Genomic DNA, 273816 nt, shown 5'->3' on the forward strand with positions numbered 1-273816 from the left:
ATATAAGAGGCCGGGTGTGGTGGCTCATGCCTGTATTCCCAGCACTTTGGGAGGCCAAGGCAGGAGGACTGTTTGAGGCCAGGAGTTCGAAGTCAGCCCAGTTAATGTAATGACACACTGTAAAAAAAAAAAAAAGTTAGCTGGATGTGGTGGTGCATTCCTATATTTCCAGCTGCTGGGGAGGCTGAAGCAGGAGGATTGTTTGTTGGTAGAGAGGTTTGGACCAGTCACTAAATGGCCCGGAGAAACTATTTATCTGCTTATTCACACTGGGGTGAGGGAGGGAGGAAGATCTACATTTCTGGGTGGTTCAAAGAACTTAAAATGAAAAGTAAAACTGTAAAACTTTAGAAGAAAATACAGGATAATATCTTCATGAGCTGGTGAAAGTAAGTGTTTCTTAAACAAGACACAAAAAGCCATTTGGCACTATCTATTCAAGTGGAGGATGTGCAGACCTGCGTACCCTACCCTTTAGTAATTCCCCTCCTGGGTATATGACATAGAGAGAACTTCATCCGTGTGTCCTAGGAAATTCTGACATGAACATTCAGAGAAACATTCTTTAGGATAGCAAAAATATTGGGAACAATCTAACATGGCCTTCAACTGAAGAATAGAAATATCTGTAGGTTAGTAATTCAATAGAATGAGATACCTTTTCCAAACATAAGGAGGAGCAACAAAAGCAGGATGCAGAAAAATACGTACAGGCTGGGCGCAGTGGCTCACACCTGTAATCCCAGCACTTTGGGAGGCCAAGGCAGGCAGATCACTTGAGATCAGGAGTTCAAGACTGGCCTGGCCAACATGGTGAAACCCCGTCTCTACTAAAAAATACAAAAATTAGCTGGGTGTAGTGGCAGATGCCTGTAATCCCAGTTACTGGGGAGGCTGAGGCAGGAGAATCACTTGAACCCTGGAGGTGGAGGCTGCAGTGAGCTGAGATCATGCCACTGCATTCCAACCTGGGCGACTCAGTGAGACCCCATCTCCAAAAAAAAAAAAAAAAAGTTAAAGATAAAAGGAAAGTACATACAGTATGATACTAGCTATATAAAGTTTTTTAAAACACCAACAAAATAATACTGATAAATTTCCATATGTAATGAAAACATAAATAAATGCATGGAAATGATAAACAGTAAAATTGGATGCTGGTTTTCCCTAGGAAGGAGGGAAAGAGGAAACAAAGTGTAATTGGGATGAGGTACACAAGTAGCTTTAAATGTATTCGTAATGTTTTATTTAACAAGATAATTATTTTTTAAAAAGTGACTGACGGAGATGAAAAACTGTTGTACTATTATTATAAATAAACATTCAATCAAATTTATCTTCTGATACTAAGAAAGGTTAGGGGCAGTTTATGATAAACAAGAAACTATCATTAATATAAGGTCACAGCTTAATTTCACAAGCGTATTGCCTTGCTTGTTCACCCACTTTATACATCATATGTGACTCTGAATGGTTTTTGCCTGTTTGCAAAAATAAAATCCACTTTCAAAGGGTAAAATTTATTATATTTTAGTAATGAAGATATTAAAAATCAATTTTCCCTGAGTACTAAAGGCAAATCTGAAGATACAATCTCTCTGCACCCCCTTTTTTGGCATAATAAGAAATCCTAATAATTTTTATTGATACGTAATATTTGTACATATTCATGGGGTACATGTGATATCTTGATACATGCATAGAATGTGTAATGATCAGGTCAGGGTGTGTAGGCTATCCATCACCTTGAATGTTTATTATTTCTTTGTATTGGGAACATTTCAAATCTTCTCTTTTGGCTATTTTGAAATATACGATGAATTATGGTTAACTATAGTCACCCTACTGTGCTATTGAACATTAGACATTCCTTCCAGCTAATTGTATGTCTGTACCCGTTCACCACCCTCTCTTCCTACCCTTCACCCCTCCCAACACACCCTTCCTGGCCTCTAGTATCTATCATTGTACTCTCTACCTCCATAAGATCAACTTTTCCAGCTCCCACATAGGAGTGAGAACATGCAGTATTTGTCTTTCTGTGCCTGGCTTGTTTCATTTAATATAATAACCTCCAGTTGCATCCATGTTACCATGAATGGCAGGATTTTATTTCTCTTTTATGGCCTACTGGAGTTTCATTCTGTATATATACCACATTTTCTTTATCCATTCATCCACTGATAGACACTTAGATTGATTCCATGTATTTGCTATGGTGAATAGTGCTGTAATGAACATGGGTGTGCACTATCCCTTTTGTTTTTTGTTTTGTTTTGTTTGTTTGTTTAGAGACAGGGGTCTCTGTCGCCCAGGCTAGAGTGCAGTGGGCGTGATCATAGGTCACTGCAGTCTTGAACTCCTGGGCTTTAGGGATCCGCCTGCCTCAGCCTCCCTGAGTAGTTGAAACTACAGGCATGCCCCACCATGCCCAGTTAACTTTATATTTTTTATTTTTAGTAGAGACATGGTCTTGCTATGTTGCCCAGGCTGGTCTCAAGCTCCTGGATTCAAGCAATCCTCCTGCCTTGACCTCCCAAGGTGCTGGGATTACAGGCATGAGCTGTAGCACCTGGCCAGGCATTCTTTTGATATGATAATAAATCCTAATTTTATGCAAAATATTGAAATAGGTATACATCCCCTCATATTGACTACTTTGGAGGGAACAATACTATTCTGGGTATGTAAACTCAGACATGTTTGCTAAACAGTCAATCATACCATGTTGTCATCATTTTTCTTCAGTTATTTTAAACTGTATAGCTCATAATACCAAATTTATCTAACATTAATTAAATGTATATATTAGGCTTATAATTTCCTTTCTTAAAACTAGGCCTTGACCTCTTTTAATATTATTTTTATTCTGATTGCCATCTGTATCATAATAAAAAAGAACTAACAATTTTCCTAATTTCTGACTTCCTTGTGTCTCACTGATAATTTTCAAGCTTTTGTTTGTTGCTTATTATTATTATTTAGTGAGATAAGGGAGAAGTGTGTATCATATATAAAATGAAAGCAGGATATCACAATTAAGACCTTGGGCACAGGGTGTAAGCCTTATTGGCTTTGTAATTTGGGCAAATCATATATCATCTCTAAACCTCATTTTTTTCTTTTTCTTTTTTTTTTTTTTTGAGTTGGAGTCTCACACTGTTGCCCTGGCTGGAGTGCAATGGAGCAATCTCGACTCACTGCAACCTCTGCCTCTGGGGCTCAAATGATTCTCCTGCCTCAGCCTCCTGAGTAGCTGGGATTACAGGTGCCCGCTGCCATGCCTGACTAATTTTTTTTGTATTTTTAGTAGAGACAGGGTTTCACTATGTTGGCCAGACTGGTCTCAAACTCCTGACCTTGTGATTCGCCTGCCTCAGCCTCCCAAAGTGCTGGGATTACAGGCATGAGCCACCATGTCTGGCTGCATCATTTTTTAAAATGACTGAGTGGGAGGGTATAAAAGTCCAGGTCCCTTGCCTCAAGGTGACATAATTCATTGATGCCTTTCTTGCTGTGGAATCAGGTGAGACTGGGCTTTAGCTGCCTCTATGTCTTTGTCTAACTTCTCCTGTGCTCTCCTGCTTCTTCACTCCATACAGGTTTCTCCTGAGAGAACGCCCTTAACAAATCCCTTGCACGAGGATTCCCGTCTGGAGCTCTGCTTCTAAGGAACCGGACTGTTATGGACTGATTGCTTGTGCTCACCACACCTCCAAGTTTCATATGTTGAAACACAATCCTTAATGTGATGGTATTTGGAGGTTGGGCCTTTGGGGACTTAGGGATTGTATTGGGAGGTTGAGTCTTTGATAGTGAAACCCTCATGGGTGGGATTAGTGCCTTTATAAGAAGAGGCCAGAGAGCTAGCTCACTCTCTGCTGTAGAGTGAAGACAAGAAGAACTAGGCAGTCTGCATTCCGGAAGAGGGCCCTCCCCAGAATCTGACCATGCTGGCACCCTGATCTTGGACTTCCCAGCGTGTCCAGAACTGTACTAAACACATTTCTATTGTTTATAAGCCACCCAGTCTATGGTACTTTGTTATAGCAGTCCAAACGGATGAAAACACCAACCTAAGATATCTTCCTAGTAAGTCTACTTCTATGGATAGACACATTATGAATAGTGGAGACCTTTGCTTGTTGTTTCTCCTCTAGATGAATGCACAAACACCTATATGTGTTCTTTAATACCTTGTGGTTTTGGTTTTTGTAGTTCTGCACATTTATTTAGATCTTGGAAGTTAGGTAGCCATTATAACTTAGTGCACCTCTTTTAGATCCATACGTATTAAAGATGAAAAGCCAAAAGAAAACTCAGGTCCCCTGAGGCATGTGGGAGGATTTCAGTGCTTTACTTAACACAGCTTCCACCATTTAGGGTGAAGCTCTGACAAACATATTGAATTTGCTTAAGTATAGTAACCTAAATTTCATCCTAACTTAAAAAAGATTCCCTCTAGTACTGCTGCTAGAGACATGATGGAGAGCTAAGCTTTCATGTATTATTACATATGTGTTGAGATCATCAAGTTGAAAGGGAAGATGTGGTTTATATTACTAAATAATGAACTTAATGTAAAGTTTTTGAAAAATATGACAATATTTCAAAGATCTATTTCCAAGAATTGAGATGAGAGGGCTTACATTGGTGGTCATAGCAGATATTTCTTCACTCTCCTTTGTTGATAACAACCTGGCCTCAGACAGCCTACATTATTATGAGAATATTATTCTCAGTTGAGCATGTCCCAAACCACAGTTTGACTTTAGACTTCTCTTTAGTTTCAGATGGGAGTATTTGCAACATTTCAGATGCTGAAGAATGTTGTGCAGCCACATTACTTTTTATGATCATATTCTTATTAGATCACTCAATGGCCTTTGGTACTACTAAAAGCGATGGAATCTGGCTATTATAGACACTACATATATCTTGTCCATCACTCACCTGTACATAAAGTTTCCACAATATTGGCAGGGTTGGATAGCTAGAGTGGCCTGTACTTCATCTGATTTATTTCTTATCATAAATGGCAAAGGTTGCAGACTAACTGCGTAGGCCAAATCTGGCCTACAGAGATTTTTTTTGCTCTGAATAGTGCATTTAAAAAATTGAATTTATGATAAAAACAAGTGGAATTTTTAAATATAAACTTTGATTTCAGCTTCTCTTGAAAAAGAGGAGAATCAACACTGGGCTCACAACTCATCAGAGTTGAGTCATACATACATCAGCAGGACCTACATGGGAAACAAATAGCAAACTCAAATTGGGAAATTTGAGGAAGGCTTCATTCAGTGATTGTTTACAAATGTGTGAACAGTATGTCAGGAAGCCACAAAGTAAAACACAGTACCCTAGGGCTGGTAAACACAGGAAGTGGTTGCAATCCTGAAGGAGCAAGTCCAGGGAGAAGCACTGGAACCTAGAGAGCCAGCACAATGTGGAAAAGCCTGTCCAACAGAGCTGTGGCCTTTGAGTGAAGGACACCGCCAGCTTGTAAGGATTTCCCTGAGAGGATGCTGAACAAATAAGTACCCAAACTTCACTCCCCGTCCCTCTCACTGAGTGCCATTGCTCCCCAACAGGCCCAATGAAACTGGCAGCTAGAAGTCAAGGGAACCTCTTGAGTCCAGTCCATAAAGGTTGGTCTCAAGAGGCACAGAACAGGATGGAGAAGGTTGGAGAGGGGGAATCTGAAGGGCCAAACAGAAGATACCCAGCATAATTAGCAATGCATTCCCACGGACAGAGCTTATATTCTGCAGTTTGCCACAGTCCCCTACCTTCTCTACTGTCTCCATACCAAATTATCCATTTATCATCATGCCAATACGATGTTTCTCACAGGACAAAACTAATTTTCTACCAATATCTGTATCGAAAGTGAGCAAGGAATGATAAAGGACCAAATTATTCAAGAAGACTGAGGGAAAAAAATACATCAGAGAAATATTAATATGGGTTTAATATGTAAGCAGAATATACCTTGATCTTCTTTTAAAATATTTTCGGTTGGTTCTGGTGGCTCATGCCTATAATCCCAGCACTTTGGGAGGCCAAGATGGGTGGATCACTTGAGCCCAGAAGTTCGAGACCAGCCTGTGCAACATAGTGAGACACCCACCTCTACAAAAATAAAAAATTAGCCAGGACTGGTGGCACATGCCTGTAATCCCAGCTACTGGGGAGGCTGAGGTGGAGGATTGCTTGAGCCTGGGAGGTCAAGGGTGCATTGCGCTATGATGGCACCACTGTACTCCGGCCTGGGCAACAGAGTGAGACTGTGTCTCAAAAAAAATTTTTTTATATACTCTGTTTCACTCATGAAGTCAAGTTTGCTTTCCCTGAATTTTTTTTTTTTTGAGACAGAGTCTCGCTCTGTCACCCAGGCTGGAGTGCAGTGGTGCGATCTCGGCTCACTGCAACCTCCGCCTCCTGGGTTCAAGCAATTTTCCTGCCTCAGCCTCCCAAGTAGCTGGAACTACAGGCACATGCCACGACACCAGGCTAATATTTTGTATTTTTAGGAGAGATGGGGTTTCACCGTGTTAGCCAGGATGGTCTCAATCTCCTGCCCTTGTGATCTGCCCGCCTCGGCCTCCCAAAGTGCTGGGATTACAGGCGTGAGCCACTGTGCCCGGCCTCCCTGAATTTTTTATTGGCAAATTATCTTTCCACCACTAAGTGTAGTCTTGTTTGGGAGGATAATTCTAGGTGACTTTTTGCTACTGTGGGAGCTGAAGGGTTAGAACCCTCCCTTCCCCCACCACATGGTCAGGCACATGACTCAAGCACAGTCAATGGAGTTCTCTCTGCAGGGACTTTGACTCATGAGGAAGTTACTTAAGGGCAATAGTAAATTTCTCTTGCTTGCTGCCAATCATGAATAATAACTGAATCATTATCTAAACTGAGGAGGGAGACCATTAATAGGTTGGTATTTAAATATACTTTCCAACATTTGGGAAACTTTTCTAACTCAGTAGGCTGTGGAGAGAGTTATAGAGGAATTGCTGGTTGCAGATGAACCCCCAAAGATGAGAAGTACCTGTTGAGCATTTATTCATTTCCCAAATTTGCAAATAAAGCTGAAGATTGTGCTTATGCTCCAGACTACTTTAGGAGAATGTACATACAGCCTACTGTTTTCCTGGAGAGAACAGAATGGAAACTGTTCATGATTGTGCAATGTCATCTTGTACAGGTCATGACCTTCCCAGGATGGCCAACAGATAACCACGAGCAAGGCAAAGTCACAAAGGCTGGCTATGTTGGCCTGAAGGAAGATAAATATTGGGCCACATTTACTCCAGAGGCCCCAGTCTGGTCGGCTGAATCTTTGTCAGGCTTGCATCATGTTCAACCTCTTTCTCTGACCAATCTTGCCTCCTCCCCTTCCTTTCACAGATATTGATCCTTAATAGACATCTCTTCCCTCAAACTCTATCCCATCTGTTTCCAGAAAGCCTGATGAGTGACATCATTGCAATCAGCTTGGTGTTGATTGCTTCAGTGACTCTTTCTCAGGTGGCCAATGACTTACACGTTGGTAAATCAAATAGAGATTTCTTGGTCATCAATTTATTTAACCTCTTATGGCATCTGAAATAGTAATTAAGAAAAAATTACAGTGGCAGCCCACAGGATTAACACAGTCCTTGCAGACACATCATTCATTGATTCTTTAATTATTAAATATATAATGAAGGGCTTCAAATACGACATAAAGTAAAATATATAAAAACAAATAAGACAAAATCATTTGTTTTCTAGGAGCTCTGTTTAATGATATTTCATCAGACAGAGAGTAAAACAGGAGAAAGAGAGCAGCCTCCATGTTTTGAGCTTGGATGACTGGATGATTCAGATGTCACTGAGGTAAAATCTATAGGAGGGATAATTAGTTTTAGGGGGAAAGAGAAAAGGTTCCTATCTGAGTTCCATGAGTTACAGGTACCTGTGGGATATCATGTAGAGATGATTTTAGAGTAATCGTAGCAGAGATCAAGTTGCAGTAAGTTGAAGATTGAATATAACCTGAGCATATGGCAAAGGATGAATAGGGATGGGAGATTCTCAAACTTGGCTGAGCATTAAACTCATATTTAGAGTTAAGGAAAAATGAACTCCAAAGTTTCTTCCCTAGAGATTTTTATTTGTTGATCTGCAGAGAAAAAAAATGTGTATTTTTACAAACTCTTCAGATGTCCTGTGTTCCGTTTGGATTCTCTGGAAAGCAGACACCAAGATGGAGTGGAAATGGGAGGGGAGGAATACATGTGTGGGTGGGGAAGAATACATGTGTGAGAGGAAATGGGAAGGGAGCTGGAGAAGGCTGGAGGAGCTGACAGACTGCTATGCAAGTCTATACCAACAAAGGCAGGAGGGGGATGGTTGGAAGTGTCTCAGAGCACTCTGCAGGTTTAGCAAGCTTGTCAGGGAGTCCTCAAACTGAAGTTGGCCATGTGAGGAGTTCTGTGTCTTTCAGGAATAGGCCTGCCTCAGTGTCCCTGCAACACTCAGTCATTAGCTAGAGCAGTCTGATCTTGGCACAAACATTGTGATGGATTTCAGAATGCAGCAGCTGGGGACTTTTGGACAATTAAATGCCCCATAGTTGGAGGTCTTTGAGGCACATTCTCCTGGCTGCCACATATACCCTGCCATTTTAAGACAATGAAATGAGAAAAAAAAAATCCAAATAGGCTGTAGCTGGACAGGTTTTTGGGCCCAAGGCAAAGTTTCATGTTGCTTTTTAGATGGGAAAGATTTCAATGTTGGTAAGCCTAGAGAAAGGAATCTGTACAGTGGGAGAACTTAAAGAAGGGGGATAGCCAGAGTGGGGGAGAAAGGGAGAAGGAGAATGAGAAAGAATGAATTGTAAAGGACAAACACTCCAGAAAAGGCAGGAAGAAATGGGATCCAAAGGTTATGGCTTTGAATTTAAGGCATGACATCTTATTCTCTGGGACAGTGTCTGGATATGGGTTAAGGTCAAATGTTGTAGGGAATTGAAAGGAACTGCGTTTAGTTTTCTTAATTTCTGACACAAAATAGGAGTCAAAGTGAAAGTAGGAGCCTTGGTAGAAGGTTAGGTCTTGAAGAGGAGATATCCCATCTTCTGAGGCTGAAGCTAAAGAGTCAAGGTTGGATGCAGAGAAAGACTCTTTTGTAGATGTAGGATCAAGTTAAGGGAGAGGAAGCCTGATGGCCTCAATATTTAAAAAATATATTTATTTCTTTTTTTTTTGAGACAGGGTAAATTTTTTTTGAGACAATGGCACAGTCATGGCTTACTGCAGCCTGGACCTCTCAGGCTCCAGTGATCCTCCCACCACAGCCTCTTAAGTAGCTGGAACTACAGGCATGTGCTGCCACACCCAGCTAATTATTTGTATTTATTGTAGAGACAGGGTTTTACCATGTTGCCCAGGATGGTCTGGAACCCCTGGACTCATGAAATGTGCCTGCCTCGGCCTCACAAAGTGCTAGGATTACAGATGTGAGGCACCGCATCTGGCTAGCCTCAATTTTTTTAATTAAGTAGGAAGCAAGGTTATCCATTGAAGGCATTATTTATTTGCAGCTCATCTCAAGTGACAAAATTCCATACAGAAGACTATAACAGAAATCATATTTAATATATTAAAATTAATACTTCAAATATATCTTTCACATTAAGATGATTATCTATTATGTAAATCTTTCCTAGGTGTGTGTGTTTGTTTCTTGATGGGTAAACCAAAACTCTGAAATATTCTCTTGATCTAACTGTGACTTAAAAACTGACATTGTATTGAATTTATGTAATTCTCAATCAGAAAAAAAATTACTGTCAGACTGCAATGCGAGTCTGCCCCAATGAAAGCAGGAGGAGGGATGGCTAGAAGTGTCTCAGGGCACTCTGAAAGTTTAGCAAGCTTATCAGGGAGTCCTCAAACTAAAGCTGGCCAAAAACTTCAGCATAAAAACTATCCTGTCTGTGTATTATGTATATTTACTACCAAATTCAATAAACAAAAACCACTTTTGAACCAGGTAATTTTATCTAGTGTGAAAAGAAATTCATCACATGGTCAAATACTGGCTAATGCTCTCTAAAAGTAGACATCAAAATATTTCATAATTGGAGGGAATCTTTGGAGATTAGTGGCGTCTAATCTTGGGGCCTCAGACATCCAAAATCTATATATTGACCAGTGGAAGTTGATGATTTGTTATCAAATTTCAGAGCACCTAATGGAAACCCCACTTCATCTCTGTGAAGATTTTCAGTTCCTTTACAGTTATTTGAAATTATTTCAATTCTGTGGAGCCACTTCAGAAACTCCAATGGGCCTTTGCAATATTAAAATATGGAGAATGCATTAATCATTATTTAATCAATGAGTTTAAAAAATAGACAAAAGCTTCTGAAACATGGGACTGAAGTAGGGGAAGCACTATAAAAGCCTAAGGTAATTGGTAGTGAAGAGTTGGAAAAACTTACTTAGTCTAATATTGTAATTTACAGATGAGGAAACTGAGAAGATAAATAATTTATTCAATATCACTTGATGGTTCATTAGTAGAAGAGCCAGCATTACGATTTGCTCATTTTGTACTGTAGGAGTTGTTAAAAAGCACTTAATATCTCTTTTCTTGGGTGTTAGCATTTTTCATTTTTTAAATCATGCTATTTAGTGTTCTTAACATTTGAAACCCAAACGGTTCACATTTTGGTTTTGGATTGCTTTGGGAATGAGTATGTACTGTTAGAGAAGGGCCCAATCCAAACACTAGAGTTTTAATAATTTCTACTCCCTCTGCTGGCCAACTTTCCAGTAAAATAGTTTTTTTAAAAAAGAGAAAAAAAATGTAGCAGTAATTAAAACAAAAACAGAAACTTTAAGAAGTGTCTTCATTATAAAGAGGTGCCATGCATAAAAGCCTAGGTAGTTTCAAGGTCCATTCTTCCATTCCTCATGATTTTAGGGTTATCCTCATTCAGATCTACTCTAGTTATAATAGTACTTTAAACAGAGCACAGAATTAAACCATTAGCATGTGAATCTGCAAAAAGAGAACTTGTTTTAGACCTTTCTACAGTTTAGACTTCAATGTGTATACTAAATGCATAACATTCGTATCAAATAATTAACATTTATATACAATTAACAAATAGGGACAAATTTTATACAAAACTTCTACTACTGCTATAATTTTTGAAAACATTTAACCCACTAGCAAGAGGTAAGACAGCACTGCCTTTTTAAAAGACAGGTCACTTGAATAGAGAATATAAGATATAACCATAAGTAGAAGTATAAACAATAATTTTTCTTCTTGTGGAATGTTTTAAAATTTCCTTTCTTATATTATTATTCTTCCTTAGGTTTTTTTAGACAGGTCATTTCTTCTTGAATGATTTTCCTTTTTCTTTTCTTTTTATTTTTTGAAGGAGGATTATTTACTGATGGTCTAAAAGAAGTACCTTCAAATTCTTCATAATTGTAGCCAAAGCAGAAATGGAATATTTAATAATTCTTACATCTCACTAATGTAGTCTTCTGAGATAACAATTAAGCAGAGAGATCATTTTCTATGTTCAAACTTTAAACACTTTGTAAAGATAATTGGGATTTCATAACAAATGATAATACGTGGTTTTGTGCATTAATTTTGATACCCAATAGCATTCCAATTAAAATCCAGACTTCACATTGGCACCTAATGAACACAGCAGAATGACCAAAGTTGAGTGCTAGTCATTGTCATAGATGCAACCTGAAAGAAAAAAATACAAATTTAAATATACTTATTAAAAACATATTCTCTAAGTATTCCAAGTTTGGAAATGTGGGTGATTCATACTCTCCTGGTTAAGGATTAAAAAAAATAGAACTGGCTCACTTGATTAAAAATGAGTTAAATGGAAGACCACATATTTAACTTTTATTATTTAGTATGTAATTCAACAAAATTTCTGGACAGATTTATTCTCTATTAAAATGAGACTCAAGATTATTTTATGTGGCACTTAATCATATACTTTTTGGTAGTCACTCTGAACGAGGTTGAAGACATGAAAGAGCAAGACTCGTAAGTTTAAAAGACTAAAGGAAATGATGATCAACACTGCATCATTTCAGTTAGATTAATTTTTTAGATTATAGTTTGGAACTATATGATGTTTAGAGAATATTGGTATTACTGGTTATGAAATAAGTACCTATTTATTTGCCAAAAATGTTTATTTTCTTGGATAAAAGAAATTCTTATTACGAGTCACAGTACAATAAAAAATTTCCCAAATATTTTTATACTTCTGTTTTCAAAGAAATAAATGAGGTTTTTCCTTAATTTTCCATTTTGTGGGAAATGTGGTATTTTCCCCCCATTATGCCAGGGCATTTACCTTTTCTAACATTTTCAAGTGATTCAAATTCTGATCAGATTGGAAGTCTTTAATCCGACAAGCTATTTTTAGCATTTATAAACACAGTGAATTCAGTATGACTGTTCTCTGGGGTGGTACTACATAAGACTTACCATCAGCAATATCATCATAGATCTCTCCATCACTGTAAATGTAAAAAAAAATTTTTATTTTAAAGAAACTATCTTCTTGGCATTAGAGCAATATATAGAAGAACAGAGTAACAGTATGATTTTATATGACACAATTAAGGCTTTTAAGCATAGTATGCATTTATAAGTAGAAATAAATTTGATATTCATTATCTCTTATTGACTTAATCTAGTCCTCTGTTTCATTTTACATACAGAATAATTAAAACATGCTTCAAGAGCATAGACTATGCCTTACTCACCTTTGTAAGACATGTTTGTTAACAATGTACTAAACATCATGGTACAATACTCCCATTGGGGGTCTTAATTCAAAGCTGCAATGGACTTTTATGTCTGTTAATATCAGATTCATACTTTCACTTGAATTTCAAATGGTGAATGAAATACAATAATAATTGGCATAGGAAATGGTTGCATCATTTTCACATGTTTCTAATTATAACTCATACATATAATAAAATATATAAATATTAGTTACAGAATAAGTAGCCAAGAGATGATTATTATGGTGATTCTTAGGTAATTTTAAAACTATTACTTATGAGTATAGGCACCATCCATAATAGTAATTTTGGCTACTTTTACACATTTTAGGTTTTGCCTGGCCCTGAATCTTTGTGATATTTTCTATCCGACAAACATATTGAGTCCCTTCTATGTACCAGGAGACGTAAATTTGAGTAAGAGACAAGCTTTGCTTTTAAGTACCTTATAATCAAACAGGAGATTATAAAAGAAATAAAAATAGAGAGCATTATAAACATGAACATTGCCTTGAAATGTTAAGGTATACCTCTAAAATTCAGAAATGTAGGGTGGCTTTGTCACTTAGACCAGACCTACTCTTTGCTGTACAATCTCTGTGCTTTATCATGTAAGCAGCAGCAGGCCCTTCAAACTGCTGCCAACTATGGCAGATGCTGTGAGTTCCCTATGTCTTCTGTTTGGATCTTTTCTCTGAGATGGCGGGAGGGTTTGGCTAACGGAAATCTCATCCAAATGCAAGGAGGACAGATTTTTCTGTCACTTATACAATAAACATTTATTAAGTATTCGCTTCAATAGGTGGTGAGCCAACAATTACAGAGTATGCTTTCTAAATTCTCTCAATCAGCCTGTAATAATCACTGATGGAGATGTTGTCCTAATATTTGCCACACATTCTGTCCTTAAAATTTGTATCTTTCATAGAACAAAACCTATATTGAAAGTCTCTTGCCTCCCACTGTGATTAATGTGCTCAGGAGAACAAAGGTATTATGATTATTTTTCTTTGGCCTCTACTAGTTTGCCAGCAAAGCTCTTCACACTGATTTGTGTTTTTCTGATTGGTGTCAGGTTGTTGATGGATACACAGTTTGTGACTCCTCCTGGATCTTTTCATTGCGCTGAATTCTGTAAATCTTTGCATTGGCATGTGACCTAACCTGATAATGGAGTTCATTTCTTGCACTGGGTTAGTTGGGACAGAATCTTATGTTTCGGGGGACTCCAAAGGCACAGTAGCACCACACTGTGACAGACTGTGACAATGTCTTATTCATAAGAATAGAAGAATCATTGATGACTGTCTTTTTTTCTGGCATGCTTCCAAAAAAGGCAACATAGTACTCTACTATGTCTAGTGTGAGTGAAGCAAAGCCCTTAATTAAGGGCTAAACTATGAACTGTTAACAGGTGATATTAGCACCTACTGTGAAGTCACTAATTGGTCCCAAATTAATTCCATTCAATCAATTGCATTAGCAAGTAAAATGCAAAATATTAATGAAAAGGTTACTGGCTTTGACCTGTCTTCAGTGTTTGCTGAGAGCCTAATGAATATATAAAACTATTAACTATGAGCTGTACAATTTTAAATGAGAAGGGCTTCTCGCCTATTTAAAAGAGTAGCACTTCATGGAAACCTAAACTTTATTATGGATACTAACATGTTAACATTAGTATAGCATATTGTTTTTAAATTTATTTATGATAGTTGAGTAGATTACATTATTTAAGTAATATTAGAAATATTTTAAAAAGCAAAGCACAAAATTCTTTTACAAGCATAGTAGCAGAAGAAAATGGGCTTACTTGTCCGCTAGGTAACTCCGAAGGACATAACCATCTATGAAGGAAAAAGGAAATAAATTGCATCAATAGTACAGCTTGAAAAATCTTTGGTATTTTTTTCAGGAAATCAAAACACAAGAGAGTAATCATAGTATACTGAATAATTGTATCTATCTCTGGAAATGACCCATTTTTCTTACTTGTGTCTACTTTTGTGTCCTTCCTTTCTTCTCCTTTTCTCCCTAACTTTTCTCTTTCTCCAGTACGTCTCTTTTTTCTCCAGTTTCAATCTTTCCTCCTTTCCCCTTTAAATAAAAAAGCAACTTTTTTCATTAAGCTACTGTAGGCTGTAGCACAGAGTTCAATGTGTTACCCCCATGATCCAGTTTTAGGAAGAATTTAGTAAGCATAGGTTATAAAAGTCATTTATTGGTAAGTATTTTAAATACCACCAGATCTAAGACTTACTTTCTAAAATTTTATTATATTGAGCAGAGAGAGAACTGTATTCAACTTCCCTTTCAGATGCCAGCCAGCTATTGACTACCAGGGGGACTATGCATTGTAAATAGTCTCAAACAGGTCTCTTTTACTCTGTGTGGAAGAAATTCCTCTACTAGGCCGGGCGCGGGGGCTCACGCTTGTAATCCCAGCACTTTGGGAGGCCGAGGCGGGCGAATCACGAGGTCAGGAGATCGAGACCACGGTGAAACCCCGTCTCTACTAAAAAATACAAAAAATTAGCCGGGCGTGGTGGTGGGCGCCTGTAGTCCCAGCTACTCGGAGAGGCTGAGGCAGGAGAATGGCGTGAACCCGGGAGGCGGAGCTTGCAGTGAGCCGAGATCACGCCACTGCACTCCAGCCTGGGCGACAGAGCGAGACTCCGTCTCAAAAAAAAAAAAATAAATAAAAATAAAATAAAATAAAATAAAATAAAATTAAATTAAATAAAAAGAAATTCCTCTACTGTTTTGCTATTGGACAGTATCAACATTTGCATTTCATCACTCATGGAGCAAAAGCATTATTGGAAGAGCACATACTATGGATTCCATGATGCCTGGTTAAGTAGAAAATAAGCCATATTTTGTTGTTGTTGTTGTATGAGGGGCACCTTATATTTCCCCTTCATTGTGCAAATGTTTCTCAGGAAAAATATGAACTATTTTTCTTAAGAAAATGCCTGCTGATATCTAATTAATATTACTAATCTTTGGAATTGTTAGTTTTGTGTTAGTGCCTAAAATCTGTTGTATGCTTGAGATTAGTACAATTTATTGCTTCCTCAATACAATCTCTAAATAATTTCTCTCAGTGAGTCAATTTATTGGTCTTGGTCCACTTTAGATCTAATTTTAGTTCTGAATCAAAGCAAATGTGTTACAAACTATAAGGAGAAAGCTCATAAGCAAAAATTAATAATACAAATGATAAACGTACTTAAATGTATTGATGTCATATTGCCAATGATTAAACATGAAAATATTTTTTAAAAGTTAGAATCATAAAACTGAATTTATACATTAAAATTTAAGAAAATGAACTTTCCCTTGAAGTGTTATAGGGTTAAAAAAAACTCCACTAAAATATTTTATCAAGAAGCTCACTACTTTTTAATAAAAACAATTTATAAGTATCATATTTGGAAAAGAAAGAATCAAAGTTATCCTTGAATTCTCGTAGTAGGAAAGTAATGAAACATGTGCCAAGATAATAAAAGCACAATAACATGTTACTCAGAGTATAAAAAATTAGAAGTAGGGAAAGTAATGAAACACTAGGAAAGTAGGAAAGTAATGAAACGTGTCAAGATAATAAAAGCACAATAACATATTACTCAGAGTATAAAAAATTAGAACACGTTGCACCTCCCTTTATATTTCAATTAATGCAAAAGTAGCAAGAAGTAATAATGTAAGAACATCTACAATTAATATCTATAGTCCGTGGGTAGGCTTTCATATCACAGCTCATCATGTTAACAGACTTTCTTTTTAAATAAGGTATACATAATAATTTAATGTAATTTTTAAAAAGGGATAAGCTCATGTCCAACAAATTCAATTCTACATGTGTCTCTCAAAAGAGAAAAATCTGTGCAAATAAGAAGCTTTTAGAACAAATTGTGGATTTTGTATCAGGGTCCTCACAACTGAAATAACTCTTTATCTGTACCTATATAGGGCTACACTAAAATTTGAACAGTTTTCTATAGATAGTAATAGTCATTGACTTCTTTTTGTCAGTTAAAATTGGGGGTTCTGCTTTCATTTTGGATTTTTTCCTAAAACAAATTGGAAAATAACACAATAGTAAATGTTCCCATAATATACTCATGTTGATGTTAATAATTTAAAAATAATGATGTATATGAACTGAAGCTTTCAACACTGAAGTCAATCTCATATGATTTAGTAGGACTTCATACAGTCTCTGAGCTAGAATTGGAAGATAAATTAGAAAAATATATAAGAATTATAAACTGTTGTTAGAGACTGAAGTTATTCTGGCATCAAATATAAAGTTCAAAATGAAGAGAATGTAATCACCATTTTTAGAAATTAAAAATTTTTATTTGCTTACACTTTTAGGTAATTTATTTTTTAAAACTCATTTATACTAAAATTTTGCAGGCTTGGATAAAACACTAAATGAAAACAGAGCTAAAACAGTGCTTTACATGACCCAAGTTAATCAATCATGATAGACAGCTTAATACCTCAACTTTACAAATTACTTAAAAAAACACATTCTCTTAGATTCTCAACCTGTATTTCCATTCTCTCCCATATCTGTGTGTTCAAGAGTTCTAAGGAACAGCCTTCTCCTGTGTTGAACACTTTGTTGCTGTTGTTGTGTGTTTGTGTGAAATACATAAACATCAATAATTGGGAATATTATTTAAGAAAAATGTATTAGGGAGATGGAGTGTGAGAAGGTACTGTGCTGCAAAAATGATGTGATAACACGGGGCTTGTTAGCTATAAAATCACAATTATATAGCATTTTTACAGGGTAAATGACTTTCAATACAGTACAGGTTTTGCTGTCTGGTACCTTTAAAAATCTCAGCTAAAACTTCACTCTATTAAAAGCACGATTCATGACAGTGTCAAAACAAGTGACTTACCATAAATTTTTATATAATCTCTCCATTATAGGTCCTAGAAATATATATATTTTTTGCAGTAGGAAAATCTCTTTGTTCATGTTACACATGTACATTTATTATAGGGAATGCTAGTGAAAAATATAAACACATGAAATAACAACAACAACAAAAATCTCATCATGGTCTGTATCATGTAGAAGGGCAGCTATGTTTAGTGCTGTAATATTGTGAGTGTGGTCATACCAGGGATTCTCACATATAGTATGAAATTATTATTTGGAAACCTCACATTTATAGAGCAGAACATAATGGCTTGAAACAAATGTTTTGAAATGCGTGGTGGGGTAGAGCTAGTTAGGAAAATAACACGCACCCCCCATATGTGCCAGTTAATTTCTTCCCCAAACGTTTGCTTGCTACAGTGCAGATGTGTCTCAGGACGAATGACTCACCTTTTAGAAGGGTATTGTGAATACAGATTAACCAAGGAAATAGAAAATAATCTTTGGAAAAGTGGAAATTATCTTCATTCTAATATTTTCAAATTTTTTACTTAATAAAAATGACAACATACTATTTCATCATTATTTCATTTGTTGTGGGTAAATCCAGAAATAAACTTAAATGTACTCAATTTGGCCTCATGCAGTTTAAAAACAAGAAAATCATATTGCATAGATTTACCTAGGCAAGTGGAACAATGTCCAATTTCAGTGGAAAATGCTCATAATAAAAGAAAAAACAGAGTGTTGTGTATAATATTGAATATAAATTATTATCCTAGTTTTATAAAAATGTTCACTCTTCCCCTCTTCTCTGTTGATATTGTTATTTCTGGGGCTTCATATTTGGGTGACATTTTAACTCTCTAAATTTTAAAAATTTTCTTTTAGTGTGCATGTGTTGTTTTAAAATTGAAAAAAACTTATGTAAGTTAAAAAAATGATCAATTGGATTTGGGAAGATCGAAAGCACCTTTAAAATCCCTTGGTCTTTGATGCTTAAAGAAAATGGAGAGCATTTTGGCCACAAATAACTCAGACAAAAAGTATCTTATTCTACATCTTTTGTAGAAAATTTTTTTTCAGTGACAGGAGGTGGGAAAACTCACAGCTTATGAGACATAGAGTTGTGGAATATGTATAAATATTAGTGAGAAACTCTAAACATTTGGAAATGTGCCAGAAATTTATATTTAAGAGTTCAACACCTACACAGTAAAAGCTTCTACAAGTCAATGGGTGAGACTTGATCGAATACGATAATGCCTGTAAAAGTAGCTTATGTCCCACTGTATAATGGTAAGGGATTGTTGTTCTTGCTTTAGCCTTTAGTTGCTATCATTACGCATTTAGGTTGAAGTAAGCTATGCTTTTCTTTCTTTGATGGATTAAAGAAGAATGGAGGGTAAGGATAACGTTTCACCACGGTGCTGGGTTACAAATACAAAGGCATTTGTAATCAGAAGATGCAGAAATAAGAAACCAAAAGATTTAGAGGCTCTGCAATGGCATATAACAAGCTAACTACATCACTAAAGCCAAAGGATAGAACTTCTGTCTTCTAATCAGTTAAACTATTCAGCGGACTTCTTTCTGTGAGTATCTGTATGTCAGACTTTCATCTGGCTATCCAATTGCAGTTTCCAAATTGTTTCATTCAATCCAGCAAGCCCCACGCAAGGTGCAAGGCATTGTGTAATGTGCTGACACTACGATGTTGAGAACATTTCATTGAAGTGACTCTAAAGCTCAGAGTCTAATAAGAATAATAGATTGGTAAAACAATAATGACAATGACAGCAGCAAAAGAAGTATCATGGTAGATTTGGGGAGAGATTAATTGTGATGATGTGGCTAGGAGTAGGTAATGGGGGTGCTTCTAATTTTAGATGACAACTGAGTTGTTTTTAATAGAGAATCACGGGCATTCCAAGTTGAATAAAGTAGCGTAGTAGGATGAAACACATAATTTTTTTTTTTTTTTTTTTGAGATGGAGTCTCGCTCTGTCACTCAGACTGGAGTGCAGTGGCACAATCTCGGCTAACTGGGTTCAAGTGATTCTCCTGCCTCAGCCTCTCTAGTAGATGGATTACAGGCGTGCACCAACATACATAGCTAATTTTTGTATTTTTAGTAGAGATAGTGTTTTGTCATGTTGGCCAGGCTGGTCTGAAACTTCTGACCTAAAGTGATCTGTCCACCTCCGCCTCCCAAAGTCCTGGGATTACAGGCATGAGCTACCACGGCTGGCAGAAACACCTAATTTATTCAGGGAATGACAAGTAAATAGTTTGTATTTCTGGAGTGTCTGTTGTAGATGGAAAACAGCAGTGGATGAGGGTAAGCCTAGATGATAAAGAGTTTTATGTGCTCTCCTAAATACTATATTTTTAAAAATAATATTTGGGTGACATTGTGGGGAAGTTGATTCTGAGTGTAAGGGCAAAGATAGACATATCACTTGAAAGGCTATTGCAATCATCTAGGAGAGGGAGGGTTAAAAAATGTTACAGAGGTGTGCAAAGAATGAATTAGCTATTTTTAAAAATTAAGAATGTCAAGGACCCAGTCCATGGAAGGCGTAAGTAGGTTTGTACAAATTAAGAAAGGCAGGAAGTTAGGAAAAATAAAAACGAAATTAAGCAGATAAGGTGATTAAATCATGAAATAATACTTAACCCGAAAGTCAGTAACATGCTCCTAGTGCCTCTCCCTTACACCCGCATCCTTACCACGTGAATACTTGCAAATCCAACTGACAGTACTTGCATTTAAAAATTTTTTCACTGATGGCTTTTCTCTGGCTTCTGGAACTCTCTATCAGCTTGCTGAGTATCCTGAATTACTCCCTACCTTCCCAGGAAAAGACTTCAGCTCCTGAAGGACAGGAGTTGGTGTATAAATACCCCAATTTGTTTCCCACTGGATGGGATAACACTGACACTTGGAGGTCTCCAGCATGATCGAGCTCCAATAATCCAAGTGGTAACTTTTTTGATAATAAGACTTTATTGGCTGCCTTCACTTCTCTATCTCATTCACTTGCCACTGGCATTTTTGCAGAATCACTTTATGGGGAAGCCAAACTAAGACAAAATCCAGCCCATAGAAAGTCTTTACATAAAAAGCAACATGTATATAAGTGCTACCACATAATCATGTGGTTTCCATCCTGTCTGAGATGTACCCCAAAGCCATCTAAGAATTTAGGTAGTTAACGATGAACTTGGAAACTGTAAAGTGCATTGGTACTGCAGCAGAAAGAAAAAAGATATTTACATGAAACTCTTGATTGTAATCTATCAGAAGGTTGTGAAACATTTTCACCTCTCATTCTTAGAAGACGACACATTCTAAGAGGACAGGAGGCCTGTAGTATTTGTAATAGTACTTAGAATTATCTATTCCTGTCCATCTATATCCATACATGTTTGTTGATGAGATCATGACATCCTTGTTACTCAGGATATGTGAAGATCTATGCTGATCCAAGGACCAGCAGCATCAATTACCTGGGAGCTTGATAAACCATAGAATGTCATGCCATTTTTATAAATGTAAGGTGGAAAAAAATAAGCAAAAAAAAAAAAAAAGTCAGACCTCACATCTGCATTTTCAACAAGATCCCTATTGACGTGTCTGCACTTCAAAGTTGGAGGAGTGTTGCTTTAGATATGATTTGCTGCTAAGCATAGGTAACTTAGGTCACTATGGCAAGATTTTCTTCTACCATACCAAGGGCAAGATAGGTAGAAGCTTCAGCTTGTGCCCTGGAGAGAGGTCTGCATGACAACTACTAGGACAATTCTCTGTTGTAAAAAATGTGAAATTATTTGGAAAGCAGAAGGCAGAAAACATATCATTTAGACTCATCACCTTATTGAGCCTGATTCCTATTTTGGTATTTAATTATTTTTTAAGTTTAGTTTCTCTTATTTGCATGATTGTATAACATGGGTATAAATCCTACCCCAAATTAAATAGCTTTCTTACTTTTTCTACCATATGTCATGAGAGATTCATCATATTACTATCATAATTTTCATTTAGAACATTCAATTGGGTATATTCATCATAAAATTTAATAATTTTAAAATCTTTGAACTTTTAAATATTTTTTGATGAACTTTTGACGCTTATAGTTCTTTTTGCACTTATGGCTATTCCTTAAGGTAGATCCTCGCAAATCCTAGTCTGAATGGGGGTTTTCTTTGTCCCCTGGGGATCTTTCTACACATTATCTTCAGTGAACTTCCAATCTTAATATTACACTGCCACTGCCCTTTATCTTTTGTACCCACATTCCATATTTTCCTTTGAAAAGCCAACCACACCTCCTCCGTGATAAACTTTACATCCATTTCCTCCACCCTTGAGTCACTGTGTTTTATTCTTGAAACTCCATTTCAATTCCTGTCCCTGAGTCACCTTCCTCCTATTAAAATTAAACTCAGAAACCATGTTTTCCATGCAGATTGACCAAGCTGATATGGGGCAGCTGTAGTGGCTATCCAGTTTCAAATATAAGACAATGTAATTTTGAATTACTCTTCTCTGGATTTAAATAAGCTTTCTTTTGAAATTTGACAAAAATCTTTTCATCTGTCAGCTTTCTTTTATTTTCTATTTTTTTCTGTTTGTTTGTTTCTTGAGTCAGGGTCTCACTCTGTCACCCCAGCTGGAGTGTAGCAGTGTGATCATGGCTCACTGCAGCTTGGAACTCCTCAGCTCAAGTGATTTTTTTCTGCCTTAGCCTCCCAAATAGCTGGGACTACAGGTGCACACCACTATATCTGGCTAAATTTTCTTTGATTTTTAGTAAAGAGTAGGTCTCGCTATGTTGCTCAGGCTGGTCTCAAACTCCTGAGCTCAAGCAATCATCCTGCCTCAGCCCCACAAAGTGCTGGGATTACAGGCATGAGCCACCGCACCTGGCCCCCATCTGTCAGCTTTAATAGCTGATAAAGTCAAAGGAGACGGGAACTTTTTTGGATTTATTTGGAATAGTATGTTGCACTAAGTGTGTTCGAATAGGAAATGAAAACAAGTGAATTTGCAAGGTAAGAAAACTGGAAATTCTAGGTGTGAAATATCCAGAATTCTACACAATTCTGTATAATTTGATATTCTACATAATTTTAAAACCAGGCCAGAGCAAGAGACACTATCTACTTTAGCACAGTGGTTCGGACTTTAGTGTATACATGAACAAGCTAGGGAAAAAGTTATCATCACTGTTTTTACCTGATTTCTAGAACTCATGTTTCAGCAAGTCAAGGGTGGGTACAGGAAACTGCGATTTTAATACATTCACAAGGGCTTTCTGATGCTGATGGTCTGTAGTGCTGCATTTTTAGAAGCAGTACTTCGGCATCATCTTTGACACCGGGTATATAGATAGTATATGGTAAATAAAAAGAGATTAAAATACATTGATTTCAGCACAGCATAATGACCAACTTCTGAACATTTGCCACAATTTACAAAGGATAGAGCAAAAAGATAGATAAGAGTTAGTAAACACAGAGTAGTCACTAAAACTTGTTTGGTTGTTAAATTCCGGAGTGCCATATATATGTACATATTATAGTATAAGCAGTGACTTACATTTCCCTTCTTCGTTTCTGCAGAGAACTTTTGTGTCATCTGTGTTTTGTATAACCTCTAGAGATTCACCAGGTTTCACCTGTAGATCTCTGGTTCCCCACTTTTTAGAAGTTATGGAAGTTGTAACTGTAGTTGAATATAGGACTCTAATTTCACCATCATACTAAAAAAAAAAAAGAACAATATTTAAATTATTGGTTTAAGTGTATTATTGAAACAACTTATTTATGGATGGATTTATTAAAAAGGTATTTGCTAAAGAGATAATTCAGTGTTTTCGAAATATAATGTAGGAATATTAAAGAAAATGTTGAGTGACAAACATTATTCATAATCTCACCAACCTAATATAATAATTATTTTTAGTACATTATTATTAAGGTTCAAAGGACAGCTAAATTTAGGTGATTATCACAGTTTGAATACTGTGCATATTATAGCTTGCTTAATCTTTTATAAAAATAAATTTAAATCTAAAGTAAATTTTGTTCAAAATAAAAGTTATAATGGCTAACTGTAATATTGATAATTACACTTTAAAGTGTGCATTTTGGTACTTAAAAATCATTGGATTTTTCAATAGTGCTTTGTACTTTGTGTGATATTTAGGTATGACATACTTTAAATTTTTTCCTGAAGTCTTTTTCTTCTTTTTCCTGCTTTTTTAGCTTCTTAAGGTCCTTTTCTTCTGTCTTAGCTTTTCCAATGTTAGTTCCTTGACTAGGACGGCAGAACACCCATAAAACAACACTTTGTTTAGGAAATTAAAAAGAATAGTCCATAACAGAGACAATTCATAACATTATATTTTTAACTTTTTGTTTCAGTTAATTCTTTTTGTTAGAAATCCAGTAACAGTCATTGTAATAAATGATGACATTCCATAATGTAGGAGGGTTTCCTCAAGCAAATATAGATTATGAGAATTAAAATGGAAGTGAGAGATTAGATTCCTTCTTATACTGAACGATATAAAGTCACTGAGTCATGGTTTAAACTTGGTTGCATGTCAGCAGTTTCATATGACTTAATCTATTCTTAAACCTCCCCAAATTATCAACCCTTTCTAGATAATTATGCAGCTTGGCCAATGTCATAAGAAACGCTTTTTAAAAAAGAAGACTTCAAAAAAGAGTCAATTTTTATGGTTTATAACATTTATAAGTTATTTTGTTCACATCGACTTAAAATGCAGCCAGAGTTTTGGTTAATAAAAAAATCTTAGGTAAAAGTTAAGATTTTAGATATTATAAGAAGGAACTTTTTTAAAAAGATGGCTATTACTGATCTTTATCTTCATCACTTTATCAATTGTGTGTGTGTGTGTGTGTGTGTTTGTGTGTGTGTGTGTGTGAAAGAGAGAGAGAGACAGAGAGGAGGAGAGGGAGAAAGTAAGAAAGATAAGCACATCCTAAGTGTTTAGATCAGTTAATGGACTTACTTTTTTTTTTTAAAACTGCTAGGATCCAGGCACAGAAATCTACTATATTTTGTAGATACCAATTACTCTAATGTAAGTGAATAAGCCTAAAACAGTGATTTTTCTAGCCTGTCCACACACAAGATCACCTGGGAAGCTTTTAAAGCATACTACTGCCCTTGCCCAATTCCTGGACATTCTAATTTAAATTAATTTTAAAGTTTAATTTAGTCTGAGTGGGGTCCAGGTAGTGATGGACACATTTTAAGAGCTTCCCGCATGATATTAATTTGTAACCAAGGTTGAGAACCATTCACTAGGGTTAAATTATGGATGGCAGGGAAGAGCTATAGATATCTTTAGTGAGCATTTTAAAAATTAGAATATAATAATTTTTATTTAGATGATCTAAGATAACGTTTTGCTTGTAACCAATTTATTTTAAATGTTTAATTCTCAATTTTGGAATCTTAGCTTTTAGTTCATTCATTGTGGAGAAAATTAGCACAATATCTATCTCAGGTTCTGCGTCTGCCCTCAGTACTGCCTGCCTATGGTAGTCTGGGCATTTGTGGAATTATTGCCCCAGATTAACTCTCTGGGGCAATCAGAATATACATGAAAGTTAGAAATGCCCTAAAGCTATCTTTAAAAAAATTATTGAAATTTATTTAAAAATAGAATACGACATTAGAGAACACAAACTTGCTTTAAACTCTGAAAATAAGCAACATGGGGAAGAAAGTTGTCCATATCACATAAAGCTTAGTTAGCTGGGGTTTATTTTGTTTGAAGAATAAGGCCAGGGTGTGACTCTTGGTTCCTAGAGAGCGATTTTATGGAATGTGATGTACAGTAGTGTAAAGCAAAAAAAAAAAAAAAAAAAAAAAAAAAAAAACCATACATTAACAACTGTCAAGGATTGAAACACCACTGGTGAGAAATAGTAAAACCCGAACATATTACTGAAGATTCCATTTTTGTTTCATGGAGAATTAAAAAAAGGGCAACGACTCTCTTTTCATCTTTCTTATTTGTTTTGCCTGTGGAACTTGATCTTTATATATGAATGATGGCATATTTTCCCTTCAGAGTATTTGATCTTGATACTCTGTCTAGTTCAATAAAATTAGTTTAACCATTTTGGTAAAAAATAAATACTTAGGGTTTACTCATGCATTTTTACCAGTACAGCTCAGAAGACACAACTTACTGTATTCCATTTATGTTACTTTCATCCTTTAATCAAATACAAGATCTTTTGAGTCATCTTTCTTTTCTCTTGAAAAAGCTAGATAGGTGTTCTTGCTTTTATATTCAGTATGTATCAAATCATTTCATGTATTTATTGGATTATGAGAAAGCATCCTACCATGTTATTTTCTATTTCAAAAAAAATTCCAAAAGGCACTCCTTTTGTATTATTTGATCTGAACTGATTTTATACAATTTTAGCCTAAAATTAATTTTTTAAGATTTGAATGTAACCTACCTAAAAGTCCTTTTAAAAAATAAATCTTTTTTTCTTTCTTTCATGAAGGAAAGTATCTTGTAGAAGACAGAGGTGGCTTGAACAAGATGGGTGAGTGCTGAGATGTAAAATAAGAAGTATATTCAAGAAAAAAAAGGTTTGGGGAAAACAGTACAAATAAAGAGAGGAGAAGAATCAGTGAGACTGGTTGTGACCAAGATCTTAAACATATTTCCCCAGTGAATGAATGAGTAAATAAACCAGACATCAGTGAGTCTCAGGCCCAAGGTTAATCAGGAAACAAGAAGCAGAACCAGGAGGATGGAAGAGAATGAGGGGAGGAAGGGGTGGAGGTGGGGGCAAAGGATTTGGGCTATCTACTCACAAACCTCGCAGGGAGGGTAGAGCTGAGATCAGAAGGAAACATAGCTTTAGAGAGGAGGCCAGAGCCAACAGGATCGCACACAGTAGACACACATCCCACTGGGTTTTTATTTCAGTTGAATTTTCTTGAGTATTCTCATTTTCATTACTTCATTGTAATGAAAGCATTTTAATTACCTCATCTCTGCTGATGAAACAGGGAAATCAGAGGTATCCACATCATCATAAACTTCATCTCCCATGTCTAACGAAAGACAGAATATCAAAGGTTGAAGCACTGTTAGTTTAGATTTTGATATGAGCATTCAGTGATGTTTTTAATATAAAGATTGCTTCAAGGACAATAAAAGAAGTTTTCCTAGTGTCTCGGTACATTTCTCCTGGAAGCATTGTCTGCTTCTGAAAGGGGACAGGTTATTATTTGCCAGGATGCATGTGTTAAATTATTCTCAAAAAACCAGTCACCATAATGATAATCATCGTTATCTGGAAAAAAACTCATGGAACAGTGACTATGATTATCTGAAGATCTACAAGCGCAGTGAATGTCAGGAGTGGCAAATTGCTGATAAACAAATCAACATTACTGGCCACTGGCAGGATGAAGTGGAGACAGAAATTGAGATTCTTATGGGATTTAGGGTGTTGTGATAATATATATCATACTATTTAAATGTCCCTCTCTTTCCTTCCTCCTTTCCTTTGCCTCACTGATCTGTTTCCCATTACCTTTTACCTTACAGTAATATTAGGAGTGGCACCACCTTTAAATGGAAAGATTATTTCTTTTAATTAAATTCTTCTGTTACCAATAGGTATTGAGAAACAGTATTGGCAGAAAAGTTGTCACGATCTTAACTGGTTCAATGGCTTTTCCAATCATTAGAGCTTTTTCTCCCTTCTAGACTTCTTATTAATAAAGTCAGGAAGAATGCTTCCTCTCTGCACATATTAATGACTCTACAGCCAATGAAGCTGAAGAGATTGAGTTGAAGAAATTGCAAATATTTTAAGGAGTTATTACCATAAAAAGTTTAAATACTCTCTGGTAGTGGCAAGGAATTGATTTCCTTTATAAAATCCCCCCTTCATATCCTCCACCCTCGTGTGTATTCAGGTTAACTAATTTCACACGATGAAACTTGCTCAGCTGCGTGAAAAATAAATACTTTAAGAAATATCATCTAGAAGGGTCAAAGTTACTACTCCGTGCACATGCACTTGAAACATATTTAAGAACAACAAGCAATTCTAAGAAAACCTTATTTTTTACAGAATTGGTTACTTTTGTTCCATTTTATACCCACTTTTTGAGGAGTTAGTTTTTTTGAATACTTTAAAAATATTATAGATTAGAATACAACCTTATTATCAGGCACTGATCAGTTTGAGTTTGTCCCTTACATATTTTCAAATTGATAACTGAAAAGAAAGTTCTAATGTCAGATAAAGGGTCTATAGAAGAATAGATTACCTCTGTGTTTGTTTGCTCTTTTAATATACTTATAAGTTAAAATAAATAAACTTGAAAGCCCCTGAATATTTTTAAGACAACATTTTATTTCATTCAAAGTAAATTTTAAAAACATCTAAAGATATGTCTCAGCAGGGATGAAAAAATAGTAACTGATTGAAATTTTATAAAGAAACTGTTATATTTAACATTTTCCAAATACAATATAAACTATCCATTTAAATATTCAAAGAAATTAGATTTAGAAGAGGCTTACTGGCACGTAATCTGGCATGTTTTTAGATATCCTTACGCAGAAGTCTCATATATCAAGCTTGGACTGAATTGGGGCTGGGGGACATAGGGAAAATTGGTGCTCATCCCTTCCCACTTATCCCTAACCCAATAGTGGCTCCTGGAAGAATAGTTTAAAAACTATCAGTCTTTTTAATTTTTCTCATCTTGCTATTTTATCATTGAGCACCTGTGACCACCCAAGGTAAAGTTACTTGCTCAAGGTTACACAATTTATTATTTTCAGAGTCAGGACTTTAATGCAGATACTATATCCAGTGCTTTCCCACTACCACACTGCAAGAAATGAAGATATAGAACATACAATTAGTTTTTATTACTTACCCAATTGTTTAGGAGGAGCAGGGAAACTACAAAGAAAGTGAGAACACAATTATGATCAGACTAACATGAACACAGAAATTGATTACGTTATATAGGAGAGTATAAAGAGGCAACAGCCTGGAGGCATATTGGGTTACTTCATCTGTTGACCATTATTTCTTTCTCATCCTCCATTTCTCCACTAAGTCCATTTCTGTTTATCAATTTGGAACTTAGCAAGACATTTTTTGAACCCCAAATGTTTGCCAAAATGTCCAGAGTCAAGATACTCAATTGGTTTATTTTGCCCACAGCCACTGGATCAAAATTTCCAGATTTGTTATACGAGGTTTGGGCATAGTATCAAGCCAGAGTAAACGAAAGGGACTCAGTATTTTGGAGTCATCGTGGCATACATATTCTGCCTCCAAACTGCTTATTTGAATTAAAGAGCGGAAATACAGACTCAAAATTAAGAGAGGTCATAGGAATATGACCATGTTTCCCAATATGTGCATATATTTCCCAAAACAGGAAAATGGTGAATAAGAGGAATATTTACTTAAACCAGAGAGTGAGAGCTTATTAATTAAAGTGATCTGAAATCAGGATTAAGTGGCATTTAGCTGCAACAGAAGAAGACCCATGCATCTATTTTCTGAAATATGACTTCTAAATACACTCCACACACACACACACACACACACACACACACACACACACACACACACGTGGTGAATTCATGAGGTAAATATAAAACAGAAAGATTTTCTTGTACCAGGGAATACGATTAAGATCTTTCAAATTCATATGTATGGAATTTATACTAAAGGATTATTTTTGGAATGGAAAGAGAAAAGTTATGCCTTAGATTTTATTTGGACAAACTTAAGATATTTAGAATGCTTTTAGTATGGGGAAAACTATTAATATATCATTATAGTGTAACAGAGTTAAAAGTCTTTAATTATTGTATTTAGAGAAAAAATTCAAAATTATGTTCTTTATTTCAAACTATTAAAAAGAATGTATATTTTGAAGAGTATTCAATATAAAATACTATGTAGTAAAATGTGGCATTGGAATTGTGAGTTTTCAGATGTAATGCTATATTTTAAAAGGTCCTAGTAAATGGGTGTGTTAGTGTTTGTGTATGACTGTGTGCATGAGCGTGAGAGGGTATGTGTGCAATTATGTGTACATGTGTGTTTTTGTGCATTTTTGTGAAGCAAGTAAAATATATCTTTGAACTGTATGATGATTTCTGAGTACTTGGTCTTCTTTTATGTAATGCAGGAGCTTAAAGGTGACACCATAAACGGGGCTAAGATGATTAACGGAAAATTGCATTAAGATGATTTAAGTCTATCAGAATTTGGTTATTGGTTATAGAATATTAGTAGCATTTTATTCAATACATATTAGTGTAGTTATTGTACACTGGATTTGGTTGGTTGACTCTTACGATGAACCTTCATTATTGTCTGAGTCAGAGACTTTAGGTTTCTCTCGTATACTTTTCTTTTTGTCATCTTTTCCCTTTAACATCTTCAAAATCCCCCAGGACCACGTATTACTCTTCTCTTGAACCTGTAGTGTGGAGCTTTGGAGCATGCAGGCATTGATCAGAATGTAATAATCAGCAGCAAGTGAAGACATTGTGTGGACATTCAGATTCTTTATAATTATACTACATTAATGATTCAGGCAGTAAACAACTCATTTTATTGGACAAAATAGTATTATTAAGTTTATAGATCATGGTGATTGAATACTGCTCCTATGAACTTCATCATTTTTTTCTATCAAGTGAGAAATCTCCCACTTCTTAAAATGTGAAGCAAGTCCATAAGGATTAAGTTTTAAACAACTGGATGCAGTGGCTCACACCTATGATCCTGGCACTTTGAGAAGCCAGAGTGGGAGGATTGCTTAAGCTCAGGAGTTTGAGACAAGGCTGGGCAACATAGCGAAACCTCATCTCTACTAAAAATAAAAAACATTAGCTGGATGTAGTGGTGCACACCTGTGGTCCCAGCTGCTCAGAGGCTGAGAGAGGAGGATTGCTTGAGTCTGGGAGTTTGAGGCTGCAGTGAGCTACGATCCTACCACTGCATTCTAGCCTGGGCAACAGAGTGAGACCTGGTCTCAAAAAAAAAAAAAAAAAAAAGCTTGAGTATCAATTTTGCTTTATTTATGATTAAAATGAAGTGATTAAGAAATCTTAGGCCAGGCACAGTGGCTCACTCCTGTAATCCCAGCACTTTAGGAGGCTAGAGCAGGCAGATCACCCGAGATCAGAAGTTCGAGACCACCCTGACCAACATGGAGAAAACCTGTCTCTACCACAAATACTAAATAACTCAGGCGTGATGGCACATGCCTGTAATCCCAGCTACTTGGGAGGCTGAGGTGGGAAAATTGTTTGAACCCGGGAGGCGGAGGTTGCGGTGAGCTGAGATCGTGCCATTGCACTCTAGCCTGGGCAACAAGAGCAAATCTCAGGTCTCAAAAAAAAAAAAAAGAAATCTTAAACTTTTAAACATGCAATTTAAAATGGAAAAAAAAATTATTTTCTTATTGACCTAAAATATTTTTATTTTTATAAATTGTTATAATTATTATAAATGAACACATATTTATTATTAAGCTAAAGGATTAAGTAAGTATTCAATACTGGTTCTGCCATAGGTAGCATAGGTCTCAATTTATTTGAGTTGCCTATATTATAATCATGTTATTACACAAGGGATAGCCATGCAACTGATAAACTCTTCAGGGATTGTGGTAAAAGTAAATTATTGATCAATAAATACTTTATTAGAAAAGACTTAAAAAATATCCACAACATCTGTCATTTATCTTTTTTTTCATTTCACTTGTTTTGCTGTAGTTATTGAGGTTCTTCCAAACAATCAAACACTTCGTTTGAAGTGTGGTGAAATTACACTTCCTGGTTTACAATTGCTGTTAATTAAACATTCAAATCATTTGGGGTAATCTAAGAAAGAACACTATTTTCCGCTTTTTATTTTAACTGGAAATCAAAACTAAATTTCAATGTATATATAATAGTTTGCAAAAAGCAGTTCACTGATTATTCTTACCCATCATCACCATCTTCCTCTTCAATCCCATCATAAATGTCATCATCTGGTGGTGGAGGGAATATCCCTTCATTTGGATTGGAGGAAAATCTTCTGTTAATTTTATAATTTGGTCACGTAATGCTCACTCAGATTTTAACTATAAATCTTCCTTACTTAACTGCAGAGAGCATTTCACTTTCATATAAACCATTTAAATAAAAAAACTTTGTTGATCATTTTATAAAGAATTCTTAGGGGTGAAATTACAATAACAAAATGAGGGCTAAGAGGCACTGTGGACTTGAGTTGAAAGGAATGGGGGTGCAAAAACAGGAGAAAAAGTAAACTTAAATAAGGGATGGAGTTAAATATTTATTGTGGAAAAAGAAGTGAGGAGGTGATACAAATCTAGCTAACTAGTTAATGGTGAGGAGACATTTAGGAAAAGATACTGATCAAGACACAAGTGAAGAAAAGCAATGGGATGAAAGGTGAGTTTGTAAATATTGATGGTAGTTGAAACAGAAAGAAATGAAAAATGACTTTTAAAACACATATTTTTGAAAGTTAAACTGTTTCTGGTTTCATTTGTTATTCTATGCTCTTCAGGAGACTTGCTATTTGACAGATATTTACTTAACAATTGTTTATTGAGTAGATTTTATGTGCAGGAATATGTAAAATGACCTTGAAATTTGGCACTGCAAGGTGTTAGATCAAATCCCTTACTTTGTTGCTGGGAAATATAGGGGCCATTGAGCTATAGTCAAGGTGACTAGATAGGTTATCATCTGAACAAAAACACTTCTGAAAGTGAAGGAGAATGCTGTTATTAATTGTGCTCTGATGACTGGCATAAATCAAGACTGTCCTGAACACATTGGAGTGAAGTCGCCATATGATCTGTAACAAACTTAAAAGAAAGAAGTGGCTTACTCAGAGTCACTTGGTGGCCAGCTCTAGAATCCAGTTTATTGACTCTCAAGCTAGTATTCTTTCCATCATACTAAGATCTCTCTCATTATTTGTAAACTAAAGCATTTTTTTCATTAATGTACACAAACATGATGAAGACTTATGAAGAAATTATTGATAAAAGTGCATGGTTTCCCATGCTCACGTATTAGAATAATTAATATTGTTAAAAGGACCATATTACCCAAAACAATTACAAATTTAATGTAATCCCTATCAAAATACCGAAGTCATCTTTCACAGAATAGGAAAAACAATCCTTAAATTTGTATGAAATAAAAAAGAGCATTAATAGCCAAAGCAATCCTGAGCAAAAAAAAAATAAAGCTGGAAGTATCACACTCCCTGACTTCAAATTATATTACAAGGCTGTTGTAACCAAAACAGCATACCGTTGGTATAAAAACAGAAACAAAAACCAATGAAACAGAAAAAGAGAGCCCAGAAATAAAGCCACATATTTATAGCCAACTGATTTTAGAAAAAGGCACCAAAAACATACACTGGGGAAAAAACACGCTCATCAGTAAGTGGTGCTGGGAAAACTGAATGTCCATATGTAAAAAGAATAAAACTAGACCCCATCACTCACCATATACAAAAATCAACTCAAGATAGATTAAGGATTTAAACATAAGACCTAAAAGTATAAAACAACTGTAAGAAAACATACAGAAAACACTCCAAGACATTGGTCTAGGTAGAGATTTCATGACTAACACCCCAAAAACATAGGCAACAAAAACAAAAATAGACAAATGGGATTATATTAAACTAAAAGCTTCTGTATGGCAAAGCAAACAATCAACGGAGTGAAGAGATGGCTTGTTGAATGGGAGAAAATATTTGCAAACTATTCATCTCAAAAGGGATGAGTATTCAGAATATACAAAAACGCAATCAACTCGACAGCAAAATTCCCAAACAATCCCATATAAAGGTGGGCAAAGGATCTAAAAAGACATTTCTCATAAGAAGACATACAAATGGCCGACAGGTATATGAAAAAATGCTCAACATCACTAATCATCTTACCCCAGTTAGAATGGCTGTTATCAAAAAGAAAAATAATAACAGATGCTGGCAAGGATGTGGAAAAAAAGAAACTCATACTGTCGGTGGGAATATATATTCGTACAGTCATTATGGAGATTTTTCATAAAAACTGAAAATAGAACTATCATGCAATCTGGCAATCTCACTACTGGATATTTTTCTGAAGGAAAGGGAATCAGTATATCAAATGGATATCTGCACCCCCAAGGGTATTGCTGCACTATTCACAGTAGCAAAGATATAGAATCAACCTAATTATCAATGGATGAATGGATAAAGAAAATTTGGTCTATACACAATGAAATACTATTTGGTCACAAAAAAAGGAATGAAATCATGTCATTTGCAGCAACATGGATGAAACTGGAGGTCATATTAAGTGGAATAAGCCAGATATAGAAAGGCGAATACTTCATGGACTCACACATATGTGGGAGCTAAAACGTTTAGTTCATGTAGGTAGAGAGTAGAGTGATTGTTACCAGAGGCTGAAAGGGATGTAAGAATGTGTTTGGGGGGACATGAAGAAAGATTGGTGAATGGGTACAAGCATACAGTTAGATAGAGGGAATAAGTTCTAATGCTTAATAGTAGAGTAGGGTGACTATAATTAACAATAATACATTGTACATTTCAATATAACCAGAAGTGAGAACTCGAAATGTTCTCAACACATAAAAATGTTAAATGCTCATGATGATGGATAGCCTAAATACACTGACTTGAACAATACACGTTCTATGCATGTAACAAAATAACACATGTGCTCCGTAAATACACGCCAATATATGTATCAATTGTAAAATATCATTTTAAGAAGCGTGTGGCTTACCTCCACTTCCACTCTGACTGTGGCTAGAAAAAAAACCCAGAAATATTAAGTTAATCTATGAATTACTTAGCTATGAGGAAGAGAAGCACATATCCTGATCAGTTATTCAAAAGAGAAATAACATGCCAATTGAAAGTTCTTAGAATGTTATATGTAAAGAGGAAAAAATGTTCCTTATCATCATAGATGGGTAATGACAAGGCAACAAAACAAAACAAACAAAAACAACAAGAATTAAGTTAATTACAGCACTATATATGATATAGAAAATGATGATATTGTTTGCTTTTGACATTTTTCTATGAGGTTGTTTTCAGATGATACATTATGACATCATTCCATAGGTGGACCATTAAAACAAGCCCCAAGGATATTATTATTCCATGAGTCACATAGAACAATTATCGTTGCATTAAATTAAATTATCTTTCAATATCTTTTGACCACAGCATTTTACTCCTAGTCTAATAGCAGTCATTTTTCTTTAAAGGGAGAACTTTAAAAAACTTGAAATCTCATTCAGGGGGCTTTTATCTGGTATGACTGCTGAATCTGTAAATCCAGATTGCCTGTGTTTCTTACTTACTTTCACATCATTCTATATTTTCTCTATTTTAGCATTTATGTTATAATTGCCTGGTTTCTTGCCTGTATCTCCCACTAAAATGTGATTTCTGTGAGATCAAAGGAAATGTAGACTGTGAGAACGGAAAAAATCCCAGAAATCATCTCTTCAATTCCCTCATTATACAGAAAAGAAACCAGGCTCTGAGAAATTAAGTGACTTGACCACGCCCACTTTTACACCTAGCTGTACTCACTATACCCCCAGTTTTCTGCCAGCAACAGATATCAGTTTAATGTTAGCGTCTTAGAGGACAATTATATAGTACTCATATCTGATTTCCTAACGTTAATAGTGGGTGAAAGAAATTGATCTGATGCAGATCTCCTGTTAAATTTGAAATAAAAACATAAAGTTGCTGTCAGGAACTTTGTAGGAAAACATGCTATAAATGTCTTCCTATATAAATAAGGAACTGCTTTTTGAGGAAGTTGCAGTACACTGTCTGCTTGCTTATGTACCATTTTGACATTTATTTTTCCTGACTCTTCCCTCTGAGCATGATGCATGAAGGAGGCAGTTGGAATTATGTGAAGAGCTGCATTCTGCTTGGCTGCCACTCTTGGCAGATACTTTTCATCTTGGATTTTTATACCAATTTCCAAAGAACAGGGTTGTTGGAATAAGGAGCAAAGCTCCTGTTTTATTTCATGTCTAGAGCAATTATTCAACTTCCTAAAATGGCCTGTTTAGAAGGTAAAATATTTGATGAAGTGAAGAAGAGGTAGAGAGAGCAGGGTGTGACGGGAGAGGAGAGGGAGAGAGAGAGATACATGGAATGAAGAAGGTTTACTATGAAATGGTAGAGGGGTATTTGCATTTGCAATTCCCTTTTCTTCAGTGTTTCATATTCACTGTAGATACTGCTTTAGTGGAGAAGGAAAAGAGAAGGACAGCTGTCAGGGGCTGTGCTTTGAAGCCTCAAAACTGCTCCCGGAGTTCGAAGCACTCACAGCCATTGCTCTTCACTCTAGGGAATCAGGAAAGAGCCGGCAGAGTGCCTGGCCAGGAGTCATGAGCAGGAGGGAGAAGATGGTGCCTTCTCTTCTTCTTCTTGCCAGGGCAAGCTGCCGGCTACACTCAGCATCTTCCCTTTTTCTAAGAACAAAGCATGTTCTGTTATGAGATCTCTGCCCGCAGCAGCTGCAGTTTCAAAAATAAAACATGTACAGAAATGGCTTCTTCTTTAATTTTCTTAGTAAGGGTGCATAAGAGAGGGCTAGATGCTAGTAAATATTGTGGGGCTATACTTGTTTAAGATACTGAGCATTAAAACCCTACAACTCTTCCGACTTCCTGCTTTTACTAAACGTAAGATTCTTTTTTTGTTACATGTTTACTAAAGTAGAGCAGGTTTTTAGAGTCACGGTATGTATGGATTCAATAAAATGGAAAAAGGTGATAATGCTAGTTTTGGGAAATATTCACCCAATATGGTTAACAAAGTTTCATTTTAAGAACATCATTGTTTTTTCTGGATTTGTTATTTTTTGCTTGAGTATGCACATCAGTGTAAATATGCGCAAATAATGTAACTGGAATTCTTTCACCAAAAATTAAGGAAGTGTGTTTTTTGAAAAACAAAAGGCACACACAAAGTATATACATTGGTAATATACTTGACATAGTTATGAAAATTCTGGAAGTTATAGAATATGATGATTTGGAACTTCATCTGGCCTCAAAACTGGCATTTACTGACTCACACTAGGTAGATGTTTGACTAAAGTCAGTTAATGATCTCCAAACTCTAGTGCATGCATTGTATGTTTTGGTATATGTTGCATAATTTATGTTTAGAACATGGTAAGAAGGCATAGCCGGCTATAATTCATTTTAGAAAGACAAAACTGCTAGAAAGCAGCATAACAAGCTTAACTGATACGATGATATAAAAGATCATAAGAGGAAAATTTAATTCTTCATGTGCTTTATAAGTGTATTACTAATTTGATGTTTAAAAATGGCTGACAATGAAGATTGTTTCCTTTGTAATTTGAGTTATGAAGAATGCAGACACAGTTTTACCCAGGTGAAGAGCTAGCACAGATTATGTTTTTTGGGATCACAATGGAGGTTTCCTAGTTTTACAAGGTAGTCATCAAAAAAATAAAAGTTCTGAACTGGACTAGAGATTTTCCTCCTTTCAACTTGAGGGGATTATGGCTTTAAACTGAAAAGGGAGGTATTGGAGGAAAGAAGAAATGAAAGGAGAAAGGGAATGGAAAAGTACAAAAGAGACAAAAAGAATGACAAAAAATCAGAGCTGGAACAAAGAGAAGAAGAGGAGAGATGGAGAGAGAAAGGAAGCAGAAGACTGAGAAAAGAAAGAAGAGAAGGAGAGGTACAAGGAGGGGATGGCCAATCTCCTCTCATTGGTCCTCCAGAAAAGATGTTATATTCTGTTCCTCTATAGCAAGAAGGTGTTCCCATATTTCTTGAAGTGAAGGTCATTTTAATCTAGTGGAATGGGCCATGGAAAGTTGGACCCTTAATTGATACCTAGGGATCATAAAAAAACGGAGTTTTTACTTTTAAGGAGCAAACTGGGGTTGCCATAAAAATCATTTTTCGTCATATTTTCAAAAAATAACAACAAATATATTTAGAATCAGAGATTTATGAGAAAAAATGGGCTAAATTTTATATTTTATGCTTCATATTTTACCAAATCATATTTCTATTAGGCATATCCCTAAGATCAAGTCATAATGAACATTATAAAAGTGTTTTAGAATGACAACACATCTTACAAGATCTGGCAAACGGTCCACTATATTTCAAGTAGTATTTGATGGATATAATCAAAAGAAAGACTATGGAGTTTCAAATGACCTTTCACCCATGTTGGGGTTATTGTAAGTGATCATTTAGTTTAGTGATAGAGAGCAGTAGGAGTTATGGAGGGTAAAATTCTAGGATCTTAATATACAAAATTTCTGACAAGCAGACAGTTTGATCTGTTCTACAATAAGTACTTGCACAAACCTGCTAATATCATCCTGCTCTGCAACATCATCATATACTTCTTGGTCATCTTCAATAGGTCTTGAAGGGGCACCAAGAGAGTCTTTTTTCAGTTTCAAAGAATCATAGTCAATCTCTACAGCAGTTGTTTTAATATAGCCATCTACCAAAAAGGGAAAGATTTATGTTCAGGCAACTGTAGTTTAAATATTTTAAAGTTGTGAATAAAATATCAATTGCACATTTGCTCTTTAAACTTTCCCCTGATTTATTTTCTTGTAGCTCTGATTTGAAGACCTCCCAAGTAGACCCACATTTTACTGTACTCTGTCAAAGTCTAATCCTGTTGTAGTTTAATGTAATAAACCTTCTATTTTAAATATTCTAAAGTGATTCACATGAAGCATTTTTTCTTTTTAACATCAATGAAAAACCTAATGCTGTTTATTCCTCCTGGAATAATATAAAACTTTATGTTGTTTCCCACAATATAGATAACAGATGAGGTGAAGACGGAACTATACCTGCCATTTAACATTTTCCTCCCTTTGTCCACTCTGTAGATACTCCTAACTTGATGCCTATGACGAGTTCTGGAGGAATATGCACATTGAATATTGCCTCGCAAAGAAAATACTTTGAAGCCATGGAGAAATTTGCACTCACATGAACCCCTTGCTGTTCTGCCCAACCATTTTCCTTCTGGGTTGTCTGTGATGCGGATGATTTCAATTTGCTCTCCTTGCTTGAAGCTCAGTTCATTCTTTCCTCCTTTGACATCACAACAAGCTTTTGCAAGATGGATGACTTGAATAGGGCCTGTTAGCTGCAAAGAGAAAAAAATAATCACAAAAGATTTCCCTATAATTTAGAAAATCTTTAAGGAATGCAATTTTGAAAGATAGTAAGTCTACACCTTGCTAAGCTACCTATAACCAACATTTACAGGGTTTAACTAGAAATTGAGGGTGAATGTTTTTCTTATAGGAGGGGTTAGGGAAAAAATCACGGAGGCCAAGCAGGACCAGCTAAGACAGGTGAACATGTGCATGGGGTCAGGAGAGTGAGGCAGGGATCTGTTGACTCGGAATTCTGCAAGAGGCCTGCAAAGCAGCCCCCAGTAACTGAATAGCGCTTATGTACAACAATCCGTGCTGTGTGCTATATGTCTTTATGCAATATGCCAGGATTCCATTTGGAAGATGGAGTTTTTTCCCCTTTGCATTGTTTGTAAAATTGGAGCAGACATTACCAGCTATAAACAAGACAAAATTTCAGAAATAAGCTTGTAAATCAAAAAATAGCAAGCAAATGTTACACGAGATTTTTCAAATTAGTATTCTGAACAGTATGGTGGCTTATTGATAGAAGGGTAATGATCTTGGTTAGACTATGAATCCTAAACTCTTAATTTTCTAATCCTAAATTGATGTCTTTTCAACAGAATTTCTTGAATCTTTTGATATGCAAATATGCATGACGACTTTTGAAGAAGCTCTACCTTTAATTTATTGAATTTATGATGGCATTAATTATAAACATATATCATTGTCATGTACCACTAAGAAAGAAAAGAATGTAAGTTAAATTATGATATGCCATGATGCTGATGAGGCTCAGTTCTCCTATTTATTTAATTTTTTTTTTTACCTATTATCTATTATCATCTTGTGAAAGGAATATGGCTGGTGAAGTCCTAGTCTTGACAGACTTCTGAGTTCATATTTAATGGTATGATTTCCATATCCTATCTTTTCTTACTAAAAATATTATTTGAATGAATGAGATAATGTAAAGCTGATTTCTCCAAAAGAAACATGGAAAAACTTCACATAATTCCTTTAAATCTACAATCTCTTCATGGAAAGTATACTATATAGATTTTTTTTTTTTTTTTGAGACGGAGTCTCACTCTGTCACCCAGGCTGGAGTGCCGAGGCCCAATCTCAGCTCACTTCAAGCTCCGCCTCCCGGGTTCACGCCATTCTCCTGCCTCAGCCTCCCGAGTAGCTGGGACTACAGGTGCCCGCCACCACACCTGGCCAATTTTTTGTATTTTTAGTAGATACTGAGTTTCACCATGTTAGCCAGTATGGTCTCAATCTCCTGACCTCGTGATCCACCCGCCTCGGCCTCCCAAAGTGCTGGGATTACAGGCGTGAGCCACTGCGCCTGGCCTACGATATAGATTTTCATAAATTAATTGAAATTAATTTTTCACTTGAAAAATATAAAGATTGGTAGTCATGCATTCTGTGAAAGTAAAATGTTCTAATATTAATACTGTAATCATAATTTTACTTACATATAGCAAGCTTTTTCAAAATCAAATGAGAATCTTATGATACAGTGTGTGCTCTGCATTATTTTAGTTCCATAACAAACTTTCTGGAGTAGTATCATTTATCCTCACTTAAAAGATTAAGAATCGGCAGCTCAGAGAAGTTAAGTGAGAAGCCCAAGATCACATAACTTGTATGTGCAACTGGAATTTGAATCAGTTTTGTCTAACTGACTTGATGCTATACATTTTCCTTCCACCATGCATTGAACCTTTGCTTTAATACAATAAATATACTGGAAAGTTATATATAAATCATTTTTAAAAAAATTTGAACCACATATTAAACGCTCCAGAGGAATAAATATTTAAAGAAACCATACAGTGAATTCTTTTTGAAAGAATGATTTTGTAATTCAGATAATCACCCTAAATATGTCTGACATGCCAGACCCATGCCAGATGAGCCATGTCATCAAAGATGGTGTAGCCAGGAGAAAATAGCCCCTGGGTGTAGCGTTTACTGGTGGTAGTAATGGTAGAAGACACACAATTACCAGAGATCAGAGAATACAGAGGTCAGAATCCAGATAGACAAAGAGGGATGAGAAACAGCAGGTATCAGAAGTCAGCATGTACACAGACTTAAAATAAGGGCAATAATGTAACTCATGTCTAGATACTAGCAATTAGAGTAGCTCATGGAAATCTTATTCTGAGACAGGTCTGGTTCACCCTGGAGGCACTTGTGTCCAATGCCCCACTGTAATACATACCACAGGGATATGTATGTGTGTGATGCTAATTCATAGTATAAGTAGGCTAATATGAAACGCATTATGGGGAGAGCCAAGATCGGTTTGAAAAAGTAAATATTCATTCACTCAATCAACATAAAATTTCCTGGGTGCCCACTAATTACGAACCAACATATTTATTTAAATTTTATTATATTAGTTCAGGGGTAAGATGGTGTATTGGACAAAAAAGTACTGTTATGAAGATAATTACTCTTTAGAAAACAATGAGTAAGTAATTCTTCAACTATGTAAGTTTTCAAGAATGGTACCCCTTTTGTGTGAAAGGTGTAAAAAGATGTTATTCTTTCACTCATTAGCAAACAAGCCCTTACTTTAAATTTCTTCTTTATTTCTTGTTCTTTCTTTTCTTTCTCTTTCTGTTCCTTTTTCTCCAGCTCTAACCTCTTCTTTTCCTCCTTTTCCCTTTTCTTCTCTCTTTCTTTGGATGCTTCTCTGTGAATAAAAATTGTTAGGCTGTTTTCACATCTGCAGGTGTTGATGCGTCGGAACTCCCTACCTAGAAGTTTCTACTCACAACAGAAAAGGTGGTATCTGAAGTACGGATGAAGGTAAAAAGCCAAAGGTTGTCAAAATCCGGAATGTGTGAGATTATGTTTAAAACCAGTAGGAGGCACACAGCTGAGGATACCTTCCAAAGGCTCGGCTTTCCCTAACAACTTGTGCCAGCAAGTGGAAGCCACCGTTTATAAAGGCCCCATTCTTGCTGTATGTTCGCATAAATAGAATCCATCTCTTTTTCTCTCTTTCATATGCACACGTGCCTGTGCATTCACAGGTACACATACAAACCTTGGCTCTGAATCTTGAGTCAGAATTGGTTGAATAAACACTGGGTAGAGAAAATTAAGGTATCTGAGATCAAACATATGATAAACTAAGATAATATATTCATTTCTACTTTCACCCATTTTCCAAGAAATTTCTTTTCCAAGAAACTTCTTTTTTTAACATCTTTCCACTTTAGCAGCTGACACTTTGGCATCTGGGTGCCATGATAAATTATTTTTCATAGCACCCCTGTGGGTGGAGCTCTGTTCAGGTGAAGAAGGCATAACATAAATTAACTCATTTGCCCAAGGATACACTAAGAGTAAGAAATCAGATTTCTGTCTCTGATTCTCTGACTGTGGTTTATCTCATAGGCACATCTCTGGCCTCTCATACATTAGCTTTTTAACAGAGTCCTTCATAGAATTCTTAGAGAACTAAATAATTTTGGGTCCTTTAAATTGAAATAAAACTTATTATATGCCAGTCATTTGAACAAATCAAGCTTCCCTCCTAGTGTTGTTATATACCCACTCTCCCTCATACAAAACATTATATTCATCTTTGAAGAAAACCGTCATGGTAAAAAACGTAATTCATACATGTCTTCATATGTTTCTCCTTCACTCTCTTGTTCCTGTAAAGAAAAACATTGATAATGATTAATTTTTATTATTTAAAAAGTTAACACACATATTACATTGCTTAGACTTAAAATAAAGGCAAAAATGGAAATTTTTATAATTTGAACCACATATTAAATGGTCCAGAGGAATAAATACTTAAAGGAACCATAGTGTGAATTATTTTTGAAAGAATAATTCAAATACTAGGTAAAACAACTACTGTATGTAAGTCTGGCTTGTTTAAAATATTTTTTCTCCTTAGAAATAGACTGGGAAAGCAAAAACAAAAAGATTTCCTTTTCTGTCTTGCTATATAAATCAGACGTGTAATCAGACTTAAGTTTATGTTCAGCACTACAGCATTATAATGAGTCAGTGTGATGACTGGTGTGTAACGTCTTAAGCATTTTAGATGAAATAAGATTAGAAATGGAAAAATATCATTACTCATAAGAATTTTCATTTGTTTGTTTTGTACCAATACGGAGTGAATCATAATACTTGGGAAATATTCTGATTATATCAATATAATATGAGAAGAGAAAAAAATCTGACCTCATCTAGATTTCCAGCACCTAAAAGATTAAAAAAAATAAAATTTAATACATTTGCAATAAGGAAGCACTTTAATGTAAGATTATTGGATATAATATAATAATATTCAAAATAGTTCATAATCTAACAGAACTTATGCTTTATCAAAGATATAGAAATAGAAAATAAAATAGGTACTTTAGATCTTTACTATGGCTTTTATTTGATGCTGGTGACTTAATTATAAAATCATTTCACTGGCTTTCATAAAATAATGCAAAGGCCAAAAAATAATTAATACACTGTTTATTACCTTTATGAAAACGGATGTCCATTTGGTTTTATGGGCTTGTATGAAAAAAGGTATAAAAAAATCATTGTTTCACACCTTTTTACTTATTAGTTCCCAAGGATTTGTTTTTATGTATCAAACAAATCAAGTTAATTGGATTAAAAAAATTTAATACTCAAGAGTTCAGTGTAATATCAAAACTAATTACTGAATATTGAGACATAATCCAATATTAAGAGCAATAATATAATAATATTAATAATAAAAACAGTGTGGTGTTTGTATAAGAACAGGCAAATAGACCAATGGAATACAGCAGAAAATTCAGTGACATATACAAATGTACATAAACACACCCATAATATACACATACACACACATAGAGCTGATATAATATAAAGGTAGCACTATAAATTAACGAGAAAAGGATGGATTGTTTAGAGGACAGTAAGGAGAAAACTGGCTCCATACATGAGGCAATTCTGGATTTCTACTAACTCCTCAAAGGGGACTGCAAAGAGATCAAAGACCTAAATATATTTATGTGATAAAGTCTACAGGAAAAAATTTTTATTTTCTAGGAAAAAGGACTTCTTAAATAGCATAAATTACAAGGCAAAATTAATACATTTGATTATATCAAAATTTATTTACATTCAAGGAAGGACAGCATGGGCTAAGCTAATAGACAATTGACCAAATGGGAGAAGATATTTTCAATGTTTGAAGTTGACATGACATTAATGTCTGAAATATAAAGGAACTCCCACAAGTCAACTAGAAAAATATACCACTCCCAATACAAAAAATGGTCAAAAGGTAGAAACTGGCAGCTTACAGAAGAAGAAACCACAAAGGCCTATAAGCAAATAAAGTGCTCAAACTCAAGAGTAAGCAGAGATATAGAAATTAAAAGGAGATATAATTTGATTCACATAAGAAAAAAAAGGAAAGCTGAATAACAGGACCGACTGATGAGAGTGTAGATAGATGCATCCCTTCTGGAGAGCATGCCTGTCATACTCGGTCAACCTAAGTATTCCATAGCTCTTAGCAACCATTGCACTTTGGGGTATACATCTTAAAGATAAGTCTCTGAGAGGTCCGCATAGGGATGAATACAAGAAGGTGCATTGCATTGTTGTTTGTGGTACCAGTGAGTTTGAGGCAAGTGAAATGTGGATGCATACCATGGAGTACTGTGCAGTCATTAACAGCAACAGACTAAACACACACATAGCGATATGAATGGGCCCCAAAACCACATTATGCTGATTGTACAAAAAGACGAGATAAACCTATAACATACTCTTTCTGTGAACTAAATACATGCATACATGTCACAATATGTGAAGAATTTGTGCAAACACACATACACATTAAATATGTTAGAATATTTGTCTGTAGTAAGGAAGGAGGAGAAAGGAGGTGAGTCATGAGGATAAGAGGGAATAAGCAAATAAAAGGAGAGGGGCCTTGCACGGACCAATGATGATAATGACCCATTAATAAGCCTATAAGAACGAATTGCTCAAACTTCTGTACCAGAGTTTACAAATAAATAAATAAAATATGTTTTTGTCCTTTACCATCAGAGTGCATGACACCATCTTGATTGTCTTCATTGACAGGGCTTCTGAAAACAAGAAAGAAGAAACAGTGAACATGGAACAAGTAGATGCTCACCTTACAATGAAAAAGGGAAAAGGATTATTTCATGAATTATTCTTTTTTCTTGAACATTTGCTCTGATTTAAAGCTTCAGACATCACTAGCATAGGCTTTAGCCTTATATTTATGCTGCTCCTGTGGCAGAAAATGGAGAATTGGGAAACTTGAGTATAGCACCATCTATTCATAGTAGACTTATACAATTAATCCATTGCTTCTGGAGGTTAATATGTTTTCCATTGAATTAGCAGTAAATCAACACTTCAGTTCTGGGATTATGAGGGCATTTAATTGGTTCTATGACACACACACAAAAGAGAATTAGTTCTAGGGCTGGGCACCATGGCTCACGCCTGTAATCCCAGCACTTTGGGAAGCAAAGGCAGATGGATCACTTGAAGTCAGGAGTTCCAGACCAGCCTGGGCAACAGGGCAAAACGCCATCTCTCCTAAAAACATTAGGTTGGTGCAAAAGTAATTATGGTTTTAGACATAAAACGAATGATAAAAGCCACAATTACTTTTGCACTGACCTAATACAAAAAATTAGCCTGGCATGGTAGTGCACGCCTCTAACCCCAGCTACTCAGGAGGCTGAAGTGGGAGAATTGCTTAAGCCTGGGAGGCGGAGGTTGCAGTGAGCTAAGATCGCACCACTGCACTCCAGCCTGTGCAACAGAGTAAGATTCTGTCTCAAAAAAAAAAAACCAAACAAAAAACTTACATAGTTCCAATCCCTGACTCCTTCCTTTTCTCCAGATGGTTTTGTCTTGGCTTCACTTTTATCACCCTGAACTCCAAGGTGCTTCATTCCAATGGCTTCACTCCAACTGCCCTTAATAGCATTATCAATACTTGGGCCTTACAAATTCCTAATTATGTATATGACCATCTATATTTTATATTCCTATTCTCAGTTAATTAGCATAGCTGGAGAAAATTGCCATCAATTTTGCTGACTCTGGACATTACAAACAATTGGTATTAAATCTCAGCTGTATCCCCCTCTTCTTTTCTACAATCTCATCACTCTCTTTTGTGTAGTCAGCCTTCTCTTGAGTTATCCTTCTTCATACCTATTAAAAATGTTTACCACTTTCTTCAATGTGCGATTCCTCTCCACTCCCCTATTATCAGATGAACTTGTTTCTTATTTCACTGATAAAACAGCAGTCATTAGGTGTGAGCTCTCTCAAGAAAATACATTTTCTTAACCCACAAACTCATCTGCAGTTATACTCGTCCTTACCTTCTCTCTACTCTCTGCACCTGTGTTCTGAATTTCATCTGAATTCTCAGTAATTTTACTCCATTGATTACCCCCTTTCTTCCATGTATTGCTTTATTACTTATATTCTGCTTACTTCACTCTTTGCCCTTAAATCTCTCATTCTTTGTTTTCTCCCTCAGCCCAAGTTACTGTCATCCATAAGAAGCAAACACTTCACTTTACCTCTGTGAATTCTTCACATTACCACAAGATATTCTTCCTTTATCCATCCAAGCTAAGAAAAAATTGTCTTTATTCACTGACTCTACTTCCTCTCCTCCCACGCATTTCTTTCCCGACTGCAATCTTTCCCCTATTGCCACTTCTTCCCTGAGACTATTCTTAAAAATACTAGCGGCCGGGCGCGGTGGCTCACGCCTGTAATCCCAGCACTTTGGGAGGCCGAGGCGGGCGGATCACGAGGTCAGGAGATCGAGACCACGGTGAAACCCCGTCTCTACTAAAAATACAAAAAATTAGCCGGGCGCAGTGGCGGGCGCCTGTAGTCCCAGCTACTCGGAGAGGCTGAGGCAGGAGAATGGCATGAACCCGGGAGGCGGAGCTTGCAGTGAGCCGAGACTGCGCCACTGCACTCCAGCCTGGGCGACAGAGCGAGACTCCGTCTCAAAAAAAAAAAAAAAAAAAAAAAAATCCTAGCTACCAAATCCACTGGACGCTCTCAAACTGCATCTTACTTGATTGCTTTGTGGCCCTGGACAGTATTGGCCATTTTGCCCTCTTTGAGTCTCCTTTGTTTGTTTCCATGAGAAATAGCTCCTGGCTCACTTCTTGTCTCTCTCACAATTTTCTTTGTGGTTTTTCTTTTGACTTCTTTTAAATGATGATGTTCCATTGTGTTCTGGTCTTGGTTCTCTTCATCTTTTTTCACTTTGCAGTTTTTCCTAAATGGTTTTATGTACCTCCATAGCTTTACATACGATCTTAATGTTGGCAAATTCCATGTTGAAATCTCTAGCCCAGGCTTCTCTTCTGAGATTCCGATTCAAATATATACATCTTGGGTGTCCTACAGCCAGTTCTATGTTATCATCTCAGAAACTGAGGTTTCCTCCTTTTAGCCCAGCCTAAACCTGCTCTCCCTACTAGGTTTCTTTTCCTGGTGGATGGCACCACAATTCACGTATCTATCAAGCAGCAACTCATCCTTTGTTTTTCACTCATCTTCAGTCCCATGTCAAATCAATCACCAAATTACACCAGTTCCCCGTACTAATTCACTTTCCTCTTCCATTTCTCCTCTCTCCCGCTGGACACAAAAATAGGATTATATTATCTCTGGAGTGGACTTTTGCAGTAGTCATCTGGTCAGTGTCCTGGTAATTAGAATTACTCCTTCTCTTCCCTATCCTGATAGTCCCTTCTCCAACTTTTGCCATCTTTCTAACACAAAAATATGATTATATCACTCTCATATCCCATAGTCAAACTCCCTAAAGACTTAGGAAAGAATATTACTTGAACAAGAGATGCTGGTTGCAAAATGTGTGTTTCACCACATTTGAAGAATGTGGGCTGGAAGTGCCTTTTTATCACTAAAACCATAAAATGGGCTCAGTGGATACATTTGTAACTCAGAAAGAACTGTCATGGATATCTGTCTCAGTCTCTACCTGAGATGGTAAATATAGGTAGGGACTAACTGTTAATCTAATAAACTCACTTAAAAAAATAGAAAATTAAAAATTTAACTTATATATGCTTAGCTTTCTATTTGGGTAAGTGTAAAGGCCCTGTTAATTAACTCATTAAATTTGTCATGACAAGACACTTGTTTTCTTTAGTGAGCCTTTTTCATCCTTGGAACATTCAGAATTAAATACAGACATGACAGAATAAGCCGAACTCATAGTAAAAACAATTTGTGGAATAAGTTTTATAACCATTGGGATAATGTATGTACAGTCAATTTTTTAAGTATTTGTAATATTTAAAAGATCTGTTACATTAGAAAATATTCAGTTAGACTTGTCACATCAATTTAAAATTTGTGGTGTAGACTTTCTAAATTTTAGTTGAAATGTTAAGGAGTCTGGGTATTGTCAATGGCTGCTCACATCAAAAAAGGAGAGCCAAGTGAACATTATTAGTTCCTGATAAAAGAATACACCAAAAAATAAAAGAACTAAATTTGATCAAGCCACCTCTACCTCCCACTGTCAATGTATAGGAAATACAAAGGAGAGAGGGACATATAGCTATATTATAGAGAGCAATCAGCAAAATCTAGATGATGGGGAACTATAGTACCCACAAACAACTTGATATCCTCAATAAATAAATTGTAAAGAATTAAAAAAAGACATGGAGAGTGAACTTATATCTTAAAAGAGAATAACAGACTGGGCGCGGTGGCTCACGCCTGTAATCCCAGCACTTTGGGAGTCTGAGGTGGGTGGATCATCTGAGGTCAGGAGTTCGAGACCAGCCTGGTCAACATGGTGAAACCCTGTCTCTACTAAAAATACAAAAATTAGCCGAGTGTGGTGGCGGGCGTCTGTAATCCCAGCTACCTGGGAGGCTGAGGCATGAGAATCTATTGAACCCGGGAGGTGGTGGTTGCAGTGAGCCAAGATCGCGCCACTGTACTCTAGACTGGATAACAGAGCGAAACTGTGTCTCCAAAAAAAAAAAAAAAAAAAAAAAGAACAACAAAATACAAAACATATATGCCAACATAGATGTGTATACTTTGGATTCTTATTCAAACAACTTAAAACACATATGTGTTGTAAGAGATAATTGGAAATTTGAACACTGACTTGACATTTTATATTAATGCACAGAATCTACTTTTTTTAGGAATACCTACTGAAATATTTATAGATGAAATTATATGATGTTTTGTATTAGTTTCAAAATAATGTAAGAGGCAAGTGGGTGAGAGTATAGATAAGACAAGATTGGCCATGAGTTTATAGTTGTCGAAGTTGGTGAAGGGAACATGGAGGCTCATTATACTATTCTTCCTGGCTTGTATATGCTTAACATTTTTTACGATAAATATACTTCTTCAAAAGCATAAGAAAAATCTAATTGCAAATGCTATTGGATATTTAAGGGAACTGGATATGATTCAATTTAATAGATTTATGAGAGTCATTTAAATTCTTGGGAGGATTTTGCTTAGTGGGGTGATTAAATGTGTTCATTCAGATATTTGGAATGTTTAAAAATGAAATTAAATATGTTAATATATACATGCAATATGAAACATCGCAAGAAGTTTCATTAACCACATTTATAAACAGAACTATTGATTTGAAAGAATTTAGTTTGAGCCATATGAGTTGTCCAATCATTAATCAAAGATCCCCTGAAAATAATTCTAATTTAAATACAAATTACTAGATGTATAAATAAAATAAGTCACATAATATAAATTTAAGTACTTAAAGGAAAATAGGCCTTTGCATTACTAACTTTGATGAATTGAATATTAATTAAAAAGATGAAAATACCTAAGACATTAAAATACACTGACATTGTACAGAGTAAAATCCATAGCTCTTTTTATGGCATACAAGGTTCTTATGATCAGTCTCGCCCTGTAAAGCTTTATTTCTCATATGTCCTTTTCTTACATTATCTTCTCACATATTAACAGTAAACTCACATGCTGTCTGAACTCTCTCTGGTTTCTTGTTCCTTCATGCTCAGCCCACGCTTCCCTTCCTTGGAATAATCTCCCTTCTCAGCGTCCCCTGCTTGTGGTCCTCCCGTTCTTTTTTTTTTTTTTAAGACAGAGTCTCACTCTGTTGCCCAGGCTGGAGTGCAGTGGTGCAAACGTGGCTCACTGCAACATCTGCCTCCCGGGTTCGAGTGATTCTCCTGCCTCAGCCTCCTGGGGAGCTGGGATTCTACAGATGCCTGCCACCATGTCTGGCTAATTTTTGTATTTTTAGTAGAGACAGGGTTTCACCATGTTGGCTAGGCTGGTCTCGAACTCCTAACCTCAGGTGATTCACCTGCCTCAGCCTCCCAAAGTGCTAGGGTTACAGGCATGAGCCACCGCCCCTGGCCTCCATTCTTTAAGCCTCTCCTTAAACAGTCCTTCCTTTGTGAAGTTGTCCCCGATTTCCTTAAGCCTAATCATTGCGTTGCTTCTCTGCATCATCCATCCATCCATCCATTATAGTGATTATTCTGTATTCCTTCGTAATTATGGGGTAATTGCTTCAGGTCTCTCTTTTCACTATCAGGCCATAAACTCCTTAAGGAAAGGGACTGTCACTTTGCTAGTTAATTTATTATGATGATTATCCTTTTAGAGAGTTATTAGAATAATTCCTGTCATGATAGGCTTTTGATTTTTTTGATGAATTAACAATATTCCAGTAATAACAAGAGACTAACTTTTATTACTAAAGCAAATTATCATTGGTGAAAAGGATGTTAAATCAAGAAGACCACCAGATTTAAGCAATTTACTTCCTAAAACACCTGTATGAATAACGAATACTTCTAAAAGGAAGGGCATTTGCACAGCACATTCATACATGTGTGTCTGCACATTTATGCAAAGCGTTTATTACTTGTAGACAATGTTTGCCTGCACACATTTGTTTTATTTATGGACCCAAAATTATAGCATATGAATCTTAGTGCCACTTTATATAGGCCTTAATTTGTAATATGCATATTATTAAAATATTCAATAAATATGAAATAGTGACTATAATAGCAATGATGGTGAAGAATAAAAGGAAAAGAGATGAGGAAAATAAATAGGTGCAGGTGCCATGAGTAAATCGAGATCAAACTGTCAGCAAATTCGCCAAGGGTTCCAAGCATTGAGAAAAGCCCCATAGAGAGAGTAAGAGAAAAACAATGGAACCAGTCACAGCCCAAGTCATAAGAAACTGAGCAGAGGGAGGGGGTGAAGAAGAAGAAGAAAAGGAAGCTTACCAGTTATGATAATAGGTCTATTCAATAAGGCCTCTCACTATAGATCTTTGTTTTTAAGCTGCAGCATGTAGAATTAAATAGGAAAAGTAAAGTTAATGACTGTCATTTTTAGAAAGCTTATTAGTGCTTTGTTTCCTGATGTATAAAGATGTAAAACTGTTGACCTCTATACTTCTCTTTTCCTTTTTATTTGGAGACAGGATCTCACTCTGTCCCCCAGGCTGGAGTGCAGTGGCGAGATCATGGCTCACTGCAGGCTGGACCTCTCAGGCTCGGGGATCCTCCCGCCTCAGCCTCCTAAGTAGCTGAGACGACAGGCACGTGCCACCATGCCCAGCTAAACTTTCGTACACGTGTGTGTGTGTGTGTGTGTGTATTTAAATTTAAAATACAATATAACTTTGGCCTCAACTACTTTATTTTCAAAGTTATTCAGGATTTCTGATTCTCACCTATCTCAAATCTTTTATGCTCTTAAGACATCCAGACTTGAATGATATGATTGCAAGTTACATCTGGGAACAGCTTTTGGAGTAGGCAGAACAGGCTGCAGATGATAAGGTCCACTTTGTCTTCGTCTTCTTTTTTTTTTTTTTCTTTTTTTGAGACGGAGTCTTGCTCTCTCTCCCAGGCTCACTGCAAGCTCCGCCTCCCAGGTTCACGCCATTCTCCTGCCTCAGCCTCCTCAGTAGCTGGGACTGCAGGCGCCCGCCACCATGCCCAGCTAATTGTTTATTCACTGTGTTATCAGGATGGTCTCGACTCTGACCTTGTGATCCACCTTCTCGGCCTGGCGTGAGCCACCGCGCCCGGCAAGTCCACCTGTCTTCTAAAATTCCTTCCTTGAACCCAATTAGAGATTCCACTCTACACCCTAGAGAGAATTGTAAACCTTAGGGAAACCATTGCTCCCCGCTGCTCTAATGCTCAGCTCCTGCAATTCTCCCCTCTCTCCATCTTTATCATATATATATATATATATATAAAATTTGTAGACGCAGGATTTCACCACATTGCTCAAGCTGGTCTTGAATTCCTGGATTCATGTGATTGGCTCACCTCGGCCTCCCAAAGTGCTGGGATTATAGGTATGAGCCACCATGCCCAGCTGGCCTTTATACTTTATTGGCTATTCATGCATTTAGCTTTTAATTATCAGCAGTTTTTTTTTTTTTTAAGAAGGAGGAAGAAATCTACATGACACATTAAACTTTGCTCTATACCTGCCTTACTGGGAGTAAAATCTTGCGGCCTTTTCTCTGGAACATGTCTTCCTATATTTAACCCATGAAGAATTTGAAAACTGACTTGTTTAAGCCAACGCTATCCAACTGGTGTGAGAGAAGACTATCTGGCAGCAGGCTACTGATATGGCAAGTCTCAAGTTTCAGAACATTTTAAGCATCTCTAATTAATAAAAAGGTTATAATGGCAAATTCTTACTTTTCCTCCAATTTTACAGACAAAAAATAAAACACACACATAAACAGAAACCAAAAAACCCTTTAAACTAACTACGAATGACTTCAGGGTAAGAACTGTTGAACCTTCCCTTTTCTAACCTTAGTCACTTCCCATTATTTATTACTTTTTATTACTTCACTTTTCCTGTCTCATTACTATTAATAACCATGTAATTTGTTTGATATGCCAAAACACTCAACCATTGATTCTTTTTTAATATGAAAAATTATGATGTTGAAATTATAATTTTAAAAGGTACCAAGAAATGTATTACACTAAAAAGTGTTGATTTGAACATTAAAAATGATAAACATGCTCTTTTGACCCATTTCATTTTCTCTTCAAATGCCTGAGTAAAAATAGCAGAAAATGTAACAAACTGATTTCTGACCACTAGGTGGGGAAACAATACAATTTAAAATACAATATAACTTTGGCCTCAACTACTTTATTTTCAGTTATTTAGGATTTCTGATTCTCACCTGTCTGGAATCTTTTACACTCTTAAGACATCCTGACCTGAATGATATGATGCAAGTTACTTCTGGGAACATCTTTAGGAGTAGGCAGAACAGGCTGCAGATGATAAAGTCCACCCTGTCTTCTAAAATCCCTTCCTCGATCCCAATTAGAGATTCCACTCCACATCCTAGGGAGAACTGTAAACCTTAGGGAAGCCGTTGCTGCCCGCTGCTCTAATACTCGGCTCCTGCAATTCTCCCCTCTCTCCACCCTTATCATTTTTCCCTCTTGACTGGATCTTTCCATCAGCCTACAAACGTGCGGTTATTTCCATCTTTAAAAAGGCTCTTGATCTCATTTCTCCCATCAGTTACTGTCCCATTTCTTTGGTTTCCCTTTCTTTGTAAAGGAGTTGTTTATATTTGCTCTGTCCAATTCCTCTCCTTTCATACTCTTTTAAAGCCATTTCAATCAGCCTTGTATCCCCACCACTCCTGACAACTTCCCCTGCACTGACCTCCACAGTCCTCACTTTTTGGCCTCCACTAGCACCTGACACAGTTTCTCACTGATTCCTCCTTGGATGCTTTCTTTCCTGGGCTTCCAAGCCCCCTGCATTGTTGATTGTTCCTTTTATTCTCCTTTGCCCCTTCTCCTCCCAGGCCTCAGAGAGTTACAGTGCCCCAGAGCTCAGTTCTTTTCTTCTCTCTTTACACTCCCTTCTTTGGTCGTCTTAACCAGTCTTATGACTTTCAGTGTGGAATCTGTTCCTATTTCTCTCCTATTTTAAACCCAGAACTCTCTCCGAAACTCTACATTTCTTACCCAATCGGATGCTTAAAAGGTACCTCAAACTTAACATAGCCATGACCTCCAGATCTTCCTCACCTTTGTTAAACAAAACTTGTTCACCTTTGTTAAACAAAATCTAGGAGGCCATTTTTTTGGACTAAATTCCTGCACTGGGCCCCAGAAGACCAGACTAAAAATCAAAATGGAGTCACCCATGCTCACCAAACTGAAACTGAGTTGTTATCTGGCCTTTTGGGAAATCAGGAGACAGAGAGAACGGCCTAGTTGCCTGAAGAGGCAAATTTTCACTTTCTGTCATAGTAATGCTCTGTTTTAATGTTTACAAGAAAGACTGACCTGAAGTAACCTGATGTTAACCAACCCATTATCTTTCTATTGTTCTATCTCCCTGTACCTGCCTTACAAGGAAAGTAACTTTAAAATGACCAATCAACTTTCTGTTTTTTGTTTCTGCTTTCTTCAGTTCTTTTTGTTTATAAAGCCAACCTCCTCTGCTTTGGAACACTTACTTTATTTTATGGAACAAAGTGTTGCTCAATTTTAGACATGCAAATAAAAACTCTTGAGATCTTTAGATTTGTTGTGATTTTAACATCTTCATCCTTTGACATCTTCAGCCTCCTCATGGTGGTGCTTGGGCTGATGGAAGCGTGATCCTTACAGATACTTGGGCCAAAAACACTGGAACCACCCATTCTAGATTCCCATTTTCCTTCATACACTAAATCCAAATTCTTTTGTCTCTCTCTTCAAAATACACCCAACGTATGGACACTTCTCACCACCTCCACTGTTCTCATCATGGTCAGTGTTACTGCATACCTTGCCTGCATTTCTGTCATATCTGACTAACAGGTTTTCCTGCTTTGACAATTGTCTACCTACTGTCTCTTCTCAGCATAGCCATTAAGATGGTTTTTATAAAGCACAAGTCAGAAGACGTCACTGCTGTGCCGTAGCTCTTTGAGTGGTTCCCATTTCACTTAAGCACTGCAATCTCTATCATGGCTTACAAGGCCCTACATAAGCTGACTCTCCCTACCGTTCCTTCCCTTGCTCTCTCTACCTGCTCTCTGTGCCTAGAACAGTCTTCCTTCATGTCTAACTCCCTTACTTCCTTTGAATCTTTGCTCAAGTATCATTTTCTATTAGGTTGGTGCAAAAGTATAAATATAGACTTCTCTCAAGCAGCAACATGCTGTCCCCAACGCCACCCTCACACTCCACCTCCACCACTTACCTCTGCTCCGTTTTCCCTTTAGGAAATACGTTAGGAAGTATCAAGTGCTAATACCATATTTTTTACCTGTTTATTATTTATTTATTTTTGAGGCAGGGTCTTGCCCTGTCACTCAGGCTGGAGTGCAGTGGCACAATTACGGCTCACTGCAGCCTCGACTTCCTGGGCTGAAGCAATTCTCCTGCCTCAGCCTCCTGAATGTCTGGGTCTACAGGCATGCAGCATCATGCCCAGCTAATTTTCAAACGCTTAGTAGAGACAGGGTCTCGCTATGTTGCCCAGGCTTGTCTCAAACTCCTCAGCTCAAGCGATCCTCCCATCTCTGTCTTTCAAAGTGTTGGGATTACAGGTGTGAGCCACCATGCCCAGCCCTGTTTATTATTTTCATTTCTTTAGTCTCTTGGTCCCTGCTTTGCAGGAGTCTTTGTTTGTTTACTAGTATTTCCTGAACTCCTATTACAAAAGCACAATGTAGTGGCTCAAAAAATACTTGTTGCATGACTGTAAAGGAAATCTATTAGATTTTGACTTGAGAGTGGTCTTTGATCAGAAAAGGGAGGAACGTTTGCAGGTTGGCAGAGGGAATGTTTGGGAAATACTCATGTATGTGTTTTGAGGACTGATGCTGTGAGAAGCACAGAAACACCTATATCTTTCACAATTCTTCTTACAGACTACCCCATACATTGCCCCTTCATGTGAAATATAAGCTTTTGAGCCTGAACATCAAGGCCCATTTTGGTTTCATTTCCTCTATGTATTTCTAGCTTCCTCTTCTTGGGGAAAATTTTCTAACCCAGAGATTTCTTCATTGTAGAATTTACCTGAGCTTTCTGATGGGAGCTTGAAAGTCTTTCACTATACACATTTTCCCTTTTGAAAAAACAAAGTAGCTGGATATCATGGAGGATTAGAGGCTTTAAGTTGACATCCATAAATTCAAATGCCTTGAAGGGTGTGCAGCCCGTTAATATAAATGCACAACGCAGGTCATATATAAGATAATAGCCAGGAAGCTGCTCTAGCACCTTCTACTTACTATCCTTAAACCCCCAAGAAAGCATATTAAGGTTAAAAAATGGTGGTGTTTCTCCATGACAAATACGTTTTCTATCCTTTCCCTAAACTGTAGTCATCAAACATTTCAGGGAATCTGTCAATCTAATATTGTTATTAACAGTTTCCATTACATGGATTATGGATATTAAGTATTTTGTTGTAAGGAACATCAATCTGGTAGGGGAATTTAAGTGAAGGAAAATCAAATTGCACTAAATATGTTGAGATATTACTTATTTGTGATAAAGGAGAATCATGTTAAGCAATTTTCTACAAGAAGAAAGGGAATATGTAGTCCATTTTGTCTTAAGGATTTACGCTTGCCATTGTCTGAATATTCTTCTTAAAATGACATTCCATTTTTATTCCAACCCGCCACTTGCTTTTTCCTTTACCAACTACTCTATTAAATCCTGGATAAAGAGCCCATGCATAGAAACCCCTACAGTGCTGACATTTCTGAAAAATATCATCTAAGAAAATTCAAGCAAGAGCAGGCTTGAATAAAAGTTTCCTAGATTTTAACGCCCAGCCAAAAATTCTGATGGATGAGAGAAAATCTGTATTACTGTTTAATTAAAGGAGGCTATTTAGTTTAGTATTTTAAAGCACATTTACTTTGGATCCAGACTACATTGGTTGAAATTTTTATTCTACACTATTTTGTGATCTTGGAGAAGTTACTTGGCTTCTTTGCAGAGCTAAAGTTCCATTTCCTCATCTGTGAAATAATGATGATACTATCTAATCAATAAGGTTATAGAGATGATATATGTAAAATTCCTAGCACACCATAAGCAGTCAGTAAAAATATGGTGATGGAGTGGTGGTGATCGTGATAGTGGAGGAGTTGGAGATGGTGATAGTGGAGGAGTTGGTGGTTCTCAAGAAAGCTTCAGAACTTTTAAAAAAACAGTGGAAATTTTCTTCAAATAAATGCTTAAGGGGAAACCCAACATAAAACAGATAAATAAGAATGGCTCAGAACTGAGCAATTCTAGGGGTATTTGCCCTGCCAGCTTGGCCAGCTCTTCTCCCTGCCAGCTGCCCACTTTTGTAGACCCAGAAGTTTCCCATGGAACTCTCAGCATTTGACCAAGCATAGTTTGAAAATCTACAGCAAGAGACTAGGAAAGAAATCGCAAGATTATCTTTTGCTTACTTTAGGTCAAACGGAGGTTTAATGTTTCTGGGAGGTAGGCTTGGGACTGGTGGTTGTGATGGGTGAGATGCTGGCAATGGTGGTTGGCTGGCCGGATGGGATGGTGGAGGTGGTGGCGGGGAAGTTGTTGAGTAAGACGTCTGGCCTTTGCTAGTACCTAAGAAGCAAAGCAAACAATACCATGAATTAAGACAAATCTTCAAAAAGAAGATTATTAATTGCAACCATAGTTGGCTACAGATAAAATAATTCGGCAAAAATTAACAACTGGCTATATGGAATTTCCAATAAAGAGTATGTTTATTTTATTATTATTACTACGTTGTGTGCTATATATCTTTTGTGAGACAGGGTCTCGCTCTGCTACCCAGGCTGGGGTGCAGTGGCTCCATCATGGTTCACTATAAGCTCAGACTCCTGGGCTTTCGGGATCTTCCTGCCTCAGCCTCCTGAGTAGCTGGGACTACATGCGTGCACCACAATGCCCATCTAAATTTTTTAGAAAATGTTATGCTTTTTGTAGAGATGAGGTCTTGATATGTTGCCCAGGCTAGTTTTGAACTCCTGGGCGCAAGCAGTCTTCCTGCCGTGACCTCCCAAAATGTTGGGATTACAGGTGTGAGCCACTATGCCTGGCCTTATTCATCCTTTACATCAATAAGATATATTACATATATGTATATATGCATAACACGCATACACACAGAGTTTTTCCTGGTTGTTGAACATTTATCAGCTTACCGTTGCTGGTACCTAACAAATTCCTAGGTTCTATCTGCTAAATAGTGACTAGAATCAGTTGTTTCTATATCTTTCCTCTCTGTTTTGATCCTCTTCCTCTCACTCATTCCTCCATTGACTTTCTGGTTTCATATATTGGGCTTTGGAATTATGCAGGTTGCCTTGTTTTCTTAAATATAGAATTCTAATTTCTTTCTCGTTTTGGGGTGATTTTCTGAGAGGAAAAGAGGATAATATCTTGACAGACATTTTGTTTTAATTTTACCTGCCTTTGAGCACAAATGAGGTCATTTTTTCATGTTTATAACCATTTTCCTTTTTTTTTTTTTTCCTTTTGAGAGGGAGGCTAGCTCTGTCGCCCAGGCTGGAGTGCAGCAGTGCAATCTTGGCTCACTGCAACCTCTGCCTCCTAGGTTCAAGCGATTCTCCTACTTCAGTCTCCTGAGTAGCTGGGATTATAGGTGCCTGCCACCATGCCCAGCTAATTTTTGTATTTTTATTGGAGACGGGATTTCTCTTTGTATTTTTAGTAGAGACAGGATTTCACCATGCCCGCCACTGTGCCCAGCTAATTTTTGTATTTTTAGTAGAGACAGGGTTTCACTGTGTTGACCAGGCTGGTCTTGAACTCTTGACCTTGTAATCCACCTGCCTTGTCCTCCCAAAGTGCTGGGATTACAAGCGTGAGCCACCGTGCTTGGCCTCCTTTTAATTGTATTATTTATTCAAATACTTCGCCTATTTCAAAATTAGTATTTTCCTTTTCTTGGTTTCTAAAATATTTTTATTAAGGACATTAATATTTTTGTTTCTTAACTGGACCAACTAAATGTAATTAGGCTGCTTTGGATCCTGCTTTTGCCTGTCCATACATTAAAAATATAACACAACAAGTAAAACCTCTCTTTACAAACTTCAAAAAAAATACAGCACTTCACTGTAACTTTTCTTACAAGTGTAATGCCAAGGTTTTATACAGCATATGACACAAACACATTCCTAATTTCTTCTAGATACTTCTCCCTCTTGCCAAAGCTCTTCACTTAGGGTAATTGCTGACCATATTGCCCTCTCTGTTCATTCTCTGACCTCATCCTAGTCTTTCCCTTCTTCCTAGAGTCTTAAAAACTGCTCAGGCCCTGCACTGCAGACTCGAGACCCTCTAGGCCAGGTACAGTTCCCACAAGAATAGTTCTTCTTTCGCAACTATTTTTGGGGGATGGAGGTAGACAGAATTAGTTCCCCTATAAATCTCATGAATAAAAAATTCCCACTCAAGATATTTATGTTAGAAATGTTGAATCCGGTTTGTTTTTGTCCTAACTAAAATAAAAATTTTTGGATATATCAGACTTTTCCTCTAATCTATTCAATCAATCCTTTCGTGTATAATTTCTGTCACTACATTATCTTTAGGAGATAATTATAAACAGTATATTTTCTCCTACTTCGCTGTGGCTTAGTTTTTTTTTTTTTTTACATTTAACACTTTAAAACTATTAGTAATTTATTTTGGAGTTTTGTGTGAGATAGAGATTTAATTTTATGGTGGTTGTTGTTGTTGCTCCTAAATCATTTAGCAAATGTTCTGCACCATTTGTCTGATAAGCTATTACTTATCAATTTGACATGCCTCTTTTATCATAGAATAAACATTAAAAATTCTAGTGAATGTGACAGATGAAAATGGCATCCAGTTATTTTAATTCATAAATAATATGGTTCAGTAGATTCATAAATGATTTAACAGCTGTACCCAAAGAGAATACGCCTCTGTGAGTAGATATTAATAAACCATCCAAATAGAGAGAAAAATATTTATTAGCCATCTGTGACTTATCCTTTCATGGAAAAGATTTTGACAAGCCGGAGGCATTACCCTGGGAGAGTGACTTAAGGCCAACAAGTGAGAAGTTATAGAAATGGTTTAGGGAATGGTGAGTCCTTTGAATTGGAAACACAGAAAACTGACTTTCCCAAACCCAGCCTTTCTGCCTTTACACAGGCTTATGAGACTCTGATGGGCCCTCTGTGGTTCTGTTTACTCAACATCCATTCTCCTTTCTGCAGTTATAATAACTTGAGCAACCCAGGAAGGGGTGTGCTTGCTCTTCTACCGAACTTGGAACTAGAAGGGAGTCCTTCTTGAGTTGCCAGCAGTGGTCTTGCCACTGCCAGAGTAGGGCTCGCCTGAGAGTGCAGCAAAACCAGAGGGAAGCAGGGTAAGAGATGGAAAGGGACTGGTTAAATTTTAAAGAAAAATTAGTTTTGGAAAATTATCAAAGATAATTTGAAAGACGTAATGAGGCACTAAACTAATTGAACATACTCTTCCTCATCAAGCTTGGGAGAACATATGCTAAAGTCTTCCTATATTACACTAATATGTGGCAGTGAAACACTTTGCTTTGCAAAACGTGTGGTCACTTTCAAATACTGCTAGGAATACATTTGCATGTATACAAAATAATTCTAAGGAAAAGCATCTTAGTTTTTCTGGAGGAAAAAACCAGTTAGACTTACTTTAATGTCTAATGATTGACATTAGAGTCTAATGATTGACTCTAAAATCTCGATCTGGACTTTATAAAGTGTACTAAAATATAATTAGAAATATTAACATCCTCAAAAGCAGAAACATGTTTTTATTCTGATGGAAAGAAAGGGGATGAATATTGAACTATAGTAAAACGAGTAAAGAAATAGAAACAATAAAGATAAAAATATCTGGGAATAATGATATTAAATAATATTAATTAATCATGCAATTTTTGACAGGCACCATACTAGGCATTCTACATATGTAATCTTATTTATTTATCCTGTATAACAGCCCTATGGGGGTATATGTTATTTTCTAGTTTCCATCTGATAGTTAAGAAAACTACCCAAGTTCAGAGAATCAGTAAGCAGTAGTGGTGGGGTTCAAACTTGGCCAGAATTTGAACTCTAGTCATTTTTTTATGATTTCTATGCACTTTCTGCTGTGCTCTACTGCTTCTCAAGGTAATTAAATGAAAATTATTAGTAAGCTAAAATAGACACATTAGCAAACTGTCCTACAATCTGTGTGTAAGTTCAGCTTTTTGGATTTGCATTTTTCCTCTTAGTGTGATTTTATGAGTGTTTTCAGTTTAATGCAGGAAAGACCTGGCTCTAGAGACTGTAAGGCTCACATATCAGGATGTTCTGGATGCTAAATTCAGATGCCTTAGAATTTGATTTTGGAAACCAGAAAGCAGGCATGTAAACATTCAAGCTAGTAGGAAGCAGGCTCTTAAAGATGAATGACTGATACTAGCTGGCTGGAAAAAAAAACTCTCAAGAACTGAAATCGGGGAATTTTGAAATAGCATAAAAGGACTTGGAAGGTACGAAATAAGGGGAAAGAGCAACAAGTTTAGACCTCAGTTGGTATTACAAATTAGGGATGTGTAATTTGAGAGCTAACACCTAAAACTCTGATCTACTTGTGGATCTCATCTCCCAAAGCTCAGGGGGTATTGCCTGGATATCTGTGATTTGAAAGTACTGGAACCGAAAAGACCATGTGGAATGTTTTCCTCAAAGAAAGACAGGATTGTGCAGGGCTATGGATCCCTGTAGTAGTGGGCAGAGCTGGTCTTCTGGACAGTGCAGGATGGTTCAGCAGCAATGAGCTAATCAGATGAATTTGCAACCTACTACCCACTGTTGTCCTGAGACAGACTGAGGAACTGTGCTCTGAGCATTTTAACAGGAGATTAAGGCTTCAAGAAGGACATAATAGGCATCTTGCTAATAAGTCAAATGGGAGCTTGCGTGGCTAATGACAAAAAATATTAAGGAAAATTGGCTATATTTATATTAGGGAACAGTTTATACTAGTTACAGAAAAATGGGGAGAATTGCAAATAATGGGGAGTGAAATTGCAGTATCTTCTAGAACACAAAAACAATTCTTAAAAATCTAGGAAGTTAATAACCTCTGACTCAAACTTTTCACCCTTTTTAATTTTGGAAGTTTGGAAGAGATCTTGCACAAGTCACGTTTCCCTGCTCAGGCATGCTGGAATTGGGGGGGCACTGGGGCCATTTTGTTTATCACAAGGAAATGACCAGGAGAGACTTTCCATGAGTCGGTGGGTGCTCAGTAGTTATCTGGCCCTGCCTTGAAGAACGGCTCCAGGTTCACTGAAATGCAGGCTACCCAAAATGGTGAGATTTTGTCAGGATCTAAAACTGTATAAACAGAAAAGTGGATTTGAGGGCAATGGAAGAAGAAGCAGGGAGAGAAGATGTGGAAATGAACAGAGAGGACCCAACAAGCGTGGTGGTATACTCATGGGAAATGGAAATTGTATTACTTCACAAACTTTGCATTTTATGTATTTCTGCTGGTCAAAAATGCCGGTTCTGGATACTTTTACAACATTCTGGTAATAAAGATCTATGAAGACTTAGGATATCCACCGTGTAGATTCTGATGTTTGTGACTTTTGACTAAGAAGATACCTAAAGTCTTCATGTCCCAAGGGGCGTAAGGAACATGTGGAGATTTGATTCTCAATTTCCTTTTTAAATCCATGGATTCCTTAACAACACCAAAGACATTACACCATATTGCTGCTCCCAATTGCCACAAAACCCTGACCCTAGACTTGGCATTTCTAATTCTGACTTTCTTGGGGTATCTTAGACCAGGAATTAGAAAACTTTGATTTTATCTCCAGCTTTATCACCAAAGAGCTATTTGTCTTTGGCAAATCACTTAATCTCCATGTGATTTAGTTTCTCCATCTGTCAAATGGGAGTAATCGAGCCCTAACTACCTCAAAGGGTTTAAGGATGAAATGAGCTAATACATGGTGAAAGCATCTTAAAAAGTCTGAAGCATTGCATAAACATAAAAGATGGTCACACAAGGCTGAGGGGTGCCACATATAAAATCATTTCTAAGTTACTTTAACTTAAGAAATTTGGAAATTATTTAATTTCATCATCTATTTGAGAATTCTTAAGCATTTGTCTCAGATTTTAGCCGTGGGCTGGCAACTCAGCATATAGACTTTTACTTCCTCTGGGCCAGTGTAGGTACATAGCATTGCCCATTCCAACAAGAAGAAAAGCTCTAGCAACCACATGGTGCTGCCAGAGTCTGCACTGGTGAACTCTGCACTAAGTAGTTTGTCAAACTATTTGAGTGGACACTTAATGGAATCTCTTATGGCTGCATGGCCATGTACAGTCATTCACACCTAAACTAAACACAGACTTTCTCAGGACTGAGTCTCACTGAGATCTTAGCACATTTACCATAAAGGTTGTTTGTAATCCCCTTCATTCCCAGACCCTACCCTTGCCTTCCTCATGTACCACAGATGACCCTACCTCTTATTTTACTAAGAACATGGAGAATGCCCCATCTGACTGTCTCCACTTGCCCTGCATTCTAACTGAGTATCTCGTGATATCTTGCTCTCCCGTTTTTCCTTTGCTCCAGATTCTTTGGAAAGATGGCATTCCTTCTTGCACATACTAACGATGGCATTTTAGTTCCCATCAGTGCCTACTTCCTTGTACAGCCCACTCCCTTTATTATTAACTCCTTCATTGCATCAAGCAAGAAACATTTACTAAGCACTTACCATGTGCTCTGAACTGTGTTTCATCTTTTCAATGCACTTTCCATCTTAAACATGGTCTGATATCTTCAACAACAGTATCCTTTTGTAACCTCTTCCCCCACCCTAGATACCAGCTGATTTTGTTCCTCTTCTTCACGGCCAAACTTCTCGGAAAAAAACCCTACATTTGCTACTTCTATATCTTAAATGTGCTTGGATGGCCTCATGGAGAAGTAAAGAATGAAAGGCTTAGGTTTAAATTCAGATTCAACCACTTTCATATCAACCTTCCAGTTTTTATTACTCAGTATGAAGACTTGGTTAAGTTGCCTGACATGTCCAAGTCTTCATTTTCTCATATGCGAAACGGTCACACACACACACTCTGCAGAAGCATCTGACACATGGTATGGTAGTTCTTAATAAATGGTCCTATTCTTCTTAGCTACTAATTGATCTGGCTGTCCCATTCGTACACTACAGTCTACTCCCCTCAATTGCAAAGAAAACAATAAACAAACAGAAACCACTTTTTCCTCAAATTAGTCATGTCTAATCCTAGATTTGTTGGAGAATCTTAGAATACTAAGAATGAAGAAGTTTAAATCCCTAAATCTACCCCAGTAGGCACCAAAACAACCAAATACTACTTTCAGATTCTTCACTCCAAAACACACCAGAAACAATTTTCAACATGAGAATCTGAAAGATTGGCAGAAAGAATGTTTGTGCTGAAGTTATTGAGGCCTGGGTTTGACTACTAATCTTTGACTACTAATCCCACCCAGTATTAGCTGTAAGACACTGGGTAATTTATTTTGCTTCTCTGGGTTTTAGATTCTCTGCCTATTAAAATGGGACTACTAACTCTTAACTTGCAGGGTTGCTATAGGAATTCAAAATATGACTGTCTGCCAAGCACACAGTAGGTATTCAGTGCTACTTATGAATTACTCTAGGAACTAACACGGTTGTGTTCTGTATGGGGTAGGCTCTTTAAAAATCAATAGGACATGTTTATTTCCATGTGTGCAGAGAGATTGGGATCATCATACTTCAGTAACTTTTATTAGAAGTTTTCTAAACTGCCACCTGTGCTTGAAATGACATGCTAATTGCCACACATCTGACCATTCTGTTAAAAGCAAGATTTTAAAAAACTACCTGCCTTTTTGAAGTGTGGTGTGGCTGTCCTGTGATTCCCCGGTGTTAACACCTGGCTCAGAGAGCTCTCTGTTTGTACGCAGAGCACTGGTATGTGTTTTCTCACACCATTTTTACTTTATTTAAAATTACCATAAATTATTTTCTCATCTATTTATTCATTTTCTTCCTAGCTAAACAGTAAGCTTCTGAGGTGGGTCTCCACTGTCAACACCTGTGTATGCCCTATGACACTGCATGTATCACACATTTAATGTTTCACTGATTGATTTTCTTTTTCCTTTGTCCTTTTTCCCTTTAGAAAAGAAAACTAATTTTAAAAAGCAAACTGTAAAATAAATATCTGCACAATAAAACATTTAAGAAAATATAGGAGGGAAGGCTGAAAAGAAAAACCTCTCTTCTAGACCCCTGTTCTAGTCTAGTTACAAGCCTCAAAGACAACGGTTGTTATTAGTTTTCCAAGTATATTTAAAGAAATATATTCTGTGTATTTTTTTTTTACAGAAATGGAACCATAGTATATACATTATTATGTACTCTGCTTTCTTAACTTAATTTTAAAAAGATATTGTTGTATATTGGCACAAAAAGAGCAATCTGGTTTTTTTTTTTTGTTTTTTTTAATGACAGTGGAGTTCTCCATTGCATGGATTTACCTTATTTTATGTGACCAGTCCCATTATTTCTGGTCACTTAGGTTATAAAAATAACTACTGAAGCATAAGTCACATAAATAAACTGCTTTAAAATATACAACTCCATGTTATTAATATATTTACAGTTGTGCAACCAGTACTGTAATCTAATTTTAGAATATACACATCACCTCAAAAATAAACCCCTGTACTTACTGGCAGTCACTCCCCATCCCTATCCCCAATCCTTGCTGCCGTAGGCAACCAATAGTCTATTTTTGGTTTCTTACAGATTGGCTTATTCCAGATATTTCATATCAACAGAATCATACAATATGTGATCGTTTGTGACTAGTTTCTTTCACTTAGTTGTTTTTGCAGTTCAATTATATTGTAGCAGATATTAATACTACTGTCTTATGGTTGAATCATATTTCATCATATATCACATTTATTTATCCATTCATCAGCTGATGAACATTTAAGTTGTTTCTACCTTCTGCCTGTTATACAGAATGCTGCTATGAGCGTTAATGTATGTCTTTGTGTGGACCTATGTTTTCATTTCTCCTGGGTAAACACCAAGAGTAGAATTGCTAGGTAACTCCATATTCAACCTTCTGAGGAACTGTAGATTGTTGCTTATTTTATGCTATTTTAGACAATTACAATTATAAAATTTTTCTTGTATGTATGTCTTTGACCGCAAGTATAAATGTACCTGTAGGATAAATTCCTAGAAAGTGAAATCGGTAGGTCAAAAGAACTGAGCATTAAAATATTTTGGTAGGCTGGGTGCAGTGGCTCACACCTGTAATCCCAGCACTTTGGGAGGCCGAGGTGGGTGGATCACGAGGTCAAGAGATCCAGACCATCCTAGCCAACATGGTGAAACCCCATCTCTACTAAAAATACAAAAATTAGCCAGGAGTGGTGGTACATGTCTGTAGTCCCAGCTACTCGGGAGGCTGAGGCAGGAGAATCGATTGAACCTGGGAGGCAGAGGTTGCAATGAGCCGAGATCGTGCCACTGCACTCCAGCCTGGGCAACAGAGTAAGATGCCATCTCAAAAAAAAAAAAAAAAAGTTTTGGTAAGTAATGCCATTTAGTGATTTTTTTTTTTTAAACTAGTGGGAGAATACCTGTTTTACCATAACTTCACTGGCATGTATATTATCATACATTTTTGGTCTTAATAATCCTGAAAGGTAAAAAATAAATGCTATATCAATTGGATTTTCATATTTATAAGTGAGGCTGAGCATTCTTTCATATGTTTATAAGACATTTTATTTGTGTATGTCTTCTTTATAAAGAATATTAGAAGTACAGCATCGTATTTAATTAAGTAGCTGGAAAAATGAACATTATCTTTTATGATTGGTATTTGATATAATACAGAGTTTCATATACAATACAAACATATTAGTAGCTATTGTTATGTAGGTATAAGTATCATTACAATTTTTGATCCTCAGCAGCCTTCAAGTCTAAGGACTTAAAACGTCTGGGTCATAGACTTAGAAAATCTAGTTTTACGGAGTTTTTCCTTGCCCTAATTCAAAGCCATCTGCTCTTATCTTCAAAGGATTTGTAAACCATTGTGGATGGGAAATTTTGAAAACCAATTTAGTTGAAAACAAAGCACTGTAACTATATTAGTATGAAATCTTTTGCTTTGAATGCAAACTGCCAAGAAAATGTTGGCCAGCTTAGAATAGTCCATCAAAGTGGAAAGAAAAGTAATACTGAAACATCAGTGTTTACATAGATAATCAAAGCTGAAATTAGAATGGAGGTGAAGAGGTAGCGATCAAAAGAAATCTAATGATCAGTGAGAGGAAAATAAGTAAAGAAAGGCTTTGATCACTGTCATAAACTCTTCCATCTCAGACCTAACTTTAACATTCAATGTCTCTGAATAATTTTTTCAACTGTTAAAAATTCACCTCCCCAATAACTTTGTTGGTTATTCAATTATATGTAATCATGAAAGGTAAATTGTTTTTATAATTGAGTTTATTCATTTTCCAGTCATAAAATAACATGAAATTCAAATTAGGTGGTAATTTGACAGGAGATTGCTGACTTTTGGATCTTTTTTTTTTTGGAAGGTTAAGTATGACTTTAAAAAAGAAAAAAGTCAGCATATAAGAAAAGTTCTTTGTCAGATGTTCATAGATTACAGGGTGCCTCTTCCCTCCTCTAAGACACAACATATTTGGGTATAAGGCAATAACTGAATCTCTATTCTTCAAATATGAAAAGTTATTTTAAAAGTGTACTAATAACTTCTATAGGAGCAAAGAAAGCGCTAGAAATCAAGTTTTAGAAACATCCTCAGATTAACTTTTAATTTTTGAAGGAATAGTGAATGTTTTGGCTAAATCAACAGTAGAAATCCTTTGAGAACACTTTTAGGATCAAATCAATATAAGCCAGTAATATAACATCTATAAGCAGAGAAGGAATAAACCTTGATGTGCAGAGGCAATAGTACATCCTCAGGGAGAGAGAGGGGCAAACAGAGGAGAAATAAAGCGTGTGCTCCAAATTTAGCTGTCTGTGGGCACCAGGCAGGAACATGCCTGTGTGCACTGAGCTGGGAGCACGTGACCATGGTGAACAGGAAACTAATGCCCTGTCTCAGTGGGTGGCCACCGTGGGGCTCCAGCCCACTGTAAATACGTGAAGAAAAAAACTAGATTTTTCTATAAAATCCTCTACTTTTTGAATGTTGGCAACTATTAAAACAAAACAAATCAATTAAACAAACAAAAAACTCTGCACACCCAACACAGCACATTTTTGGGCTACATTCTTTTTGTTTGTTTGTTATGAGATGGAGTTTTGCTCTGTCGCCCAGGTTGGAGTGCAGTGATGTGATCTCAACTGACTGCAACATCCACTTCCCAGGTTCAAGGGATTCTCCTGCCTCAGCCTCCTGAGTAGCTGGGATTATAGGTGCCCACGACCACACCTGGCTAATTGTGTATTTTTAGTAGAGACAGGATTTCACCAGGCTCGTCTCGAACTCCTGACCTCATGTGAACTACCTCCTTCAGTCTCCCAAAGTGCTGGGATTACAGGTGTGAGCCACCATGACTGGCCTGTGCTACATTAATTTACGACATACACCCTTTTTAAGTAAAGAAAGAGAAAGCCTCGTAAAGAAGTTTTAATAAAGGAAATTGCCTGACCAGTGGTTCATCCAGGAAGCAAGCTTTTCTTTGCTAAAACTATGAAGTTTTGAAAGGGACAAATTAGACCATCAAACCAGGCAAAGAATTGTAATGCACCGGGGAAAAACTAGAATTGCCAACAAAGAAGGCAGAGCTTCCCTGTGGTGCCTGGACAGAGCAAGTGTTCTTAGCGTGACTCAAAGGGAGATAAAGTGACTACGACTCAGTATACCTGTAAGAAGCACAACTACATATACAGACACGTGATAAAAGAAGGTACTCAGTTAAGTTAAATATTTGCTATTTTTGCTATGGCAATGACTATTGTTGCCATTGCTTACGAAAAATAATCCTAAAATTCATATGGAAGCAAAAAGAGCCCTGAGTAGGCAAAGCAATCCTAAGCAAAAAGAACAAAGCTGGAGCCATCACATTACCTGTCTTCAAATTATAAGACAAGGCTATAGCAACCAAAACAGCATGGCACTGGTATAAAAATAGACACATAGGTCAATGGAATGGAATAGAGAGCCCAGAAAGAAAGCCACATACCCACAGCCAACTGATCTTTGACAAAGTTGACAAAAATGTACACTGGGGAAATGACACTCTAGTCAATAAATGGCACTGGGAAAATTTGACTACCATATGCAGAAGAACGAAACTGGACTCCTATCTCTCACCATACACAAGAAATTAATGCAAGATGGAGTAAAGATTTAAATGTAAGATCTGAAGCTATAAAAATACTAAAAGAAAACCTAGGAAAAACTTATGGACATTAGCCTAGGCAAAAATTCATGGCGAAGACTTCAAAAGCAAATACAACAAAACCAAAAATAGACAAATGGGATTTAACTAAACTAGAAAGCTTCTGTCAGTAAAAGAAATAATCAACTGAATAAGCAGACAACCTGCAGATTGGGAGAAAACATCTGCGAGCTATGCATCCAACAAAGGACTCATATCCAGAATCTACAATCAACTCACAACCCCCAAAATAATCTCATTAAAAAGTGGGCAAAGGACATGAACAGATATTTTTCAAAAGAAGACACACATATGGCCCACAAGAATATGAAAAAGTGCTCCACATCACTAATCACCAGAGAATTGCAAATTAAAACCGCAATGAGATATCATAGTACAGCAGTCAGGATGGCTATTATTAAAAAATAAAAAAATAAGAGATGTGGGCAAGGACGTCGAGTAAAGGGAATGCTTATACACTGTTGGTGGGAATGTATATAAATTAGTACAACTTCTAGAGAAAACAGTATGGAAATTTCTCAAATAACTAAAAATAGAATTACTATAAGATTCAGCAATCCTACTACTGGATATTCAACTAAAAGAAAAGAAATCGGCCGGGCACAGTGGCTCATGCCTCTAATCCCAGCACTTTGGGAGGCCCAGGCGGGCAGACCACCTGAGGTCGGGAGTTCAAGACCAACCTGTCCAACACAGTGAAACCCCGTCTGTCCTAAAAATACAAAATTAGCCATGCCTGGTGGCAGGTGCCTGTAATCCCAGCTACTCAGGAGGCTGAGGCAGGAGAATCGCTTGAACCCAGGAGGCGGAGGTTGCGGTGAGCCAAGATCGTGCCATTGTACTCCAGCCTGGGCAAAAAGAGTGAAATTCTGTCTCATAAAAAAAAGAAAGAAAGAAAGAAATCATTTTACCAAAAAGACACCTGCACTTGTATGTTTATCACAGTACTATTCACAATGGCAAAGTCATAGAATCAACCTAAGTGTCCATCAATGGATGAAACTTATGGATGACACTGATAAAGAAAATGTGGTATACATGGAATACTACTCAGCCATAAAAAATAAAATTGTCTTTTGCAGTAACATGGATGGAGGTAGAGGCCATTATCTTAAGTGAAATAACTGAGAAACAGAAAGTCAAAAAGCACCTGTTCTCACTTGCAAGTGGGGGTTAAATTACATATAGACGCAGACATAGAGTGTGAAATAATAGACACTGGAGACTGGGAAGGGTGGGAGGGTTGGCAAGAGTGAGGGATTGGAAATTAATTAATGGGTACAATGTACACTATTCGGGTGATGGTTATAATAAAAGCCCAGACTTCATTACTACACAAGGTATCCATGAAAAAAAAAAAAAAACCCTGCACTTTTTCCCTTAAATTTATATAAATAAAAAAAGAAAGGAGGGACCCTGAGTCAAAATACAGCGCATAAACATAAGATGATAAATCAGGTTTCAGAGGAGAGGAAGATATACAAAGTTGGTGCAAAGGTAATTGCGGTTTTTGCCATTACTTTTGGTAAAAACTGCAATTAACTTTGCACCAACCTAAAAGAAGAAAAGACAGAGAAGGAAAAAAACATAAAAGCCACAAAGAAGTCATGGGGCACAGTGGAGAGAGCGAGCGTTTTGAAATGAGATGATCCGGGGATCAAGCTTCTACTAGAGGTGTGATCTTGGGTAGTTCTCTCTCTCTCTCTCTCTCTCTCTCCCTTGTTTTGTTTTTGTTTTAAGGTATTTTTTAATCACACAAATAATACATGACTCATTTCTGGAAGAAGCTTTACAACACGGATAGAGTTTCAGATGACCTCTCACTCCTCCTTGCCCTCCCTTTCCCAGAGACTACCATTGTTTATCTTTGCAGAACTTTTTCTAAGTATTTACTGACTCGTGTATGTATGCACAGGAATATCTGATTAAAACCTAAATAGCTCTGCATGCTGAATATTGTGCTGCCTATGTTGGGCCTATCTTGTCCTTTGTAAATGTTCTAGAGTATTCTGTGTTAGGGATAGTCCAGGTTTGTTCAGTCTTCCCCCTTGACTAAGAACAATGTAATGATGAGAATCTACTTGTGCTTTTCTGTGTAACTGCGGGGCAGTGCGGGGGGGTGGGGGTGGGGGGAAGTGTTCTAGGACAGAGATCTAAAAGTAGAATTGCTGAGATGAAAGATTTGCATATTTTATTTTCCTGTAGGATCTGCCAATTGTCCTCCAGTGAGGCTTCAGCAATGTGCCTCAATGAAGTCTTGTCTCCTCATACCCTCTCTATCACTGGACATTTGTAATCACTTTTTAATTTCATTAGCACAATCACTTAATCTTCCAGGGCATCAGCTTACTCTGTAAAAAGGCAAAAATTCTACTTCACAGTAAAGTTATGACAATTATATTATTTAACAACAGTGCCCATCACAAACTCACAAAAGACACTTTATAAATGTTAATTCTCTTCCCTTATTATGGATATTTTAGTGAAAAAAAATTAGTCAAACTAGATGTGTCTTTGTGTAACTTTCTTATGGTGCTAATAAACCTTTGCAATTGGTAGCATGTGTTTAACTGTTGAATAAGCCTATTTTTTTCAAAAACTTTTAGCCCACATTCATATTCTATTTTTAATTAAAGTGCTGTAAGCAGGAATAGTTCTCTTGAGTTTAGCATTGCTATATTATCATGTCATGTATTATAACTCAATTTTCCCACTACATTTCTTCTTTCAATTACTGTAAAACCTTTGTTTCTATAGTTCATCATGACAACGTTTGGCCTGCGCTTGTTAGCCTGAAGCAAGTAAAGGTGTGTTTTAATGACAATTAACGAAAAAGTTATTCTTCCATTAACTTCTTTTTAGACTTTCACTGAATGAAAACATAATATAAAAAATTGTGTAAGAAATTTGTGGATTTCTGAGAATGTCCAAAGACCTCGGATTGATCTATACTGCCCTAATTGCCACAGTTAGGTTATCAATTGCATGTAAAGATACCTCCACCTTATTTATCTAATCTGTATACTTTGCTTAATAATTCTAACTCTAATATCAAACAATGCCAGATTTTACAGCTTCTAAGTCTAATTCTTAAATCTTGTCACTATATTATAAAAATTAAGTTAAAAACCATAGTCACATTTACTGTTGTGCATCTAATCCGGTATAAAGTCCAAACATGATAGTCAATTGGTGAAATTAACACATAATTAATGAATATTTAATAATCATATTAATTCCTCCTTTTCTTTTTTTAATCAAAAAAGGAAACTTTTTATTTTTGTCACTAAATACAATTAGTTTCCCTGACTGTAACCCATAATCAATGTCACCTAACATATAGATGGTCTATACAGAGGTGAACAACACCAGCATCTTTCTCTACATGTATATTAGGACCACTGAACTCAGAAAAAGCAGAGCTGAGCTTGTTAAATTATTGTCTGTTTTAGAAACTCTTACCATTTAAAAGAAATAGGAAGATTTAGGTAGCGGAATACTTGTATAATAACTTAAAAAGTTAAAAGCTTGTAGCGATAAAATCATCTTGTTCACATTCTCAGAAATTTTAGGCAATTGGCCTTCTTGCAGATCCCAAGCTTAGAAAAAGAAAAAAAATCATTGCAACATCTGGGCTCAGTTCATTTGCCATATGGTTGGTCGTGGTGCATTTCTGGTGTATAAGTCAACAGAACAATCATGACCCAGAGGTGAAGCAAAGCCATATATATAATCACAAAAACTCATGCTATGGGGTATCTTTGGAGAAAAATTCCCAGACGAATACCAAACCGGTCAATTGAACTAGCTTTGTGAATTTTTCCGTACGTTCCTGCCAGATTAGTTTCTGTGCCACTAAAAAGAACAGGAAAATTTCACAGAAGAGTGCCTTCACCATTGACAATTTCAGACATATTAATTGAAGACCCATTACTACTATTTCCAGAGGTGGAGTTCATCTGCTGCTTGAGGTCCTCCAGTTGAAAGACCAAGGAGGGCCAGATGCAGTGGCTCACGCCTGTAATCCCAACACTTTGGGAGGCCGAGGCGGGTGGATTACCTGAGGTCAGGAGTTCAAGACCAGTCTGGCCAACATGGTGAAACCCTGTCTCTATTGAAAGTACAAAAATTAGCCCGGGCCAGTCGAAGGTTAGGTAGTTCATGTGATTTGCCATCTTCATTAGGTGTTGGGATGTGCTCAGTGCAGGCAGCATTTGATGATGCATTTTCCAAAAGAATTTTCTTCAGTGGTTTTGATGGTGGTTATACTGGGGTTCTCAGAACTAACACTTGATGTCCAAGAACTCTGAAAGACAGGTGTCTTTCCTTTTTCCTTTTTGATTTCCACCCTCCCAGTAGGCTCCTTCTCTGAACTATTAAGGAAATTAAATGGCAGCTCATCATCAGGTTCTGATTTTCTTGTTCACACAAATTGGGATGAAGGCCTAGGAACAGATGAATATTCAATAGGATGAGAGGCCTCCACTGGTGTCCTAGATCTTACTTTCACATTTGCAGTGCCAGCTAAGATGGTGGCTTTTTGATTTCAAATGTTATCAGCTGCTGGTGAAGTATAAGTAGCTATAGGTCAAGTCTGATATGTCAAATCTGTATTTGAACTTCTGTGAAGTTCAGTATAGTCAGTATTTTTGCTATATATGATGTTGCTGGTGGTGTTGTCTTTCCTACTGAGAGCTGTTGCAGCCCCTTGATCAACTCAGTTTAAAAGATCTTCTGTCTTTCCAGCAAGATCAACAAACAAAGACATGAAGGCAGCAGAATAATCCTATTGGCAAAGCTGAGGACTCTGGACCAGCTGCACCATGATCTCGTCGCCGTCCTGGGCCGGTCCCCTTCAGCAGCAGACCCGGATGGGGGCCCAAGCTGAGTAAACCTCCCTCCTTTTTTCTTATTCCCTACATCCAATATGTGAGAATTCCCCATTAATGCTACAGCTCAAACGCATTCTAGATTCACCCATTTCTTTCTCCTCCATTTGACCTCCCTGGTCCAAACTTCATCATCTCTTATGTGGACTCTTAACAATAGCCTCTTTACCAGTTTTTTGATGTCATTATTATTTGCCTACAATTTATACTCTACACAGGAAAAAGAGGTCCTAAAATGCAAACCAGACTATAACATTCCTCTTCATTATGGCTCCAATTTCAATGGCTTCAGATCATAAATTCCAAACTGTGACCTTCTAGGATCTATGGAATTTGGTCAGTGCCTACTGTTCCAGCCTCATCTGGAACCATTATTGCTCCTTCATCTGTGATATTCCAGCCCATCCAAGTCTTTCTGTTTCTTTAACCCCATTAAGCTTGTTCTTACCTAGGGAATTTGTACTCCCTGCTCTCTGATCAGAATGCTCCTTTCCCCTATTATTGTATTACCATTCATGTTTCTGCTTAAGTAAATTGCTTAAAAGAATTTTTAGGCTGGGCACGGTGACTCACACCTGTAATCCTAGCAGTTTGGGAGGCTGAGGCGGGCGGGTGACGTGAGGTCAGGCATTTGAAACCAGCCTGGCCAACATGGTGAAACCCCGTCTCTACTAAAAATACAAAAAAATTAGCTGGGTGTGGTAGCACATGCCTATAATCACAGCTACTCAGGAGGCTGAAGCAGGAGAATCGCTTGAACCTGGGAGGCAGAGGTTATAGTGAGCCGAGATCATGCCACTGCACTCCAGCCTGGGCAACAGAGACTCTGTCTCAAAAAAAAATGTAAACCCTGAAGATAGCATTTATACATTTTCTTCTATTATAGTATAGAACGGTAGTTTTTAAGTTTTAATCAGGACTGGCAGCATCTGCATCACCTGAGAACTTGCTAGAAATGCAAATTCTTAGGCCCCATGCCTGACCTACTGAATTAGAAACTCTGGGTCTGGGGCCCAGCAATCTGTGTTTTAACAAGCTCTCTAGGTGATTCCAGTGCACACTGAAGTTTGAGCATCACTGATATAGAATAAATGGTGGATACACATTGTCTCATTTGAAGTTCGACATAAAGAGGCAACAGGCTGTGAAGAGACCAATAACTTCAGAAGTTATTGCACTACTGAAGTGCAATATTGCCTGGTATATACTATCGTCACCTCCCATTCTTCTGTTTTGAAACACAACTTATTTATTTGAAATCTTAATAATATCACGTTAACTACCAGCTGACACTTTCAGTTAGTATTTCATTCTCTGAGAGTTCCTTCTGGCTATCACTTGCCCTTTCTGCAAGAGCCAAAGCATACATAGGCCAAACATTTGCTGAAGTAAGAGAACCTGGGGATTGTAAAGTGAGAAAAGCCTTGTTAAGATGCCATGGCATTACCTCTTTTGTAATTGGACAAATGAGGAAGTGACAAGCAGGGGTGAAGGATGATAAAGACAATGAGGAAAATCAGAAGTCAACTTTAGGAAATAATATATTGAAAAGATTGGGGAAAATAAGGCAGCACGGTGAGGAGCAGACTTTAATGCATTCTTTAGATAATACCAACCACCAATTTTCTACACAGAAAGGCAATAGAATCAGACAAAGCAGACCCACTAAAGGGATAGAATCCCTTTAAAAAAAAATAATTTCGGCTAGGCATGGTGGCTCACGCCTGTAATCCCAGCACTTTGAGAGGCCAAGGCAGGTGGATCACTTGAGCTCAGGAGTTTTAGAACAGCACGGCCAACATGGTGAAACTCTGTCTCTACTAAATATACAAAAATCAGCCAGGTATGGTGGTGTGCACCTGTAATCCCAGCTACTTGGGAGGCCGAGGCAGGAGAATCACTTGAACCTGAGAGGCAGAGGTTGCAGTGAGCTGAGATCATGCCACTCCACGCCAGCATAGGCAACAGGGCAAGACTCCATCTCAAAAAAATATATAGTAATTTTAACTTTAATTGTAGATTAGAGGGTATACATGCAGGTTTGTTACATGGGTATATTGTGTGACACTGAGGCTTGGGGTCCCAGTGATCTCATCACTCAACCAACAGGTGGTTCTTGAGCCCACACCTTCCTCCCTCCTTCCCATGTCTAGTGGTCCCCAGAATCTATTGTTCTCATCTTTACATTCATGTGTATTCAGTGTTTAGCTCTTACTTGTAAGTGAGAACATAAGGCATTTGGTTTTCTGTTCCTGTGTTAGTTTGCTTAGGATAGTGACCTTCAGTTCCATCCGTGTTGCTGCAAAGGACATGACTTCATTCTTTTTTGTTGCTGCATAGTATTCCATGGTGTATATATACTACATTTTCTTTATTGAATCCACTGTTGATGGGCACCTAGGTTAATTCCATGTCTTTGCTATTGTGAATAGAGCTGCAATGAACATACGAGTGCATGTGTCTTTTAGATAGAATGAATTATTTTCCTTTAGGTATATAGCCAGTAGTAAGGATTGCTGGGTTGAATGGTAATTGTGGTTTACGTATTTTGAGGAGTCTCCAAGCTACTTTCCACTGTGGCTGAACTACCTTACATTCCCACCAATAATTTATAAGTGTTCCCTTTTCTCTGCAGCCTTTTCAGCATCTGTTGTTTTTTGATATTTTTTAATAGTAGCCATTCTGATTGGTGTGAGATCGTTTCTCATTGTGGTTTTGATTTGCATTTCTTTGATGATTAGCAATGTTGAGCATTTTTTCATATGTTTATTGGCCACTTGTACAACTTCTTTTGAGAAGTGTCCATTCATGTTCTTTGCCCATTTTTTAATTAGATGCTTTGCTTGTTGATTTAAGCTCCTTGTAGATTCTGGATATTAGATCTTTGTCAGATGCATAGTTTCTGAACATTTTCTCCCATTCTTTAGGCTGTTTACTCTGTTGGAAATTTCTTTTGCTGTGCAGAAGCTCTTTAATTAGGTCCCACTTGTCTGTTTTCGTTACTGTTGCAGTTGCTTTTGGGGACTTAACCATAAATTATTTACCAAAGCCTATGTTGAGAAGGCTACTTTCTAGGTTTTCTTCTAGGATTTTTATAGTTTGAGATCTTATATTTAAATCTTTAACCATCTGGAGTTAATTTTTGTAAATGCTGAGAGGCAGGTGTCCAGTTTTATTTTTCTGCATATGGCTAGCCTCTTATCTCAGTATCATTTATTGAAAAGGGAGTCCTTTCTCCTTTGCTTATTTTTGTCAGTTTTGTCAAAGATCAGATGGTTGTAGAAGTGTAGGTTCATTTCTGAGTTCTCTATTCTGTTCAACTGGTCTATATGTCTGTTTTTGTATCAGTACCATGCTGTTTGGGTTACTGTAACCTTTTAGTATAGTCTAAAGTCAGGCAGTAAGATGCCTTTGGCTTAGTTCTTCCTGCTTGGTATTGCTTTGGCTATTCAGTCTTTTTTTTTGATTCCATATGAATCTTAGAATAGATTTTTCTAATTCTGTGAAAAATGACATTGGCATTTTGATAGTGATAGCATTGAATCTGTAAATTGCTTTGGGCAGGCAGTATGGCCATTTTAATGATATCAATTCTTCCAATCCATGAGCACAGAACATTTTTTCCATTTATTTGTGTGGTCTCTGATTTCTTTCAGCTGTGTTTTGTGGTTCTCCTTGCAGAGGTCTTTGACTTCCTTGGTTAGATGAATTCCTAGGTATTTTATTTTCTTTGTGGCTATCGTAATGGGACTGTGTTCTTGATTTGGTTCTCTGCTAGAAGGTTGTTGGTATATAAAAATGCTACTGATTTCTGTACATAGAATCCCTTTTGGGCCTATCCTATATCACTTATAGAACAAATGACCAAGGAATTAGAATTTCTGTTCCTAGAGATAGAACCATAAAACCCTAGGACTGAAAGTCTTATGAATTTACTGTTCCAGTGCTTTTTATATAGTTTGGCATAAACAAACCAGTTGATTATTTGTGAAGCCATCTTCCTGGCTCTGCACAGGCCTTTAACACATGGAATGAGAATATCATTTAGACTTAGGGATGACATAGCATAAGGAAACCCTGAAAAACTCTCTCCCTTTTTATCAAAGATGAAAAATCCAAGGTCCAGATAAGATTAATAAATGATTTACTCAAGGATACAAAGCTTAAAATCATGAGATCCAGGACTAAAATCCTGTTTTTCTTCTGTAGTCTGAAGTTCTTTCTATCATGCCATGAAACAAAAATAAGCTCTCTTTCTCTCTTTTTTAGTTTGTTTAAAAACCTTAAAAAGATAAAATAGGCTGGGCGCGGTGGCTCATGCTTGTAATCCCAGCACTTTGGGAGGCCGAGGCGGGCGGATCATGAGGTCAGGAGATCGAGACCATGGTGAAACCCTGTCTCTACTAAAAATACAAAAAATTAGCTGGGCGTGGTGGCGGGCGCCTGTAGTCCCAGCTACTGATGGGTGAAGCCAGAGGAGTTGCAGTGAGCCGTGGAGGCTTCCAGCCTGGGAGCAGAGTGATCCGTCTCAAAAAAAAAAAAAACTCTTCTCCCATACAGAAACCAGTGTCTCAGCTTTTTTTTTTTGTGATGAGGAGTACTGTAAAATTTCTTAAAAGTTATGGTTCTATTTGTTTGCTTGCTCTTACGTGTGTGTGTGCGTGTGTGGTGGGATGATTATTTAGGAGTAAGCGAGATTGATAAATAAACAGTGAGGAGGAGGGGAATTGTTGATAGTCAAGTCTCTAAGCTGGGGAAAGGGAAAAGGGGCATAAGGAAGGAAAAGAGAACAGAATGGAGATCCAACCAGGCAGACATTATATTGGCTATTCGACCTTCTTTAAAGAGAAAACAAGAAGATGTTAAAGAAGGAGCCCAGTTGGTAGGGGTAGGGGGTTTGACAACAGCAACTAGGCTGGACATCGATGAGACAGGGAGACAGGGCTTGGGGAAGACTCCAGTTGATTGATGACTCTGATAGAAGCAGTGAACAGTGTTGGATTGAGTTGACACCACTCTATGATGAAAATGACTCACATGGGCTGGAGTATGCCAGTGTCCAATGGTTATAACTAGCTGGGGGCTTCTTTTGACTCATTGGGGAAAACCTCTGCCTTCTTCTGGGACTTATAAAAAAGAAGTGACAAAACTTACTGTGAAAGCAGGTGGAAAAGCTGCTGTGTAATTTAATAATAGGCTCAACAATTTATATGCCCTTTTCATGCAGGTACATGTTGTGTGGAATGTTTCTTTCTTTTTTTTTTTTTTTCGAGATGGAGTCTCGCTTTGTCACCCAGGCTGGAGTGCAGTGGCGCAATCTCTGCTCACTGCAAGCTCCACCTCCCGGGTTCACGCCATTCTCCTGCCTCAGCCTCCCGAATAGCTGGGACTACAGGCACCCGCCACCACGCCCGGCTAATTTTTTTTTGTATTTTTAGTAGAGACAGGGTTTCACCATGTTAGCCAGGATGATCTCCATCTCCTGACCTCATGATCCGCCTGCCTTGGCCTCCCAAAGTGCTGGGATTACAGTGTGTGGAATGTTTCTAAGAGATTTTAAACTGCAGGCTCCTAACTACCCAGTATTCTTCCTGGCCACTCCTTGAAGAATGCTGGGCAGAAAGGAATCTCAGAACTCATTGGCTGGTGCCTCCAAATGGGAGTAGGCAGTACCAGCTTTCAAGGAAGTGTTTGGAATTGAGTGCTGGTGTCGGGGGAAGGGGTTGCTTTTGGTCATTGCAATAGTGAATAACCTAGTGAATGCTATTGGCTTCTTAGGGGCTCAAGGTCAGGGAGTCTAAAATTCTTGTGATAGACAGGAGAATTCTAATGGATAAGGAATAGTCTGTCCCAGATGTCAGTGACATTGAAGAACATGGAATCACTCATTTTATAGCTGAGATCCAGAAGGGTTATGTGCTCCAGGGGCCGGTACAGAGCACAGATCAGCTCTCCTCAAATACAGCCTCCCTCCTACGGGAACTCATTCTAGTGCCCCACAGTGGCCTCTTCATATTTGTTGTCTTATGTTCAGAGAATCCCAAGTCATTTTTTTTTCTGTATTTTTTTTAGACAGAGTTTCACTCTGTCACCCAGACTGTAGCGCAATGGCATGATCTTGCCTTACTGCAACCTCCGCCTCCTGGGTTCAAGTGATTCTCCTGCCTCAGCCTCCTGAGTAGCTGGGATTACAGGTGTGCATCACCACGCCCAGCTCATTTTTGCATTTTTAGTAGAGACAGGGTTTCACCAGTTGGCCAGGCTGGTCTCGAACTCTTGACCCCAGGTGATTCATTCGCTTCGGCCTTCCAAAGTGCTGAGATTACAGCATGAGCCACCACGCCAGGCCCCAAGTCATTTTTATATTTGCTTAAGAACAACATGTTTAGAAAGGCACACTGCTGCTATCACAATCAATATCATTAACAAAAGAGAATCTATACTTTGAAGTAAAACAATGAAACATTTAACAACCTGTGACTTTGGATGATCATATGATTGGTCTTCATTTCTCGATTATTCTGACTGGCGTTACTTTAAAAGTGCCAATCTTTAAAAAGATAAATGCTGTTTGTCTCTCAAAACAGTCATAAATTGTGAGAAAGGAAATAAAGATGAAAACATTAGTTTTTCAGAAATGAGGCTTTTTGTTAAAAGTAAAATAAAAATAGCAACGCAACTTCCTGATTTTCTGACTGAAGTTATTTCGTGTGCTAGTTACTTGGTTTGGCTCCTCAAGCCCATTTTAATTGAGATGGTGTAGGCAGCTAAAAGAAATGCATTGGTAAAACCACAATTGGGTTTCATCTTGATAGGCAGGAGCAAAAACAGAAAGGAAAGAGGCCAGCCTAATTTCCAGAGACTGGGGGGTTACAATTTCAATTAGGCATCATGGGTGTGTGGGAGGAAGGCAGTTATCCTCATTCTCCTACATGTTGTTTCTGACTTTGAAAGATGTAGACTATCTCAGGAAATTTTGTCCTGGCAACAGTAGAATATAACTTTTTGATGGCTGTCATTATTTCCAGGCATTCATTGCTCACACTTATTTCAGTACCATCCTGAATTTAGTAACATTATGCAGTGGCCCCACAGGCTGGAGGCTAGACACCTATCTTGTTTCCTGAGGGCTGTGGGTAACCTCCGAAGTTTATTGTTTCTGTTGCTGCCTTCTTACTATTGTGCCCCTGCTACCTGGAGAGGACTCTATTTCCTTGGGGGAACTAACAAACCAAAGAAGTCCGTAACCTACCCGTTCCTTTAAATTCACAGAGCTATAGAGCTAGAAGGTATCTTAGGGGTGGTCTAATTCAACCTTCACATTTTGCAAAATGAGAAGGTGGTCAAAGAAGTTATTTGTCCCAGGTCTCCCAAAGCTGACAGAGTTGGGCCCAGAACTGAATCTCTTGACATTAAACCCAACTACATTGCTCAGTGTAATAACTGCAGGCTAAGTTCTCTATAACCTATTGTACTCAAACTACTGATTGTCATAGAATCATTTAGAATGCAAAACTATTTTTTTCCACGGTGAGTTTTACAAACTTTGCCATTGTTTTACTTCAAACTTTTGAGCCTCAACATTTTATATATGAAATGGCACCAACAAAATTGTAACGCTCTTCATTTTCTTTTTCACGTCCTGGAGATCGCATGTGTACGTGTGTATGCTTTGTGAGATAAGGTGTCTTGCAGCTCTGGCTTTGAACAACAAAGTTGCTGAAGCTGTTAGAAGCTGCAAGAATACCCACTTCCTACTTTACTGGTGACATATTTTTGCAAAGCTGTTCTCACTCCGCTTCCCCATCTCAAGCAAATTGAGATTTAGAACAATGACTTTAAGTTCCCTTTTATGCTACTTCTGCTCTTGTACAGTAAAATAGCTTTCCTGCAAACACAAAATATTTTTCACCAGTGAACTAGAATTGTAAGTATTATCTGTTACCTGCATTGACCTCAGGCAGCATTTCCCCCAGAGTTAATTCCTGTGAACATTGGTCCTACTTAGATATTTGGGGAGAAAGAACAAAAAGGTTCTGTGGTCAAATATGATTTGGAAATTGCTGTGAATTATACTTTTCCTTTGATATTCATAGTGTTCATTACTGTCTCAAAGACTTTATAATAAGAGAACTAATTTAACTTTGCTTAACCCAAGATTTTCTGAATGTATTTGAATCATTTTTCCCCTGCAACATTTATGTGTGAACATCCTGCAGAAGGCTTAGTAGATGAGTCATGATGAGATTACAGTAACGTTTATTGAGTGTGTACTGTATGCCCTACAGTTTTTACAAGCACTTTAGCGGGATGATGCCTCTGTCAGGCTCAAATATCATAGAACAAATTCAGACTCTACAGTCGTCAAAATGCCCATGGTTTAATTTTGGCTGTCCTTCCTATGAATTACATAACATTGTATAAATCACCTAATCTCTGAGCTGCTGAATCTTCACTGTAATATGGGAGAATAAAGACAGATTATGAGGTAATGTGGAGAGAGACGAAAATAAAGTTACTGGTAAAATATCCAAATAAAGTGGAAAAACATGGGCAACACTGAGGTTTTTTTTTTAACTGCAACAAGATTCAAAAAAATGCATAAGTCCTCCCATTATGTTTCTGATGACAACTGAGGTGAATTTAAAAAATCTTTAAAGAAATATCACCTGGGAAATTATCATTGTGTGTACTAGACAGCTTCCCCCCAACATCTTTTAACACATTGCAATAGTTTCCTGATAGGTACCGGATAATTTTCTTATAATCTTAGGGAATCCTTTATGTTAGGAAACATATCATCTTGTCAAGCACGTAGAAAACTGGCTAAGTTTGAAAATCTTCCATCCAGCCCTGGCTTTCCACGGGCTGGGGCACAGAAGAGTCCATACATAGTTTTGCATGTAAACGTCGGATTGTTCGTTCCCACACTAGCTAACAAGAGTCCTTTTAAGCCCATGATAATAACAGATAATATTTTTAGAGTGCTTCCTGTGTGCTAGGCACTGCTCTGAGAGCTCTACTTACGAAAATATCCATTTAATCTCTCAAAAACCATATACGGTAGGCAGCGCTATTGTTCTCACTTGTAGATGAGGAAACATGCAAATTGTTAACTTGCCCGAAGTCTGGCAACTATGGAGGGACAGAGCTTGGATTCAAACCCAGAGAGCCTGGTTCCAAAGCTTGCTAACACGACCACTGTGCACCCCTCCCCACGTGGCAGCGGAACAGCAGGATGGGTCTGGGTTCCAGTGTGGGAACAACACAATGGGTAGAGTAGGAAAAAATAATAATGAGGTGATGTTTTCCATTTTCAGGAGTCAGGGAACAAGTACATACAGTTTATCTTTTCAGTAACTTTTTACTTCACATCTCTCCATTTCTCCCACAGATGCTCTGAGTTACAGAAAAGTCCACTTTGCTCCATTTCCAAGTTTTTTTTTTTTTTTTTTTTTTGATACAGAGTCTTGCTCTGTTGCCCAGGCTGGAGTGCAGTGGTTTGAACTCTACTCACTACAAACTGCCTCCTGAGTTCAAGCGATTCTCCTGCCTCAGCCTCCCAAGTACCTGGGATAATTTTGTATTTTTAGTAGAGACGAGGGTTTCACCATGTTGGCCAGGCTGGTCTCAAACTCCTGACCTCAGGTGATCCTCCCACCTCGGCCTCCCAAAGTGTTGAGATTACAGGCATGAGTGACCACGCCCAGCACTGCACTTAAAGCTTTTACTTCTCTCCAGGGTCCTCCATATGCAAGTCTATTCACTCCTACTTCTTCTCCTCTCCTCAACCTGTATCCTCTTCCCTCACCTGCCTGGTTTATGCCCACTCTGTCTTTGGGGCTCAGCTTAGGCATCAGTTCCAGTAGGAAGCCTTCCCTATCTAACCCTCCAGGAATACTTAAGCCTTCAAGCACCCAGTACCCCATACTCTCCTTACCTTGGCACTTAACATGTGGTAATATAAGTGCCCATTTATCTGTCCATGACTCCTATTAGAAGGTAAACTTCAGGAGAACAGAGACATAACTGTCTCATCTCTATTGGGTTCCTGAGGTCTACAAGAGTACCTAGCACGTGGTTTGTGTTTAATAATTGCTATCTACAACTGCACCATTCCCCAGTGTTTGCCATGTCCAGAATAATATTTCCATAATTTCCTTCTTCCTAGTGTATTAACGGGAAAGTAACTTCAGACTCTAGAATGCTGTCGGAAGAAGTGAGGCGGAGTGTTTCTACTCAAGCCTTGCCTCCTTTGTTCTTTTCCATTTTCATGTGCTCACCATTCCCCTGATGCTCTTCACCAGTGCTTAATTCCTATTTCATTCCTATTTCTTTTCCATTCCTCCCATCCTTATGTGTTAGGAGGAGATCCTTTGTAACAGCATATGTGATGAGCATATGCTGTTGGGTGTTGGACAAGACCTGTCAGAAAAGTCCCTATCGGAAGGCTGACCAGACCAAGCCAGGAAGACTATGTGGGCAGAACTCTTACCCCTACCCCTACTTTGGTTCTCTGGCCAGGTATCTTGGCTCCTTAGGGGAAGAAAACAGTTGAGATGGAAGCAGAGATGTTTTAGCAGAAGATGCTAATGCTGTTGCTGCTGCCTCCATGAAGTGGTAAAAGGTGGTTGGTATTTCCCATTAAATGCTGGTGTAGCTAAGATGGAGAGCAGTAGGGGCAGAAGGCAACTTGAGAGGAGGCCATCTACTTTCTACTCCAGCTTCTACCCTGTTTATATTATAATTTTGTGAATAATAAATCCTTTTATTGAAGCAGTCTTGTGACCAGGCTATATTACCGTACATTTTTTATTTTTAGTAGCTATTTTGTCAGTATAAGCCCAAGAGATTATATAAAAGATTACTTTTCCATATATTTCTGGAACAGAAATTCAGGGATTTGCTCACTCAGCCAGTCACTCACTCATTCATTCAACCAATGCTTGCCAAGCACACAGTTCAAAGGTGTTTTGCTGGGCATACAGGGAAACTTGGGGAAGGGTAGAGCACGGTCCTTGCTTTTATGGAACTCATAATACATATGGATTTAGGAACAGAAATAACTGACACCATATAGAACAGAATATGTATGATGCTGTGGGAAATACTAAGTAAGTTTTAGAGGTGTGAGAATTGAAGTAGCAGCAGATCATTACATCAGTGCTGTCCAAAAGAATGTTCTGAGAAGATGAAAATGTTCAAATATTTGTGCTTATATAGTGTATACAGTATACTTATATACAATAGCCACTAGCCACATGTGGCTACTGAATGTTTAAGATGTGGCTAGTGCAACTGAGGAGCTGAATTTTGAATTTCTATTTAATTTAATTTAAACATCCACTGTGGTTAGTGTATACTATATAGGACAGTATAGATCTGATAGATCTATAGTCTGTCAGGCAGGTAGAATTATAAAAACTTAGAGAAGCATCGGGTCCCAAGAGGTAGGCTGGAGTGTCAACAATGTAGAGAGAACTGAAGCTCCTGTGAGCTCTGCGCCCTTGCACTGCCTACTTATTTGACATCTCAAAGATCTCAAAGATTCCTCAAATTGAACATGTTCAAAATAAAAAGCATGGTCCCCCACTGAATCCTGGCTACTCTCTCAAAACCTGTGACCCTCTAATTGTTTAAACTAGAATCTTAGGCATCATCCTTGACACCCACTCATTCTCACCCATACAACCAATCCATTATTTTCTAGTCTAAGTATCTCCAAACCCAACCTCTTTTCTCATCTCCATGCCTACCTCCTTAATCGAGGCTCATGGATTACTACATGATCTACTACTTCCTTTCTTAATGTCTTTTTTTTTAATTGTGGTAAGAAAACTTAACATAACGTCTACCCTCTTGACAAATTTTTATGTGCACAATACTTAATTGCTGACTAGAGCCGGAATGCTGTACAGCACATCTCTAGAACTTATTCATCCTCTGTAACTGAAATCATGTACTGGCCTCCTCCTGCTACTAGAAGAATTCTTCCCAAACATCAAAACCTGACCAGGTCACCCTCATGTTTAGGCTCAAGCCCCAAGTTCTTTTTTTTTTTTTTTTTTTTTTTTGAGACGGAGTCTCGCTCTGTCGCCCAGGCTGGAGTGCAGTGGCGCAGTCTCGGCTCACTGCAAGCTCCGCCTCCCAGGTTCACGCCATTCTCCTGCCTCAGCCTCTCCGAGTAGCTGGGACTACAGGCGCCCGCCACCACGCCCGGCTAATTTTTTGTATTTTTAGTAGAGACGGGGTTTCACTGTGGTCTCGATCTCCTGACCTCGTGATCCGCCCGCCTCGGCCTCCCGAAGTGCTGGGATTACAAGCGTGAGCCACCGCGCCCGGCCTCAAGCCCCAAGTTCTTAACATGACATATAAGGTTTGGTTCCTGCCTAACTAACTCCCCGGTACCATTTTTTATTGCTTTTCCCTGCTTTCTCCTCATTGCAACCTCATTCATCTTCTTATCATTCCTCAAATAATGCCAGTGTGAACACAGTGCAGGTGGCACATACAGATGCTTTTTGTGTGTGTGTGCGTGCATGTGTGTGTGTGTGTGTGTGTGTGTGTGTGTATGTGGTCAAGTATCATGTACCGCTGCTGTTTGGTTATATCAAATTTTGAGGAAGCTCCCAGAGGTACTGTGCAGGTGCCTCAAAGCAATAAAATAGTGCTTTTATTTAGACCTGAGGTCTATCTTTGGTTGATATAAAATTTTAATTACATAAAGGCTTTCAAAAAGACTCAGGTCATGCATATCATTTTAGCTGGGTTAGTAAGTGTGACCCATGCAGGTACGATTTGGGGAGGCAGAGCTTCTTTTAGCAGCATCATCTTCCTTGCTAGCTAGTTCATCATAGAATCAATAGGTAAAAACAAGGAGCTATTATTTAAGGTCTTTGAAAGTCAGAGTACTTGGTGCATGGGTGATGTCAAATATATTTAGTAGAATAAAGTGCCCAGTGGAGGCAGAGGAGTTAGTCTCTCCTTGTGCTACTACTTTCCCTACAACAGTTGGCCCCTCTGCCCTGGACGGCATTTGTGCTATTGTTTCCTTTCCCATTTGTTGTTATTATTAATTTTTTCAGGTGTTTCAGAAAAAAATTCATTATCCTCAAAAGTTGTTCAGAGCAGGGTTGTCTTCTTAGGAAAAAGGAAATAAGCTACAGGCAGGTCTCACTCTAAGCAAAACTAAGTTGACAAAGTTTGTTTTCAAAGGTTCTTGTGTCTCCTATAGGTGTCGTTTCCTTTTTTGGGGGATGTGGGGGACGGAGTTTCACTCTTGTTGCCCAGGCTGGAGTGCAATGGTGCGATCTCGGCTCATCGTAACCTCCGCCTCCTGGGTTCAAGTGATTCTCTTGCCTCAGCCTCCTGAGTAGCTGGGATTACAGGCATGCACCACCATGCTCAGCTAATTTTATATTTTTAGTAGAGACGGGGTTTCTCCATGTTGGTCAGGCTGGTCTCGAACTCCCAACCTCAGGTTATCCGCCAGTCTTGGCCTCCCAAAATGCTGGGATTACAGGTATGAGCCACCACTCCTGGCCTTGTTTCCTTTTTTTAAGCTACGGTTTAGCTCTAATCCAGGACTGGTTGTATGCAAGTCGTCTTTAATCGCAACTAAAATTAAGCGTAATAGATACATCGGACCTGTTAGTATCTATCCTAAGGGTACTTGCCTCTTACAGAAGCACTGGCTAGAGTGTCGAGCATAAAGGGAGAATGAATATTGTCCCAAGAGTCTTGTATGCTTCTACACAAGTGAACTGCCAAATGCTAGCTCTAGTAGCACTTGAGACAAGCTCAGCATCTACAGTGAGATGTTCTAGAATGATTCATACCAACTGCCTGGTTTACAGGAAGTTGTTTTCCTCAATGCCTCTATTCTTCCATTCCTACTCTCTATGTGTCCCTAAAAAAATGAGTTTCTATAACAACTCCAAACAAGCTATTCTTGACTTTGTAAAAGTCAAAAAGGTATTTGCCACTTAAAGATGGACTGATTTGAGTTAAAATGTTTCTATTGTCAGTACACATAAGAATCTCCTGGGCAAGTTATTAAAAATGGAGATACCTAGTCCTCAAAGCAAGATGTTCTGATTCAGGAAGGGGGCTATGGTGGTGCTGGAATAGGGGCAGGAATCTTCATTTTTAAAAAGCATCTAAGCTCATTCTGGTGTAGACGATCCACAGGCCACATTGAGAGAAACACTGCCTTGAGGAATGATGGGTAAAAAGGAAATTTTATAATAGGTATCAGGTGAAATAATTTGAGATGATAAAAATTTATATGATCTACTGGCAAACCCAGTATTAAATTACTATTTAGTAATTTAGAAGAAAAGGCAATTTTTGGTTTTTAGAAAGAACAGTAAATAATTAAAAATTAATTTTCGAGGTCAATTTTGTGATCTTATAAGAAAATGTGATTATATTATTCACAAAAACTAAAGCAGATTGTTGTCAAAGTTTTGAGGTAAATTATAACTCAACCAACCGATCAATGAAATCTGAAACATTTTGAAGTGCTATTATTGAAATAGAAGAACAATATCTCAAGACAAGAAAGAATTCAATTATTTAACAAAAAATAAGTTTTCTTCTATGAGGAGGTAGGTATACTTATCTTAATAAAATCAATAATATTGTTTAACTTTATATGATTTCAAATTACTACAATGTGCAATTTTGAAAACAAAAGTTAAATGGGCTATTTTGGTGAGTTTGAACGTGAAAATCCTAAACCACTGGGTGACACAGACTACAAAAAGGTTAACTTTCTTGCCTTTTCAAGAAAATTCGCCAAGAATTCTCACATTGAATGGCTAGTTCATTTGAAGGAACAATTAATTTCATATTTGCAGAATATGCTATTGAATATGCTACTGCTATTGAAAACTGGACTTTAATATTCTTTGTTGAATCGAGATGCTGAAGTAACTTCCATCGGTTTGTTAGTGTGACTTAAAAAAAATCTCTTCAATAAATGTATACATTTCTTGATGATCCATCCTTTGCCCCCAAGTTCATTTTAATGTTGTAATAGAGATCACTTGTTGGATACAGGTTTTAAAACTAGTATGCTCTCAAAAGCAAGAGATGATACACAACCTGTTCTAACTTAGTTATACAATTTTACAGAAATTATGTGTATTTTATAATAAAATATTAATTCATTAATTATATGCCATGGACATCCTTCAACATCAATATACATTCATTCTTTTCCCTAAATACAAAGTACTATAAGTGAAAACAATTTTGACCCAGCTTTAGTTAACTTTAATTTTAGCTTATATGTTATTAGCGTTTATACTTTAATTTTGGAATCTAAGTTAAAATTATCTTTAGATTTTATAAGTCCTATGGACAGTTAAGAGTACTCATTAGGCCAAGTAAACACTGCTTTCTCGTTGACCTGTTTCAAGAAGTGAGAAGCCCGGATAAATAATTAACTTCTTTAGGATGGTTGTCTTATTGTTACCATGTGCACACTCTTCATTGTTATCATAAATACACTGTCAATACCTGAGGATGATTGAATTTTTCACTCTTCTTTGCATTGTATAAACCTAAGCTTTAGGTGATTCTTTTAAGATAACCCATTATTTTTCTGATATTGATGCTTTGTAGCAGTTAAATGTCTTACTAATGCTTTTCCCCTTAGATATGTGATTAAAAGTTCCCAGTCAAGATGGTAGGCTGAGCTTCATGTGGCAGCAAGCTCTGCTCACCCTAAATCTCTAGAAAGGATAGAAAAGATAATTGACTAAAATATATATATATATTTGATATAATTGACATATATATTTGATATAATTGACTAATATATATACACATAATCACACTGGAATTAAAAAAAAAAAGCAAACCCACAGTGTGTCAGAAACCATGAGGAATCCCTAAAAGATTTGAAGAGCGATCAGATCAACGAGGTAATAAAAGCCCAAAGAGAGCACGAGAGAGAGCTACAAAAGTCGGAGCCACTCCGTTAGAGTTCTACACTCAGAGATGGAGAATACTGGGAGCAGGTAGGGGCCCATGGGTGACCACTTGAGGGTATGAAGCAGTGGCAGCCAGGCAGTTTTGACTTCTACACAACAGAAATACTGAGAACTATGAGTGAGCCCTTGAGTGGGCGAAGCTGAGCAGAGCCCCGCTGGCTGCCTTGTCCAGGAGGAAAGAGGAGCACCTTGCTTGAAGACTGGCTGTCAAAGCGCCCCGTGTCCAGGCACGCTAACCTCGCCCCTCTCTTCCCTCAAGCAGGCTGCACAAACAGAAATGGCAGACAATTGAATTCAATCTCCACGAAAACACGAACACAAAAACAAGAATTTTCAAACATTAAAAAGGCAACACCGACACTTTGGGAGGCGAAGGCGGGCGGATCACCAGGTCAAGAGATCAAGACCATCCTGGCCAACGTGGTGAAACCCCATCTCTACTAAAAATACAAAAATTAGCTGGGCGTGGTGGCACGTGCCTGTAATCCCAGCTACTCAGGAGGCTGAGGCAGGAGAATCACTTGAACCTGGGAGGCAGAGGTTGCTGTGAGCCAATATGGTGCCGCTGCACTCCAGCCTGGCGACAGAGTGAGACTCCATCTCAAAAACAAAACAAAACAAAAAAGGCAACACTGAGAAAACAGCACTCTGAAGTCAATAAAGAGTAGAACTTATACCTAAGGAAACAGAGTAATACAGCAAGAGAGGCACAGGAAGAGACCACATCTACAAGAGGATCAAGTTGACATAATAATCAAAATCTTTTATGTTATGTTTAAGCAAAACAAAATGTGATTTAACACCTGCAACAATTGGATGCTTTTTTTTTTTTTTTTTACTGGTATTGATCCCTGAGGCAGCGGCTGATAGCTACTATCTGTTATTCATCTATTTCCATTGGGTCTTTATTTGAGTTTTTTCTCCTTTTATCCTTTCCAAATATTAATTAAATTGCTGCCAATGATTGTCTTTCTTTATGGTGTACTAGGAACTGTGCTATGTGTTTTTTACTACATTTCCTTTTAATCCTAACAATAATTCTATGACATAGTAGACTTATTATCTCCATTAGCAGATGAGAAAACTGAGGCTAAAAGAGGCCCAGAACCCTCCTTGGGGTCCTACAGTAATTGCTACAGCCGGTACAGGAACCTAAGTCTTTCTAATAACAAAGCAACTGCTCTTAACTCCTGATAAAAAAAAAGATTGTGAAAACTCCTACATTCTTCAAAACAAAAAAGTGGTCCTGTCTTTATAATACACCTCACTTCTCATAGATCTTTAAGTGCTCATTGCGCTTTTTGCAGGTTCTCCTATCAACTTCAAAGCAAGCTTAAAAAAAGGTTTCAGCTTACAAAAATACAGTGACATGCTTGAAAAAAATGTTTTTATCAGTGCCACATTCATCCTCTTCTTTTATCATTAGGCTCACAAACACAGGAGTCTGTCTACAGCATGAAAACTTGAGAGTGTTTTTCTTCAACTTGCTTATCTTTGAAGATCCAACTATAAAGCATTATAAAAGAAAGGCACCTTGATTTTAGGACAACTGCCTAGCTTGCTTTTGCATTGGTCTAATTTCTTTTAGTACTGTATGAGGCCTATTTTGAAGATTAGGCACTTAACATACTAAAACATCACTGAAGAACAAGATGAACATTGTTACTAAATGATGAGACATCTAGATAGTGGGGTAACTAGGCCAGTACAGTTGCACTTGAGCAATGATCAGTTTGGGAGCATAAAAAGATGCAGTGCTTTTAGCTCCTCTCATCTCTGAGCCTTCCTGGTCAGTTTGGGCAGGTGGGAAGGGGTATCACCAAGCATGGAGACCTCCTATAGGAACAAGTTTGGTCATCTTGGGCAGGACTGTGGGCTGCATTGCCATTATGGCCTTTATCAACGTAGAGGCAGCTCTTAGACTGACACCCAGTTATTCAGATTTTCAAAGTCTATTTGTTGTAGTGCTTCCATTTTTTTTCTTTGCCTTGCATATCACCAGTAGTGCTAAGTATTTTTTTTATATTTAATGAATAGTAATTATATGTGCCACCTGAAAGCACTGTGTGGAATAAACCTCAAGCCAATGCAGGGCAGAAGGGGGAACAAAGACATGAAAATGAAAGGGAATAGAAAACAGGAAAAAGAAAGAAAGGAAAGAGAGGGAGAGGGTGGCAAGAGTCGTTGATTACAGGTGTTCTGTGGGTAGAACACGACACCACTCTTCCAGGCTGACGGTCAGTTGGTGTGCACTATCTACCAATTATGGAAGTAGTGAAGTTGCTGCAGCCCTCCAAAGACCCTGAAATCCCTCAGGAACCCTTGGACCTCTTTGTGATCCAGTAACTAAAGAGTTAATATCTGCCACAGCAAAGAACTTGTTCAGCTACTCCAAGTGGTCAGAGCTATGCCATGGAATATGTTAGATGTTTGAATAACACCTTTGCTCTTTCCCTCACTAAGCAAATTTTCAAGAACAACCACAGACCTACTTGTTTGCTTAAATGGATTATTCATTCATTTGCATGTTTTGATGTGATCACTAACTGCTAGTATCTTGGCTCAGTGTTACAGCATTTCTTTTAAGAAAAATATCTATGGCTTAGAAACCCTTCATCTCCCCACCGACCCTTGCACACCTAACCCCACCGTACCACCCCACAGCCCCTGTAGCCCCACTGCCCCCACTCTAATCCTTCTCATAGACTACAGTACTTTTTTTTTTTTTGAGACAGAGTTTCGCTCTTGTTGCCTAGGCTGGAGTGCAATTGTGCGATCTCGGCTCACACAACCTCCACCTCCGGGGTTCAAGTGACTCTCCCAAGTAGCTGGGGTTACAGGCGCCTGCCACCACGCCCGGCTAATTTTTTGTGTTTTTAGTATAGATGGGGTTTCACCATGTTGGCGAGGCTGGTCTCGAACTCCTGACCTCAGGTAATCCACCCATCTCAGCCTCCCAAAGTGTTGGGATTACCAGCGTGAGCCACTGTGCCCATCTGACTACAGCACTTTTTAATGTGATCCAGGAACACCCTGCATTAGAATCATCTGGTGAAACTTGGTAACTATTCCAGTTCCTGAGTTCCATCCTAGACCTCTTGAACTAAAAACTCTGGGGACATTCTTACGCAACTAGAACTTTGAGAACCTTTGAAAGATGAAGGTACGATTTTGGTGTTTTTTCTTTTGCTTCTTCCAAATATGTGACACATTCGCTGTTTGTTAGAACCACTGTCTGTCCTGGTCATCTTTCTCCTCAGAGATCCATTTAGAGCTCACAATGATCAGGAAGACAAGTAAGAGATGCTGGTTGTCTGGGGTGTCCTTGTAATATTTTAACTCAGGAAAGAACTTGAAAGCTTTCAAATCCTAGGTCTGGCAGAATAATGCCTTTTATGGAATTCCTTTTTTTTTTTTTTAAGGATCTCTGTTTATTAGGCATTGAAAATAAACAAAAAAGATGAAACAGCCTGACTCTCACATCAATTTGGGACAACTCGGTTTCCGTACTTGCACTGGAATTGACCAAATTGTCCTGAATATATTCTGTTCACCAGCAGTTCATTTCTAGTAATACAATGACTATCAATAGCAACAGAAAATAAACCCACTTCCTCCCCTGGCCATCTCTTCCCACTGACTTCTTCTGGGAGGAGGCCTTTGAATAAGAAACTTCTGCTAATATTCAAAGGAAGACCACAGCTGTGTTGAAGGGTTCAGCTTGGAGATAGCTGAACTATTCTGAGTAATAAAATGGAAAGAGTGGTTCTGGCTTTTATTTTTTTGCCTTTGGGAAGGATGGGTCAAAGAAATGAGGAAAAGAAAAAAAAGGGTGAGCTACAGGGAGAAGGCAGGAGCCTGAGTTGTAAAACACCTGCTGTTTTTGAAGGACGGAGACTGCCAACATTTTACTTTTCCAGCTCAAGGTGCAATGGAAACCCCTCTGGCTCCCCAAACCTTCAGTGAAGCCTGTCCTGCACACACATGCCTTTGATAAGTGGTCTGCAGTGAAAACTAAGGGAAACTGCTGAGTCCTTGTTTAGGTTATTGCAGTACAGCACAGGGTCGGGGGGGCAATCCCCAAACCCAAGTCAGAAGAAGTAGGAGCCGGAAGCTAGAAGTGACCTTGAGAAATCAAGCCAGTTGCTCCTTCACAGATCTGCAGAGAGCATCAGATTTTTTGAATAACACAAGGTGATGTTTGGAACTAACTTTGTCCTGATTTTAAGGAGCACGGTAACGCAGCTTTTATATTTCCTACATTGTCTTTTCTACTTTAAAATAATGTGGATGCTTGTAATTCTCGGTGCTATCTCAGTAGTTCAGAATTCAGCAATCTCTTTAAAGAGATTGTTCCATAAAGCCCAGTATTTTCTGTGGGTTTCACTGACAGAAAAGAAGGGAGATTTGCAGTGATGGTCGAAGGAATAAAAAAGAATTAAGATTTTTGAAAAAGAACACAGTTTAGAAGATGAGTAAGAAGAAGAAAGTGGGAAAATGGGAGGGAGAAAGTTGGTTGGGGGCAGGTGATGGAATGTTCCTTGCTAGGTTTTGTAACACAGGCTGCTCCACCCAATCCTGAGGAGCTATGGACAATCTTAGGGTTAGTGGGGAGAGCAGGGCCCCCAGCTGGTAGGTACAGACCTAGTGGGAGAACTGGACACCGTACCTGGTTGCATGCCACTCAGCCCGAGAACAACTAATTTCTCCCCATGAGGACTAAGAACTCCAGGATTCAGAGAAATCAAAGGCAACCCCTTCCTACAAAGAAATGAAACTTCAGGCTTGTTAAATGGCTCGTATCAGGTCTAGAAAATTCTCTTTAACTTAAAGAAACAGCAATTACTGAAATGCATTTTAAAGGCTTGCCTTATTCTCCTTCTGCATAAAACTGCTTTTTGAAAAATGACTGAGGAGCAAACCATGCTTATGTGTGTGTGTGTGTGTGTGTGTGTGTGTGTGTGTGTGATGTTGGCTTTGTCACACACATACATCTCACATCTGGTTTCTAGATGAACCAGAAGTGAAAGGCTGGAGAGCTGGGAGAAGGAGAAGTCCTGGAGAAGCTGCAATCTAGATCCTCAATGACTGAGAGCACATGAGGCAACCTCAAATTTTTAAAGGTGACAATTTCGAAGAGAAATAGGAAGTACTGTAGGATTGTAAAACAAACACTAAGGGAGATTCTTTTTCCACAAATCCAGGTTTCTTTCTCTACCCAATAATTGTCGATTACCTTCTATTCCAGAATAAGAAAAACAAACACTCAAACATGGTATGGATGTCCGTCTGAGAGATTTATCTGCTTTGCCATTTTTTGGGGACAGATTTTTAATTGTCTGGTTGTAACTAATCACATCGCCACACAGGTTGCTTTTGAAAACCAGGGGAGCTGTTTTATTCTTCTGATAATTATAAGAAAAACAAGAAAAGAGAAGTGTGTCCCTCTTTACCTCAAGAGACCTACTGCCACCCCTGGAAACACACAGGCTCTGTTGCCAGGACCAAGGCTGAAAAAGCCGTTGTGGTGTGCAGTCGTGCAGCTGCAGAGAGATGTGGACTGTTATAATAAATACAAACAGCTGATTCTACAGTGTAGGTTCTTACTTTGGGGAGAAGGAAACCTCATATGGTTTTTGGCTTTGATTTTTTTCTATAACCAGGTGTCTCATCTTCGGTTACTTTTTCCTGATAATATCTACTGCTATTGAGTGTTCTAGATGTTTTTTTCCACCTTTGATATGCCAGACAGAATGAAGTATAATCTTTCTCCCTTGGTGGCAATTTAAACAAAGAGAGACATATTTCTTGTCTATTTACTGGTGGTTAATATAGCAGTTAAATGTCTCCAACTTTTTAACTCTTTTTCTCTCCCTTACTCCTCAGATGCTGGAAAAACAAATAATCTATTGCTCTAGATGATTCCCTGGACTTCAAAGCCACGCCATAAATATCATTATTGTGCCTTGTCTGAAAGGATAGAACATTTCTAATATTTTTGAAAAAATAGATAGTTGGATTTTTGCTCATGAGGCATAGTTTTGTTCTTCCAATAGCTGGAATTATTCTTTTGTTAAAGAAGTCAATTTCATTTTGTTTTGAAAACAAAAAGCATGCACAAAGACATTCTTTTAGCATAGAAATCCATCATATCAGAAATAGTTTTAATCAAGGCAAAGAAGAAGCCTTTAATGGCAAAAGCGTATTCATCATCTAATCATTTATGAAAGGGTTTTATTTGACTTGGCTTGGAAATTGTTTTAGCAGATTGCGTGAAACAAGGCATCTCCTGCAGACTGAATCATAACACATACATTTGTCCAATATTCTTAGCTAGTTTTAAACATTTGATGTGTGTATGCACAATTGAAAGTAAGTCAGAAAGAGCCTTTATTATTTTTAATTATTATACTCATATGTATTTGTATTTCATTAAAATTTCTTTTCGCTCTCCTTTTTTGAAGTAAATTATAATTTCATTTTAATGCTTTTAATATTTTAGAGGTTATATAATTTTGATCAAATTAGGTAAATCATCTCACAATGCATCTCATACTTTATTTGAGGGTAATGTATTTCACATTGTATTTATTTCAGCAACTGTAAAAACAGTTGTTTATATTACAAGTGGTCATATCTTCTTGTAGGCTACTAAAGTTGATACAAGGCCAGTTGAATGGGCAATATTTTCTTATTTTTTGAGATGCTTAAACATATATCAGTTTTAGCCTCTTGAGTGCAGGAAGAGTTCTTATAACAAGGGCAAATCATGGCATATTGCCCTAAGCTATGCTGTTTGGAAACCTCTTTTCACATAACTAAGAAAAGCGACAGTTCCTTTTAAGGCAGGGTGAGGATAACTATATTAAGGGAACTCTTCCCTGTAAGCTAAATGATACTGTTGAGCTAAAATTAATATTAAAAGAATAGCTGGTGCCTGAGCAGAAAGAATCTTGAAGGTCAAATTGAGTGTGCAGCAGGGAACCAGGACCCTAAATATGCCAAGGGAGCTGTTCAATGGCAAAGTCTCTGAAGATGGGTAATCTGCCTTTCTCACAGGCCAGCTCCAGGGGTCTTCTCCTTGTCCTGGCTAACTCTCCCATCCAGTGTTCTGTTCACCTCCTCCTCTAAGTGGACTGGTTGATTAAAGGCTTACACAATGATGGCCCTCAAGGTATTTGCAGGTTAGGAGAGGGCAGACTCTATCACAGTCCAGGCATCCAGCCCTAGATCTTCCTCATATCCCACTGGGATCATGTCCACAAGACTCCTCAGGGTAGGAGACTTGGGGAGGGGTTAGAGGAAACCTGAGTTTCCTTGACCAGTGAGCATGGTCCAGAGACCATGGAACAAGGCTTGGGGCGGGCACTCAATGCATGTTATTAATAGTTCTGCCATCTTGCCGTCTGCCTTGTGAAGGAGCAAATCGATGTTCTTTTTGGAAATGTTGATCCTTAGACTATAATTTAAGTATTTAGTTGGTATTTAAAAATGAGGATGGGAAATTTCAGAGTGTCCCTCCTCCAATTCCCAAGTAAAAATACTAAAAAAGAAAATAAGTCAAGGCAAACATTATCTAAAACTCACTAGCGGTCACCTCACAAGAAAGGGAAGACAACATCATGCATAAACTTCAAAAAGTGGTGGCTAGGGGAAGAAACAGAAGGTTCTGGTGCCACCGGAGGAAAGCTAACCTTCCCACCTATTCTCTATGTCCAGAAGCAATACTGGGGGAAGGCAGATAATTCTTCTGATAAGCCTGTGAATTCTCTCTAATACACTCCAGGTTGGAGAAGCAAACTCTAAGGTGAGTGAGCAGCCTAGAAAGGTCAAGGAAAATCCTTCAGCAGAAAAGTCCTAAACACCACAACAGGATCACACAAGAGGCAGAAGGGGGATGAGCTGCCAGGGCTGGCCCTGCCCTGGTACAGGGCACTGAATGAGATCTCAGGAAATGGAACGGAATCTGGGTCCCCAGTAAGGACTACCCTGGAGACCAGCACAGCTAACATTTATGCCACAGAAGAGTGGATTCAAAGCCACACTCAAATCGCAGTTCTGAGGGGAAAGCAAATTTATCACACTGGATTAGAACTTGCAGAAGCACTTGTCATCCATCAGCCAGATCAAAAGAACTAGTGCGACCCCTATTCATATAGCACAACAAATTCCTGAGAGCCTGAGAGAATACTGATAAAATGATTGACACAGACATATCCTGGCTAAGATTCTTAACCTTAAAGACAAAGATTTCTTTGGAAATCCAGGCAGAAAAGCAAATCATTTTCAAAGAGGGAAATTTAGGTTGTCTGCATACTTCTCCACAGTAAATTTAAATGCCAGAATCTTGAAATAAAGACCATGTAGATTGCTTATAAAAATGAAACATTAGCTGGGTGCAGTGGCCCATGTCTGTAATCTCAGCACTTTGGGAAGCCGAGGCAGGAGGATTGTTTGAGGCCAGGAGTTCTAGACCATCTTGGACAACAAAGCAAGACTCTGTCTCTACAAAAAATTTTAAAAATATTAAAGCTGGGCATGGTAATATGTGCCTGTAGTCCCACCTATTCGGGAGGCTGAAGTGGAGGGATTTGTGTCCAAGAGTTCAAGGCTGCAGGGAGCTGTGATTGTGCCACTGCAGTCCAGCCTGAGTGACGAAGCAAGACCCTGTCTCAAAAAATAAAAAAGAAAGAAAGAAAAAGGAAGGAAGGAAGGATATCTTGTACTAAAAAAGACCAAGGGATGCTGCTGGGATAGGAAACAACAGGGAATAGTTTGCTGGCTTATCTTAGAAGAGCAGAAGAGAGAAGTTTCAAAGAGGGAAGATTAATATGGGTAGTTCATAAAATTTGACCAGGGATAGTGTGGTTAAGGGAGGAGAGTCTTTCTGAGGCATTTCTATTATGGAGTTAAACCCAGGTAAGCTGCCTGATTAACAGTAAGTGTGTTCCTCAGACATTTCAACTTGCATTAGAAGGAAGAAGCCCTGGAGGTCTTCTGGACAACTGCTTTTTCAGGGATTAAGGAGGGTGGGTGAAATAAATTGGGCTTGGACTGGAGTAAAAAGAAGAGTGACACCAGCCACAAAGCGTGCACCAGGCCCTGGGAGAATGAGAGTGCAGGGTGTGCTGAGGGCCTGGCTGTTACCTGAAGCTGAACCACACTGTTGAGTAACTCCAAATTCCAGTCTATGTACGAGAGAGCTTTGCCTGCAGTGATTCACTGTCCTGTAATAGTCCAGTCTGTGAGCTGTTTCACTCAAAGTATCCCGGGATCTCTTCTTTTTGTATCGTGTTCTTACGTTCCCAGTGCACAGTGGCATATTAATACTTGGAGAAATCTTGCTTTAAAGAACAGCACTTACAGCTACGTTTCTAAAATGTGAACATAGAATCCTTTTTCCCTGTGGTGGCTAGGAGCAACAGTTTGGAAAATACTGCCACATGCTGATATAAAACAGTTTTCAATATGTAAATATCTAATAAGGTCACATTGAGAGAGTACACATAAAAGGAGAATGGGGGGAAAAAGAAAGGTGATAGCTTTGGGGCCTGTGAAGGAAAATCTTACCCACTCCTGGAAACAAGTTACTTGCTGGTGAAAATAGCCCAAGCACCTTTTGGTTTCAAGTTGTTGTGGGCTGGATTAGTTAAATGATACATACACAGATGAGGAGGGGGCCGTCAGTCTTTTGTTAATGCCCACTGGGGCCCTGGCCTTACACCTGTTGCTGTCAAGGTGCTTAACTGATCATTCCTATAGCTAACATATGGAAAAAATCAGTCTTGGTTTCTCACCAGTATTAAGAACAAGACTAGAAAAAAGGGTTGAACTGAATATTTCCCAGAAGGTTTTTACTAAATCCTACGTGCAAACCAATAGTCAGGCCAGGGGTTCTTATGAACCCAAACTTCGGTGAGGCATTGTGTTGACATATGGGAAGAAGCCCTTTCAGAAAGGGCTTAAGACCCAAAAGGAAGTAAAGGAAAGGTTAGTTCAGAGAATATTTTGATATTTTGGGTTTTTTTAAAAAAAGTTTAGTCTTTTGTAACCTTAAATTGTTCTTAGGAAAAAAAATTTTAGCTTCATGATCAGAAAAGCAACATGTTAGAGTCAAGCTTACAGTTTACAAGGAAGGGAGCTAAATAGATCTGCAAGACAGATCCTCTGTTATAACATTTATTTTGTGTCCAAGCTCCATTCAGTTGAGTACAAGTCTATTGGCAGGGGTTATCTATTGTGTTAAAACAATTGCTAAGCTATAGAGTATTAAAATCTAACACTAAACAAAATCTGGGAGCAAATAAATTCTAGTTAAATGGAATTCTTTTTTTTTTTTTTTTTGAGATAGGGTTCGCTTTGTCACCCAGGCTGGAGTGCAGTGGTGCAATCTCAGCTCACTGCAACCTCCGCCTCTTGGGTTCAAATGATTCTCCTGCCCCAGCCTCCTGAGTAGCTGGGAGATGCGCACCACCATGCCTGGCTAATTTTTATATTTTTGGGGTTTCACCATGTTGGCCAGGCTGGTCTTGAACACCTGACCTCAGGTGATCAGCCTGCCTCGGCCTCCCAAAGTGCTGGGATTACAGGCATGAGCCACCGCACCCGGCCTGGTTAAATAGAATTATGTGAAAGAATAAACTTGAGAAGCTAACAAAAATTTGTATTACTTCTGTACTCCAAACGAGAGAATGGCAAGCAGATTGGCTTCTGTCTTCATGGAGCTTATAGTGGTATTTACAAAACAGACAACAAACAAAAGGCATGTTTCAACCAAAGGCCACAGAAAGGGAGAGGAATGAGGATTTGGGGAGTTTCATTTATGCTTGATTCCTTGTCTTGTGATATTCTGTGTTTGAAGAGAGGCAGCCCAGTATGAGGAGGTGGAATGCGGATGGGAACACAGTCTGTGGAATCAGAAAGGCATGAGATTGACCCCAGCCTTGTTTAGTCGTGTTATGCCTTTGGGCAAGTTACCTAACCTCTCTGAGCTTTAGTTTCCTCATAGAATTCCTATTCATGGTTTGAGAGGAATAAACAGCATAATGTGTATCTGGTATATAGCAAGTCCTCAATAAATAATGAATATTTTTAACAGTTAATATATTGGGCAAAGATGATAAGAGATGGAGGGTGTATCTGGGCAAGAGGTTTAAGGAATTGGATGGGAACCTGGAAAGGAAGAAACGAGGTAGAAGGCTATGAAAATAGTATGAGTTTAAAAGGCATATGGAGTTATTAGATGAATGTTTGTTAATTTGAACACTAGGATAATTACTTCTAACAAGAAAAAATAGTCTTTTTGGAGTCCCTACATTCACTTAGCAAGGCCTTTCATTTTGCTCCCATCAGTATCTATTAAATCTTAGTGAATATAATCCCAGCACTTTGGGAGGCTGAGGCGGGCGGATCATGAGGTCAGGAGATCGAGACCACAGTGAAACCCCGTCTCTACTAAAAATACAAAAAATTGGCCGGGCGTGGTGGCGGGCGCCTGTAGTCCCAGCTACTCGGGGAGGCTGAGGCAGGAGAATGGCGTGAACCCAGGAGGCGGAGCTTGCAGTGAGCCGAGACTGCGCCACTGCACTCCAGCCTGGGCGACAGAGCGAGACTCCATCTCAAAAAAAAAAAAAAAAAAAAAAAAAAAAAAAAAAAAAAAAAAAAAAAATCTTAGTGAATAAATATTTAGTAATAGAATCTCATTTTTTCTAAAGCATAGAATCTCTCTTCTTTCCCATTTTATTACAAGCAAATAAATAAATTTTCTAATTATACCATGCAGCAAATAATTTATCTGGAAGCCCTGTTATATGGAAATCCATGCCTAGTCAGGTATGTTTAGGACATTTCTTGTGGGAGTTGGCGTAAAAACTCCAATCTCAAAAAATTTTAGGGTCTGTAGCAGCACACTCAGAAGCATTTTCACTGGAAGTTGCCAATCTAAGCAGCTGTGGCCAATCATAATCCATAGCAAATCCATTGGCCACATTTATTTATTTCTTCCAGGTTGACAGGTAATGGGGAAAGCAAATGCATTCTGGAAGCAATGACCTTCGAAAACTGCTTTTGATAATACCAGTGTCTTGGGATGACAGCCATCTATGCTGGCTTTGCAGCCTCTCCACCTCTGCTTGGCTGAGTCAGATGCATTTGCTTGGCTTCAGCCAGCAGGAGATGGCAAAATCTGGGGGCACTTGTGACCTAGTGCCACTTGGGTGCCGCCTACTGCTCTCTACCAGCCTTTGCTGTGGGTAAGGAGGCATCTGAGGGCATACATTTAATGGACTTCTGGTGGGAAACCTCTCTTCCAACAATCATTGTTTGACTCTGGCATCATAAATCACAAATACATTTACATATTACAAACAGATGTAAGTAAAGTGCAGTTTCATGATTCCTAGAATAATATAATATAAAATGATTTATAATATAAAATGATCAAAATATCATGGGGCTGGTAATAAAATTTTAATGCTAATAAAAGTAATAAAATTATAGACAGTGCTCAATTATTTTGATATTATTATATGTCAAATGCTGTATTAAGCACTTACAACGAATCTCATGTTGTGATTATAATATGCTGGCGAAGTAGCTGGTATTCTACTCATTTTTTCAAATGAAGAAAGATATACACGGAAAGAGGTAAAGCGAAGGTCACATAGCTAGTAAATGCATTAGTCATGCTTAAACCCCAGGTCTACTGACTTTGAAGTCTACATTATATGGCAAACAACTCTCATGTTAGGCTCTGTACCATTAATAACGTTAGTAATGGATAACCTGGAAACTCTGCACATTGGTTTAAAATGGGTTCATTAAAACTGCTCTATCTATTTCATGGGACATTATAAGCAATAAAAGACATAAACATTTTGCAAGTCCTTTGAAAAAAGTTAAAATCCTATGTACATATTAGTAATCATATGTATACATACACAGATGGTGCCCTATTTATGACAGTTCAAATTAACGATTACTTGACTAAAAGCAATATGCATTCAGTAGAAACCATGGTACAGTATTCAATAAATTACATGAGATAGTCAACACTTTATTATAAAATAGGCTTTGTGTGAGATGATTTTGCCCAACTGTAGGCTAATGTAAGTGTTCAGAGCATGTTTAAGGTGGGCTAGGCTAAGCTATGACATTTGGTAGTTAGGTATATTAAATGTGTTTTCAGTTTATAATATTTCCAACTTAAGAATGTTTATAAGGATGTAACCCCATCATAACTCAAGGAATATCTGCATATATATTCTATATAAATAAATAATACACTTACGCTTTAAACATAAGCATGCTAACATACATACAGAGGCACGATGGTATGTGGAGAAAGTGTTAAACTTGCAATCTGAAGACTTGGATTTTAGCCTCAGATATATGATTTGAATATGCCACGTCTCAACACTCACTTGTGAAATGGGGGTGATATTACACTTAATAAAGAATTTTCCCATCTAAAGACTGTACGTACAATATACCACATATTTATGTATATGTATATTATTATTTAATTATTTAATAATTATTTATTTTCTACTTACATACTCCAGAATTATAAAAAATAGAATTTCAGAATTTTAAAAAATTTTGCTACAACAGAAATTTAATTCTTTTCTTTATCTTGCTTCCCCAGTTATATAAAATAAACATATACTTTCTAATTCTGATATATTTTAACGTTCCTAAATGAAATGGTAAATTACTTAGTATTTCTAGCATTGTTTAAGAAAAATAGCAGTGGCAGGATCAAGAGTTGGCAGACCTGACTTAAAAAGTTTTGTGTTCAGAAAATAAATGCTTACTTTATGACACATACACGAGTTTATTTTCTGCAGTATTGTTCCAAAATAACACTTTTGGAAACAACGCAAATTGTTAAATTGATTAAGCTTGTCACCCATTTACTGAAGTATTATGCAACTCTAAAGAATAATCAGTTACTCTTTATTAAAATGTGGAAAGATATACAGGATTTATATATGTTAAAAAAACAAGGATCAGAGCATTGCACATAATATTCTACTTCATGAGTAAAAAGCCGGGGTGGGGGGTAGTATTTATGTTTGTATTTGCTTCTGTGAACATAAAGAAACTTCAGATGGACATATAAGAAATTAAGAAGAGTGGTTTCTACGGGGTAGGGGCTGGAAAGACCCAGAAAGCGGCAGATGAGGGTTAAAGGTAGCTTCACTGTACACCATTTTACACTTACTGCTTTTTCAGTCAGAATGTAATTTCTACTTAAAAGATAAAAGAATTCAAATGCTTTTTAAAAAGGTGAATGCTTTAAAGGGGTATTATTCAGAGTTTAAAGTTATGAATCAGATTGCTTAATCCAGATGTCAAATGAAGTCAATCTAGTTTAAGAGGGATTGAGTTTTGATTTGTGGAAGAGGTGAATGAAGAGAGAACAGGATACATTTTGGAGCATAATACATCGGGAGGCATCAGATGCTGAGGGGGTTACATTGATAACAGGATTTAAAATGTGAACTGTGGCATGGGCTACTGACAGTGAGGAGGCATTCAGGAGCAGGGAAGGGTTGCAAAGGAGAGGAGAAGGAGAACAAGGATAAACTCTGTCTGCTCTGCAGTTCTGCCTGGGTCCCTTGGAGCTTTACTTCACCAAAAATCAGACCTTGTCAGGCCTTCAGAGTCAGAAAGAGGACTTGGTTAGCATTTGTGGCAACTCACTGAAAAGCGTGACACCAGGCAACGTGTGTCACCACCGTGCTCTACCACCACCCACACTGGAGCTGGAGCGAAACAAAGATGGAAGAAAGTTCCCAGGGATTTCTGCCTAACATCAGAACTCCTTCCCTGGCATGAAGTCACAGCAATAAAATGGAGGTTATAATACTTAATTTGTTATCCGAGGTGAAGAAATAAGAGAAATACGGGACCTTTTAGAAAGTCTCACAAAAGTAACAGTTCTGAATTATGACCCGGTATTGAAACAAGATGACAGATGAGGAGGAGATGCAATGTGAAACAAGGATGAACCTTTCTGGAAGACAGATGGTCATCGGGTCATTCCAAACTTGCTTTCTGTGTGTTTGAATTAGCCGAGGACTTGATCACTAAGCTGTTTACGAACAAGGAGAATACTGAACTCAGGAAGATAACGTATCGCAAGATGTTTCTACAGTACAAAAACGAAAAACAACCTTTAGGCTTAGAATTGCTTTAACTAGACCATACTCTGGTAAGGAGAAAGATGCGACTACGAGTAGTGTGGTCACTTGTAGGCATCTTTTTTCCCCCCTCACAATAAACAACAGTTGCACATCATTTACCTAAAATATTAATCATCTCAGGCATGTGTGAGCTTCTTACATGCAGTCACTCAGTACCACATCCCAGAGAATTGCAGTGATATCTCTGGTAGAAATTTAAACTATTTACCCGAAAGGAAAGTACTCCTTTGTCTAGCTCATTTTCCTAACTATATATTACTTTATGAATCAGAAAAGTTCAGAAAACTTTATACTGAGAAATAGAAAATAGCTAAAATGTGAAGCACAAAGTACCATTTCATGAGTCCCGTTCCTTTCTCATTTGAATACTGGGCTTAGGAAACATGATGAATTGTGTGGATATTTGCAGTCACTTAAAGGAGGGCTTGTCATCTCTGTACTATTGACATTATGGCCTGAATCATTCTTTGTTGTGGGGTTGTCCTGGGCATTGCAGGATGTTCAACAGCATCCCTAGCTTCTACTCACTAGAGGCCAGTAGCACCCTCCAGTTGTGGCAATAAAAAATGCCTCCATACATTGGCAAATGTCCCCTGGGGGTCAAAATTGCTCCCTTTGGGAACTGCTGACCTACAGGACAGCTCATTTCCTGTCTAACTCCTCTGTGTTGATAGGGGTAACATACCTCAGTCTCATTCAACAGAAATGAAACCCAACAAAGGAAGTAAATGCAATGGTTATCATTAAGCAAAACCACGTATCAATGAAGTGGATGTATTCCCTCTCCCTTCCCCCAACAAAACCCCAGCTGACCAAGACATTTTCTCACAGAATGAAGACTTCCTACTTTCCCAGACCTCCCACACGAAAGAAAAAAACAAGACAAAGAAAATTCATTATACACATATGAGTACCAGATAGAGAATCATTCCTTGTTACGAAACTCTCCCCAGAAGCTAAAACGTTCTCTGCCTTGGTGTAAACCATACTGAATAGCAAACGAGAAAAGAACTCACTGTTTCCAGAAGAGGTTTTGTGGAATTTCGTCAGGTCAACATTTGGTGGTCTGTTGGGTTTTGGTGGAGGTGGACCCAAGGTAAACAAGGGAGGCAATGGCTTCTGTTTTGGGGTGGCTGAATTCTTGTCTCCCTTTTCCTTTTCCTGGCTTTGGCCCCATGGCCCCCCCACTGTCAGCTTAGAAGGGGCCTTAGGGAACCTGGCAGGAGGAGTCCCTGAGGCCAACTCTTCCTGATTGATTTTACTCTGGAAGGTGTTCTTAGCAGCATCTATCTTCCTATCTTCCTTTTTTTCTTCACCATTTTTGGAGAGGCCTGGGCCTCCCCTGCTCGCAGCAGGTTTCAAAACCACTCCAGGAAAGGGCGAACTTGAAATCTCCCCTGCATGGTCTTTATTTTCTGAGTCTTCCCTTGCTGGTTTTAAAGGGCCGCTTTTGGACCTGACTCCCAGGGGTGCTGGGGACCCTTTTGATGAAGACACATTCTTCACGGGGCTTTCGTCTTCATGGGAGTTCTCGGTACTTAGGGGCGGCTTCTGGCCAAAGGCAGGTTTGGGGAAGAGGGGCTTGGGTTCAAGATCTTGTGATGCTGACATAAATTTCCCTTTAACCCCAGTCAATTTGGGGAACACTTGCTTCTGTTCATTTTCCGGGGTTGGAGGAGTAGGCCCAGATTTTGGGCCTAGTGGCTTTAAGTCATGGTCTTGGTTTACACTGTGAAGAGACGGCTTGTTTCCAGGAGGCCAGGGAAACGTAGGTTTGGAATCTTCTTTGGGCAAGTTGATGGGCTTGGGGCCTACAGGTTTCGGAAATCCCACTTTCGCCTCGGGGTCTCTGGTGGTCAAGTTGGCTGGTGTTCCAAATCTTTGGCCCGCTCCAGTGGGCTTTAGAAACGGGGGCTTGGGTTCCTTGTCAGGCTTTTCCTCAGAAGAAGGTTTGACTGCCACAGGTGGCTTTGGGGACCCAAACTTAGGTACGTTGCTGGGTCCTGCAGGAGGGCTGGCATTTCCTTGGTTGTTGAATAAGTTCTTTCTTGCTTGTATTCCTGAAGATGAGTTTGGCCCTGTGACTCTGAAGGGTCGGCTATTGACTGAGACATCCTCTGTTGGGTTGCCCCCTGTGTTAAATTTCGCCATGAGGGACTTTACATCTGCCTTTCCATCCTACAAACATAGGGAACAAAAACTAGCTGAGAGACAAAAGTCTTACTTGCACAGTTTAAAATACTGTACCTTAAAGAGCTTCCTGGTTTGAGGCCTGCAGCATTGCTGATTGGTTAGCAAGATATTGTAACATTCATCTTCCTCTCTGGCAAAATAAGTTGCGAGAGTTTCTTGAAAGAGGAAGGCTATGGTTGTGCATATAGTTTTTCTTTTGGTTATCTCGGACTGACCTGCTTATTTTTACTTAAAGAAAAAATCCTTTCTTTATTCTCACTGTTTCTCTAGCTATCTTGTTGGATTTACTCTAACTTGGTATTATTTATTTTTAAAGTTTCACTTGAAAAAATATGGAAGTGACTAAAAAAGGATTTCTTCCATATTTTATAATTAAAACTCTTAAGTAGAAACTACCTTTAAAAAATGAAAGTAAGTTCTTCTGTAAATTGAGGCTGTGTGCTTTAGACAGCATGGCCGTGTTTAACATACATCTCTGTGGTTTACAGGAGTTTTTTGTTTTTTGGTTTTTTTTTTGCTTCTATCCACATTTAAGTTCTGTTTGTTAACAGGGAGATGTGGTAGAAAAACCTCGCTCATTTTTATAAGTAAGTAATAAAATGACTTCTTCTACTTATTTGTAATTATTTAGCACTAATGATTCACCTGTATCCATACTAGCAGGTGAGTACACTCACTTTCAGAATTGTTCTGTTTAGAGGTCATGGTCTGGAGGCACAAGCGGGAAGATAAGGAAGAGGTAATAGGGACAGGCTGTCGGTCTCATTTCCAGACCTTTCTTTCCACAGGCATCCCTTTTTCTCAGAGGTGCTTTTACTAGGTCTCCCTTGCTTGTCTAGAATTAAGGTATTACTTAGCAAAGATAATAGGCATTCACTTTTCTCTGTGAATGTAATCCCATTTTACCTGGGAAAATTAATGGTGTGTTTGCTCTTTGTCTCGAAAGCAAGGAGTTAAAATTTTTAGTTCTTTTAGAAATATTTGAAAATTGGAGGCTTCCAAAAAATCACTGAAGTTAACCAATGTGGCCATGACAATTTCCCTTTTCATGCTTTAAAATTCACCCTTAACATGCTTTCCTCCTTCTCATCCCCCACCTTTCATTGCTCCATACCCAGGCACATTTCATCTTTCAAGGTGCAAAACCAGGTCCCTCCAGCTGGAAAGGTTGCTCCCACCTCCTGACTCATGCACACTTCAGGTGCTTCTACAAGCCCCTATGTTACTTCCTCTTAGAGTGATGAGAACTACCATTTAGTGGGGGGTGAATACATGTGCTTTGTTCTATATTGTCCCGTCTCATTCTTACAGTAGTTCTAAAAGAATGACATGATTTAACCCCATTTCACAAGAAAGGAAAATGAGGCTGGAACTGCAGGGGGATGGCATGGCCAGAGCATGAGAACTGGGTTTAAATCCTAGCCAGAATTGTCATGTGCCTTAAACATGGAATTTGTAAAATGCCTGTCTGGTGTACAATATGGGTTCAATATATGGAAATTATTATTAGAACTGTTAGGTAGCAACTCCAGGCCTTGAATATGCTACCTAACACTTCTAGGAACTGTGAGCACAGGCAGGCAAACTCAGGTGTATCTGGGGCTCTGAAGTCCAGAAAATGTCTCATTTCTTTTTGTATCCCTGCATCACCTAGACCAGGGCCTGGCTCCCTCAGGATTCTAATATATGCTTGGGGAATGAGGGCAGGCACTCAGATGAATACTGTGCATAGTGATTTTACAAGAAATGGTGCCCTCAGCAAGAGTTTCTCTCCATACCAAACTGTAGGGCATGTGTATTTGCAGGGTGGGAGGCTAGGGATTTAGGCAGGAGCAGAAAAGCTAACAAGAGCAGCAAATTCCAACTTGAATTTTGTGACTTTAATTTACCTCCCTTATCTGAGTTGTTGGAAACTGCTTGCTTTCTACCTTTCCTCCCTTTGCCACTTTTCTACCACCCCTGACTTCCTCAAATCCTCAAGCAATTCCTGAAGGCAAGAGGCAGGAAGACAGCAGAACAAGGGAGAATTTGGGAGCTTGGGGGAGGGAATAGGAGAGAATGGGTTCTTCCCTGAACCTTCAGAGAGATCAGAGTTGTAGAGGACCCCAAACGTCAGTACAAGGGGCATAATTATGGCAGTACCAAGAACAAAAATTTGCCCCCTAACTGAAGGAAGTCTGGCTCTGTGGAAGATGCCTTTTATTCTAGACTTAATTCCATATCATATAATGTATATTCTAGATTTATAACAGGAGGTTACATAGCTGAGTGACTAAGCACAGACTTAGGAGCCAGGTGGCCTGGGTTTGAGTCTTACTAGCTATTTAACCTTGGACAAAAGACATCAAAATTCTTTGGGCTTAGTTTTCTCACCTCCCTAATGGGAATAATAATGTGTAGCCATAGGACTGTTAGGAAAATTAAACAACTTCCTATGTGTAAAACACTTTAAAGAGTACCTGGCACATTGGAGGATTTCTGATTTTTATAAATCAGGTGAAATGTTAGACATTCTCTAGTCCCTTCTCTCGCTGCATCGGTGAGGAAATGGAAAGCAAGAGTTTTAAGTGGTATCCTACTTACGTGGCAACTTTATGTCTTGGATTTCATGGGGGGAAACCCATGAAATACCCCAGCCCATTATCAAACTCAATGTCCTGGTTTTGGTTTAGAAAATATGGAAGTGGTAGATTTGGATTGGAACGTAAGTCTCTCAGCTGCCAACCCAGACCCAGGAAGCAGTGCAATGTCAAAGTTAATAGCACAGGCTCTGGGGTTATGACTTGAGTTCAAACCTTGACTTTGCCATTTTGCTAACCACGTGATCTAGCATGGTAGTTATCCTCTCTGAGGCTCAGTTTTCTACATCTTTAAAATGAGAATAATAACAGTATCTATAGCTCACAGGGTTTTTGTTTTAAAATAAGGATTAAACGGGCAAAGGCATGTAAAATTCTTAGATAAGAATTGCATGTAATATATATGTAATAATTATCTGCCATCTCTGTTTTTCTAATTTGCTAGTCAGAAAACATTATTTTCTCTATGTGACCAAATTCCGAAGTTGCAATCATTAATGTTATGTCCTAATTTTAAATTAAAGTAGCTAGAACTAATGTACTCTTGGATAACATAATAGAGTTAAGATATTTCAGTTTGGTTTACCTACAGTGTGAGACTTTTCACCGGATGTTGAAAGATGGGGAAAGAAAGAGCAAGTTCCTATGCAGGACATCTTAGAGCCCCTTAGCCACTAATATGTCTGGCAAATCAGTAGCCTGAACTTTGCAACTATCTAATCACTAATATTGACTTCTTAGCTTCAGAGATTGTTTAATCATGATCACTGTTAATAAGTTTAGTAGATAAAATAATAAGTTTAGTAGACTCGCCCTTAATTGTAATAATAATAGGTAGATTTTTTTCTTTAAGCATAATGATAGAAAAAGCAAAAATGATTTTTAAAATGGACATTCTTTCATTCTGATTTCATTGTAGATTGAATATCTATTCAATTATCTGGTACTTTTATTTTTACTTAAAAAAGGGTAGGGGTAATATATTCTTGCGTGATAGAGTGAAAAGTAAGCCTTCTACAACTCCTTAACTTAGTTCCCCAGTTCTAGGCTAGGCTGATGTCCTCATTTACCAGTACAGTATGAGTTTATACCTGTTGTTCTGGAATAATGATTAGCAATGTTCTTTTTAATCTCAAACTGATCTTCCTTAAATAATAAACTACATGGTGACCTTCCCTAGTTCTCTCTAGAGGCAATCGCTGTCACCAGTTTCCTATGTATGTTGCTAACCGGTGCATATGCAAACATAAACACACACATATTCATTCACACACATACACCCTTCCTTCTCCCACTTTACACACAGATGGAAACATCTCCTCTGCACCTTGCCTTTTTCTAGGGCTGATATTCGGTAGATATACACCAGTACAGGTGGATGTATGATCAGCAACCATTGGGATTGTTTGGTACCTATGTCAGTTCCAGTTGTTAAATATTTTCAATATTCACCCTACTTTTTTCCCTTGCCAGTTGGATCATATTGGTGCATGTTATTTGCAGAACCTTTTTAACTTAGTGATACCAAGATTGGGCTTCTACTTATTCATCAGAGGATATATTTCACAATCTGGAAGACATCAGAGTTTATGATGTTTTAGTAAAACAAAAATTTCATTTGCAATTTCTTCTCCAAAGCCATTTGAAGCAATTTGTTATTATTTCTACCTGCTATCTATCCATATAATGCTTAGTCCAGATTACTCACAAACATTGCTCACAAACACAGATTTAATAGTAGAAAATCTCTTCATAGAAATTAATTTCCTTTAGCCCGCATATATTTTGCCTTTCCTCAGAATTATGTCTCTTCAATGGTATAAACTTTCACATTTGCCCCAGACCTTGGGAAAATGTCTGTTAACAAAAATGCTTTTGTTACATCCTCTAGATTGACAGTTAACAAACCCAGTTTTCAGAAAATCTTTTTGAGTTTTAGCAATCTGCATAAAAGTAATGAACCAAGTAAACCATTAAAGGCTGAGATGGCATGAAGGACAGACATCCCATCTTTTCTGTTCCTAGAAAGAAAATTGTCCCTTTTGTAGTCAGTTCATCTACATAGTTTCATTTGGAAAACTAAAAATATATTATCTCTGTTATTGGGAACAGGATTTTGTTTTGTTTTAGTTTCATTGTTATATTACTCATGGTTTTAAATATTTCTTGGATATTATGCTAATCTAGTGGTTCTTAACTGGAGGTGGGGTGGGTGGGGGAATTTCCCCCCCGGGGGATGTTTATCAATGTCTGGAAGCATTTTTGACTAAAATGACCAGCCAGGGAAGGGGTTGGGCAGAGGCCAGGGATGCTGCACTTCTGTCCTATAGGAGAGCCTCCTACAAGAAAGAATTATCAGTCCAAAATGTGGATAGTACCAAGGTTGAGAAACCCTGAGCTAATTGTATTGTTCTTGAATTACTGAAATTAACTTACCCGGAAGTCTGCTTTTAATTTTTTTTTACCATAGACTACACTCTTAACACCTACAAATGACTGTATAGAAACTAAATGAGCCACTACTAGCAATGGTTTTTAAAGTTGCCCACATTTGAAAGTCTCATCTTTAGCATGTTCTTTAAAATACAAAAGAAATAAAACTTCCATAAATCATAGGTAACTAATGAATTTAAAATGACTTCGAAGCCAGATTTTACCTCCTTAAGATATGTTTGTGTCACTTTTGCAATTAAAGCAAGAGGAGAATGAATCTCTGCTGTGGCTGCTGTTACTCTTCCCTATATAAAGCCCATAAAAAAGGGAATAAAATGGCTTCATTTGATTGCATGTAATGCTTCTAATCATGGTGGAGGCAGTAAATGAATAAAATAGTTTACCCAAATCGGTTTTTCAGAAAATCTTTGATAATTTTTTTACCAAACGTGGAGTTTCTTTATTGTTAGTTATGTTGAGATAAAGTCGTTTGTTACCCGTAACTGCTGGTTCTTCTTATGGAACAAAATTTGTTTCTGCCACTGCCACCATTACCCATAATAGGACCCCAGTACAGTGATGTCAGAGGACAACAAGAGGCTGTGAGGGCACTCATGAGTACAGGAGAAAAGGTTCCAGGAAGGCAGCCCTCATCCTGCCTAAGGCTTCAGAGATTGTAGCCAGGGCGGGTGAAGATGGTGCGCTGGTTAGGAGACCCAGCTTCTGTGGGGGTGATGCCTTTTGTTCCTCAAACTTAGGACCTGCTTTACCAAGGCCTGACCAGGAGGAGTAACAAAAACACTGAGGAGACAGAATGTTCTCCCCTAAGCTGGAGAAACTTACCATCTTTGAGGCAGGAAGCACACTGGCAAAAATTTGTAATAGATTCAAGCAGTTCAAATTTTTATAGAGCAATAGGATTCTGCATTACTGGTTTGCGTTGCCTAGATTAAAGAAAATAACACATATGTCCCCCATGACCAAGCCCTCCATCCCTTCTCATCACACACAACACACACACAATGCACACACACACACACACACACACACACACACAGTGTTTTCTCTTTAAAGAGACTTGGTCTGTTGTACCCAGTAAACCTGGAAAAGGGAATGGTTTTAATCTGAAAATAAACTTTCATAAAACTCTTTACTATTAGAAATTACCTCAAAACTACTCCAACTTAAGAGTTAACGGTTGCTGGCTGAAAATACTGTACTCCTGACGAGACCTTTCACAAGCATCGTACATAACAAGCTCCACTATAGATGATAGAATGGCAGTGATCTTTTTTATCCCGATTAACACTGTTCAAATATGTTTTTCTTTTTTTGAGATGGAGCCTCCCTCTATCACCCAGACTGGAGTGCAGTAGCGCGATCTTGGCTCACTGCAATCTCTGCCTCCTGGGTTCAAGCGATTCTTTGCCTCAGCCTCCGAGCAGCTGGGACTACAGGCATGCACCACCATGCCTGGCTAATTTTTGTATTTTTAATAGAGATAGGGTCTCACCATGTTGGCCAGGCTGGTCTTGAACTCCTGACCACAGGTGATCCACCACCTGCCTCAGCCTCCCAAAGTGCTGGGATTACAGGCATGAGCCACCGCACCCAGCCTATTTAGATTCTTAATGAATTATAATTTACATGTGTGTTCTCTGTTTCCCTAAGGAGATGTAAAAGCAGGAACCTGGTTTTATTTTTCCTCCTCAACAGCAATTCCCTCCCCGGCAAACAAGCAGACACACCCCTGATCCTGGCGCGTCTCTTTCCATAATATGCATTGAACATACTGGCTGATGGACTGAGTTCACTTAAATTTCACCTTCATTGGTCATACGGATGGGAGTGGAGGAGACGATTTTCTTAGCTCCTTTGTTGACCTGCAGTTGTGATTTAAGCACTTGCTAATAGAATATCTATTTCATTGCAAATGGGCTGTGATGCATTCCAGTGGGCTGAGCCTCTGAGGCTGGAGAGAGCACCAGGCCCCTCTCTTCAACAGGATGTGGGAACTTGACTCTCGCCGCAAATTAAGTTCTTGGGGCAGGAGCCCTCTGCTGCAGGCTCTGGGCGAAGGCATGGGTAGGAGGACCTGGTTGCGGAAGCAGCGGTGGTAGCCCTGATTGTGACAACCCCTGTATGTTTTTCTGTAACTTGTGAAGGTGGGGATGGAACTGCAACAACCCCAGCGATGCCCTGTCTGCTATGGCCTTGCACTGTGAGGTGTCATGTGGAAGGAAACACCTGACTTAAATGGGGACTTTCTGGGTGGTGTGTGTGCCCCGCCAGGTCCCCTCGGACCTTGGCAGAAAAACCACCACAGATGTCGCTGTGCATTATCTCCTGGTCTGGTATTATTCCGAGCACTGATGATCCGGATCCTTCTCCTGTTTCTACTGTGTTATCTCTTCCAGAGTGAATTAGAGCAGAAGAAGCAAGATAGCCTAGCAAGTAGTAAAGCTTTGATGGTGATGGTCCACTTCCCAAATGCTGGCGCCTTGTATTCTCTATAAGGCATGTGCATCAGTTGGATTTTTGTGTGCCCCCTGTTTTTAGAATCAGGAGCTTGACAATCATCATCATTCTACAAATTCGAACCTTCAACATTCTCTTCCTGGTTATCCTACAAAATAGCTCCTGTACGAATAGTTTTGACTTTGCCATGGCCTCTGAGGGCTTAAGCATAAATGGATAAGGAAGTTAAATACAACTTTCTAGCTGGGCTCTAGTGCATTCCTGTGGTCCTAGGTACTCAGGAGGCTGAGGTGGGAAGACCGCTTGAGCCCAGGGGTTTGAGTTCAGCCTGAGCAACGTGGCGAGACCCTGTCTCTAGTATAAATATATACATATAAATATATATGACTTTCTATGTGTTTCTGAGGTTTGTTTTGCTATATGTTTTTGAGTTCTTGATGTGGATAGAATGGCGATAGGTGTAGAGAATATAGAGTGAGATGTAGATAGTACTGAACAACAAATGGTCCTAAAATCACTTATTTTTCTTATTCTATTTTATAATTTTTTATAGCAAATTTAACTTACATTTGTTTAGGATAATTCACTCAGCCTGCATGAGCTGAAAATACCAAATTAGAAAATAGTTTTTCAGGAATTTACATTTTGACTAACGAACTTGTAGATAATTGAAAAATGTTTTCATAGATATCTTATTAGTGGCTTTTTTGGTTCTTAGGCTAATAGTTGATGTACACTTCATAATACAATATAAATTCTTTCATTTTTTCTGTTCCTCCAACCACAAAGAGAGACCTAAGTTTCAACTACTATTTCTTTTTTTTTCTTTCTTTCTTTTTTTTGAGACGGAGTCTTGCTCTGTCGCCCAGGCTGGAGTGCAGAGGCTCAGTCTCGGCTCACTGCAAGCTCCGCCTCCCGGGTTCACGCCATTCTCCTACCTCAGCCTCTCCGAGTAGCTGGGACTACAGGCACCCGCCACCACGCCTGGCTAATTTTTTGTATTTTCAGTGGAGACGGAGTTTCACCATGGTCTAGATCTCCTGACCTCGTGATCCACCCTCCTCGGCCTCCCAAAGTGCTGGGATTACAAGCGTGAGCCACCGCGCCCGGCCTATTTCTTATGGTTGTTCTATTTTCATGTACACCCCAACAAAAACTTTATTTTGCTAAGGACATTTGAAGTCCGAAATAAAAATTCTTGATGTCTGGGAAAGATACTGTTTGTCAAGGGAAAAATAGAAATATTATGCTTCCTTTTTTTTCCTCAGCCTTCGTGTCACTCCCAACAAACATGAAAACATAGACACACAGAGACACACGCTCCTGGGTGGTAAATTTCTTTTCTACACTCAACATGATGTTAGAAACTGAAAGTTTATTGTCTACATGGAGTGAAGTGGGGGTGGAGGAATGAGGCTATCTGTGGGGTTTTCTAGAGACTTCCTTCCCAGCATGCGAAAAGATCTGTGTGAAAACTGCTAAGAAGAGGAAGAACTCAACGAGCTAACCAAGACATGTGGCAGCAGCTGGGCACAGTGGGTGGCTCAGGCCTATAATCCCAGCACTTAGGGAGGCTGAGGAAGGAGGATTGCTTGAGGCCAGGAGTTTGAGGCTAGCCTGGGCAACAAAGCAAGACATCATTTCTAGAAAAGAATATGCAATATTAGCCAGGCACAGTGGTGAGTGCCTGTAGTCTTAGCTACTCTGGAGGCTGGGGTGGGAGGATTGCTTGAGCCCAGGAGGTCAAAGCTGCAGTGAGCCATGAGTGCACCACTGTACTCTAGCCTGGGTGACAGAGCATGACCTTGTCTCAAAAAAAAAAAAAAAAAAGGCATGTGGCAACTTCCAGTCAATGAGAGATCCAGAGTTTGATTTGAGGAAAGTGAAAGCTATACATTAGAAATGGAAAGCTATGGAAGATTCCACAAAGAGAACTAGATAATATTTTGAAAGCTTACTCTACGGAATATGCCAATGTGGGATATCCTCCCTGCCTCCAACCCTCCCCCTTGTTCCCATTCCGTTTCTTCTCCTTTAGAGCTTTGAAGAAAATGCATTCGGTATTCAGTAATCAGGATTAAATAATATAAGCACCTCACACCTCTTAGTTCACTTTTTCTGATAACTGCACAATAACAAGACTCTGCCATAAGATGAGCATCTTTTCTCACCTTTGTTATAATGGTGCTCTTCACTTTGGGTTGCACTTTTTCTCATTAAAATTGTGATGTTTTCAATTTCAAATTTTCCATGGTGTTCACCCTGCTCTTAGCACCCAGCCACTCTCTTTTCCCAGGCACGCTTCTCTTCCCAAAGCACTTCATGGCTTCAGCTGCTCTGGGTTCTCACTTGTCCATTCATTCATGGATTCATTCATTTTCTTCTGAGTGTTCTAGAGACTCCTTGCTTACGTGCTAAATCTAGCGCGTGGCACTTTGCTATGATCTAGATTAACATCTTTGTTTTACTAAAAATGCTTTTCTTGGTGAAGAAATCACCTTTACACGCCCCCTGCCAAAAAAGAAACCCCAACTCTACATATACTCATATAATTATCAAAAAATTCTAGAGTTTAGTAGTTTATACCCATTCCTAATTTCATTATTAAACTAATAATCACATTGTAAAAGAAAATTTCACATATAATATCTCATTTGATCCTCCCAAAGCCCAATTAGTTTTTAGTGTTATTAATATATAACCATAAACTGAGTCACCTAAGCCTTAGCAAGTGGTAGGATCAGAACCAAACCCAGGTTCTGATTCTAAATTCTGTGCTCACCCTATATGCCATAGGAACCAGTACTTTCATTGTCTTTCTCATATAGTTACTAGTTTAAGTTCTCAGCTCACACACAAAACTTTTTGGCAGTTTCTTATTCTAATCCAAAATGTTTCCCACCTAACTCTAACAATTGACCTCCTGTCCAAGAATCCCTTGTCACTGCAAGGGATGTGATAACATTTGTCCTACTTATGGTTGTGATCCTGGCAGATCTGAGATGAGCAAGGAAACAGAGCAAGGCATGGGGTTTATAGGGCTCGAGGCCAAAACATCCTGATTGACTTTGCGACATCGTGGGCAATCTGAAAGGGGAAACAACTAAGAGAAGACAAACAATTCCGTTTGTTTTAAAAAACATTTAGTCTCTGTGTGTGTGTTGGTGTGGGGGTGAGGTGTTTAGGTAGATGACTATATTAGAGCTTTTTTAGCCCAACCCTGGCTCCAAACAGCTGCCCCTTAGAGTTGCTTACATGAACCATCTAACTGGTAGTTTAGGGACCCAGGACACCATTCTGGTTCATTCATTGTCTGCCTGAGATGGTGCTTATTGTTCATTTGGCTGCAGCCTCAAACTTGTTACTGGAGGTGGTTGAAGAGGGGTATAAACAGATACTACAGGAGAAAGAAGTTATAATTTGGGAAGTCCCATGGCAAAAATCAGATTGATAACAACGCATTTATATATAATAAGTTCGTCTGAATGAAAAAGTGAAAAAAGTGTTAACTTCTTTGGTTAGTTCAAAGAACAACAAAAAATGAAACACACCAAAACCCTTTCCTGTGTTATGCTTTTCTAAATACTAAATGGTTTTCAAAAGAAAGTACCACAGAGAGAATCATCTATTATTTCCAGATAGATTTTTCTTTTAGTTAAAAATTTAAACCAAAATGAGATACTACTTCACATCCATTTGAATGGCTATAATAATAATAAAAAAAGCAGAAAATAACAAGTGTTGGACAGGATTTGGGGAAATTGAACGCTTGTGCACTGCTGGTGGGAACCTAAAATGGTACAGCTGCTATGGAAAACAGTATGGTGGTTCTTCAAAAAATTAAGCATAGAATGACCAGATGATCCAACAATTCCACTTCTGGTGTATACCCAAAAGAACTGAAAGCAGGGACTTGAGCAGATATGGGTAGATCCCATGTTTATAGTAGCATAATTTACAATACCAAAAGGTGGAAGCAAACCAAATGTCTGTTGACAGATAGAGGGATAAACCAAATGAGGTTTATAATACAACAGAATGTTATTCAGTCTTAAAAAGGAAGGAAATTCTGACATTCGAGGAGAAACCTTGAAGACATTACACTAAGTGAAATAAGCCAGTCACGAAACAACAAGTACTGGCCGTGTGCCGTGGCTCATGCCTGTAATCCCAGCATTTTGGGAGGCCAAGGCAGGCAGATCACTTGAGGTCAGGAGTTTGGTACCAGCCTGGCCAACATGGTGAAACCCCATCTCTACTAAAAATACAAAAATTAGCCAGGCATGGTGGTGCAAGCCTGTAATCCCAGCTTACATGGGAGGCTGAGGCAGGATAATCACCTGAACCCGGGAGGCGGAGGTTGCAGTGAGCCAAGATCGCGGCACTGCACTCCAGTCTGGGCAGCAGAGCCAGACTCTGTGTTAAAAAAAAAACAAAATTATTGTGTGATTTCACGTATATGATGTACCTAGGATAGTCAAATTCATAAAGGCAGAAAGTAGAATGGTGGTTGCCAGGGGCTGGAGGGAGGAGGGAACAGGCAATTAATGTTTAATGGATATAGAGTTACAGGTGGGAAAGATGAAAAAGATCCTGAAATCGATAGTGGCAATGTTTGCACAACAATGTGAATGTATGTAATGCCACATTTTACCCTTAAAAATGGTTAAAAGGGCACATTTTATATTATATATATTTTACCATAATTAAAAATGCAGTAAGAATGTTTAAAAAAAAGTGTTTGAAGAATTATAAAATTAAATTAAATGTAACAGTGGATCAATGTCAAACATCTAATATGAATAAAATAATAAAAAATCCATTTGAGAAATATAAGCACAACTCTCACTGACTTTTTTTTTTTTTGACCGATAGGGTAAATAAAAATATTTTGAGTGGTTTTCATTGCGATGACGATGGGGAAATGACGAGAAGCGCATTGTGTGGTAGGATCACCTTGGGGGATGTTTTTTTAAAGCAACACTTGCTGTGTGGCCCAACCCACCCTGCTGTGCTCCTCTCAGGGGTCTTTAGGGAGACTCACCAGCCCAGCCAGCCAGCCAGGGGTGCAAGGGGAAGGGTGTGGCATCCTGTGGTGTATTCAGAAGCAAACGTTGTTAAAAACCAGTGGGATCCTGGATCTGTCTTACTCTTATCCTCACATCTTCCTTGACCAATTACTACCAAAAGAGTGGCAGAAATTCAGTGGCAAGGATGGGGGCACCTTTTGGAGGGGGTACCCTGATTTAGCACGAGTGAATGGGATTGGAGTGCAGATGTTGGTTGCTTGTCTATAAATTATGCCCATGTATATGCCAAAAAGATACGTCCATGTATCAGAACCTGTGAATGTGACCTTATTTGGAAAAAAGGTCTTTGCAGGTGTAATTAAGGATCATGCAACGGAATCATTCTGGGTTATGTAGGTAGCACTACATCCAGTGACAAGTGTCCTTAGAAGATACAGAAGAAGAGACAGCAGAAGAGGAGAGGGCCATTTTACAAGAGAGGTAGAGGTTTTAGTGATGCAGCCACAAGTCACGGAATCCCTGGAACCACCAGAAGCTGGAAGAGGCCAGAAACGAATCCTCCCCACCATGCCTCCAGAGGGAGCATGGTTCTGCTGACACCTTGAGTTTGGACTTCTGGCCTCCAAAACTGAGGGAGAATAGATTTCTGTTGTAAGCTACCTAGTTTGTGGTACTTTGTTACAGAAACCACAGGAAAATAATACATGCCCTTACAAAACTCCCAAATTAACCTTTTTTCGTGTGTGTATATAATACAATTTTTAATATTGTGTATATTTTTATTAGCATATATTAGAAATCTCTAATATAAAAATAGTGGTATGCATGTTGTTAAAATTCTACCCGCAGCTCCCTCCTTTGTTCACTCTTTTGTTTATTTGTTTTTAAATTTTATTTTAAGTTCTTTCTGGGATACATGTGCGGGATGTGCAGGTTTGTTACACAGGTAAATGCACGCCATGGTGCCTTGCTGCACCCCTTAACCCATCACCTAGGTATTAGGCCCCACATGCATTAGCTATTTATCATGATGCTCTCCCTCCCCCTGCCCCGCAACAGGCCCCAGTGTGTGTCGTTCCCCTCCCTGTGTTTGTGCTGGATTTCTACAAATATCCAACAGTCTATGTGGATGAAGTTTAGGAAGAAGGGAAGAAAGACTGTTTCTTGATCATTTTTTGCTTCACCACCATTTGTTGCCATATTAGAGGTGACATCCCAGCTGGGATTATCCCTGGCTTGGAATGACTGAGTTGGGGATTAGTCACAGGCAGCAGGTGAGTTTGGTGGCATTTCACCTGCACTTAGAAGCAAAGTCATCCACTGCTCTGACCAACTCACAAGGCACAGGCTGCAGCAAAGTGATTAACAAGGTTATGTATTGGATTTATATAGCTGTATGGTTTTCCTGGTTTCTTATCTGTTTAGAGAGGCTGATTAGTAGAGGTAGAAAAACAAGACAACCACTGAGCTTTCCAAATTTATCAGAGAAACCCCAGACCAGCTTCTGATGGGGGAATATTACTTGACTTCCAGAGCTTCCCACTGGATTTTCATTCCTGCCCAAAGACATTCTTGGTTTATTCCTAGTGACCAACAGAGAGCATTCCAACAATCACTTCTTATCAGTCGGCAACTATATAATAAACACCTGGGACATGCTTGGCCCTTTGCTTTGGAAAAAGAAAGGAGACAAATGGGCCTCAAAGGTAGAACAATTTCAATTGGAAGCCTGTACAAGGTTTAGAAGCACAATGTTTGAGAAACAAAAAAATCCTTAAACATTAGAGAACCAAGGTCCTTCATTTTACAAAAAGAAACTGCGTAAGGGATCTGTCCAAGGTCACACGGTTGGGCTAAAATCTGGGTCTCTCCCTTGCTCATCCTCTGAGCTTTCCACTGCGCTATGCTGTCTGACCTGTGGGGTGCCAGCTTCTACAGCAGCTTGCTCTTAAAAAACAGTCACAACAAGAACAGAGGGCAACCCTGATTGCCTTCTGGGCCAGGTGTTGTGCTAGGAGCTTTTCAGGGATCACCTCATAACAGGTCTATGGAGACGTTACTATTATCCCCATTTGACAGATAAAGAAACTGAGTCATGGAACCATTTAGGAACTCACCCAAGGCCCACAGCTGGTGCGTGGCAGAGACCACCTTCAAGCTCAGGATCTTGATTCTGGAGTCACAGTCTTAACCGCAACCTCTGGAACCACAGCCCAAACCCGCCAGCGAGCCATGGTTCACCCTCTTCAATTTCTTGTAGAAATGTTCCTTTACAGCAGCCTCTAGTAACACCTCACACAAGTGAAATATCATTTCTACATCCCTGACCTCTCTCTCGTTAACATATTGTGTAAATGGTGGAAAATGTGGTTTTTAAAGCACATTGAGGCTGGTAAAAGCTTCAAAGCCACCGCCTGCACTTACTCTTTGGACCACTAGATGTCAGTGTGATTGCTCTATGAAGAAGCCATAACTTGCAAGGTGCAGCATTGCACCAGAAATCAGCTACAGTGAGCTTCCAAGCCTCTGGACTCCAGCAGAAGCTGGGGGCAATTTGAAGCCCAATGGTAGTAAACAAATGATGGACATGACAGTCAGGCAGTGTGGATTTCAACCTTTACAATAATTTCTCAAGGGAAATGGAAACCTTTTTAGCCTTTCCTTTTTGAAACAGATGGTCAACTTTTCCATGGGGTGCCTTAAGTGCACCATAACTCCTTTGATATTCAGGATCCCCTTTAATGGCACATCATAAAGCATGTGGTTTTATTGGAAAGAGCACCCTTATCCTCCTCCCCCTCACCTATCACTTATGATTAATTATTTAAGGCATTGGACTATTTGAAGTGTGTGTGTGTCTCACCTTGCATGGGGACGTTTTGCTCTACCTAAAACCTCCGGTGGCATTCCCATAGCATGGGCAGAAAAGCACAGCCACAACTTCACCCTTCCGGCGATAAACCCATCTGTTTTCCACAGGGAATTATTTGTATTTAATGCAAAAATATTTAAAATGGTGAATATTAATAATCTATTATTTTACATTAGTATTCAAAAAGTGTATATAGTTTTATCCCTTCAACAACTCCATGAGATAAGTTCTATTATTATCCCCATGTTTAGATGAGAAAACTGAGACACAGAGAGGTTAAGTGGCTCTCCCAAAGTCACACAGCTAATAGAAGGCAGAGTCAGAGGCCCATTTCTATTAATTACTTCACCGCAAATCAAGTTAAATGGGGGGAAAAGACTTTGTGAATTTTTCAGAAGAATCAGCAATGTATACAAGAGAGCCAAAGGCTCCGATGAAAATTTGGAGTTGCTGGTTGCTTTGAAAGGCCTCCTTGGCTGATCTGCAGCTGTTTGTCATCATTTATCCAGTTTGCCAGGATTCCTTCTGAGAAGGCATAACTGATGGCAGTATAGTCCCTTTCTTTAGTCTACGTAGAAATCTCATGTGAATCCTCACCTCCTGACAGGTTTGGAGGAAATTGAAAGTTACTCTTTCTCATCAAAAGGATGGACACATGTTTGTTAGGAACCAGGATGAAATAAATCATCTGTGCCCAGCTCTGTTGGCAATAAAACCCTGTTTCTGGTTTCACTGCAAGACATTATTTAACGCTAGTGGCACCAGAGGTTCCAACAAGAACACATGAGAAGCCTTATCCAGTTACGAAAGAGCAAGTGACAGACACATTCCCGGCCACATTTTTATCTGCTTATCATCCTTTTGGATACTCAACTACAAAGGCTGAGTTTTAGTGTCTCCTGTTCATCTCTTTTGCTATTTTCCAACAGAACATGCGTTTCCTTCAGTTATTCAGCTAGCACAGTCTGTGCTGCCAGAATTTGGAAGTGGTGCTTTTTTCCTGCTATAAAAAATTACACATTTATTTGAAAGAAGAAACCGAGGCATAGCTGTTACCTGACTCCTGCCGAAGGCGGCAGAAAGATGGCCTCCTTTAGTGGATCTTCCTGGGCCAGGGTCTGGGCCCCACTCACTTCTGGCTGTTGCATCTGCTCTGCATGTGGAACTCAAGAACTGTGGAGCTTTCTGATGCCTGGCAGGGTTTTGTCCAGGACAGTGGTTGAGTGAGCCACACCTCCCTCCCCCGACCAGGCAAACTTAGACAAGAAAAGTTCTATTATGCCCTCAGGATATTGAGTAAGAAGGAGGAGAAAGGGGAACTTAAAAGTGTCTGCTCAGCCTGGATACTTCTGCTAACATTCCCACCAAGCATGTGATATTTAAAAGGGTAAAACTAAAACAAGGTTCTCCTGCCTGCCACCATGTTTATTCAAGAGGAAGAAGCTGTAAGTTCTTTGGACTCGTAATCTTCCCACACACCCAGGAGTGTCACCTGCAATGGGGGCCAAAGGGGGATGCTTACAATTAGAAAGGTCCACGGGAGCATGTGGAATATTTGGAACCTAATTGCACCTGAGTTCAGGAGGTAAAGTGGGATGCTTGACCGTATCAACTGAAGAGTGGTCACTCATGTGCTGGAAAGCCCACTAGACTCACTCTGTCAGCTCTCTGTTAGACTATTCTTCAGGCTGGAAGAAATGGAGTATTTAGATGATAATCCATGTGAAAAGACTATCAATGGGGCTGAGCGTAGTGGGTCATGCCTGGAATCCCAGTACATTGGAAGGCTGAGGCAGGAGGATTGCTTGAGACCAATCTTGACAACATGGTGAGACCCTGTCTCTACAAAAACAAAAAAAAAAATTAGCCAAGTGTGATGGTGCTTGCCTGTAGCCCCAGACACTTGGGAAGCTGAGGTGGGAGGATTTCTTGAGCACAGGAGTTCAAGGCTTCAGTGAGCTATGATTGCACCACCATTGCACTCCAGCCTGGGTAACAGAGCAAGATCCTGTCTGAAGGAAAAATAAAAGAAGAAGAAAGAAAGACAGAAAAAAAAGAGAAAGAAAGAAAGAAAAGAAAAGAAAAGAAAAAAGAAAAGAAGAGAAAAAAGAAAAGACAAGAAAAGAAACCCCCCAAAACAGAGGCTACCATTGGGACTAAATGAGATTTTAACAAATTGTGATTGTGAAATTAACCTCCCCCATCTTCCTTCTACTCATTCATTCATAAACATCAGACACTTACTGTGTGGGTCAAGCACTGGCCAAGACTAGAAAGATGGAGAAGACAAGGATTTTCCGCTTTGTGGCTTATAATCTTATAGATATTATGCCAGAGATGGTCACTTTCCTCCCCGTATGATTTTCCCTTTTTATAGAGTAGTAAGGTCAGCAAACTATGGCCCACGTGCCAAATCTGGCCTGTGGAATGTTTTGTACAGACCTCAGGCTAAGAATTTACATTTTTTAAGAATTGTAAGAAAAGGGAGAAGAAGCAAAAGAAGACAATGATGATAACAATGCTGATGACAACAATGATGATGACATGGCTGAGACCGTATATGGCCTGAAATATTTACTATCTAGTCCTTTGCAGAAAAAGTTTGCCAAAAGTTTAGGATGCTTATTCTATCCTAAGAGATCTCTGGCTTTTTACCTGGCCCACAGCTACACAGGATAAGGCATTTTCTAGTCCCTCTTGACATTAGGTTTGGCCATACGGTTAAGTTTTAGTCAATGGGATCTATGCAGAAGGGATCTATGTAGCTTCTTGGTGTGTCCTAAAAGAGGGCCCCATCATGCTTTCCCTCCCAGCTGGCTGGGATGCTGTGGGGGCCTGAGCTCTTCTGATCCAGTGATGACTAAGGTAATACTCTAGGCATGACAGAGCCAGGAGATAGAAAGACCTGGCCCCCAACACATCTTTGCTGGATTTTGCTAGATGGTTATAAAGAAGGGAACAGGAGGACAGACATTTAACTTTTAAAAATCAGTGTTATGTTGTGTCTCTTTTGCTGCAACCAAACATGTATTATAACCACTATAGAGATAGACACTGTATAACTAACCATGACACACTGTGATGAGTATTAAGCTCAAAGTATGAATAAAGGCCTCTGGAAATACCCAGGAATATGTAATTCCTTCTGCATGGGGGCAGAAGAGTTGAGGAAGACTTTACCTAACATGGGACAGTTGATCTTGGGCCATGAAGGAAGCCTAATTGGAATTTGGGATTACTTGTTTTTCTTCTCCTCTCTGCCAACCTCTCTCAGATGGCCAAAACAAAATAAAACAGAACAATCCACTGGGTGAGGTGGCTCACACCTATAATCCCAGCACTTTGGGAGGCCTAGGAGAGTAGGTCACGTGAGGTCAAGAGTTCGAGACCAGCCTGGCCAGCATGGTGAAACCCTGTTTCTACTAAAAAATCCCAAAATTAGCTAGGCGTGGTGGTGGTGCATACCTGTAATTCCAGCTACTCAGGAGGCTGAGGCAGGAGAATTGCTGGAACCCAGGAGGCGGAGGTTGCAGTGAGCTGAGATTGCACCATTGCACTCCAGCCTGGGCCAACAAGAGCAAGACTCTGTCTCAAAAATAAAATAAAATAATAAAATAAAATAAAATAAAATAATCCACCAAAAGCGAGCAACACGTCCTGTCTTCATGGAGTGTACTGCCCCCTCTCCTTTTTCATCTGGCTAACTCCTGCTCATTCTGCAAAGCCCAGTGTAGATATCATCTCCTTTTGAACTTTGTCCCACAAGACTGGGTAAGGCCTTCTGAGCTCTGGCGTCTTGTACTCTCTTTTAGTTGTTGGAGATATGTCTGTCTTTCTTACTAGATCATGAGTTCCTTAAGGGTTGGTGGTAACTGTGGCTTATTTGTCCTGGATTTCTAGCTTCTAATACATTGCCAGGCACACAGAAGGCACTTTATAAACATTGAATAAATTAATTTATTAGAGGCCAAGGGCAACTTCCTGCCTTGTGGGACTGCTGCTTTTTTTTAATGCATTTGTCCTAGGAAAGGGAAGGTGAGCCCAGCAATTTATATCTCTCACCCTCTGTGTCCTAAAAGTATATACATTTTTAAAAGTTTGCTTTCCAAAAAGGCAGAAATGTACACATTTAGAAAGTTTTAGTTTAAAAAACTGAAAGTTTCATTTGATATGAATGGTCTCTATGCTTAGTAGTCTCTGAAAGGTTTGAAGATTTAATAAAAACAACTAAAATGCTATGAGGTGAGTTTAGTAACATGATGGTATGTTTCTGAAATAAGTGGAAGTACATATACTTGCTCAAATTTATCTTATTTTGAGCTTTTCTTATTATTACATAATAATAAACACTCATTTTTCTATTTTAATAAAATCTTTACTCACAAAGGAAAATTTGCATAATAATATTTGATTACAAGATGATGATGCTGATAATTACATTTGATTCTCCCCTTGTCACTCTGTGTTATGTGTCTTATAATCAATAAAAGAGGGAGGGGAACAACACACACTGGGGCCTGTTGGGGGAGGGCAATGGAGGGGAGAGCATCAGGAAACATAGCTAATGCATGCTGGGCTTAATACCCAGGTGATAGGTTGATAAGTGCAGCAAACCATCATGGCACAAGTTAACCTATGTAACACACCTGCACATCCTGCACATGTACCCTGGGGCTTAAAATAAAATTAAATTTAAAAATAAAAAATAAAAAAATAAAAGCAAAAGCATTGCTTTTGATGCAAACCTATTTTACTACATGCTTTGGCTACAGGCAACCAATTTTCTGAACTGGCCAATTAATGTAAGACTTTTAAGACCCCATATAGTACTAGCATTTTCCCCTATCATTTAGAGGAAAATATAAAAATATGAGGAGCATATTTTCCTTTACATATAGTCCTTCTTGAGATGGTGTTAACAGAAGGTGAAGTTGGAAAGAATTACTTGCATTATGTTTCTCAAGGAAACTAATAATGTAATATTAAGTTATTATTTGAATATGAAGTTTTCATTATTTTTGTGGCTATTCACTAAAGGCCTTCATAAATTACGGGAAACCTGAGCAATTAAATTTAAAAAAATCATTCAAAGGCTTCTTAAATAAAGTTTTTGGTCTTACATCTGCTACAGAATCATAGCTAACACCTCAGTGCTTCTGGATATTTTATTAAACGTTTAGGGCTGCCATTCCCCCATGCAAGAGTGATTCTAAGCAAATGATGAATGTCTCAATGAGTAGCTCATTCTCTGTGGACATGAAAACTAGGTTTCCACTTCCCTATCTGGTGTAGCTCTGTTGTGCAATACAAGGAGATAAAACCCTAGGTAAGAGAATTAGAGTAGGGGTGGGTGTAGTAGAGATGGAGAAGTTCAGCTGATTCTCAACTCACTACTCCCAGTATCAAATATCCGTTTCAGATATAAGAATTTCTGTCTTTAAACCCCAGCCCAAATTTCCTACTGTCCCTATCTCATCCTACACTCCCCTCTTCTCCAGGTGGAGAAACCCTATCCTGTGCTGTCTGCTCAGTATAATGACGACTTTGAGGTGTCAGCCTGTTCATGCCTATCACTTGTCAATATGCTTGCTTCTCTGTCCTCTATATTAAATACTGTACTTATTGTTGTACTTACTAGCAGTTATATTTTTCCACAATTAAAAAAATGATAAAGTTAATATTCTCAAAGGAGTAAATAACACGATGCCGATGGCCATTCCAGCCATCTTTCAAGGAAAGGTGATTTGGTTCTGGTGGCCAAGCCAGCTCTGCTGTGCTAGATAAAAGCCTGCAGTGACTTGCTCAGAAAACAAATCATGATTGTGTTTGAAAGTGAGATGATTTGGCCTCCAGTCAGCCTTTAGCACAGTCCTGATGGTTTCCCTTACTACAGGGATTGGGCATCCTGTGAAGACAGATGGGGGAGGGCTGCCACCTTCTGCTTGCTCACCCAGGGAGTGGCCTCTCAGGCTTCGCCACTGGTCCAGACTAATGAGCAGCAGATGAAGTTCTGATGAGTCCATGCCTTTCTGGAAGCTTGTTGTTGCCCTGCCAACATATGTTGAGTTGTCAAGAGCTCTGTCTTTAAGCCAATCACATCCTGATCACAGTTCATTAAAGGTGTGTATTCCTCTAGTGAGCTCACTGTCTGTTGTCAGAAATCATCCAGTGCCCAAACACATTAGGATGAGAATGGACTGTGTAGGAGAGAAGAAAAGAAATGGGTTCTGCTTATTTTCTTTGACTTTAACAGCTACTTCCCCTTACTCAACTCAACACTCATGCACACGTATCAGAGAAACATTACAATCTGCAAGCTGCAGGACTGGCTCCTATTTAATGTGTAAGAAGTGGCTTTTCTCTACTTTCCTCTCCCTAAATCCTTCTAACTTCGACCTCGTTCCTCTAACCTGCTCATTCTTCCTGCTTTCTTCCAAGTAGGAAACTACTTGGTTAACATCGGAGATTTTTCCACCTGCAAGCTTCTAAAATTCTAGAAATGCATTTATATTACGGAAAGTTATAAGGGACTTGAGTACCTTCCAGAGGTTTTTGCTACATAGAGTTTTATTAGTGGACAAAACCTTATAAAAGATGTCAGCAATCTTTAAGAAGCAGAGGTATGAGAACTGTGTCTGCTTCCCCACTTCGCATCCTTTAGTCTCTTCCTGATTTTCTGCCATGCAGAAGAGTGGTCACTGAAGATTTTTGGTTTTGTATAGCTAGCAGTAAAATATTTTTGAGTATGCACTGCAAAAATGTGAATATTTATTAATGAACCCATATATACATGTATGTATATATATGTGTGTGGTGTGTATGTGTCTGTTAAAACATTTTAATTGACAGAGCACTAGGCTGGGAAGGCTCCAGAGTTTTAGGTTTTTATGTTAGCAAACCAAAGCCCAGTGTAAACAATAAAATAAACTTCGCCAATTAGAATGGCCAACTAACTTCTAAGTAAAGACTTTCCCAGTCAGATACTGCCAACTAACCTCTAACTAGTCTTTTTGCTCTAACCAGTCAAACATATTTTCTTTGTCTTTTTTGTTAGTGCACTTATGAAAACTCACTGCCCATGCTGCTGGGGTGGGGCTTTCTGAATCTCTTGTGGTTCTGATGCTACCCGATTCGTGAATTGTTTTTTATTCAAATAAACTGTTAAATTTATCTTGTACAAAATTTTTCTTTGAACAACATACACATATATTATGAATATACTTTAACCATTATAAAATGCAAACAAAAATAGAAAATAAAGGAGGAAATTTTTAAAATATAAGATTTCTAACAATTTCTCTTCATGCCCAATGAACTGTCTTGAACCCTCCTCCTGAGATATTCACTTTATTTTGGAGGCAACTGGTAAAAAGAGTGGAGAGAGAAAATCATAGCACTAGAAGTAGGCAAAGCATACAGGGATCTTTCAACAAAACCATAATGTTCACCACTGGTTGGTTCCACTTTTTTAATAGTGTTAACAAGTTCCTTTGCTCAGCATGCAAGTGTGCACCAAGCCCACAGTCTGATCCAAGGCTTATTTCGTCACAGCATTTTGCCCCAGCTGCAGGCCTCTCATGGGTCCCTGGTGTACACTTCTGAGGGTCTCACTATGCTCTCCTGGCTAGGTAACCACATAAGAGACATTTTCCCCTGAATGTCCAACAGGCACCATCTACACAAGACTGAAATGTGAGCTGAGGAGCGGCTTTAGACTCCTTTCTCTGACTCACACGTTCGTGTGTAACCAGCGTGTCCTGTTGCTCCTGTCTCCCAAGTGTTGTTTGAATCCAGCCTTTTCCCTCCAGTCTCAGTGCACTACTTTCATCATTTCCTGCCTCTTTAACTGCAGTGGCTTCCGATGGAATTGTTCTGCCTCTAATCCTTTCTTTGCAGGATTGTCAACATGATCTTCCTGTGATCAACTGGAAGATACTTGCTTAAGGCTTTCACTAGCTAGAAAAAAAAAAACAAAAACAACTCTTTAAGAGTACGTACAAGCGTTTCCTTCATCAGACCTTACTACCTCTTCACTTGCATGTGGCATTGCTTTTACTTCTCTCACTTCATGTCATCTTCCACATTGTCTTACCCTTTGTTAACCCACCCTTTTTCAAATTCAGCTAGAATTTCACTTCCTCCATCAAAGTCTCCTCTGACCCTTTCAGAGTATGTATTGCATCGTATGATAGCATTATACATCTTCATTCTACTACATCTTGTCAGGGGTAGAGTTCACTTCTTAATTTTCCTGTGTGTCTTTAGAATAGTAGTGCTCAAACTTTAGTGTTCATAAAAATAACCCGAGGAGATTAAAGTGCAGATTCCAGATTTAGTAGGTTTAGGGTGGTGCCTGGCAAACTGCTATTGTAACTAGCTACCTCCTCCAAGTGACTTTCATTTGTCATTCTTAGAGTTTAGTACAGCATCAGGTGCTCAGGCCCTCAATAAATGTCAGTAAAAGAAGGCATTCTCTATCGCTTATCTTTCCATGCCTAATAAGAAATACACTAATATGGGCTGAGGCAAAAGCTATATTGACTACACTTTTGTCTGTGGAACTTTTGATAGACTATATCTTGGTGCAGAGAATAAAACTCATAGCATAAATCTGGTCTTCAGACCTGTTTTTTGGCATATCTGTGTGTGCAAACACATATACATTCACATAAATTCACACACATGCACATACATTCATATAAATCAATTAAAAGTAGTTTGGAAAAGCATAAAATCATGGAGAAACTTTGTCTAGATTAAAATATACCAAAAAGATGTAAAAATCAAGTGTAATACATAACTCTTGGTTGGATTCTGGTTTGCACAAAAAAAAGGTGATAAGATAATTTTGGTACAACTGTAGAAATTTCAATATGGGCAATTAAATGGTATGAAATTATTATTTTTCATAGGGGATGACAATAGTATTACGGTTAAACTAGAGAATGTTCGTATTCTTAGGAGGTGCATGCTAAGATCTGTGAGAATGAATTGTCATTTGCACAACTTGTATTCAAATGGCTTAGGAAATAATTTATATATACACATAATGTGGCAAAACATTAACAATTTGGCGTAAATCTAGATGAAGGGGTTATAGGTGTGTGCTGTGTTATTGCTTAAGCTTTTCTGTAGATTTTAATTTTTAAAAATGAGAAAATATAAACACTAAAGTGATTTCAGGTAATGATGGAGATTTCTAGCTTTCCATGAAAATCTGATTCTCTGATGCAACAATTTGCTGGAGCTCTGAAAAGCCTCCGTAGTTTGCCATAATGGCTTCCCTCATTGAAGTCACCTGCCTGAATCCAGTAGGCCTTTGGTTTGCAATCCATGATAGAAAAAATTTCAACTCCTTAATAGCACATATAAAGCTTTCCTTCATTGGGCCTCATTGAGTCAGAGCCTTTGAAATTCTCCTCCTGATTCTCTTTATAGAATTGTTTTTCTTGAATCCCATAAGATTGACCCGAAATGTTTTTCACTGGGGAAGAATTTTCACCTTGAGGGCCAACTGGGAACTGGGAACAGAAGGCTTGGATAAGACGTATACACTGTTTCCATTCTCGACACACATATAAAGTCCAGTGCATCTCTCAAAGATCAATGATCGGATTGGAATAAGAGATGAAAGACTCAGAGGCAATGGATAACTTTTAATAAGAGCAATAATATTATTTCCACCTTCTAGGATCTGAGGTCCTGGCCATACAAATCAAGATGAATAGAACTACATTTAGTTGGTAGATAGATAAGTAACCTCAAAGGAAACACAGTGAAATAATGATAGAGACTGTCTTTGGGAAGCAATGCCAAGAAATAGGCTTGAGAAACAATTATGACTAAATTTCAACTTTATATATAATGTTTATTCTTTTCATATTAGAAAGACTTTAAGCAAACATGACAAAATCCTTGCCAGTTCTTAGTGATGAATACTTTGTTGTTTCTTATATATTCTGTTTTGTCTGTTTGTAAAATTTCTCAAAACAAACAAACCAAAACGTGTCTACCCCTCATGGGACAAAGATATCCACAGAAATTTTGTACCATGGACATGCCAACTTTGGAAAAGTTGTCACCTACAGTAATGTGCTGTCAGTTTCTTTCCAGAACTGAAGGAAGTGGAAGTAGAAACATAAGTCTCTAGTTTTCTTGAATACTATTGAATATTAGGAATCATTGATTTTAATTTCAAATCACCAGCGTCAACATTTTTTGATACTGTTATTTCCCTGTAATTCCCCAGTGGTTAAAGAAAGAGGTTAGCAAAAGAAAATCAAGACAAAAAAGTAGAAGATACTTCTTATACATAAACTTCCCTTTCTTTTTATTTTCTTACTCTGAAAGCTAATAAAGCAAGATCTCTGACTTATGATGTAATCTTTCCTCTTTTTTGGTTCTCGGAGCTAATAAATTTTAAAACACAATTAGAGTATTAGAGTTGATGGCCCCTTTGTGGTTTTTACCTAAATACAGCTTTCTCTCACGATAAAATTAGGATGGTTCTTTTGTCCACTATAATTTTTTTGGTAATGCATGAAAATAAATGAGATAGTAACAAGGCTTTGTCTTACAGTGGCAGAAGATCTCATCTCTCTGTGTGAAGAGTATGGCTGCGATCCTAGGACTGGGGTCTGTCCTGATTCAATGTCCTGCCTTCTTGGCCAGAATGGGACTGGGACTATCAAAAGGAGCCTGGGACTCAGGACCCAGGGGACAGTGGATGAATCTTTTAGAAGACAGGGGCTGATACACCCTTACTAAAGGATCCACGTAAAACACAGTAGGACTCTGAGCTTGTTGGGATGGGATTGATGTCCACCATTCCCCAGTAAAGAAATGCAGACAACAAGCTGCTTGCACGAAATGCGAAGCCGATTTGTTCTATAGACTCATTCTCTGCAGTGTTAAGAGAGTGACTATAAAAGAAGAAAACCCGAGGAGAAATCAGCCATTGTCCAGACTTCAATAAAATGACAGTGGAAACTAGTAACTCACCTGAACTGTGTCCATTTCCAGAATTAGTTGAAACTCTAAATTCTTTTAAGTCTGACCAAGGCGGGTGAGTTGGGGGTACATCCTTTGATATTCACTTTTGACATTTATGTCTACCTTAACTTAGGAATATGATTGGACTTATTGTATGAAGGTCAAATAATGATTAATAGCTACCTTTATTGTGGGATTAACATATTCCAGGCAAGGTGCAGAGAATTTATATAGATTGTCTAGTTTAATCCTCATAATATTGCCAAGGTGATGATTATGCCCATTTTATAGATAAGGGCATTCAGGTTTAGAGAGGTAAAGTGAGTTGCCTAAAAGGCAGAAGAGGTCCTGAAACTTAAGTCTGTATAATAGCCCAGATCCACTTTGTTAAATACACCCAGTGATTCTAAAAGCTGGCTTCACAAGGCTTCACAAGAGAATAACCTGAGGGTAATTTTACAAAGTGCTGACACCCAGGCCTGTGTGGTTCAATTAAATCACAGTACTTGGGTGAGGTGCCTGGGCATCTGTATTCTTCAGAGCTCTCAGATGATTCTAACGGGCAAATCAAGATTGGGAATCTCTGAACTACTTTATACTGCTTCCAACATAACTAAACTCTTCCTGTAGTGAGGTAGGCAAAATAATGTCCCCATCTTCCAAAAGATGTCCACCTCCGTATCCCAGGAACTGTGAATATGCTACCTTATATAGCAAAGGGGAATTTGCAGGAGAGCAATTAGGTTAAGAATCTTAAAATGAGAAGATTACTCTGGATTATTTTGGGAAGACCCAAGTAACCATAAGGATCATTATACACGGAAGCAGATGGCAGGAGGGCCAGTGTCAGAGTGATGCAGCTAAGAAAGACTCGATCAGCTATCGTTGGCTTTTAAGATGAAATAAGGCCATGAGCCGAGGAATGCAGGAAGCCTTTGGAAGCTGGAAGAGGCAAAGAAATGGAGCCTCCCCCGGAACCTCCAGAAGATGCGCAGCTCTGCCCACACCTCAGAGGCTCATTGCAGACTTCTGACCTCCAGAACTATAAGACAATAAATTTGTGTTGCTTTAGGCCACTAAATTCATGGTAATTTGTCACAGCATATATATATATATATGTATATATAAAATATATGTATATATATGTCTATATGTGTGTGTATGTGTGTATATATATGTATATTCTTCCACGTCCCTGCAGCTTCTCTTCTGTCTTAAACATGCTTACAGTCACTTTTTTTTAAAGTCCTATCACTATGTAAAAATGTATTATTACTTCAGTGAGTTGGCCTTACCTAGACACCCCTTCAGAGGCATTATCCACAAGGCTGATGTTGGCATTGCCGTCTAATGACTGAAACCCAGCTGGACAGGGTGCAGTTGAGAAGTGCTGACTCTGTGGGAACTTAGGCTTCCCTGTCTCAGTATACACACACACACACCCGCACACACATATACATACACATACATGTATATATAATATTAGTAGAGAGAATGGAATGAGCGATTGTACCAGGCCAACCATAATAAAAATGGAGCATAATCTTGTGCAAATATCTTTCCATTTAAAAAAGAAAATATACTAAAGTGTTATATTATGATATTAATATTGATTAGAACAAGGAGGAAGAAATAAAGATAATGAGGAGGAAGAGCTATTAATCAAGACATATTTATTCCAGGAGGCAGTTTGATAGAATAGAAAAAAGTACTTAGCTCAGAGCAAAAAAAAAAAAAAACCAGCTGTTGCCGCCAGCTTCAGCTGCTGTTGCCCTGGGATTTCTGTGTTACCTTGGACAAGTCATGTCCCCATTTCCAGCCTCAAGTCCATGAATTCAATTAGGGAACACATTCAAAAGCACCTGGCACAGTGCTTGGCACATGGCAAGTACGAAATACATGGTTGGCCCATCTTTTCTCTCTAAATGTACTGAGTACCTTTTGGGTTACCAAGCTTTCTGTTAGGTGCTAAGGCGAAGTTGAATAAAAAAAAAAATCTCTTCTCTCAAGAAACCCAAGGCTATTTGGAAAAACATATATTTCTGGAAAATTCATAATACCATGACTATTACAGGGTAGTGTATTTCAAGAATGAAATAAACAGCCCAGTCATAAGAAATTATTACACATTGGAGTGCTCCTGAAATGCTACTTGAAGAATGGGTAGGATTTCGTGGGCTGACAGACCAGGAGATTAATGCAAACAATAGGAGAAAGAGTGGGCTGACAGACCAGGAGATTAGTGCAAACAATGGGAGAAAGAGTGCTAATAAGGAGGTGCTCAGACACTAATTATTTCTCAAAATTCTCATGTGGCTGGGAGGTGAATAGAGGTGCAGAGAGCTATTTCTCTTTCACAGAGGGGAGAACTGAGACAGGGAAGTCTAAGTTCCCACAGAGTCAGCAATTCTCAGCTGCACCCTGTCCAGTTGGGTTTCAGTCATTAGACCACAGTGCCAACATCAACCTTGTGGATGATGCCTTTGAAGGGGTTTCTAGGTAAGGCTGACTCACTGAAGTAATAATACATTTTTACATAGTGAAGAGACTCAAAAAAGTGACTGTAAGCATGTTTAAGACAGAAAAGAAGCTTCAGGGGTGCAGAAGAATAGTATGTCATCAAACTGTTTGCCTTATCTCTGAGCTCTTGAGAAATAGGTCAATGTAGAACAATGAACAATGGTGAACCTTCTCTGAACCAAAGATAAGAGTGGCTGAAAGAGCAAGACAGAAAGATAGCTGTTTCAGAACATGCACACACACATACACATACACACACATGCATACCAATCTCCAGGAGTCAGCTTTGATCAAAATTAACATTGCATGTCTGTACAAAAAAGGAATATTTAATATAAACTTTTCTGGCATCAGTAGCCCATATTACCTAGAAATATAAGTCACATGAAACTAAAGAAATGAATAAGCTACCAGGAAGGTGAGTCAGGGCTGCTCTGGGTGCCACTCTACCCATTCTCCTTGCAATAACCCACAGATGTGCAGCAGGTCTCAGAAATTGTATTCAGGCTGCCAACAGACCCAGCTATCCTCTCAAATTGAAATTAAATCCTCATGTAAAGCCATTGTAAGTGTGACATTTTAGCATAAACATTTCATTTTAAAAAGTTTGTATGCAACTAAAAAGAGCTAGCAAATATTTGGCTGGGCAAATAAATGGTTTGGTTTACAAGAAGGAAGTAAGACTTAGACGTAGCCCCCAAAGAGCTGTGGGTAATTAGTTGACTGAATGAAGAACCATGGTGAGCATCCTTAGCAGTGTCTCCTGGCCAGCTTAGAAACAGGGTTCTATTGGCTTTATTCCTTCTTCAGTTAATCATTGCTTACGAGTCCAGTTGTTTTATATTTGTACTCACCGTCTTCTAGAACAGTGGTTCTCAACTCTTTGGTTCCAAGCCCATTGAACGCTTAAAAATGATTGGCAGACCCCAAAGTGCTTTTGTTAACGTTGGTGATAACTGAGAAAACTTTACTTATTAATGCTTTTAAAATAACAATGAATCATTACATATTAACACAAAACTTCTATGAAAAATATAGTTTTAAAACAAAGCTTTTAGTGAGAGGCATGGAATTGTTGTACATTTTTGCAAATGTGTTTAATGCCTGGCATAATAGAAAACAGCTGTATCCTGATGTTTGCTCTGCATTCAGTCTGTTGTGGCATATTGTTTTGGTTGAAGTATATAAAGATATGGCCTCATACAGACATGTAGTTGGAAAAGGGAAGGATATCTTAATAGCCTTTTCAGATAATTATGTAGTATCTAGAAAATTCCACTGAGAACTCAGGAGAAAGTGATAATGAAAAAGACAAGTTAACAGAGTAGTATTATTGTGTAGGTAGTTTTGACATTGTGGGTTGCCTGAAAGGGACTTGATGACTCCCAGACATCTTTGGATGACATTTTGAGAACCACTGCTCTGGCCTTTCTCTAGCTTAGATGGGGTTTACTGTTATCTGTGGCTAACTCTTTAAACTAACTGTGAACTCCACATGCATGATATCTAGGCTCATTTCTAGGTCTTTAAACATCATCTTCCACTTAGTTCCATAGGCAATGCCCCATCACCACAGCACATGTGTCAGCAAGGCTGATTTCTCATGGAACCTTAAAGAGTATGAGAAAAGGTCATTCATGGAGGCTGTTTTTGTTTTTAAATGTATTTGTGTTTTTATTAAAATATTACTGATCCTTAAAATGCTTAAATCCAGGCAGGGAGACACACTTGTGAATCTTAGTTAATTTATAAATATAAAAGTATTTATGATTGTTTCCTATGGAGCCCATGTCCTAGGCAATGTGATTATAAGATTTAATCAAATGGTCCTGTTGTGTCAAGGAGTTCAGTCCTTGAAATACAAAGAGGCAATTAAAAATTACATAGTTGTGGAAAACAGTGTGGCAATTCTTCAAGGATCTAGAACCAGAAATACCATTTGACTGAGCAATCCCATTACTGGGTATGTACCCAAAGGATTACAAATCATGCTACTATAAAGACACATGCACACATATGTTTATTGCAGCACTATTTACAATAGCAAAGACTTGGAAGCAACCTAAATGCCCATCAATGATAGACTGGATAAAGAAAATGTGGCACATATACACCATAGAATACTATGCAGCCATTAAAAAGGATGAGTTCATGTCCTTTGCAGGGACATGGATGAAGTGGGAAACCATCATTCTCAGCAAAGTTACAGGAACAGAAAACCAAACACCGTATGTTCTTACTCATAAGTGGGAGGTGAACAATGAGGACACATGGACACAGGGAGGGGAACATCATACACCAGGGCCTGTCAGGGGGTCGGGGGCAAGGGGAGGGATAGTATTAGGACAAATACCTAATGCATGCAGGGCTTAAAATCTAGATGATGGATTGATGGGTGCAGCAAACCACCATGGCACATGTATACCTGTGTAACAAACTTGCATCTTCTGCATATGTATCCCAGAACTTAAAGTATAATAATAATAATAATAATAAATCACACAGTTTATAAATACAAACTCAATAATCAATTTAAATTCCCTGGAAGAAAAAAGGTCAGTGTAGCTTGCAGGGTAGTGGAATTGTTTCCTGTTCACACCATAACTAGCAATAGAGGCAAGAAATGATGGCCGTCAGAAAGCTTGAGGTGAAGAGGGAACTACAGATAATACCCCAAGGAACAGCTTTTTTTTTCCACAGTCAGTGCAGGATCTTAAAAATGTTTTTCTTGAGAAATGAACAAAGGTGACATTTTTACCCTTTGGGCTTAGAAAGGGTTCAGCACACAATTCAAAAATAAATAACTCTTGGCTGATTTGATGCAGATGTCATCCACAGTTGTCCAAGAAGGGGCAGAGGGAGTGTCAACAATTTGCTACAGATTTACATTTAGCATCTCTGTGAATTTAGCAGAATTCATAAGATGTAGACTACTTTGTTTCTCTTCCTGCAGATTAAATCTTTACTTTTTTTTTGTAGTGTGATGCTAGACACCTGAGTAGATATATAGGAGCTGCCATTTTTATTGTATAAACAGTCGTTAAGCAGTTTTTGAGCATGTATTTGGTATTAGGTGTTGTACTGAGTGAATAAATGATGAATGAAACCTGTCTAGCATATGACAACTATCAAACACGTATGGGAACTTGTAGCAAACATATCATCAGCTGCCATAAGTGAAATCAAACATCTTCTATATTTCTCAACAAAACTGTTGATAAGCTTCTAGAGCAGTGTTGTGCAATAGGACTCTTTTGTAGTGATAGAAATGTTCTATTTTAGTGTGGTCCAATATGGTAGCCACTGACCACATTTCACTATTGAGTACCTGAACTGTGCAATTGAGGAACAAAAATATTAATTTTATTTATTTTTAGTTAGTTAAAATTTAAACAGCCGCATGTGGCTCATGGCTACAGTATTGGACAGTACAGGACCAGGACCCTATGATATCTTTTAGTTTTCTAAATCTCTCAGATACTAGATAAATTCTAGGTGTGCCACAAGATTTTAAAAGATACTTTATATTAAATTCTTATTAAGGCTCAAACCTGGGTTAATGAGAAGATTAACACACTGTTTGCTTTGAAGTTAAGGATAAATTTGAAAATAATCACTAGAAGATTTATGGAAGTAAATCCCTAATTTCAAGAGACCAGTATGTCTTGGAAAACCTGCTGGATGTTCTGGACTTTAATAGACTAAAGAAGGCATTGAGGTTTTTGATAATATAATAACTTATGAATTGGAAAATTAAGGTATTCAATAACTCCGGCAAAGAAGTGAAAGCAAATGCAGAAAATATAGGCCATTAATGTAGATCCAATTTCTGGGGGATAGTGTGATGTTGCACATGTGGTTAGAGGAATTATAATGGTTTGGGAAAAATTCAGAAATTGAGATGCCATATCCATAGAGATATAGCAACACCTAAAAATTGTAGAGGATACAGGTTTTACAGTCAAAGATTCTCATCATAGTTTAAAAGATGAAGACAAAGATGCAGGCAGCTACATAACAATGAAGAATCAGGGAATAACAAGGAACAATCAAAGGTTTATCCCAAGATAGCAAGTTATTAACTGGCAAATTAAAAGACTGGAAATAAATGTTGTAAATTCAGAGGAAGCTAAGCTCACACTGGACAAGGGGGCTGAGATAGCTCTCTGCTGCTTAGCCAGTTTTTACCTTGGCCAAATTGCTTGACCTGAGTTTCAATGTTGTCATCTACAAAACGGAGATATTAGCTAATGTAAGGTTGCTATGAAGACTGGCACAAGGCCTAACACGTAGCGGGTACTTAAGACTACAAGACTACTCAAGTAGTTATGACTATTCACTACTGCCACCGGGAACTTCTGAAAGTTGCACAAATATAAGAAATGTACTGTTGGTGGTGGTAGGCAGTGAGTAAGTGAATTTAATTTGAATAGAGGTTGATGAAGGAAATAGTAGAAAGCAAGTTTAACAAGTAAGTTGGGTCCAAATAATCTCTTTTCTTTGAAATCCTGAGAAAACAATTTGGGTTTGAATGTCATTGGTAACTGGAAACAATTGTAGGCTCATGCCAAAAACAGTAGTTAGGTAGATTAGCCAGAGGCAGCACAAAAGATAAATCGAGTCGAAAGGCAAGGAAGGCAGTTAGGGTGATGTTACAATAATCTAAGTATGAGATGACAGGCTTGCTGAAGATATTAGGTGCATACATGGAAATAAAAAGGCAAATATGAAAGATACTTTGAAGAAAGAATGAATTAAATTTGGGCTTCACAGTCTGTGGGTCCAGGTGTCATAAATGAGTTGAGATTGATCCACTAAGGCCTTGGGGGCTGTGGGGAACATTCTAACCTCCATCAAGCAACTACTTCCCATCAAGATGCAAATAGCATTTTTTTTTGCTTAATCAATAAAACATCATCATTTCTTGCACAGGCTATGATATAAAAAGTTATGATAATCACTGAACTAAGGTGCTTAGTGCCAGACTGGATATAAGGAAAGAAAGTAAAAAAGAGTTAAAATGACTACAATACTTCAAGACAAAATGAGAGATACTGATGGTGGCATAGGTGGGAAAGGAAACCCATCGGGAGAAATTTGTTTTGAATATTTCAGATGCTGTGAATATGAAACATTCATACAAATGAATGGCTGGGAAAACAAGATTGCAGCAACAATGAGAGGTTTCTTAGGGATAGAGATTATCTGCATTGAAAATGGAAATTAGTCAATTGCATTTGGCTAAAGCATCACTCAGGAAATTTGGATTAATAGATTCATATGAATCTGTTTCAATCTCCTTTCTCTTTAGGTCTGTTCCATTAATTATTTTCACCCTCACTTTAGACAAAGATATAGAAGCATTATGACATTTACAAATCATACAAGTATGGGAGGAATAGCTAATACATCAGCTGATGTAATCAAAATTTGAATGGTTTATTGACCCCAAACTGAGAAGATACAAATGAACAAGTGCACACCACCATGTGAATGTACTTTACGCCACTGAACTGTACCCTTAAAAATGGTTAAGATGGTAAATTTTGTTAAGTGTATTTTACAATTAAAAAAGACAATATTTATTGAGAAGTTTTGCATGTATATGTGTGTATATATATGTACATATATATTATATACATATATACAGCCTATAATATATCTGTGAGTGTGTGTGTATGTACACGTATGTACATAAAATTCCTGTAAGGATAAATCTTAAGGAAGACTGAGTGGGAGAAAGAAAATGCATTACATTTTTTTAAGTGAATTTTTTACTGTCTTCCTTTGAGTTTCTCCTAAAGAATTCACTCTAGGGGAAAAAAATCCCCCAGTTGTAACTTGGCAAAGATCAAAATAGTTAATTAAGGTGAGATCAATGTGTTTGCAGTACTTTTGTGGGCCAACCCACCTGCCTTCCAAAGAAGGGACGATAAAGAGCAGCTGCCATGTGAGAAAAAAAAGTTGATGAGGACAATGAGGTCTCTGTAGTTAAATAGGGAACTATTACTGTGGGTGCAGGAAGAGAGAAAAAGAGCCCAAAGCCTTCAAAGTGTCTGTATGCAATCTCTACAACAGCCAGCATCAAATCAGCACAAAGTCTGTCTAGGGGCTTATCCAGAATAACAAAACAAAGATTAAGTAGCATAGATGGAAAGATGATTAAGCCTATAGGAAAGCTGAGAGGGTATCAGCGTGAGGCTTCGTGTTTGTTTACTTCTTTCCTCCAACAGCTAGGCTTTAAACCACTTCTCCTTATCACATGTGAAAACCTCTTTGTGTGTGAGAACGTGCTGGGTATTTCTGCACATGCCAGTGTGCCTTTTTGGCCACCCGACTTGCTCATGGAGACTAATGTGTAAGTGGATCACTCTAAAGGGGGCATCACCAAGTTTGATTCAACATATGCAAATCAATAAGTGTGATTCGCTACATAAATAGAACTGAAAACAAAACTACGTGTTCATTTCAATGGATACAGAAAAGGCTTCTAATAAAATTCATCATCCCTTCATGTTAAAAACCTTCAACAAACCATGCATTGAAGGAACATACTTCAAAATAATAAGCGGCATCTATGGCCAGCCCATAGCCAACATCACACCGAATGGGCAAAAGCTGGAAGCATTCAGTTTGAGAACCAGAACAAGAAAAGTATTTTCACTCTCACCACTCCTGTTCAATATAGTACTGGAAGTCCTAGCCAGAGCAATCAGGCAAGAGAAAGAAATAAAAGGCATCCAAATAGGGAGAAAGGAAGTCAAACTATCTCTGTTTACAGATGATATGATTATACAACTAGAAAACCCTATAGTCACTGACCAAAAGCTCCTAGATCTGATAGACAATTTCAGCAGTTTCAGGATACAAAATCAATGCATGAAAATTAATAGCAATTCTATACACCAACAACATCTAAGCTGTGAGCCAAATCAAGAACGCGATCCTATTCACAATAGCCACAAAAAGAATAAAATACCTAGGAATACAGCGAACCATAGAGGGGAAAGATCTCTACAGTGAGAATTACAAAACACTGCTCAAAGAAATCGGAGATGACACAAACAAATGGAAAATCATTCCATGCTCATGGATTGGAAGAATCAATATTATTAAAGTGGCCATACTGTCCAAAGCAATGTGTGGGTTCAATGCTATTTCTATCAAACTATAAAAGATATGGTTTACAGAATTAAGAAAAATGATTTTTAAATTCACATGGAACCAAAAAAGAGCCCAAATAGCCAAAGCAATCTTAAGCATAAAGAACAGAGTTGTAGCCATCACATTACTCAATTTCAAACTATACTACAAGGCTACAGTTACCAAAATGGCATGGTACTTTCTGCCTTTGAGTCTGTACAAAACCAGACACACAGACCAATGGAATGGGATATAAAGCCCAGAAGTAAAGCTGCACACCTACAACCATCTAATCTTTAGCAAGGTCAATGAAAACAAGCAATGAGGAAAAGACTCTGTACTCATAAATGGTGCTGGGATAACTGGCTAGCCATATGCATAAGATTGAAGCTGAACCCCTCCTGATACCATATACAGAAGTTAAGGCAAGATGTATTAAAAACTTCAGTGTAAAACCTAAAACCATAAAAACCCTGGAACATAACCTAGGAAATATAATTCTGGACATAGGCCCTGGCAAAGATTTCATGACAAAGAAGCCAAAAGCAAATGTAATAAAACAAAAAATTGACAAATGGAACCTAATTAAACTAAAAGACTTCTGTACAGGAAAAGAAAATCTCAACAGAGTACACAGACAACCTATAGAATGGGAGAAAATGTTTGCAAACTATGCACCTGACAAAGGTCTAATATCAACAAACTACAAGGAATTTAAACAACTTAACAAGCCAAAATCAAACAACGCCATTAAAAAGTGGGCAAAGGACATGAACAGGCACTTCTCAAAAGAAGACATACATGCAGCCAACAAGCATATGAAAAAATGCTCAACAATACTAATCAGAGAAATGCAAATCAAAACCACAATGAGATACCATCTCACACCAGTCAAAATGTCTATTATTAAAAGGTCAAAAAATAATAGATGCTGGCAAGATGGAGAAAAGGGAACATTTACACAGTGCTGGTGGATATGTAAATTAGTTCAGCCAATGTGGAAAGCAATGTGGCAATTTCTCAAAGAACTTAAAACAGAAGTATCATTTGATTCAGCAATTCCATTACTGGGTAAATACCCAAGGGAATATAAATCATTCTGCCACAAAGACACATGCATGTGTATGTTTATTGCAGCAATATTCACAATAGCAAAGATACAGAATCAAACTGAACACCATGCAGTGGTAGACTGGATAAAGAAAATGTACATATACACCATGGAATACTATGCAGCCATAAAAAAGAATGAGATCATGTCCTTTGGAGCAACTTGGATGGAGCTGGAGGTTATAATCCTCAGTGAACTAACACAGAAACAGAAAACAAAATACTGCATGTTTACACGTCTATGTGGGAACTAAACATTCAGTACACATGGACTCAAAGAAGGGAACAATAGGGCCTACTTGAGGACGGGAGCTTAGAGGATGGAGAGGATCAAAGGAATGCCTATTGGGTACTATGCTGATTACCTACCTGGGTGATGAAATAATCCGTACAACAAACCCCTGTGATGCACAGTTTACCTATGTAACAAACCTTCCCATGTACCTCTGAACCTAAAATAAAAGTTAGATAAATAAATAAATAAGGCATCACTACACCAGGGTGTCCAGGATCTATGAGTCTGGTCCATGGAAAATGTAGAGGGGGACATAAGCTTCAGTTCTATGCCCTGATTTTGAGACTGTGCATATTCACATCAGCTTGTTCCCCACCTTCCTGTGTATGTGCATCTCCACCTTTTTCCCTTCTTCTTATCTCTCCTTCCTCAAAACCTAGAGTGAGGAATAGGTGGTAGAAGGGATTAGGGGGAGTGTGGTCAACATGGAGGAGTGGGCAAGGGCTCTACCTTATTTCCTTATTTCTCCTCATTTTTAAGAATGGGTCTGTACTGGCAAAAGACCAGGTATGGTTGAGTTGGCTGTGTCCTGCACAACCCTAAGAGGTGCCATGCACAATGCTGCATATGATACAGACCACTTCCAGTGGGAAATCCACCTGATTTGAAGAGCAGTGTATTGGAAAGGAGCTTCATGGTTTGGTCTCTTCTGAATTCTTCCTGTTACAGTTTAAGCTCTTTTTTTTTTCCTGGAGGGCATCTTTTTCATAAAGATTTGTTCATAGAATTTGTTATTTAAGGTTCAAGTCTCTTGTAAACTTACATTAAAGCTAAAAAGGAAGTTTTATTAGGCCAAAGATGTTGCATTACTTTTTCTTTCAGCCATATTCCCTCCAAATTTTTCAGTCACCCTGAGAGGTTTCAGAAATCCTTACATGTTTCATTCCAGGAACTGTTAAATCACCATTTTTATTCCCTTTCAGTTGAAACAAAGCCAGCACTTAGATAGCCTCAAAATTTTTTTGCAATATATTTTAACAATTTTCTTTTTTTTATTATTATACTGTAAGTTCTAGGGTACATGTGAACAATGTGCAGGTTTGTTACATATGTATCCATGTGCCATGTTCGTGTGCTGCACCCATTAACTCGTCATTTACATCAGGTATATCTCCCAGTGCTATCCCTCCCCCCTCCCCCCACCCAACAACAGGCCCCAGTGTGTGATGTTCCCCTTCTTGTGTCCAAGTGTTCTCATTGTTCAATCCCCACCTATGAGTGAGAACATGCAGTGTTTGGTTTTTTGTCCTTGCGATAGTTTACTGAGAATGATGGTTTCCAGCTTCATCCACGTCCCTACAGAGGACATGAACTCATCATTTTTATGGCTGCATAGTATTCCATGGTGTATGTGTGCCACATTTTCTTAATCCAGTCTATCATTGATGGACATCTGGGTTGGTTCCAAGTCTTTGCTATAGTGAATAGTGCCACAATAAACATACGTGTGCATGTGTCTTTATAGCAGCATGATTTATAATCCTTTGGCTATATACCCAGTAATGGGATGGCTGGGTCAAATGGTATTTCTAGTTCTACATCTTTGAGGAATTGCCACACTGTCTTTCACAGTGGTTGAACTAGTTTACAGTCCCACCAACAGTGTAAAAGTGTTCCTATTTCTCCACATCCTCTCCAGCACCTGTTGTTTCCTGACTTTTTAATGATCGCCATTCTAACTGGTGTGAGATGGTATCTCATTGTGGTTTTGATTTGCATTTCTCTGATGGTCAGTGATGATGAGCATTTTTTCTTGTGTCTTTTGGCTGCATAAATGTCTTCTTTTGAGAAGTGTCTGTTCATATCCTTCACCCAATTGTTGATGGTTTTTTTTTTTTTTTTCTTGTAAATCTGTTTTAGTTCTTTGTAGATTCTGGATAATAGCCCTTTGTCAGATGAGTAGATTGCAAAAATTTTCTCCCGTTCTGTAGGTTGCCTGTTCACTCTGATCATAGTTTCTTTTGCTGTGCAGAAGCTCTTTAGTTTAATGAGATCCCATTTGTCAATTTTGGCTTTTGTTGCCATTGCTTGTAGTGTTTTAGACATGAAGTCCTTGCCCATGCCTGTGTCCTGAATGGTATTGCCTAGGTTTTCTTCTATGGTTTTTATGGTTTTAGGTCTAACATATAAGTCTTTAATCCATCTCGCATTAATTTTTGTATAAGGTGTAAGGAAGTGATCCAGTTTCAGCTTTCTACATATGGCTAGCCAGTTTTCCCAGCACCATTTATTAAATAGGGAATCCTTTCCCCATTTCTTGTTTTTGTCAGGTTTGTCAAAGATCAGATGGTTGTAGATGTGTGGTATTATTTCTGAGGGCTCTGTTCTGTTCCATTGGTCTATATCTCTGTTTTGGTACCAGTACCATGCTGTTTTGGTTATAGTATAGTTTGAAGTCAGGTAGTGTGATGCCTCCAGCTTTGTTCTTTTGGCTTAGGATTGTCTTGGCAATGCCAGCTCTTTTTTGGTTCCATATGAACTTTAAATTAGTTTTTTCAAATTCTGTGAAGAAAGTCCTTGGTAGCTTGATGGGGATGGCATTGAATCTATAAATTACCTTGGGCAGTATGGCCATTTTCATGATATTGATTCTTCCTATCCGTGAGCATGGAATGTTCTTCCACTTGTTTGTATCCTCTTTTATTTCACTGAGCAGTGGTTTGTAGTTCTCCTTGAAGAGGTCCTTCACATCCCTTGTAAGTTGGATTCTTAGGTATTTTATTCTCTTTGAAGCAATTGTGAATGGGAGTTCACTCATGATTTGGCTCTCTGTTTGTCTGTTATTGGTGTATAAGAATGCTTGTGATTTTTGCCCATTGATTTTGTATCCTGAGACTTTGCTGAAGTTGCTTATCAGCTTAAGGAGATTTTGGGCTGAGACAAGGGGGTTTTCTAAATATACAATCATGTCATTTGCAAACAGGGACAATTTGACTTCCTCTTTTCCTAATTTAATATCTTTTATTTCTTTCTCCTGCCTTATTGCCCTGGCCAGAACTTCCAACACTATGTTGAATAGGAGTGGTGAGAGAGGGCATCCCTGTCTTGTGCCAGTTTTCAAAGGGAATGCTTTCAGTTTTTGCCCATTCAGTATGATATTGGCTGTGGGTTACTCATAAATAGCTCTTATTATTTTGAGATATGTCCCATCAATACCTAATTCATTGAGAGTTTTTAGCATGAAGTGTTGTTGAATTTTGCCAAAGGCCTTTTCTGCATCTATTGAGATAATCATGTGGTTTTCGTCTTTGGTTCTGTTTATATGCTGGATTATGTTTATTGAGTTGTGTATGTTGAACCAGCCTTGCATCCCAGGGGTGAAGCCCACTTGATCGTGGTGGATAAGCTTTTTGACGTGCTGCTAAATTCGGTTTGCCAGTATTTTATTGAGGATTTTTGCATCGACGTTCATCGGGGATATTGGTCTAAAATTCTCTTTTTTGGTTGTGTCTCTCCTAGGCTTTGGTATCAGGATGATGTTGGCCTCATAAAATGAGTTATGGAGGACTCCCTCTTTTTCTATTGATTGGAATAGTTTCAGAAGGAATGGTACCAGCTCCTCCTTGTACCTCTGGTAGAATTCATCTGTGAATCCGTGTGGTGCTGGACTTTTTTTGGTTGGTAGGCTATTAATTATTGCCTCAATTTCAGAGCCTGTTATTGGTCTATTCAGGGATTCAACTTCTTCCTGGTTTAGTCTTGGGAGGGTGTATGTGTCCAGGAATTTATCCATTTCTTCTAGATTTTCTAGTTTATTTGCATAGAGGTGTTTATAGTATTCTCTGAGGGTAGTTTGTATTTCTGTGGGATTGGTGGTGATATCCCCTTTATCATTTTTTATTGCATCTATTTGATTCTTTTCTCTTTTCTTCTTTATTAGTCTTGTTAGCGGTCTATCAACTTTTTAAACAATTTTCTTAAAGCTGTCAAATGCTAAAATCCAGAATTAATCATAAGAGTTATGTGTCTGTTGTACTACAATTAAATAAAAGTGTGTGTGTGGAAGGGAAGGGTATAAGAGAAAAAGAAAGAGGGAGAGATACTTTTCTTATCTGTATAGCAATCATATTTTCCTAATGCAAAATGAGATATAGGGTCAAAATACCTGTAAACTCTGGACTTAACAGGTAGTTAATCATATTTGCAATGTTTGTGTGGATGTGTGTGCATCTTTTGCAGTCTGAGGTGGAAGGAATAGAGAATATAACTGATCAGTCTTTCCTGAGAAAGAATAGAGAATAACATAACAATTGGTTAGATGGGTTATTCTTGTGAGCTTTTGAATGGGTTCTAGCTGAGAATTCACTATTGTTTCACATGGTCCTGACAGTTCCTGAGACTGAGAGGGCAGAGAAGGGGGTTATGTTGAAGGATATCCGAGAGCAGAGGATTTCTGGGTTGGATGGCCAGACAAGATGAGGAGGAACAGGAAAGGGTTTTGTTTTGTTTTTTTTTTTTGAGACGTGGTTTCCTTCCGATTGCCCAGGCTGGAGTGCAGTGATACGATCTCTGCTCACTGCAACCTCTGCCTCCCAGGTTCAAGTGATTCTCCTGCCTCAGCCTCCTGAGTAGCTGGGATTACAGGTGCCCACCACTATACCCAGCTAATTTTTGTATTTTTAGTAGAGATGCGGGTTTTGCCATGTTGGCCAGGCTGGTCTCGAACTCCTGACCTCAGGTGATTCACTCACCTTGGCCTCCCAAAGTGCTGGGATTACAAGCACGAGCCACTGTGCCTGGCCTGGAACAGGCTTTTGTACAGCTTGGTGAGCAGTATTATTGTCCAATATAGGATCTTTCTTTAAAGCAGTCTTCATTATAAGACAGAGGGGATGTCTACTTCTACTTTGTTTTTATTTAGAAATTTTGCAGTAACTCTGTCATGCCAAGAGGAAAAGGAAAGTCTGCTTTTTTCTTTCTGTTTTGTTTTTTCCATGCCTAATCTAGCTAGAATAAGTGAAGTAGCTACCTCTGTTTGGGGTGGACCAGTGGCATGAGGAAGAAAAGTGAGAAAACCCTAAGGAAGTGGGGGAAGCTTAGAGCCCACCAGATAGGGGATCGTGTGGCAAAGAGAGACCCTAACCTCAGAGTTGTTCTATGACTTCATCCATCTGTCCACTAGCCCGTAAAATTGTAGATGTTTAAAGCCCAAGTGTAAGATCTATGTTTTCTCTTGTATGCTAACCAACAAACATGATGGGCTATTATATAATGAATATAATACTGTATGGTGTCAATTCAGCTCGGAGCTATTGCCAACCAATTCTGTTCCTGTCATAATGATAATTTGGCATGATTAGCTAATTTTCCCTTAACAGCATCCTAAATGTTCTTAGCTTCTATCACAACTTTTTCCCAGGCAAAGTGAAAATATTTCCTGCCATGAAAGCTCCAAGTTAATGCTGTCCACACACTGGTTTCACAGGGTTCCCTCTCTTATGTCTCACAGGTAATAGTTCCGAGAGTTGAAAGTGACTTTTTTAGTGGAAGAGTAAAAATTAAAAGTCCACAGGTAGAGAACAAGTCCAGGTTAGACAATGTGTAGTATACCTAGATAAGGGAATCTTATTTGGCTATTAAAAAGATGTGATAGATCCATGTAAACTGAAAGGAAAAGATGTTTATGTTACAGAGTCACATGACAAAGACATGGTGAGGAGCAGAATGGAAACATCATCTACTCAAGGCAGAATAACACAGAGGGTTAGAGCCTGGGCCTTGAAGCCAGGCTACCTGGGTTTGGACATCAACTCTGCCCTTACTGTGAGACCTCGAGCAACTTACTTCTTTGCGCCTCAATTATGTCATCTGAAAATGGGAATAATGTTGACAATAGTACCTATCTTGTAGGATTATGTTAATATGTGTAAAGCGCATAAGATAATGGTGCACACACAAAATGAGTGTTCATATATATATATATATATATATATGACAATATACCATTTGTCAAATGAATAGCTTTTCTTTCTCTCCTTTCAGCTGAGCAAAATAAGCCTGAAAATTTAAATAGTCCTCAGAAGGGTGACTGGCAAAGAAGGTCATTTTCTTGCCTAATGGATTATAGTTCCCAGATACTAAGTTTTCAAATGTTTAAAAGATTTTCTATTTTGTATATCTTTACTTGGCTTTGCATGACGAATAGTATTTTAAATTGTAACATACGGGGTACATATGAAAAGCTTATTCCTACATAATTTGACACATGATAAAATCTTTAGTACGTATGCACAAATAGAGTCCAATATACCATTTACCTTCAGCTCTTATTCAAAGGTTGTTAGACATAAGAAAAATAAAAATTCATAGTTTTGGCACAGTTCAGAAAACTAGGTTCATGTCTACAGATTAACATCCCAAAATGATAAAGATTATAATTTTAAAAAGAAAAACCTCACCAAATAAAGGAATACAAGTGCAACTTCTAGAAAATATTATTTACATTGGACATTTTTTACCCTATACATAGATTTATAGCCATTTATCTTTATATGTCAACTGTGACATTTCACCATTTTTGAATATATTACATGGTGAAGTAAACATTCCAGGGTTAATTTTAGCAAATTTCACTTACAAAATATTTGTTGAGCATCTAGTATATGCCAGCACCATAGTGTGCTTTTAGAAAAGTTTGTACTAATAAACATTGAAAGTTTGATGCATTGGCAATAACTTCTGTTCTTGGCTTTGGGCTTACTTTTCTGTTTTTGTTTTCTTTGGTTTTGTTTTCAGATAATCTGTTTTCTCTTTTTTGAGGTCTTAGGAATTTGCTCCAGCAGTTTAGAAAGAGTCAAAGCAAGCATATTGGTTACTGAGGTGTAACAAGAAGAAAGTTATTTCTATTTAAAGGGGTCCCTACTCTTGACCACTCTCTGGGTGGGTAGAGAGAGTCAGGTGGAAGCACTCCACAGCAGATTTCATTTGTCAAAGAACTATAAATAAAGAAAAGGGACTTACATGTTGAAAATAAGTTTGAATATAACATTAATTACTCTAATTGACTGATAACCATATTAATTAAGCTTCTGACACAAGCCAGGCACTAGATTAGGAGCTTTTTAAGCAAAGACAAATGCAGACAAGGATCTGCTTTTAGGGACTGGTTGGTGGAGACAGGTAAGAGTGGAAAAAGTTTTCCTGGTAATATGGTGGCACACTGAGGACACAAATGGAGAATATCCATTTCTTTGAGGTTGGGAGAGGCAGGGCTTGACTGGGACAACAGGCTTCTTAGAAAAAGTGACCCTTAGGCTGGGCAGGGTGATCCCAGCCCTTTGCGGGGGCCGAAATTCTGACATATGCTATAACATGGAGAAACCTCGAAGACATTATGCTAAGTGAAATGAGCCAACCACAAAACAGCAAGTATTGGCAGGGTGCTGTGGTTCAAGCCTGTAATCCCAGCACTTTGGGAGGCCGAGGCGGGGATCACTTGAGGTCAGGAGTTTGAGACCAGCCTGGCCAACATGGCGAAACCCCGTCTCTACTAAAAATACAAAAGTTAGCTGGGCATGAGGGTGCACCCCTGTAATCCCAGCTACTCAGGAGTCTGAGACAGGAGAATCGCTTGAACCAGGGAGGTGTTTTTTGTAGCGAGCCGAGATCATGCCACTAAACTCCAGCCTGGGTGATGAAGTGAGACTCTGTCTCCAGATAGGGTAGCCTAAATATTTTAAATATTCCCTTGAGAATGGACAAAGATACCATTGGTGACAGTCTAGCACAACACTGTCCAATGTGGTAGCCATTTGCCACATGTAGCTATTGAAGTTTAAATTTTTGTTAATTAAAATCAAATAAAATAAACAATTTAATTCCTCAGTTGCACTAGTCACAATTTAAATGCTCGACAGTGAAATGTGGCCAGTGGTTATGGCACTGGGCAGTGCAGACACACGACTTCTCCTTCATCACTGAAATTTCTCTTGGCCAGTGCAGGGAACAGTAAGCAGCCAAGCACTTCTGGAGTGTAAGGTTTAAGGGGGGCTATAGCAAGAGCCAAGCCTGGGGATAGAGGTTGTGGCCAAAGAATGCAGGCCTTACATGTGATATCATGAAGTTCTGACTTTATCCACTAGGCCAGATGTCAGCAAACATTTTCTGTAAGGGGCCTGATAATAAATATTTTTGGCTCTTGAGACCACATGGTCTTTGCCGAAATGACACAGCTCTGCTCTTGTAGTATGAGGGCAGCCATATACAGTACATAAATGTGTGAGCATGGCTATGTTCCGATAACACATTGTTTGTAAAAACTGACAATGGGCTGGATTTGTTCACAGCCATAGTTTGCCGACACCTGCACTTGGCCTTGAGGCGCTATATGGAGGGTTGGAGCCAGAAATTTACATAATTAGATGTGTGCTTAGAAAGACCATTCTAGTAGCAGAGAGCGATGGACTTAAGGGGTGAGAGATGCAAACTATAATAGTGAGTCAAAGAGGACAAGAGCCTAAATTCTGAAAAAAGCCTATTGAACATGGTTGGAGAGAAAATGATGTGTATGTGTTTGTAAGTTTGGTGTCAGTGCACTGGTGGAAATGGAGAAATATAAAACGACTCAGAAGGTGGATGCACTCAGCAAGTTACAGAATACAAGAGGAGGAACAGATCTGGTGAAAGATGATGACTTCATCATGTGAGCCATCAGCAAAGAGTTAGTAGCTGATATGGTTTGGCTCTGTGTCCCCACCCAAATCTCATCTGGAATTGTAATCCCTATAATCCCCATGTGTTGAGGAAAGAACCTGGTGGGAGATGATTGGATCATGGAGGTGGTTTCCCCCATGATGTTTTCATGATAATGAGTGAGTTCTCACGAGATCTGATGGTTTTATAAGGGGCTCTTCTCTCTTTGCACTCTCTCTCTTTCTCTCCCCTGCTGCCATGCAAGACACGCCTGCTTCCCCTTTTACCATGATTGTAAATTTCCTGAGGCCTCTCTAGCCATGCGGAACTGTGAGTCAATTAAACCTCTTCTCTTTATAAATTAGCCAGTCTCGGCAGTTCTTTATAGCAGTGTGAGAATAGACTAATACAGGAGCTAAAGTCTTGAGAGAAGCAGAGAATGCCGAGGGAGGGCAGGCAGAGTGAGAGAGGGGCAAAGATGGTGCCTTGTGTGTTACCAAAATACAAAGTGTGATTCAAAGGATACTGAGAAGGACTTGTTAGAGACAGAGGGAGGAGAATCAGGGAAGAATTGTATTGCAGAAATCAAGGAAAGACTGTCAAATGCCATCAACATGTTTAAAAAGATTCCACTAGGTTTGATGATTAGGAAGCATTTGGGGAACATTATCCAGAATAGATTTTGTCAAACAAAATAAAATAAAAATATCACCACCAAAGTGTCTGGAACCTCCTTTTTTGAGTGGTATTAAGTGGAGTGATAGTAGGACTTTAAGTGTTCTTGGTTCTTTTTCTTCTTTTGGTGTTAAATGGCAGGATTACTTGAAAGCAGAGAGACAATTAGGGTCCTTTGAATCTCACCTTGTAAATTCCATGGTCCCGCAATCACACTATCCTGGGATGGAAGGGTGGGCGAGATCTTATCACCTCTGGGGTGATCTCTGGAAACTTCTGGTGTGAGCTTCATGCTGTGAGTGCTGGGAAGTGGCTAGAAAACCTTTCAAAATGATATGATATTCTGATTTCAGGATAAGGGAAAACAAAAATGGAGGACTTCTTAAGCTGACATTTTACGCAATAACCATTCATGATACATACAAATGTTTTATCCTGAAGTCACTTTAATAAGGAAACCAAATATTAACATCTTTAAGATGGAATCATGTCATTTTTGAGTGTTTTATTTGGCAATTTAATAGTCAAAAGATTAGTCATCACCTCAATGAAAGCATTTCAAATGATGATTTATAGCAACCTTTGAGGATGATTATACTAAGAGAACATTTTACATGTCTTGGGGGTGAATGTATCTCACTCAAACCTTGAGTGATTTGTTGTTTAAAGTTTTAAATTTTAAAACCTGGAAAAACAGAAAATAGAGGCTTGTGATCTGCAACAGTGTTTCTTGAGAGAATAAGAAGTAGCATTCAATCCCGAAGGAATTTAGAGCATGAAATTATGAGAATGACACACATCCCAACACTTTATAAGTTAATATAAATACCCTATAAACCACACTAGGGGAAAAGTTAAATTGAATTACAACAACAGTAACAACAAAAATATAATAAGGAGCCCTTCGTTGCCAGAGACCAATTTGCTCACTCAGTTAGAGGGGAATCATTTGAACTGGAATTGTATTTACTGTGGGATTAATTGGTTCTCCAGTATAGGCTGCTCTCTACTCCCTGGCCAGATCCTGCCTTGACCTTAAAGCCATCCTGAGAATAGGTAGGGCTACTTGAGTAGTTGGAAAAAATCTCTAAAGAGCAAAGTGTGAAAAGTAAGGTGCACCCTATACATAGCAATGCTAAGAAAGAAAGCTAGACCCTGTATACTAATCCTTTTGTTTTTGAAACTGAGAAAAATACAATTAGAATTAGAGCTAGGATTTAAGAACTAAGTAAAATTATTATAAAGTTTACTTATTTATACATGGATAAGGACATCAGTAAATGTGAAAATAGAAGCAATGAGGGAAGGAATGAGGGAGACTAGTTCTGTTGGATAATATAATGTAAAGTAGTAATTTAAAAGGTATGATAAAGGTACAAAAATAAAATATAGGGCCGGGTGCAGTGGTTCACACCTGTAATCCCAGCACTTTGGGAGGCCGAGGCGGGTGGATCACGAGGTCAGGAGATCAAGACCATTTTGGTTAACACAGTGAAACCCCATCTCTACTAAAAATACAAAAAAATTTAGCCCGGCTTGGTGGTGGGCGCCTGTAGTCCCAGCTACTCGGGAGGCTGAGGCAGGAGACTGGCATGAACCCAGGAGGTGGAACTTGCAGTGAGCCGAGATCGCGCCACTGGACTCCAGCCTGAGCGACAGAGCGAGACTCCATCTCAAAAAAAATAAATAAAAAATAAAAAAATAGGCCAGGTGCGGTGGCTCACGCTTGTAATCTCAGCACTTTGGGAGGCTGAGGCGGACGGATCACGAGGTCAGGAGATTGAGACCACAGTGAAACCCCGTCTCTACTAAAAAAAAAATACAAAAAATTAGCCGGGCGTGGTGGCGAGCGCCTGTAGTCCCGGCTACTCGGAGAGGCTGAGGCAGGAGAATGGGGTGAACCCGGGAGGCGGGGCTTGCAGTGAGCCGAGATTGCGCCACTGCACTCCAGCCTGGGTGACAGAGCGAGACTCCGTCTCAAAAAAATAAATAAATAAAAATAAAATAAAATAAAATAAAATAAAGATGGCTTAAAACAGAGCCATAATATGTAATAATTCTAAAGATAACAAAAACAGGGCATGTGTTGCAATAATTAAAAGGATTATGAAGAGTGTGTAAGAATGTGAGATAATGTTTATGAATTAAACTTAAGTGAAAAAATAATATGATAATTATGCTAAATGCATATACTTGTAGATAAAGACCGAATGGTCACATAATACAAGGGAAATAGCTATGGCTGTGGAATTTTTTAAATTTTCTTTAATATATTTTTGATCACATACACAAACACACAAACAATCTGTTGTGCAAGGAAGGAGAAATCAATTGGTATAAATTCTTCCCAATTCTTTTTAAAAAGGTCAAAGCATATGTCTTAAGAGAAGGGCTCACAGTATCATTAGAACAGTTAACTAATAATCTGGTACCAACCTAGTAACACACACATAGAGAGAGACATGCAAACTCATACTAAGTTTATGAAACAGCAAGCTCTCTTTGTATTCTACCTCTAGACTGGGTTGGTGCCATTTCTTTTTACCCTAGAGAACTAGGAGAGTAGAATAGTTTAGACATAGGTTCTAGGGCCAAACAGTCTAGGATTGGATCTTTCTGGTTGCTAATCACTTAACTTCGCTCCCCACTGGTTTCCAGATTCATGAAATGGAGTAAAAGTAGTACGTCATCCAGGGTTGCTGCAAGAATTCAATGATTTGATATTTTAAAAATACTTACAACTGTGTCTGGCATAGGGGAAGCACTTAGTAAAATGTTAGCAATTTTTATTCCTATTATATTTCTTATTTCCTAAAATACAAAGTTTAAAAAGTGATTTGAAGCTTGATATAGCTCTGGACAATGCTATGATTACAGGAGGAAGAGAGAAACAATCCGATTTTTTCTATTCCTGAAGAAAAGTACACTTTTTACTGCTCACATTGTCTAGTCTATTAATCAAATTCTTTGAGATTCACTGAGATGATGTTGCAGTGGTAATAAATAAGATACTTCCATAAAATTAGGAAACCATGTTTAAAATTTACAATGCAAGAATGTGAACTGATGGAAACTCCTTGAAGTAGATATATTAAAGATAACTCTCAAATATAAGTGAGTACTTATTTTCACATTTTAAAGACCCAAAGCCTAGTTTTATTCCCATGAAATAAAATGTCTATAAACACCGCCAAAAGCCATCTGGGGAGCCCAGAACCTCTCCTGCTCTTCAGAGACCGAACCTATGACTCATTATGAACCCTTGGGAAATGACAACAACAAAATCTTTTTTTAAAAAATATTTTAGGTTCAGGGGTTCATATATAGGATTGTTACATAGGTAAATGTGTGTTGTAAGGCATAGGATTGTTACATAGGTAAATGTGTGTTGTAAGGCATAGGATTGTCACATAGGTAAATGTGTGTTGTAAGGGTTTGCTGAACAGATTATTTCATCACCCAGGTGTAAGCCTAGTCTTCTTCCTTCCATCCGCCAACCCTCTGATATGCCCCAGTGTGTGTTGTTGCCCTCAGTGAGTCCATGTGTTCTCATCATTTAGCTTGCACTTATAAGTGAGAACATGTGGTATTTGGTTTTCTGTTCCTGTGTTAGTTTGCTAAGGATAATTGCCTCCAGTTCCATCCATGTCCCATTCATGAATGAGGACACAAGCTCATTCTTTTTTAAGGCTCCATAGTAGTTCTATGGTGTATATGTACCACGTTTGCTTTATCCAGCCTAACACTGATGGGCATTTAGGTGGATTCCATGTCTTTGCTATTGTGAATAGTTCTGCAAAGAACACGCACATGCATGTATCTTTATAATAGAACAATTTATATTCCTTTGGCTCTATACTCAGTAATGGGATTGCTGAGTTGAATGGTATTTCTGTCTTTAGGTCTTTGAGGAATTGCCATACTGTCCTGTATGATGGTTGAAGTAATTTACACTCCCATCAACGGTGTATAAGTGTTCTTTTTTCTCCACAACCTAGCCAGCATCTGTTATTTTTGGACTTTTTAATAATAGCCATTCTGACTGGTGTGAGATGGTATCTTACTGTGGTTTTGGACAATGACAAAATCTAAGCAAAAACAGCAGGAGCTGAGTCTGGTTTATATTTTCTGAAATAAAATTCTATTTTACAATTATGATCTCAGTGTTTCCCTAAATTAACATATACTGATTGCCATGAATATCCTCATTTCTGTCTAGACAGAGGATTTTGTTTTAAACTGTGTAGTTAATTATTAAGTTAGAAGCATGGTTTTGCCTTAATCAGAACAGGTTTTTGTAAAATTACCAGCCTGGTGAAAACATATTGGCAACTTGAGGTATGCAAAATAACATGGTGGAATGCAAAATAATTGGGAAGAAAATGCATCTGAAAACTAAAGGTGCTTGATGATAATTTCAAGGCATTGACAAGAGAAATGCTGAAGACAGGACACGCCAAATCAAGAGGGATTAGTGCAGAAGAGAGTGCAAAGTGGAAGTTTTCACGAAAAAAGAAAGTTGGAACCAAGCATTAAAGGAAGTGCCAGATCTGATCTGGCAGAGGGGAAAGTGAAGGAGAAGCAGCAAAAGCACAGCTGTAAAATGCAGAAATGGAAAGGCCTTATACTGTGTGTAGGAATATGTCTAGAAAAATATTTATCGAAGTGTTAATAGTGGTTTTCTTTAGATAGTAAGATTTTTACCTTTCCTACATTTTCTTATATTTTAGGAAAAATTTATCATCGCATGTATCTCATTTTTACAAGAGGAGAAAATCATGAAGCTATTCACATTCGGGGGGAAAAGGTTTATTGTGGATATTTCATTTGGTGGGTAAATGGATGTGTAAACACATGAGTTAAGAATATAGAAAATGGAGTTCCATATTTCCCAGCTCCACTTGCCCAGTCTATGTGACATTTAAACTTTCCCTTCCGCGCTTTGTTAAAAATATTTTAAGCATTTGCAAAAGTTGAAATTAAATTTGGAAGTTAACACCAACATACTGCCACCTACATTCTCTAATGGTTAGCATTTTGCATCCTTGCTTTATCACATCTGTCCATTTATCCATTCATCTGCTTTTTGTTTTTTTTTTTTTCTTTTTGGATGAGTTTCAAAGTTGCAGACATCAGTACCTTTTTTTATACCAAATTTTAACCACCCCTAAATTCCTTCCACACACGCACACTCAAGACTCGTCCACAACCTCCAAGCAGGATGTTATTCATTTAACTATGACCCCATTTTCCACACCTAGATACTGCTTCCATTCCAAACATGTCCAAAATCAGCTGCCTACCCAGAAGACAAACTTTACCAAACCTTATCCTGACTCTTTCTATATACCCAGAACTGTATACATTAAAGCCAAAGGGAAACTATCTGAACTGCGTCACCAACTCCAATGTTTTCAGGAACAAAGCAGGTAACATAAAAAGTGGGCTTGTGGAAGATAAATCCAGTGGGTTTGATAATGGAGACCAATCCAGTCTCAATGTGGAGGATGCAACAAGAAGGAAAGAAGTACTCAGAGAACTTGAGAAAACAGAATTTACTGTCAAGGTAAGGCTTCCACACTCAACCAGCTAGCTTCAAGGAGCCTTGAATTTTAATCAGTATCTCTCCTTTGTTTCCACTGAGGATCTAGGTCACTTAAAGGTCCAAATTTATTAGAACACTTAACATAGTAAATGCTCCATTAAACAAAATCTTCCTTTAATTACAAGTATTTATGGGGGCAGTATTTATAGCCATTCAGGTAAATACAGATCTTAGCAATGGAAAAGGTAACACAGATATTACAAATGCAAAAATATGGTGTGTTTCTAGTTTGTGCAAATTACCTGCCCAAGAAAGGCATTTTTTCCTCACCTATAGACTGACTACCTGTCTGCAATGAACCCAAAGGAGAAACCAGTATTCACAGTGATCAAAAGGGAGACCTAGCATTGTTTCCCAGGAATGTGTTTGCAGCCCTCCCCACATTTTCTTGGTATATGTGGCTTACAAATTAAAAAGAAGGGCTTACCGTGTGGAAGGGTAGAATAGTGAGAAAAATGAGAATATTGAAGAGTCAAGGAGTCTAGAATATTACATATGGTTTTTCATGCCGAATTAGCCCTCAAGACATGGTTATCCTGGCTGTTTTATGGGAATGCCCTACCTCTCTCCTTGCCCTGCTTATCAAATTAGCTCAGGGTGGCTAGGTTTTACATCAGAGAATGGAAACCATCTGCACTAGGCATGGTTGGTAGCTACAGGTGGACTTTGCTTAGAAGTCGGAAGCTACGACGATTTCACCCTCACAGTCTTTTTTGTTGGTTTGCTTGATGATTAAGACATAGTTTGGAAATTCCCTGTCTTCCCCTTCCCTGCCTCCTAGGTGACTAATTTGAGCAGTGTTTATTGCAGCCGTATTGTGTTGGGTGGCTATGTTCTGCTATTGAAAAAAGTCCACCCAGCCTGAAATGCTGTCTCATGTAGTTGTGGGTACATGTGATAAAATTAATTTCTCTCGGATGAATGTTCTGTTGTGATAAAGTGAATGTAACTACTTTTATTTCAATGTTGCAACGAGCAAAAGTGCTGGTAGTTCTTTTGGGCTATGTCCATACCTTGAAAAGTCAAACATTTTCATATAAGTTCAGCCTCCCAAACATCTGTGAAAGTGTTTTCACTAATTTCACCCAAATTATTTCATCTAAATATCTGTTATAGATCAGATTCAGCAGATGTTAATTTCATCTCCATATCTTTTCACTTCTGCCAGAACTTGCATAAGGGCTGAATTTATTGTTGGCTTATCAGTTTCTGTAGCTCAAATCTGAGTATAGAATATCCTGAACTCTGATTTAAAATTCCATTAGCTAGTTTTAAAAGGCATATAGTAAAATTCTAAAATTTTTTAGGAGAAAAGTTAATTTTTACCAATGTTTTTAAACAGCATATAACATTTTTTGGGAAAAAGTGGGAGTTATAAAGCAAAAGGTCCTAATATGAAAAAAAAAAGAGAAATACCCTTTAAATACTTTTTAAAAAGTCTCTCTTCCCAAGATACTTATTTTGACTAAGGTTAGTTTTGCAGGATTTTTTTTTTTTTTTTTTTTGCATGTAGAACTTACAAAATCTTTTAGAAATATTTTGTGTAGATTTTGCTGTGTGACAGGCATTATGCTGAAGATATTCACACATAAACCCATGCAACCCTTAAAATAAACTTAATAAGTAGGTATAGTGACTTATCGCTTTTTACATATGGAGAAATTGAGGCACAGAAGGTAAATTGTAATGAGAAGAACTGAAATAGAAATCCAGGGAGTGAAGCCCCAGAAGAGATCACTTTAAACTCTGTTCACTAGAAGTTTACCAATTTTCGCTTAGAATTCCAAAACACTGGCATAAGTGATTATCAGAATGGGCTAAACAGTAAATGAATAACTAAAGCAGACTTTGGCCGGATGTTTCAATTATTTGGAGAGTAAAAAAAAAAAAGTACCTGAGCCACCAGGCCAGCCGAATCAAAATCTCTGGGGTTGGCACTCAAACAGCTGCATACTTTAAAATTCAACAGGCAGTTAAAATGGGCAGCCAGGTTGAGGACCACTGATCCAAAGCGTCTTTAGCTATGTCCGAGTTTGGGAGATCTCAAACTTGAGCGTGCATCAGAATCACCGGGAAGGCTTTGTTAACACACAGGTGGCTGGGCCCCACCTCCTTTCTTATTTAGCAGGTATTGGGTGCAGCCCAAGAAGTTCTATTAAGTTCCCAGGTGATATTGATGTGCTGGTTTGGGAGCACACTTTGAGAACCACCGTCTTAGTAGGTTGGAGTAGGGGTGAAGTGTGGTAATGGAGACCTGGAAGTAACTGCATTAATTCTCCTAGTGTCTCATCAACCCTGATGCTGAAGCATTTCCTCTCCTTTGTTGATTTGCTCAATACCATTAATCAGGGATGAAGGCGGAAAAGAGAAACGAAAGATACGAAGCTAGCCAGGTGTGGTGGCTCACACCCGTTATCTCAGCACTTTGGGAGGCCGAGGTAGGCAGATCACCTGAGGTCAGGAGTTTGAGACCAGCCTGGCCAATATGATGAAACTCCATCTCTACTAAAAATACAAAAATTATGTGGGCGTGGTGGTGCACGTCTGTGATTCCAGCTACTTGGGAGGCTGAGGCAGGAGAATCACTTGAACCCAGGAGGCAGAGGTTGCAGTGAGCTGAGATCATGCCACTGCATTCCAGCCTGGGTGACAGAGCAAGACCCTGTGTCAAAAACAAAACAAAACAACAACAACCACCACAAAAAAAAACCCAGAAGATATGAAGCTAAAGGGAAATGCAGGAAAAGAGACAGAGGAGAGCGATCAACTTCTGGTCAGTAAATGAAAGCTTGTGGCTCTCTCACTGACTTAGCACATGTCAGTGATAGATTAAATATAAAATGAAAAAACATTAAAGATAGCAACACTTAAAAAGAAGATAAATCTTTCTATTTTAGAAAGAGAACAGAAGCACAAGGCAATGAATGAGACTGAAAGACTGAAGAGGCGGCTGTTGGTTCAGGGTATGGAAGGGTTTGTTAATCTAGCTTTTATAGTGTAGGGTCACTCTGTGAAACCAAGGGCAGTAAGAGACATGCTTTTCCCTCCTCAGCAACATGAAAGGGGACTAAATGGTATGTTGCTGAGATTGTGTTGGTATAAACCAGTGATTCTTAACTGGGGGGCTGGGGATTTTGCCCCCTCACACCACCATGGGCCATTCTATCACATCTGAAAATGCTTTGAGTTGTCACATGGGAGGGTGCGGAGGTGCTAGTGCTGTCTAGTTGGTAGAGACCAGAGATGCTACTAAACATCTAACAATGCACAAAAGTGCTGAAGTCCAACTGTATCTAGCTGGTAGAGACCAGAGATGCTGCTAATCATTCTCCAATGCACAGAAGTGCAGGAAACCCAGTTCCAGAACAAGAAACCCTGGACTAAGTACAGCACAGCACCAGGAGCTAGGCCAGGCGGCCAGTTGACTTAGTAACGAGTGTGCGAGATGTCCAGAATTACTGTGGGCCTGAATCATCCAGATGTTCATATAGATCTGGCTCTGGGCTGGAGGCCTCAGGAAGAAGTGGTATAGATAAGTACAGCATGACAGAATGTGGAGTGAAGGCAGGTAGAAAGAAAACTAACCAACCGATCAACAAAACCTCCTTGAAATTTGTCTACAACGTGAAATTCCGTAACACAGGAAGAAAACTATTAATGAGAAAGAGAACTCCACAAAATCAATCATGAAATACAGGGTTATATCAATTAAATTAAAACAATAGAATAATCTGAAAAGGACTTTAAGAATTTAGGATTCATTAAGAAATAATAGAATACTATCCAAAACAGAATATAAGAATATTTAAAACAAAAACAGGCACATATTAGGCAGGAATGTGGGGGATAAGAGAAACAATTCCAAAAATTGGAAATACAAACTTTATCATTAAAACAAAAACTCAAGAAATAGGATAAAATCTGCATTGGACACTCTAGATAGGGTGAGCAACTTTCGTGGTCTGTCTGGAATTGAAAGTTTTCTAGGACATGGGATGTTAGTGCTAAAACTGGGAGAGTGCTGGACACACTAGGACAGTTGGCTCAACACATATGAAAAAAAGTAGTGAATGGAAAGATGAAGCTGATAAATGGATTTAAGATTCATCAAAGAGAGACACAGAGATAAAAAGTTTGGAACAGCAATTAAAATCATGGAGGATAGGTGATCAGAGACTAGCTTTAATAGGAGCTTTAGACAAAAAGCATAGGAAGGAGGAAGTGATAGAGTAATGGTTTTTGAAAAGATAATGGCTGAGAATTTTAAAGAATTGAAGAAAGTCATTAGGCTTTAGATCAGAGGTTGGCAACCATAGCTTGTTGGGTAAATCCAGCCTGACACCCATTTTTATAAAGAAAGTTTTACTGGAGCACAGCCACACTCATTTATGTATGCATTGTCTATGGCTACTTCCACATTACAACAGTAGAGTTCAATAGCTGTGACAGATATCAGAGGGCCTGCAAAGCCTAAAACATTGACTACTGGGCTCTTCAGAGAAAATATTCTTAGTCTCCTGTTTTAAATGGATACTATGAGTACTAAGCAGGATAAGTAAAAAATCAATTCACATCTCTACGAAGCACAGTAAAAGCTCAGAACAAAGATTTTAAAGGGGGTGACAATTTCAAATACAATGAATGACAATTAGATTTGAAAGCACACTTCCACTGGCAACAAAGGAAGTGAGATGCCAATCAAGTAAGTCTGTAAAGTGCTAAGGAATAGTAACTATATATTTAGAATATTTATAGTCAGCTCAACTATCATTTAAGAGTGATGTCAAAATGAAGTTCTCAGTCATTTGAAGACCTATACTGTATACATGGTAGTATATAATATTCCTGTTCTTCCAAATTGATGACGTTCTTTGACATGACCCTGAATGCATGGGGATTATACATCCTTGTAAATTCTGCCCTGTTTAACTGAGATATGTCCATATGACTTACTTTGGCCAATTAAGTGTAAATGACAGTGATGTTCATTTCCTCCAAGCAGAAGTTTTAAGAACCAGAAATAGAGTTGAAGGATTGTATTCAACGGGCAATTACCCTGTATTAAAATCCTGGTTGTGTTTGGGTAATAATAGTAGAAGTATTGAATAATCTTAGAGATTGTTATTCAGCAATCACAGGAACAGAAAACCGAACACTGCATGTTCTCACACATGAGTGGGAGTTGAACAATGAGAACACATGGACACAGGGAGGGGAACAACACACACCAGGGCCTGTTGGGGGATGGGGAGCGAGGGGAGGGAACTTAGAGGATGGGTCAATAGGTGCAGCAAACCACCATGGCACACAGGTACCTATGTGACAAACCTGCACGTTCTGCACATGTATCTCAGAACTTAAAGTAAAATTAAAAAAAAAAAAAAGAACGTGAGTAGATTAAGACACACACACACACATACACACAAAGAAATTGTTAGACAGCAGACAAGAGTTATGTGTACCTGTGCAAGAAGATATATGAATCCAGAGCAAAAGAGCATAATTAAGAAACAATGAGGCTGGGTACAGTGGCTGACGCCCGTACTCCCAGCACTTTGGGAGGCCAAGGCAGGTGGATCACTTGAGGTCAGGAGTTCAAGACCAGCCTGGCCAATGTGGTGAAACCCTGTTTCTACTAAAAATACAAAAATTAGCCAAGTGTGGTGGCATGTGCCTGTAATCCCAGCTACTAGGGAGGCTGAGGTAGGAGAGCCACTTGAACCCAGGAGGCAGAGATTGCAGTGAGCAGAGATCGTGCTACTGCACTCCAGCCTGGACGACAAGGCGAGACTGTCTCAAAAAAAAAAAAAAAAGAAACGAAAAGAAAAGAAACAATGATGAAAATGGAATTTGATGAACTATATTGATCAGTGTAACAGAGTTGGAAGCCCAGAAGCAGAGTCCCACAAAGATGGGAAATGAACATGTGGCAGAGGAGGCATTAGAAAGTGATGGGGGAAAAGAACAAGCTAAGGTAAATAATACTGCAACTAGTGGTTATCCATATCAGCTAATATTAGATGCCTGCCTTGCATCACAAGTATAAACGGTATACTTATGATTAAAGACCTAAACACGAAAATAGAGTCTTAAAAACATGAACACTTCAAGGAAAAATTAGAAAAATGACTTTAATATTTAAGGGGTAGGGATTAATTTTCTTAAAAGGACATCAAAAGCAGAAATGATAAAGACTTATTTTAAAATTTGACAACATTAAGATTTAAAACTTCTGTATAAAAAAGAGACACCAAAAGTAAGTTAAAAAGAAGCCATAGACTGGGAGAACAAAATTTGCAATGCTTGTAATTGACACAGGATTAATGCCTAGAATATATAAGAAATTCCTCTAAATCAACATGAAAAAAAATCCATAAAAAATGGATGAAACACGTGAGAGATAATTTACAGAAGAGTTTATTGGAATGGCTAATAAACTTGTGAAAACATGTTTCATCTCAGTTATAATCAGAAAAATTAAAATTAAAACAATAATGAAGTACAGTTTTACATGTAACAAATTGTCAAAACTCTATCAATAAATATGACAATGTCAAGTTTTGGGGATGATGTAGAGAAATGGCAACTTTTGTACAAGGCTGATGCGAGGTAAATCATTACAATGACCTTAAAGAACAAGTTGCTAATGTTAGATAAACTTGAAGGTTCTCATACCCTCTATGCCAAAGGATGTTCATCTACCACTGTTTGAAATTGAAAATAATGGCAACAAATCAAATGTTGGAGAATAGATGATGAATAAATTACAATAGGATTACACAGCAATTCAACAGATTGAATGTGTCCAAAGGGATATTCTTGAAAAAAACCCAGTGTAGAGCGAAAGAAGGCAAATTGCAGAAATTATGAAAAAAATCTGGGCAAAACAATACTATATATTTGGAGATACTATATGTTTTATGGATACACACAGATAAAATAAAAGCATAAAACCATGGCTGGGAAGGCTATTCTGAAAGGCACTTTTAAAAGAGTTGTTTCTGTGCTGTGGGAAGGAGGGGCATAGAACTGGAAAAGGGCAGAAAGGGACTTTAATTTTCTCTTTTTTAGTTTTAAAATAGACGCCAGAACAGTAATATGCATTAATTGTAGGTGGTGAGTATGTAAGCATTTGTTGTATTATGTGTTTCATAATAATTTAAAAAGAGAAGGACATGAGAGAAAAGAAAGGGCAGATGGAATGGAGTCCTAGAATTGGGGAAATGATATTGAAGATGCCAAATTAAGAACTGGAGCCCCATGCCTACCCACTTCAAGAACAAGGGTGCCACAAATTTAGTGTATTCTAACACATGCTCTAAGAAGTGACTCACATCTCCTCCTAGAGGCACTGATGTGTTATATGAGTGCAAGATATCAGCTAGAATTTGAGCCTCTTATCTTTGGCTTAAAACTAACTTGTCAGTACAGGATTTTTTTTTTTAACACAATGGAATAGATCTTGCTGCAGAAGGTAGGTGTCCTCTTTTGCAGAAGGGGAGGATATGAATAGGCCAGGGATGGCAACAGGGGAGTGTGTGGAGTGATTGGCCTCCACAGCTTACCTAAAAGAAAAAAATAATCACCTCTCTAATTGAAGGAAGTGGATCGGAACTCCAGCCCTCACAGGGAAACTTCTAGCTCCGTTGCCGTACTCTCAGATTTCCCTGGGACACCGGTTCTCAACTGGGGCTTCCATCACGGCCTACAGTTTATTTATTTTCACATCTTAGGACCTGTTCCCCTCAGAAACTCTGTACTTATTCTCTAACTTGGATGTAGTCAAATTTGGGGCTACACTTTTGAGGAAGAACAGGAACAAACCAATATTTAAGGCCCAAGCCAGGATCAAGGCATCTGGAGAGGATGCATGTCATTTCAGAAGTAGCCCTACCCTCAAAATATGAAGCAGGTAATGGCACCCACTCCTCAGCTCAGGTGTCTCCAGTGGCTGCTGTGGTGAATAGTATGATCAAATTCCAGGTCTGAATGTTTGTGTCCCTCCAAAATTCATGTGTCAAAATCCTATCCTCCAAGGTGATGGTATTAGAAGGTGAGGCCTTTGGGGAGGTGCTTAGCACATGAGGACAGAGCTCTCACTCTGTGCTTTCTTTCACTCTACATACAGATATTTTCAAGACATATCCCTTTGGACACATGCAGTTCAATCCAACATTTGACTTGTTGCCATTATTTTCTTTACCTAAAAGAAAAAATAATCACCTCTCTAATTGAAGGTGGTGGTTATATGAGTGCAAGATGCCAGCTAGAATTTGAGCCTCTTATCCTTGGCTTAAAACTAACTTGTCATAGTACAGGATTTTTTTTTTTTTTAACACAATGGGATAGATCTTGCTGCAGAAGGTAGGTGTCCCTTTTTGCAGAAGGGGAGGTAGATGAAGCAGAAGAAGCAGTGGTAGATGAACATTCTTTTGCATAGAGCCGCCATCCACACTTAATGCATATGGGATAATAATAATCCTTATAGAAGAAGCCAAAAGAGCTTTTTTGTTCCTTCTAGTATGTGAGGACACAGCAAGAAGTTGGCAGTCTGCAATCTGCAAGAGGGCCCTTACCAGACTATGACCAAACTGGCATTCTGATCTTGGACTTTGTAGCCTGCAAAACTGTAAAAAATAAATTTCTGTTGTTTACGAGCTACCCAGTCTAAGGTGTTTTGCTATGGCAGCCCAAATGGACTAAGGCAGCCTTAAGACCCAGCATTCATGTGTGTGGCCACTGCCTGTCCCATAAAACCATCTCTTGTCACTCTCTTCTTCTCTTGCCTATTCTCCAGCCATCCTGGTCTTTTTACAGCTCCAAGCTCTCTCCTCCCTCATCTCTTTTGCACCCGCCACTTCCTCAGCTTGAACTGCTTTCTACCCCCATTTACCCCATGCCTAACTCATTCTCACTTTTTGGTGTAGCAATGCTCAACTCTCACTGAGCCCCACCTCAAGTTTCAGTTTCACTGGTTTCGGGGCCTGAGAACAGGGATGTTTTATAAGCTGCTGCAGTGATTCTCATGTGCAGCCAGAGCAGAGAGCTACTGCTTCAGCCTGAACATCCCCTCATCAGAGACCAGACACCTCTCTCAAGAGGATTTCTCCCCTCCATTTTCTATCTCAGCTCCTCATTTTCCTCCTTCAGAGCTCAGTGCAAGGTATTTTATTTATTTGTTCACTTTGATGTTTTTGATCTATTACTTCCCAGGAAAAGTGGTTCTCCAAGCGTGGGCCCTGGACCAGCAGTGTCAGCCTCATCTGAGAACTTATTAGAAACGCACATTTTTGGCCGGATTCGGTGGCTCACACCTGTAATCCCAGCACTTTGGGAGGCTGAGGTGGGCGGATCACCTGAGGTCAGGAGTTCAAGACCAGCCTGGCCAACATGGTGAAACCCCGTCTCTACTAAAAATACAAAAAATTAGCTGGGCGTGGCCGGGTGTGGTGGCTCATGCCTGTAATCCCAGCATTCTGGGAGGCCAAGGTAGGTGGATCATGAGGTCAGGAGATCGAGACCATCCTGGCTAACACGGTGATACCCCATCTCTACTAAAAAATACAAAAAAAAAAAAAAAAATTAGCCGGGTGTGATGGAGGGTGCTTATAGTTCCAGCTACTCGGGAGGCTGAGGCAGGAGGATGGCGTGAACCTGGGAGGCGGAGCTTGCAGTGAGCCGAGTTCACGCCACTGCACTCCAACTTGGGCGACAGAGCGAGACTCTGTCTCAAAAAAAAAAAAAAGAAAAAAGAAAAAAAAATTAGCTGGGGATGGTGGTGGGTACCTGTAATCCCAGCTACTCAGGAGGCTGAGGCAGGAGTATCGCTTGAACCTGGGAGGTGGAGGCTGCAGTGAGCCAAGATCATGCCGTTGCACTCCAGCCTGGGCAACGAGAGCAAAACTCTGTCTCAAAAATAAATAAATAAATGAATAAAAGAAATGCACATTTCCAGGCCCCATCCTTGACCCTCCCAGTGATTCTCATGCATGCTAAAGTGTGAGAACCACTACCCTAAGTGTAAGCCGTGGGAAGCCTGGACACCATGTGTTGTTCATCCTGCATTCCAATGACTAGCAGAGTGCAGACTTGAAGTGGGAGCTCAAATAAGCTTTGTTGAATGAATGAGTGACAGCACAATTTGACTACACGCCTTTCAGGAGCTCTCATGTAGCTTGAAAACTGGATGAAAGGAGCAAAACAAACCAGAAACCCCAAACACAACTTTTACTGTGTTTTTTTCTGACCTAAGGTTTATGCATAAAATTCAAAAAAAATTGTACACGACTAGAACATCTATTTCTCCATTTCTTCCAGAAAATTCTACAATTTAAAATGTACCTAAAATTACTTTTCAAGTAAACAAGTATTATTCTATTGTTTTCATTTTAGGACTGTAAAGTGAGCTGATCTAAGGATATAGATTAAGTCAATTTCCACAGGGGCAGATAAAGTAGAATTCTATTGCCTCTTCTCCCACTTCTAAAATCTAGAATCACACTATGAATAAGGATGTAGGGGAACACCTAAGCCAACTCTGTACCTTGACTGAGCCTCTTGAAAGAGGGCTGAAGAGATAGGGTCAAGATTCCACAGGGAGAAACGGGAAGGTTGAGCTGGAACCCAGCACCCTTGCTAGGCTGGAAGATGAGCCCAGTGTCGTGTGTCCAATGCCCATCAATCTTAATATCTAATGTGCCTATCTTCATAAAACACCAAGTGCCTTTGTGCTTCATTCTCGCACATTTCCACAGTTTCCTTACCAATAAGTTACAGGGAAAGGGCAATAAAAGGTGAACTTCCTTATAACCACTTGGTCCCCTTTTGGATTGCTCCCTTCCTGGACAGTTCAGGAAGTGGGGGAGGTGGGGATTGGTCACAGTGGTGACACAGCAGATGAGCTTGGGGTGGAGAAGGGAGTTATGTAGTCATTAAGCCCCCCTTTCTGGATCCTGGGATGAAGAACCACAAAGCCAGGCATTCCTTCAGTCTCTCATCCCAGTGGCCTCTGCAACATTTCAATAAAGTGCACTTTCTGAAAGTAGGAAAACTCATAGTGACCATAGCAGAAGCAGACATGACAGCTGATCCTCAAGCCTACCAGACACGGTCACCAGCCTGAGGATGGACCCGGCATACCCCTAAAGGCCAGTCCTGGGCTTTTCTTTGACTACCAGCTTGTCTTCCTAGGTATCTACTTTTTCTGAGATGTAACAAAATGTAGAGGAGCTCTGGCTCTGAGAACAGATAGAATTGTCCTCAAATTCCAGGCCCAATATTCAGTAGCTGTGTGGCTGTGAGAAAATTACTTACTCTCTACAAGACTCAGTTTACTCAACTAGAAAACAGGGGGAATAGGAATAACTATTTGCAGGAATTGTTAGAGGAATTTAATGAGATAGTGTATATCAGGGCTTAGCAATGCTAAGTGCCAGTATCACTCTCCTACTGCATTCACTAGGAGTTTCTATGCATGCTTTGGAAACTATTTATTTGGGGCTGAAATACAGGAATCCAACATCTATCCAGTGCCCAGTATGTGCCTGTACTGTCACAGGTGCTTTATAATTGCAATCTTACTCTCCACAACAATCCTGTGGGATAGCTATCATCATCATCATCATCATCATCATCATCATCATCATCACGTCATCACCATCATTGGATGAGGAAACAAACCCAAAGCTTAAGTGACTTACGGAAAACAACTAGTAAGCAAAACCAGTCAACAAGAAGCCAGGGATATAGCCTGTTGACTGTATCTGATCTCTTTCAAGGAGAAAAAATGGAGTTTTTTCCTTTCTTTAATATGCTACATGGCTTTCTGCCACTTGTTGGAGAATGTCAGCAGCAATATTAGGGAGAAAGAAATTAAGGGGAAGTAACTTAATTTTGAAGTATAACCTTTCCATGCTACAAAAATAGGCATGGGTATACAAAGATAGGCATGTATATGCCATAATTGCACTGGGAAATTCACTTACTATGCCATTATATAGTAAGAAACTTAAAGTATGCTGCTTAACAACAAGGTAACTTGTGTTAGAAGTTTTAAATATGTGTAGGTTTTCACCTGGCTACTTTGCTAGGAGTTCTGTCAATGCAAAATAATCAGACAAAGTGTATAAAAAATGCTTGTGACAGTCTTGTCTATATCACCATAAGGAAAGAAAAAGAGACAACTGAAATGTCCAACTCTATGGAACTCATTAAAAAAAATTGTGGGCTACTACACAGTTATTAAAAATGATTTATCATTAAAAATTACATTGTAACTCCGATATTATTAAAGATATTTTAAATAAAATGTGAGGAAATGGTTCATAAAGTATATAACACTTATAAAATTACATTTATCAAATATGCATTTAAAATGATGACATTCTCGAAAGATCTGTACTAACCTGGTGATTGTCCCTAAGTTGACAGAATTATAAAACATGCTTAATGTTTCATTTCTACATATTTATATTTCTTTCTTTCTTTTTTTTCTGAATACAGGGTTGCCTGGGTTGGAGTGTGGTGACATGATCATTCATCACTGCTGCCTTGAACTCCTGAGCTCAAATAATCCTTCTGCATCAGCCTCCCTAGTAGGTGGGACAACAGGCATGCACCACTAGGCCTGGCTGATTTATTTATTTGTTTGTTTAATTTTTTATAGAGATGACATCTTGCTTTGTTGCCCAGGCTGGTCTTAAACTCCTCAAGTAATCCTCCCGCTTTGACCTCCCAAAAAATTGGGATTACAGGCATGAGACACGGTGCCTGACCATTATCTATATTTCTAAAAAGTTTTTTTTTTGAGAAATATGTGTTACTTTTTTTTTCTTTTTGAGACGGAATTTTGCTCTTGTTGCCCAGGCTGGAGTGCAATGACGCGATCTCAGCCCACTGCAACCTCTGTCTCCCAGGTTCAAGCGATTCTGCTGCCTAGCCTCCCAAGTAGCTGGGGTTACCGGCATGTGCCACCATGCCCAGCTAATTCTGTATTTTTGGTAGAGACGGGGTTTCATCATGTTGGCCAGGCAGGTCTCAAACTCATAACCTCAGGTAATCTGCCTACTTCGGCCTCCCAAAGTGCTGGGATTACAGGTGTGAGTCACCATGCCCAGCCATGTTACTTTTATTATAAGAAAACAATAATTTTTAAAAACATCGTTATACCAAATACATGCTTCCTTTTTTCCTGCTGTTATCTTGTTTTGCCTAAGAAAATCCAAATAGCACTTTATTTGGATAAATAAAGTGCCCTTGTTTAAGGTCAAGCTGCTTTCTTTTCTTTTCTTTTTTGAGATGGAGTCTCGCTCTGTGGCCCAGGCTAGAGAGCAGTGGCGCGATCTCCGCTCACTGCAAGCTCCGCCTCTCAGGTTCACGCCATTCTCCTGCCTCAGCCTCCCGAGTGGCTGGGACTACAGGCGCCCACCACTGCGCCCGGCTAATTTTTTGGATTTTTAGTATAAGCGGGGTTTCACCGTGTTAGCCGGAATGGTCTCAATCTCTTGACCTCGTGATCTGCCCGCCTCGGCCTCCCAAAGTGCTGGGATTACAGGCGTGAGCCACCGCGCCTGGCCAAGGTCAAGCTGTTTTCTAGGAATCCCGGACCTAAAGACAAAATTTGGAAACATAGAGGGATTTATAATTCTCACTCCCACCTGAGCCCGAGACGGTCTTCTACAGGTGTTGCCACAGGCAGGGTCATGTGCTAATATTTCCTCCACTGTGTACTCCCCTTCTCAAGACTCAGTGACTTGCACTTTATCACTCTTCCTTCTTCCTCTGTCCCCCATGGCAAGATTACCCTCTCTCACCTCTACTCTTTCCCTATCCTAACTCAAGGTGCTGTCAGACAATACACAGTCACATCAACACACATCACTGAATGATCCCTTTATTCTCCCTGTTCCAATGTCTGCAATGCACAATCTCCAATTGAGCAAGCACAGGAGTCCTCGTTCCAACTCCTGTCTTCTCACTGGGGGCTGACAAAAGGAAGGTATCCTCTCTGTAATAAGAGAAGGAATAACAAATTTCCAGTCTTCTGGGGGCTGGGGAATAGCAGACAAAGACAGAAAATTAGCTCTCTTCTATACTCTGAGAGCATATGAACACCACGTATATTTTGGGATCTTTCCTTTTTTTTTTTCAAAGAAATAATGGAAAATTATGAAGCAGAATATTACTGCTGTAGTTCAGCTATGTTATGGGTTAAAGTAGTACCGGGAACCCACTCACCATTTTAAGTATGCTCCAAATAATGACTTCCCATTAATTCTGGGAACACAATCTATCCTTAAGGTTAAGACTGTTTGGGCTTTTTTTGCGTCTCTTAATTAAAATAAAAAAATGCATTTTCAAACAAAAGAGGTCCCTTTGTAAAATCTACTGTGTTATCAAAATGGCAATCACCATCATTAATGTTTCCCAACATTCGCCACTGGAGTCCTTTCCTGGGATCCAAACTGCTCATAACAGGAAACTCGACTAAACTACTGGGGCTGGCACCAAGCTATCCTAGGAGGCAAAGACAAAGAATGCATGTTTTCTTTCTGCAAGACAGTGCTCTTCCCGTATTCTGAAGGCTAGAATCAAAAAAAGGGAACTCTTGAAGCCACGTCTCTCAACTGGCATGAACAAAACTCAGCAGCTTCATCAGCACAAGGAACAAGTGGCCAAGCAAAATCCCAAAGGCTCGGAGGACCTGACTGTGAAGCACCCTCAACCCTGTCTGTTCTATGCAGAGAAGAGTAGCACATTTGCCCGAAGCCAAGGAGAGTTATAAAATCTGTTACTCACCATTTTTATTGAGAAGAGTTGATATGCCTGGCACACAATGACCCTGAAGATGGTGCAGCTTGGATAGTGAATGTGCAAGTTAGCTATGCAGAGTGTACTTCCTTTTCTGAGCTGTGTGGTCTGTCCAGCTTTCACACATTGATATGTGAGGCTACATTTGCATGTTATCTCAACTCTCAGAGCATTTGTATAGCTGGCCAGGTTTATCTGGTTATTATTTTTCAATAATACAGGAACAGGTATAGGTGTAGCTTTGAAGACTGAAAAATTGACACAAAATTTTTTAGAAGTACCTAGATATTAAATTTTGCTATACATTATTAATCTGTTTTATATAACCCCTATATTTTTGGATACATGTGTGTGTGTGTGTGTGTGTGTGTCTCCATCTCTCTCTTATCTATGAGACACTCACACCAAAATGTGAATAGCATTTGACTTGAGTGGATATATTATTATAAATAATTCTTTTTTTGTACTTTTTGGAGTTTTTCAAGTTTTCTATCTTGGGTATATAGCACTTGTGTAAAAACATAACTATAATCATTATTAAAAAGAACAAAAGTATATGAAAATTTTAATGAGCAACTCCAATTATATTTAAATTCATATTACCAGTATTTAAATGAAGGAAACACTCAGAAGCTTATCATAGAATGCCATTCATTTCCCTAAAAAAAAAAATACAGCTCAGCCTAGGTTCATGTATTAATTTTGGGGTAATATTTGTTAGCATCAGATGTTAAGGGCATAGTATTTGATCCCAAGTAGTCAGACTTTCCAATCATCCATGTACCTCTCTGAACACATTCTGATATACAGATTTGGCCCCTTTAATTGGAATATATAGCCTTCTACTACTAAAGTAAGTTCAAGGGTAGAAGGTCATCTTTGTTTTCCACGGCAAAGGAAAGGCATGATTCCTTTTTTGATGGTTGCAAATTTCCAGATCTTGTTTTAAGTATTACAGTGCTTATTTAGTGTAAGGTCACCAAATTTCTTTACATCATGCTGACCAAACACTAATTAATCCTATACCCATACAAAATCCTTTTGCAAAAAAGATGTTACCTGTTATTTATTCCTTAAAATAAAAATGTTTTCTAAATCAAGACATAATTAGAAATATAGATTAATAGGACAGGCAAAAAGCCAGGGTAGGGGTTGAGTTCCAGAAGTAGAAACTGAGATTGTCCTGAAAACTTTACATATTATAAAGAGGGATATGAGGCATGGTCAGAATCTGGTGGATGGTCAGGAATCTGAAATTGCACATTATCTTACACATAATAAATGCTTAATGAATGAATAGAGGAGGAAGAGCAAAGCAAGAGCGAGGTATGGGACCCAGGCATACTTTTTAAAGTATAACACATTTTCCAGAATGCTTTGAAATGGAGACATTCTTTACCTTCACTAGAAAGCCTCTTATCTACTGTCTGTTAGAATAGAGATCTTCCAAGTGCAGATACAGCTTAGGGTAAAGAGAATCACTCTAAAGCAATGGTTCTCAACCTGGCTGCACATTAAAATCACCTGGGATGTTTTAAGCCTCAGCTCCCAGGCTTCACCCCAGGTTATTATATGAAAATCTGGGGTTGAAAGTCAGGCATCAGTGTATTTCAAAGCTCACCACTTGATTCCAAGGTATGTGCATATTTGAGAGCCTTTGCCCTAAAAGAAGGAGCAGGTGACTCATATTGGCAAGATAGTGAACAGATCACCAGGCCAGCCTTGTGGGTAGAAATAATCATGACACTCTGAACTGTTTACTACTAAGTTAATCAACATGTTTACCCCATGTACTACATAAAAATTACTTAATCGGGCTGGGCGCAGTGGCTCACGCCTGTAATCCCAGCACTTTGGGAGGCCAAGGTGGATGGATCACAAGGTCAGGAGATCGAGACCATCCTGGCTAACACGGTGAAATCCCGTCTCTACAAAAAAAAAAAAAAATACAAAAAATTAGCCGGGCTTGGTGGCAGGCGCCTGTACTCCCAGCTACTCAGGAGGCTGAGGCAGGAGAATGGCGTGAACCCGGGAGGCGGAGCTTGCAGTGAGCCGAGATTGCGCCACTGCACTCAAGCTTGGGCGACAGAACCAGATTCCGTCTCAAAAAAAAAAAAAGAATTACTTAATCTTAGTCATGCTACAATTTCCTCTCTATACCAGTAAGTTGGACACAAATTACATGATAAACAGGAATCTAGCAATTATTCAGTTAACAGTGTAATTTATTGGGTAAGTCTTTGGTTAAGAGAACTTTGAATTTCAATTCATCCGTCTAAATTCCATTTCAATTTGTGCTTATTTTCAAATGCAGATTAAGGTAATTTTTAGTTGTTATTGAAATAAATTTAGTGGTCTTTCAAACACATATATTTAAGAAAAGTATTTCTGGCTAAGAAAAAAAAAAGTTAAGAGTTGAAGCTCCCAACTATAACTTGTAGTCCACAAGTATATTTTCACATTTAGTTTTTAAGGCATAATCATGTTATTTTAAAAATATATGTCAAACATCACATATATGAGTATATCTCCTGTGAAGCCAAAGCTCAGTACATAAGTTCCTGAGCAGGAAGATGAAACAGGAAATGCAACATAGATGACAGAGAGCATAGTGATACCATCTGAAAACGATAAACCTATGTTTCGCAGTATGGGCGCTGCAATTATTCCTGCTAGTAGAAGGGAGAAGTAGCTTACAGAATGCAAAAGAAGTTATAATTCTTTAAATATTGGGGCATACACTCTCTTTTCATACATTTTTATTTTAGAAAACAGTTTTTGTTCAGTCAATGGGGCAATGAACGAGTCTGCCCCTTCAGTACTCACTGAAGGTGGTGGCTAGGTGGAGACTGTGAGGTCTAGAAGAATGGGGTGGCTAGGGAAAACCAACTTCATTTTTTAAACTCAACTTGCAAGTAGATAAAGGAGAGAACACTAATAAAATTTGAGTAATATTAATGATCATTACTGAGAAGCATTGTCAGTGTTTTATCCATTACGCTTTTTTTTTTTTTTTTTTGAGACGGAGTCTTGCTCTGTCCCCCAGGCTAGAGTACAGTGGCACGATCTCTGCTCACTGCAACCTCCGCCTCCCAGGTTCAAGCAATTCTCCTGCCTCAGCCTCCCAAGTAACTGAGATTACAGGCACGTGCCACCACACCTGGCTAATTTTTGTATTTTCAGTAGAGATGGGGTTTCACCATCTTGGCCAGGCTGGTCTTGAACTCCTTACCTCATGATCCACCCACCTTGGCCTCCCAAAGTGCTGGGATTACAGGTATTAGGTTTTAAAAGAAGCATGGTTAAAATTGTTAGCATAGAAGGTTAGAAATAGTTATAAACTCTGATACATTTTCTTTTTTATAACCTGAATGTCTAACATTTTAGACAAGAAACAAGTAGCCATCTACTCTATGTGCCCAACATAAATGTGCCTGGCTAAGACCCCTGAGATAGAACAGAAGGATGTCGAATCTCACCTTTTCCAGGAAGGCTTCTCTGCTGCTAGCTCACTGATCTCCTCCTTTTTCTGGAAGCCTGCAGGCCACACTACAAAATTAAGCTCTTTTAACATGTTTGCCCTTTATGGTTCTCTAATTGTATTGGATGTATTAGGTTTGGCTCCTCAACTAGATTGGAAGCTGCTCCAATGAGAATTAATTTTCGTACTTCCTTTTCTCACTCTAAGGTCAGCTTTTTTTAAAACACTTTTTCTTTTTTTTTTTTTTTGCCTCAAGAGTTCCTCAGATGAAAGCAATGTTTGTTTTGTACACTGATTCTGCATGTACAGCCTTCCTTGAAGCCCATTGTTTATAGGAAACTATAAGAGAACCTTTGGCTAAAATATCACCAAATACTAAGAGATGGTCACTACAGTGCTGCTCTTTGATCATGAAATTAAAGCAAACTTACAAGCAGATTCATAAAAATTCAAGGAAATTCAGTCTCCCTGTTTGGCTAGATACGAAATAGCAAATGGGAAGTAGCAGGAAAAAGCAGAATAAGAACAGGCATGCTTAAGAAGGCTGTGCAGGAGGAAGTGAGGACTTCCTTGCTTTGGGTTATTTCTCTTTCACTTTTTGTTTTAAAAACAAAGTGAACTTTTTCACTCCTGTATTTTCTACTTTTAATGAAAGAGGGTCTTAACTCTTCAGAACATCAGTGCTCTGGAAGAAATAGCTTATTAATCAACTTACTTTTGATTAAAAAGAGAGTTTCCACCACATTTTAATGGAATGAATAGATTGTATTGAAACTCAAGAAAAGAAGGGAGCATTTGTCTTTACAATTTAAACCCAATCCCAGATGAATGTTTACTACTGTAAAAACAATCCGCTAAAATAGGACAATGAAAAAATTAATCTAGACTTCACTTAGAGTTTTTATCAAACCAGTTAACCTGCAGAGCAAAGAGACAAAGAACAAAGCTTACAGAAGAATTCTAGGTTATATATTACCTTGCTTTGTTTTTTGTAATTTTGTGCATTATTCGTATCACACCCTCTCTTTGGGTCTTTGGGGATGCATGAACTCTGTGGGTCTATTGGGTCCTGCTGTTTCTTCTCATGATTTCTCACATTTGTCCTTGCATATGTGTCACAGAAGCAGAATTCTAAGTCATAATCCCTTTGCTTCAGTGGGTCTCCAAGACAAGATTTAACTGACACACACTCTCATGGGGGCTTATTGCTTTTGCCATTTGGTTAATGATAATTTGCTCTTTAATGAATAAAATAAAGAAAAGGTCCTACATCAAAAGGGATCTATTTCTCATTTTTTCTCCCTTCCTTCCTTCCTTCCTTCCTTCCTTCCTTCCTTCCTTCCTTCCTTCCTTCCTTCCTTCCTTCCTTCCTTGTTTCTTTCTTTTTTTCTTTCTTTCTTTCTTTCTTTCTTTCTTTCTTTCTTTCTTTCTTTTTTCTTTCTTTCTTTCTTTCTTTCTTTCTTTCTTTCTTTCTTTCTTTCTTTCTTTCTCTTTCTTTTTCTCTTTTTTTTAAATTATACTTTAAATTTTACGGTGTATGTGCACAATGTGCAGGTTTGTTACATATGTATACATGTGCCATGTTGGTGTGCTGCACCCATTAACTCGTCATTTAACATTAGGTATATCTCCTAATGCTATCCCTCTCCCCTCCCCCCACCCCACAACAGGCCCTGGTGTGTGATGTTCCCCTTCCTGTGACCATGTGTTCTCATTGTTCAATCCCCACCTATGAGTGAGAACATGCGGGGTTTGATCTTTTGTCCTTGCGATAGTTTGCTGAGAATGATGGTTTGCAGCTTTATCCATGTCCCTGCAAAGGACATGAACTCATCATTTTTTATGGCTGCATAGTATTCCATGGTGTATATGTGCCACATTTTCTTAATCTAGTCTATCATTTTTGGACATTTGGGTTGCTTCCAAGTCTTTGCTGTTGTGAATAGTGCTGCAATAAACATACTTGTGCATGTGTCTTTGATTTATAATCCTTTGGGTATATACCCAGTAATGGGATGACTGGGTCAAATGGTATTTCTAGTTCTAGATCCCTGAGGAATCGCCACACTGACTTCCACAATGGTTGAACTAATTTACGTCCCACCAACAGTGTAAAAGTGTTCCTATTTCTCCACATCCTCTCCAGCACCTGTTGTTTCCTGACTTTTTAATGATCGCCATTCTAACTGGTGTAAGATGGTATCTCATTGTGGTTTTGATTTGCATTTCTCTGATGGCCAGTGATGCTGAGCATTTTTTCATGTGTCTTTTGGCTGCATAAATGTCTTCTTTTGAGAAGTGTCTGTTCATATCCTTCACCCACTTTTTGATGGGGTTGTTTTTTCCTTGTAAATTTGTTTGAGTTCATTGTAGATTCTGGATAATAGCCCTTTCCCAGATGAGTAGATTGCAAAAATTTTCTCCCATTCTGTAGGTTGCCTGTTCACTCTGATGGTAGTTTCTTTTGCTGTGCAGAAGCTCTTTAGTTTAATGAGATCCCATTTGTCAATTTTGGCTTTTGTTGCCATTGCTTTTGGTGTTTTAGACATGAAGTCCTTGCCCATGCCTATGTCCTGAAAGATATTGCCTGGGTTTTCTTCTAGGGTTTTTATGGTTTTAGGTCTAACATTTAAGTCTTTAATCCATCTTGAATTAATTTTTGTATAAGGAATTAATTTTTGTGTAAGGAAGGGATCCAGATTGAGCTTTCTACATATGGCTAGCCAGTTTTCCCAGCACCATTTATTAAATAGGTAATCCTTTCCCCATTTCTTGTTTTTGTCAGGTTTGTCAAAGATCAGATGGTTGTAGATGTGTGGTATTATTTCTGAGGGCTCTATTCTGTTCCATTGGTCTATATCTCTGTTTTGGTACCAGTATCATGCTGTTTTGGTGACTGTAGCCTTGTAGTATAGTTTGAAGTCAGGTAGCGTGACGCCTCCAGCTTTGTTCTTTTGGCTTAGGATTGTCTCGGCAATGATGGCTGTTTTTTGGTTCCATACGAACTTTAAAGTAGTTTTTTCCAATTCTGTGAAGAAAGTCATTGGTAGCTTGATGGGGATGGCATTGAATCTACAAATTACCTTGGGCAGTATGGCCATTTTCATGATATTGATTCTTCCTACCCATGAGCATGGAATGTTCTTCCATTTGTTTGTATTCTCTTTTATTTCATTGAGCAGTGGTTTGTAGTTCTCCTTGAAGAGGTCCTTCACATCCCTTGTAAGTTGGATTCCTAGGTATTTTATTCTCTTTGAAGCAATTGTGTGAATGGGAGTTCACTCATGATTTGGCTCTCTGTTTGTCTGTTATTGGTGTATAAAAATGCTTGTGATTTTCGCACATTGATTTTGTATCCTGAGACTTTGCTGAAGTTGCTTATCAGTTCAAAGAGATTTTGGGCTGAGATAACGGGGTTTTCTAGATATACAGTCATCTCATCTGCAAACAGGGACAATTTGACTTCCTCTTTTCCTAGTTGAATACCTTTTATTTCTTTCTCCTGCCTTATTGCCCTGGCCAGAACTTCCAACACTATGTTGAATAGGAGTGGTGAGAGAGGGCATCCCTGTCTTGTGCCAGTTTTCAAAGGGAATGCTTCCAGTTTTTACCCATTCAGTATTATATTGGCTGTGGGTTTGTCATAGATAGCTCTTATTATTTTGAGATACGTCCTGTCAATACCTAATTTATTAAGAGTTTTTAGCATGAAGGGCTGTTGAATTTTGTCAAAGGCCTTTTCTGCATCTATTGAGATAATCATGTGGTTTTTGACATTGGTTCTGTTTATATGCTGGATTATGTTTATTGATTTGCATATGTTGAACCAGCCTTGCATCCCAGGGATGAAGCCCACTTGATCATGGTGGATAAGCTTTTTGATGTGTTGCCGGATTCAGTTTGCCAGTATTTTATTGAGGATTTTTGCATTGATATTCTTCAGGGATATTGGTCTAAAATTCTTTTTGTTGTGTCTCTGCCAGGCTTTGGTATCAGGATGATGCTGGTCTCATAAAACGAGTTAGGGAGGATTCCCTCTCTTTCTATTGATTGGAATAGTTTCATAAGGAATGGTATCAGCTCCTCCTTGTACCTCTGGTAGAATTCGGCTGTGAATCCGTCTGGTCCTGGACTTTTTTTGGTTGGTAGGCTATTAATTACTGCCTCAATTTCAGAGCCTGTTTTTGGTCTAGTCAGGGATTCAACTTCTTCCTGGTTTAGTCTCAGGAGAGTGTATGTGTCCAGGAATTTACCCATTTCTTCTAGATTTTCTAGTTTATTTGCATAGAGGTGTTTATAGTATTACCTGATGGCAGTTTGTATTTCTGTGGGATCGGAGGTGATATCCCCTTTATCATTTTTTATTGCGTCTATTTGATTCTTCTCTTTTTTCTTCTTTATTAGCCTTGCTAGCGGTCCATCAATTTTGTAGATCTTTTCAAAAAACCAGCTCCTGGATTCTTTGATTTTTTGAAGGGTTTTTTGTGTCTCTATGTCCTTCAGTTCTGCTCTGATCTTAGTTATTTCTTGCCTTCTGCTATCTTTTGAATGTGTTTGCTCTTGCTTCTCTAGTTCTTTTAATTGTGATGTTAGTGTGTCAATTTTAGATCTTTCCTGCTTTCTCTTGTGGGCATTTAGTGCTATAAATTTTCCTCTACACACTGCTTTGAATGTGTCCCAGAGATTCTGGTATGTTGTGTCTTTGTTCTCTTTGGTTTCAAAGAACATCTTTATTTCTGCCTTGATTTCATTATGTACCCAGTAGTCATTCAGGAGCAGGTTGTTCAGTTTCCATGTAGTTGAGCGGTTTTGAGTGAGTTTCTTAATCCTGAATTCTAGATTGACTGCACTATCGTCTGAGAGACAATTTGTTATAATTTCTGTTCTTTGACATTTGCTGAGGAGTGCTTTACTTCCAATGTGGTCAATTTTGGAATAGGTGTGATGTGGTGCTGAAAAGAATGTATATTCTGTTGATGTGGGGTGGAGAGTTCTGTAGATGTCTATTAGGTCTGCTTGGTGCAGAGCTGAGTTCAATTCCTGGATATCCTTGTTAACTTTCTATCTTGTTGATCTGTCTTATGTTGACAGTGGGGTGTTAAAGTCTCCCATTATTATTGTGTGGGAGTCTAAGTCTCTTTGTAGGTCACTCAGGACTTGCTTTATGAATCTGGCTGCTCCTGTATTGGGTGCATGTATATTTAGGATAGTTAGCTCTTCTTGTTGAATTGATCCCTTTATCATTATGTAATGGCCTTCTTTGTCTCTTTTGATCTTTGTTGGTTTAAAGTCTGTTTTATCAGAGAGTAGGATTGCAACCCCTGCCTTTTTTTGTTTTCCATTTTTTTGGTAGATCTTCCTCCATCCCTTTATTTTGAGCCTATGTGTGTCTCTGCACGTGAGATGGGTCTCCTGAATACAGCACACTGATGGGTCTTGACTCTTTATCCAATTTGCCAGTCTGTGTCTTTTAACTGGAGCATTTAGTCCATTTACATTTAAGGTTAATATTGTTATGTGTGAATTTGTTCCTGTCATTTTGATGTTAGCTGGTTATTTTGCCCCTTAGTTGATGCAGTTTCTTCCCAGCCTTGATAGTCTTTACAATTTGGCATATTTTTGCAGTGGCTAGTACTGGTTGTTCCTTTCCATGTTTAGTGCTTCCTTCAGGATCTCTTTTAGGGCAGGCCTGGTGGTGACAAAATCTCTCAGCCTTTGCTTGTCTGTAAAGGATTTTATTTCTCCTTCACTTATGAAGCTTACTTTAGCTGGATATGAAATTCTGGGTTGAAAATTCTTTTCTTTAAGAATGTTGAATATTGGCCCCCACTCTCTTCTGGCTTATAGAGTTTCTGCCGAGAGATCAGCTGTTAGTCTGATGGGCTTCCCTTTGTGGGTAACCCGACCTTTCTCTCTGGCTGCCCTTAACATTTTTTCCTTCATTTCAACTTTGGTGAATCTGACAATTACTTGTCTTGGAGTAGCTCTTCTCGAGGTGTATCTTTGTGGCATTCTCTGTATTTCCTGAATATGAATGTTGGCCTGCCTTGCTAGATTGGGGAAGTTCTCCTAGATAATATCCTGCAGAGTGTTTTCCAACTTGGTTCCATTCTCCCCATCACTTTCAGGTACACCAATCAGACGTAGATTTGGTCTTTTCACATAATCCCATATTTCTTTTTTTTTTCCACATATTTACTTTTTATTGAATTTGTTAATGTTACAGAATTCTTGCACTGCCAAACCATGCCTGAGAATTCAAACAAATGGTACAATGGACAGCCTCATCCACCCATCATACAGTATATTAAAACATATTTCTTGGAGGCTTTGTTCATTTCTTTTTATTCTTTTTTCTCTAAACTTCTCTCTTCGCTTCATTTTATTCATTAGATCTTCCGTCACTGATACCCTTTCTTCCAGTTGATAGAATCGGCTACTGAGGCTTGTGCATTCATCATGTAGTTCTCGTGCCATGGTTTTCAGCTCCATCAGGTCCTTTAAGGACTTCTCCCATCGATTATTCTAGTTAGCCATTCGTCTAATCTTTTTTCAAGGTTTTTAACTTCTTTGCCATGGGTCCGAACTTCCTCCTTTAGCTCGGAGTAGCTTGATCTTCTGAAGCCTTCTTCTCTCAACTCGTCAAAGTCATTCTCTGTCCAGCTTTGTTCCATTGCTGGTGAGGAGCTGCGTTCCTTTGGAGCAGGAGAGGCCCTCTGATTTTTAGAATTTTCAGTTTTTCTGCTCTGTTTTTTCCCCATCTTTGTGGTTTTATCTACCTCTGGTCTTTGATGATGGTGACGTACAGATGGGGTTTTGGTGTGGATGTCCTTTCTGTTTGTTAGTTTTCCTTCTAACAGTCAGGACCCTCAGCTGCAGGTCTGTTGGAGTTTGCTGGAGGTCCACTCCAGACCCTGTTTGCCTGGTTATCAGCAGCAGAGGCTGCAGAACAGTGGATATTGGTGAACAGCAAATGTTGCTGCCTGATTGTTCCTCTGGAATTTTTGTCTCAGAGGAGTACCTGGCCGTGTGAGGTGTCCGTCTTCCCCTACTGGGGGGTGCCTCCCAGTTAGGCTACTCAGGGGTCAAGGACCCACTTGAGGAGGCAGTCTGCCCGTTCTCAGATCTCCAGCTGCATGCTGGGAGAACCACCACTCTCTTCAAAGCTGTCAGACAGGGACATTTAAGTCTCCAGAGGTTTCTGCTGCCTTTTGTTTGGCTATGCCCTGCCCCCAGAGGTGGAGTCTACAGAGGCAGGCAGGCCTCCTTGAGCTGTGGTGGGCTCCACCCAGTTTGAGCTTCCTGGCAGCTTTGTTCACCTGTTCAAGCCTCAGCAATGGCGGGTGCCCCTCCCCCAGCCTTGCTGCCGCCTTGCAGTTTGATATCAGACTGCTGTGCTAACAATGAGCGAGGCTCCATGGGCTTAGGACCCTCTGAGCCAGGCACGGGATACAATCTCCTGTGTGCCATTTGCTAAGACCATTGGAAAAGCGCAGTATTAGGCTGGGAGTGACCCGATTTTCCAGGTGCCGTCTGTCACCCATTTCCTTGGCTAGGAATGGGAACTCCCTGACCCCTTGCGCTTCCCTGGTGAGGCAATGCCTCGCCCTGCTTTGGCTCACGCTTGGTGCACTGCACCCACTCTCCTGCACCCACTGTCCGACGAGCCCCAGTGAGAGGAACCCAGTACCTCAGTTGTAAATGCAGAAATCATTTGTCTTCTGCATTGCTCACACTGGGAGCTGTAGACTGGAGCTGTTCCTATTTGGCCAACGTGGCTCCACCCCTCTCTTTCTTCTTTCTTTCTCTTTCTTTTTTCTTTCTTTCTTTTTTTCTCTCTCTCTCTTTCTTTCTTTTCTTTCCTTTCCTTTTTCTTCCTTTCTTTCTTCCTTTCTTTCCTTCCCTTCCTTCCATCCTCCTTCCTTCTTCCTTCCTTCTCTCTTTCTTCTTCCTTCCTTCCTTCCTTCCTCCTTCCTCCCTCCCTCCTTTCTCCTTCCTTCTCTTTCTTTCTTTCTTTCTTTCCTTTTTCTTTCTTCTTCTCTCTGTCTCTGTCTCTGCCTTTCCTTCCTTCCTTTCTTCATTCCCAGTTTTTGTCCCAACAGAAGATTAGGCCAAAAAAATTGGAAAACACACTGATGTATCTAATGTCACAAATGTTAGAGTTATGCTTTGAAGATTTTTGACTAATAGTCCTGTGTTCTAATAATAGTAATAGCCATATTACTGTTTATTGCTTTTCCAGTCTGTTACAGTATAAATGATCTCAGTAAATCAACCTAACAATTCTAGGAAAGAGATATTATTTTCCCTGAGCATATTTTAGGACTTAAGGGTTTAGTAACTTGCCCATTGTTAAATAGCCATGCCATCCCCTTTTCTTGGGCCATTTTGCTGCTCTTAGCATAATGGTAGGTAATGGGCATGAGGTGGGGGTGGAAGAGCAAAGGGTGGGGGCCACATATCTGTCATAGGACAGATATTTGACTGTCCTGTGAATTATGTGTGTGTATATAAAAATTGTTTCATTAAGGAAAAAAACTGAACTAGGTTTTGATCAGCTCTCATGAGAATTGACTCACTTATCACGAGGAAAGCATGGGGGAAACTGCCCCTATGATCCAATCACCTCCCACCAGGTCCTTCCTTTGACACATGGGGATTACAATTGCAGATGAGATTTGGGTGGCAACACAGAGCCAGACCATATCATCTACCATTTTGGGCTGTTTTCCTAAGTAAATATTGGGAGACTAATTTAGGAGATGCTATTGCTGGGTCCCATTAAACAATCAAAAGGCCTTGCAGGGGAGACAATTGTGTTAAGCCAGGGTGAGAATGCTGACCCACACGTCGAACATTAGACAACATGTGTATGTTGACTGTCTACTCTGTGATCAGTAGAATAAATAAGTGACCTGAATGTTTAGTATAAAAAGGGAAAAGTGTAAAAATGTAGCAAGACTCTGAGCTTCCTTTATCCATCAGGCCCTGGTGGACATAAATACCCATCCCACTTCTCTAACTTCTTTTGATACTGGCTTCTTTCGATAGTGATTTAGTATAACGATTCAACTTTCTGGACTGGGCTTCACAGGGCTGTTGTTTTCACCTGTCCTTTTCCTTGAATTGGTGATGCACCCCCTCAGAGAGCATGTGGGGTAGGGGGCACCTATAATGCACTCCATTTGGGCAAACTAAGCTACATCTGCTCTCTCCAAACAACAGTCCACGCTGACACATGCTAGGCCTAGTAGGTCCTCATCTTTCCCGGTTTCTAGAGATTTTCCTTTAGTTTAGGCCTGGAGACTTTCTGCTCTGTGTTGATCACTGTTGAGCAGTTTCTGGTGTCTCAGTAGTGCTCCCTGCTGGAGATGCTCTATCATCAGATTTACCACCTTTGGCAAGAAGTTGGAGGACTCTCCATCAAGTGTGAACCTGGGCTGTTCCTGCTATTCATTACCCTAGAAAGGACTCTGATAAATCATTAAGCTAGCCCTAGGGGGTCTGGTCAAGGCTCAGCTCTTTTATTGTTTGACATTTGCAATTCCTAAGGGTGGAAGGAATTCTCAGTTGTTACTCTAATAACAGCCTTGAGCCAGATGCTCTCCATCAAAAACTCTCTCAATAGTAGATTGTTCAAGAATAGAGTTCAGTATTTATACACATTTAACAAATATTACTCCTAATTCACACAGTGTTTTGAAGGGCAGGGGACAGGACTTCTCTGGAGCTCCCAGGGCAAATGCAAGACTCTTAAGGGCCAGGGCACATTTATTAGCACGATCTCCATATCATACCTAACATATTAAAATACATCCCACATCCAGTAATCTTTTTATTTGCTATTTAAAAACAATTTTAAAAATTATTTTTAAGAATTTTGCTTTTGAAATTATTTTCATGTAGGTAATTTAGTTACTGTTATCTCCCAGCAATCAAATGCATTCTTGAGAATTTCTGCCAAGTGAGAGAAAGTAACATAATTTATTTATAAATGTGTGAAATGTTTATTAATGGTAACAATAAAGTTAACATGATACATGCTGATGTTTAAGCATTTATTAATTTTGATTTTGCATTTTTTTATTTTGATATATTTTTCCTCTTTTCTTTCTTTCTTTCCTTTTTTTAAAGAGTTCTCAGACCTTTTCAAGGTCTCAGACCCCAAGTATCATGTTCTCTAATGAATAAGATTGTACAACCAAAGTTAATCAGCTTCTCAGGTAGGTAACCTTACCTTATACAACTCATAAGGCTAGGTATTAAGTTGGACTATATAAAATTGATGTTTTTTTTTGTAAAATATGATCAAACAGAAGCAATTTCACATAATTTAAACTAATAGTTTATGTTTATTCTATTCTGCTACTGAACACTATATATATTATTCCTTTCATCTAACTGGATTTTTGTACCCATTAACCAACTCCTCTTTATCTCCCTTCCCTCCTCTGGTAAACTAGTAGTTTTTGGTTACAAATATAACGCATTTTTCCCCTTGGACACATAGATTTAAATGGTAGAGCTAAGACTAGTAAAAGCAACTGCTGTGCAGGTGGCTGGTGCTCAGTATTTGCTGAATGAATGTATGCACACCTAAGCAAATAACCAAAACAAACATAGCAATGTAAATAAGAGTTCAATTGCATGGTACAGACCTGTGGTCATGGACCTGGCAGAATATGTTAACCATACAAAGCAGTTTGAAAATTACTTTGAAGTTTTTTAAACCAACATTCTGTTTTTAATTTAATTTTGTTTTTTTTTTTTTAGAAGAGATTGGCATTTTCCATGGGAGAAAGCAGTTCTGGCGTATTTCACTGTTGACTCCTCATTAGGGAATAAAAAACGGAAACATCACAGGAGTTTAAGGAAGAAAAGTTTTAAAAAAAATTATAGACATAAGACAGAAGAGACTTCAGAGGTTGGTAGGATTTTCACGAAGCATGTTGCTATTTACTTTGCAGCTAAGATTATCTTCAGGGGTAGGATCTGAAGGTGCTAGTGTTCTTTTCTTCCACTGGAGCTCGGAGAAGCCAACAGCTCTATTTTTCGTTGGGGAAGTCTAGGGCTGGCAATCCTAGAGAAAACAAACGAGTATCAAATAGTAATCATCAATAGGATTTTACTTTGGGTCCATACACCCATCCACTTTTTCACCTTCTTATCCTGTTGAACCACATTGTGCCATACTGTCTAGGTACTGGGAATAGAACGTGGTTTAAGGTACAAGGCATATTTTCATACTAGAAAGGGCTATTTGTCTTGTATACAGAGAGTCAATGGGAGTAGTGCTGGAAAAACAGAGGGAAAGTTCTCAGGCAGCATAGATAGAGAACTGATTCCTGGAGAAACTGGAGAAGGTTTCATCAAAGATATGCTAATTGGACTGGGTTCAAAATAGAGGTTTTCAACCCTGGCTAAAGATTAGAATAACCAGTAGAGTTTTTAAAATTTCAAAAAACAAAAAATCCATGCCCAGGCAGGATCTACCATAGCTGCTTTTGTTTAATTGGCTTAGGATAGACATCTGTTTTGTTTTGTTTCTTTTTTTTTTCCTTTAAGGAAGTGAACCAGATGAATCCAATGACCAACCTGGTTGAGAGCCATTGGCCTAGGAGTAGAAACACACACAAGGAATAAGGGAGAAGGAGGTTCGGTTAGTTGAGGGAGAGAAAGTTGGAAGCATTCCAGGCTAAGTAAATGGTATTGAAAAAGAAAGATGATGTGTTATGGTTTTCAATCTCATCATGGGAGTAGGCTAGTGTAAATTGGAAACTAGAACATTCTATGTCAAAATGGATGCTTGGAAGATCTACCTTGAGGGAAAAATTCAGCAAGAAAATGTCTAATGTCTCAGCAAGAAGCTGTGGGCCATCCTGGGTCAGGTTTGAAAGGTCAACCAAACAATGCCTAGTGATCAAAGATAATTTTATATATTGGGGAAGGGATCTTGATATTCATTATCTATGAAATACAACATATGGAACCCGAACCAAGAACTTTACATAAAAATCTAGTGCAAGACTGATGAAAATGATAGGACCTCCTAAGAAACAAACTAACCCTAGGAATATGTTCATTATCCATGGAAGACAGGGTTTCCACAGGAAATAATTCCCACCAAAAACTAAGCCTATAATAAAAAATCACTAAATACTGAAGAAAGCATAATATGCCATGAGAATGAATTGGTAGACTTAGCAGAGAATTGCACTGCAGAACAATTTGAAAGAAGTCCATGAAGACATATTTAACATGCTGAAAGATATAAAGGTAGGAAAATAATCCAGTAAACTAGACAAGAGAAAAAACTAGAGAAAAGAAAATTGAAAAATAACCAAATCGAAATTTTAGAAAAATACTTTTAAAATAATCTCAGTAGGTCAGCAAATGGATCGACTATACAAATTTGAATAAAATAATTGGAAAATTAGAAGATAGAACTAAAGAAATCACAGAGAAATCAGCAGAATAGTCTACATAGAGAGAAACAGGTAGAAAATAGAAGTTCCAAGTACCAAGTAGTATACATTTTTGGAGAGTGAGAGTTTTTTTTGGAATGCAAAGCACTAGATTGAGACTTTAGGCAGATGAGAGACAGAGTTAGCATACATTTATAAATCAATCATTCTAAAATTTAAATTAAATTTTAACTTGCGTATTTTGTAACATGATTGAGTTTCTAAGCCATTTGCTGAGAAGTGTAAAAAATTCCTGAAATATTAAAAATTTATATTGTAAGAGATGAAAGTATGGTTGAATGACAAACGAGGCTGTGAACCTTTGCTACGTAATTGTTATAGAATTCTGTTTCAGGAAAATGTATTTGTTCAAACAATGATTGCCAAAGAAAGTTAGTCTTAATAGCTAATCTTGTGATATTAACACTTGGACTAAGATTTCACTTATCTATTAGGAGTCTGAGTAATTCTACCAGAATGAAATACTAAGCATAAACTCTTAGGATTAGAAACATGGCTAAAGTCGTGTTTACTTGTAGGAAGTAAAATAGTTTAAGTTCTATTTGTCTATTTTTGTTTTTATTGTATTTGCTTTTGAGGTTTTAGTTATAAGTTATTTGTCTAGTGTCTAGGCCAATGTCCAGAAGACTTTTTCCTAGATTTTCCTCTAGGATTTTTATAATTTCAGATCTTACATTTAAGTCTTTAATCTATCTCAAGTTAATTTTTGTATATGGTAAGAGAATAGAGATGATTTCTCAAAAAATTAAAAATAGGACTACCACTCAACTCAACAGTCCCACTACTGGGTATCTACCGAGAGGAAAATAATCTGTATATGAAAAAGACGCCTGCACACATATGTTTACTGCAGCACATATTTACATTACATATTTACAATAGCAAAGTCATGGAATCAACTTTCATGTCCATCAATGGATGACTGGATAAAGAAAATGTGGTACATATGCACCACAGAATACTATTCATCCATAAAAGAGAATGAAATCATGTGTTTTGGAGCGACATGGATGGAGCTGGAGGTCATTACCCTAAGTGAAATAACCCAGAAAAGGAAAATCAAATACCACATGTTCTCGCTTGTAAGTGGGAGCTAAACAATGGGTATGTATGGACATAAAGAAGGAGATAATAGACAGTGGGGACTCCAAAAATGGCGAGGATGGGAGGGGCATGAGGGTTGAAAAATTACCTATTGGGTACAATGTTCACTATTTGGGTGATGGGTACACCAGAGGCCCAAAGCTTACCGTTATGTAATATATCCTTGTAACAAACCTTCACATGTACCCTTTAAATTCATAATAAAAATGTTTTTAATGTAAAATAATATGTTTCATTACGATTAGCTTTAAAATACAATACAGAATCTCAGCTTTTAAAAACACCAATACAGTTAAAAATGCAAAATAAAAATCTAGTGAATATCATTTATATAAAATTTAAAAATATACAAAACAATATCACATATTTTTCATTGGTACATACATATTTAGTACAAGCACAAAAATATGAACTGGAAAGATACATACTAACTTAATGAAAGTGACTGTATCTAAGTAGTAGAAGAGAGAAAAGGCAATAGAATTTTTTTGGGGGGCGGGGATGTGGTACAAACTAATTAATTGGATGTATTATTGTTGCTTCTTAAAAAAGAGTTTTGAAGTATATATGTCTATGTCTATACACATAAACATATATATGCAAAATATATATGATATATATGTATTAACATTCATCAATTCTAGATAGTGAATACCTGATGTTTGTTATACTTCTATAAACCTTCCATAAGAATATTTTTATAATTAAAGAGTAATACAATAATTATAATTTATTTATTTATAATTCTATCTTAATATATACAAGTAGAATATGTTAAAATGACACATAAAGGCTGATTTACCCATTTTCACTATTCACTCAATCTTTATCCTCTGTTTATATAAATAATCTAGAGATTTAGTACAAATTAATTCAAGAGCTAGTTTTCAAATTAGATAACCCCAAAGTACATGTTTTTGTCTTTAATCACATCAAATAAATTGTCCTCACCTTCAGAAATATTTTGTTTACTGATTTCACAGGCAATTCCCTCAAATTTGAATGGGCAGGCACACAAACACTTTCCATCCATTAGAATCACTGTGCCTCCATTTTGGCATGTGTGGCATTTTCTTACACTAAATTCATTGATATAGTCTTCAATGGCTCTTTCCAAGTTTTGTTTCTTTAGGTGTGCATTTTTCATTTTCACTGGAACCAGATTATATATAGGAGACAGCTAAAAGAAAGCAAAACATTTAATTTTAGGTCCTTTTTAACTTGTAGAATACACTTTACTTAATTATTCATTCACTGATTCATTAATTCAACAAAGGCTTATTGAATGTATATTATTGCCAGATGTGATGTTAGATTTTAAACAATCAAAACTAGTCAAGATGTCTGCTATCAGGGAGGTCATATTATGGAGTTAAGGAGATTGATATTAATAAAATTATGATGCATAAATTTCAAGTAGAAACTGTGATAGGTGCTACAAAAAAACCAGGTATATGTGCTTTAAAAATGAACAACTGAGGGACTTAAACTTCTGGCGTAATAATTTGTTGACATATTATTTTGTGAATTGTTTTTGCTGCCTTCTTTCTTCTCTTCCAGAAGGTAACCAGATGCTTGCTATCTCTTGCCTAAGTGGAGGTTTGTGTGCAAGGCCAAGTCCAGAATGCCCCTGAAGGCAAACTTTTTCTTATTTCTTTCTTTTTTTTTTTTTTCTTTAAAAGTCTAAATACATTGAGAAACTTTTGCTGAGGGAAGGAATATAGAAGAATGCCACCAAGGAAAGAGATTCCTCCAGAATAGAAAGGGGATAGAAGTTAGTATATACCTCAGGTAACAGGAAACCATAGCTAGATATTTAGCAGCTATTTTGGGAGATAGCAGGACCTGTGGGGTGCCTTAAGGAAGCTGCATATGAAGTATCAGGAATCCAGTCTTGTCAGTGATTTCCATTTGCAAGCCTGGCATGGAGGGCTTGAAAATATTTGACTTCTAGTGAACATGTGAGCCTGAACAGTAAGGTTATTGAGGTGACTACGATGAACTAAAGACATATGTAAATTATATCTCCACTTACCAGACGGAAGTGTTAGGATTCTTGTACCAATTTAGACAACAGGGAAAAAATTTCCTGAGTCCCATCCAACAAATAAATGAAAGGTGAATTTTCTAGCAACATGGAGGGACATGATCTCAAAATCAAATTTAATTAGAAGTAAAGAAAATGAAGTAAAAGTATTTATTTGGCACAGTCAAATTCCTGCAGTAAGATACACAGTTGCTACACTGAAATCAAGGAAGTTTGGAAAGCTTTGACAATAAATATTGAGCTGAGATTTGAAGGTGTTAAGGCAGAGAGAAGACTATTCCAGGCATACAGTAAAGAATTTTGAAAGTTTTTAAATGGAGGAGGAAGTTGGGAAGATGTTGTTCCAAAGATATAAAATTTTAGTTAGATAGAAGGGGTAAGTTCAGAAGATCTATTGTGCAGCTTGATGATCATAGAAAAAAAGTAAAAAGTTCTTATAATGGAGATATCATAACATATATAGGGAAATGTATATGTTCACTTAATTTAAGCAAATTCAATTGTGTAACTAGCAAGAGCTGTTTGAGTGAATAAACTGTTAGACATAGAAGCACTTTGGTGGCAGAGCACTTTTAAACAAGAGACCACAAAACTTAAAAGAAATGAGAATCTAAAGAGCCCAGAGCTAAAACAAACAAACAAACAAACAAAAACAAAAAACAAACCAAAAAAACCCCACAAATTCCTGCAGAAGAATAATGATGGATTAAATAATGTGGACTCATTTTTTCCCTAAGGACAATGAGAAAAGCTAAACAAAATAAAACCAAATATTTTTTAAAAAACTGCTAAAAGGCCCTGGGGAACTAATAAGAAAATAAAAAATCACTGATCTAAGATCTGGGAGGAGGTGGAAATCCAAGAGGTGGGCCCAGTATTCTAGGGCTACTAGTCCTCTTGACACATTTCCTAATTCAGCAAGAGGTGGTAGAGAGACCAGGAGGTAGAGCAACACATTACTGGGCTGAGGAAAAAACACTGGAATTCAGGTCAACCAAGGTAAACATGCTATCCTTTGATTTGGGGACTAAGAGGGAAGTGGAAGTAGGAGAGCTCTGGCAGAAACTGTAGCCCAGTTTGGATTAAAATAATCTTGGATCATTAGTGGGGATCCTAGAAGCTTTTCAAATATAAATATATATGTTTGGAAGATTATATAAATACACAAAATTATCCCAGGCATCAGGCTACTCCTATAACAATTTTAAGTACAGTATTTAGCCCATGGTAAAAATAACTAGGCACACAAGGAAATAAGACAACATGAATGAGACCAATGAAAATAATGGAAAATAGAAACAGCTATGGTGGCTGCCAATGTTTGTGCTATCAGACTTCAAACAATTATCAGACTTTAAACCAACTGTTTGCATAAACAGGGAGATAAGAGACAAGACTGAAAATTTTAGCAAAGAACTGGAAGTTATTAAAAATAAATTTGAAAAAAAGAACAAATATTAGAACACAAATTAATGAATTAGTTAAATAGCAAATGTGATAAAACTGAAGCAATTTAATGAATTGCAATATAGGTAAGAAGAAAACATTGACAGTAAAGCATGAAGAGACAAAAGGATGGGATATACAGAAAGAGGGCAGGAAACATAAGTGATAGTGTGGGAAGGGAAAAGATCCATGTATTTTGAACCCCAGAAGGAGAACAAAGGACAGAATAAATAAGAAGCAATATTTGAAAAGCTAATGACTGAGAGAATATTCCAGACCTGGTGAAAAACAACAAGATATGAATAAAAACTATAGTTAAAAATAATTTTGCACCTAGGTATTATCAGAGAAAACTTGCTAAAAAAAAAACAAACCCAAAGATAATGGAGAAAATCTTAAAAACAGTTTAGTAAAAAGCCTTAGTATTTTGAAAGTAGACTAAATTTGACTTTACTAGATACAATCAATAATATTATAAAGAGTCAAATGGAAATGTAAAAAATAAAAAGCATGGTAAAAGAGATGAAAAATATCTTTGATGAGTTTGTCAGTAGATTTGACACAGCAAAGGAAAGAATCAGTAAACTTGATAAAAGGTTGGTAGAAATTAGCCAAATTAAAGTACAAAGAGATAAAAGAGTTGAAGGGAGGGAACCCAGAACTAAGCATCCAAGAGTGTGGGGCAATATGAAAGAGACTAGCACATGTATTACTGGAATCCTTGAAAAAAGTGAAGAGGTTAGAAGAAGGGGTTAAGAGGGGGAGAGAAAGAGAATGTGATTGTGGCAGAAGAAATATTTGAAGACATAATGACCAAGAATTTTTCAAAAGTAATTAAATAATCAAACCATAGACTCCAGAAATTTAGGGAACTTCAAGCAGAATAAAAAATAAACATCCACATACATCTCATTCAAACTGTGGAAAACCAAAGATTAAAATGAAATCTTTAAGGTGATGACAATAAAGGGAAATGCTACAAGCAGAAGGTCAAAGATAAGAGTTACAGCATACTGCTTATTTAAAAACTATGCAAGCCAGAAGACAAAGGGGTAATATCTTTAAGTACTGAAAGACAAAAAAAAAAAAAAAAAAAAAAAAACTCACACAAACTGTAAACCTAGAATTTTATACCTAATGAAATGTCATTGAAAAAAATAATTTTTTTTCAGAGAAGCAAAAGCCAAGAGAATTTGATACTAGCAGACGTGCACTAAAAGAAATGCCAAAGGAAATTTTTCAGGCAGAAGAATTACCACAAGAATTGAAATTTGGACCTACATAAAGTAATCATGAGCTCTGAGCATAACTAAAATGAAGGCAAACATATACCATTCTAGTTTTAATTGCTCTAACGTATATTATCTACAGCAAATGTTGCTGCATTGTAGTATGAGTTTATAGTGTACATAAAATTTTTTTTAAAAAGTATGTAAAATATACATACACTATAAACTCATGATACAATATGATAAAAATAGCATTAAAAATGGGAGGGAGGATTTGGAAATATAGTGTTGTATTTGTTTTACACTATACATAAGGCAGCATAATATCATTTGAAGGCAGACTATGATAAGTTAAAGATGTATATTGTGAATCATATGTTATAGAGTAAAAAATATTTTTTAAAAGAGACATGGGTAATATGCCAATACTGGAAATAAAATGGAATCATGTAACATACTGAATAGTCAGGACAAGAAAGGAACAATGTAATGAATAAACAAGATTTAATTGAAATGTTAAAGAGAGAGTGCTGGAGTTCAGGGGGAAGCAGAAAGGCATCTGTGGTGGTTGGAAGCCCAGGGGGACTTACATGCCCAGATTACTACAGAAAGCCATTCAACTGCAAAGATAAACAACTAGGAAGGAAAAAAGAAACAAAAGATATTCAAAATAACCAGAAAACAATCAATAAAAAGACAGGGGTAAGTCCTCCCCTATCAATAATAACCTTGAAGGTAAAAAAATTAAATTCCCCATTTAAGAGATATAGATAGCCTAAATGGACAAAAAGAAATAATAGCCAACCATATGTTCCCTATAAGAAACTCACTTCACCTGTAAAGACATACATACATGGAATGTGAAGGATGGAAAAAGATATTTCATGCAAAGGTAAACCAAAAGCAAGCAAGAGTAGCTATGCTTATATCGGACAAAGCAGACTTCAAGTCAAAAACTGTAAAAAGGAGAAAAAGAGTAACATTATATAATAATAAAGGGATCAATTCAGCAAGAAAATATAACAATTTTAAATATATATGCACCCAACACTGGAGCACCCAGATACATAAAGCAAATATTAGATCTAAAGTGAAACAGTAAAATAATATTTGGGTACTTCGACATTTCACTGTCAGCATTGGAGAGATTATCTAAACAGAAAAATCAAAAATCCAAGAACACAGGATTTAAGCTGCACCATAGACCAAATGAACCTAACAGACATTTACAGAACTTTTTGCCCAAGAGCTGTGGAGGACACATTCATTTTATCAGTGCATGGAACATTTTCCAAGATTAATCATATGTTAGAAAACATAACAAGTCTCAAAAAAAGTTATAAATTGAAATTATATTAAATACTTTCTCAGACCACATGGAATAAAACCAGAAGTCAATAATCAGGGAAACTTGGAAACTATACAAATACGTGGAAATTAAACAACATGCTCCTGAATGACCATTAAATCAATTAAGAGATTAATAAAGAAATGTTTTAAATTTCTTGAAATAAATGAAAATAGAAACAGAACATACCAAAACTGACGATACACAGAAAAGGCAGTAGTAAGAGGGAAGTTTATAGAAATCAATGTCTACTTCAAAAATCTAGAAAGTTTTCAAGTAAACACCTTAATGATACATTTCAAGGAGCTAGAAAAGCAAGAACAAACCAAACCCCAAAATAGTAGAAGGAAGGAGATAATAATGATCGGAGCAGAAATAAACCAAATTGAGACTGAAAACAAATACAAGGGATTAATGAAACAAAAAGTTGATTAAAAGTTTTTATTTTAAAAGAAAGACAAAATAAACAAACAATAGCTAGACTAAGAAAAAGAAAAAAGAAGCCCCAAATAAATAAAATCAGAAACAAAAATAGAGACATCACAACAGATACCACAGAAACACAGAGGGTCATTAGATACTGCTATGAACAACTATAAACCAATAAATGTAAAAACCTAGAGAAAATGGATAAATTTCTAGACACATAAAATCTCTCGAGTTTGAACCAAGAATAAATAGAATACCTGAATAGCCTAATAATAAGTAAAGAGATTGAAGCTGTAATAAAGTCTTTCACCAAAGAAAGGTCCAGGACCAGATGGCTTCAATGTTGCATTCTACCAAATCTTCGAACAAGAATTAACTCTAATTCTTCTCAAAAATTTTTTTAAAGACTGAAATGAAGGGAACTCTTCCTAACTCATTTTATGAGACCAGCATAACCCTGATATCAAAACCAGACAAGGACACAACACACAAAAAAAACCCATAGACCAATATCCCCAATGAACATAGATGCAAAAGTCCTCTACAAAATATTAGCAAACTGATGGCAATAGTACATCAAAAAGATAATACAGCATGATCAAGTGGGCATGATTTATCCGAGAAATAGTTCAACATATGGAAATCAATAAATGAGAAACATCACATCAGCAAAATTATGAACAGAAACCATGTGATCATCTCAATAGATGCAGAAAAACCATTTGATAAAATTTAGCATCTCTTTGTGATACAAATTCTCAATAAATTAGGTATAGAATAAAAGTAATTAAACACAATAAAGGCCATATATGACAAACCCACAGCCAACATCACACTGAATGGGAAAAAGCAGAAAGTTCTCCCTGTAAGAACTGAAACAAAGATGCCCACTCTCACCACTCTTATTTAACATAGCACTGGAAATCCGAGCCAGAGCAATTCGGTAAGAGAAAGAAATAAAGGACACTTAATTGGAAAAGAGGAAGTTAAATTGTCCCTGTTTGCAGAAGACATGATCTTATATGTAGAAAATCCTAAAGACTCTACGAAAATACACTTAGAACTGACAATCGACTTTAGTAAATCTGCAGAATATAAAATCAACATGCAACAATCAGTAACATTTCTATTAAAGAACAACAAACTAGCCAATAAAGAATGCAAAAAGTCAATACCATTTACAATAGCTACAAAAGAAGATACTTAGGAATAAATTTAACCAAGGATGTAAAAGAAAAACTATGAAACACTATTGAAAGAAATGGAAGAGGATACAAACAAATGGAAAGAAATCCCATGCTCCAGGCTTCGGCCTTACTACCAAAAACAATCTACAGATTCAGTGCAATCTCTATCAAAATGACAATGACATTCCTCACAAAAATTGAAAAAAAAAATCTTAAAATTTATGTAGAACCACAAAGACCTCAAATAGCCAAAGCAATCTTAAACAAACAACAACAACAAAAAAAACAAAGCTAGGAGTATCACATTATTGGATCTCGAAATATATTACAAAGCTGTAGTAACCAAATCAGCATTGTACTGCCATAAAAACAGACACATAAGCAAATGGAACAGAATAGAGAACCGGAAATTAATATATCTATCTACAGTCAACTAATTTTTGACAAAAGTACCAAGAAAAATAACTGGTTTCTTTTCAACCTTTTCAATAAATTGTGCTAGGAAAAACTGTCCATATGCAGAAGAATAAAATTAACCCCCCACTTTTTGTCCTATAAAAAATCAACCCAATATAGAATACTTTATTGCAAGACCTAAAACTATAAAACTACTGGAAGAAAACATAAGGGAAATGCTTCAGGACATTGGTCAGGGAAAAGACTTTCTGAATAGGATCTCAAAAGCACAGGGAACAGAAGCAAAAATACACAAATGGTTTATATCCAATTGAAAAGCTTCTGTACAGCAAATAAAACAATCAACACGTGACCTGCAGAATGGGGAAAAATATTTTCAAACTATGCATCTGACAGGAGACTAATATCCAGAATTTAGAAGGAACTCAAACAACTAACAACAACAAAATAAATAATCTGATTGAAAAATAAACAAACGATCTGAAGAGACATTTTGCAAAAGAACACATACAAAAGGCCAAAAAGTATATTTGAAAATGTTCAGTATCAAACGGATAAAAATAAACAATGCCAGCAAGGAACAAAAGGAACTCATAAGACTGTTGGTGAGAATGTAAACTAGTATAGTCACTATGTAGAACTATATGAAGGTTCTTTTGAAAACTATAAACACAACTATCATATGATCCAGCAATTCCAATACTGGCATTTATCCAAAGGAAAGAAAATAAGTATATTAAAGAGACTTCTGCACCCTTCTGTTTATTGCAGCATTATTCACAGTGGCCACATGGATAAATAAATAATGTATTTTTTCTTTTTAAAGAAAATAATGTATGTACACAATGGAATACTATTAAGCCATAAAAAAGAACAAAATCTTGTCATTTGTGGCCACATAGATGGAACTGGAGGATATTATGTTAAGTGAAATAAGCCAGAAAGAGAAAGCTAAACACCACATGTTTTCACTTATATGTGGAAGCTAAAAAAAAAAAAGCTGATCTCATAGCTGTAAAAAGTAGAACAGAGGATACTAGAGGTTGGGAAGGGTAGGGGAAAGACAATACAATAAAGGCCATATATGACAAAACCACAGCCAACATCATACTGAATGGGAAAAAGCACACTGAATGGGATATTTGTTAAAAGATACAACATTACAACTACCTAGGAGGAATAAGTTCTAGTGCTCTATGGACATTGTAGGATTACTATAGTTAACAATTATGTGTTATTATACATAGTTTCAGGTATCTAGAAGAAGAATAGTGAATGTTCCCAACACAAATAAATGACAAATGTTTGAGATGATGGATACACTAATTACCCTGATCTGATAACTATACTTTATCATTATCAAAATACCACTATGTACCCCATAAGTATGTACAATTCTTATATGTCAGTTTAAAAAAGAAATGTCAGAAATGAGCAAAAAGGAGACAAAGAATATATACAACAAATAAAAACAACTAGCAAGTACAGATTTCAATTTAACTGTTTCATTAATTACATTAAATGCAAATGGATTTCATACACTAATTAAAATACAGAGAGTTACTTTAGATAAAAATAGCAAGACCCAACTATATACTGTCTCCGAGAAACTCACTTTAAATACAAAGATGTAGATAGGTTCAAAGTAAAAGGATGGAAAAAGTTATCCCATACAACATTAATTAAATGGAACCTCCTTGGCTGTATTACCATACAACAAATTCTTAACAAATAATATTGTTAGGAATAAAAAGATGAAGTTTTCAATATACAAAGAAGATATATAATCTAAATGTGTATGCATCCAATTACAGAACTTTAAAAAACATAAAGCTCAAGCTGATAGAACTGAAAAGAGAAATAGTAAATACACCTAGACATTTCCAAGTTCTGCTCTCTATAATTGAAAGAGGAAGGGCACAGGAAAAGAAGTCCTGGGCCGTGCTATCAACTAATTGACCTAACTGACATTTACAGAGCATTCTACCCAACAATAGCAGAATATATATTCTTTTCAAGTGCACATAGGCATATCTATGCCTTAAAAATACTCGATATATTGAGAATAATGAAAATAATACAAAGTATGTCTTCAGACCAAACAAAATGAAAGTTGAAATAAGTAACAGAAAGCTATCTGAAAAATCCCCAAATATTTATACATTAATCTACACATTTAATAACCCATGTGTAGAAGAGGAAGTCACAAACAATTAGAAAATATTTTAAATTGAATGAAAATGAAAACACATCAAAACTTGTGGGGCACAGTTAAAGAAATGCTTAAACTCAATTTACAGCACAAAATGCCTATATTAGACAAGAAAAAATATCTGAAATCAATAATAACAGCACCCAGCTTAAGAAACTAGAAACAGAAGAAAAATTTAAGTACAAAGCATAAGGAAGGAAATAATAAGAACTGAAATAGAAATTGAAATGGGAAAAAAATAGAGAAAATTTTTTTAAAGCTGCTTTTTTGAAAAGATTACAAAAAATGATAAACCTCTACCAGATTAATTAAAAATAAAAAAAAATAAGACAAAAGGGAAAAACTTTAAATTAACAATATCAGGAATCCAAGACAGGATATCACTATAGAATCTACAGACATCAGCTACTTAATAAAATGGAAAAATTCCTTGAAAGACAATTGATAAAAACTCAATCAGAAAAAATGCATAATTGGACTTATAATATCTATTTAAGTAATTGAATTTAGAGTTAAATTTTTTCTAACAAAAAAGGCCCAGATAGCATTATTTGTGAATTCTACAAACATTTAAAAAAGACATATCAATTCTGCAAAAACTTTTTCACAAAATAGAGAAGAATTTACTTCTCACTTATTTTACACTTAGCATTACTTTGATACCAAAACCAAACAAGAGAAGTTAAGAGAAGAAAATTACAAATCAATATCACTCATGAACATATTTGCAAAATATCCCAAGACAATAGCAAATCAAATACAATAGTGTTTAAGCACCAGGTTTGCTCAAAATTTAAATGATCAATATCATTCACCATAGCAACTTATTAAAAGTGAAAATCCATATGATCATCTCAATACAGAAAAATTCTTGGACAAAATTCAACATCTATTTATGATAAAAATTCTGAACAAACTAGGAATGAAAGGGAACTTCCTCAACCTGATAAAGACCATCTATGTAAAACCTACAGCTAACATCATACTTAATGGTGCAATATCATATTAGATGCATCAGACAATGCAATAATGCAAGAAAAATAAAATACATAGAGATTGAGAAAATAAAGAAATCTCTATTTCAGATGACATGATTATCTAAGGAATTGAAACTCTCATATATTTCTGGTGGTAATGCAACTACTTTGGAAAAAAATTTGGCTATTTCTTATGTAATTTTATATAAACACATATATCATATGACCAAGCAATCTCTCTCCTAGAGAAAAGAAAAATATGTTCATGCAAAATTCTGTATTCAAGTATTTATAATGGTTTTATTCATAATCACCAAAAAAATCCTCGTCTGGAAACAAATAAATGTCCTTCAACAGATGACTAGATAAACTGTTTAATCTACATCATGGAATCTATATATAATGGAATACTACTGAGCAATGAAAATGAAAGGAACTACTCATACATCCAAGAATGTCAATGTGTGAATGTGGATGGATCTCAAATGTATAACACTAAGTGAAAGAAGCCAAACCCAAAAAGTTACATGATTACATTTATATGGCAGTAAATAGATCAGTGGTTATGTAGAAGTCGGGCAGGAAAGAGGAGTTGATTGAAAATGGAAATGATAGAACTGTGTGGTAGAAATGTTTTATGTATTGATTTTCATGTTGGTTTCATGATTGTGTTTGTGGAAACCTAGGGCCCTTTACACTAAAAAAAATAAATTTTACTTTACATAAGTAATGTCTATTTTAAAAAATCTAATTACATTAAAATGTATCTATACACTACTCACCAAAAACCAAGATATAAAATTATATTATATGAATTCAAATTGGCTAACTATACCTCTGATAAAGACTCTGATGACTGGAAAATGTACACTAAAATATTAACATTATGATATCTATTTCACTTGTGCTTTTGGATTATATTAGAAAAAGTTTGCTAGGTTAGAGATTTTTATCTCTTTTATTCACTGCTTTAGACTCAATGCCTCAATAGAGCCTGGTACATTGCAAGTACCTAAGAAGTATTTGTCAAAGATGAAAATAGGCTGGGTGTAGTGGCTCCTGGCTGCAATTCCAGCACTTTGGGAGGCCAAGGCAGGTGGATCATTTGAGGTCAGGAGTTTGAGACCAGCCTGGCCAGCATGGTGAAACCCGTTTCTGCTAAAAATACAAAAATTATCTGTGCATGGTGGCAGGCACGTGTAATCCCAGCTACTTGAGAGGCTGAGGCAGAAGAATCAATTGAAGCCAGAAGGTGGAGGTTGCAGTTAGACAAGACTGCACCACTGCACTCCTGCCTGGGTGACAGAGTGAGACTTGATCTTTAAAACAAAAACAAAAAGAAAAGAAAAGAAGCGAAAAGAAAAGGAAAAGAAAAGAAAAGAAAGAAGATCATCACATTTGATTTAAAAAGTCCAACTAATCCAAACAAAACTTGAGGACACAAACAAATTGAGAAAAAAAGACTGGAGAATGTGTGCTATGTGCATACCAAGAGAGACATCTGGCAAACATAGGTAATTTAAAAAAATTGAGGCAGAAAACATTTACTAGAAATAAAGGAAGACATTTTAATTGACCAAGAAGATGTAATAATTCTAAATTTGTATGCCTTTGGTAATATGCCTTAAAATATACAAAATAAAAATTGATCCAAGTACTAGGAGAAATAAATACACAAACGTAGTGTAGAGTTATAGATTTCTTAGAATTTTATATTTAAACAACATACCATGTATAGAAAGATAGTTTAACTTCTTCCTTGCAGTCCTTAGGTATTTTATTTATTTTTCTTGCTTTATTTCACTGGCTAGGACTTAGTGTAATATGAAATAAAAATGATGAGAGTTAATATTTTTTGTGTATTTCTTATTTTAGTGAGACCAAGTTTAATATTGTAGATCTAAATATAAAAGCAAAATAATAAAGCTGTTGAAGGATAATACATAGGAAAGTATCAAGGCCTTGAGGTAGGAAAAAACTTTAATTAAAACATTAAAAGCACTAACTATAGTGAATAGAAAGATACATTTAACTAAGTCAAAATAAAAAAATCATCAACATCATAACCCATAATATGATGCACTGAGAATAACAGAACGTTACTTCTGTAGTATTCTTGCCAAATATGCATAACCTTAACCTACTTGAATGCTAAATTGGGAGACATTTGACGTGATAACTGACCAGTCCTCATAAAAAGTGTCAAGGTTGAGAAAGACAAGGAAAGTCTGAAGACCTATAACAGATTGGGAGACACTAAAGGGATGTGACAACTAAATGCAATATGGGACCCTAGATTAGATCCTGAAACAGGAAAAAAAAAAAAAGATTAAGGGAAAAACTTGTGAAATTTGTATAAAACCTGTGCTTTAGCTAATTACTCAGTGTGAATTTTCTGATTTTGATAATTTTACTATGCTTGTGTAAATTACTAACATTAGAAGCTGGGAGATGAAGCTTATAAGTGAATTCTCTCTACTATTTCTGCAGTATTACTGTCTGTACTATTCTGCAATATTACTTCTGCAATACTACTTCTGCCGTATTACTATCTGCACTATTTGTGTAATTTTGCTGTGTCTAAAATTAGTTCAAAATAAAAAGTACATAAGAGGCCATCTGTATCAAAAACACCATTAAACATGAAATTCTTTAGTGGGAGAAGATATTTGCAAAACTTTAGTTGTGAATAGTCTCATATATGGAATATATCAAGAACTTCTACAAAGTCAGCTTAACTGTTCACCAGTGTAGTCTTTTATGAATTAGTATATAGTATATAAGATTCAGATTTCAACCATGTCATATTTATTTGAAAGAAGGAAACCTCTCACCAACATTGTCACATTGGCACAAAAAACATAAGCATGTGGTAGAATTATTTTGATTTTTTTTTAAAAGAAATTCATCTTGTTATACCCTTCGAAGGAAAGTCAAGGCCAGATAGTCTAAGATACAGGAATAGAGGGTCATGAAGGAAATACAATTTGGATTAAATGTATAAGCAGTGTTGGAAGAGTTAAAGATGAAGGACATGCAATGGCAATAGTTTCAGAGGAGCTTCAAATCCTGGAGTTAAAAATTCCACAGGAGGACAAAGGAAAATTAAAATGGACTTTTTGAAGTTTTCCTGAAGGATTCCACGTTTTTCTGATGAACTTTTATCTTCTATTAAATAAGAAAATGATTTTACTTTTTCTCCTATACTGCATAACTCTATCTTTCTACCATGTGTTGATACATTTATGGTGGGATATAACCTACCATAAAAGTGCTAAAGTATAAACAAGTTGATAATATAGTTTAATAATAAATAAGTGGAGATTTCCTTCAGACATCCAAAATAAACTATGTATACCAACTATAGTTTGTTGATAGAATGAGTGTTGTTTTTTATCACTAAACAAGAGAGTTAGAAATGATTTTCACTGGTACTACAACTCTTTAAAATATTGATGCTCCTTAACATCTGGTTCATAACTGCTAAGAGTTACACAATAGAGCAAAAATAACAGGTTAATTAATTCATGAATTATTACATCATGTAACTCTGGAAGAACTAATACAGCTTAACATATAGACATATGAGTGGTTGAGAGAAATGGGAAAGGAGAACTGAGAACAGAAAAAGCAAGATGGAGGCAAAAGCAACAAAAATGAACTACATTCGTGCCAGGAGGACCCATCCATTTGCATGAAGTGGGTCACAAATTTAGCTTTATTTTCCAGTGCATTGAGTAAGACACAACTGAATTTACTGATCTCATGCATTTCTTACCAATCAGGTAGAAAAACTCACCTGATTCCCAAGAGAAACAAAATGAGATTAAAGAGTAATATTTCTCAATGAGTCTCATAAAGAGGACATAGCATTACGTAACAACCTTTTAGTAAATAAAACAGTAGATTACATAACTTTGTTTCTAATAATGGAAAAACAAAACTTTACAGGAAGCCAATATTGTAGCTGTACTCATCTTGCTGCTATTGCTCTAGAGGAAATAATAATCTTTATATCTTCCAGGCAATCTTTAATAAATGTAATTTCTCTTAGCTGACATTTTAATAACTAGTTTGTAGCAGTAGGTTTAAGAGGAAAACAAAGTGCAGCTATTCTGTTGAGTTAAACTGTAGAGCCACTTGTGTTAACATTCAGGCAAGTTGGCAATAGAATTAATATACTTTCATGGAAGTTGAAGACCATGACAAAACTAAGTACTGAAAGAGAGGGCCAGCCTATGTCCTCTGCATGGAGTAGGGCCAAGGAGAGATTTTTGGGCTGGGCCAAGCAAGACATTCCTCAAGAAGTGGTTTTGGGTTTGACAAAGCAGACAAATGGGGCCTCAAAACCACAGATTCTACCTAACAGAGCATGACCATAGTTACTTTAGTATGGAAAAATATATAACTGTATTTATAGATTGTATAAACTATATTATTTTATAGTATTTTATAAATCGTATTTATAAATTATATATACTATATATTTATAACATATATATTTTACCACAGTTTACTTAGAAAATCTCAGTAATATAGTCATACAGCATAACATATAGACATATGAGTGGTTGAGGGAAATGGGAAATTTCCCTCTTACATACAGCATTCCACTTAGAGTAAAACAGCAGGTCCCAGAACAATATTGTTTCATTCAAGGTCATTTCTTTGTAATATTGAGAAAAAAAATTAATTCTCAGCTGGGGTCACTGTGTGCATGGGGAGATTGACATTCTCCCCATGTTTGTGTGGGCTCTCTCGGGTTCTGCTTGTTTCCTCCCACATTCCGAAGATAGTCATGCTAGACAAATCAGTGTGTCTACATGGTCCTAGTCTCAGTGAGTGTGGGTGTGTGGAGTTTGCCTTATGTTGAGATGGTGCTCTGTTCATGGCTGATTCCTGCTTTGCCCTCTGAGCTGCTGGGATAGACTACCCTGAACTAGAATAAACAGGTAAATCATCATCTTACTTGTTTTTATTAATCTTTTTAAAATGTGTGAATAGCTTACATGTATTTCAAAATTTAATATTATAAGTGTTTTAGTTTCTATTTAGAAGTTTGGTGATGTTTTTGTGACCAGAAATACGCTACAGGGACTTAACCCATTCATTAGCTTATGGTAAAATTGGTTTTGTTATAGGTCATTTTGGTTAAGGTCACAGTTGCCAAGAACCTATTGATAATATTAACTGAGGGCTTACAGTCAACTTTCTGGTCTTTCCTCCAAGATAATCAGTTTGCAACATAAATACTTAGATAATTGATTTAATTTGCTACAGAAGATTTAATATTGACCAGTTTATAGTTTAGGGTGGGTGGGGAGAGGTTCTAGTAATTCTTTAAAAGACCATCCCCAATGTTTGAACATGTCATCTGCAGACAACATAATGCTTCAAATTCCCGAAAATGAATTAGTGATCGTAGATTGTGTAACTGTCTCCTGGAAATAGCTACAAGTTAACCAGAGGTCCACTTCTACCTGAATAATGAGAGTAAAATAACTTGGAATCTAATTCAAGATCAAATTTAACTGTATCTCATGTTTCTTCAGAGACTTAAAAGTCATACAAAGTCAATAAAACCCACAATTTTGCTTTTGCTCAACTCTCTCTACAAGAAGATAAATTTAAAAAGTGGTCCATAGTGAACTAACTATAGCTACCATTTCCTTAGGTAGAATGTTGATACCAAAAGGCCAGCCTTCCAGTTTATGAAGAAAGAAACTTATACAGATAGTCTAAATGGAATGCCTACCAATCTGAAAATTTGGGGAAGTAAATGGTTGTCCCTAAAAATGGGATAAACTATATTGTGCATCCATACAGCAGAACTGCACCAACAAAGTTGATGAGGGTCTTTGAATAGTTTTAATAAATCTAGTAGAAAATCTTCAGCAGCTGCCTTATTTAATTGAGATTTAAAAAATTATCTCTAGAACATGCTGAACTATTATTAAGACCTCTTCAGAGAACACTCTTGAATTTGTAGAAAGACAGCTGAATTTGCTTTGTAGAGATGAGAAAATAAGCCTCCTAGGATGTTCATCTGGATGTAAATATTCACCTAAATTACCCATTTTTTTCTTATTTAAGATCTTCCAACGTAAACTTATTTTACTGAGTTCAAGATATTGAATTTGTGTAAGATTTAAATTTAATAAGATCAAAGAGGTATCCTCTGATTTTAATTTCATACATGGAATTTCACCAGCTATTTTTCCCCTTTTTGTCCTACTTTGGGACAAAATATTTTAACTCATAAATACACTGCATATCTATGAACAGCTATATTTCTATAACATAAAGTGAGAATAGATTATAAAAATTTCCAGTTTCTGAGTTCCTTCTTCACATAAAGGAGATAGTCTTAGTGGTTTCACTCATTCTTTAAAGACAATAAAATAGAATAAGCGAATAAATTTTTCCAATAACTAGTCCTATGAAAATGTTAAAATTTCTGTAACTCAAGTTAATCAAACTGGAGTAGGGAGCAGTCAAAAATAAATGTGACCTGAGGAAAGCAAATTGTAAAACATACGGATAAAATTGTAAGTTATAAAGGGAAGTAGAAAAAAAGCACTTACTAATAGTACTAGTAAAAGAAGTAAAGAAAAATGCATACTAGTTTTAGGCAGCCTGGGGAAAGAAAGATGAGGCTAAATAACATTGTCATTTATATCTTTACAATGATAACACATTTTTTTTTCTCTAGGAGTAAGAACTTGACTATGAACTCCCAAAGGATTTGTAAGCTGAAAACTATTATAATCAATAATCAAGATAGAAAAAGGAAAAAAAATCTACTGACCGTAAGAATTGTTCACCGTTAGTCTTATTTTCTTGTAGACTTTATGAACATTTCTTTCATAAAGACCCTTAGGCCAGGCATGGGGGCTCACGTCTGTAATCCCAGCACTTTGGAAGGCTGAGGCAGGCAGATCACTTGAGGCCAGGAGTTTGAGACCAGCCTGGCCAACATGGCGAAGCCCTGTCTCTACTAAAAATACAAAAAAATTAGTTGGATGTGGTGGTGCGCATCTGTAATCGCAGCTACTCAGGAGGCTGAGGCATGAGAATCACTTGAACTCGGAAGGTGGAGGTTGCAGTGAGCCGAGATAGCACCACTGCACTCCAGCCTGGGTGGCACAGTGAGACTCTGTCTCAAAAAAAAAGAAAAAAAAAAAAGACACTTAGTAAATACAATTATCCTGTGTTAGACTTGATAGTGGAACACCATGGGAAGGCAAGAGCAGCCAGGGGCCGACGGGAGGGAACTAATCATATGTGAGTACCTATCTTGTTACAGTGTGTGCTGTATGCTCTATATAAGCAATTTCATTAAATTCTCAGAACAAAGATGGAGTCCTGGAGAATTCAGTGTTGTAGAGGTCAGAAAACATCCCACACCTAGTGACAGACAGAGACAGGAAGTCAGCCAGGATGGTCTGACTCTACACCATGCCTTTTCTCTATGCCATGCCTCCTTTTGGGGAAGAGATGGGAGTGTATCTGAATGTTCACGTCTCTTTCAGATGAAGCTAACAGTTCACCTGAAACTATGTGACATTTAATAAAAAATGACACAGTCTTCTGTTTGAAAATAAACAAGTTTCTTACTTTTTGACTAATGAGAACAGGAGCATCATTTATGGAAGAGGCCCAGTTGACAAAGTCAGTCACATCAATCATGGTTCCTCGGAGAAGCTTTTCTTTCAGTTCAAATGCGTATTTTCTGGTTCCACCTCTTATGAGTGATATAACATCATCTATGAGGTTATCACTGGTGATATTTACTGAGGAGAGAAGGAAGATTTAAAGAGAAGCAGTTGTAGTTCTATGGCCAGTTATCAAAAGGACATGTGATAAACATTTATTGAGTCCTCTTAGTAAAATACAGCCTAATGTATTTACTAAATTTTAATTGTAAATATTGCCTATGCATTTGTTCACCTCAAATCTACAATGGAAATTTACATTAGTAACCAATTGTAGATCTCTGTCATCTCTTTTAAAAAATAAAAATGATACCCATGGTCTAGATACACTGATACTTCACAGCTCCTCACATACAAACATGTACACATGGGAACTAAATATGACTTTGGGTGTAATATATATTTTCTGTTGCAAACTTCCCTTCATAATTATATTGTGTACATTTGCTTTTGATATGTTTTAATATTACAAAAAGGAGAGTTCAAAAAAGAATAGAGTGAAAAGTAACATTTCTTTCCACTCCCAAATCCTACCCATCGTTTCCTCAGTGTCTCTCTGTAGACTAAACCACTTTTAACAAAACTTTGTAAGTCTTTTACAGCTGTGAATTTTTAAAACTGGAAAGGAATTTCAAGATAATTTTTGTCATCCCCTCTTCATTTTTATAGAAGAGAAATTGGAAACTTAGAGAGGTGGAGTGACTAGCCGGAGATCACACAGTTAGCTTAAGGACCAAATATAGAAATTATACCATATAATGGCAAATTCAACTTTTTTCCACCACTTCATCATTGGTTTTTCAATCATGGACACATATTATTGGTTGGTATGCTTTTAAATATATCAGGTTTTTCCCCACTTTTGCCTCCCCACTACCAGTTGACTCTTTCTTTAAAGGTGAGTTTTAAGCATCTGTATTTAAAAAATGTTCTCAGGTATTTCTGATTAGAGGAAAAGTTGAGAACTCTAGCACTAATTCATGCTTGTAAATCTACTAAAGATTAACAGTAGGAAGTCATATTTATACCAAACATATTTGTATTTTTGAAAAGGTTAGGCACGGATTTAAAGTTAAGGATGAATTAGGGATTTCAATTTAGATAGAAGGTGGAGTTGGGAAAATGGTTTTGGCCTTGTCTTTTGTTAATGGATGCACGAACATTGTTGCTTGCTTATTTGGAAGCTTTGTTAAAATTAGGGTGAAGAAAGGAAACTTTTTATGAAGATACCTTTTTACTATTGCTATAATAAATATACAAGTCTAAAATGACTACCGTGTGAATCACACCCCCTTGAGTTGTGTACTGTACAACCGGCACGATAGCGATACTGGTGAATACATGTCCATGGGCTATCTGTGTTTATAGTGGTTTGAAAACCACTTTAAATATAAGATAGTTTTTAAGCACAAAGAGGATAGACAATTAAGAGGGCTCATTGCAAGAGGGCAGTGCTCATTGACATCTACCCCCAGGCTTTACAAAATCTAACAAGTGAGGCCACACTTACCAGCTCTCCCCTCTCCCCTCTTTACACAATCATCTTTATTAACTTCAGCTCCAGCAGAGATGCCAGAGAAATCCAGAGATACATCCAGATGATACCCAAGGCATCTCTTTATGTCTTTTAGTTCAACACCTGTTTAATGAATTTATTTGAAAATTATTAGATAATGTCTATCAACATCACAAATAAATTCCAATTTTGCTATTTTCAAGAAACATCCTTACTTAGGTTCCTATATACCATTACTAAATTCAAATATGCCATCATGTCTGTCCTGCTTTGTCCTCATACTAGATTATAGTGACCTCCTTTTGACTTTGCTTGTCAACTTAATGGCAAAGGACACATTAAGTCTACCACATGGTTTAAAGGGATATAGGTCAGACTATGGTGGTTATATTAAAGTCTTTTATCTGTAATATCATAGAAGAGGGACAACAATTTCTAACATATATTGAATGTTTATCACGTGTCTGGCATCCTTCTAAGCATTTTGTGTGCTTTAACTAATTTAATCCTCACACTGGCCTTATGAAGTAAGTACTATGTTGTCCTCATTGTACAGATGAAAATATGGAATTGCAGAGCAGTTGAATAACCTACTAATGGCTCATTACTCAGCTAGTAAGTTTGGATTTGAACCCAGAGCTGTCTAGCTACTAAGCACTTCTCTGTATCAACTTCATAATTTGGATGAGATACATCAACATCTCCTGATCCTCTTTGGAAGACTCAGTTCGTCCTTAACGTAGCTGTTTTATCGCTTTGGACAGATGGCTGATGTATGTGGCCACTTTGTTTTCATCCTATGAATGCTACTTGGTAGGTATCAGTCTTGGAAGCTGATTCATCATGGTGTGTAGATGCCCAAACAGTTACTAGAAAGAAAAATCCTAATATTTTCAAAGTCTATCAGTTATTATCTGTTTTTGCAATTCAGAAAAAAAAATTATTCCTTCATTTTAAGGGTAAACAGCCCAGACCACAGTTCACTGACAATGTCAGTTTTTGCCATTATTTATCATTTCTTGTTTCATACACGCAAACACACACACGCAAACACACACACACACACACACACACACGAATTTGTGATTATTTGTTCTGGGAGCCAAAATGTTTTACGAAAAAGGAAAGAAAAAAATGAAATGAAGTTAATCAAGGGGTTCTACAAGGAGTGTCAGGGGTAGACATCTGGGGGCATTTAGGCGTTTATTCATCTATCAAATATTTCTCATGCACCCACAATTAGTGAGAACTTAGAAACTATCAGGTGGCATTTCCTATGGGAAGGGAAGAGAGAGGATAAAAATCGAAGACAATACTAGAAATCCATAATTCTAGATTTCTAACCTTATCCTTAAGAAGTGTGAGGACTCTGCTTCTGAAGATGAGGGTGAAAGATACCTGGGTGACCCTAAAGGGCTCATATTCTCTGCCTTAGCAGTGGACACTCATGTCCAGACATCTTAAATTGAGGCGGAGGACATCGCTTGGTCCTCAGATATTGGCACTGGAGAAGTGAGAAAGAGCACTTCCTCTTCAAAGTCACTAGAATTGACCTGATGATCCTTGTCTACTAAGGCCAGAAGTTAAGTAGCTTCTGAGTTATTCAGGATTAAAGATCTCACCCTATGGAGCTTTTTCATCAAAGCAACTCCTAGTCTGAAGATTTCTTTTGTGTTTTGATCACCACTCATAAGCCTTTCTCTTCTCATTTTCAAATTACTCAAGACCTGTGTTCTCTTGTACCCCTCCCTTATGTGATATCTCCATCAATATAGCTTCCAGGTAGAGCTCACAGCGACTTCACTATGGTGTGGATATAGCCCTATGAAAGTGTAAGCTAAGTAACATTACATTCCACTCCCCCAGGGAAAGCTTCTCTCTGCCAAAACAAGACTGAGGCATCAAGACCAGCTGGTTCTGGCTATGTCATGTTTTGTTATCCCTAAAGTATTTACTGACCTTGGGGAGAGCATCAGGCTTTTACATCACAGTTACATTTCACCCTTCACTTAACACCTGACACCTTGACACTGACCCCATAAAAGCCATTAAAGTGGTTTTTAGCAACACTTTCCTCCGTAAGAGACACACCTATAGTTACAAGGACAGAAAGGAGGCATCCTGGCATCCATCACCTCCTTAAGGAATATTATAACTAGCCATAATTACTCACAACATGAATGATTACAACTTTCTTAAAAGACTTAGACAAACCCTTTAGGCCAGGCTGATAACTATGTATCAGTAGGCCTATCTTCTACCTATGACAGACATTGATAATTAACCATGGCCCTTTTCCCCAGGATTTCCCCATGACCAGAAACCTACTTAACATGAGCCCAATTCAACCACCACCATATAATGAGAAGTGTCATCACATGAGGAAAAACTAATTTTCCACCCTTGCTTTAAGATGTTAGATTTATATGATAACATTGCTTCTTCTTTTCCCTCTAAAAGAAAATTTAGAACAATATTTTCTCTCCAATATTGAAGTATACTCTGGAAGATAATAGTGATATAGAAATTGAACTAGTCTACTGATTAAGAAGTAGGTTATACAAATTATGTCTGTACTTTCTTTCACCTTATGTTTAGTATTTCACTAAAAGTACCACCTCCTAATAGATGTCAAGCTGCAATACAATTGATCCATCTCTCAGTGCTACTGCTGAGTAGAATATGACCAAGTCAGCTTATTTGAGATGGAAGTCAATTTGCTATTTAACAGGGTTTTAGGTGCCAAAGGACAGGAAGAGAGTCCTCTCAAAGGAGCAGGTTACAGGGCTTTGTGTTCTTAAGACTTTAACCATTGGAAGAGGTTGGTGAACAAAATAATGTTTGGTCAAAACAGTATTTGAAGTCAGAGCTCTATTTCTAGGCATACCTTTCTGGTTCATGGAAGCTTTATCTAAAACATATATTAGTTCATAGAGTCCTCCTAGAGACCCAGAGCTACTGTAGTGGGTTCCATACGTTTCCAAAAAGGCAAAATATTCTCCCTTTTCATAAGTAGTTGGCAAAGCTTTTATATCATCCACGAAAGTTGTTGTGAGCATAACATCGCGATTTCTCATTACAAATCTTCCCAGATGAATTTCTCCTTTCACATGCAGAAACATTTTTTCCTGTGTTGTAGAGCAGATGAAGAAGCGAAACATGTGTTTTATCCACCATTTCAAATGAAAATTTATGAAATTTAGAACTTCCATAGGCACTAAATGTTTTAGCAGTGACCATGAGATACCACTCTAATCCACCAGAATGGCTAAATGTAAAATACTATCAACACCAACTACTGATGAGAATGTGCAGTGACTAAAACGCTCCTACATTACTGGTAAAATTAGACAGCCACTTTGAAGAGCTGTTCGGCAGTTTCCCATAGTGTTAAACACACATTTGCTTATGACCAGCCAGCGATTCCACTCCTACATATTTACCTAATAAAAATTTTGTTCACAAAAGTATCTGTATAAGAATTTCATGGCAGCATTAGTCAGAATAGCTTAAAATTGAAAACATCTCAAATGTCCATCAAGAGAGGAATCAATAAACAACTGTTAACATATTAATACAATGGAATACTAATCATCAATAAAAAGGAAAATAAAACTACTGATACATGTAACAACACAAATAAATCTCAAAAATATTATACTGAGTAAAAGAAGTCAGACATAGAGGAGTACATCCTATATGATTCTATTTATATGAAGTTCTAGACTAGACGAAACTAAGCTGTGGTCAGATAAATCTGGTCAGCGGTCACCTCTTAGGTGATAGGGAACTGAAAAGGGCATAAGGAATTTTTCTTGGGGTAAGAAGCCTGAGTGTCTCTTCATGATGGAATTTTCTTGGTGTGATGTTCTTTAACTCAATGTATTTTAAACATAGATCTTAAATAATTCCCATCTAAATATGCTGTTGTGTCTTCTATGTTAAAACATTTAAAATATTCTCTTGCTAAAGGAGGTGGCTACTCTAATGTACATAATTATCAAAACTCATGAAACTACACACTTGAAATCTTTGCATTTTATTTTATGAAATTATGCCTCACTAAGTTGTTTTAAAAACAACAGTGGAAGGAAATGGAGACATTATCGATAAAGCCCAATCTTGCTATTATGCAGATGAGAAAACTAATTTAAAGATATCAAGTTATTTGGCCCAAAACATATGAATAATACTTGACAGCATTGGTACTAAAAACCTAGGTCTCAGGTCTCCTTGTCCCTTCCAGTCCACCCTATCAATTTTTAATGACAGAGACCGGATAGACAATATTTTGAGATGTGGAACTCAAGTCAGCCTAAGCAACTCAACAGTTAAAAGTTTCCAGGGCCAAGGCTGATGGCTTACCTTTCCCAGAGAAAACTAGAACAGTGAACTGTGTGATTCAATGCCATAGCTTGTCCTGATGAAAACTAAACTACAATTGACACCCACAATTTTGCAAATGGATCTTTTGAGGGTCTCCTAACAGCTGTGGATAACACATGATGATTATGTGGGAGTTTAAAATATTTTATTTCTTTTTAAAGGTATATCTTGTGGTATATGAACATCATACCAAACTGTCTATGTTCTTAAAGCATATTTTTGTCATCATGATTTAACTTTAGGAGACAGTGGGTGATCCAGTCTTTAATAAAAATCTTAGCCTATATGTTATAGGTCATATGAGCTCTTCGTCTCCTGACTTGCACAAGAATTCTCAAATATGCTTTATTCAAAGCATATTTGGATTTCTTTTCAGTTTTGCTAAGACTGGGAGGTATACCTTGGGATGTGGGGTAAGAAAGACGTGTGATGTTCTTCAGGTTAATTTACTTCAAAGGTAGCTCTTAGCTCATTACCATCCAAATATGCAGTTGTTTCTTCTATCTTAAAACAATAAAAAAATTTCCCTTGGCCTCGCTTGCCCGACCAGCCACTACCCATTTCTTTGCCCTCACTAGAAGCAAAATTTATTCAGTTTTCTATACTATATATTTCGAATTCTCCCCTTTCCAGTTTTTCTTAAATCTAAATCATTCATGCTCCTGACCTCAGTACTCCAACAAAATGCCTCTTGTCAAGGTCTCCAGTGACTTTCATAATCCTAAAGCCTATGATCACTTCTTAGCCCTCATCTTCTTTGACGTGTTAGTGCAATTGACACAGTTCATCACTCTTTTCTTCTTAATGGAGATTATTTTCTTGTCTTCTAGGCCAGTGCTTCTCAAACTATAAAATGTGAATAAATCACCTAGAGAATCTTGTTAAAATGCAATACTGATTCAGGTAAAATGCAATACTGATTCAGGTAAAATGCAATTCTGGAGCACAGTCTAAGATTCTAGCTTCCCAGCGATGCTGATGGTGCTGTTCCATAGACCACACTCTAAGTAGCAAAGTTCTTGGGCACTTTTTGGTTTCTTTTGCTTGTTTTCTATTGAAATTCCCCAAGTTTGGTATTTGATTGTATTCTATTTTCTATGTACACTAACTCTGTTAGTCACCCCATGACTAAGTGAACAAGTCAATGTATAGCTGAATTCCAGGTCTGTTTCCCAAACTCCAGCCTCATGACACCAACTCCTACTTGGCATTGTCAACTAGATGTCTAATAAACACCTCAAACTTAACCTAACTAAAATTTAACTACTGGTCTCCCTCTCCAAATCTTCTCCATCTGAAGCTTTCTCCATCAGCAACTCCATTTTTCTAGTTGCTCAGGCCAAAAACCTTAGACTTATGTTTGACTCTATAATTGTCCTGTCTGAACTACCATCATGTCTCACCTGGATTCCTTCAATAACTTTTAGCAAGACTCCTTGCTTTGGCTCTTAGCACCTATGATCTCTTCTTGACAGAATACCTTGAGTAATCATTTAAAATATAATAGGGAATGTCAATCTTCTATTAAAAACCCTCAAGTAGGCCGGGTGCAGTGGCTCACACCTGTAATCCCAGCACTTTGGGATGCCGAGGCGGGCAGATCACCTGAGGTCGGTAGTTCAAGACCAGCCTGACCAACATGGAGAAACCCCATTTCTACTAAAAATACAAAATTAGCCAGGCGTGGTGGTGCATGCCTGTAATCCCAGCTACTCGGGAGGCTGAGGCAGGAGAATTGCTTGAACCCAGGAGGCGGAGGTTGTGGTGGGCCAAGATCACACCGTTGCACTCCAGCCTGGGCAACAAGAGTGAAAATCCATCTCAAAATAAATAAAGCAAATTAAATTAAATCCCGTGTCACTCAGAAAAAAAGCTACACTGAGTGGACTTTGAAGTTCTTCATGATCTGATCCAAGGTAGCTTTTCTAATTTTTTATCCTTCTGATTCAATTTGACTAACTTTTATCACACCAGGTTTTTCCTACATTAGAGACTTCTCTAACAGTTCCTTCCATCAGATAAATAATCTGAAATCTTACTCTTTGGCTATCTCCTCTCCTCCAAAGCTTTGGTTAGCTCTCATCTCCATGAAGCTGAGCCTGAGCTTCCTTTTTAATCATGCCACCTGCAGGCATCCCTGCTTTCCTTCATGTTACTCTAATTTTCCTTGTATCCCACAGCACTTAATACATTTTAAATACCATATTACTTCTTTTTTGCTATTATATGTATTATTTTTGGCTGTCTCTTTCTGTGGAGCTTTCAACTCCATGAGGACACAAATTTTCATCAGCTTGGTTCACAAATGTATTCTAAGTACCTAGGCCAGATAGGTCACAATTAAATATTTGCTGAATGGTTTAAAGAGTTTTCCACCTGTACACTTGAGTGGGTATGCATGCAAATAGAGAGGTAATGTACAGACCCATACAAAACAGTTATGTAGTTAGGCATAATATAAGTGCTAAGAGTGAATTATTATTGTTAATGTGGGAGCAGCTTGTCTAAATAGGTGACTGTGGTATCAGAAAAGGAAGAATGAGCATTTTAGTGGCATCCTGCTGATTACAGAGAGTATATTTTATATTTATTCCAAGAGTGGTAGAAGAAACTTCAAAATCTGGCTCAAATATTTTAAAAAACACATTTTCAAAGTCTCAAATTAAACGTATGATTACAAAGTAATCAGACCAATTTTATGTGCAATGTGTATAATTTCATAGCATCATTTCTTTAGAGACACAGTTTGTAGTTAATAAACAGTGATCATTCTAGGTAAGGCATTGCAATGAATTACCAGAATTCTTCAGTATAATTCTTCATTAAAATTCTGATGATTATATACATTGAATGGTATATTACCACAATCTCAGTCAAAAAATGCTCTAAATTCTTAATACACATTTTCTGCTCACTACCACCAAATATATGTTTCATTTACCACTGCCAAAGATTCTATCAGACTTTTCTCCAGTTAGTATTCTTTCTGACGTGCTAGCTACTTATTTCAGAATTTGATCCATGTTTCTTTTCCTTTTTATGATTTCTATTTGCTCTAAATACTTAAAGAGTCTGCTTAGTTTGGAAACTTTCCATTATATTCCTATATTAACTGTTTGGCCTTACCTTCTTTGAAGAATATGACAAAAATAGTTGGTAAGTTTCATTTTTGGAATATGAAAACCGAAAACTACCCTTGCCATGTGAAGAATTTGAGGAGGCTGTTTCCTCAGAAGGGTTTTCAGTTTTAACTTTATTTGCTTCAGTGGGTGTAAATTTTAGAGATATATCTGCATTAAAATTTGATGTCCTCTCTTGGATGATTCTTTTAAAAGCTTGAATTTGTTCTTCATAATGTTCGGTTCTGAAATTTTTCTCGCCTTTGGTCTAAAAGAGAATGAAAAATTGTAGTTAAAAACAAGACGCGAAACAAAAGGAAAAACAAGCAGAACAGAACCAAACAGAAATCAAGCAATTCTTTAAAAGGCAGTAGAACAAAGGAGTTAAGAGCAAAAGTGATGGAGTCAGATTCCTGGGGTTCAAATACAGACTCTGCCACTTTGAAGTGATTATGCAATAATCTCTGTGTGCTTAGTATGATTCTTAGTCTATAAAACAGGGATATTCATCATACCTAGCACAAAGGTTCTTATAAAAATTTAGTGAGATAATGCATACGAAGGGCTTATAATATAGCAAACTTTTTTCAACTTATTTTAAGTTCTGGGGTACATGTGCAGGATGTGCAGGTTTGTTACACAGGTAAACACGTGCTATGGTGGTTTGCTGCACAGATCAACCCATCACCTAGGTGTAAAGTCCAGTGTCTGTTAGCTATTCCTCCTGATGCTCTCCCACCCCTATCCCCAGCAGGCCCAAGTGAGTGTTTTTCCCCCAACGTGTCCATGTGTTCTGATCATTCAGCTCCCACTTACAAGTGAGAAGATGAGGTGTTTGGTTTTTTGTTCCTGTGTTAATTTGCTGATGGTAATGGCTTCCAGCTCCATCCAAGTCCCTGCAAAGGACGTGATCTTGTTCCTTTTTATGGCTGCATAGTATTCCATGGTGTATATGTACCAAATTTTCTTTATCCACTCTATCATTGATGGGCATCTGGGTTGACTCCAAGTCTTTGCTATTGTGGATAGTGCTGCAATGAACATATGTATGCATGTATCTTTATAATAGAATGATTTCTATTCTTTTGGATATATACTCAGTAATGGGATTGCTGGATCAAATGGTATTTCTGCTTCTAGATCTTTGAAGAACTGGCACACTGTCTTCCACAATAGCTGAACCAATTTACACTCCCACCAACAGTGGGAGTAACCTGTAACCTGTAACCTTGCCAACATCTGTTGTTTTTGACTTTTTAATAATTGTCGTTGTGACTGGTTTGAGATGGTATCTCATTGTGGTTTTGATTTGCATTTCTCTAATGATCAGTGATGTTAAGCTTTTTTTCATATGTTTGTTGGCCACATGAATGTCTTCTTTTGAGAAGTGTCTGTTCATGTCCTTTGCCCACTTTTTAATGGGGTTGTTTGTTTTTTCCTGCAAATTTGTTTAAGTTCCTCATAGACTCTGGATATTGGATCTTTGTCAGATGGATAGATTGCAAAAATTTTCATCTATTATGTAGATTGCCTGTTCACTCTGACGGTAGTTTCTTTTGCCGTGCAGAAGCTCTTTAGTTTAACTGGATCCCGTTTGTCAATTTTTGTTTTTGTTGCAATTGCTTTGGCATTTTATGAAATCTTTGCCCATGCCTGTGTCCTGAATGGTATTGCCTAGATTTTCTTCTAGGATTTCTATAGCTTTTGGTTTTACATTTAAGTCTTTAGTCCATCTTGAGTTAATTTTTGTATAACATGTAATGAAGGGGTCCAGTTTCAATTTTCTGCATATGGCTAGCCAGTTCTCCCAGCACTATTTATTAAATAGGGAATTCTTTTCCCATTGCTTGTTTTTGTCAGACTTGTTGAAGATTAGATGGTTGTAGGTGTGCAATCTTATTTCTGAGTTCTCTATTGTGTTCCATTGGTCTACGTGTCTGTTTTTGCACCAGTACCATGCGATTTTGATTACTGTAGGCTTGTACCATAGTTCGAAGTCAAGCAGTGTGATGCCTCCAGCTCTGTTCTTTTTGCTTAGAATTTTCTTGGCTATACAGGCTCTTTTTTGTTTCCACATGAATTTTAAAATAGTTTTTTTTTTTTTTTCTAATTCCATGAAGAATGCCAGTGGTAGTTTAATGGCAATAGCATTGAATCTATAAATTACTTTTGGCAGTATGGCCATTTTCACAATATTGATTCTTCCTATCTGTGAGCATGAAACATTTTTCCATTTGCTTATGTCCTCTCTGATTTCTCTGAGCAGTTGTCTTTAGTTCTTGAAGAGGTCCTTCACTTGCTTTGTTAGCTGTATTCCTAGGTATTTTATGGGTTTTTTTTTTAGTAATCATGAATGGGAGTTAATTTATGATTTGGTTCTCTGCTTGCCTGTTGTTGGCATATAGGAATGCTAGCAATTTTTGCACATTATTTTGCATCCTGAGACTTTGCTGAAGTAGCTTATCAGCTTAAGAAGCCTTTGGGCTGAGGCAATGGGGTTTTCTAAATATAAGATCATGTCATCTGCAAGCAAAGATAATTTGACTTTCTCTCTTCATATTTGAATACCCTTTATTTCTTTCCCCTGCCTGATTTCACTGGCCAGAATTTCCAATACTATGTTGAATAGGAGTCATCAGAGAGAGCATCCTTGTCTTGTGCTGGTTTTCAAGGAGAATGCTTCCAACTTTTGCCCATTCAGCATGATATTGGCTGTGGGTTTTTCATATATAGCTCTTACTATTTTGAGGTATGTTCCTTCAACACTAAACTTTCAATTAAAACTTTTTTTTTTTTTTTTTTTTTGCCAACTTGGCTATTGTCAGGTTGTTGTCCGTGAGAGGCTTGTTATATAAGTGGTTCAGTTCCCTTTTCAGAGATCTTCTGAATTAGGTGTAACTCTTGTCTGGGAAGGAGACACCTGTATCTTCAGACAGTGTCATGGACTGGATTTGGTATTGAGTGGTTGTTCTGCATGGGAAACCTAAAGTTATTACTGTCTCATGAAAAGACTGAAATGTATATAGTTATGTTTAAAACAAGACATGTTGAAGAAACTGCCTAGCATAACAGGAAAAAGCAAACTAACCATTGCCACTTCCCTACTTAGATCCTTCCAATGTATTTCTAATGACTTTAATATAGTCTAAACTAGATTTATTTCTAGTCAATCTCATCCTGACTGTGTGTCAGCCATCTAGCTGCTCCACAACCCATGCTGTTCTTACCATAAGTCCCTTTTATGCTGCTTTTACTTTCTAGAATGTTCTCTTACTCTTTCCCCCCAACCCTCCCATAGCACAGACATCACACACACTCCCTCTCACACATACATAGGCCTCGGGTTGATTAATTCCCACTCCTATTTCAAGTCTTACCTGAAACATTACTTCTTAAGAAAGCCTTTCCTGATATAACAGACTAACAAATATTTTTGCTACAAGCTTTTGTGACTCCTCTTTTAAAACAAAATAAAATGAAAACCACTTCTTTTATAATTACTTATTAACTAAAACTTCAGCCTTTGACTCTAGCTACATCTCAGCACCCTATAGATACAGGGTCCAGGCTTAACCAGTACCAGGCCAGCCTCTGTGGCCTCAGGCCCGAGGTCAGTTTCACAGACGAAGGTTCCAGCCTCAACTCAGCCTTTAGATAGGCCCAGAATGAGGCTGGTCCCTGTAGCCCTAGACTCAGGATTTTACTTGCAAACTAAGCCTCCAGCTATACCCCAATGCCAAGTCAGCACCCGTATACCTTAGCTTCAGGCCAGCTTCCATGACCTCAAGCACCAGGCCAGCACCTGGGGCTCAGTTTCAAAGGCTGGTCACTACAGACTCAGGCTCCAGTTTCACCCAGTGCCAGAATGGCCACTGCAAATCCAAAAATCAGGCCTGAGACCAGGGATCCAACCTCTAGGGCCATCCCAGTGCAAAGTCAGACCTATTGGCCCCAGGCTCCAGGCCAGCCTTCATGAATTCAGGCTCCAGGATGGTCCTTACAGCCTCAAGATCCAGTGGACCCACTGGACCCAGGATCCAGTGCTAGGTTGACCTCTATGAATACAGGCACCAGGCTTGCTCCAGCAAACCCAAGCTCCAGGCCTTCCCCAGTGAACCAAGGAACCAATCACGTCTACCGAAGGACTCCAGCGTCAAGCCTGCTTGTGGACCATGCCAGATGACTTGCCCAGAATCTCTAGACAAACTGATTAATGAAGGGTTATCCCTGCTGAAGTCAGTCTTTAAAGAATGGAATAAGTGCTTACTTCTTCAAAGGCACAGATATGCATGGTCACACAGATCACACATAATCAGGGAAACATGATATCACCAAAGGAACAAAATAAAGCACTGGTAACCGACCCTAAAGAAGTGGAAATTTACAAACTGCCTGATAATGAATTCAAAATAATTAGCTTAAAGAAGCTCAGTGAGCTACATGAGAATACAGACAGAAGACTAGATGAAATCAGGAAAAAAATATATGAACAAAATTAGAAGTTCAATAGAGAGATAGAAAGCATAAAAAAACACAAACAACCAAATTTAGGGAGTTAAAGAACACAATAGTTGAGCTGAAAAATTTCCTAATGAGATTCAGTAGCAGATTCTATCACACAGAAGAAAGAATCATGAGCACAAAGACAGTTCATTTGAAATTACCAATCAGAAAAACAAAAAATAAAAAAGAAATAGTGAAGAAGTCCTGTGGGAACTATGGGGCACCATCAAGTGAACCAGTATATGTATTATGGTGTCCCAGAAAGAAGAGAGAAACACAAAAGTGTAGAAAGCTTATTTAAAGAAATAATGACAACAAGTTTCTCCAAAGTGGAGAAAAAAAGGAGCACCCAGGTCCATGAAGCCCAAAGAACCCCAAATAGACTATATATGAAGAGCTCTTCACTTAGACATATTATAATCAAACTTGAAAGTCGTACAATATGGAGAATTTTGAAAACAAGAGAAGAACAACTCATCACACATGAGGGAGCTCACATAAGATTACTAGCAGATTTTTCAGCAAAAGCCTTGAATCCAGGAGAGAGTGAGATGATATATTCAAGAGTACTGAAAGAAAAATAAACTGGCAATCAAGAATAGTATACTTGGCAATTCTGACCTTCATAAATGATGAGGGAATAAAATATTTCCCAGAGAAACAAAAGCTGTGGAAGTTCATTACCTCTAGACTTCCTATAAGAAATGCTAAAGGGAGTTCTTCAAGTTGAAAGAAAATAATGATAATGCATAACATAAAAAAATTATGAAATTATAAAATTCACTGGTAAAATTAAGTACATAGTCAAATTCACAATACTCTAACACCATAATGATGATGTACAAATCAAGTATATCTATAGTATGAAAATTAAAAGACAACACTATTAGAAATAATAATAGCTATAATAGTTAAGGAATACACAATATAAAAAGATGTTAATTGTGACATCAAAAACAAAATGTGGGGAGGAAAAGTGTAGAAGTTTTAAAAATGTGATGAATTTATGTTGCTAAAAGTTTAAAATAGCCTATTATAACTATAGATATTTTATGTAAGCTGCATGATAACTCATGAAAACCACAAAGCAAACACCTATAATAGACACAGAAAACATAAAAGCAAAGAATTAAAGCATATCAGTACAGAAAATTATCTAATCACAAAGGAAGATAGCAAGAGAGGAAGAAACAACCAGAAAGAACATACAAAACAACCAGAAAACAATGAAAAAAATGGCAGTGGTAAGTCTTTACCTACCGATAATTATCTTAAATGTACTCAATCAAGAGATGTAGAGTAGCTAAATGGATTAAAAAGCAGGCCCCAACTATTATATATGCTGCCCTATGAAACTCACTTCACCTTTAAGTGCCAAAATAGAGCGGGGATAGCTAAACATACCCGATAAAATTTTGTCTTGTCAAAAACTGTAAGAAGAGACAAAGATCAGTATATAATAATGAAGGGGTCAATTTTGCAAGAGGATATTTAAATTTCTAGACACCCAACATTAGAGCATCTAAATGTATAAAGTAAATGTTAATAGATCCGAAAAGAGAGACAAACTGCAATAAAATAATAGGGAACTTCTCAATACTCCACGTTCAACAATAGGTCATCTGGAGAGAAAATTATTAAGGAAATATTGGAACTGAACTACTCTTTAGTCCAAATGGACCTAACAAATATACACAGAACATTCCATCCAAAGTAACATAATACATGTTTTTCTCAAGCACACATGGAACATTCTCGTGGATAGATCATATATTAGGCCATAAAACAAGTCTTAAACATTTTAAGAATATTAAAATAACATTAAGGATCTCTTTTGACCACAAAGGTATGAAGCCAGAAATCAATAACCGGAGAAATTTTGGGAAATTCACAAATATGGAAAAATTAAAACATATTCCTGAACAATAAATAAGTCAACGAAGAGATTAAAAGTTTAAAAATATCTTAAAATAAATAAAAATGAAAACACGGCATCCCAAAACTTACGGGATGCAGCAGAAGCAGTTCTAAGAGAAAAGTTTATAGTAATAAATGCTTACATCATAAAATAATTTCTCAAATAAACAATCTATCGTTACATCTTAAGGAACTAGAAAAAGAAGGGCAAACTAAGCTTACTAAACTAAAGTCAATTGAAGTAAGAGAATAATAAAGATCAGAGCAGAAATAAATAAAATAGGTAGTAGAAAAACAACAGAAAAGGCCAACAAAACCAAGAGTTAGTTTTTTTAAATTTTTTATTTTTATTTTTTATTTTTTATTATTATACTTTAGGTTTTAGGGTACATGTGCACAATGTGCAGGTTTGTTACATATGTATCCGTGTGCCATGTTGGTGTGCTGCACCCATTGACTCGTCACTTAGCATTAGGTATATCTCCTAATACTGTCCCTCCCCCCTCCCCCCCACCCCACAACTGTCCCCGGAGTGTGATGTTCCCCTTCCTGTGTCCATGAGTTCTCATTGTTCAATTCCCACCTATGAGTGAGAACATGTGGTGTTTGGTTTTTTGTCCTTGCGATAGTTTACTGAGAATGATGTTTTCCAGTTTCATCCATGTCCCTACAAAGGACATGAACTCATCATTTTTTATGGCTGCATAGTATTCCATAGTGTATATGTGCCACATTTCCTTAATCCAGTCTATCGTTGTTGGACATTTGGGTTGGTTCCAAGTCTTTGCTATTGTGAATAGTGCCGCAATAAACATACGTGTGCATGTGTCTTTATAGCAGCATGATTTATAGTCCTTTGGGTATATACCCAGTAATGGGATGGCTGGGTCAAATGGTATTTCTAGTTCTAGATCCCTGAGGAATCGCCACACTGACTTCCACAATGGTTGAACTAGTTTGCAGTCCCACCAACAGTGTAAAAGTGTTCCTATTTCTCCACATCCTCTCCAGCACCTGTTGTTCCCTGACTTTTTAATGATGGCCATTCTAACTGGTGTGAGATGGTATCTCACAGTGGTTTTGCTTTGCATTTCTCTGATGGCCAGTGATGATGAGCATTTTTTCATGTGTTTTTTGGCTGCATAAATGTCTTCTTTTGAGAAGTGTCTGTTCATGTCCTTTGCCCACTTTTTGATGGGGTTGTTTGTTTTTTTCTTGTAAATTTGTTTGAGTTCATTGTAGATTCTGGATATCAGCCCTTTGTCAGATGAGTAGATTGCAAAAATTTTCTCCCATTCTGTAGGTTGCCTGTTCACTCTGATGGTCGTTTCTTTTGCTGTGCAGAAGCTCTTTAGTTTAATTAGATCCCATTTGTCAATTTTGGCTTTTGTTGCCATTGCTTTTGGTGTTTTAGACATGAAGTCCTTGCCCACGCCTATGTCCTGAATGGTATTGCCTAGGTTTTCTTGTAGGATTTTAATGGTTTTAGGTCTAACATTTAAGTCTTTAATCCATCTTGAATTAATTTTTGTATAAGGTGTAAGGAAGGGATCCAGTTTCAGCTTTCTACATATGGCTAGCCAGTTTTCCCAGCACCATTTATTAAATAGGGAATCCTTTCCCCATTTCTTGTTTTTGTCAGGTTTGTCAAAGATCAGACAGTTGTAGATATGCGGCATCATTTCTGAGGGCTCTGTTCTGTTCCATTGATCTATGTCTCTGTTGTGGTACCAGTACCATGCTGTTTTGGTTACTGTAGCCTTGTAGTATAGTTTGAAGTCAGGTAGCATGATGTCTCCAGCTTTGTTCTTTATCCTTGATGAACATTGATGCAAAAATCCTCAATAAAATACTGGCAAACCGAATCCAGCAGCACATCAAAAAGCTTATACACCATGATCAAGTGGGCTTCATCCCTGGGATGCAAGGCTGGTTCAACATATGCAAATCAATAAATGTAATCCAGTATATAAACAGAACCAAAGACAAAAACCACATGATTATCTCAATAGATGCAGAAAAGGCCTTTGACAAAATTCAACAACCCTTCATGCTAAAAACTCTCAATAAATTAGGTATTGATGAGATACATCTCAAAATAATAAGAGCTATCTATGACAAACGCACAGCCAATATCATACTGAATGGGCAAAAACTGGAAGCATTCCTTTTGAAAACTGGCACAAGACAGGGTTGCCCTCTCTCACCACTCCTATTCAACATAGTGCTGGAAGTTCTGGCCAGGGCAATCAGGCAGGAGAAGGAAATAAAGGGTATTCAACTAGGAAAAGAGGAAGTCAAATTGTCCCTGTTTGCAAATGACATGATTGTATATCTAGAAAACCCCATCGTCTCAGCCCAAAATCTCCTTAAGCTGATTAGCAACTTCAGCAAAGTCTCAGGATACAAAATCAGTGTGCAAAAATCAAAAGCATTCTTGTACACCAATCACAAACAGAGAGCCAAATCATGAGTGAACTCCCATTCACAATTGCTTCAAAGAGAATAAAATACCTAGGAATCCAACTTACAAGGGATGTGAAGGACCTCTTCAAGGAGAACTACAAACCACTGCTCAATGAAATAAAAGAGGATACAAACAAATGGAAGAACATTCCATGCTCATGGGTTGGAAGAATCAATATCGTGAAAATGGCCATACTGCCCAAGGTAATTTATAGATTCAATGTCATATCCATCAAGCTACCAATGACTTTCTTCACAGAATTGGAAAAAACTACTTTAAAGTTCATATGGAACCAAAAAAGAGCCCGCATTGCCAAGTCAGTCCTAAGCCAAAAGAAGAGTTAGTTTTTTAAAAAAGAAACAAAATGAACAAACCTTTAGCTATGCTAACTCAGGAAGAAAAGAGAAGACTCAAATAAAATCAGAAATGAAAGAGGAGACATTACTGTTGGCTCTTCATATCTGCAGGTTTTGCATCCCTGGATTCAACCATCATTGGATCAAAAATGTAGTTGGGCCTACAATGGTTGCATCTGTACTGAACATGTACAAACTATTTCCCTTGTCATTATCTTCTAAACATTACAGTATAACAACTATTTAAATATCACTTACATTACTTAGGTATTCTAAGTAATCTAGAGATGATTTAAATTATACTGGAGGCTGAGCATAGGGTATATGCAAATACCACACCATTTTATATGAGCATTTAAGGATTTAGGTATTTGCGAGTGGTCCTGGGACCAATTCCTCATAGATACTGAGGGACAGCTGTACAACTGATACCACAGAAATATAGATAAACATAAGATATTACTATGAAAAATTATGCACAAAGAAATTGAATAACCTAGAAGAGATGGATACATTCCTAGAAACATACAATCTATCAAGACTGAATTATGAAGAAATAGAAAATGCAGACCAATAATGATTAAAAAGATTGAATCAGTACTACAAAAAGTCTCCCATGAAAAAAAAAGCCCAGAATCTGAAGGCATCGCTGGTGAATTCTACCAGGTAAAGAAGAACTAATCCTAGACTTTCTTAAAATATTCCAAAGAATTGAAGAAGAGGGAATATTTCCAAATTCATTTTATAAGACCAGCATTACTCTGATATCAAAGCCAGACAAGAACACTGTAAGAAAAGAAAATTACAAGCCAATATCCCTGATGAACATATATGTATATATATGTTCAATAAAATATAAACAAACTGAATTCAGAAATATATTCAAATGATCATACACAATGATCAAGTGAGATTCATATCTAGGATGCAAAGATAGTTTAACATATGCAAATCAGTAATTGTGATACACCACATTAATGGAATGAAGGATAAAAACTATATGATCATCTCAATAGATGTAGAAAAGGCAGTCAATAAAATCCAACATCATTTAAAGATGAGAAAAACTCTCAACAAATTAGGTATAGAAGGAATGTGTTTCAACATAATAAAGGCCATATACAACAAGCCCACATTGACCATTATCCTCAGTGGTTAAAACTGAAACTTTTTATCAGACGTCAGGAACAAGACAAGGATGCCCACTCTATTTCTGTTCAAAATAGTACTAGAAGTCTTAGAGCAGTTAGGCAAAAGAAAGAGATAAAAGGCATTTAAGTCAGAAAGGAAGAAGTAAAATTGTCTGCAGATGATATTCTTTTATGTAGAAAACCCTAAAGACTCCACCCAAAAAACAAAACAAGACAAAAAATGGTAGAACTAACAAATTCAGTAAAGTTGCAGGATACAAAATCAACATGCAAAAGTCAGTTGCATTTCTACTCACTAGCTACAAACTATCTAAAAAAGAAACTTTTAAAAATACCATTTACTACAGAATTAAAGAGAATAAAACACTTAGGAATAAATTTAACCAAGGAGGTGGAAGAGCTGTATGATGAAATTCATAAAACATTGATGAAAGAAATGGAAAATATACAAATCAATGGAAAGATATCCAATATTCATGGATTGGAAGAATTAATATTGTTAAAATAGTAATACTGCCCATTATGATCTGCAGACTCAATGCAATCCCTATCATAATTTTATGTCATTTTCCACAGAAATAAAAAGAACAATCCTAAATTTTGTATGGAACCACAGAAAATCTGGAATGGCCAAAGCAATCTTGAGAAAAAAGAACAATACTGGTGGCATCATGCTTTCTGATAGAGGGGGTGTAATTTGTAGGCACCTGCACTTGTGTGTGAAATGACTAGAAAGGCAAATATCAACTCAGCAGTGTAGAGAGCCACTTTCAAATATAACAGATTGTTGGTCAGGGTATCAATTAGGATGTTGTTGAATGGCTCAGGAAAAAGTAGCTTTTCTCACTATGCCAGGATGGTAGTGGCGAGTACAGCCTGAAACTCTGAGGATGGGGTCATCCCAGAAAGCATAGGAACGAAAGCCAAATTGGGAAATGCAAAAATCCATCCATGCAAAAAGAAGTCTAGGCTCAATGTTAAGCATTCAGAAATGGACCAATACTTGTAACCATCATAGAGAGAAAAGCAAAAGTCTTGGACGAGAGACCAAGGGGCAAGATTACAGAAGGCAGAAAAACACAAAGATGGAAGCAAGTTTCTTTATGAGTACTGAATAAACAGATGTTGGAGAAGCTAGATTCAGAGAGAGAAGATCAAGGGGCTTGCATGTTCTAGGAGGCCAGACATATTATAAGGGTCAGTTGAAGTTATCCTGTTTAAGAATTTGTTCCTATAATGCTCCTTGAAAAGAAATAAACATTGCTTATGGCACTAAAAATGGAAGAGATAGACACAATCAAGAAATATTTCAGAGTTCAAGTTGTGGAGGTTTGGAGAGCAGTTGTAAATAGAGAGTAAGTAGAGAAAACTGTTGAAGATGTCATTAAAATTTTATTTGTACAAATAGATAATAAAACCATAAACCACGTATTAGTTATTATTATCAAAGCCATCTCTCACTACTTGAGAGAAGAAACCTATGAAGAACAGATTCATTGTAACCTCTCGAGGCACCCCTCTGCTAGAGCCATCTAGCCAAGCTACTGTCACATTCTTAACCCTTTAGCCATTAAGTTTTGGCGTAATTTGACAGTAAAGGATAGCAAGTACAATCCATCTCTATTGTCTATAGAATATTTTTTCTCTGCCTAAATCTTAAACATTTATGTGCTCTAGGACTTCAGTCTCTATGTTCTTCTCTTCTCCCTCATTGTACACTTCTTGGGTAATCTCAGGCACTCTCAAGAATGCAATGATCGCCAGGTGTGGTTGCTCACGCCTGTAATCCTAGCACTTTGGGAGGCCAAGGCAGGCAGATCATGAGGTCAGGAGCTAGAGACCAGCCTGACCAACATGGTGAAACCTCTTCTCTACTAAAATACAAAAATTAGCTGGGCATGGTGGTGCACGCCTCTAATCCCAGCTACTCAGGAGGCTGAGGCAGGAGAATCATTTAAACCCAGGAGGCAGAGATTGCAGTGAGCCGAGATTGTGCCACTGCATTCCAGCCTGGGCAACAGAGCGAGACTCCACCTCCAAAAAAAAAAAAAAAGATGCAATGATTATGTGTATGTTAATTAACACCTAGATCTCTTTTACAATTTAGATCATTCTCTCCATTTTGATTCAAATAATCTCCTTGTTGTAGGATAACTCCATCTAATTTCATATAGACACTCAAACTCAAAATTATCAGCATTCGAATCATTATCTTCTTAGAACCCACTCCTTCGTTGGTAGATTTCCTGCACATCAAACTTCCCACATCTCTTTTGATGGCCAATAATTCACTGGTTGTGTGTGTGTGGTTTTTCTGTTTTTTGTTTTTGGCTTTCCATTTTTATAGGGTCCATCTATAGAAAGTTTAGTTTGTGATAGGCACTGTTCTAATCACTTTACAGTTATTAACACATTTAATCTTTCTGAAACCCTATGAAGTGTACACTATTATCCTGCCATTTTATGATGAAAATTGAGATCCAGGAAAGATAACTAAGTTGCCTAAATTCACATAGATGGTAAGTGGAGGAACTTACCAAAATTTAAACCCAGAAAATCTTAATTCAGAACCTTGTGATTGATCAATATGCTATACTGTCTCCAATTTATTACTAATTTCTTAATTCTTAAATATGCTGGATTTTGTCTCTTCTTCTTCATCTCTACTATTACAGACCCAGATTAGTCTTTTGTCATCTGCGTCTTGGACCATAAAATAGCCTCCTTCTGTTCTCATTACCTCTGGTCTTGTTCCCTTAAAATTTATTTCTACAAAACACAAAGTTCTAAAATGAAACTCTCAGCATCTTGCTCTCCGGAGTGGCTCCCTCATTATGCTCAGGACTATGCTGAGTGAATTTATTATGGCACATGAGTGCCTTCATGATTTGACCCCTGCCTATGACTTCAACCTTGAATGCATGAGTTTATTTGTAGAACAGAGCCCCTTTCAAGATAGCAGTTTCTATAGGGAAAGACTACATATTTTCCACTTGAGAAACATCAACATAGGACAAATGACCAGGTATGTAATAAGCTTTATCTGCTGCTGGATTTTCTAAACGGGCTTAAGTTGTCAGTAGAAAGAATAGTTGGAATATGTATTAAGCCTCTGCTTGCAATTTTGCTGTCAACTTTAATGGCAATTCCAATTAAATATTTGTTCTTTGCCTTCATTAGAAATATTAACTTAGAGTGTTAATATGCTGGCATGAATTTTTTATTCATTCAGTAGGCATTTATTTAGCATAGTATACGATATTAGTTTTTCAGGATTCTGTGGTAAATAAAAGACTGAGATAGCAACCAAGAAGCACATATTATACAGCAAAATATAGAGAAAAAATCAAAGCATATTGCATTTATTTGTAGGAGAAGCATTTTAGAAGATGGAGGATTCAGAGGAGAAAGCTGAGTGTGGAGTGGTAATCAAAAATCAGATCAGGAATGACTTTGTACTCTTTGCCAAGGAGATTGACTTTTACACTGCAGGCTATAGATAGACACTCACCAAATTTAAGCTGCAAGGAGAGTGATCAGATTTATTCTTTTTACACTGAAATGTGGGGAATGAATTGAAGTTGAGAAAAGCTAGAGGCTATAAACTAAGAACACGATTTTGAGTCATTCCTACATGAGAAGTGATGGGAGCTTAAGGCAGTGGCAGTGGGAATGGGGAATAAGAAACAGATTTAAAGGAGATTATAATAATAGAACTTGAAGATTGATTGGATATTGTGGGTTTTGAGGGAAATGAATCTGTAAAGAATGTCTTAAGGAGGGATTTCAGATTTTGAGTTTGATGACTAGGTTGATATTATTTCCACTTACCAAGACAGAGAATTCAAGAGCAAGAAGCAGGAAATTGGGAGTAAGATTGGTTATCAGCTGTAGTATGTTGACTCTGTGACAATGGCAGACAACTGGATATACAAGCATCTAGTTCAGAGAGAGATGTGGGCTGGAAATATAGGATTTGTATGCATTCAGAATAGAGTGAAAATTGAAGCCATAGGAGAAAAGGAAAAGGAAATCACTCAAGAAGAATGTGTAGAAAGAAATTAGTGAAGCAAGGTAGGAACTCTGGAAAGAGTGCAATACTATTTAAGGATTCTCCAAAAGGGAGCTCAAAATAAGCTTGAGATAGACTTGAAGAGGATTGAAAAATGCATAGACACAAGATAACAGAGAGTGGGGAATAAATGCAATGCACATACGTTGAGATAGCAAGTGTAGACAACATGGGTATATAGAGATGGGAGATGTTTCTTCATTTGTTTCTTTTTAGATGAGACCCTTGAAAAATATTTATATATGAAGGCCAGAGGGGAAGGAAAAAGAAGGAAAGCTTGAGTGCAGTCTTAGCAGAATGTCTAGCAAGGTACTTGGAGTGGGATCTAGACTAGGGAGGAGAAAGAATAACTCCCTACTGAGAGAATAGAAGGATGTAAAGAGGGACTGAGTAGCAAAGTAAGTACGTAGAATAACTTTGAAGAAAAAACTGAGAAAGCTCCTGCCTATGACTTGGGTATTCTCTGTCAAGTTGGAGCTAATGTCATCTGCTGAACCCAGGATCAAAATGGTGAGTAACAGTAAGAGGCTTGAGGGTGTTGCTGAAAGATTGAGACTGCTCCTGTGAAGAACGAGAATGAGGAAAGCCTCAGAAGGTGTTACGGACCTACTGAACAATGTGGAGGACTCAGCTGAAATTATAATGCTAACCATTTTTGTGTTAGCGTAATATTCTCTTTAGTGTTCAGCAGTATAAGCTTACAAGTAGGGCAGAAAATAATAAGGTTCATCCCAAATCAGAGTTTTTCTGGATTGTAGGAGGAATGGTAAGCAAGGACATTGCTAATATTGGCAAATGTAGTCAAATGGATCTAGCTTGGATGAACAAAATAATTTAAATTAGGAAGAGCAAGATACACCAGGAGAAAAAAAGATTCCAAAAAGACTGAAGGTCTAGATGAGGCCAAGAAGAGGTTTGTGGGCATAAATGAGGGTGGGAGCTGAGAGGTTAGACAACTGTGATAAGATGAGAGGGTTAAAAGTTGGATTTTCAGATTTCAGAGACAGCAAAGCTCTGGTAAAGACAAAGTCAAGGGTTAGGTGGCTAGAAATGAGAGTGGCTATAGTAAAATGGTATAGGAAGTTATGAGGCAACAAGAAATACTTGGCAGTCCACATGATATTGAAGTCACCCAGGGTTTTGGCAGGATTGGGGTGAAAAGTATGCTTATAATCTGGGTGCATTTTGCAAATTTTTGTTCATCTCCCAAATCTTACATTTTCACGGAGACTCAGATTTAAGAAGAATTATAATGAACACCTGAAACCTGATTTAGGCTTACAAATTGTTATTCAGCAACAAAAGTGAAGAAAGAACCAAAGAAAAGTAAGTAGAAAAAGACCTAAGTTATAAATGCAATCATCACTCCCCCCTCCCCTTTTTACTGCCTACAGTTGTTCTTGGTCATTATTGCTGATTTATAAAGTGGTCAGCAAATCTTGACCTACTATGTGACCACTAATTATGTACCTAGCTTTAGCTAAGTCTTTTACTAATTATACTCTAAAATGAATAATAGCTAATATTTATTGAGGGCTTGTTGTATGCCAGTGACTTTCTGAGTGTTTCACATATTTGGACCCATTTATCTCCATGAGGTAGGCATTATTATTTCTATTTTATTGTAAAAAAAAAAGAAACTGAGGCACAATGATGATAAGTAATTTGCCTGAGATTTTACAGCACTAAGGGGCAGAGGTGGGATTTCAACCTAAGCAGAGTGGCTCTAGAACCACAGCGCATTAGAGACAAAAGACCCAAAATGAGAGAGTATGAATGGATGAGAATAAGATGTCATTATTTAGGTGCATTCCCATGTTATGATGGACCAGTATAATTCTGTCAAAAATGAAAGCCAATAAATTATTGCCAATAAGTAACTAAGGCAAGAGTTAAAAAATTATTTCATCCAACAAAAACTGGTGAGTATTATATTGAGTTGGTATAAGTATAATATATATAATTTGCCTTCAGGTACTACTGATACACATGAGAAAGTAAATGACATATTTCATTAAGTAGTAGGAATTAAAGAAAAAAATCCTCTCTAAGGAGTTAAAGTAGATATTTCCCCTCATATAAGTTTGTGTTCTTTTATGTATAATAATAATGAGTTTGGCTACTTATTTTCCAAGACCATAACAGATTTGAATAAGGGGATTATCAGCAGTGGGAGCAGCAAGGGAGTGATTTGGAGGCCTTAGCCAACCCCTATTCAACTCCCACTGCCCCAGTTGGCACCAAATAAATATTCAAGTCCACAATTCCTGTCTTCTTTCTAATAAGCTTGGCATCAGACTCTTTTGGGGGTATTAATCTCACTTGAACTAGTAAAAGGTATCTATAGTCTTCATTTTTCCCACCATATATGAACATAGATTAGTTCTGCTACAGAAATATTGATGTGTTAGATTATGCGATGCTGCTCCAAACTCCATGGTGATTTATATCACACCACATCACCTTTCTAAAATCCCAAACATTCTGAAATGCTGAAACACATCTGTTTCCAGGGTTATAGATAAGGGAAAGCAGTGCTTCCTTTCCAAACGTGGTTTCAAGATCAGTCCTGGGCAGCCCCTAGCCTTCACTATTCTATGTCATACAAGCTATTACCCCTCTCGAGAAGCTAAGAGCTGATCACGGTGGTGAAGACAGGAAAACTGTAAAATGCAGACTAAACTCCAAACAAACTAAATCAACACAACAATAACCTTTCTCCCATCAGCAATGACCAAGGTGACCATGTCTGGTATTTTCTATTTAGGAAAGGAGAATGTGTGTAATACTTTTTAAAAACGATTGTCATCTTTCCATCAAAAAAATCTGTGCTTAAAGTTTAGCCTGGCATTATGGGGGAAAACCAACAGCCCAAAAGATTTCCTCAGATTTGTTGGCAACTGACTTATATTCTGACTTATAGGTATAAGAAACATGACCACATGTGAAAAAAAAACATGCCAGTCAAATGGTCAAGATATGACAGTCTTTAGCATTCATGAGAAAACATGATTGCTTCTGGATGCAATATGTAGGGACTGATTTATGATATTTTCAGGAAGTAATGCTTATTTAAAAGCATACACATTTTTCAAACTGGTGGGACTGATAACAATAAGAGCCTTGTAATAACTCAATAAAGCAGACCTTATGGGTCTTCTTTACCAATGGGACCATTTTAAGAAACAGACTCTTGTAGCTCCTGTGTCAGAGCAAGTTTATTATTATTCTTCATTATATTTTGCTTGGAACAAAGAAAGAATCTCTAAAGGTGATAAATATTAATCCTTTTAATGGTGGAGGGCTACAGTCTGTCATTGTTCTAGAGAATTAGTGATTTTAAGAAAGATAGCTAAGTTTGGAATAGTGTTGTGTAGAGTAAAAATCATTTTTATGCATCATTTTCAAGAGGTAGAGGAGTTTAAGGTGAGTGACAATAGCCACTCACATTAGTCAAGCAGGCTCTTCATAGGGGGATTCTGAAGGAAAACCAACGCAAAGGTGAGTTTTCATCAGGAGGCTAGCAAACAATAACAGCAAAAGCCAAGTAGCATGTAAGCAGTGTTATCACTACTTAAATCAGCACTGATTTAATTTTTAGTTATCTTAGATCCTTAGATAATTCTTTTTATGGAGTCTAGGTATTTGCCACATCTTTATCACTAGGTGCATGTTACTGAGGATCGAGAAGACACAATTGTATATTTCTAAAGAGATCCAAACTACGTTGCCTCTTGTTTGAGTCTTGTGTTCATGTGAAATTATTACTCTACTGAGTTTTTCAATTGTTTGGTACTAAACTTATTGAAGCAATTTTTCAGCCAAAAGTTGAACAATGTGTTTTCCTCTGAGGAGACTTACTTCATAGACCAAAGAAGCCACGTTCCAGGGTCTTCGGTAGTATGTCAAAGTGTTTCCATCCCGATCCCGGTTACAGAGTCCATTGTAGAACTCATTGTCAAAAGGTGTGCTTAGGGGATGCATCCCTAAAATGTTGATCCTGAGAATGAACAGAGTAGTATCAGAAGTGGAAATACCACAACGTAATGCAAGGCAGCCCTCTGTAGCTGGAAAAAGTGAGACAGCTTCAGTTCATGTCACCGTCACCCAATATGTGTGTGCTATAATCAGGAACAGAAGCAAGAGCCTGTTCACCTTGGCACAGTGTCTCTGGCAGAAAGCATACCTTAGGAGAGCCTTGTGAACTCTTTTAGGCAACTAAGGCACTGTTTAGAGTGCAATGAAAGAAATGCAATAAGTAAGGCACATGGGACCATCTGGTTCCTGGAGTTTTAACTTCACTGCTGTAACTCTTACCTAACCTCCCTTAGTGAACCAATAACTGATGCTGTAATACCAACTATTTAAATTATTTGAGAACAGAGCATCTCAGGGGGCCAATATAACATATGCATGTAATTTTTCATCTATGAATCAACATTGGGGTTTTCTCTCTCTCTCTCCCCATTCTCTTTAAACTTAAGCCTTTTCCTCCAGCTGTCTCATTGCTTGTCAAGAACCTCATTCCCTCCAGGCTTATATTATTCCCATTACACTTTCCAAGATGAACACAAAAATTTTAGCATCCTGGCAAGGCATTCTCAAAAGTTCTATTTTTTCCCATAGCAAAATATTTTTATTTGGCAAGCTTTCATTCATAAATATAAATCTTATTTAGCTTTTTAAAAAGTTAAATTTTACTTGTAGGCTTAGAAACAATATATGAACAAGAAGCAGTTATTTCCTTGTGAAATACACCTCTGTTCATTGGAGGAATACAGTCATTGCTGTCTAGGCTGTATCTGGAATAAACGGCCCCAAGCCAGGGAGGCCAGTAGGTTTGAGGATCAAATCTATAACTTACCTTGACACAAAAGCACAGACTCTTCCATGGCTCTAGGACACATTCCTAACTCCAGTGAACTGGATTACAAATCTGGATGTTGGTTGTAAGACCAATTTGTCAAAGAGTGGGTAGTTTACCATAAACCCATGGCTTACGCAAGAGAAATAATTGAAAGGGTTTCCTACTGCTAGTGGGTTAGTTAAAAACATGTTTATATATATAGCACATTTTACATAAACTTTGAATCTACAAAGTTCTAAAGTGAATCTAAAGTGGTTCAACTTTAATGGAAGGCAAGTTAAGAAACTGACACATGAATATCTTCCTCAAGGCTGACATATAGATAAAATTGACCACCTCTCACTGCCTGTCCCACCAAAATACGTTTCATGAAAAATGCTATGGCCTTAAAATTCTAATACAGGGTCAAAATTAGACCTATTAATTTGAATATGAGAAAAAAGAAAAAAATTATATATTTGATTTACTTTTTTAAACACCTTATTCCTCATGATAAATTAAAATTTTGGTCCCAATTCTTTACCCATCTCTGCATGTGCACCCTTGCCATGACCTCATCACGGGCAAAGTACACTTCCCTCCCTAGTGGCTTTGTGCTTGGCCATGTGACTTACTTTAAGCCAATGGTATGTAGTTGAGAGTGACAGTGGGCCAGTTCAAAGCGTGGGCATGAAGAGGCCTCATTCATTGCTTTTGCTTTCGTGTATTTGTGCCATTGTCTTGAAAAGGGCTTCTAATGGGTAGCCGCTGCCCCTTCAACCTGGCTATCCCAGTGATCCCAGTGAAAAGCAGAACCACCCCAGCTGTTGCAGCTTGAGGTGAAGCTCCCAGTGAAGCCCAGTCTTGTGAGAAATAAACACTTATTTTTGTATCGCTAAGGTTTTGACGCAAGCTCTCCACTACTAAGACATAAAATACTGGAAGCAAATGACCTGGGTTGTTTCTTAAACAAGACCTCAGAAAATGTACTTTCTTTATATGATAGTGAACTACATATCTGGTGTATCTACTTTAACAGAGACATTGTACCTCTTTATTTTCAGTGAACAATGAAATCAACCTTTGTTTCTATTGATGATTAGCTCTTAGGTGACTACTATATCTATGTGTTGTACAGTGTTTGCAGTTGGCAGGGGGGAATATTAAGACCGTTTATATACACTCTCTGCTTCCATGCGAATTGTGTTCAAATCAACGAGTAGAACATAAAATCACCAATTTCAAAAACCAGGCCAAGGAAGAATACACAATCAGCCCTCCATATCTGTGGGCTCTGTGCCTGTGGATTCAACCAATCATGGACTGAAAACATTTGGGAAAAAAAATGTACATGATAAGCACGTACAAACTTTTTTCTCTTATAGTATAGCAACAATTTATATTGCATTTACACTGTATCAGGTGTTATAAATAATCCAGAGATGATTTAAAGAGTACAGGAGGATGTACGTAGGTATGTGTGAATACTATGTCATTTTATATCAGGGACTTGAGCATCCGGAAAGTTTTGTACATGTGGGAGGTCCTGGAACCAATCCCTGATGGGTAGAAAGGGAGGATTGTACTTGTGCCAAATGAGTGGTACATGTGAGTGCTTTACACATTGAGTCTTCTGGAGGAAGAAATCACCATGGGAGGGTCATTAAAAGAGTTTTAGAAGAAGAAAGATTTGATTTGGGTTTTGAGGGGTGGGAAAATTGGGATGGGGCTAGTGCAGGAGAAATGTGTGGGTGAGAGTTCAGAGACGAAAATGGCATGTTATGAGGGTAATGGTCTTCAGATACTCTGTCTCCCCTCTAAGGGAATTTTGATAAATTATACTTTCCTGCACATTTTTAGCGTGACATCTAATATTTTTCATCTTAAGATTAAGTAGATGCAAAGAATATAATTCCTAATAATGTTGTCATTATTTGTACTTTAACATATAATTATTTTACCACTTTAAAGATAAAATCAATAAATATAAATGCTGTAGTGATGCTGGGTCATACAGCATTGATATTTTTCTAACAGTTGGAAAATTTTTAGTTATTTTTATTCCTTTTTATTTATTTTTTTAATAGGCTTTACTTTTTAGAGCAGCTTTAGGTTCACAGCAAAAGGGAACAGAAGGCATACCGTCTTCCTATATACTCTATGCCCCTTTTTATTCTCAAATCCATATTTCTATTCCATTTCCCTCATAGAATTTTAACCTAATGTAATATAGTTTATTTTTGAAAGTTTTTATTGATTACCTTGTCATAGTTTTCTGTACCAAAAAGATATTAATTGAAATTTAAAAATATTAAATACTCTTTGACCATAGGGTCTAAGTATTAAAAATTCTTTATTAATAGCAGCATATATAAGTATCTTAAATTTTAAAAAATCATTACTAAACATAAGTAAAATTTTATTGGAAAGCTATCTTAATGAAATGAATGAGTCTTCTTTTTAAATTAATATGTTGGTTCCTGCATCCATGAATGAATATTACTTCATTCATTTATTCATGGTGCTAGAAAGAGACGGCGTTCAGTATCAATTTGAGTCCTACTTTTCATCTTTATAGTTATAAGTGTTGAGAAGCTTTACTAACATAAATAAGTAGATAAGAATAAAAGAAATTTTATTATAACAATGTCACACAATTTTAATCCCTTTTTCTGAGTTATATACCAAAAAGAGATCCCATAGTTAGTGATCTTTGATCAAAAATTATTTTTATGCTCCATTATCTAAAAGTTGATTAGGTAATCTTTCAATGTTGATAAAAAGAATTAGAGATCACAGAACTTCAAGGTGTCGGAGTCCAGTTGAGTACTAACATTTGGAGTTGTTTCTTGTCATTTTCTTTTTTTCCTCTCTATAGTAAAATGTGAGATGGGTGAGGAGTATACTCTGCTCTTAGAAAGTAAGAAGTAAGTGATTGTTTAAAAAAGCAAGAAAAGAGAATGGGCTTGACAACTTGGATGCAGCTGAATTGTCATACTTATTAATTTTATGAAAAACATGTACATATGGAAGTTGAGGATTTACTATTAGCTTAGCTACATAATTAATAGTTGAGGAAACTATTACCTTAAGACTTATTTGTCTGCCCTTGGAAAGTTTTTGTGCACCCCGTGGTATGCATATCCTAGTTTGAAGGTTATCGTTTTATAGATCATCAAATTGGCCAGTTGGCTGGACCTATCTGGAACGTTAAAATGAAGTTGATCCACAGTCTAAAGCACAACTAAGGAAGAAATGTTTCAAAAGCTTTGGACTTGGTTCCACTACTACAGAGACAGCCAGTCTAGTCTAGAATAAGCCAATTTTTTTCTGCCAAGAAACATAACACTTCTCATGGATGGAAAGTCATCACCTGGGAAATAATAAAAAAAAGTATGTTCTTTGGCAGTGCTTAGAGATGCCTGCTTTCACACCTGCATCTAGAACCACAGGAAGTTCCAATTTACCAGGTGAACTGAAGAGAAACCTCCCTTCACAGAAGTGGTGTTATGCTTAGATCACAAAAAATAATTCCTGGCATATTGTACATCACTTACAGCTGGCTGGACTTACGCCTTTTCAATGAATGCGAGATGGGTTGGGGGATTTCCCTAAACACTTCTGGAGAATCTCAGATGCCTACAAATAAGAGGCTGAAACATTTGTGATACAACTCAATTCTCCTGGCATAAGAACATAGATGTGAGAGGCCTTCAAATGAAAACAGTATAAATTAATTACCATGAGTGCTTGTGACTTTCACATGTAGAAGAACCTAACTGTATGTGACTATTGATAGGACTTTTTGAGGTTGTCCAGATTGAATTGGGTAGATGTAGTTTATAAGCATGTTGCTATGATTAGGGAGTGTACTCCTATTACCTCTATTTCGCAAAGAATCCACAGCTCCATATAAGAATACTGGAGGTTTATAGTAAGTAAACATGCAACATTAATGGTATGAAAGCATATAACAAATATAACAATATATGTTGTTTTGAAACCTCTTCGTAAATATTAATTACTGATTTATACCACTCTCCTGTATTCCTTAATTCAAATATTTGTGTGATAAGTAGCTACTTAAGGAGTTTCATTTTTTAAGGTTAGTTTTGCTTTGAAGTTAAGGTGTTGAAGTTAAGACTTGTGGATTTTGTAGTGATGTGAGGGAACTGCTGTGGGTGTTGGCTGGGGTTTTAAGGAGGAGAGGGTAAGGTGGTATGGTAGAAAAATATAGTTTTATGAGACTCAGAGAAACTTGTTTCAGCTCTGCTAGAACTAATCAGTCAAATGGCCTTATTTATTTCACTCAGTTCTTATCTATAAAATGAATATAATACCTCCTCTAACAATCTCCCAGGATTATTTGGAAAATCTATGGAGATACAGTGTAGAAACATATTTTGAAAAGTTTAAAGTATTATGCAAATGAAAGTTGTCATAGAACAATAGGTTTCATGAAGATTAAATTTAACATAGGTTATTACTCATGGTAATGGGGAATTTAATAAAAAATGTTGATGGACTGATTCTATCAGGACCTACTTCGTTTTCCATTTCTGCAGCTGACCTTTCCCCATAGCTGGGGCACCACCTTCTTACACAGCCTTGAAGACTCAGCTGTGGGATGGTCACTAACACCAACCCTGACTGTGGTAAAGCGTGAGGTATTTAAGAATTCCTAGCTAGCCCTGCTTCATTATGAAACTCTCCGACAAATGCTATGCAACAAATTTTTCTTTTCCCTAAACAAAGGAAACCAAGAGATTATGAATGATTGTTTTTCTGCTAAATGGGCCAATATTTCTATATTCTTTTCCTATAAGACAAACTATAAATTTGCATTGAATGAGAATAAATAACATATGTTAAGCAGTTTTATCTAGATTAAAGAGAAAGTTGTTTCTTGGATCCCAATTAAAGCAAAATAAAGTAGTAATGGGCTTTCACCATGGACTCACAGTCTTTCCCTGAGGAAATAAATAAAAAGAATCAGGACTCATTTGAGCACACCATGATCTAGTTATAAGATTTGAGAAAACTCCCATGCCATTTACTGCCTAAAATTTACTAAGAGGGCCTGCTGAGCCTAAGACCATCCATTTGATTCGAGATTCCCACCTTTAGGCTAAGGGCCAAAGGCACTGTAAGTAATTTTGAATGCTGCTTGAACAAGATTTTATAAAGTGCATGAAGGGCATGTGAAATGCTTTATCTGGTGCCTGGGTCTTGGTATCCTGGGATATTTTTCTTACTTAGATTTAAGAAGTAGAAGTTTCATTTGGCTTAGAGAGAGGAGACATCTCCTTCATTAGCTAAACTTGATAGAGGTCTTATCATAGGAACTGCCTAGTAACTTTGTATAGGGTTTCTCAACCTCGGCACTGACACTTTGGGTCAGGCTGTCCTACGCTTAGCATCATCTCTGGCCTCCACCCACTACATGCCAATAGCACTTCCCATTCTCACCACCCCCCAAGATGTCACAGCTACAGTGGTCTCCAGATGCTGTCTTTTCTCTCTTTTTTTTTTTTTTTTTTTTTGAGACTGAGTCTTGCTCTGTCACCCAGGCTGGAGTGTGGTGTCATGATGTCGGCTCACTGCAAGCTCTGCCTCCCTGGTTCATGCCATTCTCCTGCCTCAGCCTCCCAAATAGCTGGGACTACAGGCGCCCACCACCATGCCCAGCTGATTTTTTGTATTTTTAGTAGAGATGGGGTTTCACCGTGTTAGCCAGGATGGTCTCGATCTCCTGACTTCACGATCTGCCCACCTCAGCCTCCCAAAATCTGCAGGCGTGACCCACTGCAGATATTGTCAAATGTCTGCTGGGGGAAAAATTACCACTGATTGAGAACCACTGCCTTACCCTTCTACCAGCCTTGCTCTTATCATCACCCCTATCTTTTTTCCTCTCCCCATCTCCATACCCAGGACTGGAGTCCTGTCCCTGAAAAGAAATTCAGTCTTACCTGATGCGAATTTACAATATTTTAGAAAGCACTTAAAGGATATTCATTAATTAATAATTAGCCTATTTATCCACCTACCAAGTATTTACTGAGCACCTACTATGACCTAGGCACAGGAATTACGAGCATAAAGAGACACATTACATTATAGGTGAGGAAATAAAGCCATATACCATCTCTTTCAATATACTACTGGGTGGAAGAATGACCATGTCTTTGTTGGGGACCATTTTCCAACAAATCCACCTTTACCAAAAACAGCTCAGAATGAGTAAGAGAGGCCATGTAGTAGATATTCCTAGGATGCCCTCTGACTATATATGGAGCAGAACAGAATAGAATGGAATCTCTCTGCGTATAGTCTCTATTCTGTATAATCCTGAGTTCTAAACTCCAAGACATCCCATCTGAGCTTACAGCCACCTGTCCAGAGCCCCTTAGGTTTTGTGTGGAAAATGGATGAAATGTCAGCTCTCTATAATGAGAACCAGAACCTCAACATAATCATCCTCTGGCATCAAAACTACTTCCTTTGATCACATTCCTCCTGGGTCAGCTCCAGTATGCTGGAAACTCCCAAGATCCAGGAGAAGTTCCAATGGAAGACAGCCTTCCCAGCAATGCAAATATTTGAATTGAATTGCTATTGGAAATTCATTCCAAATGTTAACATATCATGTCAATGTTGCTGTGGTCTCCTAGAGGTTCCTAAATGAGAGATTTCATCTCTTGCTCCACTGAGAGACAATCATCTAACATCTTGATCATCTAGTCCACTCTACAGACCCCTACTGAGGCCAGGCAATTTGTCCAAATTATCCTGAGATGCTTATTTAGCACTTCCTTTAAGCTCAAAGGTAGTTCAAAAATAATACAGACCCATCAGCTGTATCACCTGTGTCCCTCGCACAAATGCTTCTACCAGTCTATCACAGTGAGAGAGATGGAGATCATTTTCACTCATTTTCATCTGAGAAAGTACAAGTAAAATACAGACCCAAAGCCTGCTGTTCGTGCCAGCTCAGACTCTTCTACCACTCTGTCTCTGCAGGGGGGACGGGGATCACTTTCACAATCATCTTCATCTGAAAAGTCTCCGCAGTCATTGTCACCATTACACTGAAGTCGCCTCTTTATGCATCTCCCTGAAATCAAAATCAGGAAAGACTCAATGTATCTAATGCCAAATATTCTCTTTCTTTCTGAAGTTATCAAATGCATTTTAACCCTGGAGTTGAGGTATCAGAAAAACATATTTGAGTTCTTTGTACAGAATATATAGATGGCCCCTTTGGGGGCCTTTCACACTTGGAAATCCAAGTATCCAGAAGCATATGCTTTTTTTTTTTTCTTTTCATTCAGGAAGGCACACAGAAACCCACAATGAGCAATTGGAGCACAAAGATTACCTGTACTGCATTGAAAGTCATTTCGGCAGTCATCTTCAGCATCCTCACAGGGCTCTGTGGGCACACACTCTCGTCTGTCTCCCACAGAGTCGGTGCAACTTTTCCCATTAAATTGTCCAAAGACCTCAATGCTTCTTGAACGAAACTGCACAATATCAGTTGGAATGATTAGAATTTCTAATGCCAAAAAAAGGGTATGGTCTAAAGGTGCATCCGTACAACTATATCCCTGCAATGAGTCAATGGTTTTAAGATAGAAGTGGTGGAAGATGTTATTTAGGGTAACACTCTGCGTTCTAGGTTTGGCAGCCTCTTATACAGATGATTCCTCTGGACACTCATTTAGTATTCTGTACAACATAAAGATTTCCTGGAAAAGTTAGCAACATACATTTAAGTGTTTATCTCTCTTTCTGGGTTTGGAACTCAGTTGTGGGGCTCCCTGCCTCATAGTCATTTTTCTGGAGAGGCTAGCAATACAGTTTCCATTTGGGGAGGTCAGTGGGGAAGGGAGATGAACACTTACCATTTGTCTGAGGCAAGGATCACACTGTGACCATTCACTCCAGGGGCTCATTCTGCAGTCTATGTGCGATGTAGAGCCACTTCTTTCTGTTAGCTCTGGGTCATAACTAAGATAATAGAACATCCCAGTTTATAATGACCATTGTGTATGTCTGTTTCCAAGAAGTCTTCACAAACACAGTTCATTTTGTACTTTATCCCCTCTCAAATTAGGCCAGTTATCTTTTTACTATATCTCTCATTTCACCCTTAATTGCATGCTGTTTTTTATTTTCAACTTATCTTCTTGTTTAATTATTGTCTGTATTGTAAGTTAACTTTTAACTTCCTAGCAATGCAAATACTTGAAACAACAAAATAACGGCATTGAGGAAAACTAGCAAAGCATCTTTCCAGGTGTTTTGCATAGATTAATCTTATATTTCCAACTAGATTATCAACTTAATGAAGCTAGAAATCTGATTTTATTTTTTTGCATGTCTTCCTTCCCATCCACCATACCCCACCCCTCCCAAGAATCTGGTGAGGCTAAGTTACCTCATTCTCTTGCAAATTTAAGCCAGCCAGCCCAGGCCCAGCCATTCCTGTAGCAGGCACCTCATAAATCAGGTTTCCTCTCTCTGGTATTCTGTATGCCTTAAACTGGATGCTTTGCCACTTCACACTTCACTTCAGGATTTATTCCTGATCTTTCTGAGTTTTAACATCATATATTTTGGCACTTATGCCTCCCTTTCCACCCCCAGGCCCCACTGCTCAGCAGTGCTTTTCTGGCTTTGAACTTTCCTTTCTCTGTTGGTTCACCATTTGAGTCTCTTCTGTTTGAAATATCACCCAGGATAATTATAAAAAAAAGAAAACACATCAGAACCAGAAACCACCCAACAAGAATCCTACAAATTCCCTACCTCTACTTGCCTGATCTGACACTGATCCTTCCTATAGTTAAGCCTCTTAAACCACAGAAAATGCTGGCTGAATAAGAAGAACACCAGTCTACAGCTCCCAGCGTGAGCGACGGAGAAGTCAGGTGATTTCTGCATTTCCAACTGAGGTACTGGGTTCATCTCACTGGGGCTCGTTGAACAGTGGGGGCAGGACAGTGAGTGCAGCCCACCGAGTGTGAGCCAAAGCAGGGCAAGGCATCACCTCACCCAGGAAGTGCAAGGGGTCAGGGAATTCCCCTTCCTAGCAAAGGGAAGAGGTGACAGATGGCACTTGGAAAATCGGGTCACTTCCACCCTAATACTGTGCTTTTCCAACAGTCTTACGGAATGGCACACCAGGAGATTATATCCCGTGCCTGGCTTAGAGGGTCCCATGCCCATGGAGCCTTGCTCATTGCTAGCACAGCAGTCTGAGATCAAACTGCAAGGCAGCAGTGAGGCTGGGGAGGGGTGCCCGCCATTGCCGAGGCTTGAGTAGGTAAACAAAGTGGCCAGGAAGCTCGAACTGGGTGGAGCCCACCGCAGCTCAAGGAGGCCTGCCTGCCTCTATAGAGTCCAATTCTGGAGGCAGGGCATAGCCAAACAAAAGGCAACAGAAACCTCTGCAGACTTAAATGTCCCTGCCTGACAGCTTTGAAGAGAGTAGTGGTTCTCCCAGCATGGAGTTTGAGATCTGAGAACAGAGAGAGTGCCTTCTCAAGTGGGTCCCTGACCCCCAAGTAGCCTAACTGGGAGGCACCCCCCAATAGGGGCAGACTGACACCTCACACGGGTGGGTACCCCTCTGAGATGAAGCTTCCAGAGGAACGATCAGGCAGCAACATTTGCTGTTCACCAATATTCGCTGTTGTGCAGCCTCCGCTGCTGATACCCAGGCAAACAGGGTCTGAAGTGGACCTCCAGCAAACTCCAACAGACCTGCGGCTCAGGGTACTGACTGTTAGAAGGAAAACTAACAAGGCACTTGGAAAATCCACACCAAAACCCCATCTGTACATCACTATCATCAAAGATGAAAGGTAGATAAAACCACAAAGATGGAGAAAAAAACAGAGCAGAAAAGCTGAAAATTCTAAAAATCAGAGCACCTCTCCCCCTCCAAAGGAATACAGCTCCTCATCAGCAACAGAACAAAGCTGAATGGAGAATGACTTTGATGAGTTGAGAGAGGAAGGCTTCAGACGATCAGACTTCTCCGAGCTGAAGGAGGAAGTTTGAACCCAATGCAAAGAAGCTAAAACCTTGAAAAAAGATTAGAAGAATGGCTAACTAGAACAACCAGCATAGAGAAGTCATTAAATGACCTGATGGAGCTGAAAACCATGGCACAAGAACTACGTGACAAATGCACAAGCTTCACTGGCCGATTTGATCAACTGGAAGAAAGGGTATCAGTGATTGAAGATCAAATGAATGAAATGAAGTGAGAAGAGAAGTTTAGAGACAAAAAGATAAAAAGAAATGAACGAAGCCTCCAAGAAATATGGGACTATGTGAAAAGATCAAATCTATGTCTGATTGGTGTACCTGAAAGTGACGGGGAGAATGGAACCAAGTTGGAAAACACTCTGCAGGATATTATCCAGGAGAACTTCCCCAACCTAGCATGGCAGGCCAACATTCAAATTCAGGAAACATAGAGAATGCCACAAAGATAATCCTCGAGAAGAGCCACTCCAAGACACGTAATTGTCAGATTCACCAAAATTGAAATGAAGGAAAAAATGTTAAGGGCAGCCAGAGAGAAACGTCGGGTTACTCACAAAGGGAAAACCATCAGACTAACAGCAGATCTCTTGGCAGAAACTCTACAAGCCAGAAGACATTCTTAAAGAAAAGAATTTTCAACCCAGAATTTCATATCCAGCCAAACTAAGCTTCATAAGTGAAGGAGAAATAAAATACTTTACAGACAAGCAAATGCTGAGAGATTTTGTCACAACCAGGCCTGCCCTACAGGAGCTCCTGAAGGAAGCACTAAACATGGAAAGAAACAACCAGTACCAGCCACTGCAAAAACATGGCAAATTGTAAAGATCATCGATGCCAGGAAGAAACTGCATCAACTAACGAGCAAAATAACCAGCTAACATCATAATGACAGGATCAAATTCACACATAACAATATTAACCTTAAATGTAAATGGGCTAAATGCTCCAATTAAAAGACACAGACTGGCAAATTGGATAAAGAGTCAAGACCCATCAGTGTGCTGTATTCAGGAGATCCATCTCATGTGCAGAGACACACATAGGCTGAAAATAAAGGGATGGAGGAAGATCTACCAAGCAAATGAAAAACAAAAAAAGGCAGGGGTTGCAATCCTAGTCTCTGATAAAACAGACTTTAAACCAACAAAGATCAAAAGAGACAAAGAAGGCCATTACATAATGGTAAAGGGAGCAATTCAACAAGAACAGCTAACTATCTTAAATATATATGCACCCAATACAGGAGCATCCAGATTCATAAAGGAAGTCCTTAGAGATCTACAAAGAGATTTAGACTCCCACACAATAATAATGGGAGACTTTAACACCCCACTGTCAACATTAGACAGATCAATGAGACAGAAAGTTAACAAGGATACCCAGGAATTGAACTCAGCTCTGCACCAAGCGGGACTAATAGACATCTACAGAACTCTCCACCCCACATCAACAGAATATACATTCTTCTCAGCACCACATTGCACTTATTCCAAAATTGACCACACAATTGGAAGTAAAGCATTCCTCAGCAAATGTAAAAGAACAGAAATTATAACAAACTGTCTCTCAGAACACAGTGCAATCAAACTAGAACTCAGGATTAAGAAACTCACTCAAAACCACTCAACTACATGGAAACTGAACAACCTGCTCCTGAATGACTACTGGGTACATAATGAAATGAAGGCAGAAACAAAGATGTTCTTTGAAACCAATGAGAACAAAGACACAACTTACCAGAATCTCTGGGACACATTCAAAGCAGTGTGTAGAGAGAAATTTATAGCACTAAATGCCCATGAGAGAAAGTAGGAAAGATCAAAAATTGACACCCTAACATCATAATTAAAAGATCTAGAGAAGCAAGAGCAAACACATTCAAAAGTTAGCAGAAGGCAAGAAATAACTAAGATCAGAGCAGAACTGAAGGAGATAGACACAAAAACTCTTCAAAAAATCAATGAATCCAGGAGCTGATTTTTTGAAAAGATCAACAAAATTGATAGACCCCTAGCAAAACTAATAAAGAAGAAAAGAGAGAAGAATCAAATAGATGCAACAAAAAATGATAAAGGGGATATCACCACCGATCCCACAGAAATACAAACTACCATCAGAGAATACTATAAACACCTCTATGCAAATAAACTAGAAAATCTGGAAGCAATGGATAAATTCTTGGACACCTACACTATCCCAAGACTAAACCATGAAGTAGTTGATTTCTGAATAGACCAATAACAGGCTCTGAAATTGAGACAATAATTAATAGCCTACCAACCAAAAAAAGTCCAGGACCAGAAGGATTCACAGCCGAATTTTACCAGAGGTACAAGGAGGAGCTGGTACCATTCCTTCTGAAGCTATTCCAATCAATAGAAAAAGAGGGAATCCTCCCTAACTCATTTTATGAGGCCAGAATCATCCTGATACCAATGCCTGGCAGAGACAAAACAAAAAAAGAGAATTGTAGATAGATATCCCTGATAAACATCGATGCAAAAATCCTCAATAAAATACTGGCAAACCGAATGCAACAGCACATCAAAAAGCTTATACACCATGATCAAGTGGGCTTCATCCCTGGGATGCAAGGCTGGTTCAACATATGCAAATCAATAAATGTAATCCAGCATATAAACAGAAACAAAGACAAAAACCACATGATTATCTCAATAGATGCAGAAAAGGCCTTTGGCAAAATTCAATAGCCCTTCATGCTAAAAACTTTCAATAAATTAGGTATTGATGGGATGTATCTCAAAATAATAAGAGCTATTTATGACAAACCCACAGCCAGTATCATACTGAATGGGCAAAAACTGGAAGCATTCCCTTTGAAAAATGGCGCAAGACAGGGATGTCTGCTGTCACCACCACTATTCAACATAGTGTTGGAAGTTCTGGCCAGGGCAATAAGGCAGGAGAAAGAAATAAAGGGTATTCAATTAGGAAAAGAGGAAGTCAAATTGTCCCTGTTTTCAGATGACACCACTGTATATTTAGAAAACCCCCTTGTGTCAGCCCAAAATCTCCTTAAGCTGATAAGCAACTTCAGCAAAGTCTCAGGATACAAAATCAATGTGCAAAAATCACACGCATTCTAATACACCAATAACAGACAAACAGAGAGCCAAATCATGAGTGAATTCCCATTCACAATTGCTTCAAAGAGAATAAAATACCTAGGAATCCAACTTACAAGGGATGTGAAGGACCTCTACAAGGAGAACTACAAACCACTGCTCAATGGAATAAAAGAAGATACAAACAAATGGAAGAACATTCCATGCTCATGGATAGGAAGAATCAATATTATGAAAATGGCCATACTGCCCAAGGTAATTTATAGATTCAATGCCATCCCCATCAAGCTACCAATGACTTTCTTCACAGAATTGGAAAAAACTACTTTAAAGTTCATATAGAACCACAAAAGAGCCCTCATTGCCAAGATAATCCTAAGCCAAAAGAACAAAGCTGGAGGCATCATGCTACCTGACTTCAAACTGTACTACAAGGCTACAGTAATCAAAACAGCACGGTACTGGTACCAAAACAGAGATATAGACCAACGGAACAGAACCGAGCCCTTGGAAATAATACCACAAATCTGCAACCATCTGATCTTTGACAAACCTGACAAAAACAAGAAATGGGGAAAGGATTCCCTATTTAATAAATGGTGCTGGGAAAACTGGCTACCCATATGTAGAAAGGTGAAATTAGATCCCTTCCTTACACCTTATACAAAAATTAATTCAAGATGGATTAAAGACTTACATGTTAGACCTAAAACCATAAAAACTCTAGAAGGAAACCTAGGCAATACCATTCAGGACATAGGCATGGGCAAGGACTTCATGTCTAAAACACCAAAAGCAATGGCAACTAAAGCCAAAATTGACAAATGGGATCGAACTAAACAAAAGAGCTTCTGCACAGCAAAAGAAACTACCATCAGAGTGAACAGACAACCTACAGAATGGGAGAAAAGTTTTGCAATCTACTCATCTGACAAAGGGCTAATATCCAGAATCTACAAAGAACTCAAATAAATTTACAAGAAAAAAACAAACAACCCCATCAAAAAGTGGGCATAGGATATGAACAGACACTTCTCAAAAGAAGACATTTATGCAGCCAACAGACACATGAAAAAATGCTCATCATCACTGGCCATCAGAGAAACACAAATAAAGACCACAATGAGATACCATCTCACACCGGTTAGAATGGTGATCATTAAAAAGTCAGGAAACAACAGGTGCTGGAGAGGATGTGGAGAAATAGGAACACTTTCACACTGTTGGTGGGACTGTAAACTAGTTCAACCATTGTGGAAGTCAGTGTGGTGATTCCTCAAAGATCTAGAACTAGAAATACCATTTGACCCAGCCATCCCATTACTGGGTATATACCCAAAGGACTATAAATCATGCTGCTATAAAGGCACATGCACACGTATGTTTATTGTGGCACTATTCACAATAGCAAAGACTTGGAACCAACCCAAATGTCCAAAAATGATAGACTGGATTAAGAAAATGTGGCACATATACACCATGGAATACTATGCAGCCATAAAAAATGATGAGTTCATGTCCTTTGTAGGGACATGGATGAAGCTGGAAACCATCATTCTCAGCAAACTATGGCAAGGACAAAAAACCAAACATTGCATGTTCTCACTCGTAGGTGGGAATTGAGCAATGAGAACACTTGGACACAGGAAGGGGAACATCACACACTGAGGCCTGTTGTGGGGTGGGGGGAGGGGGGAAGGAACGCATTAGGAGATATGCCCAATGTAAATGAAGAGTTAATGGGTGCAGCAGACCAACATGGCACATGCATACATATGTAACAAACCTGCACTTTGTGCACATGTACCCTAGAACTTAAAGTATAATAAAAAAGAAGGAAAAAAAAACACAGAAAAGGCTAGGTGATGCCAATCTCTCCTCAAATGCTCTAGATCCCAGCTCCCCTTAGAGACTCTGATCCATTGAATATCTCCTTCCTTTTAAACTCTCCCTCTCTACTATCTCCTTTCCATTTGTAGTATAAAGTGTTCAAGCTTGTGATATTAAACCTAAAAAGCCAAGGAATGAACAAATCATGCACCCTCCCTGATTATACATTTTCTTCCAGCCACTCCCATCTCCCTCCTGCCCTTCACAATAACACTTCTTAGAATAATTGCTGGAAGCACGTTTATGTCTTTCTGTCATCCAAAGAACAAGTCTTATCTCCTCCTTCAAACTCTACATGTCCTTTTAGTTACTTCTAAATTCTCTTTTCTTTTAGCCAAGTTCTTGAGAAAGTAGTGAGCACCCTCATCTCTTGCTTCTTACATCCCAACACTTCTCAACCCTCCTGCCTTGTGAACGCTGCTCTTGCCCAACTCCGTGATGACTGCCATGTGCCTCACTGTTCCTTTCAGTCCTTATCTTACTGACTGCTTCATGACATTCAATGTATTCACCACTGTTGCTCTTCAGGACACTCTCTTCTGTTGGATTATAGGATCTTTCTTTCATTTCTTTTTTCTTCTCTGCCTGGTACTGCTACTCTTTATGCAGGCCCCTCTTCTTCTGATAGTCATTGAAATACTTACTTTCCCTTGAAATCCTTTCCTTGGATGTCTCTCTCTCTCTCTTATTTTTCTCTATATTTTCCCCAGAACTTTGGTTTTCATGTTTATGCTAATGACACTGTATTAATCTGTTCTCACATGGCTATAAAGAACTACCTGAGACAAGGTAACTTATAAAGAAAAGAGGTTGATTGACTCACAGTTCCACAGGCTGTATGGGAGGCATTACTGGGAAGGTCTCAGAAACTTACAATCATGGCAGAAGGGTGAAGGGCAAGCAAGTGTATCTTCACATAACATCAGGAGAGAGAGAATGAAGGGGGAAGTACTACACAGTTTTTAACAACTAGGTCTCATGAGAACTCCATCATGAGAACAGCAAAAAGGAAGTCCAGCCCCATGATTTAATCACTTTCTGCCAGGCTCCTCCTTGAACATGTGGGGATTACAATTCAACATGAGAGATGAGTGGGGACACAGTGCCAAACCATGTCATTCCACCCTGGCCCGTCCAAAATCTCATGTTCTTCTCACATTTGAAAACACAGTGATGCCTTCCCAAAAGTCCCCTAAAGTCTTAACTTATTCCAGAATTAACTAAAAAGTCCAAGTTGAACATTTCATCTGAGACAAGGCAAGTCCCTTCTGCCTATGAGCTTGTAAAATCAAAAACAAGTTAATTACTTCCAAGGTACAATGGGGGTACAGGCATAGGGTAAATGCTCCCTTTTCAAAAAAGAGAAATCAGCCAAGAGATAGGGGCTAGAGGTGCCATGCAAGCCCAAAACCCAGTTGGACAGTCATTAAATCTTAAAGCTCCAAAATGATCTCTTTTGACTCCACTAATCATGTTCAGGGAATGCTGATGCAAGGAGCAGCTCTGCATCTGTGCCGCTGCATAGTATAGACCCTGCAGCTGCTTTCATGGGCTGACTCGAGTACCTGCAGCTTTTCCAGGTACACAAGGCAAGTTATTGGTGGACCTACCAATCTGGGGTCTGGAGGATGGTGGCCCTCTTCTCACAGTTCTCCTAGGCAGTGCCCCAGTAGGGACTCTGTGCAGGGGCTCAAACCTGACACTTTTCCTCCACATTGACCAAGTAGAGGTTGTCCACAAGGGCACCGTCCCTATAGCAAACTACTGCCTGGACATCCAGGCATTTCTATACATTCTCTGAAGTCTAGGTTGAGGTCCCCAACCTCAACTCTTCCCTTCTGTGCACCTGCAGGCCCAATACCATGTGGAAGCCACCAAGGCTTGGGTTTGCACCCTCTGAAGCAATGGCCTGAGCTGTACTTGGCCCCTTTTAGGCATAGTTGGAGTTGGAGCAGTTGTCATGCAGGGTGCCATGTCCCAAGGCTGCACAGAGCAGTGGGGCCCTGGGCCTAGTCCATGAAATCATTTTTACCTCCTAGATATCCGAGCCTGTGATAGAAGGGGCTACCACAAAGGTCCCTGAAATGCCCTGGAGGCATTTTCCCCTTTGTCTTGGCTATTAACATTTGGTTCCTCTTTATTTTTGCAAATATCTGCAGCTGGCTGGAATTTCTCCCCAGAAAATGAGTTTCTCTTTTCTACCTCATAGTCAGGCTGCAAATTTCCCAAACTTTTACATACTCCTTCCCATTTAAATATAAGTTCTCTTTGCTTATGCAAATGAGCATAGGATTTTAGAAGCAGCCAGGCCATATCCTGAACACTTTGCTGCTTAGAAATTTCTTCTACCAGATACCTTAAGTCATCTCTCTCAAGTTCAAAGTTCCACAGATTCCTAGAGCAGGGGCAAAATGCAACCAGTCTCTTTGATAAAACATAGCAAGAGGACCTTTGCTCTAGTTCCCAATAAGTTCCTCATCTCCATCTGAGACCATCTCAGCCTGGATTTCATTGTCCATATCACTATCAGCATTTTGGCCAAAATCATTCAACAAGTCTCTAGGAAGTTCCAAATTTTCTCTCATTTTCCCTTCCTGTCTTCTTCTGAGACCTCCAAACTCTTCCAACCTCTGCCTGTTACCCAGTTCCAAAGTCAATTCCACATTTTCAGGTATCTTTAAAGCAATGTCCCACTCTTGTTACCAATTTTCTGTATTAGTCTGTTCTCACATGGCTATAAAGAACTACCTGAGACTGGGTAACTTCTAAAGAAAAAAGATTGAATTGACACAGAGTTCCACAGGTTGTATAGGAGGCATGGCTGGGGAGGCCTCAGGAAACCCAATCATGGTGGAAGGGTGAAGGGGAAGCAAGCACATCTTCACATAGTGGCGGAAGACGGAGAGTGAAGGGAGAAGTACTACATACTTCTAAACAACCAGCTCTCATGAGAACTCCATCACAAGAACAGCAAGGGGGAAGTCCACTTCCATAATTAAATCACCTTTCACTATGCCTGCCCTTCGACACATGGGAATTACAATTTGACATGAGATTTGGGTAGGGACACAGAGCCAAACCATATCAGACACCCAGAGATAAGTCAGCAGCCCAGACATCTCTCCTGAACTTTAAACTTTTGAAGACAACTTCCTATTGGATCTTGCACTTGAAGATCTTCATGACTTACCGAACTCAATGCATTCCCAAATGAGTGCATTAATTTTTCTCCCCTCTCAAATATGCTTCTCCTTTGTATTTATTGTCTTGGCAAATGACATTTCCATTTATGCAGTCGTTCTATTCAGATACCTGGTGCTACTTGTCTCATCCTGCACTCCAATCCTCATCTATGCCATCTAATCAACCACAAAAATTTGCTGTTTACAGTCTTGTAAATGATTCTCAAACCCATCCATTCTCTTCATCTCTTTCAGATGTTTTTCTTGTCTACACCAACATTATATATCTCCTAGATGACTACAAAAATTACTCTCTAATTCAGTTTCCAGAAGGCATCCAGAGGGGTCTTTTAAAAATGCAAATTTGATCTTACCATTCAGTTACGAGAAACCTTCAGTAGCTTCCCACCACTCTTGTGATGAAGTCTAAGTTTTTTTTTTGTTTTTTTTTTTTAACATAATGCAATAGGCAGAATAATGACTCTCAAAGATAGCCCTGTTCCAATTGCTGGTACCTGTGAATATGTTGCCTTACACGGCAAAGGGGACTTTGCAAATGTGATTATGGGGAGATCATCCTGTATTGTTTGGTTGGGCCCACTCTGATTACATGGGCTCTTTAAAGGAGAAGAGTGGGTGAGAGAGATGTGAAGACAGAAAAGGCAGGAGAAATTCAAAGCAAGAAAAGGGACTCCACCTGCTGTTGCTGGCTCTGAAGATGGAAGAAGAGGGCAATGAGCCAAGAAGCACAGGCAGCTGTAGAATCTGGGAATAGCAAGGACATGATTTTTCTTTAGAGACTCCAGAAAGGAATCTGGCCCTGCCAACACCTTGATTTTAGCCTAGTGAAACCTAATTCAATTTTCTGACTTCTAGACCTGTTAAATAATACATTAGTGTTTTAAGCCACTAAGTTTGTAGTAATTTGTTACAGCTGTGATAGGAAACAAACGCACAATGCCTATGGAGCTCTACATGGCCTATCCCTTTCCTAATTCTCCAACTTTACTTTTCTCCACTTAAGCTCCAGCTACACTGAACATTAAAATTTCAAGACAAGCCACTTTTTCTCATGTCTTCAGGCTTTCAACCATGCTATTCACTATTCACTACATTGATCTCATCTTGGACACACATTATATTTTTCTGAGAATTCACCGTAACCTCCTGGTGTAATTTAGTTTTCTATGTACATATTCTTACAGCATCTTGTTCTCATATTTCATTGAATTAATTATTCACTCATTTATCTATTCATCAAATATATATTAATTTCCTATTATTGGCTAAGCATGGGAGTTACAATGGTGTTCAAAACAAAACGAAACAAAAAACATGATCCCCAAAGCAGGAGTTTACATTTTAGCTAAAAATACCAGTGAGTTTGGGGACTTTCCTGTTTTGTTCAGCTTAAATATCAAATACCTGGAACATAATAGGTACACAGGAAGGGTTTTTTTTTTTTTAAAGAATAATTGAATAATTGAAAGAGGAGGAAGGAAGTCCTTAGTCATGGGGTTCTGGCCAAATCTAGGCCTGTATCTCTCTAGGGTGTGATCTCCTGGGGAATCATCCACATGGTTTTTGAGCAAGGGTTGCAAGGCAGGCTTCCTGGCTGGAGATGGCATTTTTGTAAGCCTGGCCCTTGCCTACACCTTCCAGAATATCAGGAGGTGTGATGAGCTTCATCTTCTAAAATTGCAGGCTAAAAATGTATTACATGGGATGCCAAAACTTCTAGAAGAATCTGCTTTCTTGGAAGTCTGAGTACTAGTGCATATCTGAAACCACATGACTAAGAAATTCTCTGCTAGAATGTTTCCATAAATCTACAGCCTCACCTGGAACTGACAGGCCACATCAAGAGGCAATAGCACATACATCTTAATGCCCTAAAGCAGTGGGTCTCAATACCAAGTACATATCATAATCCTTAGATATTAAAAATAGGAATTGTAAAATTGTGATCCCCATTCTATACTGATTAAATCAAGCTCTCTGAGGATGGGCTCTAGGCATCAATGTTTTTAAAAAGTTACCGAGGTGATTCTCATGTTCAAACAATGTTGAGAAACACTGCTTAGCAACATCTGGAGGAAATCCATGATATCTGAAGGGTGGACCTCAAGTAGGTGTAGGAGTACTCATTATATCATTACCCAAGATTGAAACCACCATGGACCTAAAATTGTCACTGAGCTGGTATCCTGTCTGAGTACCTACTATATTCCAGGTATTTGATATTCAAGCTGAACAAAACAGAAATGTCCCTAAGCTCACTGATACTTTTAGCTAGAATGTAAACTCTAGCTAGTTAGTTTGAGGATCATGGTTTTTGTTTTGTTCTGTTGTTTTGAATACCATTGTAACCCCCCTGCATAGCCAATAACAGGGAATTAATAAATATTTGATGAATGAATAGATGAGTGAATAAGTGAGTAAATACTTAATTAAATGAAATATGAGACAAGATGCTATAAGAATATGTACATTGAAAACTAAATTACACTAGGAGGTAGAGGAATCTCATTGGAACGTCATTGGTTTCAGGAATTGCTCTGGGCTCTATTAACATTTCTATGAATCTTTTTAATGTCTCATTTCTCCAGTATTAGTGCTGTTGCCTTGAACTGGATTATCTGTTTTCATCTATTACTTTTTGAATATGTTAACATTTTGTTTCAACATTTCCCCAAGATAGATTACTTCCTTCGTTCCAGAAACCTCATCTTTCTCACCTGCCACTCAGACAAGCCTCAGTGAATGCTGGTTCAGAGGATACTGTACAGACTGGAGAATCATGCATGGAAGGTAAAACTCACTGCGAATACTCCAGAGTGAGTTACAGTCCATTACTGGAGAAATCTAGAACCCAACAAGGGCTGTTCATCTTTCCCACATGTAAGTGACCAGACCCTGCTCCGATGATACTGGCATTATCTCTAGACAGTTCTCTAACATCATTTGCAATAATAATAGGCCCACATTGACTAGATGTACACTTATTTGCTTCCTTCTTAGCTTCTAACCCAAGGACTCCTTTTTGTTTTTTTTTGACTAAGTATGACTCACACTTGGGACTTAGTACAAAGCACCAGATCTTTGCCTTTTATCTTTTATTGCTCTCCTGGACTATGATTTGAATTCATTCCTTGAATGATTCAATCTATCGCCATAGGAAGGTTCTTACATATCACTCTCTTGCCCTGGGACTAGAACTTGCATTCTCTGGATGTTAAGCTCAGTGTATGAGTTTTCTAGGGCCACTGTAACAAAGTACCACAGACTGGGTGCCTTAAACAACAGAAATTTATTTTCTTGAAATTCTAGAGGCTAGAAGTCTGAAATCAAGATATGGTTGTGTTGACTCCTTCGAGGTCCCACTCCTTGGCTTGTAGATGGCCATCTTCTCCCTGTGTCTTCACACGGCCTTCCCTGGTGTCTGTATTCAAATTTCCTCTTCTTATAAGGACACTAGTCACATTGGATTAAGGTCCACCCTAATGACCTCATTTTACCTTAATTACCTTTTTAAAGGCCTTAACTGCAAATACAGTCACATTAACAGGTATTGGGGGTTAGAACTTCAGCATATGAAATGGTGGTGGTGGTGGCAGGGGATGATCAGGGAGATCAGCCCATAACACTCATAAATGACTTTGATTAAGTAAAACCTTGTATTTGTTTATTCATTTTACTAGACAATTTTCAAAGCTCATTTTCTCATTAACCTTTACTCTACCTTTTCTTAGTAAACTTTGTAAGCATTGCTAGTTCTTTTTTATAGATGCGGAACTAAAAATGGAGAATTACACTACTTATCCAAAGTTGAACAGTTAGTAAAAAACTGGGTCTAGACTCGACAACTCTTAGCTCTTAGTTCAGTGCAATGTTTCCCTGTGTCCTGTGCTGGCTTTTTCCCTCCAACCTAAATCCTCTTTGAAATCAGCTGAGTGGTCATAGCATATTTACTAATTTCTGCATCTAATAGCCTCATGCCTTTTAGACATCTTGAGATACAGCGAGTTAACAAGAATGCAAGTATTTTTAAACTTACAGCAGCCCCAGGCAAGGCACGTCAGTTGGACAGCCTGACTCTTGCCTGTACCTACTTTAAGCTTACACCTAAATGATGTCAAATTAGGCAAAAATAAATTGAAAATTGTTTTAACACCTGGTTGTTTTGCCTTCACTGTGCCAGGTACCTGGCTCACTGGAAGTACAGTGAAGGCAGAACTCATGGGAATTGTTAGGAGAGAATAACAAGTCGTGCAAAAAGAATATATTATTGAAAGAATATGCTGCATAAATACTAAGAAAGAACATAGGTGATCTTGAATAGCTTCTTCTGTCTTTCATCCTCTGAGCCCAACACCCCCTCCTCAGCCCACTTAACTCACTCAGCAGATCATCTTTTGTAGTTCAAGGACTGCATATGTACAACACTTACCGCCTGCCTGTCACCCTGCTGTGCTATTAGGCTGAGTGGAGAAGTATTTGTAAAGCACTTTCTGGATTCTTAGACGAAATGTGTTTATCAAATAAAACATATCTCCAAGTGTTTCAATCTCAGCCTGAAAGTCACTTCCTAGATCAAAGTGATGTACATCAACATGGCAGGAGATCTAACTCTGGGCCAGAAATGCATCAAATGAAGGGTCATTGATATACGCCCGGTCCTATTATCCTGCCACGAAGAAAAGTTTCCAGTTTTAGAAAAAGAAAGCCTCAGTAGCACCTCAAATTCCAAGATACTTTGTGGTAGGCCCAGGCAGGAAAGCACTTACTTTATGAAGGAATCTTTTTGTCAATAAATATGATAATGTGGCACCTTTGAGTGGAGAAATATAAGCTAGTTAGGACTACATTTTCAACCAATGGATCTGGCATACTTTCTTTGTTCATGCAACTCGTCAAGATGAAAAGATAATATAACAGCAGTGTCAAACACTAAGTTTTTAAAGAACCTTTCCTGATTTCTCAAGTCTTATTTCAGAGCTTCTCTCATGTGCTTTAAATGAGCCAACGGTCACCAACCTTTACTGAGGACCTGGTACATGTCGGAAATTGTTCTAGTGGCTAAGGTTGCAAGACAGACAATGTTCTTGTCATCATGGGGCCTACACTCTAGTAGGTGAGATATAAGAAGCAAGTATGCTAGGAAATACAACATGCAATATTTCTTAAGACATGTGAGTTATGAAGGAAAACAAAGCAGGCCGGGTAAGAGGATAGAGACTGCCCTAGGACTGGAGTTGGGAGGGAAGGCAGTGAAAGAATCCTCTTACAGGTGGTGTGGTGCTTTTAAAATATGTCCAGAAATTCTTTGACACTCTTCCCATCGAAAGTAGGGTTTATGTTTGCTTCTATTGAAGTTGGCTGGGCCTTTGTGACAGCCTTGATGAGTAGAAAGCAGAGGAAGTAACACTGTATGAATTTTAAGGCTGGGTTACAAAAGGCCATGTGAATTCTGCTGGTTTATCTAAAGATATTTGCTTGAAAGCCTTTCACCACTGTGTATGAAGGCACTTACGAGCATGGGGGTGGAGAGAGAGAGAGATTCCTAAACACACCCAGTTGTTCAGCTCCCCAGCTGATTGAGTCTTCCCAGCCCAGGTGACAGACATGTGAGTGAATAAGCCATCAAGATGACCCCAGCCGCAGCCACCATCTGACTACACCTATGTGGGAGGTCCATGAGGACCACTCAGCTGAGCCCAGGCAACCCCTGGATTTATGAGCAAAAGAAATAACTGCTATTCTTTTAAGATACTATTTTGGAATGAGTTGTTACACAGCAAAAAACAAAACAAAACAAAAAGAGAGTAGAAGGTGATAGTCCATTAAGGTCCTGAATGAATTTAGAGAGGAAGCTCTGTGAGGGTCTGGATAAAGTTTTCCAAGCTAAGGGAAAAATAAGTGCAAAGGCCCTGATGTGGCATGTTGGAGGCACTGCAAGCATGGTGTTAGAGCAGAGTGAGCCAAAAAGAGAGTGCAAATGCCCTGGGGAACAGGGAAGGGTGCAGCTCTACTTTGCAGGCCATGGACAGGCATTTGGATTTGATTCTGAGCTTGCGAGGAATACTTAGAAGAGTTGGAGAGCAGAAGTAACACAGGTTTGTGTTTTCCAATGATTTCTGTGGTTGCTGGATGGAGAATTGACTACTGGCGAGTGGACAAAAATGGAGGCAGGCAAGAAATAATAGTGATTTGGGCTGGAGTGAGTGGTGCCCATGGAGATAGTGAAAAGCAATCAGGTTTGGGATATGTTTAAAGATAGTACCAACAGGACTTACTGTTAAGTTGCAAGTGGGAATGACACACGTAGAGGTGTCAGGTATGATTCCCAGGTTTTAATCTAAGTAACTTGGTGAATGTTGGTGCAGGGTGGGTAGAGACGAGTAGAGAAATCAATAGGTATTCTCCAGACATGTTATGTTTGGGATGCCTATTAGATTTTTCAAGAAGAGATGTTGACTAAGCAACTGGTCACTGGGCTCAGGGAAGCAATCGCACTGGAGATACAGATGTGGGAGTTGTCAGAGTCTAAGCGGTGTTTCACCATAAGTATAGATGTGGGGATGTCGTCATGTAAGTGGTGTTTCACCATAAATATAGATATGATGTTGTCAGAATATAAGAGGGTATTTCATACCATGAGACTGGATGCAAGGGAGTGGGTCTAGAGTAATGTGGAGAAACGTACCAACATTTTTTTTTAAGTTAAAACATGTTTGTATGCCATTGAGAATGATTCAGTAAAAGGGAGGTATTGACGCTGCAGGAGAAAAGTGGCAGAATTATAGGAGCAAAGTCCTCGATTAGGCTAGAGCAGAGGAAACCGGTATGCAAGTGGACTGGTGAAGCTTCACAGGAGCATCACGGGCCTCACTTGGCTGAGGTGCAACAAGGGAACTTGACTGAGTTGTAATTGCCATTTCCTTGTTAGCATTTCTCACTAGATTGTAAGCCCAGTGAGGGCAGGGACCCTCCGTAATGTGTCCAACATTATACTGCAGTTCCTGACACAACGTCTGGCTCATTCGACAAAGTTGATAACTGTTTTATGTATTAAATGGACAAATACACAAATTATCCTATTTGGCCAAATGTAGTTCATAAATAAATATCTGTTCACTTGCATGGAATATAAAAATGAAAAACTTAGGCAAATATAACCAAAGTAGGAGGAAAAAGTGACATTTTAAATATCTTCAGTTTGTTAGATATCCAAAACTTTTCTATTAATGAATGTTTGGATATTCTTCCAGATTGTTGAGATAAATTGAATTAAAATAAATTAAATAATAATTGCTAACATTTGTGAGTGCTTATATGCATCAGGAATTATTCCCTTAAGCCTTTATATTTATCATCTCACTTAATTCTTATATCATCCCTTAGATGTCTACTACTATTATTATTATTATTACACTTTAAAGATGAGGACCTGAGCCACAGAAATGGTAAGGAATTGCCCTCAGATTAGACAGCAGCTACTTGGTGGCAGAGTTGGAATTGAAACCCAGACAACTTCTTTCCAGAGCCCAGATAACTAGTCACTTTCAGGCCTTCTAATCCCCAGCCTAGTACTCCTTAGGTATTTAAAAAGTGAGGAATAAATTAAATATGAAAATAACTCCGCTAAAACATATCACGTAAAGTCAAAGGACGAATGATGAACTGGGAAAAATATTTGTAATTCATATCAGAGACAAAGACTAATTTATGAAGTGATCATAGAAATATGTAAGAGAAAGACAGGAGACTCAATAGAACAATGGACAAAGGAAATGAATAGTTCACAAGGAAAAACATATGGCCTTTAAATATATGAAAAAATGTGCAATCTGACTCAAAAAGAGAAAGGCAAATTACAATCTTGCCAAAATACCTTTTTTTTTTAACCTATGAAGTTGACAAATATCAAAAGGTTGGCCTACAGTTCCTGTCGCAAGGCTGTGAGAAACAAGTACTCTCTTACTCTGCTGGCTAAAGTGCAAAATAATATGAACAGGGCAATTTTAGCACTGTCACAAAGTGGTTATCTTTTGACTCAGATCACTCTGGGAATTAATCCTCAGGTACACCTAACCACTTACAAAATGATATATAAACAAGGATATTCAGTGCAACATTATTTCTAGTGCAAAAGATTGGAAACACTCAAATATTCATCAATAAGAATTAATCAGTTATAAGAATGAGGAAGCTCCCTCATATTGACTCAGAAAGTTATCCATGATATGCCATGAAGTAAAAAAAAAAAAAAAAAGAAAGAAAGTAAAAGATAGTATATACAATATGATATCATTTGTAAAAGACTGGGAGAGAATAAGATTACATATGAGGCTATGGTTTAATCTACAAAAGAAGTACTGGAAGGATACTCAGAAACTCGTATATGTGACAACTGTAGAGGTAGGATGAGGTGGGAGTGAAGAAGTGTTTTTAAAACACTTTATATATAATAACACAAATCTCACAGAAAGTCATGAGGGGGAAAGTAAGACATTCAACGTATACCTTGTTTTATTTTTGATCTTTGAACCATGTGCATATTTTGTTATTTACAAATTAGAGAGAAAAGGTAGTGATAGCTACACTCACAGAGCACTTCCTGTTTGCCTGGCACTGTGCTTCGCATGTTGTCTTTGTTATGTCAGGTATTCCTCACAGCAGGACACATTATTATTCCCATTTAGCAGGTGAGGTACAGGTTTGGAGAAGTTAAGGAGTTTACTTATGGCGCAGAGCCAGTAAACTGTGGAGCCTGGGATCAAACCCAGGTCGCCTGGCTCCAGAAGCTCTGAGCTACTATTCTACTCTCATGGTGGTTTTTAACATTGATGCTCTACCTTGAGAAACATAAGGGATGATGTCCCCCTCATGGCCAGTTCTTATGGTCACATTAATCTTTGTAAAAAAAAAAAAAAAGAAAAGAAAAAAAACAATAGTTAGAAATCCCTGACAGTTCCCCAGGAATAACAGGTCACTGTAGCTGTGGCATAAGATGTCTTCAGCCATGAGAGAGCCCGGAAGGCTAGCTGTAATTCCAACCCTTCCTTCCTAAACAAGAAAGATAGCAAAGTGAAAGCACAGGAAGGTTATTATTTTTTTAAATACCTGGCAGTTATTAAGTTCTTACCATGCGCCAGGCACAGATGTCATAAGTACATTACATGTATACCTATTTAATGTTTACAACAAAAACCTTATTAGATAGATGCTATCATTACCACTGTGATGAGTTGAATTGTGCCTGCCTGCCATCCCTGAAAGGTATGTTGAAGTCCTAACCCCCAGATAATTATTTGATCCTAAGTATCAAATAAGACTGGGACTTTATTTGGAAATAGGGTCTTTACAGAGGTAATCAAGTTAAAATGACATTGTTAGGGTGGGCCCTAATCCAATATGACTGGTGTCCTTTTAAAAAGGGGACATTTTTATAAAGACATACACAATGGGAAGATGATGTGAAGATGGCCATATGATGATAGACACAAAGATTGAAATGACCTGAAACCAAAAAATAAAATACAAGGGAGTGCTGGCCACCACCAGAAACTAGGAAGGACCCTTCCCAGAGTACCGGAGGGAGCACGGCCCTGCCATCACCTTGATTTCAGACTTCTAACCTCCAGAACTGTGAGACAATACATTTCTCTTGTTTGAAGCCATCCAGCTTGTGGTGCTTTGTTACGGTAGTCCCAGGACATAAATAAAACCGCATCTTACAGACGAGGGACCCGAGGTACAGAGAGGCCAGGCAACCCGCCCAAAATGACACTGTTGGTAAGTAATGGTGCCTTGACCTGAGCCTGGGAAGTCTAGCTTCAGAGGAATGCTTTATTCTGGTTAAATTTATATTTATATATAAAGTTATTTTGCAAATTTCAGTTAGCTATTATTCAAACAAATCGTCTCACTTCATGACTGAGGGCTCTGAACACTCTGTTTTGACCTCAACCCCCGTCAAAGGGCAAAGCACAGTGCATTCAGAGCAGGGCAACCGGGGCAAACTCAAGAGGGCATAGCAATGGGAGTCCACGAAGCCAAACCAAACTCAGCCATGCAGCTGCTGGAGCTGGGGTCCAGCTAAGGGGGCTTTCCGGTCCTCCCTGAAACAGCCGAGTGTGGCCAGGACCCGGGGGGTACGCACTTCAAAGCAGTCGAAGCTTCCCCACAGCCTCTCATTTTTGATCAGCAGAAGCCGCAATCTAGGAATGTGGGTTGTTTGAGTTATTATTATTTTTTTTTAGCTTAAGAAAGGGTCAGGTGAAGTTCAAGAGAGCTAAAGCAACTTGGAGGAACTGCCTTTCCCAATCCCTTTTGTGCCCAGATGCCCACTAAACAAAAATATTTTCTGAATGGTACAATGCTTTACAGATAATATGGAAAGAGGAGGGATGAAGGAAAGGTCTGGGCGAGCACTGGATCCAGGGACCATGTTCGTCTGTGTAGCACCTCTGGGTGCTCCCTCCTGAAAGATGCAGCCCTGTGAATAACCCACTTGGTGAGTGGAGCCCAGGCTGAATGGTGGCCTCCAACTGCAGCCAAGAGGCAGGCAAGTATGTACTGGAGACGGACATCAAAGTTCAAAACAGCATTTGGGTAAACCAAGAGTCAAATGACTAACGAGGAATTGGAAGCAGGTTATGGTTATGTCTGAGCAGGGGAACGGGACTTGGGCAGACATTTCCCCCCAGCCATACTGTTGAAGTGAGGAATATTTCAGTACTTTTCCCAGAACGGATCATCTTGTATTGAATTATACAGGTCGATGTCTACTCTGATGACTCCAGGATGGAAGGAAGGATGCCTCATGTGACCCTAACCTCCACCATTTCTAGGTACAGTGTAGGTGTTCAATAAACACTTATTATCTGGGTGATTTGTTTCCTGGATGACTTGCCATGGGCTTTGCAATCCCGATTAGGATCAGAGAAAAAGGAGAAAAAGTGTCTTTGGTGGAAGCATGAATGACAGGTCTGCATCACTGCAATTCTGGAAGGGAAGAAATATGACCTAAATCCCAAATGGCCCTAAACAAAACGCATGCCTCTGAACACAACTCAGGATGTCAAGGGAAAGAAACAAAATAGTTAACCTTTGCCTAATGTGGAGGCAAAAGGGTGATGTATCCAAATGTTAAAGGTGTCAGACATTGAGGCAGAGTGAGGGAAAGATTAATTTCCTTAATTCTAAACTTCTCAGACATCAGGCACTAATAAACACAGGTTTATCACACACTGGTGAAAACAAGCTTTATTTTATAATTCCAAGTATTTAAAGAATACCTCAGTCTTAACATTTGAGTGCCTTGTTGAAAATAAATCCCCAGAAACGGCAGCAGATTTCCACAGAAAACTCGTAAAGATGCACCCTATGTATTTTCTTATCTCTTTTCAAAGTTTAAATGCTAGGGCTTTGTATATTGCCACGTGGATCAACATTGTTATGTACTTTGCTGCTAAGAAGACCTTGAAAGGCTAATCCTACAGGAAACTTCCAGAGACAAGCAGAAGAGTAACTGACTCACCTGGTCGTGTACTGTGCTGTGAGGACGCTTATTTCTAAAATGCAGATTGCAACTGCAAAACTCCGGCAGGCTGACATGCTGCTCTTGCTGGGTGGCTGCGAGTGGGGTGGCAGGGCAGGTCTGGTAAAGCATTTATTTGCAAAGGGCCAGAGGACAGGGAACAAGGATTGTTTGTCTGCATTCAGAGTTTTTGTCAATTTGGGTGGCCTGGGTACTGAAGTCCAACCAAAGGAGAATCATTTTGTAATTCTTGGCCTCCTGCTTTCTCATACTGACAAGTAGATGTGGGGCAATGGGCCTGTGAATGCTAAACTCCCTAAGATGGGCAGCAGTGCTGTGTAAAAACGGAAACAAAGGCCGGGCACGGTGGCTCACGCCTGTAATCACAGCATGTTGGGAGGCTGAGGTCGGTGGATTACCTGACTTCAGGAGTTCGAGACCAGGCTGGCCAACATGGTGAAACCCCATCTTTACTGAAAATACAAAAAATTAGCCAGGCATGGTGGTGGGCACCTGTAATCGCAGCTACTTTGGAGGTTGAGGCAGGAGAATTGCTTGAATCTGGGAGGCTGAGGTTGCAGCGAGCCAAGGTGGGGCCACTGAACTCCAGCCTGGGCAACAAGAGCAAAATTCCGGCAAAACAAACAAACAAACAAACAAAAACAGAAACAAAAATGAAGAACCCCCCAGCAGTTCTTAGTTTGCAAGACTTGAGGGGTTGGGTGGAAGATGAGGGAGTATGCAACTTTGGGGAAAAAAGGCCGTGGATGCTTCTCATGGAGGCATAAAGTCAAAGTTAGCAAAGAACTGCGCTTAATGCAAAGGATGGCACAGACGTAGATGCTTCATTTTTTTTTTTTTTTTAATCTGCAAATGGTCTATGTGGGTTATTTCCATGTGAGCAAATGCATTTACAGTCCTGGCTTTCCTTATAGGCAGAGTGGAACATTTTGAAGAATGAGACGTAAACTCCCGAAGGCATTAAGGGCGTCCACCAGAAGGAGTGGTCTCCTTATCTCAGCATCACACATGTCAACAAGGTAGAATCTGAGATAGAAAAACTTGTTCCTACCCATGAAAAATAGTCTCCCCCTCACATTTCATGCTTCCCAGCACTTGTGGGAAGAGCAGTGCCTTTTTGGGAACACCAGAGAATGTGGACATCGCAACTGCTCTTAAAGCACTGATTGCAAAAATAGAATGACCTGGGGACTCTTGAGAACAGTAGTGATGGCTGCCCGCTGTCCACTCAGCTCTAAGTTAATTGACTTGTGATGAGACCCTGCATCCATGCTTTTAAAAGCTTCGCGGTTCATTCTAACGTGTAGCCAGGGTTGAGACTGAGGATGACCACCTTGAGAAGAAAGACATCAGATATCTCTGGATATAGTTCTTAAAGGGACTTCATAAGTATTATTATTACTTATCGGCAAATTTCAAACATTAGCATTTATAAAGACCTGCAAAGCAAGGGGTGGGGTTGAGGGAAGACAGAATATACAGCTATTTTCTCCAGTACTGCCTTACTTTTTCCACTGATATTCCTACCTGGGGTAAAAGGTATCTACTCTCACTCACTTTCTTGGCCCCTCTCCTTTTTATGCAGAGAACTTGAGGTCTTTAATGGGACTGACCTCACCTCTTCCTGAGCTTGCTGTGGAGTGTAGGCCATGCAGAACTGCCAAGTAATAAGATGATTCGAATGCATGCCACAACTCTTGTAACTATGTCATGGGATGAGTCCATGCCTGAAAGACACTTCCTGTGAGTCTTGGCTAATAACAGGTGGGCTACATTTGGAAACAGTATGAATCTGTCAAATATGCTGTAGGAGGGCAGGCGCAGTGGCACACGTCTATAATCCCAGCACTTTGGGAGGCAGAGGTGGGTGGATCACTTGAGGCCAGGAGTTTGAGACCAGCCTGGCCAACATGGTGAAACTTCATCTCTACTAAAAATACAAAAATTAGCTAGGTGGGGTGGTGTGTGCCTGTAATCCCAGCTACTTGGGAGGCTGAAACATGAAAATTGCTTGATCCTGGGAGGCACAGGTTGCAGTGAGCCAAGATGGCACCACTGCACTCCAGTCTGGACAACAGAGTGAGACTCTGTCTCAAAAAAAGAAAAATGCTGTAGCAATGTTGAGGGCTCTTATGAGGCCTCTCTGGACCCTAAAAGGATACTTATGGAAATAAAGACTGAAAAGCAGTCAGGATGGGACGCTTTATACTAACTAGACTTGATGCTAATTGATTAGAAATTGTGATGATTAGACTTGATAAGTTGATGTGACTGGAGATTGACAAATCACCTGTCTCTTTGGAGACTAAATCAATGGAAGGGGGATGAGGGAGAGAGGGAATAGTTTTGGCTGACTAGTTTGAATAGGAGGCTTTTCTGAATTGCTCAGTTGTATTTATTTTATCACCATAGTTCAGGTTTAAATGTAATGTAGAAAAATAATGACAGCAGTAAAGTATACTAATAGCATATTAATTATATGTTATATATTGGCAATATATATTTTATTAGTCCGTTTTCACACTGCTACAAAGAAACTACCTGGCTGGCACGGTGGCTCACCCCTGTAATCGCAGCCCTTCGGGAGGCCCAGGCGGGCAGATCACCTGAGGTCAGGTGTTCGAGACCAGCCTGGCCAGCATGGTGAAACCCCATCTCTACTAAAAATACAAAAAAATTAGCCAGGCATGGTGGTGGGTGGCTCTAATCCCAGCTGCTTGGGAGGCTGAGGCAAGAGAATTGCTTGAACCCAGAGTCGGAGGTTGCAGTGAGCCTGATTGCACCACTGTACTCCAGCCCGGGTGATAAGAGTGGAACTCCGTCTCAAAAAAAAAAAAAAAAAAAAAAAAAAAAAAAAAGATACCACCTGAGACTGGGTAATTTACAAACAAAAGTGGTTGAATTGACTCATAGTTCTGCATGGCTAGGGATGCCTCAGGAAACTTACAATCATGGTGGAAGGTGAAAGGAAAGCAAGGCACTTCGTAAATGGCACTAGGAGAGAGCAAGAGTGAGGAAGTGCCACACTTTAAAACCATTCGCTGGCTGGGCGTGGTGGCTCACGCCTGTAATCCCAGCACTTTGGGAGGCCGAGGCTGGCGAATCACCTGAGGTCAGGAATTCAAGACCAGCCTGGCCAACATGGTGAAACCCCGTCTCTACTAAAAATACAAAAATTAGCTGGGCGTGGTGGCAGGCGCCTGTAATCTCAGCCACTTGGGAGGCTGAGGCAGGAGAATTGCTTGAACCCGGGAGGCAGAGGTTGCAGTGAGCCGAGATCGCTCTGTCGCACTCCAGCCTGGGAGACAAGAGCGAGATTTCGTCTCAAAAACAAACAAACCATTAGCTCTCATAATTCACTCACTATCACAAGAACAGCACAGGGGAAACCGTCCCCATGATCCAATCACCTCCCAGCAGGTCCCTCCCTCAACATGTGGGGATTACAATTCGAGATGAGATTTGAGTGAGGACACAGAGCCAAATTATATTATATATTATAATTATATAATTATAATATACAATACATAATCATATATTACATATTATAATGCATCATTATGTAATCATATATAGTATAAATATGTAAAATATATGAATAATATGCTTTACATTTTTATGCTTTTCACTCTTTCTTGTCCTTAACATCTATCATGTGTCTGACGTGTTTTGAAATGAGGCTTATGTTTCTGTGTGTATGTCAGAGAAATAAAGCATCATCATGCATTAGACTAGAGCAGTGAAAATAGTAACATTTTCATTTGTATAACACTTAAAGGCTTCCAAATAACAAAATGAATGTTTATTGAACTTCTAATATGTGTCAGGCCATATCTATATATGCAATCTCATTTAATCCTGAAAATAATCTGTTTTACAGCTAAGGAAATGGAGACACACTGAGATTACATCATTTGTCCAGCATCAGCCAGGGACGAGTAACTGCAAATTTGTACTTGCTATGTCTGGCTCCACATCTCAGGCTTTTCCTACCTTGCTATCACTACTATTGTTATTATTTTAACTATGTCATGTTGCTTATAGGGTACTTTACTATAAAATTCCTTACTGAGTCCTGTCAACTCCGTAGAAGGTAAGCTTTTATTCTAGTCTCACAGATGAGGCTCAGAGAAATACCTGCAAGGCTACACAGAAGAGGTAGGGGTGAGATTTGAACAAACCATGTCTTTAAACTCTGATTCCAGAGTTTTCCACTCTGCTGAGGGTTTTTGCCATTCAGTTGCCCTTTGTTCCCTTCTTAGTTTCAATTTTCTTGGGAACTTTGTGATAGTGAACCAAGTTTTTTGCTTAATAATACTTTTCCCAGTTTTTAAGGCAGACAGACATATGTACATTAAAACTTTGACCAGCAGGCAGAAACACTTAATTTTTACTGATTTGATATAAATATGT

At 38.1% G+C, this 273816-nt stretch overlaps 2 protein-coding genes across 4 annotated transcripts; both read right to left on the minus strand.

The window, feature by feature from the left end:
- Positions 1 to 9565: 9565 nt before the first annotated feature.
- FYB1 (FYN binding protein 1) lies at positions 9566 to 175273 on the minus strand. 3 transcript variants are annotated; one of them, XM_032135673.2, is made up of 19 exons: positions 175193 to 175273; positions 106857 to 108018; positions 57639 to 57795; positions 45161 to 45207; positions 43301 to 43320; positions 42722 to 42756; positions 41663 to 41783; positions 38916 to 39075; positions 38271 to 38412; positions 34658 to 34680; positions 31813 to 31879; positions 30171 to 30308; positions 28727 to 28752; positions 26812 to 26878; positions 23980 to 24079; positions 23360 to 23522; positions 14659 to 14692; positions 12541 to 12572; positions 9566 to 11775 (listed from the first exon to the last, which is right to left on the minus strand). In XM_032135673.2, the coding sequence occupies exons 1-19, from the start codon at positions 175193 to 175195 to the stop codon at positions 11753 to 11755; spliced, it is 2520 nt and encodes an 839-aa protein (XP_031991564.1). In that variant the 5' UTR covers positions 175196 to 175273; the 3' UTR covers positions 9566 to 11752. The 3 variants fall into 3 exon arrangements, with proteins under 3 accessions (XP_031991564.1, XP_058286237.1, XP_058286238.1); XM_058430254.1 differs by lacking the exon at positions 175193 to 175273 and adding an exon at positions 124482 to 124601; XM_058430255.1 differs by lacking the exons at positions 30171 to 30308; positions 175193 to 175273 and adding an exon at positions 124482 to 124601.
- A 13395-nt stretch (positions 175274 to 188668) lies between these two features.
- On the minus strand, positions 188669 to 269490 carry C9 (complement C9). The gene is made up of 11 exons (XM_032135350.2): positions 269383 to 269490; positions 247522 to 247627; positions 246996 to 247140; positions 246584 to 246731; positions 238630 to 238768; positions 220310 to 220570; positions 215685 to 215925; positions 212792 to 212920; positions 211184 to 211359; positions 193226 to 193454; positions 188669 to 189765 (listed from the first exon to the last, which is right to left on the minus strand). Exons 1-11 carry the CDS (start codon positions 269457 to 269459, stop codon positions 189731 to 189733), a joined length of 1686 nt encoding a protein of 561 aa, XP_031991241.1. The 5' UTR covers positions 269460 to 269490; the 3' UTR covers positions 188669 to 189730.
- Between the last annotated feature and the right edge of the window lie 4326 nt (positions 269491 to 273816).

Source organism: Hylobates moloch, unplaced genomic scaffold (assembly GCF_009828535.3).
Source record: "Hylobates moloch isolate HMO894 unplaced genomic scaffold, HMol_V3 SCAFFOLD_17, whole genome shotgun sequence".
Taxonomy (NCBI): Eukaryota; Metazoa; Chordata; class Mammalia; order Primates; family Hylobatidae; genus Hylobates; species Hylobates moloch.

Bases quoted from the DNA above. Each gene is read 5' to 3' on its own strand.
- FYB1 (XM_032135673.2), bottom strand. The intron at 45,208-57,638 runs GTAAGCAAAAGA...TCTTGTTTTCAG, and splicing joins AAACCTCCGTTTGACCTAAA to AAGCCCTGTCAATGAAGACA. The intron at 28,753-30,170 runs GTAAGAGTCAAC...CTTTCTTTGTAG, and splicing joins GACAATAATGAAGGTTCATC to TTTCCCTGCTCCTCCTAAAC.
- C9 (XM_032135350.2), bottom strand. From the start codon at position 269,459: ATGTCAGCCTGCCGGAGTTTTGCAGTTGCAATCTGCATTTTAGAAATA. The intron at 211,360-212,791 runs GTAAGTGTGGCC...TTCTCTCCTCAG, and splicing joins GAGGGGAGAGGGGAGAGCTG to TAAATATCACCAGTGATAAC. The intron at 193,455-211,183 runs GTAAGAAACTTG...GCTTTCTTTTAG, and splicing joins CTGTTCTCATTAGTCAAAAA to CTGTCTCCTATATATAATCT.